Below are 239,319 nucleotides of genomic sequence, written 5' to 3' on the forward strand. Positions count from 1 at the left end.
CACCCCCCCCCACCCCCCCCACCCCCCAAAAAAATGGCTCCGCCAATGAAACGATGCAGCCGTCTTACGTTCAGTTTGCATAATGGATAGTACGACCTTTATACTGCAAAAATGAAGACAAATGTTTACTTACATATACGCCAGTAGTCACTTTTGTAATAATTATAATGCATTTTATGATATAGTTTCTTTTAAAGCGGAGACGGAAACGATTCATTTTAAAATATATTGCACTTTAACAACATGTCAATTTAAAAACATGCACACAATTATTGCTTACATTGCATTACCAACTTTTAAAAATTATAAGTAGCCAAGTTGATTAACAAAAAATAAGGTATACATCGAAAATGTGTTAATTATAATACACGGAAGCATCACAAAAAACTAACCAACTTCAAAATATTTGACCATCTTGACCATGAAATCTTTACTCTTCAACAAAGGGTTGTCAACAATATCAACTAGCAATGAGTGTATCGCACGGTCATTTATTAGAGCCCATATGTTGGCCTCTTGTATTGTATTCCCCCGCATCGAATTATGGGGTACGTACTTATATAATAAAAAGTGATGCATACGTCTGTACGTCCATCCGTCGCATTTTACTCTACAGATGATAAATAGAGAACTATATCATGGAATTGATTAACATGTTTATGGATTCTTTTGGACCAATAAACAAAGTAAAGCTCGAATTGAGTTACATCCGCTTTTATCGTTACGGAGTTGTGGTCCTTGATTGTTGGGGGAAATTTCCCAAATAGAGAGCCATTAAACGAAATGGACTGAAATTTTAATGGAGTTTATATGGGGCCACTTATCACATGTTTCGTTCGATTTCCGCCAATTTAGCATATACAAAAATGTAGTTTCAGGTGCAGAAATATAATTTAATATAATGTGATTGTTTTATTGGCAACAAATTTGTTACCTTTTGATAACATGCTTATCAAATGACAATCGGTATTCCTGTGAGGAAAATTATAGCTTTTTAGGAAGAATGACAAGAAACTACTATTATTCCCGGTATCCTTAACTACACGTTTTTCTATACAGATGATAAACTCTCACTAAATTTCTCAAATTTGTTGACTATGTTGAGACTGAAGAAAAGTGTGCCTCATAAATCTTGACTTGCATTTAGAAATTGCCTATCATTATTTTCATACAAGGAAACTATCTATAATACTAAAATTACGAGGTCCAATTTGTCAGCCGTCATCGGGTAAAAACGACAAATCAAAGAATTCAACTCTATATATAACTAATATAGGACAATGGTGTAGATTAAAAATTACACCACTCCAGACCCTTTTGTTTTCCACATAATTAATATTGCCAATAATTAACAAGTTCCGGGTCTAATCCGATACCGATACCAATAGTATATTCACCTGTTAGCTATTACCTTATCTGTACGTTCCGCATTTGACAGGCGCACCACCAAACGGTGTATTTAGGATTTTGCTATATACACGGGTCATAATCAAAGGGCTGACACTACTAAATTCAATCATTGTCAAATTGTTCCCTATTGTAGCTTTATTCAGCAATCAGCAAGACTTTCTAAGATAACTAATATAGGACAATGCTGTTGATTAAAAAATACTCCATTCCTGGATAGCCTGGACCTTTTGTTTTCCAAATAATTAATATTTCCAATAATAGAAAAGTTCCAGGTCGACGGGTTCAAACAGAAAGATTTGAAAGCAGAGAAAACTGTGTATCTTATAATCGACATGACTTTATCAGATGACAATACCAATTACTAAAATAAGGCTTAGGCATTGTTATATACTTTAATTCAGTCACGGACCCGCGATATCACGGGTGTGTACTTGTTAAACCAAAAATTCCTAACGGTGAAAACGAAGTCATAATTCGGAAGTTTTATAGGCCCAATCATGAGTTGGTTGATCTTGATGATATCTCTATGTCACAGTCGACCAAAGCTATGTTCCAATGATCGAAGCTTCGATTGCGGGCGGCATCACTGAATGAAACTAATGCACAAACAACAAAACAGGTGCCACATGAGAAACATGATATGAAAACCCTACCGGAGCACCTGCTTTGGCGATCGCTTTTATTGTGGTTCGAGTTGTCCACTCTTTTATGTATTGTTTTGTAGCTAACTATTGATTGTACTTTTGTCGATTTTCGTTTTTAATTTTGCCGTGATTTTGTGGATCTCATTTCGACTTGGAGTATTTTGTTCACTTTGTTATCTTCTGTTTGACGTAACTCTTGTGTATTATATTAATGCAATGAGCATTTACTTTGTTTAAAACTATCTCAGAATAAATTTCAAAAATTTATCCCAGAAAAAAAGTAAACAACAGTTTAAGTTGAAATAGATAGTTAATTAAAATTAAGCATGCTCCTTTCTATATTTAATGTTAATTCTTAAACACTGTGGGATATTATGTTTATATATATATATTTTTGTTTCTTAAAAAAAATACAACTTAAGCTTATGATTGCCAATGAGACAACTATCCTCCAAAGTTCAAATGAAGTGAATGTAAGCAATTATAGTCAACCGTACGGCCTTCGACAATAAGAAAAACCCATACAATATAGAAGGCTATAAAAGGCACCGACATGAAAAATATAAAACAATTCAATTGAGAAAACTTACGACCTTATGCATAACAAAACCATTTACGGAAAACAAATATAACAGGCTTAAACCAACTAAAATCACTGCACTAAAGCCTCATAATTTAGAAAAGGCACAGAGAGAATGTGGCGGGGTAATCATGTTTGTGAGCGCTAAAACCCTCCTTTAACCTGGAACTGTGACATAACAGCACAACATAAGAATAAACTATAAAAATCAGTTGAAAAAGGCTTAACTCATCAGATCGATTCAAAGAAAAACATCATCAAAAAAACAGTCAGGACGTTGCAGGGTATATATTCATCCCATAACCCTAACATTAAAAAAGACACTAAGTGCAGATCGGAGAGTACTCGCAGTTACTAACCATGCTAACAGTAAGTACAAAAACCAATAACAACTTATATAAGAAATAATCTATCTAAGACTGAAATGTCAATCAGTACACATCCAACATCCAATGGATTTAGTATAGAGACGTGGTGTAGTGCGGAGCCGTGGGTTAGTGAAGAGCCGTGGTGTAGTGGTCAGCGAATCGGACTACTAACACAAAGGTTTCTGATTCGATACCCGTTTTGGGGTGAAAAATTCAGGGACTGAATTTTCGGCTCTCCCTTGACACCATTTGCGGGTAAAGTCTTGAGAAACGATGATAGTCCGTCGGAAGGGAACGATAAATGACTGACCCGTGTGAAGAGAGAGCCGCATCTCTTGTACGTAAAAGATACCTTCGAAAAAGAGTAGGCTAATGTCGCTACAAGGCGGCACTCGCACCCATAAAGTGGAAATGGATTAATATTAGTTGCAATAACTTGTTTCCCAATCCACTATAAATATATATGTTTAAACTAAATTTGCAAAGTCTTTGTATCTTAGTAAAAAAATAGTTAAAATTTTAAGTAATTTGAAGTGGCTTAATCCCTTACTTGAAAATATGCTAGCAACACATAGTTTACGCTATTTGAAATTCAAAACGTCTCCACAGACACGAGCATTATAGCGAACGAGTTTCACCGTCCAAAAAAAGAAAATAACAATAGGAAAGAAAAATCATCCCTTTCATCTCAAGCTTTTTGTGTAGAATTTCTGGTGATAAAATCTAGAGAAGGACGGATTTGGTTTATTTTTAAAGTAAGTTCCTTTGGGTAAAGTTCAGTACATATGAGAACTCTTGATTATCTAACGAAAAAATATCATCAAGATAACTCTAGTGTTGTTGCTTTTAAACTGCTATCGTTTTCATGCTATCAGCATAGAAACGATTTTTCTTCTTGAAAAGATAGGTCGTAGACCATTTGAAGGCATGTATTTTAAATAATTGTTTGGTATATAAGATATAAAATTTAAAAACACATACCAAAAATCGCCTTTCTTTCCTTTAATGTTTATATGTATGATTTTATAAGGCAATTATAAAACAAGACACGTGATTATATATTGGATGAATGAATGAATCGTATGGGTCGATAATAGAGTCATGTGAATATTTCTTACGCACTGTCAGTAGTCAAGCGTTTGTAAATCATTCATATTTATAGACATATTTTTCAATGCTTTTAGAACTACGGTACTTACAACGTCCAAATTGATTTGGTCAGAGTATATGTGTAAACAAATTTTGTTAATGTCATAGTGGTGATACTTTTTCGTGTAGTAATACAAAATAAACTGTTTCAAAATTTTATTTGATGCACCATTTAGTCCAATCTGGTAAACTATAGTGCTGTTATAAAACATGTACCATGTAAGGAGAAGGAATTAGCGTCAGAAAACATGTTTAACCCAGCCACATTTTGTATGTGCCTCTCTCACGTCAGAAGCCTGTAATTAATTCATTGGTTGTCGTTTGGTAAATCAATTTATTGTTTTGCACATTAATAATTAGGCCGCTAGTTTTCTCATTTGAATTGTTTTTCGTTTGTCATCTCGGGACCTTTATAGCTCACTATGTGGTATGTTTTACTCATTGATGAAGGCCGTATGGTGACCTCTTATAGATGTTTATTTCTGCGTCATTTGGTTTCTGGTGGAGAATTGTCTCATTGGCATACACATCGTTTTCTTACTTTTATATGGCTGACAGTTGAAACTTTAATTTCCCCAAATAGGACTAAATAGTACAAGTCTTCTAATTAGAATAAATTATCCCTCCCCCTAAAAAAAGCCCATGAATAAACAAAAAAAAAAACCAACAGCAAACATAACACATTGAAAAGACCCCTCCCCCGGGCCATGCGAAATACAAACAAAAGAACCCCAAAACAGAAAAACTTCACCAAACAAAAAAGTATTGCACAAATTGCAAGACATTTCTATAAGTCCTGGGATAAACATGAACGAATGAATAATGTTGGGGTTATAAGTGAGGCTATTGATCATGATAGTATAGTAGTCTTCCTTCTCGTCGAAGGATATGTGGTGAAATGTCTTTTAACTGGTTTCGTGGTTAGTCCGGTTCACATTGAATAGTAAATATTTTTTTTCTGAGAAAAAAATTGGGATCTGCTAAAAGAGGGGCAAAAGATACCAGACAAACTCATAATTCGAAAAAAAAAATTACAACGCCATGGCTAAAAATAAAAAAGGCAAACAGATAAATAATAGTACACAAAAACAACTTACAAAACTAAAGACTGAGCATCACGAACCCCACCAAAACTGGGGGTGATCTCAGGTGCTCCGGAAGGGTAAGCAGACCCTGATCAACATGCGGCACCTGTCGTGTTACTAATGTTATTACAAACCCGGTTAATAGTCTAATTCGGTAGATGAAAATAATGAAAAGGGAAGGGGATTGTATTTACGACGTAAGAAACATATCCGATATCATCTGTGAAACGGTTATTCCATAACAGACAACCGACTCGTGATGGCGTCCGTAAAATTTACGAAGGGATGATTTGAACTTCACCATTTGAAAACTCTTGGTTTAATAGCTTCCTTGTGAGCAGCAATACTCTATCAAGGAAATCATGATATGAATACAAGCGCGGGAATATCGTATCAATTGGGAGATAAATATTCCGTATGCAGGCGCTGCTGCAATGTTGAAACATAGAAAAGGAAAGTTCATAATTGGGAAGCTGAATTTACCCTAATTGTCGTAAAGTTTTGTTTTCAACCGACCCTCATTGTCAATTTATAGATGTAAGTCAAGATATGAGACAGACTTAACTGTATCTGTTGTACCCTTTATCTCTAGTTCGATGGGATAGATGCATTGAACATAGTCACCAAATTTAGATTATTTAGTGAGAGAACATCATCTATATAGCGGAAAGTAAAGTTAAAGGATATTTGCTAACTTCTTATTTTTCATCCTAAGAAGATCCTGTATGAAAGCAGCCTCGTATTAATAAAGAAACAAGTCGACAAGATAAGGGGCACAATTGGTTCCAATTGAAATGCCGACAGTCTGTTGAAAAACACGTCCTCCGAACGTAACAAATATGTTTTCAATCAAGAAAACAAGCATCTTGATAATGTCAGTTTCAGAGTTTTTTTGCTTGAATCAGTGTGATCCTTTACAAAGTAGGATTTATCCCTCCCTAAGACAAGATACTTGTATCTACGTTGGCCATTCTTTTATATATATATATATATATATATATATATATGAAACAAAGCAATACCAACTCTTTCAATTTGTCTTTTAGTTTGGAATGGGGAATACTTGTGTAAAGTGTAGAAAAGTCAAATGTTTACTGCTATTGCAAGATGAAAGAGTCTTAGTATGTACTCTAAAAGATCATTGGATTTTATTAGTATTCACATCTGATTCACGCCACCTGTAGAATAGAATGAAATTCAAAACAGTGTGGCTGTGGCCATTGATTGACACATTAAATTCATCCATTGACTGGGACAATTTAGGTGAACGTTTGTATGTAACGACCACTGCTCACTATGTACTTTTTAAAGACACTTAAACTATGGGTCACCAAAGGTTCTCAACACCTTAATAAAGTAATTCGAAAAATTAATGAGAAATAACACGATGTTTTGATTTATATCAATTATATAAATCAAAACATAAAGGTTATTCCTGATTAATTTTTCGAATTATTTTATAATTAAAGGCGTTAAGAAACTTTTGGTGACCCCACAGTTTAAATGTCTATCGTAGGTACGTCGTGAACAGTGGTCGTTACAGACAAACGTTCACGTAAATTGTCCCAGTCAATGGATGAATTTAAAATGTGTGAATCAATGGCCACAGCCACACTGTTTTGAGTTTCATTCTAAGCAGTTTCACAATAAATTTGAAGCCCGGCTTTGATCGCTGATAAAATAGATGTAATATTTCTGATATGAACTATGTTTATGCAATTGGGTTTATTTAGAATAAAAAATCCTATTCACTTTCTGCATTTAGGTTCAAATTAACGTGAACATTTGATAGTATAGAATGGTATGTTATACTTTCTCAGTAATTCGTTTGAAAATCTATGACTTAATTACATGCATTTAATTCATATTTACTGTCTATCTTAAAACGAAGACACAGAGTCCGTCTGGTATTAACAAGAAAGCACGAATTTTCGTGCTATTCATACCGCAACTCAAAATATCATAAAACAGACAGAAGGTGTCTGGGAGATACGAAAAGCACTTACAGCTTATCTCATTTGAGCTGCAAACCAAATTCGTAGTCATTCTGTTGAGAAGTTTCTGAGAAATATATGACGATTTTTTTTTTTACATTTATTCAATTTATTAAAAAATTCAAAATATCGTAAAACAGATAGTCGGCATCTGCCCACGGGTTACAAAACATCACTGTCAAGCTACTGACCAAAAATGAAGGCATTCTAGTTAGTTGTTTATAAAAAAGACAAAATTATTGGTTGCCAAACGGACGAACGTACAGGGCCAAGGCTTTCAGGGTGGTGTATAAAAGTGATACAGTGCACTTTCTGAATTTTAAAGATTTCCATCTCTCATGCTGGAACGTCACATGGTGGTGTCAGTAATGTTTGACACGGGGTGGCAGCTTTAAAACGAAGAAAAACTATCAAGGTATTATAAAACTTTTTTTTTTAGGGGGGGGGGGGGGGTAACTGCTAGCACCGAATTGTGTATAGCCCAAAAAGGATGATTATTTATGTGTCTGCAACTTCCGTGTTAATCATTATTTGATGGTAACTACTTGAAATAATACTTTTACTTATTTTGTTCGTTTTTCTTCGCCTCAAAGCCGCCACCCCGAGTGTGGCTTTGTACACGGTGGTATAGTATATCACTGAATTATGATATGTTCAACCTGTAAAAATTTACCTACTAAACATATATTTGATAGGTTAACTTTGAGAATTTATCCTGAACCAGGACTGACTGTAAAGTAAACCCTTTTCGTGGAGTAGAAATGCACTGCAAATGAACAGTGCATGCTAATACTTAATAGTTAGTCGATATATTTATTTAAAAATATAGTGTAAATGTATAGAAATTATGTTTTGGACCAGTATAATATCGCTAAAATACCATGCAATGGGAGATAACCGAAGTTTTCTTGATAATTTTACAGTTTACAGCTTTTCCCCCGCCAAATTCATTTAATACCTCATGAATGTCCTTCGATGCTTTTTGTTACAGAAAGTAATATAATTGTAAATAGTATACCGAAACTGTTTCCAAAAGCAACGTGTAGGCCCGGTTAACATTTCATAGATATAAGAAGATGAGGTATGAGTGCCAACGAGACATCCATCCAAGTAACAATTTGTAAATGTAAACCACTATTGTAAGTTCTTCAACACGGAACCTTGGCTCACATCGAACAGCAAGCTATAAAGGGCCCCACAATGATAAGTGTAAAACCATTCAGACAGGAAAACCAACGGTCTAATCTATATAAAAAAAACGAGAACAGAGAAACACTTATGAAACACATCAACAACCGTACTATATCTAGCTAGACTGTAAATGATATTTTGATTCTACTTAATGTTCCATTTCGTAAACTAATTACGAATTTTAGAATATTTCATCATAATCTAGAACTTTTATTGGTAAGCTATGTAATGTAAGTACCTGAATATCTTAGACAAAGTAGTTTTTGCTCTAAGAATCACAGGGACTCGGTTAGCAGATTCACATTTTTTAATCGATATTATTCGATATTTTTCGTATTTCCTGTCTATCTGCATACCATTATTTTAGTAAAAGATATGTATAGTAAACTTCGTTTTGCTATAGAACAAAGAAATATTGATATCAACTTTAAATAAATTCAGTTGATAATGAAATACAAACATACTTGAAATAGGGAAAAAAAGAAAAAAACATTGATTAAAAAAATCTGCTAACCGAGTCTATGTGTTAGGAATTATTTAGATGACGTATTTAGATTCTTCTTCCATTACGAAAGAAATAATACAAGAAACAATTACTTATCTGAACTGCTCTCATAAAATACTTGAATTTACTTACAAAGAAATCAACACTATAATACTAAATCCCATCAATTTTGAACATGTACAAAGTATGGGTTCCTTTTTTAAAACGTCATAGGAAATAAGAAAGGGGACTCCTGTGAAATCATTGTTGTAAAAATTGTTTTATATATAAAAGTAAATATGCGTAATAAGGGATTATCATTAAGCACTGGTTCTTTCAGGGATTACGTGTAATTCCTTGTCATTTATCCCATATTCATCTTAAAAAGGTGTTTTTAAATGCTCAAATAATTTATCATAATTTATTAACTTAAAGTTTCAAATCGTCACGATTTCCATTTTCCATGTTATATAGGAAAGATTTATCTAATGTTACATAATTATAATCATTTATGTAAAAATAAGAAGATGTGGTGTGATTTCAGGTCTTTTTAACTGTGTTACCCCCCTTGGTTTTTTCTTTTTATAGAAGCAGTCTTTCATTTTTTTTTCAACATGCCAATTATACAATTCTTCGTAATTTAAAGTTCTTTGTCATCTATTGTGAATGCCATAACGCTGTCACATCCCAAATAAATCTGATATACCTATATCTATAAATTTGATCAACTGTTTAACCATAGATGTAATACCACATCTATGGTTTAACTCATCAAATATTATAATATCAGAAAAACTATGTAATTTTTTCAAAGTTATAAATGTGAAATTCAGTCCTCAATGTTAATTTTATTGTTCACAAATGCATGTGATAATTGTACTTTATAGTAATATTTATGTATTTTCTCCATAACTATGTAATTGTAGTTTTATGAGAAATAAAGTATTCGTATTCGTATTTAGAAAATAACAATGTAGTTTTAAGTTCATAATTAGGTTCCTCGAAAACTACTTGCATTTTTAATAGTTTATTTCAAACCAGAAGCTATCCAGCTTAAAGGTATCTATAATACTAAAATTACGAGGTCCAATTTGTCAGCCGTCATCACGTAAAAACGATGAATCAAAGAATTCAACTTTATATATAGCTAATATAGTACAAAGGTGTAGATTAAAAATTCCACCACTCCAGGCCCTTTTGTTTTCCACGTAATTAATATTGCCAATAATTAAGAAGTTCCGGGTCGAGTCCGATACCGATACCAATAGTATATTCACCTGTTACCTATTACCTTATCTGTACTTTCCGCATCTGACAGGCGCACCAACAAACGGTGTATTCAGGATTAATATGCCATATATACACGGGTCATAATCACAGGGTTGACACTACTAAATTGTCAAATTGTTACCTATTGTAGTATTTTAATCAGTTAGACTTTCTAAGATAACAATACGAATACTAAAAATCTGGACTTAAATAAGGCGTATAGGTACAGTTTTCAATTTGTTAGCGGGCATGACGTAAAACAGCGAATCAAAGAATTCAATATTTATAACTAATATAGGACAATGCTGTTGATTAAAAAATACTCCATTCCAGGACCTTTTGTTTTCCAAATAATTAATATTATCAATAATTGATAAGTTCCAGTTCGACGGGTTCAAACAGAAAGATTTGAAAGCAGAGAAAACTGTGTATCTTATAATCAGCATGACTTTATCAGATGACAATACTAATACTAAAATAAGGCTTGCGCATAGTTATATACTTTAATTCAGTCACGGACCCGCGATATACAGGTGTGTTCTAGTATCATAAATATATACATGTTTATCATAACAAAACAATTTAAATACAATCGGAGGCAATGCTACATATTATAAACCATTCAGAGGATTGTCATGAAATTTTATAACTGTGGCGTATTTCAAATATGTTCATAAATTAGACAATTGCGATACATTCTTTGTTGACAATAATTGAACTAATTTAAAAACAGATTCATTTGTATAATAATACCTTAAGCTTTCAATATACAATTTTTTTCTGATATTGTCATATTTTAGACATTTTAAAATAAAATGAAACTCATCCTCGATATCACCCTGATGTATGTACATCTTAATCAGTACTAATCACCAGTCAAGTGTTTATCCAAAACTAATAAAATTGTGCACGAGAAACAAATTAATACCATTTTTTAAGAACATTTCTCAATCAAATAAAATTTTAAAAAATCATGAAAATGGTAAAGAAGAATGAGTTATTTTAGCTTAAATTCTAGGAATAAGTAATTTTAATCCCTTTCGTTAGTTTCTTGTTCGCTTTTTAAATTACCTGTTTACAAAATTTTGAATTTTTGAAATACTAAGGCTTTTCTACCTCAGACATAGATTACCTTAGCTGTATTTGACAAAACTTTGAGGAACTTTAGTTCTTAATGCTCTTCAAATTATTACTTTATTTGACCTTTTTAACTTTTTTGGATTCGAGCGTCACTGATGAGTCTTTTGTAGACGAAACGCGCGTCTGGCGTATATACAAAATTTAGTCCTGGTATCTATGATGAGTTTATTTACTGATCCGAACATTTCAAAAATTTTCTGATTACTTCAAAATAAAACAACTGAAGACTTATATATGGATTGAGAGACGCACCAAAGAAGTATTGATAAATATTTTTAGATAACATATATAATGTTTCAAAATTACTCAGTCCAAAACTTCAGCACAATCATTGAATCACGAATAGTATAAATTAAAAAAAGAATAAATACAAAGGCATTATTAGTACAATCTGAATATAACTACTTAATTCGCTTTGATGTTTGTCGATAATTAGCAAAAGGCACCAAAAGTATAATGTAAAGGTCGAAACCGAACTACTTCTATTTCTGCAAGGACAAGTGAAAATATAAATATTAATATATAGGGATTACTAGTAATGTCTACACTGCTCGAGACTTACATGTAACCCCTATGTGTTTAGGAATTGAAATCCCTGTTTACACTTCATCAATGTAACTTGTAAAAGTTTATGTAATTTATATTTTGTTAAATGAATTTGGCGGGATAAAAACTCTTAACTGCAAATTATCAGGAAAACTTCGGTTATCTCCCGTTGCACGGTATTAGCGATATTATACTGATCCAAAACATAATTTCTAGTAGACATTTACACTATTTTTTAAAATAAATATATCGGCTAATATTAGAATGCACTGTTCATTTAATAACAAGTTGTAGCAGTGCATTTTCAATCCACGAAAAGACTACTTTACAGTCCTGGTATGATATAGAATTCTCAAAGTTAATCTGTTACAAAATACTTTCTGAGAAGGTAAATTTTTACAGGTTAAACATATCATAAGTCAGTGATATACTATACCACCGCGAAAAACGCCACACACGGGGTGGCAGCTTTGAAGCGAAGAAAAACGACAAAGGTAAGTAAAAGTATCATTTTTTAAAGTTGTTACTATCAAATAATGAGTTGCACGAAAATTGCCGACACATAGATAATCCCCCTGTTTGTGCTATACATAATTCGGTGCTAGCAATTACTCCCCAAAATAATTTGATAACATCTTGATACTTTTTTCTTCGTTTTAAAGCTGCCACCCCGTGTCAAACATTACCGACATCACCATTTGACATTCAAGCACGGGAAAAGGAAATCCGGATCTTTAAATTCAGAAGTTGCACTGTATCACTTTTATACACCACCCTAAAAGCATTGGCCCTGTACGTTCGTTCGTTTGGCAACCAATAATTTGATCATTTATTTTTAGAAACAATTTAATAGAATGCCTTCATATTTGGTCGCAGATACCGAATATCTGTTTTACGATATTTTATTTTTTTTAAATATATTGAATAAATGTTAAACTTTTCGTCACATATTTATAATCCTGGTACCTTTGATTCTATTCTCAGAAACTTCTCAACAGAATGACTACACATTTGGTTAGCAGCTCAAGAGAGATAATTTGCAAGTGCTTTTCGTATCTCCCAGACACCTTCTGTCTGTTTTATGATATTTTGAGTTGCGGTATGAATAGCATGAAAATGCGTGCTTTCTTGTTGATACCAGACGGACTATTGTCTTCGTTTTAAGACAGGACAGTAAATATGAATTAAACGCATGTAATAAAGTTATAGATGTTAAAACGAATTACTGAAAGTATAACATACCATTCTATACTATCAAATTGTCCCATTAATTTGAAACTAAATGCAGAAAGTCAAAAAAGGATTTTTTTATTCTAAACATAAACATAGTTCCTATCTGAAATATTACATCTATTTTATCAGCAATTAAAGCCGGGCTTAAAAGTTATTGTGAATCTGCCTATTCTAGAGGTGGCGTGAATCAGATGTGGATAGTTCCAATGATCTTTTAGAGTACATACAATCTAAGACTCTTTCATCTTGCAATATATATATATAGTATTGACTTTTCTACACTTTACACAAGTATTCCCCATTCCAAACTAAAAGACAAATTGAAAGAGTTGGTATTGCTTTGTATCATAAAAAAGAATGTCCAACGTAGATACAAGTATCTTTTCTTAGGGAGGGATAAATCTACTTTGTTACGGATCACAATGATTGAAACAAAACATTCTCTGAAACTGACATTATCAAGATGCTTGATTTTATGATTGACAACATATTTGTTCCGTTTGGAGGACGTGTTTTTCAACAGACTGTTGGTATTTTAATGGGAACCAATTGTGCCCCTAATCTTGTCGACTTGCTTCTTTATTATTACGAGGCTGCCTTCATATAGGAACTTCTTTGGATGAAAAATAGCAATATTCTTTAACTTTAATTTCCGCTACAATTATAGATGATGTTCTCTTACTATATAATCCAAAATTTGGTGACTTTGTTGAACGCATCTATCCCATCGAACTAGAGATAAAGGATACAACAGATACAATTAAGTCTGCCTCTTCTTACATCTAGAAATTGACAATGAGGGTCGGTTGAAAACAAAACTTTACGACAAACGATATGATTTCAGCTTTCCAATTATAAACTTTCCATTTCTAAGTATCAACATTCCGGGGGGGGGGGGGGGGGGGGGTCCAGCAGCGCCTGCATACGGAGTATATATCTCTCAATTGATACGATATTCCCGCGCTTGTATTCCCTATCACGATTTCCTTAATAGAGGGTTGCTGCTCACAAGGAAGCTATTAAATCAAGAGTTTCAAATGGTGAAGTTGAAATCACCCCTTCGTAAATTTTACAGACGCCATCACGAGTTGGTTGTCCGTTATGGAATAACAGTTTCACAGATGATATCGGATATGCTTCTTACGTCGTAACTACAATCCCTTCCCTTTTCATTAATGTCATCTACCGAATTAGACTTTTAACCGGGTTTGTAATAATATTAGCAACACGATGGGTGCCACATGTGGAGCAGGATTTGCTTACCCTTCCGGAGAACCCCCAGTTTTGGTGGGGTTCGTGTTGCTTAGTCTTCAGTTTTGTAAGTTGTTTTTTTGTGTACTATTATTTATCTCTTTGTCTTTTTTATTTTTAGCTTTGGCGTTGTCATTTTTTTTTTCGATTTATGAGTTTGACTGTTCCTCTGGTATCTTTCGCCCCACTTTTAGCACATCACCATTTTTTTCAGAAAAAAATATTTGCTATTCAATGTGAACCGGACTAAACACGAAACCATTTAAAAGATATTTCACAATTCCTTCGACAAGCAGGGAGACTACTACTATCATGATCAATAGCCGAACTTATAACCCCAACATTATTCACTCGTTCATGTTTATTCCAGGACTAATAGAAATGTCTTGCAATTTGTGTAATTTTGTTTTTTGTTTAGTAAAGTTTTTCTATTTTGGGGTTCTTTTGTTTGTATTTCGTATGGCCCGGGGAGGGGTCTTTTAAATGTGTTATGTTTGCTGTTTTTTTTTTTTTTTTTTTTTTTATTCTGGGGCCTTTGTTAAGGGGCAGGGGTTAATAATTTATTCTAGTTATAAGACTTATACTATTTAGTCCTATTTTGGGAAAATGAAAGTTTCAACTGTCAGTCATATAAAAGTAAGAAAACGTGGTGTATGCCAATGAGACAATTCTCTACCAGAGACCAATATGATACAGAAATAAATATCTATAAGAAGTCACCATACGACCTTCATCAATGAGTAAAATACATACCACATAGTGAGCTATAATAGGTCACGAGATGACAAACGAAAAACAATTCAATTGAGAAAGCGGCCTATTAAATGTGCAAAACAATAAACTGATTTACCAAAACGGCAACCACTGAATTAATTACAGTCTTGTGACGTGAGAGAGGCACATACAGAATGTGGCTGGGTTAAACATGTTTTCAGACGCCAATTCCTTATTCCTTCTCCTTACATGGTACATGTTTTATAATAGCACTATAGTTTACCAGACTGGTGCATCAAATAAACTTTTGAAACAGTTTATTTTGTATTACTACACGAAAAAGTATCAACACTTTGACATGCACAAAATTTGTTTACACTTATACCAAATCAATTTCGACGTAGTAAGTACCGTAGTTCTAAAAGCATTGGAAAATATGTCTATAAATATGAATGATTTACAAACATTTGACTACTGACAGTGCGTAAGAAATATTCACATGACTCTATTATCGACCCATACGATTCATTCATTCATCCAATATAATCACGTGTCTTGTTTTATAATTACCTTATAAAATCATACATATATATACATATGTAAACATTAAAGGAAAGAAAGACGATTTTTGGTATGTGTTTTTAAATTTTATATCTTATACCAAACAATTATTTAAAATACATGCCTTCAAATGATCTACGACCTATCTTTTCAAGAAGAAAAAATCGTGTCTATGCTGATAGCATGAAAACGATAGCAGTTTAAACGATAAAACAATAACACTTAGAGTTAGATAATCAAGAATTCTCATATATACTGAACTTTACCCAAAGGAACTTAATTTAAATAAACCAAATCCGTCTTTCTCTAGATTTTATCACCAGAAATTCTATACAAAAAGTTTAAGATGAAAGGGATGATTTTTCTTTTGCTATTGTTAATTTCTTTTTTGGACGGTGAAACTCGTTCGCTATATTAATATAATGCTCGTGTCTGTGGTGACGTTTTGAATTTCAAATAGCGTAAACTATGTGTTGCTAGCATATTATTAAGTAAGGGATTTCGCCACTTCAAATTACTTAAAATTTTAACTATATTTTTCCTAAGTTACAAAGATTTTGCAAGTTTAGTTTAAACATATATATTTATAGTGGATTGGAAAAGAAGTTATTGCAACTTATATTAATCCATTTCCACTTTGCGAGTGCTGCCTAGAAGCGACATTAGCCTACTCTTTTTCGAAGGTGTCTTTTACGTACAAGAGATGCGGCTCACTTATAAAGTCATTTATCGTCCCCTTCCGACGGACAATCATCGTTTCTCAAGACCATTCCCGCAAATGGTGTCAAGGGAGAGCCGAAAATTCAGTCCCTGAAATGTTCACCCCAAAACGGGGATCGAATCAGGAACCTTTGTGTTAGAAGTCCGATGTGCTAACCACTTCACCACGGCTCTCCACTAACCCACGGCTCCGTACTACACCACGTCTCTAAACTAAATCCATTGGATGTTGGATGTGTACTGATTGACATTTCAGTCTCAGATAGATTATTTGTTTTTATAAGTTGTTATTGGTTTTTGTACTTACTGTTAGTAACTGCGAGTACTCTCCGATCTGCATTTAGTGTCTTTTTTAATGTTAGGGTTGAGGGATGAATATATACCCTGTGCACGTCCTGACTGTCTTTTTGATGATGTTTTTCTTTGTATGGATCTGATGAGTTAAGCCTTTTTCAACTGATTTTTATAGTTTATTCTAATGTTGTGCTGTTATGTCACAATTCCAGGTTAAGGGAGGGTTTTAGCGCTCACACACATGATTACCCCGCCACATTCTTTCTGTGCCTTTTCTAAGTTATGAGGCTTTAGTGCAGCGATTTTAGTTGGTTTAAGCCTGTTATATTTGTTTTCCGTAAATGGTTTTGTTATGCATAAGGTCGTTAGTTTTCTCAATTGAATTGTTTTATAATTTTCATGTGGGTGCCTTTTATAGCCTACTATATTGTATGGGTTTTTTCTTATTGTCGAAGGCCGTACGGTTGATTATAATTGCTTACATTCACTTCATTTGAACTTTGGAGGATAGTTGTCTCATTGTCAATCCTAAGCTTAGTAAAAAAAAAATTAAGAAACAAAGATATATATATATATAAACATAATATCCCACAGTGGTTAAGAATTAACATTAAATATAGAAAGGAGCATGCTTAATTTTAGTTAACTATCTATTTCAACTTAAACTGTTGTTTTCTTTTTTTTTCTGGTATAATTTTTTGAAATTTATTCTGAGATAGTTTTAAACAAAGTAAATGCTCATTGCATTAATATAATACACAAGAGTTACGCAAAATTAAAAACGAAAATCGACAAAAGTACAATCAATAATTATCTACAAAACAATACATAAAAGAGTGGACAACTCGAACCACAATAAAAGCGATCGCCAAAGCAGGTGTTCCGGTAGGGTTATCATGTCCCGTTTCTCATGTGGCACCTGTTGTGTTGTTTGTGCACTAGTTTCATTCAGTGACGCCGCAATCGAAGCTTCGATCATTGGAACATAGCTTTGGTCGACTGTGACATAGAGATATCATCACGATCAACCAACTCATGATTAGGCCCATAACCTTTCGAATGATAACTTTGTTTTCACCGCTAGGAATTCTTGGTTCAATAGTTTCCTTGATAGGAAAAGCAAGCACTTTTATAAATACAGAGATGCAGGTTCGACTTGAATGTTGCTACATAGAACTTTTAAGTTCACAATTGAAAAGCTGCAATAATCTCGTTTATAGAAAGGTTAGTTCTCAATCGACCCACAGTGTCAATTTTTAAATGTAAGTCAAAACATGAGGCACATTTTTCTTCTTTTCTATTTCAAGTTCGAAGGGATAGATGAGTCTCAACATTACTGATGACAATGTGTCTAATGTCTACAACTTTCGTGATGCAGGATCCGAAAATATGTGTTGACAATACAATAAATATTTGCGCAAGAAACATACACATAAACTTCAATTAGTTGATTAGGAACATTAAACTTCGCATTATATATCGTCCTCATGTTTTGGAATAAAAACGTTTTTGCACAATCAGCACAAGGCAATCGTTTTGGTTTTTTTTCCATTTTCTACGTTTACACGTGATCATCAGGAAGGCGTTTTTTGATTGGATACAGCCAGCTTCAACTGCAGTCAATGACAATCATTACCTCGTGAATCCAAAATTCTATCTAAATCTGCCAAGGGTGGAGAGGATGATCGGAGTCGGGATCGTAACCAATGGCCTGCGATCGTGAGTTTTAGCGCATGTTATTCAGCATCGTAACGTCGTTGGACAAAGTGATATGTTAAATTAGAAGTTGCTATATTAATGATTACTTGTTTTTTACTTTTTTACTTGTGAAAAGGAGTTGAAATATCTTTAATGGATTAGACGGCTGCACATGTTTTTTTAGAATCTTTGTCGTTCAAGACTTGGTTTGTATTATACGCCATAACGTCCTTCATTCGGTTAATCGGGTAGAATTATCGTACGTGACAAAATACATTTACGTTGATCACGTAGATGAGGATGGTTTTTAACGTACGATCTTGACTCCCTATGAGGGTCTTACCGCATTGTCGAATTCCAATAGGATCGTGGAGGCGATACGATACAATTTTTAACATCAAAAGCTGTGAAAGTTCCGACGTATATGCGAAACATTTTAGAGAAAATAAAAATTAAAAATGATCAATTCTTTTCAGTAAGATGGCTCAAAAATGTAATAATTGTTTAAAGATCTTTAAAAAGAAAACAGCAAAACTTTAAAGGCGATTTATTTGCGATCTATAAAAAGTCACAAAAGACACAATATCAATTTTTTTTCTTCTTGGAAAATGGTTCAGATTGTTTAAGAACAAGAAAGACCTAATCTAATTTTTTACCATATTGTTTATGTAAGACAACGCATTCTACTGATGACGGTGGATATAATATAGATGAGTTATATATTTGTATCTTTTTAAACAATATGTTACAAATTTTTCATGAATTGTACAAATTAATATGCTTTTTCTTAAATAATTATATAAAACTATAGATTGTGTTTATATCATTATAATATTGTATGTATTGATACATGTAAATGAAGTTTAGAAAACTTACCTGGACTGTCTAAAAATCTATAGATTGTGTTCTATTTCTAATTGTGTGAATTTTTTATTCCTTATTGTGTCAGTGTTCTATTCTCAGTTTTTATCAGTGTTCAAGTCCTAATTGTGTAAGTGTTCTATTCCTTATTGTAACAATGTTCAATGAGTCTGGATTCGAATCCCAGTTGAATCAGATGCTCGCATAGAGGAAGCACGTAATGTCGTAACACTGTTTATATCTCCGTTTTGGGTTACGTGTAACAAGATTCCTTCAGCTCTTTTCTTTTATCTTGATTTGTATATTCAAAATGGATTTACTCGAAAACTGATAGAAACTGATAATATTTTTTTTTGACGATAAGCACACAGGACTCAGGAATTAGTACAAACATGAATGGCTCTGACTGTGATATGTTCAGATATAGTTATATGTTGTTGTCATATTTCCCCCTAGAAGTAACGAAAAATAAGTCTTGTCAATTTAAAGTCTCCAAATATACCTATTGCAATGATATGCAAGGTTGTGTGCAGCATATTAGATAAATGGTACTTGATCTCTTATGATCATATTTGATATCAAAAGAGGGACGAAAGATACCAAAGGGACAGTCAAACTCATAAATCTAAAACAAACTGACAACGCCATGGCTTAAAATGAAAAAGACAAACAGAAAAACAATAGTACACATGACTCAACATAGAAAACTAAAGAATAAACAACACGAACCCCACCAAAAACTAGGGGTGATCTCACAAAAGGCGTTATCAGATCATTTAGAATCAGAAATACAAAATCATAAAAATATTTTCAAAAATATAAAATAAGCTATTCATCTATTGTTTTCATAGTATTTGAAAAAAGTTACTTAAAATTGCATTGTTCTGAGAATATCAGTTCTTTCATTCATAAAAACATTTGCTTATGTTTTGTTAACATATCGCTTAACTAATAATTGCTTTAATCTAATTATAAAAAGGAATAGTTGTGAATTTAAATTGTACTTGGGAGTAATAAATAGAAACAGAAATTCATAAGACAAGTAAGAGTAATGAATGAATAAATAAATGAACTTATTAAAAAATAATAATAAAAAAACAAATAAAAATTAATTGAATTAAATTCCATAAATAAATAAATAAATAAATTAATTAATTAATTATTTAATCAGTCAGACAATTATACCCGGACTTCTTAAGTTCGGTATATTGAAGAATTATTCTACCTTTTCACACATGATGACACAAATAATATTCTGCATATCTTGAACATTTCCTGGTTTCAGTCCTTTTCTGTCTTTTTCTGATCGAAACGTACCTATAGCAAAAGCTGTTCCATTGATGATATGTGCAAAGGTAAAGGTATAAAACACACTGGGTCAATCATTTCAATGTGCTATTTATATTTAAAATACGCTTGTAGAAATATAGAAAACTTCAGTGCAAAAAAGTACACCGTTCGATTGTCATGTTTTCAGTACATCAATAAAGATACTGATCTGATATTTCAATTCGGGATTCCATGTATACATGACAAAGGGCTCCGTCTTAACCAAACCTATCATTACGGAAGCTAGTAATAACTGCCACGGTACGTATGAATATTGTCCTGTATTCGGAGCACAATACTTTTGATACGTATCATGGGTCCTAGGTACATGGACACATATTACATCGGGGCGAAGGTCTATATGTAGGATGAATAATAATATAAAGATTAAAACTTATTCTAAGGTACAGCACAATTTATTTTATTTAGCTTTATAATAAATAATCCGAATGAAACAGGTGGACACAGCGTTTCTTCTATGTACAAATAAATTCCTAGTGGTAAAAACTGGTGAAGCGAAAACAATAAAAACTTAAATAGTTTTAAAAAAATATGTCGGTATTAAACCATACTGATGAAAAGTTTTTTCAAATAAACTCGTCATATAGATACTAGGCCTCACATTTTGCTCGTCAGCCACGCTTTTTGTCCACAAGGGACTCACCAGTGACGCTTGGATACAAAAGTTTAAAACTCATCAAGTACGAAATTGAACAGCATAAGGGAACCAAACTTCCGAAAGGTTTTGCCAAACAAAGCCAATGTTAAACCATAATGGTTTTGAAATTATCTGTTAAACTATGCTATTTGAAATGAACTTGTATTTGTCTATTCATGTATTGTCTTATTTCACTCTGTATCGGGATAATTGTATTAGATAGATATAAGAAGATGCGGTATGAGTGCCAATGAGACAACTCTCCATCCAAGTCACAATTTGTAAAAGTAATCTATTATAATTAAAGCACGGTTTTCAACACGGAGTCTGGGTTCACACCGAACAGAAAGTGACTAGTGTAAAACCATTCAAACGGGAAAACCAATAGAACGAGAAACATTCAAACCATATAAACAAACGCCAACCAATTAACATCAGGTTCCTGACTTAGGACAGGTGCAAAAAAGCAGATGCTTTAACGTTTTGATAAAGATACCAACCTTCACCCTTACCTCGAACAATAGTGTAACATCACAACATAGAAAGACACACTATAAAATATCAATATGAAATAGCTGAACTCAATCAAAAGACATATGAAAACAAACAAGTGAATATACACTGAACGAATAAATTTGAGAAGCTGGATATTCTAATATTTATTTAAAAATGTTAGTCGTTGATGCATGTTAATTTTTTTTTTATACAATTCAAATTCACAATCGTAAATAAAGGCTACAGTAGTATACCGCTGTTCAAAACTCATAAATCCATGGACAAAACCCAAAATCGGGGTAACAAACTAAAACTGAGAGAAACGAATTAAATATAAGAGGAGAACAACGACACAACATTAAAATGTAACACACACACACACACACACACACACACACAGAAACGGACTAAGCATTAGACAAAATCCTATGAGAATAACAAATATAACATCAAAACCAAATACATGAATTTGGGATAGATAAGTACCGTTACACGTCTTACAGTAATGTGAATTCACACTCAAAAATAAGAGAAAACAAACTCTTTCCATTCCCAATTTAGAGTGTCATAGTCCTTAGCATAATCCAATTACCCTAATACTACCTTATTTTTTACAATTAAGTTTGAGACCACGCCAGTCTGCTCATCGTCCTGGGAACTTTCAGTATAAAGTTATTTTCTTTGTGTTGATATAAAGTTTTAAAAGTCATGTTTGTTCAGCTTAAAACTTTCAAAGAAAATCTTTGAAAAAAGAAAAAAAAACATATTTTACTCATTATCAATGAAGTCGTCTCAAATTTGGTAAATGATATGTTTGTTTATTAACTTTGCATTTGGTCAACCGTCAATGTTAAAAAGACATTTTGTCGTATGTGATCGTAAAGGTATCGGTATATGAATCGATTTATTCCAATAATTTTCTTGTTGGTCAGCAATACGAAGAAATGTTCCTAATATTTTTTTCCCTCAAGAACCATTCAGTTGCATAACCGTATATAGTGATACTTCGTTTTGTATATTAGTTTATATGCAGTCACACTTTAGCTGGTATATTCGTGAACATAAAGTGTTATAAGAGATGTTATATAGAGACATATTCATATGTGATATATCTTTGGAAATAGTGACATCAGTTTTGACATCAGACGGGAAGTGTGGTGTTTCTCTCATAATTTATGCATACAGTTTATTTAATCGTCCTCACGATTAAGTTTCTGGAAATAAATCTACAAGATCTCATCTTACAAAATTTATTGTGACCGTTTCAAATATTACCTGTCTCAATAAGTGACCACGTCACGCACTTAACATGAGGATCTCCTCAAAGACAGCAGTCTTATAATTTTGTATGCCATACACTTATTTTATCTTCATCAGACTCATCATTGACGCTCTCGAATAAAAAGATTAAAAGACAAAATAGAGTGAAAAGTTAAAGAGCATCGATGACCAACAATTAAGAAAGACTTTGCCGAATACAGCTTTTTTCATACACCAGTTAGATTGCCTATAGAATTATTAAAATATGTAAGACAGCTGTATATACTAATTAAATTCTGATTTTCAGAAAATGGATGCATTTAAATTGAAAACGATACTGCAACGATATGATATAACCATTTTATATAATATGATATGAATAATTACGTGTTTATTGACTGATAATATGAAAGTGCACGAAATTAAATGTCATGTGGTAGTTCCAGGTAGAGGTGGTCTTTTTAAATGATGACTGGTTATACAGTTGAGTGTTTTCTCTGGTTACACTTAATGTTTTATGAGTTATCTAACAGGTGATTGTCCAAAATTTGAAGAAATGTTCAATTCACAAAAGCTTTTGGTTTTATGGATGTCTCAAGTTTTTGTTTATGACATATACAGTGCATGTCCAAAAGTATACGTCATCTGCAATTTTTTGCTGTATATTTCTTATAAAAACATATTTTTCAAAAAAAATATTTTACAGGCATTTAATTTTTAAAAACGAGGCCTTAAAAGACGAAGAATTGTATAAGGAATATTTGTTTATTTTCGTCCTTTTTTTTCTTAAGTTGTTTTTGTTTTCTCTTGATGTGAACATCGATACTAAAATTCAATTTGGTAGTCTTGAAATATATAGCAAATGTCTGAACAGAAAATAATATTTGTGTTTATCTTGTGAGAAAATGAAAATAAATGATCAACAACAAAATACAACCAAATAAACAAATACGTGGATGATAATTCTGCTTCTATTGCTACCAAATTGTTTAATTAAACCAGAAATAACCCAAAAATAATTATTTGAAAAAGTGGAGTTTTATATGAATATATAGTGCAAAAATCTCAAAGAGGGATGAAAGATACCAGAGGGACAGTTAAACTCATAAATCAAAAATAAACTGACAACGCCAGGGCTAAAAATGAAAAAGACAAACAACAGTACACATGCCACAACATAGAAAACTAAAAAATAAGCAACATGAACCCCACCAAAAACTAGGGGTGATCTCAGGTGCACCGGAACGGTAAGCAGATCCTGCTCCACATGTGGCACCCGTCGTGACGAATATTTATGGCAACATTTTATAGCAGCAACTTAATAGGGGTGGGGTTCGTGTTGCTTATTCTTTAGTTTTCTATGTTGCATCATGTGTACTATTGTTTGTCTGTTTGTCTTTTTCATTTTTAACCATGGCGTTGTCAGTTTATTTTCGATTTATGAGTTTGACTGTCCCTCTGATATCTTTCGTCCCTCTATTAGTACACATGTTCTCCAACTCTCCAGTGTTTGAAATTCTAAATCGCCTGCAATATTTATCAAACAACCTTCAGTCTTGCTTGATGAAACGGATTTATCCATGTATTTGTTTTAGGTTTATCATAACACTCTTTTTTTATAAGCTAATTTTCAGCTGACTACTTCACTTCCTTTCAGATAAAGGAAATAAATGATAATAAAATAAGAATAATTATTATGTGAAACATGGATAATTATACACATACTAATTATTTTTATTTAGTTGAAAAGACTACGAGTATGACCGAAGGGTGTCACATTTGGAGCAGGATCTGTTTACCCTTCCGGAGCTACTGAGATAACCCCCAGTATGGTATGGTATGGTTCGTGTTGCTTTGTCTTTGGTTTCCTATGTTGTGTCTTGTGTACTATTATTTGTCTGTTTGTCTTTTTTTGTTTTTTAGCCATGTCGTTGTCAGTGTATTTTCAATCTTTGAATTTGACTGTCCCTCTGGTTTCTTTCGCCCCTCTTTTACATAGAAGTGTTTCATTCATAACCGCGAAATCCAAAACCTATAGAGATCTTTAGATCCATTGTGATATATCAAGACTATCGAATTATAATGCTAGTTCATGATTTTCAATTTCAATGCCCACAAAGAGGTGACTGTGTACCAATCATTGATTGCATTTGTTATTTTGAAATACAATTCATCATCAAATACTGAGTCTACTGATTTCAACTCCATTTAATGATGTTCAATGAAAGAACAAATATGGCCTCTTTTTTGTTTATTAAGGTGCATACTTTATGATGCAATTCGTTTTTTACTATAAAAAAAAGAAAAATTCACACGTCAGAAATAAAGTTATTATTAATCAAAGCTGACTAAAATTTAGGTTCTGCAAACGTGTAATATGTACAATGATAGTTGCGCAATTGCTGAGAAAAATTTAATCGCCACATGGAACATTTGCGGGAGACCTTTTCATCTTAAGAAAAAAAATTGTAACCTCTATTATGCAAATTAATGTTTGAAAATAAAACAATCTTTAATCTTTTTATGATTTTTTTTATGGATTCTATGCTTAAATACATATTATAGAGCACCAAATGGAGTTCCATTTGCCATAATGTACTTTCGTTTGAAATTTTGTTTTTTATTCAAAGGTTTAACGAATATATCCAATATCTAAACACTAACTTAAGGATAAACACGTTTATAAGATGCACACACTTCTTAATTATTCCACTACATAAAACTTTTAGAGGCCATATAAACAGATGCACACAATTCAAATATACCAACTTGGAAATGTTTTCCTTCTCTAATTAGTTATCAAAGGTACCAGGATTATAATTTAGTACGCCAGACGCGCGTATCGTCTACAAAAGACTCATCAGTGACGCTCATATCAAAATATTTATAAAGCCAAACAAGTACAAAGTTCAAGTGCATTGAGGATCCAAAATTCCAAAACGTTGTGCAAATACGGCTAAGGTAATCTGTGCCTGGGATAAGAAAATCCTTATATTTTTTTTTGAAAAATTTAAAGTTTGGTAAACAGGAAATTTATAAACATGACCACATTATTGATATTCATGTCAACACCGAAGTGTTGACTACTAGGCTGGTGATACCCTCGGGGACGAAACGTCCACCAGCAGTGGCATCGACCCAGTGGTGTAAATAGTTATCAAAAGTTATCAAAGGTTTTCTTTTCTTTAATCTTTCTAAAATTGTTCTGATTGAAACTGTTTTTGTACTCTTTAGTTGGATTCTTGTCTCTTTGAAGACATTCCTCATTTCCATTCCTCATTTTATTTTTATTTATATAATTTATATAATTCCTTGATTCAACGATTTTTTTAATTGATAATGTCTTTGAGATTCATTGTGCTATAGATAAGTTGAAACTGATTTCGTAAAATTTTATACATGAATTGTGTCCCATTTATTTTTATTAACATTTAAAAAGTAAATGATCTGCGCCAACTGGATTTAGCTGTCAAGTCTAATTATAGCATTTTGACGTTTTAAAGTAGGAAATCCAAGTGCTCCAAGTTATCTAACTTTTAACTTTTAACTGGGACATAGAAGGTGTTATATTTTCCCAACAATTAAACAGTATACATTGTCAACTAAAACGATCAAGTTACTGCAATGCAAATTTATCATTTAAAGTTTCTTTTGATATAAAATAGTTAAATATCAGCATAATTTGAGATTTTATGAAGGACGAATAGATTCAGGTCAAGGAGGATAAAAATCGGAAGTACTAAAGTACTCAATTTTAATGGCATATATACATGCGCCAGACGTCTGATTCACCGGCTATCGTAGATCATAATTTTTATTTAAATTTCTAAGCATTGTAAAGGGTCGTTCCAAAGAGTGAAAATGAAAAAATTGTCTTTCAAAGAAAAAAAAAAATATGTAAAAAGGTTCAGTAACCTTTGCTTAAGTAATTCATGACTGAAAATTACATCACCAAAATATCCAACTTATTAAAATGACATTATTAAACACCAATATAAAAAAAATAGAGTTGATGAAAATTTGAAACAAAATCCCCCTAGTGCAATTACATAAGAAAATGCCTATACTAAGTCAGGAATATGAGAGTTGTTATCTATCCGTTTGATGTGTCTGAGCTTTTGATTTTGCCATTTGATTAAGGACTTTCCTTTTTTAATTTGTGATTTTACTTTTTACTCGCAATCAACTTTATGCTTAGATAAAGATTCATACATTAGACATTAAACATTCACTACACTCTAGCAGCTAAGCAACCAGCAATCAATTAATCTACAACTTCCACGACATTGGCTACCCTTGAGGGTATCGCATGGTCTGATAATAAACATTTCAAGTTAATACAGAACCTACTTGATAGATTTTTCTATAAGGTGGAAGTAGCTGCAAAAGGAGAAAGTGGTCAGAACTTAAATTATTCTATAACATTCATTTGGAAACGTCCGTTTTTTTTTTTTTGCCTTTTGTTTATTTCGAAGAACACCTATCAAAACAGTGTTTGGTATGTTTAATTTAGAAATAAGAATATAGTGAAAAAATTTCGGGGCGTAGGCGCCATATTTTCTTGTGATTTTTTTGTGTTTAATCGTACCACTATTCTTTTTTTTACCAATGGATTTTGATTGTGTCTTGTATATCCTGGAACACCTTTGTATGGGATCACCTCGCCCGACAGTGTGCAGTAAAGCTTTAATTTTATTAAAGACAAATGCAATGTAATAAATGTTCATCAGTGTTAGGGACGACATCAAAAGTTCAATGAAGGATAAAAAAACTTATTTCACATAGTTCTTTCACTGACCCCCACACCCCCCCCCCCCTCTTAACTTAATTTGGGAAAATTTGATTGACCAATAGGGATATATGTAAAATCGATTTTAGATTAACACTTTAAACCTTTAATCCACCAAAATCGAACTTCGAATGACAATATCTTTAATTTACAAAACCGCCAAAAGTATAGCACGAAATATTTGAAATGACCTTATTCAAATATTATGGTCAGTAAACTCGACCAATGAAAAATATTTAACCTATTATATACTTTCAAACACGTGTAATTTTATACACGTGGTAATATTTACATACCGGTGTACATAATTTAATAAATATATTTATGTTCTAATTCATAACTTCAAGCGAACATAAATTATTTACAAAATAAACTCAACAATTTTGTATGGGATCAGCTCGCCTGACAGTGTGCAGCAAAGCCTCGAAAAATAAAGAAGGGTAAAGAAAAAATACATATTTAAATTCCAATATTATTTGTAACAGAAAGTCTATCCTTCAAAGTCTCTTTAACATAACCGTCTTTTGCTGTGTCACTTTTCCACCGACCATGCTTTTTGAACAATCTGCTCTCTACACCAGCCGCTGCAGCAGCCGATGCCCCTCCTGAGCGTAGACTATGCACTCCAATTTTTTTACTATCTAAGCCTAAACTCTGTAAACTTAAAAGTAGTATTTACAGAGCTCTCGTGTATGACAACGGACCTGTACTTCTAAGTTAATAAGACTCATCAGACTTACAAAAATTAACGGATCTAAAAATTAATTCATCAGAATTTGATGTAATACTAGCTAATTCGAGATATCGTTCTAGCATAGAGACAGGACAAGTTACAAGATTAGTTCTAAAAATAACCACATCCCTCCCTTCGCTGTAAATATCAGTTTTACTCTTCGCAAAATATAAATTTGCGTGTGTAGAATAAATCGCTATATCGATATCTCTCAAATTAACTAGTGCTGAAAACCTTAAAAACCTGGATATGGTGACGTTCCCTTGTCACCATCTTACGGTGTTTATATATCTCAACTTGTACGATTCGCTCGTGTATGTAACAATGTTTTAGATTTTAACGAGAGAAATTTATGTATTACTGAAAAATTATTACACCAGGGTTTTCGATATCACAAACTTGTCAAAACATTTACTAAATTTTATCATCGGTATAAAGACATCATTCGTAAATATAGCTCAACATGCAGACTTCTAATACGTTCAGGTATTTCACATCCAATTTTTATGGTAATATTCTTTATAAAGCACAAAGGTGTCAGTATTCACCTCAGAAACTTACAAAACCTTTGAATAGACTTATTAAGAAGGGATATAATTACGATACTGTTGTCAAGTCATTAAAGATTGCATATTTTGGCGTTAATATTGAGTCACTGATAAGGTCTTTGCATCGGAACTAAACACATTTATTCTAAAAACAGTTGTTGGCATGACACGGGTTATGTTCTTCTCATATATGTTATGATGGTATGATACTAAACCCCTAACGGGAAGGATTGTGCCTGATGTTCATATGATGAAATCATAATCTTTCAGTCAGTTTAGTTGAAGTCTGGAGCTGGCATGTCAGTTAACTGCTAGTAGTCTGTTGTTATTTATGTATTATTGTCATTTTGTTTATTTTCTTTGGTTACATCTTCTGACATCAGACTCGGATTTCTCTTGAACTGAATTTTAATGTGCGTATTGTTATGCGTTTACTTTACTACATTGGTTAGAGGTATAGGGGGAGGGTTGAGATCTCACAAACATGTTTAACCCCGCCGCATTTTTGCGCCTGTCCCAAGTCAGGAGCCTCTGGCCTTTGTTAGTCTTGTATTATTTTAATTTTAGTTTCTTGTGTACAATTTGGAAATTAGTATGGCGTTCATTATCACTGGACTAGTATATATTTGTTTAGGGGCCAGCTGAAGGACGCCTCCGGGTGCGGGAATTTCTCGCTACATTGAAGACCTGTTGGTGACCCTCTGCTGTTGTTTTTTATTTGGGCGGGTTGTTGTCTCTTTGACACATTCCCCATTTCCATTCTCAATTTTATAGCTTAATAAACACATACAAACAGTTCTTAAGTCTTTAAGATTACTATCAAGATGACCATAAGTATGAACAATATTTCGCAAAATGTCTGGTGTAATAGAATCTTTCTTAGTGATAAAATGTCCCAATTTTCTCTGTGCTCCTTCGTTAACAAACGTTACTAATTCCGATGTACAAGAAAATTAAATCCAACCAGTTTATGTGCCCAGCTAATGGCGTATATTACTTCATTTATCTTGCCAGCCGATTTTGCATTCTGTGAAATGTGAATCAAATATAGAGAAACTGTATAATCAGATGAAGGTAATGGAGTAATATTATGTATTTTAGTCAACTTACAGAAAGCATTAAAGGCATACTGGTACTTTTTACGAGTGTTCAGAGAACGTGAGCTCAAGAAATACTCTTGTAATCTAGCTTTCAATGTAGAAAGTTCAACCGAAATATCTGAATTCTGTTTCCATCTACCAACTCGAAAAATATCGGAAAAATGTGCAATCGTGAAACAAACATTATAAAATGTCAAAGTATTAAAACTTATATATAAGTGAACCATGCCACTGTAAACATAACAGGACCTTGTCCAATATTTGTTTGACCATGCTAGCTACAATGCTATATACATTAGTGCCGTGTTGAATAAAACCCTGCTTTCTACAATGTATTTACACACTAAGGCCTTATCAACAACAACCGTGCCGCCAGATTTGTTATCATATAAGCAACACGACGAGTGCCACATGTGGAGCAGGATCTGCTTACCCTTCCGGAGCACCTGAGATCACCCCTAGTTTTTTGGTGGGGTTCGTGTTGTTTATTCTTTAGTTTTCTATGTTGTGTCATGTGTGATGTTGTTTGTTTGTCTTTTTCGTTTTTAGCCATGGCGTTGTCAGTTTGTTTTAGATTTATGAGTTTGACTGTCCCTTTGGTATCTTTCGTCCCTCTTCTACAATACACATTCTAGGGCCTCGTTACTTTAACCTCGCCAGCTACAATACACATTCGTGTACTAGGGCCTCGTCACTTTAACCTCGCCAGCTACAATACACATTCGTGTACTAGGGCCTCGCCACTTTAACCTCGCCATCTACAATACACATTAGTGCACTAGGGCCTTGTTACCCTTGTCGCATCTCATTTCACTGCCAATACTGGACCAATAAAAGGCTCAGTGCCAAAAATGGATTTTCTATTAAAACCACTGACAAAAATACCACTTGTATTTTTAAATTCAATAACATCAGATATGTTATCTCTGTGAACTCATATTTTTATCAAAAATGAAAGGCTAATAGGTCGCAGATATCCATTTTGGTACAATTAAAGTACCTCTATCTTTACAAGCAATTACATGTTTTATAGCTCTCAACACTTAGTAAATAGGTGGTACAATCCAATTGTTTTCCCCAGACCAATTCTGAGTAAAACAGTCTACAGCTTCTGTATTTACGTTCCAGAATAAAGAGTTAAATCTTTCTAATTTTGTGTTACGAGAACTAGCAAAACGATCGACTGTATAAGGACCCAAAGGTCGTTAATAAAAGTAAAGAAAAATTCTGAAACACCCCAGTCTTCATAGTTAATGATTTAACTGATATAATCAGCTTTCGAATTTTCACCTCTCGGAATCCATTGTATGTTAATGGAGATTCCCTTTTGTAAACAAATAGAAAAAATGGAAATTGCTATATCTTGCAGTTTTTCTATCATGCTTCCTGCTTGAACAATTCTGACACAATTTTGATTATCAGTTAGCCATTTTAAGGATTTTCCAGCAAATGCATGTTATAAGACATCAACGCCAATTCTATGGCCTTTAGTTCCCTCCACGTGGAACTCTCTAACATTTCAGTGGATTTCCACATAGTGTGAAACATTTTCTTTCCAACTCTACTGTACATGCTCCGGCAGCTAAGCTGCTACCATCAGAATATACCATTACATGTGACTGACTATATTGATTTAATGTTTTAAAATTTACATTTGCAATGTTATCAAGATAGAACTTTAATTCTGATATCACAAAACTTTTTCTATCTAAAACTAAATAACTATCCCATGACATTCTACTTTCAATAGACATATAGCAATATCTAGTCATTATTCTAGTAATATTTCCGATCACAGGAGACATACTTATAATTCTACCCGTTACCTAGGCTAAATTTCTGGAAGAAATATATAGCGAATTTCTCTGAAAACATTATAAATAGATTGTAATAATTCGTCAATTCTCCTTTGAGGAATGCATAAAGTGAAATTACATGAATCCCAAAATGATTCCCAACCACTCCAACTTCTGTACAGGAGTAAAACCTGATTTTTCTTCGTTCAGAAGGAAACCCTCACTCAAAAGTGATTGTTTCACAAATTCAGCATCTTTGATGCATTCATTATTTTCGTTATTCATACCAAATCCATCATCAAGATATAAAACTATTTTTATACCATTTTTTCTCCAATACTTGACCAATGGTCTGAGACACTTTGTAAATATGTAAGGACCCGTTGAAAGACCAAATGCTAAAACAGTGAAGCAATTAAAATTTATCTTCCCACGAAAAACCTAGATACTCCCAGATAATCATTTTTCTAAAGTATTGCACAGCTATTTTCCAATCTTCAAATTTAATCTTTTCCTTTTTCACCGATAAATTCAAAGTGCTCAAATCTAAAATAAGACGCCTTTTCCCAGACTTTTGAGTAGCTACACTGAGCGGATGACAATGTAAGGTTGAAATAGGACATCAATGATGCTACCTGAAAGAACAAGTTCATTTACAGATTTGCTAACAAAATCATATATTCTTAAGAGCAGATTTGTTATTTTTCATGTACATGCTCGAAGGAGTATCAATCAATGGAATAAGATGACCCTTTTTCAGTGTGTCTAAAATAAAAGAATTAGCATCAATATGCTTCCAGTACTGAATACTTTTAGCTAACCTTTCCTTTACACCAGAGAAAATACCCGTGTTAAATTTGAAATTTTAAAAAAATCTTACTTGTCTAAGCAAAATCTCAAAATCATGATTTAAACAATAATCACTATCAAATTCATAAAATGAATATAATTACTTATCATTAACTAACTGTTCGTTGCTAATTGTTCTGTTGTGCAGTTGAACTGGTTGCGTTTGAAAAGTGGACAGTTCTTCCTCGAGTGGCCAAATTGTTTACAGGCATGGCACATATCGTGTTGGGACGGCTAACGCCGCCCGCTGCCAGCTAGAAAGGCTGGCGGGTTCTGACGCTGATACTGATTGGAATAATAAGGATTAGGAGCAGTTTTCAACAGGTGCCGGTCTAGAAGTTGTCTTTTAGGGATTTGGGCGTCGGAATTTGTCTTTAGTCAAACGCATGGCTCTGGATTCCGCCTGGCGAATTTTCTTTTCATCTTCAGAGTCTGAAGTGATAACATTTGCTTCATACTCTCTGACAGTAGCCCAACCACCGGTGAAGTATCTGCTATGCGTATTAGTTTGTTTCTGTCCTTAACCTTATCTTTGAGATCTATGATGATACGTGAAACCTTGATTTCGTAACGGGGAAATGGGCTATAAACCTTGTTTAAGTTGGTAATAGTTTCCTCGTTAAATTTGTATTGTATTTTGTTGCCCTCGTGCTTGAATTTAAGGGAAACCTCTTTTTCTACCTTTTGGAAATTACGTCCAGTTCACGGACCAAATCTGATTTAAGATCTACTAGCTTATTGTCAAAATACTCTTTAAAAAGTTCAAAAGTATTAGCTAAATCACGGCGCCCTTCTACTATGTGGTTGCTACTTTGTGATTTACCGGTTGAAATGTGTGAATGCTCAGTCTCACCTTCGGGCATTGGACTTCCTTCTCTATTCTCAGACATACTCAGGTTAATCACAAGCTTACAACTTTACTGCACCAAAAGCGAACCTCGAATGACAATATCTTTAATTTACAAAACCGCCAAAAGTATAGCACGAAATATTTGAAATGACCGTATTCAAATATTATGGTCTGTTCTAACTCGACCAATGAAAAACATTTAACATATTATATACTTTCAAACACGTGTAATTTTATAAACAAATACACGTGGTAATGTTTACATACCGGTGTACATAACTTTAATAAATATATTTATAATATTACCTGATGCATCTCTTGGAGCATGGCAATGTTTGCCATTTTTTATCAGCAGTTCTTAGTTGCTTTTATTGTTTGAAAGTGTTATAGGCAGTAAAAACAATGCTGCAATAAAATTTATAAAAATAACAAATAATTTTTTTTATTATAATATTTAATCAATTTAATACAGAATTTAACAGTTCTGTGGAATAAATCATAAATTACAGAAGAAGTTCGTTCCTTAAATTAGCATCATCTATCATTTACAAAAACAATTAATTAATATTTATCAAAGGTACCAGGATTACAATTTAGTACGCCAGACGCGCGTTTCGTCTACATAAGACTCATCAGTGACGCTCATATCAAAATATTTATAAAGCCAAGTACAAATTTAACATTGTACACCATTGACTGTTTATGAGGGTAATAGAAGGTTTGTTGCCTCAAGCAATAGTTATGTGCAAAGTGAAAACAAACTTGCTATTACACCATAACTAGTCTTTTTTAAGTAAGTGTTTTATTATACCGAACAAAACAATTTTCTTAAAAGGCTACCTTTATAGCTTGTTGTTCGGTGTGAGCCAAGGCTCCGTGTTGAAGGCCGTACATTGACCTATAATGGCTTACTTTTTTTTTAAATTGTTATTTGGATGGAGAGTTGTCTCATTGGCACTCACACCACATCTTTCTATATTTATATACATACACTACTAGGAGAAAACTAAATAATCACATAAAAAACGTGCACAATATGAACTATCAGGGTTTAATTTGCCCGAGTAGTATTTATCAATGTTTTATTTACTGTAATCAAGACCAGGAATCTTTGTGCAAAATACACGTGCATATAATAAAAGCTAGCTAATATATTCTACCATACACCATACCAATCCTTTATTATGAAGACGACAACAAACTCATACCTTACATTTAGGTAAATATAAAAAAAAAGAAGACATGGTATGACTGCCAATGAGACAACTCTTCACAAGAGACCAAATGACATACACATTAACAACTTATAGGCAAGTACAGTTCAACTATAAGCTTATAAAAAAAACATGGCACTATCTATTTGAATAAATGCATCAACACTTTTTTTTTTAATTATTTTTTTTTAATATTTTTTTTCTTCTTTTTTTTCTTGTTGTTTTTAAGATAAAACATGTGCAATTACATAAAAAATATTTTTTTTTTTCTTTTTCAACTAAAGAATTTAATTAAATCTAAATACTAAATAAACCAACAAAAACATATCAGTAAACATCAAAGAAACATATGTTGATAGTAATACCAAAGTAGCAAAATGAAGAGATTTCATTATAATAAAATATATAAAAAAAAATAAATGGATTTCCTGAAATGTTTAACTACACTAGCTAATTAAACTTTTAAAAAATCCGTAAACTACTCAACTACTAGTTTGAATAATAGACAATCTTAAAAAGATAATATCCTGATATTAAAAAAAGTTGATATGCACAATGTGACCAAACGGAATATGTACATCATAAGGTTATAGTCATTTCAATATACATTTTTCTTTTAAAGAAAGACTTGCATTAACTTGTTTTCAAGGAAGGCAAATATGAATATGGAATATAAAATACTAAACTATTTGTTAATCATATATACACTGCATATATTTTTATCACATTGATTTTAATATTTTTTTAAAGAGCTTTTAACTTAAACTCATTGACATAAAAACTTCAAAAGCCACAGGACATATTGTGTTTTAAGTTACTCTCTCATTCTAGTTACAATATTTCACATTTAGATAAAACATTATGAACACATGTGTATAAAGAATTCATTTTAGTTTTATGAGAAAGAAAGCTTTCATTTTTCTAAGAGATTCTTTTATCAAAAATCACATTTCTCTTTATATTTCTACATGGAATGTAACATTTCAAAGTTAGGTATTTCTTTTGTATTCTAACAACGTCACATTTCAAAGTTTTGTGTTTCCTAGAGCTGTTGTTCTTTGTTTCACGTCGCATTCCTCATCAACATAAAAGCTTGGTTTAATTCCATTTTCTTTGTCCTCTACTATAGCGCTGACGGAATCAATGCTGCTAAAGGTTTTATATGGAACATCAATTTTCTCGTTGTCCTTTAAAAAGTAAAAGACATAATACAGTATTTATTTGTTAACGGCAGATTTATAAAGGGTATGATTTGTATATTAGTAAATCAATACACCATTCAGCTACCTTTCAGTAGCTGCAGCCATTCTGTAATAGTCATCAACGATCAAAGGTTTATTAAATTCAAACCTGCTTAAGAGACCACCTGTATTAAGTAAAAACCTGTGTTAAAAGATCACCAATTTTAGATTCCTCTGAAGAACATTTCATATAAATTGAACATTTATTAAAAGACCACCTGTTTTATGAAACCCCAACTTTTGGTCTCTTAAAACAGAGGGACGAAAGATACCAGAGGGACAGTCTAACTCATAAATCGAAAATAAACTGACAACGCCATGGCTAAAAATGAAAAGGACAAACAGACAAACAATAGTACACATGACACAACATAGAAAACTAAAAAATAAACAACACGAACCCCACCAAAAGTGATTTCAAGTGCTTCGGAAGGGTAAGCAGATCCTGCTCCACATGTGGCACCGTCGTGTTGTTTATGAGATAACAAATCCGGTAAATAGTCTAATTCGGTAGGTCACATTCATGAAAGGGAAGGGGATTGTAGTTACGACGTAAGAAACATATCCGATATCATTTAGGAAACGGTTATTCCATAACGGTCAACCAACAGATTTGACTGTACTTGGTATATCAGATGCTCCTCTTACACTAAGCTCTTCATTGTTAAGGACCAAACTGCCCATTTTACATTGGTCAGTTTTAAATGGTGTTTCAGGTACGTTTTTAAGTCTTATTGTTAAATGATGTTTCATGTCATCTTCCTTATGTCGTAAATAGAATACCGTTTTCTTTTCATGAATATGACTTACCGAATTAAACTTATTACCGGGTTTGTACTAACATGAGAAACACGACGAGTGCCTCATGTTGAGCAGGATCTGCTCACTCTTCCGGAGCACATGAGATCATCCCCATATTTTGGTGGTTTTCGTGTTGTTAAGTCTTTAATTTTCTATGTTTTGGTGTGTGTACTATTTTTTGTCTGTTTGTCTTTTCCTTTTTTTAATGACACTGGAAATTATTTTACCAAACGTGTATAATTGAACATTGGACAATATTTTGTTTCTATGTATGTACCTCGTTATGAGACTTCTTTTCACTTCCTGGAAGTAAATCATCGATATACTTCAGCTCATGATTTGTGTAAATACACTCCAGTACTTTTCGTACTATTCCAGTAGCTAACACCTACAAAAAGTATAAAATGAATAATAATCGAAATTCATTATAGTACTAATATCATTCATGTCTGTGTATGTTTAGCAGATTGCAGAAGCAAAATTGTAATTATACATATACATATACACAGGATTGCACTTTAAAATAATAAACAGATTAGCGACAGTATTCTATAAACCATTCTTTTTCATACAACAACATGACACAACGTATTTGTATGTTAACACTATTTTAAATAGATGTCTGCTTTTTTTATATACGTAAACGAGATAGATTTGAAGAGCAGTCAGAAAGTCATAATACAGACCTTAATTGGTATCTGTTTGCTTAATAACACACATCTTGTTACGTTATGAAAAGTTCGAATTTCGACCGAGCTTCTTTAATCAAACTCACCAAAAGTGGAAAGGCAATGGAGATAGATTTAATGCTCTTGACGACCCACAATAGTACCAAACAGATTATCTGTATAATGGTAAAGATATGAATTCTCCACAACTGTACGTGACGAATGTAAGGCACATCGGGTTGGTATTTACGTGGTTGTAGGAACAAGATCAGACGATCCACAAACTAAAAAGAAACAGAAAAAAAACCGATTGTAATTGAATATCAAAGTTTTACATTGCGTCATTCTTTTTTTTATTTTTAACTGTACGCTTCGTTATTGGATATTAATGTGAAATTTATGAAAACAGATCTAATTACATTCTGATGACAAGTTTAATTCTATTATGAATTGTGATGATACCCAAGTTTTTTTTTAGCCAAGACATTGCATTTAATGTTTAAACGTAGATTAAATTTTCAATCTTTGATAAATGTATAAATGAATTTAACGAGTAGTTCTCTGTATCGCATGAAAAGTTTTTTTTTAAAAGGATGAAATTGTCTCATATGTCTTTAAAGGCATGGATCTAATAAATAATATGATGCTCGATATGATGATGTGTTTATCATTTTGTGACACTATAATAAACTATTCACTTACCTACCTACTTACTTAATATATTAAGTAATTATTAGTTAAAATTATTGAACCGATAACTGAAGGAGAATAATTGATCATTAAGTATCAACCTCCTAGTCTTTGATGGTGTGATGTAGTTTGAATATTTCATCTGCAGTTGTCTGCATTTTATATTGTATCTGTTTAAATTTTGTATTTTTTTATGTCCCAACAATAATTATTTATTTTATGTACTCTGGGGCTTTTATCGTCAGTATCATAGTCCAAGATACAAGATTGATGCAGACAGGATTGTATCAGGAAATGTTGTATGGATGATACAGCTATTGAAACAACTATTCATCAAAAAGTATAACCACACAAATACCAAATTCCGATAAAAATTTAAAAGAGATAGCCCCTATTCAAATGGCAAAATCAAAGGCTCAAACACATCAAACGAATGGATAACAACTGTCAAAGGGATAAAAGACAAAAAATGTGAATATTCATCCATCTACCGTTGGAACTTATACAAAATGCACAGATAGTAACTGCGATAAGGAATGTTATTAAGCACTCGATGACATCCGAGTGATTATACGAAATGCGTTCGGTTATCAGTCAAAAACGAAAGTCACGTGGGTAGAAATGTCTTCGGCAACATAACACCGGAATGTCTTCATGATCATCCGCTGTAATAATATATAACAACAATATATATAACTATAACAAATGATTATATAACTACAATATGATAACAATTACGATGAGGTTAAAATTGTGCCATTTATTCAACAACCGTACACGAACTTGTTACAGAAAATAATATATTTATGTACCTTAACCTTACTTTCAGGTATTGAAATACGATTTTTTTCTGAAACAAGTGCGTGTGAACATCCACCAGACTTGCGATCATGTTCAATTCTTCAGTCCTTCGATTATTTTATATGCAGTATAATAAATACTCACCTGTTGTCCCCGCAATGCCGAAAATCCCATGAAGAAAAAGACCCCATATAACACTGGCATTGGTATAATCTATTAATAAAAAACCATCATAATGAAACACATTCTTCAAAGATGTTTCTTGGATTCTTTTAGAACGGAATGTTCAATTTTATTTAGTAAAATTCTTAAAAGTGTGTAAATCCCATAACAAGAAAAATATCTATCTACATACAAACCTATATTCCCACATTCCATAATTTGGCCAATAATCATTTTCATAATTTGATGTAAAACAGTACTTTTAAAAATCATTCATTTAATGTTTCCTTTATTCGACTATTAAACCTAAGGAATCAAACAAGTTGATTTCAATTTATGTAATACAAACAAGTGAGAGGTTTGGCTAGCTATAAAACCAGGTTTAGTCATCATTTTCTACATAAGAAAATGCCTGTACCAAGTCTGGAATATGACAGTTGTTATCCATTCGTTTGACGTGTTCGAGCTTTTGATTTTATCATTTGATTAGGGTCTTTTCGTTTTAGTTTTTCCTCGGAGTTAAGTATTATTTTAATTTAGAACAAGGTTGTATTGTTTTATGTTGATTGCAGTTGATATCAAATAGTTCCTTTCTATGTGTGTTAGAGTTTGTTTTTGTTGCACTTCAATGTTCCTGTTGTTCCTTTGTTTTTTCTCTGATAGTTGTTGTGTTTCGCTCGGTTTCAGTTTGTAACCCGGATTTATTTTCAATCAGTCGATTTATGACTTTTGAACACGGGTATACTACTGTTGACTTTATTTCCATACATATTTCTTTTTATGTACCTAACAAACAGATTACATATGAAGAAAATAAATACTTGTAGAAAATCGTAAAGTATAAAATAAGGGTTTCAAAAACCTACCCTAAGAACACTGGTTATGAGTACGGCCAAACCACTTAGTATACCAATAAATAAAGCTGTCACTCTCTGTTCTCTGTATAAAAATGTAAACAAACATAAGGACAACGGTTTATTAGAAACACGTATAGAAATTTAAAATATGAAATAGAAATTACACTATTGATATCTATGAACGTTTCTGCATTAAAATTTGTCGATAGATTGTAGGTATTCCTATGGGTACTAATTGTGCCCCTTAAGGTAGCACAATACAAAGATTTTTTCACTCCCAATCAGACAACTTTAAACTGATGTAATTCATTTCATCCTTCTTTATATTTTATAAATGAGGTACCAAAAGAAAGAAGAAAGATTAATCTTTCAAATTGTGATAATTTCATTATGACATAATTATTACATAATTAATTATTATGTAATTAGTTGCTATATTGTGATGTCCACACTTGAATGAATTTAGCGTCTTTGTTCTTCATAGCATCCCAAAATATTTTATAGATTCTTGTACAACACAGCTTGACCTCCAAAACTGTGTCTCAGATTTCCAAAAACTTCAATAGAACAAATTTTATACCCAATTGAATTTAGTGGTCTCTTATGAATTGATGTTGCAAACTTCATTGAAGATTTATGAGAGAATGAAATGCAATAGGAAAAATCTGAGACACAGTTTTGGAGGTCAAACTGTGTTGTGCAAGAATCTATAAAATATTTTTGAATGCTATGAATAACAAAGAAGCTAAATTCATTCAAGTATGGACATCACAATATGGCAACTTATTACATAACAGTTAATTATGTAATAATTATGTCATAATGAAATTATCACCATTTGAAAGATTAATCCTTCTTCTTTCTTTTGGTACCTCATTTATAAAATTTAAAGGAAGATGAGTGGAGTTACATCAATTCAAAGGTGTCTGATTGGGGATGAAAAATCTTTGTATTGTGCTACCTTAAATAAAAGACTTGTTTCTGTGCTGCTACGAATCACAGTTTATGGCCAAACTCAGTAAAGATCCGTCCAAGTTCCATTAAATTGATAAATTCAACAACACTTATGATTATCTTGATGAATTTTTTTGTTAAATGATAAAGAATTATCTAAATATACTGCCGTAATTACCCATTTGAACTTTGGTGGATTTTGTCTCATTGGGAATCATATCACATCTCTTTATTTTTATAACAATGTGTAATGATTTTTTTCTTCATTTTTTAAAATGAACATGCAATGAAAAATTTTACATGAGAAGAGAGAAAACAGGTAGAACTGACTGATAGTTCATTGTATCACGTAACAATGGGCTTACATCGGAGACACACGCCATTACTCGATCACATGGGCAAAAACTTAGGCAATTCATTCCATACAAAATAAGCAGTATACCATTGCGGTAGCATAAGCATTAAAATGTAAAACTAACGGTACATTTATCAATTAGAGCACTGAACTTGTGGAATTAGCTAAAATATAAAAATCTGATTAAGATTTCTAACCTGACTCCCAAAAACACTGGTTTTTCGCCAGGAGCTGTACATTCAGATTCTTTCTGTAAACTTTGGACATGAGCAAGTGCAGACACAGTGGCAGCTACGTACCATGGAAGACCAAGCAATGAATGAATACCCACAGTAATGGCAACTATAAACATATCTAAATGGTAACCAACCCCTTTCTGAAAATAATACAAAATACCTAAATTTACCACAACTAGTATGTTATCATGAACAAATATGAGTTAAATTTCCTTGGAACAGATCAGCTTCAATTGGATTTTATGTATTACTTCTATCATTTTTGCGCAACTTTGAGGATAAATTCAGAAAATCAATAAAAATGCGATGTGAAATTAATTTGTTAACTAATGTGTATATGAGTATTGAAAATAATCCTGTCCATCTTGAACACAGAAGCTCACCTGTAATTTATGTTCTTTCCTATTGACAATCACAGCAGTAATTTGTTGATCTAAAAAGACTAAGATTGTTGAAAGTGCAGCAGGAACGCTAGCAGCTAAATACAACCACCACGGGTTCTTGTCACTAAAGGGACTAATGATCCATCCACGACCTGGTCTTGTTGGCTATACAAAAAAAAAATGTAAAAAGTCGTTTATTTATGTATTAGTGAGTATTTTTTATTCATTATTACACATTTTTGTACTTTTGTCGTTTCCATTTCATAATTTTAGTTTGTTGAACGAAGACCATATCAATATTTCTATATGTTTCCTATTAACTATTATTTAGCTCTCAGACTTGTCCATCAATGCAATATTTAACATTCCTGTAGGATTTAAAGTGTTCCCCATACGAGTCTAGGGCCTACAAAGTTATGGTTGTTGTATTTATTGTGTTTTGTATTGTATGTACCTATATAACTTCCATTCAATTTAGCTCATACAAATTCATCCGCCATGAGGAAAATCGTATGATTATTTGGTCTTAGCCATAAAACGGAGAATAATAATGATAATGTAGATTGTGAAAAACTTCTGGGTTAATATATCGACAAAAAACTTAAATTGGAATGAGCAAATAAATAAAATGTCATGTACAAAATCAAATAGAATCAACTTATAACAAAAGATAAGAAAATATTTTCCTCTTATATTCTGCCATTGTTTGACTATTGTTGCAATAAGAGGTCGGTAATTTAAAGACTTATCAACCGTATCATATACGTTGACGTATCCGCATCTGCAGATATATACAGTATATGATCCCGAACTTTAATTCTATGTACTTTCAATAATGCAAATGGGCGACCGATTAATTTGTAATGCAGAAATTTACAAAAGAAATTAGGAAATATTGACTTTTTGTGCAATATGTAACCCGAATTTAAAAGATATTCCGGATAGCTTGAACAGTTTACAGTTACATGCATGATAGGGGGTGAGTACGGTAAAATTGGTTGCCAGTTTGTGTATGAACTTGTTCTCACGTAGAACCAAATTGTTAATTGACAAATAGAGTGATACTCAGTACTTGTCTATTACCTTCATGATAAAATTGCAAATGAACAATATTCAAAGTTCCTTACATGTTTATAAGTAGAACATTTGATTTTTTTTATGTTTATTCACATAAGATCTTGAAATATTTTTTTAACTAGATTATTAAAGGATTGTGTACGATATTCGTGTACCTGCCCTACATTGGCTCCTTTTTGAGGACATGTAAAAGAAGTTGATAGAACCCCTTATTTTTTACAAAACACCACTATGACTAGTATTGAAAGTGTATGTTTGATTGTTTTGAAAAGATTCCAATTATTTTTTTTAAGTAAACATAACGACGTACCTTGAACTCACTGGGTACAGTTAATTTTGGTGTCGGGAGACCAAGAAAATAATCAAGCAACACCATGGAAACAATGGCTATCAACACACTGAAGTCACTTACTCTTTGGCGAATCTACAATAGAAATGTCACCTATGTAAAACTTCTTCTAAATCTAAACTAATTTTAAAATTGAGAATGGAAATGGGGAATGTGCCAAAGAGACAACAACCCGACCATAGAGCAGACAACAGCAGAAGGTCGCCAACAGGTCTTAGTATGGATTATTATTCATCTTCTTAGAACAATGTCAATTGAAGTTAATACGGATTCACTTCGTTTGTATTCAACTAATGATCATAACATTATTATTCTTTATAGTTTACGTATTTATTGACAAACATATTCTTAGTGTACGATAAAAAAATTAAAGGAAATAACAAATATAACAAATGCACTAAACATCTGAAGCTAGGTCCGAAACCACTACAAAACAAAATCTAAAGGCATATATCAAGTTATTCACCTGTATAGATCTCAATGAGAGTTATCTTTAGTTTCAGTGTATTTTAATTCTTCATTAATATGAGTTCAAGTAAGCAGAGGTGAATTGAATTTCAGGAAATCACTAGAGTTGAAAAGATTTTCGGAGAGAGAGAGAGAAATTTTACATTTATATTTTCAGTTTAGATGGAGAGAATTGCGTATAATAGGAGTTTCCTTTAAAAATTAAAACACAACAGTTAGGTATACTAACCACATTTGGAAACAGTGAGCTAGTTTTGAATGAAATCAACAAGACTGTTATTCCAAAAGTTCCAGCAAATAGAATAACAGACAGGAAAAATACATCTCCATAATATTGTTTAGGATCGCAACCCCAGCTTCCACCGAATTCACTACACTCGGCTGTTGTCAGACCATTCCAGTTGATACTTATATTGCTAGTAGTAAAATTTTCTGTTCCTGTGCACGTAAAGTTAGTAAAAGCACCATAGGCGAGGGCCCCGAGCGCTGTTGTGACGTTTTCATTACATGTACTGCTACATGAACAGTTGAAAGGAATGCGGTCATCGGGATGAAAGTTAACGGGATAATCCTTTTCTATCTCAAATAATTTCTTGAAGGCCTCCACAATAAATATCACTGCAATCAGTGTTGCAAAACTGTCTTCTGTGAATCGAGTGATATACTTGACGCATGAGCTCAGGTTAAATATGACTATAATTAGAATGAAAAGTACAGTCCACATTCCTACCCAGAATCTCGCCGGCATAAAATCCCAATCATTATCTCTGCAATTAAAGATATGTGAAAAAAAACATAAAATTCATGACCATTATCTCTGCGAATAAAGACATGTTAAATCATGCTATATAAAAAAAAACCAATAAAAGCGCCGTTCCTTAGATTTTTGTGTGTATGTATGTTTTACTTCTGTTGTGGATATACTGATTTTGTGTCATGTATTTATACCCAATATCTTTTGTTTTTCTATAAACATACATATTTTTCTATTACATAAAAAAATCACACATTTTATTAGATAATGATATATACTTACTTGCATAAATTATAGATGATTGTTTCCAACACTAACATGGGACCTGTGCTTCCTAAAATATTCATTGGTTGTCCTCCAAATAAGGCGAACAAGACACCAGAAACTGCTGCTGCAAAAATACACTCCATCACTCCCTAACAAAAATATATTTTTGTTTAGAACTGGTCTAACCTGCATAATGATTCTTGTATTGGCATTGGTTTATTTCAGTCGATACAAAGTAATAGAATGGCATACTGTGGATTCATTTATTTTCGTGGGTACCAATTTTCGTTAATGAAGGAAAACTTGCATGTTCGTGGATATCAAGTTTCGTGGTTTTGTCGAAGTCTGCATTCAACCATATGTAATTTGTTATTCGTTGAAAATTTAGTTTCACGGTTCAACTGTACCAATGAAAATTGGTATCTAACGAATAATAATTAATCCACTGTATTCAGTTATGTAAATAAAGTTGACTGATTTACAATATGATTTCTCCTTTGAATGTGTAATACCACTTCAACATAATGAGCAATCTAATATCAAAACGTTGACAGATACATCGTTTCTGTTCAACACAGCGGAGACGTTCATCAAGAAAGTTCATTATGAAAGAAATACTGCTGAATTTGAAAACTTCATTTGAGACATACCTAAAACGGTAATCGAGTATAAAACTTTTTGAAATTTGGTGTCCTCAATGCTCTTCAACTTCGTACTTTATTAAGACTTTTTTACTTTTTTGCTTCGAGCGTCACTGATGAGTCTTATGTAGACATCTGTCTTACATAGTTTTAATCATGGTATCTATGATGAGTTTTCTCTCAATGTAGTGTTGGCTTTTGAACACCGATATACTACTGTTGTCTTTATTTATTTATAACTGACCATATTTTATTGTAGAGTTGTAGGAAAATAGTGTCAGTATTAGAAGCAATATTAGAATACAAACTATTTCTGTTAGATAAAACTCACCATGTACTGATCAGTAGCTTGACCAAGCAATCCACCAAATGTTACGTTTGGTGTCAAAGTTCCAAGGAACACATAGATAAATGAAGCAAAACATTGTATATGTAAGGAATCCTTGAAGTCAGAGGGATAATGTGGAATCTTTCGTTTAACATCGTCTATTAAACCCTTGAATGGTCTGCAAATATAAAACAAAACCTGTCATTTGCATGCTCCATTCCTTACACAGCAATATTTTGCTGTCAATGCGTCATTAGCAGATATACCAGCTTTTATTTACTCTGATTTACATTCATTAAGGTAGAAATGTTAGACAGTTTCTTTGAAATAATCTGTACCAAGTCAGGAATATGGCAGTTGTTATCTAATAGTTCGTTTCTATGCATGTTTCATTGTCGTTTGTTCTCGTTGCACTTCAGTGCTCTGTTGTTTCGTTGTTTTCCTCTTATAATTGATGCATGTCCATCACTTTTAGTTTGTAATCAGAATTTGTTTACTCTCAATCAATGAATGAGTTTTGAACAGTGGTATATTAATGTTGACTTTATGTATAAGATATATTTATTGAATGATGTATTAAAGTGTTCAACGTCAATTTAAACAATCTTTTAAATTGTTCTAAAAATAAGTACATGCTTACATTTTTGACCACGAGAGCGCCGGGTCATCAATACTGTGTCCTCCTCCCTCTTCTTCTGCTGGTAAAAGTTTCCCAAGTAATGGATTAATTGAATTCTTTCTAAAATTCTATAAAAGAAAAACAGTATAATGTAATTCATGATTCATCCGAAATCATGTTTCATTTGAGGCTTTACATAATAATATGAATCGATCTTAAAACTAGAGGCTCTCAAGAGCCTGTGTCGCTCACCTTGGTCTATGTGCATATAGAACAATGGACACAGATAAATTCATGACATAATTGTGTTTTGTTGATGGTGATGCTAAATATTAACTATAAAGGACAATAACTCCTTAAGGGGTCAATTGACTATTTTGGTCATGAAAACTTATTTGTAGATCTTGTTTTGCTGAACATTATTGCTGTTTTTAGTTTATCTCTATCTATAATAATATTCAAGATAATAACAAAAAACGGCAAAAGTTCCTAAAAATTACCAATTCAGGGCAGTAACCTAACAACGGGTTGTCTGATCCATGTGAAAATATCAGGGCAGATAGATCTTCCCCTGATAGACAATTTAACCCTGTCAGATTTTCTCTAAATGCTTCGGTTTTTAAGTTATAAGCCAAAAACTGCATTTTACCCCTATGTTCTATTTTTAGCCGTGGCAGCCATTTTGGTTGGATGGCCGGGTCACCGGACACATTTTTTTAAATTAGATACCCCAAAGATGATTGTGGCCAAGTTTGGATTAATTTGGCCCAGTAGTTTCAGGGGAGAAGATTTTTGTAAAAGATTTCTAAGATTTACGAAAAATGGTTAAAAATTGACTATAAAGGTCAATAACTCCTAAAGGGGTCAACTGACCATTTTGGTCATGTTGATTTATTTGTAAATCTAACTTTGCTGAACATTATTGCTGTTTACAGTTTATCTCTATCTATAATAATATTCAAGATAATAACCAAAAACAGCAAAAATTCCCTAAAATTACCAATTCAGGGGCAGCAACCCAACAACGGGTTGTTGGATTCATCTGAAAATTTGAGGGCAGAAAGATCTTAACCTGATAAACAATGTGACCCCTGTCAGATTTGCTCTAAATGCTTTAGTTTTTGAGTTATAAGCCAAAAACTGCATTTTACCCCCATGTTCTATTTTTAGCCATGGCAGCCATCTTGGTTGGTTGGCGGGGTCACGCCACACATTTTTTAAACTAGATACCCCAATGATGATTGTGGCCAAGTTTTGTTTAATTTGGCCCAGTAGTTTCAGAGGAGAAGATTTTTGTAAAAGTTAACGACGACGGACGACGGACGACGGACGACGGACGACGGACGACGGACGACGAACGCCAAGTGATAGGAAAAGCTCACTTGGCCCTTTGGGCCAGGTGAGCTAAAAGGGAACAGTCGGAAAATATAATTCAAAGCATGTTATCCTAATACTAGCAATAAACTCATCATAGATACCAGGATTGAATGTTGTATTTGCGCTAGACGCGCGTTTTGCGTACAGCTAAGGTAATGTATTCTTAAAGTAGAAAAGCCTCAGTATTTCAAAAATGTAAAGTTGTAAACAGTAAATTTATTATTATGACCCTATCAATGATAATTCATGTCAACACAGAAGTGCTGACTACTGGGCAGGTTGAAGGTTTAATTGACTTGCTTGCTTTGTTTGTATAAATGTTTGCTAACAAAATGTAATTAAGATTAACATATTTAATCAATAGATATGTGGGACTTCAAATTATATACATTGCTTGGATTACAAAAGCATTTGTAAGTAATTGTATACAATCTGAAAACCTGCCCATCTATTGATAGCAGATACCAATCTTAATTACAATGCTTGAGCAATTATTTGTACAAACAAAGCAAGCAAGTCAACTAAACATCTAACTTGCTAGCATTAAAATAACAGTTTTAACTATTGACTGTATTACTAGCAAGTCAACAATGAGGTTGAGAGAGTACCAATCCCACAGTGGCAGGTGAACTAAAACCTTACCGACACAAAATAGTACAATAGTGTTGAAATTGGTGTTCAACACCAATCAATCAATTATATGATCACTGATATCATATACCAATAGGCGTGTTGACAAAACTTTTAGAAAAAAATGAAATACAATACCTGAGATGGAACTTTTGAAGGTGGTTCCAGACGAATTTTTGGATCCCATTCCCCAGGTGGTAAAACTGTTACTTGTTCCATGAACTCGTCAACACCAGCCAAGAACTCTTCTTTATCTAGACACTTGTAAGCTAATTCACGGAATATCTACAATACAATATACAAAGATGGAAATTTTACGGAATATGTAGAATTAAAGACAGACAGATGAAGTATCTAGAAAACAAGATTGCATTTCACGGAATGTCTAAATACAATATACACATATGGAATTTGTCAGAATGTATAAACTTTAATACATACAGATAGAGTATCTGGAATAAAATATACACACATGGAATTTGTACAGAATGTCTGAAATACATTTTAACAAATAGATTTTCCATAGAATATTTAAAATAAGATTAACATAATTGGATTTTCAAAATGAGAAGCAACCACCGTTTTCAATTTCTTTAACCTTTTACTGGTTTCTAATTCATCCAAACCATTTAAACGATGCGTGATAATGAAATGATTATGAAAAATAAATCATGAACTCAATATTGAAATCAGTCATAATAAAAGAAATGAAAAAAACATAATCCTACCTCATCAACCATCATAGTTGATATGCATCTTCCAAGTTCCATTAGCTGGGTCATGCTTCCTTTCGGTCCGAACATGAAACAAACGAAGCGTGACGGCAATGCCACTTCTGTTACATCACCAAGAAGACGTGGTTCTTTTAGCCTCACAAAACCAATCAATCTCTTCTCAAGCTCTTCAACTTCTCCGACCATTACATTGGCAGCCTCGGCATCTTTTGGTATCTTCCTCATAAAATTCAGATTGGGCTGAAAATATTTTGCAGAATAAACTTTATTCAAGCATGTCAGCATATTATAAAGTCTTTAAAACAATGTAGATGCATTCTTTGAGTTACGAGAAAATATATGTGCAATCCTAAGGATTGCAAGAAAAAATAAAATAAAAAGGTTTGTTTACAGGATCCAGATATTTCTGTTAAAATTGTTTTCATTTATTGTATTTAACTTATGAATATCTTACCTTATAACTGGGACTAGTTGGGTCACTCATAAGATCTTGTGAACTTGGAACACTCTGCAGTCCAGAGCTATCCATACTTGCAAGACTGGCACTTGATGCAAGTTGGAAACCATATCCTCCCTTTTCTGCCTCCGCTGCAAATGTTATTAATAGATTTAGGTAATAAAAAAAAATACCAAAACACTATGGAAAAAATGTAAGCATCCAGTTCTCAATTATTCCTATTCCGTTTTACACGCTAATTTTCAGTTCGGATGATCAATTGGTTGTGGTGGTATATATATCTACATAAATATATCATGTAACGGAACAAGTCATGGATCGAACATTAGTAACCCTGAATATAGACAGCATATATATACAAAAGCATAGTGGAAAATGAATTTCATTAAAGTTAAGAAAAACATGTAATAAATAGCAGGTTTTAACATATATAATTAACTAGTTTTTTTCAAAACAATTATTAATCTTAAATATATATGATATGTTCTCGTACATCTCTCATCAGCAATATCAGACAAAGTTCTGCTTCCTTTAGACGCCTTTGAACGTTTTATATGGCTGTGTTTATGTCCTGCCAACATTATATCCCTAAGATGTGGGCGTAACCTTGTATCCATATCATTCTGATCCTGCCATTCTTCAAGGAGCTTGTCTAAATTTCAAATAAAAAGAAAACAAAGTTAATATATATTAAGTCCTAAGTCATGAACCTGGTGTTCAGTGTTTGTCTCCTTGTTTGAACGGAGCGTCTCTGATGAGTCTTATTTAGACGAAACGTGCGTCTGGCGTATTAAATTATAATCCTGGTACCTTCGATAAGTTTTTACACTAGTAATTTTTGGCCCTTTATAGGTTGTTATTCAATGAGATCCAATACTCCACATTGAAGGCCGTACTTAATGGTTTACTTTTACAATTTATGACTTTGATGGAGGACTGTCTCATTGGCACTCAAACCACATCTTCTTATTTCTATATTAGATAGTACTTTTGTTTTAAATACATACGAAGGAACTGAATATTTTCGTTTAGACTAAACACATCTATGTTTATATTTTTAATGTATATGACAAAGACATCAGTGACTATAACATTGCATTTGTGATTGAACTTTTAGCTAAATTCATTTGAATAAAATACATATTCTAACCATTACAGAAATCTAGTTTAACGTTCCTTCTTATCTAAAACGATGCATTACGTTTGCGCGCAGCTTTTGATTACAATTGCGCGCATTTATTTGACAGGTAAACTCAGTTAGGCTCAGATAATAATATTTATTTATTGATAAATTTATTCAATTATTTTTAAGTAAAAGTACCCTTTCTGTTAGTCACCTACTCAACCACGAGGATGTTGAAGTGGGATTCAAGCAACATAAATCGGTTGCATTATATTCTATCATATACTAATGATTTTAAGTTATAACAGAATTTATCATGAACAATTTATATGTTGCCTTAGAATTCAATATAAACAACATATAATTAAACATATTTTCAAAGTTAATGATTTTTAGTCATAGCTAATATAAAAATTATAGTTATTTATATTTTGATATCATTTATATTTCATTATATACCCTTTTTTACCTGAGTTTACCTGTAAGATAAATACGCGCAAATGTAATCAAAAGCTGCGCGCAAACGTAAAATATTTTAATCCCCAAATGCGCGCAAACGTATTGCGCCCATCTAAAATAGGATAGGCAGATGGGAATACTTTTTTAATTTGTTATTTCTTTTTACCTTCAATTTGGTTCCGATTCACTAACAAAAGTACGAATTAAACTTAAAAAAAACCATGCCTTAAATATCTGACTATGCAGTATGGGCTTTGTTCGTTGTTAATTTATGTGTCATTTGGTCTCTTGTAGAGAGTTGTCTCATTGGCAATCATACCACATCTTCTTTTTTTTATATGGTAGACCTGGTAAAGCGTTTCAAAATAGCATAGATAATGCAACCCTTAACATAAGTAAGTTTTATTTTTGTGTAAATAGTACCTTACCATTGACATTAGATAGCGAATGGGCATCATGGTCTAGTGTAACAACGCCATCCACGAAAGCACATCGCAGTTCAAACAGAGAGTGCATAGACAAAGAGGCAACATGAGGCTTTGACCACCGTTTTCCTCCTTCTTCCAAATTTTCTTCATATTTAACCCACCTATTCAAAATAAAACTGACGTCAAACTTTGTCACAAAATTGAAAAAGTTATGGAAAAAATATTCCTTTTAATGTTTTTTAAGTTTATTATGAAACGGTAAACATTTAACTGCCAAGTGATTCAATTGAATATTATATCTGATATCTCAGTGACCGTAGCTTATAAGAAATTAAGAATCAGCAATCTGTATCTATTACAAATTTAGGTAGTTCATTCACTATTCTAATCAACTGACAACCAATCAATCATCAATTGAAAATATAATAACAATGGAATTAATTGATAAAATGTTAAACAAAGTATGAAATACGTAATTAGATGACGCTTTAGATAACATGTAAAGTGAAATGCATCAATCGTCTTTGTGGTCAGTTTGATTTCAGCTCTTCTTAACGGTAAAAATTCAATTATAAAATCTAATTCTTACCTTCCTCATAATTTCATATTGTAACGGCATGAAAATGGCGACTTTGACTGATGCTGTTGTATAAAAAGAACTCACCTATTTACATATCGTTGGAAAAGAAGGAGTGTTTCCTGCATATCGTTTAAAAATCATTAGATTATATCATCAAATCTCTTGCAAAAGAGTAGTTCTCCACTCTCAGAAGTTAAATTTTAAATATTTCAAATGCTCAGCAAGCCTCGCGTCTAAAAGTTAGAATTTTCACGGTCTCGAGAAGGCATATGTCGTATAAAACTCTATGCAGTGGTAGAATCTAAATTAACCTTGTTGATTATTTCTTTTGTAATTGGTATTACTTTGTTGATTCTCTCATTTCAATTGGTCTTAACATAGTAGTTTTACTTTGTCGATTCCTTCCGTTCAAATTGGTCTAAACATAGTAGTTTTGCCTTTTCGATTCCTTACTTTCACATTGGTCCAAACATAGTAGTTTTACCTTTTCGATTCCTTTTGTGCACATTGGTCGAAACATAGTAGTTTTACCTTTTCGATTCCTTTTGTGCACATTGGTCCAAACATAGAAGTTTTACCTTTTCGATTCCTTCCGTGCACATTGGTCCAAACATAGAAGTTTTACCTTTTCGATCCCTTTCGTGCACATTGGTCCAAACATAGAAGTTTTACCTTTTCGATCCCTTTCGTGCACATTGGTCCAAACATAGAAGTTTTACCTTTTCTATTCCCGTGCACATTGGTCCAAACATAGTGGTTTTACCTTGTCGATTCTTTCCGATAAAATGAGTTAAAACCCTTGTATATTCCACTTATTTCAATTGGTCCAAGCATCAAAAGTTTACATTACCGATATCTTCCCTTCAAATCGGTATAAAAATAGTTTGACATTAACGATTCATTGTATTAGAATTTGTCTAATATATTAGATTTACCTTTGGCAAACTCTGAACCATTCAATTTTCTTAAAGTTTTATGTTTACCTTGCCGATTCTTTCCATTCATAGTTATCATAATGTTTCCGAAGGACGTCTAATTCACAGAAGACGCTATGAGCTTTATGCGAAACGTCTCTTCTATTATTGTTGATTATTCTCTGAACCCAGCCCGTAGGGTCATATTCAAAAGGTTGATCATGTAAGGTGCTTCCTTAAAAAAATCAATTGAAAATAATTGAAAACCAACAATTTGTCTCATTAACAATCATGCCACATTTTCTACTTTTAATTGGTAAAGTATGCTAGAACCGAAAAATTGTAGAAAAACATAAATACTGCATGCATTGCCAGAACATACAATCTAGAGAACAAGTTATATATATAGCATGCCTTTTACGAAATTAAAGTATATGTTAATGAGTGAGACATGGCTATATGTGATTTGTAACATTAATAGTCGACGGCACTTGTCAAAGATAAAACATTGGTCAATGAAATGCAACTTCTGATAGAATAATCTGTTGGGAAAAAAACTGAACGATCTTAACGTTGCGATTTCGCGCCTATAATTTGGAATTAGCCATGGCAGACGGATTTGACAATATTGACATTTTCAATATGAACTATAATGTTTTGATTCAGCAGCGGCCGATTTAGAAATAGAGAACATGGTTGATGTTTTACTTTGACAAGCAGGAGATGGTCCGGGTGATAATGTGGCTCTTTTTTCTGAAAGCTACGTAGTTCTTGATACTTTCACAACTGATTTTGATCAGCATTGGGTAAATACGGGCAATCAAACCATGTCGATAAAAAGCGAAGATCGAGTATGACGAACGTTTCGTTCCTCCAGTTTCTGAGAAGGATATTTAAGAACTCGTTTCTACTTAAACAATTGCTAATACAAGAAAATTACTAGGTTGCCAGTTGTAGTATTTAACGACTGGGGGTCAGCAAGGGCTAAGCACGAAGAAAAAAATCCGGATTTGCATCTCATGAAACCGGAGAGTAAAGATTTTTGGCTTTAGCGGTATATTATGGAAGCTTAAAAGAAGAAAGGTGGCGATTACCCACCCAAATCTCTATATTAAATCGTTTGTGGCCTATTCCGACATGCCATAGACATGAATGTGCACAAAAAAAGCTTTATGGATGAGAACGATAGTCACTTTGCTCGATTTAGACGTGTATCAGATGCAATTAAAGACGAAAGATTTGCTGTCCAAAGGACTAGGAACGAAAACGAGCAAAGCCGATCCAATAGCTCGAGGATGAAGAACTCTGATGGGTAAATGGTGTTTTTTTTTTTTGGAAAGAGTAGTGCTAAAACTTTACAATACACCGTTTTCTTTTATAACTTTCGCCAGTGAGTTTTTTCTTCCTAGACCAAGCAGTGATGTGGTCTCTGATTGTTATGGTCAGTCGATTGAAATCTGCCTTAATATGACCAGTGGATCTCAAATGTTGAGTCGAAGGTTGGGCTTGTTTTCATAGTCGCTACGATTGCTGTTCATTCGTTTGAAAAATTGCTATCCTGGCGCGCCAAGATACTTGCAAAATATGGTGTATTCCGTACCGGTGGTGTGACTGTTAAAAGTCTGGGTATTCAGTAATTGTTTGAAAGTCAGATATAGTTTGTTCCCGCGTCCCCTGCATGAACCCACATACGAAGAGCCTGTTTTAGGGGGTTAATCAGATCTCAACAGCAAGTCTTTAAGGCTTTTTGACTTGAGAAATGCCAATACATATGGCTAGGAAAAGATCTTGGAAAGTTTAGGATGTTTTTCGATTTCTTTAGATTATATTTTTGACAAAATAAATCCGACGTCACACATCCGTCTACTGCCACTTCCCAACCATTCAACAATTCATCTTCTGAAGAAAATGAAGCTTTGATGTTGCTTAAAAGCTGAGATGACATATAAAAAATGCAGCAGATAAAGACAGTTATTACATTCAAAAGGCAAAACGTCAATGCTCGAAATACCTAGACATTTAACAGTCACTCCACTGGTAAAGAATACACCATATTTGGCAATATTAAGACAACAAATGCTGTGTATTTTCTACAGTGTAAATGTGTTAAACAGTGTGTTGGCGCGTCAGCTAGAACAGCCATTTCACTACCGAATGAATGGCTATCGTAGCAAGACTGTCTCCCTGACCATTACAATCGCAGACAACAACACTGTTTAGTAAAGGGAGGATAGACTCACTTGGGAAAGATTTTAGATAAGAATATTTAAAACCTTGGCACCAAATGGGGTCAAAAAAAAGGTGTAATTCTTATTCGCGCCATGATTTTCATTTATTTATATATAACATTTTACTATGCAGTTTTTGTTGCTATTCTTTTACCTTTGTCAACTCTAAAATTCTTGAATAATGCCAGTTTAAATCGCAGGGTTCTATTCATTTTGGGAATTTTAAGTACGCAGCCACGTTCAATTACTTAAACTTTGTCAAAATTATTTTTTTTTTCTCATTATCAAACTGTTGTTTATTGGGGATGTTTAGATACGCAGCCTCTGCTGTAATTTTAAGTCTTCCGTTATACCTATTACAATGATAATCACAGAAGCGAAGGCTTTCAAATATATTCGCAAAAACAAATAAATGATACCTGACTTCTCATGATCATTTTGAATGCCAAGAAATTCCTGATCTTTCACGATTTATATAAGTATTTAGCTTTTTGCTAACATTTCAAATAAGCTACAGCAACTGTTTCAGCAGTATTTGGAAAGATTTTTTTAGAATTGCATTTTTCAGAGAATATCAATTCTTTCCTTCATATAAATCTTTGTTCGTTTACGTTTCGGTTATTTATCATATGTCTTTTGAAGTTTTGTAACGTTGAACCATTTTGACAAACATTTTCTTTCAAGTCATTTTCTTATAATTTGAAAAATTGTATTTCATACTGACCTCTCATGTGTCCTCTCGGTATCATTCTGAACATGCATGAAATGTTTGCCAATGGACGTTAGCAACCAACAATCAATGTATTACCGATAAAAGTTCCTCCGCGTACCAGCCGTCATGTTCTTCACCGCCGTTAATCAATTCTTTCCCGATTGTTTGTTTCGATGTGTGCATATTAATAATGACGAAAGGGAATAACATATTCCTTTTATTCAATTACACGAAGGGCTAGTTAAATGTGTATTTACATCGTACTTGAAATAAATAAATGAATTATAAAAAAATGAATATTTTTTTTTTAAATCGTTCTATTGAAGAAGCATTTTACATATTCAAACAAGATGACAAAAATCTTACTTTGCATATCTACAATATTTCTTGGTTGCAGTCCCTTCCTGTCTTTTCTGATCATGATGTGACTGTCAGGAAAGCGTTATTTTTGTGATCCACTTATAATATATGCAAAAGTATAGATGTAAAAAAAAAAACACTGGGCCAATCATTTCAAAGTGCTATATATATTTAAAATACGCTATTAGAAATATAGAAAACTACAGTGCAAAAAAAGGTAAATCGTGTTTCGATTGTCTTTTTTTTAGTACATCAATAAAGATGATAATCTGATATTTCAATTCGTTACTCAATATATACATGTCAGAGGGCTTCATTTACATAAAGCCTATGATTACCCATGCCACTTATAACTGCCTTGGTACGCATGTCCTGTATAAGGATCACCATACATTTGACACGCATTTTGTGTCCGGGTTACATAGACACCTTTACCATCAGTACGAAGGGGTAAATATGGAGTGCTAAAAAACCTTAAGGAAAGAATCATTATGATGTACAGTGCAATTTGTTTTACGAGTTTAAGGGTAAATAAACAGGACGCATCACGTCGACACAGTTCGATTCTTCCAGATAGCAATATCCTAGTGGAAAAACTGGTGAAGCGAGAAAAATAATAATTTGATAAAATTGAGGTCGGTATTAAAGGGACATTAGCTGTCAAATTCATCATCACCAATTTGACTCATGGTATCATATTTGATTTTTAACATACTAAAATGTATATCCAAATTACAATAATTCTGAAACAGTTAAAAATGCATGGATGCAATAAAATATATCAGCATTTCTTGTGTATTTTAATCTAGACAACATCTAATTAACCATCAAAATTACCTCCAAAGACTGCCGACCGTCATATAATCCGATATAAACATAAAATAACAATAAATAGATAGCGACTGCGTGCAATTTGACTTTTTTAAAATGTCTGTATGATTTCAGGTTATAGGTACAAATAATAAGTTAATCGTTGTTTTTACCTGTATAAAAATGATTTTGTTTAGATCGAATCAGAAAACGAAATGGTTCATCCCTGTTACACTTTCAAGGTTGACATTTTTTTATGGTCGAAACAGACTTTTAGGGATGGGCTAAGAACGAACTAGACGTGTTCATCTATTTAAAGAAAAAGAATGTAAATATTGAAATCAAAACAGTGGTAAACCATTTGGTTGACTGATTCGATCCACAAAAGCTAATTCTCAAATAGTTAAAAACAATAATTAATAATATATTTTAAACCTATCCTATTAATTCAAACATACCGAAAAAAATCCAATCGTTAAAGTTTGCTGTATATTCATATTTATATTTATATTTGTATCGGGTAATATGTCCGTCGTCAGTCGTCAGAGTACTTGCTTCGTAGATTTTTTTTTTTTGACTTTTTATAATTTGGATATACGTTTATATATATAAAACAAGAATGTGTCCAAAGTACACGGATGCCCCACTTGCACTATTATTTTACATGTTCAATAGACCGTGAAATTGGGTGAAAAATCTAATTTGGCATTAAATTAGAAAGATCACACCATAGGGAACATGTGTACTAAGTTTCAAGTTGATTGGACTACAACTTCATCAAAAACTACCTTGACCAAAAACTTTAACCTGAAACTCACACTTTAATTTTCTATGTTCAGTGGTCCGTGAAATTGGGGTCAAAAATTTAACTTTGCTGTAAAATTAAAAAGATCATATCATAAGGAACATGTGTACTAAGTTTCAAGTTGATTGGACTTCAGCTTCATCAAAAACTACCTTGACCAAAAACTTTAACCTGAAACTCACACTTTAATTTTCTATGTTCAGTGGACCGTGAAATTGGGGTAAAAAATTTAACTTGGCTGTAAAATTAGAAAGATCATATCATAAGGAACATGTGTATTAAGTTTCAAGTTGATTGGAATTCAGCTTCATCAAAAACTACCTTGACCAAAAACTTTAACCTGAAACTCACACTTTCATTTTCTATGTTCAGTGGACCGTGAAATTGGGGTCAAAAGTTTAATTTGGTTGTAAAATTAGAAAGATCATATCATAAGGAACATGTGTACTAAGTTTCAAGTTGATTGGACTTCAGCTTCATCAAAAACTACCTTGACCAAAAACTTTAACCTGAAGCGGGACAGACGGACGAACGAACAGACGAACAAACGGACGGACGGACGGACGGACAGACGGACGAACGGACGCACAGACCAGAAAACATAATGCCCCCCTACTGTCGTAGGTGGGGCATAAAAAAAGAAGATGTGTTATGATTGCCAATGAGACAACTCTTCACAAGAGACCAAAATGACACAGAAATTAACAACTATAGGTCACCGTACGGTCTTCAATAATGAGCAAAGCCCATATCGCATAGTCAGCTATAAAAGGCCCCGAAATTTCAATATAAAACAATTCAAACGAGAAAACTAACGGCCTTATTTATGTACAACAAAATGAACAAAGAACAAATATGTAACAAGTAAACAAAATACAACCACTGAATTATAGGTTCCTGACTTGGGACAGAAAAATACATACATAATGTGGCGGTGTTAAACATGTTAGAGGAATCCCAACCCTCCCCCTAAATTGGGACAGTGGTATAACAGTACAACATAAGAACGAACTATAAAAATCAGTTGAAAAAGGCTTAACTCATCAGATGGACAAAAATACAAGTGGACGTGGCCGGGAACTTACACATCCCAACAACAAAAAGACACTATGGACAGATCTGAGAGTACTCGCAGTTAAGTTTAGTATGTTATATTAATTAAATTTGATAATTTGAGTCAAATTAGTGATCATGAATTTGACAGCTTGTACCCCTTTTAACTTGAAAATTATAGGTATAATATTTGGTTCCAACTATAAAACCGTATGCATTGTCAACTTAAACGATCAAGTTACTGCAATACAAATTTATCATTTTAAGTTTATTTTGATATAAAAAAAAGTTTACAATCAGCATAATTTGAGGTTATAGGAAGGACGAACAGATTCAGGTCAAGGAGGATAAAAAAAATCGTACTATCACAATATCTCCAATTATTTTAATTTTTATTTAAATTTTTAGCCATTTTTAACGGTGGTTCCAAAGAGTGAAAATGCAAAAATTGTCTTTCAAGAAAGATAAAATTATATACAAAGGTTCGGTTACATTTGATTAAGTAATTCATAACTGAAAATTACATCACCAAAATATCAGAGTAATTTTTAAAACGTAGTTGATGACAATTTAAAATAAAATCCTCCAAGTGTAATTACTAGCATTCATTTCATGCTTAGATGTAGCTTTTCACATTAGACATCGAACATTTCCTACACTCTGGACGTTAGGCAACAAACAATCAATCAATCTAACTATGAGGGTCTATATCTTGCACAGATGTGAACTAAACATCACTTGGGCAAAGCATTTTTTTGCATTGTATCAGTTACTTAAGAATTGTAATCGTAAAAATAAAGAAGAAAATATTTGTGTAGTGGTTGACGTTAACTTATTTGTTAGATTCTTCTATAATCATAATTAGCTGCAAAATGCATGCCAAAGAGGTGGCCAAAACTCTCACAATTGATTTATAACATTCTTAAACAAAAAATAAAAACATGGTGTATGAGTGCCAATGCGACAAGTCTCCACAAGAGATCAAATGACACAGAAATAAACATTGTAAACCGAAATGACAAAAGTAAAACAATTCATTTGAAAACGTAACGACTTAATCTATATACAAAATAATGAACGAAAAACAAATATAATGCATAACAAACAAAAACCACTGACATACAGGCTCTTGACTTGGGACAGGTACATATAGAATGTTGTGAGGTTAAACAAGTTCGAAGGCACAAACCCTCCCATAAACGTATTTCAGAATTACTTAGTTCCATATGAAATAAAAACACAATGCATGGAAGTGTTATAAAGAATTAGTATTTCATAGATAATTTGAAATTGGACGCAATCTTTAACTATCGATATTACCTCCAAAGTCAAAGATTGTCGATAGACATAAAATTGTGGCTACTATATAAATATAAATGTATCTACATGATTTCTGAGTTAACCAGATGTACGATCAATCTGATGATTGTCCTAAAAATAGGTCTGTTTGATATTATATGAAAAGACAGACAAACAAAAGAGAAAAACAATGACACAAACTATAGTCATACCAGACTGGCCTTTTCTAATCAAATCAGTCTTTCTGCTTACTCCCGTAATTTCAATTTTTTTACCTGACATTCTTTAAAGAGATGGTTTATGCATGCCAAATACGCAATCGTTTCCAACTGATGTCACATAATGGATCGTATGCATACAAATCTATATCAGGACGAATTAGTGCCATGGATTGATACCATTTGTTTGTCTGTGTCATCTTAAAAAAATGTAAATATGTTACATATGAGTTTTGAACAGCGGTATACTACTGTTGCCTTTATTTACAGTAAATAGATGAAATTAGGAATTACACGTACAGGTATTTACTGGATTGTTTAGTTATTAAATTAAGTAATTAGTAAATACCTGTAGTTTCAACGAATTTAGTAATTACATGTATTACTGATTGTGTCAGATTACAGGTAATCACTGATTTTATTTTTGTTTTAATATTATGGACATAATTCAAGAAACCTTATGATGATAAAGGAACATAACTCAAAAACTGTAAAAGTGACGATACCCAAATGTGTAGTTGATCTGAGTTTTGTAGTTATAAGTATGTAGAAAAGTAGTATTTGCCTTGAAATCATCCCTATATTGGAATCTTTTCACATACTTGAATTTGTTTGATACATTTATTAGTAGTATGTTATGCTATACCAGTAAGATATGGGACTTTCTTACATCTCCAAATATTGATAAAGTTAATATTTTGCAATTGTGGGTCAAACAATGTACCACAAATGCAAGGTTCTTAATAATGAAGCCATGGTTATCTTGATATGTCGTTAGTGTAAACGCCACATGCCAAGCTAGTCAGTTGGAGAATCAAAGATACATAAAACTAAAGACTAAGGAACATGAAACATACCACAGCATGTGAATGACCGTAGGTGCTGCGGAAGAGTAAGCAGATCATGCTCTACCTGTAGCACCTACTACCTAGGATCATTTACTCAACCATTGTCTACATAAGGAAATGCCTGTACCAAGTCATGAGTATGACGGTGGTTTTCCATTCATAAAATGTGTTTAAAAATTTATAATTACCATTATAGAAAGGACTTTCCGTTTCTATTTTCCATGGAGTTCGGTATTTTTGTTATTTTACAGAAAATGCCAAAATAACAACATTGCACTTAATTTTTCAATCTGGAACCCTACTATAGCCAAATTTTGAAAAATATATGAAAGTTGTAATGTACTGGAATAAAAAAGGGATATTGTTTTACTCAAGGTGTTTGTTTTATAAATATACGAAGATGTGGTATGAGTGCTAATGAGACAACTCCCCATCCAAGTCACAATTTGTAAAAGTAAACCATTATAGGTCAAAGTAAGGCCTTCAACACAGAGCCTTGACTCACAGCGTTTTAATCATTTGCAAATCTTTAAGTATAGGTGTTCTCTTGGATAGCGTCGATCTCTTAACAGATTCTTGCAATTTTTAGGCTAGTCCTGAAATTTTTCAGATTTTCATCGTATTTTAGGTTGTGAGTTTAAGGATAAAAAAGACTGCTTTGCTGTTCCTTGAATCTATATATTATGTTTTCCCCAAGAATGAGACCACTTGGAAAGCAGAAAACACATAGATATAAATCATTTTTGCCTCTTAAACAACAAATCAAGCCATCTTATATTCACAAGCTCCAGTACAAATGAAACTACCTTACCTTTATATACTAAATTTAGTCCTGGTATCTATGATGACTTTATTTACAACCACTGGGTCGATGCCATTGCTGGTGGAGATTTATGTCCCCGAGGGTATCACAAGCCCAGTAGTCAGCACTTTTTGTGATGACATGAATTGTCATTGATATGGTTATATTTAAAAATTTACTGTTTACAAATTTTTGATTTTTTTAAAATACTAAGGCTTTTCTACCTCAGGCACAGATTACCATAGCTGTTTTTTGAAAAACTTTTAGGAATTTTGGTTCTCAATGCTCTTGAACTTCGTACTTTATTTGGCCTTATTTACTTTTTTGGATTCGAGCGTCACTGATGAGTCTTTTGTAGACGAAACGCGCGTCTGACGTATATACTAAATTTAGTCCTGGTATCTATGATGAGTTTATTTACGCGTCTGGCGTACTAAATTATAATCCTGGTACTTTTGATAACTATTTACACCACTGGGTCGATGCCACTGCTGGTGGACGTTTCGTCCCCGAGGGTATCACCAGCCCAGTAGTCAGCACTTCGGTGTTGACATGAATATCAATAATGTGATCATTTTTATAAATTTCCTGATACAAAACTTTAAATTTTTCGAAAAACTAAGGATTTTCTTGTCCCAGGAATAGATTACCTTAGCCGTATTTGGCACAACTTTTTAGAATTTTGGATCCTCTAAGCTCTTCAACTTTGTATTGTTTGGCTTTTTAACTATTTTGATATGAGCGTCACTGATGAGTCTTATGTAGACGAAACGCGCGTCTGGCGTACTAAATTATAATCCTGGTACTTTTGATAACTATTATTTACCATGTATTTCATGTTTTACTTCTTTTTCAAAACCATTGGATTTAACAAGTTCCATCCCATCCAATATATCAACATACTGTGCTACAACCTTCGCAACAATATATATTAAGACAATCAAATACAATGCAACAACATTAAAAATACAATATCACAGACCAAATATCAGCATGCAATTTCAGTATTCACAACTATTCCAGCCTAAAACATCTAGTCAGTGTGAACCACAGTTCTGTTGTGTTTCCGTTGTGTCGTTTGTTTTCTCCTATATTTGAGTGTACTATAAGACGTGTCACTGTACTTTTCTATCCCAAATTCATGTATTTGGTTTTGATGTTATGTTGGTTATTCTCATCGGATTTTGTCTAATGCTTAGTCCGTTGCTGTGTGTGTTACATTTTAATGTTGTGTCGTTGTTCTCCTCTAATATTTAATGCGTTTCCCTCAGTTTTAGTTTGTTACCCCGATTTTGTTTTTTGTCCATAGATTTATGAGTTTTGAACAGTGGTATACTACTGTTGCCTTTATTTAAATACAGATCCGACATCAAATATTTTATGCCAATTTACCATTCCCAATATATGACAGACAATATGAAATCTCCAAATCTTCAAGCGACTCGACAGTCTACAGAATATGGGCAAAAAACTGTTCTGTCGTTGATCAAATGAGGGAGTCACGAATATCCGTTTGTAGTATCAATGTACGTCACACATGACAAAATCAACAATCACACGATGAACAGAAACGTAGTAATAAGGACAAACCATATTACAAGGAATAGCACTACCACTATCACAAATGTTCTATCCTCAGAACATTTAGTACTATTAAAACAGCCATGGTTATCTCATTACGGAAAAGACTTGAATCGATATCACTTTTTTAAATTTTTTAAGTAAAGTTGACGATGGCGAGTAAGAGGGCATGTGAGATTCTAATTTTATACAGAAAAGCCATGTATGTTATGTTCTCCCAGATGGAGATACCATAGTATAGACTATTGAGGTCTCTACATCAAAATACAAATCTGCCTCATAAGTGTGTATCTCCAATCGAGAGGTAAAGATAAGAGACCGGATTTCCATAGAGTCATTTAAGACACTAACGTTAATTCTAAAAATTCAATAAACCTACACAATTGTGATTACAGGCGACTTTAATGCCTAATTGGTTAGAATATATAAGTACACCACCCAAGATGAACTATTGAAAATAACAGTTGTAATGAAAATCAAAACAATTGCCATTTAATAACCCAACGGATCATGCAATTGATGAAGGAGATACAAAATCACTGATTGACTACATACTGAATAAAAATCTCGAGAATGATAAAACCATAAAACAAGGCCACAACACTTGTGTCTCCTGGCTTCAAAATAAGATACGACCGAATAAAACATAATCGGAACATTATAAAAAAGATTAACTGAAGAAAAGTTAACAAGCAAAATGATGAGATGAAAAAACATTGGATAAAAATTCTATATTGTGTTTATCAATGCATTTTTATAACAAAATCCATACTATAAACTAATGTACAATTTATATGTGAATTTTAGTCATTTTGTACAAATAACAATTTGTGAAAAGTCAAAATTATAATTTTATACTAAGTCAAAATACAATTTGTACCAAGTCAAAATACAATCTATAAGGTGTACAATTGTAGTGTACACATTATAATTTGTACACTATGATAACTTGTACACAACATATATATCTTAATACACTACCGCAAATATTAAAACTTCGTTTATATAAATTGAGTTATCCTTCTTCATTTAGCTTTTTTTTTTATTTATTTGTTCGAATCAATTTGATTATTCTAACTCTCATCTTTTAAAGGGGCATTAGATATCCGATATGTGAAAAAAAAACATAACATAACATATGTTTGCTTGATCATCAATTATGTTACTGAAGGTGAAATAGTGAAATAATAATTCGTTTTTAACAGTCAGTTTGGTTCAATTTTGTCAAAATAAACCAAGAAACAATGCTGATGAAATATTCACTTCACTTGCAGGTGAATAATTTTATCTGATTGAATTCGTACTCATGTGACTCCTTAGATAAAGATGGGTATCGCATGAAGTAAGCTTAGGTATTAAAGGGAAAAGATAGTCACCATTGAAAGTGAAACCTACGTAAACCATTTGATTGACTGGTTTGATCCACACAATGGAATCTTATACAGGTAAAACCAATTATTAACATCTTTTTACCTATAATATGAAATCAAAGAGACCAGGAAAAATTCAATTGCACGAGTTTGCTTTCTATTTACATCCTTATTTGTGTTTCTATCGTGTTAAATACTGTCGTCAGTCTTCAAGTGTCACCTCGATAGTTAAAAAGATACACACAAGCCTATGCCTGATGCCACTTTAGAAAATAAAAATGTTTGCATTATACTGGACGGTTTTGTATAACACGTATTGTATAATTTGCTCTTTCGTCTGAAATTTGCCGGTATGCTTTACAATTTCATTGCTAAATGAACAGAAATTATTTGAAACGTTGTTGACTTACAACATGGACGAGGAGAAACTAATATACACATGGAAAAAAGTATTGCAACACCAAATTGAAATTGAAATAAAAAAAACACTTTTTATTTTTTTGTGATATAATTTGGTAGAATAGAACAACTTAAACATTATTTAAGTATCACCTGAGCTTAATCAATAAATATCGAATCGATAAGTTGTTATCTGCACATGCAGCTACTGTATCCGTAAACAGCAAAACAGATGTTTTCATCCTCATTGTTTTCAACACTTTAGATAACCAAGTTTTTAAAGTTATGTGATTGACACCTTGTAATGGGTCCTCGACAACTCTAAACTGCAGCAAGATGGCATATTATTAGCATGAGAGAAGCAGGGATGTCGCTGTAACAACTGTACGTATTGTTGGTCATCACCATTCCAATATAAGTCGTTTTGAGTTAAAAATAAGGCACTAAACGATGTTCAAGACCTTCAGAGATAAAGAAGACCCCCTATACCATTTGCTAGGGAAAATCAAGCATAATGAAGGTTGGTCAGAAGGAAACCCATTGCATACAATACAATCCTAAAAAAAGAGTGGTGGGCATACAGGAGCTTTTTAACAAGAACTGTTCGTGATCGACTCATCGCTACTGGTTATCGTGCGATAAGACCATTTCAGAGACCTTTGCTTACAAACAGACACACAGTTTTCCGTATCCAATGTAGTGCAGAGCTCGCTAAAGTTGAAAATTAGCATCGTGGAAGAAGATCCATTGTTCCAATGGAACTCGGTTTATCTTCCTTGGACGGATCGTAGCCCGGATTTGAACCATTTGGAGCATATATGGAACACTGTTGGGCGGAACGTGCGCGAAAGGACACCCCAGTTCAAACACATCATGAAATAAACAATGCTCTTCATCAGAAATGGTTGCTGCTACCTTAGCAACAAATTAGTCGATTTTTGGCAGGAATCAGAAGACGTTTAGATGCGGTTATCCGTTTGAATGGAGGCTGCGCACAAAGTACTAATTCTTTGGCGTATAACGATCAACCATGATGTGAACAGTCATCTGAAGATTAATTTTGAAATGTCTGACATTGTAAGGTTCGACTACAGTAAAAGTTGTAAAATGCATTTTTTTGTACAAAAAACACTTCATTTTGTTATTAAAATTGTGGTTATATAAATCATTTTTTTTCAAACATTTTTTGTTCGTTTCAATGCCAATGTTATCATAAACTATGTTTCAATAATATTATACAAATATTTTATTATATTCCATCCAAAAAAATAGGCTGATTTTTCAAATTTTAAAAAATCAAGGTGTTGCAATACTTTTTTCCATGTGTATATAATATATTGTACGTCATGTATAGTGTCATACAGGTATGTAACTGAACTCATCATAGATACAAGGCTTAACATTGTTTGTACTGGAGTAAGGCGCGATTTTTCTACAATTTAAACTCTTCAATGACGCTTACACGAAAAAGTTAAAAACCAAATAAAGCACGGAATTGAAGAACATTGAGGACTTATTCTTTAAAGTTTTACCATATACAGCTTAGGTAATTCATTTATGGGAAGGACGATCCTCCGAAATTAAAAATAAATGCAAAGTTATGTAATCAGTTATGTTATAATTATTACTACATCAATGATAAAGCATGCCAACTCAGCAGTGATGCTTACTGGGTCACTGATGAGTTTAATGTAGACGAAACGCGCGTCTGACGTATTAAACTATAAGCCTTGTACCTTTGATAACTATTTACACCATTGAGTCGATGCCACTGCTGGTGGACGCTTTTTCCCGAGGGTATCACCAGCCCAGTAGTCAGCACTTCGGTGTTGATATGAATATTAATTTTATTGTCATTGTCGATGCCACTGCTGGTGGAGATTTATTTCCCCGAGGATATCACAAGCCTAAAAGTCAGCACTTTTTGTGCTGACATGAATTGTCATTGATATGATTATATTCATAATTTTGCTGTTTACAAATTTTTAAATTTTTTGAAATACTAAGGCTTTTCTACCTCAGGCATAGATTACCTTAGCTGTATTTGGCAAAACGTTTGGGAATTTTGGTCCCCAATGCTCTTCAACTTTTTACTTTATTTAGCCTTTTTAACTTTTTTGGATTCGAGCGTCCCTAATGAGTCTTATGTAGACAAAACGCGCGTCTGACGTATTAGATGATAAGTCTGGTACCTTTAATAACTATTGGTGATATCCTGGGGGATAACCTTAATGCCCGCGTCACACTGTCCCGATTTTTATATACGATGGACACCCGAATGCGAAAATTGTATGTTCGTACGAAGTTGGTCCCGATCTCGTTAAAATACCCAAAAGTGACCGAAGCAAGTACGATGAATAACGAAGTCTATACGAGGGTGCCGAAAGTATATACGATAGCAAAAGATAGACATGCGAAGGTTAACCGAAGACGGTATTTAGGCTTCATATCTCAGCCGAAGCCTACAAGATGGATCACGAAGGCTACACGATGGATTACGATGATGGCGCGATGGCCATACGATGTCTAAAAGACGTCGTGTACAGCTTACGATGCATTTAAATTATATGCCGAAGGCATCACACGTTTTAAATTGTTTGATCAATATTGAATATATATTATATTGTACATTTAATTTTTGATTTAATCATAAGACGGAAGATCGTGGGTATTTCCATTTACTGAATAATTTGGTTGATTTCTAAAAAAATAGTTTATGTATCAAATATGCGTATTCAATTTACCATTTTCTGCATGTGTCATATACAAATATAGTGTCCATATTTGTCCCCAATATGTTACATACGAAGGGATGCCACGCTCGGCATTGCCTTGTTTGAACTGTAAAATGTGTGCACTAGTCTGAATAATCACCCATAATTATGCCCATGTTTACTGATCTATCTTAAAGGTAAGGTAATGGGTTCGTTGATCCCTTTTATTCAAAAAGAGCTCTTTCCAGGAGAATATCATAATAATATAGACAAAAGGAAGGATGTGAGAAAAGCAACAAATGCGGCAAAATATGACATATAGAAAACAAAATGTTTATGGAGTAAACATTAGTGTGACAACAACTCAGACGATACATAAAAAATCAGAATAATGAAGAAAAAGTTGGTTTCCCTATATACGTGTACCTGCAGTGTTGGTATACGAGGCGCGTTTATGATTTTTATTATGTTATTTGATATGAAAAATTGACAAAAATTAATATTTTATTTGTAAAAGTAAATCCTGAGCCTGTAATACCTGCTCTTCTTGTTCCATTTGAATAAATAGAAACAACGCTGTCGCCTTTCTTGTTCTCATAGAATCTTTAAGCGCGAAAATTAACTTACATTTAGCTGGATTTATTGCCGTCGTAGTTCCATCTTGTCACCTTCGTACTTTTATTCGATGGCATCACGACGGGATTACGAGGTCTTCACGAAGTCGTGTTGCCATCGTAAGACCTTCGGTTAGCTTCGTGATTCATTCGTGTAGACATCGTAATGTCAAAACTGCCCGATGGAAACGATGGAAACACGAATGCAATACGATGTTCAAAGATGCATTCCCGGTGACATTGCGATGGTGAGGATAGTGATACGAACTCAATACGAACCCTAAACATCGGACACACCTTCGGGGATTTTTTAACATGTTAAAAAAATTAGAACCCTTCCCGAAGTTGTCCCCGAAGGCTAGAAAAAGTGGCTGATGGTTCTACGATGGTTAAAGATGGCAATACGAATAGCCCGATCTGGATACGATCAGTCCCGATTTTGAAAATATCCATAATCGTGTTGCCATCGGCGTAAAAATCGGGACAGTGTGACGCGGGCATTAATAGCTATTGAACCGACCAAGTAAAATAAGTGATAAATAAACACACCGTAGAGACCAGGCTGAAACTTTTGGTCGCCAGTAATTTTGATTTATCTTTATATATATTTGAATTTCGCTATTTATTTTAGGTATTTTTGACATATAGCTCTTCAACGGTATTTATACATCTTCGGACTTCAAATGTTTGGCTTTAAGCGTTCCTGATGAAGGTAAATCCAGAAAAGCGCTTCGGACGCAATAAATTATTAAACGTGTTGTTTTCAATTTTTTGTAGTTGAATGGAAAGACTAAAAAATAGTAAAAAACAAACTGACAATACCATGATAAACTAGAGGCTCTTAAGAGCCTGTGTCGCTCACCTTGGTCTATGTGCATATTAAACAAAAAACACAGATGGATTCATGACAAAATTGTGTTTTGGTGATGGTGATGCGTTTGTAGATCTTACTTTACTGAGCATTCTTGCTACTTACAATTTTCTCTGTCTGTTATGAACTTGACCCTTTAGTTACAGAGGAAAATATTTTGTAAAACCAAAATTTACCAAATTAACGAAAATTGACTATAAAGGGCAATAACTACTTAAGGGGTCAACTGACCATTTTGGTGATGTTGACTCATTTGTAGATCTTACTTTGCTGAACATTATTGCTGTTTACAGTTTATCTCTGTCTATAATAATATTCAAGATAATAACCGAAAACGGCAAAATTTCCTAAAAATAAATAATTCAGGGGCAGCAACCCATCAACACGTTGTCCGATTCATCTGTAAATTTCAGGGCATATAGATTTTGACTTGCATCAACAATTTCAGATTTTCTCTAAATGCCTTGGTTTCAAAGTTATAAGCCAAAATATACATTTTACCCCTATGTTCTATTTTTAGCCATGGTGGCCATCTTGTTTGTTTTGGCGGATCACCGGACACATTTTTAAACTAGATAACCCAATAATGATTGTGGCCAAGTGTGGTTAAATTTGGCCCAGCAGTTTCAGAGAAGATTTTTGTAAAAGTTAACGACGACGGACGACGGACGCCAAGTGATGAGAAAAGCTCACTCGGCCTTTTGGGTCAGGTGAACAAAAAGACATCCAGAAAAGCAACTGTACACAAAACACATTATACAGATATTCCATAACGGTCAATTAACTCGTGATGGCATCCGTAAAATTTTCGAAGGAATGATTTTAACTTTACCACTGACTAGCCACCTTCTATCAAGGAAATCATAAGAAATGCAATCCCTTGAATATCGTTTGAACTGGGATATATACTCAATATTCAGGTGCTTCTGGAATTTGCTACACAGAAATGGTACGCTCACAATTTGGAAACTGAAATCATGTCTTTCGTTGTAAACTTATTTGTTCTCACGCGACCGTCATTTATAATTTCTAGACGTAAGTCAAGATATGAGGCAGACTTAAAAGAGGGACGAAACATACCAATGGGACAGTTAAACTCATAAATCTAAAACAAACTGACAACGCCATGGCTAAAAATGAAAAAGACAAACAACAGCACACACGAAACAACATAGAAAACTAAAGAATAAACAACACGAACCCCACCAAAAACTAGGAGTGATCTCAGGTGCTCCGGAAGGGTAAGCAGATCCTGCTCCATATGCGGCACCTGTCGTGTTGCTTATGTGATAACAAATCCGGTAAATAGTCTAATTCGGTAGGTCACATTCATGAAAAGGGGGGATTGTAGTTACGACGTAAGGAACATATCCGATATCATTTGTGAAACGGTTATTACATAACGGTCAACCAACTCGTGATGGCGTCCGTAAAATTTACGAAGTGATGATTTCAACTTCACCATTTGGAACTCTTGGTTTAATAGCTTCTTTGTGAGCAGCAACCCTCTATCAAGAAAATCATGATAGGGAATGCAAGCACGGGAAAATCTTATCAATTGGGAGATATATACCCTGTATGCAGGTGCTGCTGGAATGTTGCTACTTAGAAATGGAAAGTTCACAATTGGAAAGCTGAAATCTCTTTTGTCGTAAAGTTTTGTTTTCAACCGACCCTCATTGTCAATTTCTAGATTTAAGTCAAGATATGAGGCCGACTTAACTGTTAAGTTATCTGTTGTATCCTTGATCTCAAGATCGATGAAATAGATGCGTAAAACATAGTCACCAAATTGTGAATCATTTAGTGATTGAACATTATCTATATAGCCAAAAGTTAAGTTAAAGAATACTGCTACTAAATAACTTCTTTTCTTTCTTCCTAAGAAGTTTCTTTCTGAAGTAGGCCTAATATGAATAAAGGAATATGTCCGCAAGAAAAGGGACACAGTTAGTTCCAATGGGAATGTCGATTGGTTGTTAAAAAACACGTCCTCCAATGAAACAAAAATGTTGTCGATCAAGAAATCAATGGATTTTGAGAGGAAATTCAAAATATGAAATGTTAACAGAACAACAGATGGACGCTTAAGGTTTACGACCCTTTCTGTGGCTGTTGAACTACGAAATTTTTAAACTGCAATAGTATCAAAACAGCAAAGATAATGAATAATAGAGATGGCCCATTTTGTACATATACCGAGGGGAAACTCGGTGAAAAGCATTATTATTTAAAGTTTAATTGCATTTAGTAGAAAAAGAGAATTTGATAAAAATTAAAACATGATTTTTGCAGAAAATCCACAGACTTTAAGAAAGAAATTTTTGTTATAAAATTTTAAACATAGTTTACTTACTTGTTTGTTTATGATGTGCTAGCGTTTATTGATAAAAAAAAGTCCTAAACAACTTTTAAATTCCAAAACACCTCGTATTGAGTCAATTAAATCGAGCGTTCCTTAGAAGGTGTACTTGAATTGGGAGGTTTTAAAGGTAAATATTCCGTATCTTAATACCAACTATCTTCTTTAATTTAACCCCTGGGAGAGAAGGTGTTCATTATATAACCATATAAGAGTGAATGGATAGGAGACAATTGACTAACTCTTAATTTAAACTGTCTTTTAAATCTGTTGCAAGAAAAATTGAAGCTGACTGAAACACATTTTTCCAGGGAAGATTGATCATAGATCTGTCAATGGCCAATAACCCTTCACAACCAGATCAACAAATTAGTTGCACATGCAAAGTCTCGATTTTAGGGTTTTAGTGATGCAACTTCCAAAATCAATAACAATATGACTCTTAAATTTATGAGCAGTGTTCATGGCAAATTTTCTGTTACCTAACTTTTACAGTTATACTATGGTAAAAATGTAGCGAGTCCCAAAGTAATTCTGTTTTTTTAAAGGTCTACAAGTATGTTTAATATAACAACATAAATGGTCAGCATCATGTTCTTGTCAGAATGAAAAAAGTTGCTTATGTATGGTGATAAATTATCTCAAATCTTAGCTCCAAATTTTGATAGCATAATATTAATCATGATATAAACACTCATGGTGTTAAGTTATGATGAAAACTTTTTGTGTCGGATTTACAACTTTTGCTTTTTAATGCTTTTCAACTTTATAATTGATTGGCTTTCCAATTAGAATGAAATTCAAAACAGTGTGGCTGTGGCCATTGATTGACACATGAAATTCATCCATTGACTGGGACAATTTAGGTGAACGTTTGTATGTAACGACCACTGTTCACTATGTACTTTTTAAAAACACTTAAACTATGGGGTCACCAAAGGTTCTCAACACCTTAATTAAGTAATTCGAAAAATTAATCAGAAATAACACGATGTTTTGATTTATATCAATTATATAAATCAAAACTTAAAGGTTATTCCTGATTAATTTTTCGAATTATTTTATAATTAAAGGCGTTAAGAAACCTTTGGTGACCCCACAGTTTAAATGTCTATCGTAGGTACGTCGTGAACAGTGGTCGTTACAGACAAACGTTCACGTAAATTGTCCCAGTCAATGGATGAATTTCATGTGTCAATCAATGGCCACAGCCACACTGTTTTGAATTTCATTCTAATTACATTTTAGATTGTGGGATTTATTGAGAGGAAATGTTCTTTCTGGCATAATAATTCATATAGCCTGGTATATGTGACAAGTATTCACCAATACAATATGTCCACTAGGGTGTTGTTTGGGAAAATGAAGCATCACTACTCAATTCAAGGCTTAGATTTTCTTTACATTTTGAAAATCAGGCCATAATATACCATATTCCTAGACAATTGTAGGTTAGACATTGAATATATTTAATACATTGGTGCGACTGTCATACAAGGACAAGTTAAGCTAGCTTTAAAACCAAGTTTAACCCAATAATAATTTTTAAAAGGTTCTATACCAAGTCTGAGAAATGGTAGTTGTTATCTTAAAGTTCATGTATCTGTGTGTTGTATTGTCATTTGTTTTTTGTTGCACTTTAGTGTTTCTGTTGTTTCATTGTTTTCCACTTATAATTGATGTGTTTCCCTCAGTTTTAGTTTAAAACCGAATTTGTTTTCTCTCAATCGATTTATGACTTTTGAACAGCAGTATACTACTGTTGCCTTTATTTACCTGAATATTTTTCTTCAAATATTCATATTTCACTTTATATCTTTTAGAAGTTGATGGTAAACAAAATAGATTTGAAAATTCAAATGTATTTCTGTCTAAAATCATAGGCCTTATTAGAATATGTAACTAGTAACACCTTTTCTTTCTTATTAAACTTCATAAATGTACATCTATTTTATCTTAACTAAAAGTTATCATCAAGAATGTGTTAGTTATATGTTTTTGATATCGTCTTCCATAAATTTGGTCATTCTTTTACATAATGAAATAATAACAAAACAAAATTCTTTATAATCTTTTTAATTCTACAAATAAATGCATAATATCACTAAACTTCAGGACGGAATCTACATGATAATAATGTTCACTGGATTTTGGTTATTTTTTCATGTAAAAATAATTAATTCAATAAACAAAATGAAATATAATGACTGTATCAAAAGTATAGATTTAAAATCTTATACTGAAAAACGGTTCTGCATTTGAATGAAATTTTGAAATGTAAAAGTTACACAATAAGATTATCTCCCCTGAGCACTGAGCAGTTCTTTCTTCTAACCGAAAACGTCTTGATAGAAGAATCTTACACCTAAATAACCTAAAGTAGAAATGTATTAGATAGTTCTGAATATTTCTTAAATCTTGTAAATATATTTTTCCTAAATTTCCCAAAATTATTCACACTTATTCTTAAGCCTTCAAGATATCAGATGTGTGTCAAAGTTCTTTTTTCAGATTAAGTTCTTTAAACTGATAACGGTTTGTTCATAAAAGTTTTCATGTTTATTTTCACAAGAATTGTGTCCAGAATATATGAAAGCAACTACTGTAACATATCATCTAGCTTTTCTAAGGTATAATTATAGATGAAATGTTTGATGTTTGATGCTATTTAAAAAACAACAGCAAATAATACTACATACATGAAAATGTATACAATACAATAAAAATGCACAATCATGATCATACTCCCAATAACTGAAGAAACACACTCAACCCAATATATTAGAGCTTTGCCCACACTAAGTTAATTCAAAAATGACGAATTCATTATATAATTTGTCCCAAAAAATATAACAGCAGATAATTTTTATGAAAAAAATCAAAATCAAGTATTCATGTGCAATTTAGTACAAGTAAAATTTAAAGTTATTTTTTTTATAAATGAAAAGGCTTATAGAAAAAAAACATTTAACAGTATGACCAATATTTTTGTTACAAAAAGAAACAGCAAGCCATTATATTTTAAATGCAAACTACATATAAAGGTATATTAACTAAAGGCTTAATAAAACTATCACAGTTAATGTAAAAATAAAACTATAAAAAAAAATCACAGATTTAAAAGGCTACTTGAGGTTTATTGATATGATACAAATTATAATAGAGTTACTTCCCTTTCATTTGACTTTTTCTAGATTCTCTTTCCCATGGATGTATGCTTATTTACTTACTTTATCATAATTTTACATAATATATATATGACTGTGTAATTGACCAAAATCTTTAATGCCATATATCTTTCTTTGGGGAATTCGATCTTTATTAATAAATTAGTTAAAATCTCAGTTTAAAAGCACTTTAAACAAAACAACATAGTAAATATCTGTGTACCAAACATTTATGTCTAAACAGGGGGGAAAATATAAACACTAACTTAACAAACAACAATATAATTAATAAAGAAAACTTAAAATAAAAACTGTGTACAGTTAATACTGTGAAATATAAAGAAATAAAAGAATAACAAAAATGAGCAACCAAGTACAAGTACCAGTACATAATATCTGTACTACTTTTCAATTTGTACAGTTCAGTGCGTCAAATACTGAAACTAAATAACTAACATTTCGTTTCAGTTTATATAAGGTAATATGGAAAATTTTGAATACTGTTTTATATTTTCAAGCTAATAATTGAGCTTAACATGGATACCCTGTGATGATCAAATACTGGAATGTTATAGAAATAAAAAATCTAACTAAAACTTTTTATACATTGTATAACATGGATGAATTATTTAAAGTTCTATATTAAACTCTCAAAACATCAATATAAAAACAGAAGGGAAGTTACATCAAAACCAATACAAATGTTCACTATTTTTTTGGAAACTATTCACTTCATTTGGATTTTATCTAGCTAAATAAACATTTTTTAGGTATAGAAAAACAAGATTGACAAGTCAAAACAGCTGTAATCAGGTGGCTTAATGTTTGATTTATCCCACTTCTAGTGGACAACTTATTAAGCTTATTTTACAAAAATTTGTTACATTTTCTTAAGAAAATAAATAATGTGTGGAGATATTTAAAACACTATCCATATTGATGTATATAACTGTGTATTCCATAACAACAAATATTGGAAAAGGGTAAATAGTGAGAATATAAACAAGTGGGGAAAAAAATAATACATTGTATATGTAAATTCTCTTTAAAAAAGGCTGATAACATGTAAACATTAACAAGTTTCCAGTTGACTATCTTATTCATCTAGACAATGTGATTTCTGAAAATGCAACTAAATTTTCCTGAAGACAAAATACCACTAAGATGAACAAATGTACACTTCAAAACCCCAAAACAATCCCCATCTAGTCTAAAGGCTATAATTCAATTTGACATTATGAAGTCAGCATAATGAGTTCTTCTATAAATAATTTCCATATATATACAAATATGAAAACGCATAATGTTTAAATTTAATACAAAATTCTCAGCATGCATCCATTAATGGATTAGATTCGTGAAGAATACATCTACAACAATGATTGTGAATCTACGTAGAGCTTACACATTCATATTCAAGACATTCAGTCTTCTCATTTCAGAAATGAAGGGAAATTGATAACAACAATCTTCCATCTCAAGAACCATTGTCTATGGCATCACTATTGTTTGACACTATATCAATATTTCAGTTAATTAGTCACATCTGTAAGTTCATTGTAGACATATAATATAACAATGACAAATAATTTTGATCCGTTTTTTAGATATAACTATTCACAAGTGGCTACTGTCGTAGGTACTGGTGCTGTCCATGCCAGCTTTGGTGGATCGGCAATCACTTGTGTTGTTTCTCTTACAGGAGCAGTTTGTGTAGGCTCTTGGTGGAATGTAACCTGTCGTTCCCCCTCCGATGTGGGAGCCGGTGGATGTGGCATAAAACCATCAGTCTGTGTTGCTGACTTTACTGGGGCTCTAGGACTGCTTACCCAATTTAAACATGAGGCAACTGTTTCCCTGTACCTTATAGGTTTTGCAGACATACATCGGTTTTTCCTGTTCAATAGACTAAGTTTTACAGATTCGTTGTTGCTGGCATCAATAGTTGGTTTATTAGGACCTCCTTCACTATGAGCATAACGATAAGTGGATGTTGGAACACCATCGAATGAAGTTTTTGGACGTTTTATTATTATCTGTGGTACAGGTATAGGTATGGGTACAGGAATCTGATTTGATTTACCACCCGAAACTTTAAAGTCAACTCTGTATGTTGAACATAAAGGTCGAGATCTCTCTGTGAATTCTCTCTCTGGCATCCATGTGATGAAATCTTGTTTGAAGTTATAAGTCTCATTAGGAACTCTCTTTCTGCCAAGACCCTGAAATGAAGGCATGTAATATTGTTATATAATTTCTGCCAAGACCCTGTAATGATAGCTTATAATATTTATATCATTTCTGCCGAGACCCTGTAATGAAGGCATATTTATATTGTTATATCATTTCTGCCAAGACCCTGTAATGAAGGCATATAATATTGTTATTAATTTCTGCAAAGATCCTGTAATTAAGGCATATATTACAATATATAAATCATTAAGCAATTTGATTTTTTTTCTTCTAAACTTTGACTTTTCTTTAATATTATTATTTTCAAATAAAATGTCTTAAACCTATACAGTATTTTGTGCTTCTAATTATTTTTACATGGCAAACTATCCTTTTACGAAAAAGATTGAAATCATCCATTACATAAATGTATTGTAAATTAGGAATTCCAAATCAGTTTTGTACCAACAATTCTGTCTATAGATCCAGACAGACAACTGCTATAGGTAGCACCTTTGACCTTAGTACAATGTACATAACCTTGAGAAATTTCTTGAATACTCAAAAATGTTGAAAAATCTATATCTTATATGATCTTAATCAGTATATATAAAAAAGGAGATGTGGTATGATTGTCAATGAGACAACTTGTCACAAGAGACCAAATGACACAGAAATTAACAACTATAGGTCATCTGTTTTTTTTTGCAGATAAAGAAAAAACAGTGTGATTTGTATGCACTTAAGATAATGGATTCTTTTTTTTTCTCAACTTGCAGGTTCCAACTACTGCAATATTATATAAAGTTGTGACACAAATGTTTTATGAGATAAACATCAAATTTCTCATGCATGTGACAAACACAATAAGCATTTAAATCGCACAATACAAGAAATACCAGATGATATTCAAACCCAATCATCTGTGTAGTCAAGACATGTGTTTATCAAACATTTCTTATTTACAATCAAATGTTTGGTGTTTATCACAAATAAACGATGTTAGTTTACAAATAATTTTTTTTAACTTGAATGTGTAGATCTTGCTGCTATGGAGCGTTTGTCATTTGCTTCTTTTAAACCTTTTCATAAATCAAATTAAAGTTTTAAATTTAATCAATGTTAATCAGTAATAACCCTCAAGACCATATAAACTCCCAACACCAAATGTAAATACATGAAAAAGCAATTTAAACTATTTAAAACCTATCATATTAAGTCTACTCAACCTTTCAGTTCTAAACTATACCCACCCAACGAAAGCTATAATCATTTCTTACTTCGTGGCTTGTTTATACAACAACAATAATATCAAATTATTCTGATAACGACTTCTAAAATCAAATATAATGGTACTCAATTTGGAATTTTCTGACATAATATCAAATTATGACTTTAACAATATTCAATAGATCAGAAAGACATTATTAAGCTAAGTAATTTAATGTTCATAAAATGTTAAAATCATTTAAAACATTTAAGTATTTCTACTGCTAGGTAATAATGACCTTAGCCAGGTTTAGGCACAACTCATTTCAATTTTGGGGTTTTCAATGTTCAGGCTCAACTTCATGATTAATTTTGCCATCCAACTGATTTGAGTCCCACTTATAAGTCTGATAGTGATAAAACATGCATGGTGTACAAAATTATAAGCCTTATATTATTGATGACTAAAAAAAATATATACATATATTATATCAGCAGTCTAACTCCCTCATTAACATATACAAAGAGATGCAATGAAAAAGTTATTGATGAAATTCCGTGCTTGTATTTCATTTTTATAAAACAAATCAGTCATATTCACTCACTAGGAAAGAATTTCACTTTCCAACTGTGTTCATATCTGTGTAAAGCTGAACGTGTGAATTCCTATGTAAATGTGGTCAATCAAAATTCGGACATAACGAACTAAAAATAAACATAAATTTGAGGAAATACCATCTAATCCAACTAAAAGTCGTAGGGAAACTGGATTGACTTACTGTGAAACCATATATAGCTGCATTATATTGCTGTAAAATTATTGAATTATAATACATCTACTGTAAACAAACTTATTTCCAGAAACATTTGTTTGAAAGACTTATAAGAAAATAACTGTATAAAATCATTGTGATGTGTTAAATATTGACATTCTTCGAAAACTGTTGGAAACAAATTCATCAACAAAGTTTTAAAATCCTCAAAATACATTAATAAAAAATAGACTCAAAAAAAATATCAAAATTATAAATTGTAATAAGAACTTAATCAATTTAATCACCATAAAAATCTATAAAGACTGGTTACCATGAAATCCCTGTCAGATATAAGGTAGGTTATGTAATTGCTAGAATGTTCAACTTTCTCAAATATCTTCAAGTGAAATCCCCATATTAGTTTGAGGATCTTTTTCAACTGCTCTTAACATATATATCAACTGCAAAGTTGTGTTGATTCCAATGAAACTCTACAAAACTTATACATTAATCTAAATATTTCCATACATGTGTTTAAATCTTTTTTGATTAAATGAAAAACATGAAAACTAATACCTTGAACAAACAGTTACAAGTGATAAATGAATGTTTTATAACTGGATATATTTTATCAACATTTCAGCTGTTAATACTGAAGTACTATTGAAATATAGCATATATTAGTAGTTACCAAATGGCTGTTAAAAGTCAGTGTCACCATAATCAATTTCAACAATCAGAGATTTTGAAGTTATAAAAAACAAGAGGGTTAAACAGTCAACATTTATTTTAAAGTTTAATTCAGAAATTGTTCAAAATTTGTTGAGTCAATGATAAACTCCTACACAGAGATTGATGATTGATGATTTTTGTTACATGCTCTCTACATTAATATTTATTTTTTGCAAGACCAACAAAATCTGTAATGCATGAAAAAAGAAATCAAAATCTATAACAGAAAAAACTTTTTAAAGGTATTTTGTACCAATTCTAAAAATTCAGACCTCTTCAATGATTTTGAAGTAGTGTTGCTTATTACAGTGCAGATGGCCCACCACCTGGAGAAAAGATTTGTCAAGAATATTGTCAGCTTATAGTCTAATTCAACAAATTAAGGGCATACAATACAGTTACAGGGGAGGTAATGACGTTGCTAACGTAAAATGTTATTTTCGCGACTTCAAACTGTGACATATCGGGAAAAGATGCATTTTTCGACTGATTTTTATCATTCAAACTGATTTAATTTAAAAATGAGTGCATGGACCCCTATTTTTTAAAACGACATTTTGCTTCATTTTGCAGGAAGATTATGTAGACCAAATTTTAGAAAACTGTAAATAGTGCAATTTTTTTAATTTTGATAAATATACAGCAAAAAATTACGTTTTTTTTCTCAATTCATGACCATTTGATAAATATGAGTTATTTCTGAATAAAAAATGCATAAATTTTTATGATACTTATAAAATACAGAAATTACAAATTATTTAACAAAACACAATTTGTGTTCATCTTTTAAAACAAAAAAGTTATGTCTTTCTTTCGAAAGAAAAAATACGGCCACAAATCTGAATTTTGAGCAAAAATACAAAATTTCGACCTCATTTAACTCAAAAAGTAGCAAATGAAGGTATATTTTTAATTACATATTTGATTTAATCAGGCAAAAAATAGCCAATATGGAAATTTTCATCAAACTGTAAATACGGGATCAAAACTGTATCGTATGCCGGCACACGATACAGTTTTGATCCTGTATTTACAGTTTGATGAAAATTTCCATATTGTCTATTTCAATTTGCATACATCCTGGTTTGCCTTCATTTAGTGGTCAAATATATATTAGATCATATTTTTAGTATCTTATCATTTTTAATGTTTATATGTTAGAGAAAAAATGTATTCTGTATGGTCTTCAACCAAGAAAAACTTCTATTTCAGAATTCAGTAAAAATAGCCCAATGGAAATAATATTGTTTCAAAATTTCTACCAAGTTAACTCATATTTACCTGTTCAAAATACAATGCACTGTCTAAAAATGATTCCCTGTTATCATGATGAGAAAACACATGTTTGGCTGTTGGTTGCTGAAATTATAAAAACAACAGAGTGAGTAAATAATGTGTATAGCAATCATTGACCATAATGATGTTCTTCACACAAAAACCAGCTTTTGAGAAATGTTATCATGCATTTTTATTTCTCTTGGTACTAATTTGGTGAGCATTGAATTTGAAATTTTTGAAATGGTCTGCATCCATTGGCAACATAAAAAAAAGCCTTGATAAATATTGAAATATGTACCAGAAGATCATTGTTTGTTTAATCATTAAATAACTGTTGGTTTGATTTATTTCTGCATTTTGCAAACATTGATACTGTGGATTTGTTTCCTTTTGTGGGGGCACCAGTAAGAAATATTTTTGGACTAGTTTTTCCCCAAGAAATCCAAGAAAACAGAAATGCTGATAATAAATCCACAGTATGTAAATTTGAGAAATAGATCAGATGTGTAGAAAACAAAACATTTAAACCATAAATTAGTACAATGTAATAAATTGTATTTCATTATTAGTTTCATTGATTTATCAATGTTTCTACTCTAATTTTGCATGTAAGAAGTGGTATGCAGTATGAATTGTGATACAATTTTATTGGAACTTAAAGATCATTGATCTTTTTTAATTATTTAGTACCAGTCATGGTTAAAGTATGGTTTAATATTCTAGATATCAATAAAGTCTTGAATTTTATTTAAGGAACACCAATTAGCAGATCAACTGAAACATTTATGGTACAAATTGAAAAAGTGGATAATATGTAAATTTGAAAGACAGAGATCAATTATCTTGATAATGCAGATAACAATATACTTTAAACTATAAATGAGTATTGGATTGTATATCATTATAGATTCATTGATTAACCAAACTTTCAAGTACCATAGCCATTATATTTAAATGGCACCTTGTGCTATGCATTCTAAAATAAATAAAAGGAGATGTAGGCTATATATTCCAGTTTTTCAATGTTCAATATTTATTTTTAACTGTCCAATCATTGTTGATAACAATTCTGAAGGACAGGAAATTGAAAATTACAGCGCCACTGAATTTAAATGAAAGTGATAAACATGGATAACATGATACAATCCATTTTGGATCAACATTTACTTGAACAATCGAGAACAATATCAATGAAAATATCAGTACCTGCCATTACGAATAATCCTCTATGCATTGTTATAGGAAACTAAAAACTGTTTTCAGTAACTATATGAACTAAGACACAAACAGTATTTTCAAATTAACCAAGCAAATTCATTGCTTTACCAAGATCTGTGATTTTGAAAGCACTCATCCATTATTTGTAAAATTTAACATCTAAAAGTAATTTATCCTTATATTTGATGAAATTTTATGAATTCTTGAACTTCTCTTACCACCCTGCTTTTAGAGAGAAAGGCTGTTTTTTTTAAAAAATATGAATACCAGCTAGAAAAGTGGCTAAGTAATAGTTCAACCATAAAAAACCTGACTGAATTTTGTTGTGGGCAAAATTAAGAATGATAGCTTTGACATAAATTACAAGGTTTTCATTTTTTTCAGCTCTGCTCATGTTCTTAAAAAAACAAAACAAAACAATTGCTGTATTTTTTACCATACCTCAGAATTATCATACAAAAACTATCTGACTGCTTTGTAAAACTTAATGCAAATGTTTCAAGAATGAAAAAAATCAAAGCTAGAAAATACCATACAAAAATTATCTACAAGACATGTAAAAATGTACAATGTAATGTGTAATGTTTCAAGAAGAAAAATCAGAGATCAAGGGGTAAATCTTTCATGGAATGTTAAAGTGATCAATAGGAGAATCGATAGACGGATTATCTAAAGTGGTAAAGCTGGTTTTCTGTCTGTTTTTCAAGAGTCGACAAGATAACTTCAAACAAGGATTTATTTCTATAATCCCTCTTGAATGCTACCACATTATACCAAATTGTAAACCATTCATGATTGTAATTTAAACAAGACAACTGAATTTATCCCAAATGACTACATAATCTACTTATTAAACCCATTCAGTATTGTCTTCTTTAAAGTCGTGGTCATACAATGTAATATTATCAATTGTATTACATAAAACAGTAAAAATAAGGTCAATATAAAATAAATAGAGAATGTGTTTATGGATACAGATGATACCCCCCTATTCTATTATTTACATGTTTTATTTTATATTATGATTGAGCTGTTTGAAGGTTCTAGTGCTTAGATGAACATATTATTAGTATGATGTGGGTAACTGAAAAAAAAACCAATAAATATGTTTCCTTTAGCAATGATGTCAGTCTTTAACACAACCAAATGTAAGAAACAGGTAATCTAAAATTACAATTTCCCAGTTGTGTACAATTTGCTTGAATAATTCAACATCAGAATAGCTGAAATTAAAAATGGTGGGTTTGACCTCATATGACCTAGAATTATATGCTGACTAACACTAGGTGTCTCCATTAAACCAGTTTATGTGATCATTTTATATCATAGGATTTTGTAAAATGACTTTGATATGAATTTAAAAGTAAACCTAAACAATGAAACAATATAACTTTTAGAGTCAAATGATCTCATTGTCACAAAAAGTAAGGATTACTTAAATGCACTTTATACAAAGTTTGATGGTTTTATGCCAGGCAATTATTGAAATATGACTCCTTCATACTTTATTAATATATACACACAAAGACACTGTGTTCTACTATGTACCAAAAATGTGCAAAGGTATTGAAATATATCCACTGGTACTGAATTAAAAAAACACTGAAGTAGATTGATTAATTGATTGTTTTGTTTTAACGCTACTTTTAAGCGCCACATTTGATTTTTTTGTGGCGGCCAGTTTTTATTGATGGTGGAAGCTGAAGTGGCCGGAGATAACCACAGACCTTCAATAGGAAATTGACAACCCTAGTCAATTAAGACTGGAGTCAGGTGCATTCTTAGGGCAGCACGAGCTCACAACCTCAGTGTGGACTGGTTAAGTGATTACAGTAGTAGAACTACTAGTACAGTGTACTTAGACCATCATTTTTGGTAGATAAATTGGAATCAAAAAAATGGTGTGGTTTATCATGGAAATTTCAAGTCATTTATCAAATTGTCTGTCCAAAATATGAAATGAAAAGTACCACTTTTTTTAAAACGGGTATAGACTTAAATATATAGTGAAGTTCAATTCATAGCTTTATAAGAATAAAAAACATCTAGTTTTTTGGTCTCAATTATTTCCAGACTTTATTTTCAATAAATTAGTCCCTGTGAGGGCCAAGTTAAACAGAAAATGTCTTCTGATATCCGAAAAAATTTCTACAAAATCATATTCTGTCTATTTAAATAAAATGCCAGTATGTAAATACTCCACTTTTATCACCTACTGTAAATATAAAAGTAAATATAAAAATATACCATACTTTGTGGTACTTGTCAATACGTTATTGTATTAGTAGATATAACTGTGTGTTTAATATCTCTGAAGAGAAGGTAATATTTACTCAAATAAAATATTCAAATAATTGTGATCAGTTAATGTTATATTATTCTGTAACTATTTGATTAGTTTTACACATCCTTCTTGATAGGATAAATTGTGGTGTTTGTGTAATTTATATACAGTTTTGTACAGTAATTATTAACATGAATCGATGAAATTATTTGAATGAATTGATTTAGGATTTGTTTATGTAAAATCTTAAATGTTTGACTTACACAAGACAAGTAAATGTTACATACATTGTATATATATACATTTTGTAACTAAACTTTTTTTTTTTATCTTTATTTATAATTATTATTAATAATTCAAAATATAAAGAATGTGGTATGATTGTCAATGAGATAATTATATACACAATAGACTATGGACAAGTGACATCAATATTAGCAGTCTGTGCCAAAGTGTTTCATGATTTGTCTGATCGAAATAGAAATTTGAACTTTTCTACTATATATTCAACTAAAATTTTTTAAAAGTTCTGTCTGAAGGAATGATTTTTTGTCCGACATTTTGTTGGTCAGACAGAGTTTGGGATACATGGTATTAGCAACTATAGGTCACTGATTTTACAAAGATAAACTTACTCTTATTTTAACAAAAATATGTTTACATGTCTATTGGTCATGTGGGTGTTTAAAATTACTTTAAACACTCTTTGCTAGATCATGACCAGAATCTAATAGCTTAATGTAATGAGCTGGGTTCAAACTCACCACATCAGGGTTGACAGACTAGAGATCACCAAAGATAAACTTCTTAAACCACTCCGTCTTCATGCCCGGGAGAGACCCTCCCCCCCAAAAAAAAACAACATAAGATGTGACCAATATTTAACAGTGATGCATTTATAAATATTAATAGGAACCTCATAAATATACAAATATAAACATTTATTACATATCAGAGTTCTAAATAATTGAAACTTTTCACTTTAGATTTTGCAAGGGACCATACATTGTATATACATGTACCACACAGATCAATTAAATACTTATACGACTTTTACATTTTGATACACTTGGTCTTACCCTAGCTCGATTAAGAAATCTTTTTGGAGGCACTGGTTTTGCTATTTGTCTGTATTCACACACAAAGTCATTGCGAGATTTACTGCGATAATGGCCATAATATCCAGATGAAAACTGAAAAGAAATGCAAAATTTGAGAACCAACCATTTCATGTACATACAATTTTCTTCTTTTAAATTAAAGCATTTAAAAAGATACCCTACATGTACATGTACATTGTATGTCATAATATTCTAATCTTCCATGAAACTTGGAGAACATGTGTCAGCTTAAACAGTCTTTTTTTTCAACCAGAATACATTGTACCTGTACATTATGCAATTTACAATCAAAATCTACATTGTACATGTATGTTTTGGCAAAGAAAATCTCTGAAATATACTTTATCAAGTCAAAAAGTATATGCAAAATCTAGCGCCGAATAGAAAAAAATCGAAGTCAGGTAATATCTAGAGCTCTGTTATATATCTTTCTGCTTAAGACTTATGGAAGTAAACAAAAACTCAAAATTGTTGTTAGATAATTTTTTTCTTCTAAGTTGGCTTATCAAAATCAAAGGTTTCCTCTGGGTTTTTCACCATCAGATCATTTTTGCAGAGTATCATTAAAACTGGCCAAGTAGTTTCAGAAAAAAATATGAAAAAGGATGATGGAGAAAAACTGCATGAAGTTACATTGTCTATTGAATTTAGATTTAAAGAACGCTATTAAATATTTACCAATATGTTCCTTCAAATATTTCGCAAAAAAAATACTGACAGAAAATACCCTTTTATGCAAGAACTCATCAGTTTTAAAAATAATGAGTCCATATTTTAATAAGCCAAGGATTTGTTGTTGGAGCAAGATGGAATAGCAGGAGAGAATCATCCCTTTGCCAGGAAAACTAGTCCATTGAATTAGAGTCAAACTCATCTCCAACTCATCTTTATATTAAAATATAATATTGGGGTCAGAATTTCAATATGCTGCTTACAGTTACTCTTTGGGCAAACAAATTCAGACCCATTACCAACAAGAACAATAACAGTGATGATCATATATAATTTGGCTAAATTTATGTTATAAATAGATAGTTATCAAAGGTACAGTACACTGAGTACCAGGATTATAATTTAGTACGCCAGACACGCGTTTCGTCTACATAAGACTCATCAGTGATGCTCATATCAAAATATTTATAAAGCCAAGCAAGTACAAAGTTGAAGAGCATTGAGGATCCAAAATTCCAAAATGTTGTGCCAAATACAGCTTAGGTCATCTATGCCTGGGATAAGAAAGTCCTTAGTTTTATCAAAAAATTCAAAGTTTTGTTTACAGGAAATTTATAAAAATGACCACATTATTGATATTCATGTCAACACTTAATCGCTTTGTACTCTAAATCGGCTGATGATACCATCAGGGACGAAACATTTACCAGCAGTGGCATCAACCTATAAAGTGATTGAATCTTGGTTGCTTAATGACCAGTGGCAAATATTTCATGCATGTTCATAAATATCACATAATTGCATCCAGTGAATGATAAATGTACATAATCTTCAAACTTTATTTGACATTACGAACTTTTAGTTATTATGTCTAAAGACATGTTTCCCCGAATGATCCCAGCTCAAACGGAGTAGTTCATTCATAAAATTGAAACTTGTCTATCTATTGAAAAAAACTTTCTTGACAGAAACTATTTCTGGTCAGTATTTATGTTCCTGTGACAAGCTGTTGCTATAATTTACTATTACCTATTTTTAAATGAAATTGCAAAATATCTCGGATTTTTATGTATAAACTCTATGACAGTTCATTAGATAAACTTACCCAGCTGCCACGGACATCAGTTGCAGCAGTCATTGTTACAAATCCCCAGTGGCTTATCTAAATCCTCATTAACACATAATGGGGCTAAATGACAGAGAATGATTGACAATAGACACACAAATTAGGTAATTTGAGTTACCATGCAATGTGAATGATATGGCTGTGTAAACAAGTGCGTGTCGCTAGCTTGCCGAACATTCAAAGCTCGATAAGCCAATCAAAATGGGTGTTTCTTTTAGCTTTAGGCTTTCTGCGTTTCCGGTTATCTTTCGGAAACCTCGGATATGTTCTCATTTTATCCGACAAAGTTTTGTCGTCTGCTCACATCAGAAAATAATATTGACAGATTGAAGAAGAAAAGGGTAGAGTGGATATGACAGATGTCCAAAAACATTTCTATCTGAACGTATTTTAAAACTGAAAGTTACTGAACATAATTATCATCTTTAATGACACATACTGACATAGAATAATGTCAATGAATTTGATTTTGATAAATGAAAGTCTCATTATTACAAAAATACACATGATACAATACATAAATTAAAACTAACAGTTATAAAGAAATGATCACAAATGCCTGAAATCGAAAAAGAAAATAATGGCTTTTTTTACACCTCAAATAATACACCTTATTGCTAATCCCGGCTGACCCGGCCGCTTGAACTTTTGACGCATACAACGATCACTTTTCAATTGTAGCGTCAGATATTTTGTTTTGTGACGTCAAAATTTTACGGTAACCTGTGTGATATACAGTAATACAGTATCAGTAATGACCTGTAAATGGGGACGAAGTCTGTATGAATTATTTGTTGGTAACTTTAATATATTATTTGTTAAAAAAAAAGAAATGGAAATACCATAATGTTTCCGATTTTGGTTCTGTTGTTAGAGATTTTAGTTGTGACGTTATTTATGTTATGACGTCATATACAATGTAAACAAAAAAACCCTATCATCAGGTAACGTTTTTTCATATTGAGGAATTATTAAAAATGAAATTGGTATTGCGTTCCTTCCTATTTTATACAAGACTGATAAATATATATTTTACTCAGTTTCATACAAACAAGACCGGAAAAAGGAAGTACATTGTTGATTTCTGCGCAGATGCGGGAATTCAAAATATGACATCAAAAAAATTGAACGATTTTGAGTTCATTAGTACAATGAAAATTTCGTCCCCATATTACTGAGACAAAAATGTGTTATTGGATTAAAGTCAAGCATCTACTACAGTCTACAGATAAAAAGTTAAATGCAGTCTGATTAAAATCAAACCTCTCAGTACTCCCGTATCTGATATGTTGCGACATATAAAGTTTGTATTTTACTTCAAATACTTCAGCAGTGGTTGTGTAAAGCAAAATTATATCCGGGTGAAATTTGATCCGGAGGAAAAAATGTCACAGTAGTTGTTGGTTTTTTTTTATCCGGAGGAAAATATTTCCCTGGGATATTTTGTCCTTTGCCGTGAAATTCTATCTGGGTAGTTAACTTATGGAATAGTTATTAGAAAAAACTTATCCTTCAAAATACTATGAAATAATAATAGTGTACTTGAAATGAAGCGAAATTGTTCAAAAAAAATGTATTATAATGAGAAATAATTTCACAAATTATCCTTGAAAAAAATTTCCTTAAATATTCAAGTCAATATCATCCTTTTAAAAAAGAAAATTATCATAAAACACAGGGAAGAAAACCAGAAGTAATTTCAAAGATCGTAATTGTGACAATAGTATCATGATTAAATAAGGTTAGTGAAATACCGATGATGTAAAAGTGAGTTGTTTTCAGATCTCAGTACGAATATACATTTAAAAGTAAGGTAGAAATATAGTTGCATTACTACAGTTAACAGTAATAGAAGAATTTGATTATGATGATATTTTTAACTATATAAATTGTTTTGTCTGGGGACAGAGATGTAGTTGTTGATTATATGGAAATCAGATAAATCATAGCATAATAATATATTGGAACAGAGACATGTATATATGTCTCTGATTGGAACAAAAGCATGTTTAACAGCTGGATAGTTTTTACCTGTGAAATGCTATCTGTCTTATAAAATCAAGTTGTAAGTCATCTTTTTATATAAATGAATATATAAAAAATAAGATTAAAGGAAAAATTTCACTATAAAATAGATTCAGAAATATATTATATTAATATCTTTAAAATATAAATTGCTCATAATTACCTCCCTTTGATAAATTATGCAAATTTGGTCTACCTTTGTGAAGTATTTTATAATTATAGTCAGGTATATATTGATTGTGAGTAACTTACAGAGTAGTAAATGGGACTCTATTTCACACGGTTCTGTGAAATATAGTACGGCAAATATAGACCGGTACATACTATCTGCATAACACAGATAGATTTTCTCTCCTCTGGAAAAAATCAACCTGAGAAATACCATGCCTGGAAAAAAATTACCGGGACAAATTATCCTGAGGATAAAATATCACAGAAGAAGAAATAAACCGTTACAGTTGCAGACAAAATGTCAAAATGTCATGTGTAAAAGAAAGATTTCTGAATTGTTTTGTTTTTGTGTAAGTTCCTCTTTTTAAGGAGCACTTAATTCAAGTTTATCCATTTCGGTTGTGAACTTATCATTCGTCTGATTTTTTTTATATAGGTCAACATTTCTTTCGGAGTTCTCTGGACTTTTCAATAAAGTTAACATATTATTTTTTTACCATTAATAGGGTCACAAGAGTCTAAAAAACATCAATTGTGGGGTTATTTGGGCAAGATAAAAGGAATCACGCATATGAATGGAATCAGGAGATCGTCCCCTGTCCTCGTCCACTGTAAACTAATTCAAACATCTTTCCTTTGAAACTACTGAACCAATTGCAATCAAACGTAAGCCGAATGATTCTTAGGGTATCAGCAATCTTAGAATAAAGTTTAAGTTTTATTTTCTGTTTTTTCTCAAAAAATATGACCTCAATGGCTAAAAATAGAACGTAGGGATAAAATGCAGTTTTTGGGCTTATATCTCAAAAAAAACAAACTGACATTGGATAAATGTGTTCATAGGTGAAGTTCTATCAGCCCTGAAATTTTCAGATGAATCAGTGTAAACAGCAAAAATAGCCATCGTCTCAAAGTAGCTTCTGTCAGGGCAGCTATCATTGAAAGGGTTAAGGAGTTATTGACCTTTTTGGACAATTTTACACAATTTGTTTATCATATTTTTCTAAATTTAAAAAAAAATCTACTCTAAAACTGCTGAACCAATTAAAACCAATTTAATGATTCTTAAGGTATGTAGTTAGTTTTTGTGTTTTATATTCTGTTTCGTCAAATAACATGGCCTCAATAGCTTAAAATAGAACATAGGGATAAAATGCAGTTTTGGGCTTACATGTATTTTTCTAATTTTTTTGCTTTTATCACATTTCCTGACCGGTGTGAGAAAATATTTCTCCTCACTAGTGAAAAATCTGTTCTCGGCAAATGATTGGTTGAAAATTAATTGTGACGGTAAATTTTCGTGTTTTCTTTTGAATTTTCTTATTGTGACATCATAAAAAAAGGCGACAATACCTGATGATGTCACATCAAGACAAAAGTTCACAACTTTCCTCAAATCTTTTGAAAAGGAAGGATGAAAATCATAAGAGAAACAGATTCCACCACTGTAACTCGTGTATTATGATATTTCTCCACTCTCAACAGTTAGATTTTAATTATTTAAAAAGCTTGGCAAGCCTCACGCTTTAAATTTTAAAATTTAACTGTTTTGAGTGCAGAAATATAGTAATACACTTGTTGCAGATGTGGAATCTATATATCTCAAACACTAAAGAATTTAGAGCAAATCTGATTTGAGGTAAACAAAATCATTAGGTCAAGTTCTATCAGCCATGAAATTTTCAGATGAATATAACAACCAATTGTTGGGTTGCTGCCACTAAATTGGTAATTTCAAGGAAATTTTGCAGTTTTTGGTTATTATCTTGAATACTATTAATGATACATGTATAGATAAACTCAGTGTAAACAGCAAAAATGTTCAACAAAGTAAGATCTACAAATAAGTTTATATGACCAAAATTGTCAACTGACCCCTTTTAATAAGGAGTTATTGAATATTGTACTTGTTTTTACAATTTATTCATCTAGTTTGCCTACTTTAAAAAATCTTCTCCTTTGAAACTGCTGAATCAATTTCAGCCAAACTTGGGCTGAAGGGTTTCTGAGTATCTGGTATAAATTTTGTATTTTATTTCCTTGTACATCATGATGATACATGATCATGAAATATTGTCTAGGATGGGGAAACAATTTTGCTTTAAATTACACAACTGCCAAGCCTCATGTTTTTGTCTTATGTTTAGTGGTGAAGTAATTTTGCTCCAAGAAAGCTTCTATAAAGGATAACTAAATTTCTTCAATTGAAAAAAGAAAAATTTGGGTCCAAGTTCAATAAAAACACATTTACATAAAGTCTAATATAACTTTGCTTACAGTAAAATTAACAATCTTCTTTTATAATTCCAGATGTGAAAATGTCTCGAATGTACTTCAATCAAGTGTCATCACGAGAGCTTTTTAATGGTAGAAGGTTTGTATTGACAATCTGTGAATTATGTCAGTCTTGTATGACTATATCTGATAAAAATATTGGTGAATTATGAGTAATTGAATAACGCTTAAGCGACAAGCAAATTTCAAAATTAAGATTTTACTGTACCTGTACATTTCTAACTTTATACACTGATCAAAGTGACTAACATTGATCCTAGTGGTAAAAAAAAAATTCATTTAAAGTTTGAAATGAAAAGTAATTTTGTCTTTCAGGGATTATATATAATCTATTTTGTTGGAAAAAAATATGCAGCTTTAATTTAAGGATGAAAGATTTAATACCAGACAACATAATAAAAAACCTAAAATATATTTAATGAAGATATATTTTTAGTGTGTTTTAAATATATACATCCTGAAATTGGTTTCAGTTTGCCTTATCCAAATGGTACGAAACACTATGATTATTGCCACTTTAATAAATTGAAGAAATTGCTGAATTTGCTGTTGCCAATATATAAATTTCAATAAAAGAAAAATGTCAATAGATTTGAATTTATTTAGTGCCTTTACTCCTGCATGTTTTCAAGCAGTGGCATCTGCGTCCCAGGGTCACATTCTTCTTTTATTTTTAAACGTTTCTTTCTAATCAGTTTCACTTGTGTTTAGATGTCTTTTGGCAGCAGTTGATATTTTTGAATGCTAGACAAGAAAACACTTGTATATTTTAGACAGCTGCATTGTGATTCACTTACACTTTCTCTATGTCCAACTTTTGACAAAGACAGAAAAATTAAACCAAAATAAAGTAAATAGCTTATTTACCAATAAAATAATTGGTTTTGAACATATAAAAGCGATTTGCTTTCAAGTAACTAAAAATTATTAATTCCTGTTATTTTCATTACATTTTCAGAGATAAAAGGAACAGTCAAATAAGTGATAATGGTTCACAACATTTATATCAAAACTCACAGATAGAATTTTCAGAGAATTCCCAAGATGCAACATATTCCCAGCCTCTGTCAGGAGACAGCGAATCACAGGTAAAATAATGTAAAAGAAGGATGTGTTGAATTCATACAAGACACAAAATCAATCACCCACTTAAAGAAACCGAAAGAACAGTGTTGTTCTTCATCTCAAAATCTTAGTTAGCCTTCAACCATGTGCAAAATCCATACTTTTTATTAACCAATAAAGGGCATTGTTATGACAAAATGTTTTATAATTCATACAAGAAAACCAAGGATCTTGTCTACTTAAAAAAAAACCCAATAAACAACAAATAATATTGCAGACAACAACCAATGACAACCACTGTATGATAGCTCCTGACCTTGGAAATGTTTGGTTTGATCTAGCCAGGAATCATACCAACAACCCCACACTTGAAGCGACCACTCTAATACTAAGACCACCAAGTAAAAATGCCTTCAATGGGTGCTTGTTCAAAATAAAGAAGGGTCATGTACAATTCACCATCTTTAAACAATTTTTAACCTGAGTGTTTATTTGTCAATAAAATTACAATAGTTTTCATGTTTATTATTTTATCTCAAGTCACAAGGAACACAAGGAAGAAGAGTATTTGACAGATTTATGACGAAAAGAACAAATTCAGAGACATCTTTCAGATCTACTTCTGCAACAAAGCCATCTAATGGATACAATCCTGCAGTGTCACTACCAGTGAAGCAACAGATAAGATCAAATTTCCAACAGCAAGTGCTGATGAATAAAACAAAGGCTAAAGAAAGAGATGATAGGTTAACTAATTTTCAAATCAATTAATTCAAATCATTATTTAAAATGAGATCTTTAATGAGTTATAAATATTCACAATGATTTTAAAAATGTGAAAAAGGCAAATAATGCATTCAATACTCATTATGAATGAAACCATACTCTTTTATAAAGATTTTTTTAAGACAGGGCTTTTCCTTTTAAACAAAACATACTAGTAGTTTTAGGTTATAACCAATGAGTATTTCTTGTTTTTTTTGTATAAAAAAGACTGCATGAACCCAAAAAACTGATGTTTTCAATCATAGAGATATAATAAAAACTTAAACTATTATTGTATATATCATGCCATGATTTTGTGAAATGCAGCAAGAATGTGTTCCCTTATAGACTTAAATAAAATCAAATTATTTTTCTCAGTAAAACTTCAAACTTTTCTCTTTCAATTCATGTTGTTAAGATTCTATCATTCTTAATTGTTTGCTTAAAAATTCATTTTTTTGCCGGGGTCCTCTTTAGTATGCTAATTATAGTGTGTTATTTGACTCCAAATGCAGCCAAGATATTCCAAGCTAACTGTATAAATTATTCTGTGCAACTTATTAATTTTAGGGAAATGTATGAATCAGTAGTTAACACTGTCAAAGAATGTTCAGATGAAATGAGAGGAAGCATTAAAATGTTTCAACAAAACATGGAACAGATGTCTGATGTTTCTCGTGAGAAGTTCAGTGCTATGACTAACTCAGGTCAGTTTTGAATCTGCACAACTCAGTGGATTTTTCAAATTCCATACCTGCTAACCTTTTTAAGCTACAAAGTGAGAGAGAACCTTATTTCCAGCTCCACTAGGAGGGAAGATATGACACCATTTTTTTTCTATTTAAATACATATTCTTTTGTGCAATACAGGAAAACTAAATCACAAAAAGTTCTATATCCATAACTCAACTACACAAGTAACTTGCTTCAATCCTTGTTATTTTGTTAAAGGGGAGATAATTCAATTTAATTTCTTCAATCTTGCAATCTTTGCTTCTATAGTTGTGCATCAATAGCACAACTCATCCTAAAAGGTCAAACTGATCTGACAAAACTTAACACCTGCAGAACACTGAGGATGTGCATGAAAATATAATTCTGGTCCAACATGTTAAAGGGGAGATAATCAAATTTAACTTATTCAATATCGTGATTTGTGGTAACAGTTTCTGTAATAGCAGTGTCCATCAAGCTTACAGATGATTTGAATTATGTATTTAGAAAGAAGAATACAATGCTAAAATGTCGTGAAAGTCATATGCTATATTTTATAGGAAGAGCCACAAAATAAAATGTTTTCAACAATCTTATCATACTCACTACTTTGAGTGGTACATGTTAAGAATTTGAAGTGATTCCTAAATCTAAATATTCACCAGTTAAACACAAAAGACTTTCATATTTCAAAATAAACCTTTTCAATATAATATTTTTTTTTTCTATCTTAGTGTTTGATGTTTTGAATGACAACTTCAAGAAAATGATTGAAACTATGCAAGACAGAGATCAAGAGATTAACAAGATGCAAGATTTAGAAAGAGAAATCTTTGTGGTAATTATGATATAAATATATGTAGATAAGAATCAATAATTAATGTCACAAGTGCTTCATGTTGTCCTTTAATAGTGGATAAACTACTGTAAACCAACTTATTTTCACTGATACTTTATTTCACGTTTTCCTCTTTCTAGTCTCAACTTCACGGCTATTTAATTTTGCCATTTATTTATAGTGATTTATTTTCACGTTATTTTTCTACTCGCGAAAGTCGCGAAAATAAATCGCTCTCGAAAATAAGTTGGTTCACACTATTACACGTAAAACTGAATATGGCATTGATTTCCATATCATTTGCAACTGAGAATCTTGCGTTAGAAGTTATTTTTGAAAATCCTAAATAAAAATAATTCTGTTTTATTTTGATCTAGAGAGATGCAAAAATAGCAGAACTTAATAACATGATGGAAAAACAGCAGATAGAGAAAGAGAACCAGCTTGTTGACAGTTTGAGAAGTGTAATGACTTCACTTCATCAAGAAACTATTGGCGACCTCAAGAAGATTGGTGATACTGTGATGCTTAACACTAACAACCAATGCCAGCTTACAGACAGTCACAAACAACAAAAGGATCTCATGGAAAAACACTACCATGAATATAAAAATATTCAGAGTGTAAGACATGAGGATATTAAAAGAGGGTAATTTATTTAATTTAAATAGCTGATATATTAAAATGGATTGCTAAAATATTTGTGTAGGAAATTTAAAACAATTGATGAATTTAAATGGAACTGAACTGTGTAAAACATTTGGTGAACATAAAAAAGCAGATTTAAAATACAATTTTTCAAATGTGTACTTTCATGTGTGGATAGGACATATGGCCTATGATCAGAAGGTTATCTTCCATGCTTGGTTATGTAAAACTATAAATAGAAAGATGAAAAATGAAATAACATTCATAGGGAGATTCTTAACTTTTTTTCCATCTTTTTATTCATTGTTTATTCTAGGGGTTGGAGGGTGTTCTAGTATTTCATATCCTCTTGATTTCTATTTAACATACACCCTTATAAATAATATAAAAGCAGTTGAAATCTGAAAGCAAATTATACCAAAAAACAAACTAGACAGTTCCAAGATGTAAAACTTTTCCCGTTCTACAAATGTCGCGATGATGGGGAATATAGAAAAGTTCTGGAGAAGCGATTTATTAAGACATTCAAAGTAAAGCTAAATGCGTAAAGGAAATACACAATTTATGCACAACAATAAAGTACCGTCACACTACCCCTTGATAACATTGCTTAGTTACATAACTTGATAAGTCCTGTGAAGGGTGAAAACGTTAGAACAATGTTATTAATATTTTATTATCTACTTACCTGATTTCTGTGGGTTTTTTTTAATATACGAATCTGCACATGACTTATTTTAAACATTTATTTATGTATATTTATATATATTATATCTACCCTGGTTATTTGGACACTGGTGGATATTTGTCTCATTGGCAATCATACCACATCTCCTTATTGTTACATTCATGTCAAAAAATTTAATAGAGATTTAATAATTTTTGACTTCAGAGTAATGAATGAACTACAACAATTAAGACAGGATTTAGAAAGTCACACAAGGCAGCTTGAAGACTTTTACTGCAAGGAATTATCTACAACCCACTATAAAGGTATGAAAGAAATGCAGTACCACATAAGCACAGGATTAGAAAAACATACACATCAAAGTAGAGATGATTCCAGAGAAATGTGTAACTATCAAATCAATGAGATAAAAGGTATGTGTAAATACCAACAGGAAGCTCACAAAACTCTTATGAAAACTCAAATGCAAGAACAAGCTATGATCAGGAAGCATGAAAATGAACAATTAGCAAAACAGATTGAAATGATAACACTGAAGACTATGAGTGAGATCAACAACAAACAAACTTCAGACAGATATACACAAAATAGTATCCCAAATACAGTTACAAAAGATGTACAAGAGCAATTGGATAAAATATTTGAAAGATACAATGAAGAATTTTCTAAAATGAGGACCCAAATGGAAACAGTGGCAGCCAAGAAGAATTCTTATTTTGCAGAATCAGCTATTGAGCCAGTCTCTGATGAAAATTCAGTACAAAAAAGTCAGGATATAAGTTCCAAAGTTTCTACTATTGAAACAAACAGAATTAGTAATATATTATCAGATAGTAATAGAAATTTTCAGTACAATGATAGTAACAAGAAAAACTTTACTTTAGTTTCACCGAGTTACAGGGGGGACATGTGGAACACCACCAAATCTTTGTTCTCTAAAACTAACCCTTCGCCTGTGGCAGCAGTAATTCCTCAGCCTCAGATAAATGAAAACTTTGGAAACAAAAAACAACCAGTCAGAGAGAATAACAAGAAGAGTCGTAGAAAGAAAAGAACACATGGAGAGCCATCAAGAAAATCTCAAAGATTAAATAGAACATGCAGTGATGCAGACTATGATACCAGTGATGCTTCTCAAACTTATAGGCTTTCTCAAGATCTACAAGCAGTTAGAAATGATTCTGAGAGAGAAAAAAATCAGCGGTCATATTTAACTTCATTGCCATTGGATGAATCTCAAATTAGAAACAATGGAATGTGCATGGAAAAGCAGCAAGGAAAACAAGTAGATGTCAGAAATACAAACAGCTCTGTATTTAAACAACCCTACTCCTCTCAAATATCTCATAAGGATGCAGACCATGGCTTTTGTAACTTTGTATCAAACAGAAGTGAAAATATAGGAGCAAAAGTTACACCATTCTCTACGAACTCAATGAGCAGAGAAAAACAGTTAACACAGTTTGAAAAGGTACTTCCTGTAAGACCAAACACATACTCCAGCGGCAACCTTAGAAGATCAACTCCAAGTGTGATAAATTCTTTGCAGCCTGTTAGAAGATTTTCACAGCATAGGGATAGCCAAAGCATTAACATCCATAATAAACTGAACCACAATTCTGCTTTACAACAGAAAAATGGGAGTGTCTATGACTTCAATGACTCCCCTGCTGGCAGTACAAGAACTGTAAATGAGATAAAACAAAGGTAAAGTATTTTTGCTATCGGGTTTGTCAAAAAAATGTAAGTCTTTGAACTGTTATCATACATTGTGAAAAGACTTATTACCATTGATTGGAAAACAATGAATTAATATTAATATTTTTTAACCAGAATGTTTGCTTTATTAAATGTTTCACAATGTACAAACTTCTACATTTAGTTCAATTACAGTGCTGTTTGTTGTACATCCAGAAATCTGATTTTAGTTTGAAATTGATGATGAGTTTATAAACATTAAGACTCATGGTTGATCTTGGTGATTTGTAGACATTTCTTGATTGACATGAACCTGAATGGAAAGACTTAGAAGAATACTTACAAGCATTTTTGTGTCTAAATTTTTCAAAACTTAAAGAGAGGCAAAAGATGCCAGAGGGATATTCAAACTCATAAGTTGAAAATAAACTGACTATGCCATGGCTAAAAATGACCAAAAGATAAATAATAGTACATAAAACAGAACATAGCAAACAAAAGACTGAGCAAGAGGACCCTCAACCAAAACTGGAGGTGATCTCAGGTGCTCTGGAAGGATAAGCAGATCTTGCTCAACATGTGGCACCTGTCCTGTTACTCATGTTTGTACAAACCTGGTAGTAAGTCTAATTCGCAGATCACATACAGGAAAAGTTACAGAATTGTAATTAGGACATTAGAAACATATCTGCAGTCATCTTTGAAGCAGATATTCCATTTCCATATGATAACGGTCAACCAACTCATGATTGCGTACTATTTCCTTGTTTATCCAAACTAAATCAAGAAAATGAAGATAAAAAATAGTGTTTTGCATTTTTACACTTTTTATTAAATTATAAATTTCCTTTAAAATTATCCTTAAGTATGCACAATAATTTTTTTAATTGATTTTAACACATTTTTTTTAGGGACAGATATACGGTTAACAGACAAGAATCAGCTGTGAGTCTTATATTTTGTTTGTTCTGTAAAATGAGAAAATGTCTATATATCATCAGTTTTAACAATTGTCATGTTACAGGAACAATTTTATAAACACATTAACTCATTGCCTTAGGGTCTTTTTTCAACAGTCTGTGACTTACGTCTTTATTCCATATTCAGTGACTTAGATTACAAATTGGCTTTGAAGATTTTTACAAAAAAAAGTTCTTATGTCCTAAATCTTCAACATGCAGAAAACTCTTTCATCTCACTGCAAAAGCTTGATTGAGCACAATTCTTTTACAAGATCTTCACCAAGAATGTAATCTTAAATTGAATATGTATTTGTCTTCCCCTGGTTTCTTGGATGACATATAGCTTCAGATTGATAAATATTGCATTATCTCCCTTTCAGATTTTTTTTATTTTTCACAACAGGCATAAATGGAAAATATTTATATAATAGTTCTTGAAAAACTGGTCATTATCGTGATATATGGACTGCCCACAGGACAGTGGTATTGACTAAGATAGTGATAATGACTGAGCCAAAGGCGAGGTCATTATCGCTGTCGCAGTCAATACCACTGTCCTACGGGCAGTCCATGTATCACGATAATGACCAGTTTTTCAAGAACTATTATGTTTATTTCATTGAGAAACCATGTTTTGGAAAATTCTCGTAAATTCAAAATGCCTAAAGCGAAACTCGGGTAGTTGTACGATTTCTATGACAAAGAGTGAAGACCAGTCATAGTAATACTGCCATTCATTTTAGTGCAATTTTTCAGTATATAAATACTTAATCAAGTTATCTTTAATTTTATATTTAACGAAAACATATGATAAACAATTCAACAACTTAAATACAATATTAAAATCAGGAACATGTTTCATAAAAGGTAAATCTCTCTAAACAGAGATAGCCACGCCCCAGCGGTCATTAACAGAGAAATCACGCCCCAGCGGTCATTATCAGACGGAAACCACGCCCCAACGGTCATTATCAGACGGAAACCACGCCCCACCGGTCATTATCATGTAAAAGTTCGTTAACGACCGGTTTTCTGGTCCGTTTTTTTCTGTTAATGACCGATGGAATTTATTACTGAAGAATAATGAATGCCATGTGACCCCTTTTTATCCAATAAGAGAATCTTATTCTCAACCGATATGAAATAAATTTAAATAATGTTGTTTTGGTAGGAATGTAATGAATTGCAGGTTTTCATAGATGTACTGTTACTTTATATCAACTGAAATGGTTCTGTTAATAAAAACAATTTGAAAAAGCGCAGGCTTTAAATTGTGACATTTCATACAAAAATCTTTTTGACGTTTAAATGTCAAAATATTTTTGATCAATTCATTATCTGAATGTATTTGATTCATACATAAATCTATTGTCTTCTATTTTAGACTGAAAGTAGCAGAGAATCATCACCATCTTTGTCAATTACAAAAATAATGATTCAAAGAAAAGTTAAAAATAGAAAAAGACAACAAACTAGCACTCCTCTTCAAAAAGATGGAAATCAAATGTGTAAGCTACTATATTAAGCTTCACCATCTAAGTCTGATCTTTTGACCACTTATGAATCATTTTTGGTTTTGGTCTAAATTAGTAATAATCAAATGTTGTGAATTCTATGGATGAACCTGTTGATGATGTGTTAATTTTCCTAATTTCCTGGTCCTTGTTTTTATTTGCCTTATTAAATTTATGCAATAGGATATTTCTGAAATTTTATATTCATTTTTGAATTTAGAAAAATTATACCCCTTATAAAAAATTATTTATTTTACTGTTAATGTTACAAGAGTTAACCCCCTTGATTATATGATAAAGAATGTCTGTCTAGTATTAGGGTCCTTATTTATACCTCAAACCTGTTTTCATCCTGATATAAATGTAATATTTGTCACCAGATTTTGAACACCAATTCATCATCATCATCATAGCATATTATAATTGGTGATTGCTAAAATGCTTCTGTGTGGATCTTTGATAAATATATATATATTGAAATAAAGTTTGTGTAGTTTATGTCTGAAACAATTGAAAAACATAAATACCAACAACAAAAAATGCATGATTGATAAGTTTTTATAACTTATCGATATAGTTTATTAGGCCAATTATGTATGTACATCTAATATGATGAAATACTGATAAATTTTAAGGAAATTAGATTCATCAATATTTCTCTCATATTTTATCTTTCCTCGTTGATGGTTTGAGTGAGATATGAATATTTAACTACAAACATTTACCATAACTTCTGTTCTATTTTAATGTAATAACTCTTGATTTGAATTTGGATAAGAGAGCTTTCAGTTGTATAAATTTCTAATATTCAGTTTCTAAGTCTTTTTCACTCTTTACTTCACAGTATCTCAAAGAAAAGAAGATATATCAGATGATTTCTTGAGTACACCAAATGTGGAGGACACACAGAATACGTCAGATAATTGGGAAAGACAATCTGTGGTATGATTACATATCCCAAATTCATTTGAGATCTATTTTCTTTGTAATGTCTTGAATCGTTGCTAATATAGTATTTAACAAGAATGCGTTAATAGGACACATTGTCCCACTCATACTTTCACATTTGCATGTTTAGTGTACCAAGAAATATAGGTCCAAACCCTTATTCGACATATATGTTTAAACGTTCACATCATAATGAAAATGTGAACAAAGTTTCAATTTAATGTGATATCAACTTGATGGTAAATTACCTTAAACCAAAACTTCAACCTGATTAGTGAAATCAGGGTCACAAGTCTTAAATTTGACATATATAAAAGTCTATATAATAAACGTGTACTAAGTTTCAAGTTGATTACAACTATATAGTTACTTGTCTACAACTATATAGTAACTACAACTTTATGGTAAACTGCCATAAACCAAAAATTTCACCAGATCAATGAACCACAAATCCTAGTTAAAAATACTGAATGACTTTTGGTATTGTTTATTTATTAGTCAAACTCAGTGCTGATGGTTGTACTTTAGTATGCCACAGAATACTTCAGTATTGTATAGTAACATGAATAGTTTTTTATCCCAACCTTTACTTTTTTGTAGATGTCTGGTTACAGTAGAAGAGGTGAGAAAAGGAGACTTTACAATTTCGACATTGGACAAGAATTAATCGCAATCAAGAAAGCTTTTCATGTTTAGAATGACAACTAACTTTTGAAAACTTAGTTTCGATTGATTAAATACAACATTTTCATATGGACAGGGAAGATTGATATTGAGGCTCTATTTACAGAGAAAAACTTATGAGCAACTCAGGATATTGATCACATAACAAGTTTAAGAAAACTTGTGACACTTTTATTTTATATTTACTTTTTATACAAAGTAATTTGTTTTATTATGGTAGTCAGGGATATTATACAAAGTAATTTGTTTTATCATGGTAGTCAGGGATAAGATTTTGCATAAAAAAATACACACTGTCATTTCAACACTGTAAGGGATAGTAAAAGAATCAATAACTTAAAAAAAGAATGTATATAAATAGATATGCTTTATTAGGCTAGCTGTCATTGCATTATATATAATAAATGTTCATGGTATAACTTAACTTTTAATATGTGTTGTTATATTTTTTTTTATTTTTACAAATGTGATGGCTTATGTTTTGATCAAATGTTACATTATTAAGTGAAACTGTTCATAACTTTTGAGTGATTAAATTAGATTTTTTTAAATGGCCATGCAACATTGATATTTAGGCTTTTTTGATAAGAAGGGAAAACAATTGTTTTTTCATTTATGACATTTTAAAGTATTCAATACTTTTTTTTCAGTTATCTTTTCTTTTTTCTTTTTTTTTTTGTCTTGCAGAGTGACAAAAAGAATAGTTGCTGTATTATTTTAATAAATTACAAAAGCTAATAAATCTGTAAGCTCACTATGCACTCACCCTTAAGGTCTTCAGATAGCCAAATAGCTTAGCTTATAATAGTATACATTGTAAAATATGTAAATTGAAAAAAATATTGTTTGATAAATAGCGTTACAGATCTCTAGTTGACAAAGTCTGTGATATTTTAATATGTTTAGTTCTGTGATATTTTAATATGTACTGTTCTGTGATATTTTAATATGTACTGTTCTGTGATATTTTAATATGTACTGTTCTGTGATATTTTGTTACTTATTGTTACTGTTTGATTAAAATTGTTACAAATTTATTTGTTTCTTTAATTTTCAAAATGGACTGGCTCAGTTTTGTTCATTCCTGCGGAAAACAAATGATGTATAAAATAGTTTTAAAAAAAAGAACTGGAGGAGCCTGAAAAACTCACTTGGTCACATGTTACCATATTGATATTTGTTTCACCTATTTTGCCATATTGGTATTCATTTCACCTATCTTGTTAATTGTTTTACCTCAAAAAAGTTATTTATGTTCAAATACAATATTATACAATTCTTTGAGTGTGCAATGTGAGTTAAGGGGCATTATTTGTTCGAAGCCAGGACATAAAAAAGTAAAAAGGAAAAAATATTAACAAATATAAAATAGAAGATAAGTTTTGATTGCCAATGAGACAACTCTCCACAAGAGACCAAATGACACAAAAATTAACAACTTTAGGTCACTGTACAGCCTTCAACAATGAGCAAAGCACATACCGCATAGTCTGCTATTAAAGGCCAGGAGAAGACAAATGTAAAACATTCAAATGACAACCACTGAATAATAGGCTCCTGACTTGGAACAGGCACATTCATATGGAATGAGGCAGGGTTAAACATGGAAGAGGGATCCCTTCTGTCCCCTAACCTGGGACAGTGGTGTAACAGTACAACATAAGAACGAACTAAAAAAATAAGTTGAAAATGGCTCAACTCAATTGACATATACAAACAGAAATACATCTAACAAAAGCATAGAGTGGACGTGGCAGGGTACTAGTATATCCCAACAACAGAAAGACACTAAGTACTGATCTGAGATTACTCACAGTTACAGACAGCTAGTTCAAAGCCACTAACAACTAATAAAAAAAAATCATGCATCTAAGACTAAAACTAAAGACCATATCTTTATAGCAAATTTTTGGTTTATCAATTTTGCTTTAAATGGTTTCACTCTATTTTTATAGAAACAAAGGGTCAGTGCGAGCTATTGCTATCACTAGACATCTATCATCTGTTAACTTTTTCAAAAATCCTCTTCTAGATGCAATAGAAACCAAATTTAGCCACAATAATCGATTGAATATCTAGTTTAAATTAGTCTTCCCACATCGAATTGTTTGTTTTGTCTACTTTACTTATCATTATTGAACTTACGTTACAAGTCTTGTATATGAAGATTTTAGTATCACATAAACTAAACATATTAAAACATCTTGTAAAGGAGGTCAAGGTCAGATGAACCCTGCCAGACAGATGTGTACACCTTACAATCATACCATACACCAAAATAATCGCTATCCTATTGTGAATAGTATCCAAGAAATAAGACCTAATTAAAAATAGTTGAACATTAACCAATTAACCAGAAAACTGAGGTCAAGGTTAAAAAGGCCCTGTTGGACATGTACACCACGCAAACATTTCATACACCAAATATTGTGGACATATCGGGGCCTTTTATAGCTGACTATTCGGTATGGGCTTTGCTCATTGTTGAAGGCTGTACGGTGACCTATAGTTGTTAATGTCTGTGTCATTTTGGTCTCTTGTTGACAGTTGTCTCATTGGCAATCATACCACATCTTGTACATGGCATCTGATAAATAGACAACTGTTAAAACTTGACAAAGAATAATGAACCATATAAATGAGGTCAAGTTCAGATGACCCTCCCCTGACGTGTACACCTTATAATAATTTCATACACCAACAATCCAAAAATATAGTTGATTTTAATGTATTTGATAAACAGACAAAATATGAAAACTTAACATTGAACCACAGAGTCAAGGTCAGATGGAACCTACCAGTCTGACATGTACACCTTACAGTAATTATATGTACCAATTATAGTTATCCTATAGCTTATAGTAGCTGAAAAACAGACAAAACCATGAAACTGAGTTAAAGGTTATATGAAACCTGCCAGACAAACAATTGCATCTTCAATAATTCCATGCACCATTTATATAGTTGACCAATTGCTTCTAGTATCAAAGAATCAACCAAACTGGAAAAACTTTACATTGTCTATATATATATAGCTATTAAAACATGAAAATGAAAGTCAAGGTCAGATGAGCATGTATGCAAGAAAACTTTTTTGACTCCAGCAGATTTTGTGCCTTTGTGATATTTGTCTTTTTCTCAGAGGAGGATAGTGTTTGTGGTTATTTAGGACTGTTATAATGTCCAATTTTTCCCCTTTTATCGTAATGTATTTGCCAATATATATACGGTTGCCATACAAGATTATTTCCAGCAAGGTTGACTGTTTGTTCACAATTCAGGTAACAGAAAAAAAGAAAGTTTGATTGAAGGTACTGGACCAATTATTTTCAGTGGGAATAATATATGTCAATGCTATTATAGATGCTTACCAATTATCTCGTCTTATCAGTAGTTCCAGAATCTGACAACTGTAAACACCGCAAAATTTCTAAATTCAATTATCCATGATTGAGGGGGCATGAAATATAAACTTAATGGAAATAAAATGAGCTAATGCTGCATACCAAATATAACCATACTTAACTTATCACAAACCTAAATGTGTTAACTTAAACTATACAGATGTCTGCTCTTTGGTCGGGTTGTTGTCGCTTTGACACATTCCCCATTTCCTTTCTGAATTTTAGAAACAGTATCAAAGTCAATAACCATGACTAATAATCAAATATAATTTAGGTCAATGCTAATACAATTGAATACCATATATCATTGACTTAACAAAGTGTTTCATCTTTAACTGACCTAATCACAACCTCTTGCTTTTAAATCAATAAATTGTTTTAAAGTCAATATACCATGTATGGCTGAAGGAGCAGGTCCAAATTATCTTGAGGAAATGATCTGTGTCAAAACTAATACAACTGCATATTAAATATCATTGATTTACTATTAGGGATTGCTGTTAAACTGACCAAATCACAAACTTTAACAAATTGTTAGGAAACAGCACATGTATTGCTTTAAAACTCTGTCAGGGCAAACACAGTTAACCTAATTCTTTACAATAGGACAATGCCAGTAAAAGGTCTCTCTATGCTTGCTGGTGTAGAAAATTTCACTGTCCATTATTTCAAAGGAAAGAGAAATTATATTTACAGTGTTTGTCAGTATGCTTTCCCAAGTTTAAATAAGTCATTGTATAGGTTTCTCTGTGTCAATTCAAACATTCATTTCCTTAATAAATGTTGCTGGAAAAATTGTAAGTTTACTTTAAGGTGTTTTAAGACTATTTAATCATGACCTCAGATATTTTTACAAATATCCATTTAAATAAAGATAAATAAAGAGCTGCTGAACCAACACCTCTTATGTTTTGTGCTGGTAGAGTTCCCTTATATATACATCCATTTAGTAAATAAAACATTTTTGTATGTTATTTTTGCCTGGTGTACTAGTATATTTTCATTCAGTATCTTATACAAAACATGTAATTATATTGTTTCTATTTGACTCAAATTATGAAAAAAAGTATGTTATAAAAATTATTTATTATGTATAACATTAAAAAAATACACCTAAAAATTATAAAATGTTAATAATCATATTCTTCGTCTATATTTCCTGAGTATTCACATATTTTGTCAAAGTCTATATTGATCACTTCATCTCTATCCCTCAATAATTGTAATGTTGCTATATATCTAGACTTGTCTTTCTTCATTATTCTGGCTAACTGTAAAAGAACAATATGAATAAAAGAACAGCGTCCAAATATCCCTCATCAATGCACATATCTGAGCTGTCATGAGGTATTCATTTTTGATTATTTTTTTAAAAAAACTTTTTCATAAATATTCTACAAGAAATAAGTGTCACATCGTACTAGTTATAGACATGCAAACTGTGGGATAGCCAAAGGTTCTAAATGCATAGATCAAATAATATGAATAATTAGCAGAGGACTAAACCTTGTGTGTTGATTTTAATGTTGAATACTTTCACATTTTTTTTTTCTTCTCATGCACATGAATGAACTTTACTCTTTTGTATATTTAAATCACCACTGGTAGGCTTCTGACAGACTGAGTGAGCGTAAAATCATTGTTATGGTTCAAGTTATCAAATTAAAGGTAAAGGATTCAGTATTATTACCAACATGAGTATTGCGGTTGTCCACACTGATACTGGATTACCTCTATTTATGAGGAGGAACAAAGCCTCTCACTCTTAATTTTTCTGCTGTCATTGATGTATACCATATTTGTTCATAATGTAAAGTAAGTTACCTGTCCTTTCTGTTTCCCACTCACAATAAGTACATGGGCATTTTCTTGCTTTGGAATTACTGTTTCCAGTTCAGATTGAGAAATTTCTACAAATAGATACATTGAAATTAAATCTGGTGAAAGCCTTACTTGTGTATCTAATTATTTAAAAAAAAAAAAAATAGTCTGAAAAGTTGTATTTCAAAGAAAAATGCATACTTTTGTGAGAAATTTTATGTGTTTTTATTTTATTTTTGAACATAGATCAGTTTTCTCCAGCTTATTAAGATTCTTTAATTTGCTTTAAGCCAAAATATGCTTTAGTACCATTAAGAACTAACATTCAATCATCTGAGATACATGTAAAGTACAAAATAGTAGTATATGAAGTCAAAAACAACATTTGATTCCATAAATAATATCCATAATACCCAGGGGAGTTACTTCCTATATTTTTAGTGGTACAAGAGTGCTGCAAAACAGGGTCGCCTTTTCATACCTTGCTGAATAGAACAGGGTCCCCTTTTCATGCCCTGCTGGTGAGAACAGGTTGTTTTTAAAAAAAAGTATTTCTAGAACAGGGTTGCTTATTTAACTCTTTGAGATACAGTCTAGAACCCCGGGTCTACATTTATACATTTTCTGAGTATGTCTAGAACAGGGTATGTTTTGCAATATTTCTGTTTAGAACAGGGTATGTTTTTGAATGTTTTCTGGTTAGAACAGGGTATGATTTGGCAAGTGCCATCGGCACAGTTATACCCGAAAGGATAGTCAGCAATCCCTCCTGGCCATTATAGCATGTTGTAATGGCATGTGTGTCTTTTTGTTATTGCCAACATTTATAATAAACAAGAAAGTGTCCCCAGCACAAGGATGCCCCATCCGCACTTTCATTTTCTATGTTCAGTGGACTGTATAAATGGAGTGAAATCTCTTATTTGGCATTAAAATTAGAAAGATCATGGCATAGGGAACATGTGTACTAAGTTTCAAGTTGATTGGACTTCAACTTCATCAAAAACTACCTTGACCAAAAACTTTAACCTGAAGTGGGACAGACGGACGAACGAAAACAAACAAACGAACTGACGAATGAACGGACGGACGAATGGAGGCACAGACCAGAAAATAATAATGCCCATAAATGGGGCATAAAAATACAAAATTACTCGCTATAATATGAAGAACACAATGATACTTTTTTAATCAATAAACTTGTAATTCTTAAATTAATCTAAAGTGCATATCAAACTTACCCTCCAATACTTTACCATCATCAGTCTGACAAACACAGTTATCTAAGGACAACACATCTATTACATTTACCTGCAAATATAAATAATCAATTTATGAGTTATTAAGAGCCAATCTGCCAGAAAACCATGCAAAACCGTCCGAATGCCACTTTTGCTAAATGAGTTTATATTTGGCACATTGGTGCACCTTAGTAATGTAATTAACCACACAAAATTTTTTTTGGAAATTTTGAACCGATCTTGATTTTTTTTGGGCGCCATTTTTTAACAGCTGAAATTGCTCGAAAACAGCAAAAATAAGCCTTTTTTGGCATAATTAGCTGTTTTAAATAAAAAAACATGGCAACATTTATAATTTTTTTATAGTTGTTCCTAGTAATACATCACTTTTTAAATGTAAGAATGTATAGAAATAACAATGCTGTCTATTAAGTGTATGTATAATCTAACTGTTTCAATATCTCTCATTTAGCCTCTCGTCCAAAATGGCTGATTTTGGTCATCTTTCAGAGTCAAAATACTCCAAGACCTGTTTATTTTTGTAAAACAACATATCTACTTGCATAGTATAACTCTATATACCCAATCAAAAAAAATATTAAGCTCGGCAAATAATGTTGGTGTCTAGTATATGCCACAACAAAATGGGGTAGCCTGCATATTCAAATTTTCTCCAGTTTGCCGTCTAATTTTTAACATCTGACATATGATAGGATCTGGACTTTTAGATAGGTATAACAACAAATGGAAAAGAATAAATAATGTTTCATTTAATACATTAAGAAAATAATCATACATAAATACAAATTATTCATTACAAATCTAGAGGCTCCCAGGAGCCGAAATAGCTTGAATTGACAAATTGTGCACCTCAAAACGATAAAAAAACACATATTTCAAAAGCAATAAATTTAAAATAAGACACAAACATGATGGTTATCTCATATATCAAAAATCAGCTCTAAATCTGGAGGCATATAGAAAAATTTGTAAGGGTTCCACGGAACCCAGTGTCTCGCCTACTTTTGCTGTTAATTGCAGACTCAACAAAAATGAGGAAAAACATCAATAAAAATTTCCCTATCGATACTGTCTTTTGATTGAAAGAAGCTTCCAAGTTTGGTAAAAAATCCAGGATAGTTTATGAATCTAATAAATGTTTTATAAACTTTAACTGCAGACTGTATGTAATGTTAACTGGAAGAAAAACTAAGTCCATTTATAAGTATAATACGGAAAAAGTCATTTTTTTTTTTACAAAATTTTCTTCTTGATACTATCTTATGATCATAAACAAGCTTCGGTCCAAGTTTGGTACAAATCAAGGATAGTTTATGAAAGTTATTAAAATTTTCAAAACTTTAACCATAGAGTGAATGTAATGTTTCCTTGCAGAAAAACTAAGTTCATTTATAAGTAAAATAAGAAAAAAATGGAATTTTATTTTTACAAAATTTACTTCTGGATACTTTCTTATGATCATAAACAAGCTTCTGTCCAAGTTTGGTAGAAATTCAGTATAGTTTAAGAAAGTTATTAAAATTTCAAAAACTTTAACCACCGAGTGAATATTTGTGGACGCTGCCGACGACGACGGAATGTAGGATCGCTTAGTCTCGCTTTTTCGACTAAAGTCGAAGGCTCGACAAAAATGTCCATATAACTGTGATTTTCAACAATTTTCAAAGTTGTAAACCCTTAATTCTGGCAAAAATTACACAGCAGAACGAAACTTAAATTTGATCTGTAACTCATCATGGTTAGCTCACATACCAAAAATCAGCCCAATATCTGAAAGCATTTAGAAAAAAGGTCCATATAACTGTGATTTTCAAAAATTTACCAAAGTCCAAAGCCCAAAACTACAGCAAATAATAGCGTAGCAGGACGAAACTTAAACTTGATCTGTAACTCATCATGAGTAACTCACATACTAAAAATCAGCCGAATATCTGAAAGCGTTTAGAAAAAAAGTGTGTATAACTGTGATTTTCAACAATTTATCAAAGTCCATAGCCCGTAATTTCAATAAAAATTAGCGGAGCGGAACAAAACTTAAACTTGATCTGTAACTCATCATGGTCAACTTACATACCAAAAAGCAGGCCAATATCTTAAGGCGTTTAAAATATCATGATAGTCTATGCTATGAAACATTTCCATGGATATGTTAGTTCTTTGAATTTTCTAATTCAACATATATAACAAATGTCTCCATGGAACTAAATTCCCTCATATGGCTAAACTATGCTCAATATTGATATTTACATAAACAAACATGGTTAAAGCTTTCCTCTCCAATTATCAAATGGCAGTCATCAAAATATTTGCAACAAATTTCACCGGTTTTACATAAACTTGAATTTCTGGACATCTTCTACATTCCTTGTGCCAGATTTTCACTTTTTACTATAGTATTGAAGATATTGGACAATTTAAAACAAGAAAGTGTCCATAGTACACGAATGCCCCACTCGCACTATCATTTTCTATGTTCAGTGGACCGTGAAAATTGGGGTCAAAACTTTAATTTGGAATTAAAATTAGAAAAATCATATCATGGGGAACATGTGTACTAAGTTTCAAGTTGATTGGACTTCAACTTCTTCAAAAACTACCTTGACCAAAAACTTTAACCTGAAGCGAACAGACGCACAGACGGACGAACGAACGAACGAACGGAGGCACAGACCAGAAAACATAATGCCCCTCTACTATCGTAGGTGGGGCATAAAAATGAAACTATATTGTATTTCATGCTTGGCCTACCTTTAACATAGGTTTTTCTGTTGCAAATTAATTTTTCATATTAACACTTAGCAGTGCTTGGTTAACATATATTGGTTCCGTAAAATCAAGTTATATGTAGGTAAAGAAACAATACAATACTAAAGCAAGGTTAAGAAATTTCTTTAAGAAATTTCTTAAAGAAAAACACTACCTTTGTATTATAATATCTGCCTTTCTTGTAATCTTTACTTATAATTCTGACTCGAATCTGAGGTTTTATCCAAAGAGGCTCAGATCGGCTGTTACCATTCTGACTGATTTTGGGTTTGTCTGCATAATCATCTAATCTGAAAAAGTAAAATACATACAGTTAGACCTTATTGTTTTCCAAATTCTTTGTTGAAGTATAGGTTTTTTAAACCACAAGAACTTCCATAAGTCATATTCCCATTATCTTTGAAAGATAATTTCAGGATGTTTTTCTGGTTGTCATATTTGTGCACCCACTTTTTTTTTTTAAATAGTATCAATGCAGATTGATTGAAAATAAACAAAATTTAAACTTGATCTGCAACTCATCATGATAAAACTATATGCCAATTTTCAAATCAATATTTCAGGCATGCAGAAAAAAAGTGTGGAAAATTGACTGATGGACAGAAAGACAGACAGACGACAGAGTGCAAACCTAAAGTCCCCTTTGACTTCGTAGGTAGGGGACTAATCAACAAATATATACCTATCATGTTTTCTTTTCCTAGAATCAGAACTGGGTTGTCTATTATCTTCTTCATAATGTTTACTATCATGGTCAGAATCTTCATCTCTATGTTTGTCTCTCTTTGATTTGTGATGTCTTTCTCTTTTTCTATCCTTCTCCTTTTTTCTTTCCTCTTCTTCCTTGTATTTGTCTGCTTTTACTTTGTCTGCAATGTGTTCATTGAGTATATTAAATTACGGATTTTACTTTGTCTTTATACATAAAATAAACTGTATAACAATTGCAAATTATGTAAAGTCCTCTAAACAGAATTTTGTGTCATATAATTACCTGAAATTTAACTACTGTAAATTCAGAAATTAGTTGCGTGCATTTATTATTGTGATTTTGTGATTTTAGACTTTAGATTTTGAGAAAAAATCTGTTTATTCATATAAAATATTTCAAAATGCGACTTTAAATTATTGAGTTTACAACTTTGCTGCATTTTTCGCAATAATGAATACCTCACATTAATTTCTGAATTTACAGTAACTTCATTTCAGTAATTTTAATTGTGTGGTGTTAATCAGAAAAAAAACATGCTTGGAGCAATAACCTTTGCTCATCTTGTTGCAAAAATGCAGAAGAAATTGATTTTGTTGTTTTAGATTGTATCTTCAATTTGGAAGATGATAATTTTATGCAAAATATCCCCAAATCAATAACCGATTTTTACTTCAAAATCTGGTTAAAAAATAAAACTGGACTTAAAATGGTTTTACACTAGTAATTTTGGGACCCTTTATAGCTTTTTGTTTGGTGTGAGCCAGGGCTCCGTGTTGAAGGCCGTACATGACCTATAATGGTTTACTTTTATAAATTGTTATTTGAATGGAGAGTTGTCTCATTGGCACTCACACCACATCTTCCTATATCTATTAAAATAGCTATTCAGTAATTGACTTAAATGTGAATTCATTTTTATTCTCATTTATTCAAATTATGAAAATTGTGTCAAAACCGTGAATTAATGGTAATGTCAATAATAAATTTTATTTGTAACTTTCCATTGTTCTGATGGTACTTACTGAGATATTTAGAGTACTTTTTATAGTCATGGCTATCTACCAGTCTGATTGCGTATTGACTTTGAGTGACCATATTCCCACCCAATGTTAGCTTGACCATCACTCTTGCATTGTCTTCATCTAAACCTTCTATCTGTTGATAAAAAGAGAAATAAATTGTTAATTTAGTTGTATACAACTTATTGTATTTGATCAAATTATATTGTTTATATCAATATCTATACGAAACAGCAAAAATAGTATAAATATTATAGTCATTTTAACTTTTTTTCCTCCAAATATTAGCTATTTATCTATTTCATACCTAATTATCTATCAACTGGAAGTGAACAACTTCAACAAATTGAGACATTTCATAGGAGATATACATAAGAAAAGACATAGAGTCTGTTGCAGACATATTCAAACCTATGATGGAGGTTAGAAAATTAACTCTTGAAAAGAAATTTCCTATCTTTTTCATTACATGGTATTTAAGTTGATTTGATTTTTGGTATTTAACGCTACTTTGAAGCACTGAATTTAGGCTATTTCGTGGCCTTCTGTTTTTATTGGTGGAGGTAGCCGGAGTGCCGGATAAAACCACTGACCTTTGTTAAGAAAACTGACAATCCTAGTCAATTAAGATTGGAGTCATGTGCACCCGCACGAGCGATATTCCAGCTCACAACCTCAGTGTTGACTTGCTAGTGATAACAGTAGTAACTACTTTACATTCAGCCCCAAGGCCCCTACATGGTATTTAACAAAGTGAAAGTTATTCAATTAAAATCTGAAAACATGCCACATTGTTATCTGTTGATTCTTTTATTTCCTTATACTATACAATTACTGTCTTTTGATGAGGTAAATATGCAGTTTTATTGACTTTTAAAAAAACTGATATTCACTGAAGCCGAAGGCCAAAGTGAATATCAGTTTTTCAAAAGTCAATTAAACCACATATTTACCGAAACAAAAGACAGTAATTGTTTTATTCCATATTCCGAGAGAAATGTATGTAATGGCAATTATTAACCAAAACCAATTGTACATCAATCGTTTTTTTACCAAAATAGTGCAGGTAAAAGCATGCGACGTTATGCGCGGTGAATATCCTTTTTCCGCAGGTGAATATGCTTATTTATTCAAAATCGCATTCATATAGAAAAACCTACTATAGTTATCAATTTTCATGGATTGAGGAAAACTTATATTTTTTCTGGTTTTAACAATATCTTCATACATTCCTATATAGAAAATAAGTAGTTTGCTGAACATATAAATCCCACAAAATCAACGTAAATTGATATTTTAATCTAAGGAATAATAATAAATCCTCGGCTTACAGATTTGAAGCCTGGTCTATGAAGTCTAAAAGTGTTGTCCTTTATACTGCTTTCACACAACTTACAATTCCATACATATCTTTATTTGCTCCCTTTAGAAGAACACAGTAAGCTCCCTTCTTCAAAACTAGTGCTTCCTCATTGTCATTTTTTCCTGATCCTTTCTTTGAATCATTCAACTGGGCTGCTTGTGACCTATCAGCTCCTAAGCCAAGGCCCTTTGGTCTCAATACAGCATTCACAGGAGCTACAGCTCTATGTAAATAAATTGAAATAACAGAAATTGTTTAAATATGCATATTAAAATGTGTAAATATCTGATTTTTACTTATAAAATTGTCTTTTACAATTTTTAAATCAAGATCGTATGAGTCAAGCAATTTGCTTCTAGTTTGTTACATGTATTTAATCTGATGAAATTCTAAAAATAAAATTATTAAATATTTATAGATAATCGTTTATCATCTGAACGAGATTGATTTACTCACTTGAGCCGGTTTGTTTCGAGATTACCAATGATAATCTGTTTATTGCTATATAACCTATGACCTATTAATTTCATTGACACTGGCAAGTTCAACCTTAATTTCTAGTGATAATTTTTCAGACCACTCTACTGTGCTGAGAAAGGAAATTATCAGTAACTAAGATTAAAGGAAATTTTGTAAAATAGGGATAATTTGCATTATCAACAGATTCAGCAAGTATTCTACTGTTTCTCATACTTATTATTTTTTCCTATACCCTGTCCTTCTTGCCATCCCATTCCTCTTAACATGGCTAACCCAAACTGGTCTATAGGTATTTCTTCATAGTCATTTTCTTCAGGCTATAAATATACCAATGAAAAATTAAATACTATTGTGACTGGCAACACTTTTATGCTTACACATGTTTCTTTATAAAGTAAGTCCACTAAACATGTATGCAGTGCACATACAATTCCAAAATATATTAAAATATATACATGAGCTATATAATTGATAAATATCTAATTGACATCACTTAAATGTTTTTGACTAAACATGCTAAAAGTATAACAATACAGCAAAATGGTAATTTAGTTCAAAAGTGTAAGGAATTTGAATAATTTGTTCATTAAAATATCATTTGCATTAATTTCATATAAATATATGCAATCTAAAATTATCTTGTAGAAAAAACAATCCTGAAATTATTTCTATTAGATACAAAAAAGCAAAAATATGAAAGTATAATGTACATGACTATAAAATATTCCTAATTTCATTTTTTTTTTATATAGTACCTCATCAGGTCTTAAGCCTACATCTAACTTATCATCTGTTTCAAAACCTTCAGGAATTTTGTTTTGCATCAAAAGAGGAATATTTAATCCCATATCAGTCTGCCCCTTTCCTTGTTCAGCTTCCTGGAACTTTCTTGCATCTGAAAAATGTCAATTAAGTATACATATACACTTTAATTTACATGCTTCGATTCATTTTGCGTAAATGAATTTATACATCTCATTAACTAACAAATCACCTTACAAAAATGTCCTATTTGTTTATGTAAGTAAGTAAGTAAATTGTTTATTATAGTGACATGTGTAAATCAGCATAAATATATAAATTTGTACGAAATATAATTATATATATAATACACCCGGTCCAATGGACCAATAAGTCACCTTTTACTTTTAGTTCAATATAAATGTCCTATTTGTTTATGTTTAATTAATACCAACAATCCATCAATTTCTATTGTCTTTTTTGTGAACGTTTATTGGTGCAGAACTCTGAGTTGTCCATGTATGTAGACTATTGCAGTTTTCTGAGTTGTTCTTTATCTGGTCAATTTTTTATTGGTGTTGATTGCTGAGGACAGTTAATTGTTGGTGTACTATTTTTTGGTTTGATTGATGTTGATTTACTTGTTGTCAGTTTTGCTCTGTTGTCTGAGAATATTTGGTTAGTTGTGCAGGTACACAAGTTGTGTTTGCTGTTTTCATTTTAACACTTTTGCTGTTGTTGAATTTTTTATGTAATATGGACACTTGTTCATGTGTGAATCCCAAATCAGGTGCTTTGCACTAATGTCAGGTCTTTTAGCAGTATAGTATCCTTATTCCCATCATTTCTATAAACAGGAGGTGATTAAGAGCTTGACAGTCCATATAGGCATATACCAACTGTTGAAGGCTCTATTACCTTCTCTCTCATGTTTAACACCAACACTTTCTTCGTGTGCCTGCAGCAATTCAGGAGACAGCTAAAATTTGGTGGATGTAGTTGGTTTCTGTCTGTAGTCTTGTTTTCTTGTAAAAATTTCTTGTAATAAATCTGTTCATTTGGTTTTTTTTCATTTGATTTCTTTCATGTTTTGGCATATCAATCAAGGGCATTTTATTGTTTATAGCTAACCAAACGGTATAAGTTTTTCTCCTTATTGAGGAATGTATAGTACAGTTGTCCTGTTGAGCAATCATGCCAAATCTATAGATTTTTTTTATAGTTGTAAATTTAGAAATGTTTGCAAACCACATTCTACAAAATTTAGTTTTACCTTCTACCAGTTCCTGAACAGCACTGTCTTCAATTTGATTTCCAGATGCATTTACCCTCCACTTGTTTTCTTTGATTAAGGGTATAACAAACTCTTTGGCTTTGGGTTTTGTGCTGCAAAAAATAAACCATAAATTAATATGGAAATGGAGAATATTTTATCACTCCACTTTCATTTGGCTTTACAAATAACAAGTGTACTGTGTTGTGATGTATGACTTTAAGACAAAATACATGAAATAGAAAAACATATTTAACAGTTTTTACTTAATATTAATCTGCCAAAAAATATCCTTTCTGTAACCAGACAAGACTGTTTAAACATATTGATAATAAAATAATAATCAACTGGTTAATGAACATTAAGTTTTCAGCAAATAAAAGAATATCAATTTTATTTTTTAATTTAATTTCACCATCCAGAAAAGAAATTGATGTCATAAAAACATGATAAATGTTGACAAAAATTCTTCAATTAGTTTATTTTTAAAAGATGATAGCCTAACTTGAGTATGGAGCAATAAAATATGACACCTACACATCTACTATCATCATAAAGCTTTAAAGAATCATCGACAAGCTGCAAGAGACTACAAATCCAGAGATGATGGTTGCATCTCAAACATCCTTACTAAACTGGATTTACAGGTCATAAAGACAAACACACAAGCCAGAAGTGAATATTTCTGTACAGGCTAGTACAGTGGCTAGTTCCTGTTATAGAACCAGATGCATATTTAAAAAGGCACATCCAATAACACCAATTACTTAATACTGCCAATAAATTTGGCAATTGTTAGACAATTGTTGAAAATCAAGTCAGGAACAACACAACATGCACAAAGTGTTTTGAAATTGAACTAACTTTACCCTAATTCATTGTTTTCTTAAAACAGTGAACAAGTCAGTGGAACCAACTTGAAGACACATTAGACTAGAGTGTAGGGAGTCTCATTCAGGGGTTCTGATCCCGGATCCCGCTTACTATTTTGTTTGATTTCCGTATCCTGCTTACACTATGTACGTAAGCAATTCTCAATTTTTTGTTATTTCCAGTACCCAGCTAGACATTAAGACTTCATTTCCCGTTTTCACAGCACAAGAATTTGACATTCACATGTCACGCTTACAAAAAATCAGCAATCCTGTGTCGCGCTTAGACCCCAATGAGACCCACAGTGTACATGTATTATGTATAGCACACATCATCATTGAGAACTTCCAAAATTGCTTTCACACCATTAACAAATTGACAGTGCTGCCACTACCATAGTTTTAAAGACAGTATTGATATTCACAACATGTTCATACATATACAGATCCACTTCAAACAACACCTTTCCAAAGGAGGGGAGAAAGAAACATAAGGAACATTCAAACTCACAGATCAAAAATAAACTGACAACGCCATGGCTACAAAAGAAAAAGACAAACAATAGTTCACAACACAAAACATAGAAAAATAAAGACTAAGCCGACAAGCAACACGAACCCCAACACAACTTCAAGGCTTTTCAAGCCTTTTGTTACCTTTTAGCAAAGTTCTCGTCAACCTCGGTTACAAATTCTGCCTCTTCATTCTTTTCGACTTCTCCTTCGCTTATTTTGGATATTCCCAAAGATTTGTTCTTTTTTATTTTTGAAAATCCAAAAGACACTGTTTTCTGTTCCATTTTTTATGATTTTGTGAACTTGCGACGATTTCTTTTCAATATTTTATAAACAGGAAGTATACGTTTTACGTACGTTCAATATAGGAGAGTCACAGTAGATTGCAATTCAGTCATTCAAAACAATACGTCTGCTGGTTGTATTTTTGCAATAAAGATTATTACTGCATAGGGAAGATTTCTGATACTCGAGCTATCCAATCAATATCTGATTTATGTATTGCATATGTCATTAGTTAGGATTATGTACCCATGTGTTCGATGATTCTATGCTAAACATATGGAAATTTTGTACTGAGAAAATCCACAGCCTTCCCCCTTGTTCTCTAACATTTGGCAATTCGGTGCTTGATAGATAGAGGATTATTGCATGCAGTGCTAGCAATGATTTCCTTATATTAACAAGTTTGTAAATTTAGATATTGATTAAACAAATATAAGTATAGACCAATTCAAGTACACCTTCTAGGGTGCGCTCGACTTTAGTGACCCAGCACGATTTTTTTTTTTGAATTAAGTAGTTGTTCAGGACTTTTTGTAAAAAAAAAATGCTAGCATATCATAGAAAAACAAGTGAGTATAAAATCTATTTTGAAAATTTTATTACAAAAATCTCTTTTATAAAGTTTGAGGATTTTCTACAAAAATCCATTTTTTCTATTAAATGCAACGAAACAATAAATAATATTGCTTTGCACGAAGTTTCCCCTTGGTATATGTACAAAATGATCCATCTCTATCATTCAATATTTTGACTGTTTCGATACTACTGCAATTTGAAAAATTCATAATTCACATGGCTACAGAACAGCAGAAGGAGTTCCAACCGGATTTATAAATACTTGGCGGTCACTGAGTTGACTCCAAAACGAAATTAAGACAATAAAGATGGTCTTGTATTATTTTTAATTCTAGTTCATTTATATGCAAAGTCACCTTGGGCTAACTTAGGAGGAACTTGTGAATAGTTGTCTCATTGGCAATCATACCACATCTTCTTTTTATATTGAGAAAGATACTAGAAGCATGTAGAAAAGCAGCCTAGCCTGGAACCCATACATGAAAGCGGATATACAAGTAAACAAATTGGAATGTATAAAAAACAGAGGCATACGATTCATTAAGAAAAACTACAGGAGTCGAGAACAGGTTCCATCTCCTACATGAGACGCCAGTTTGAAATTGAGACACTAGAGGAACGAAGACACAGTCTCCGTCTGATCCTGATATTCAAGATGGTTGAGAATCTGGTGTCGGAACTGCCAGCCGACAATTTTGTCACACCAGCAAAATCGAAAAGAATAATAAAAACCAAAATATAATAAAATTGTGAAACAGACAATATGATTGACTGTGACGGCACATAATAAAAAACACAAACTAGAGGGCTCAGAGGCGGATTTAGGGGGCCCAGGGGGCCCTGCTCCCCCCCCCCCTTTTTGAGAAGAAAATTTGGTTGCTTATATAGAGAATCACTGAGGCGTGACGAAATCGGGCCCCCTCTTAGGCAGCCAGTGGGCCCCCACTTATGAAAATTTCTGGATCCACCACTGGGGCTTAAAGTGCCAGACAACAATATGCCACAATAGTCAATAAAAACATTCTTATTTTTAGTGAAACAACCATATACTAGAACCAACTGCCAGATAAAGTTGCGCATACAGATTCTGTAGAGGCATCAGTTGAAATCGCTCACCAGGAACATCTACAATAACAACAGCGCTCTTCTCCACCGTGTATACAAGCCGAAATAAAATTCTACATGTACCAATACAGATACAGTGTATGAAAAAGTAAAAAATATCTCTTTTTGTAGTTGTTATGTTTAACGAATTTTGTATAACTTTTTTATGTTTCAATTTATGTTCCCTTACTTTAGAATGGGGTCTTGCATATATATAATCCACAAATCTTATAATAATTTAACCCATTCCCACCGCGAAAAAAAACCTCGACAATTAGATCTTTTTCTGTAAGATTAGTTTTTATATTTCAATGCTCATCTATTTATTCACCTATTGTCATCGATTGTCAAATAACAATGTTGGGAATAATTCTGCACTGAATAGGGGCACCAACATTGCTTGTCATCGGATTGCCAAATTCTTGGTGATACTACACCCTCAGTTAACTACTTATGTGTCACTCTCTAAAACTAACTTAATCTCGTAATATTGAAATTATCTTCTCTTGTAAAATGATCATCACAAAATGTAGTTTCTCCTTTGTGTTTTTATTTTTATTTGTAAAATTAATTTCCGAAAAGGATACTTTTTTTGTTATTGATTATAATAAAATTGAGAATGGAAATGGGGAATGTGTCAAAGAGACAACAACCCGACCAAATAAAAAACAAAAGCAGAGGGTCACCAACAGGTCTTCAATGAAGCGAGAAATTCCCGCACCCGGAGGCGTCCTTCAGCTGGCCCCTAAACAAATATATACTAGTTCAGAGATAATGAACGCCATACTAATTTCCGAATTGTACACAAGAAACTAAAATTAAAAAAATACAAGACTAACAAAGGCCAGAGGCTCCTGACTTGGGACAGGCGCAAAAATGCGGCGGGGTTAAACATGTTTATGAGATCTCAATCCTCCCTCTATACCTCTAGCCAATGTAGAAAAGTAAATGCATAACAATACGCACATTTAAAATTCAATTCAAGAGAAGTCCGAGTCTGATGTCAGAAGATGTAACCAAAGAAAATAAACAAAATGACAATAATACATTAATAACAACAGACTACTAGCAGTTAACTGACATGCCAGCTCCAGACTTCAATTAAACTGATTGAAAGATTATGATTTCATCATATGAATATCAGGCACAATCCTTCTCGTCAGGGGTTTATTATCATACCATCATAACATATATGAGAAGAACACAACCCGTGTCATGCCAACAACTGTTTTTTTAATAAATGTGTTTAGTTCCGATGCAAAGACCCTATAAGTGAATCAATATTAACGCCAAAATAAGCAATCATTAGTGACCTGACAACAGTATCGTAACTATATAAAGTCTATTTAAAGGTTTTGTTAGTTTCTGAGGTGAATACTGACATTTTTGTGCTTTATAAAGAATATTTCCATAAAAAATTGGATGTGAAACACCTGACATATAAGAAGTCTGCATGTTGAGCTATATTTACGAATGATGTCCTTATACCGATGAAAAAATTTAGTTAATGTTTTGACTAGTTTGTCGGAGATTATATACATAGTATATTCATTTTGTCGTATGTCAATCTCCTTCAGGAGGAAATAAAGTTATATATGACTATATATGTTTCTGGTTTCATGGTACCAACAAAATCATATTTCACATGGTGGCACTATATACCTATTGTGGTATTCTTAAGGATAAAAGATAAAATACAACATTATTATTTGTAACCTTTAATAAAATTAAAATCAATAATAAATGTATATAATATAGCTAACAAGTACAATAAAAAGATTATTTAAATCAAAGCACTGAAAGTTTTTATATCACAGATTAATCAAAGCACTATTTGTTATAAGCAGCTGCCTTACAGTCCTAAAATTTCATCACTTTTCTGGCAAATCTTCGTTTTTCTCCAAAAGTCCATGACTTTGACTTGACTCTAAAATGTCGCAAATCTTCTGAGTGGTCAGAGTGAAGCATTGGTCGATAGCTCACTGGGTCACAACGGTGAGGCTGTTCATTAAAGAATGACTTATAACCACCGTCAAGTAAATATATTTCAGGAAAGTTCAGTGATGGATAGTTTTCTTTATTGAGATCTCTATCTTTGCTTCTTAGGAATCTCAGCATTTTCGGACCTCTCTCAGAAGAAAACTCACAGTGAAAGATGATAATCTGTTTATCTTGAGTGGGTTGTCGAAGTAAAGTTAAAATGGTCTCGTGCAAATACATATTTTCTGCTCCTCTGATATGCCCGCCTTCAAATTCATACGGGTATCGACAGTCGATGATCTTGTAGTCACTGATTACGTCATCATAGTCTCCGTTTAAAACATCAGTAAGTGTCTGTGAAGTGATGATTTTCAAATCAGCATGTTTTCCAGTGACAGTTGGTAAAGTATGTAATCTACTACCATCGGCAATGAAGTCGTCGTTCTCTTCAAGTTTGGTTACCACAGCCTTTATATCTGAACAAACTTTTGGACGTTTTGAACATCTTGAGTTATCGTCGTCTACACGCTGTCTCTTGCTAAATTTCGGCAAACTCGATGTAAAATGGTCTTCCATACCGAGGCCAGAATCATCGTCATCATCAAGAAAAAGATTTCGTTTGCTGTTTGGAGTCATCACAGACAAAATGGCATTATCCTTTACTGGAGGAGAATCAAAACTAAGAGAAGATACAGATGCTGGAATTGTATAAAATTCATCATCTACTTCTATGTCGAATAATCTTCTTGAAAGCATATTTATAGTTGCTGATTTCTGACTGCTTAGTATAACGATTTGAAAGTTTAATACTGAAATTTGAAGTATTATGACTTTTTATAGTAGATATTTTGAATTGGCAATAAGTAATACCGGTCTATAATTGTAAAATCATGCTCATCTCGTTACTCAACCAATTTAAGCAGTGTTCAACTCGTGGTCAAAGTTTCAAAGATTTTGTTAATTATTGACTTGATTGCCAATCATAGGATTTGTCAACTCTAAAATATTTCTCGTTGATTAAAGGATACGCCGTTGATTGGCGTAACGACACATAGTAATTAATGTACAGTAATTTGAAAAGTATTCACCTGATGTTTAACAAGCAATATAAATTAATAGATTTTTTTTTTACATGAAATAAAAGAGAAACGTATAATTTTTTTTAAAATGAAACAGAAATAACACGAATAATAAAAAATAGAAACATTCTTAATTTTTTAATTATTATTATACAGAAACAAATTAAATTTAAAAATAAAATAAAACAGAAACAAATCATAAAAAAAACTAACTTAAATAAAATACCAGATGTTTCGATTCAAACGAAATTTAAGGACATAAATGTATTAAGAGCAAAATAACCAATTTACAGTATATTATATTTAATAGATTTATATTTTTTAAGTGTTTTTAATGAGTGTGTTTAAATAATAAACTAATTATGGGGATATAATTTATATATATGTTCAAAAAAGCAAAGTGGAATGTAATTCAAAATTAACTTAGTTTGGTTCAATGAAGAACCTTTGTGGAATATAAAAGGATGCAATATGAAAATTAGACAAGCCATTAAACATCATTGAAATCTTCTTGTGTTTTCAATGTATAGCTATACAGTTAGCCAACGTAGAATAAAGAAACACTTTGTAATACGCACGGTAAAACTCAGTTTAAAGGGAGTCTTGAGTTCGATGTCAGAATAGGTTACAAAAGAAACTAAGCAGAATGACAATAATACATAAATTAACAAAGGACTAATAAAAGAGTATGTCTTCGTCATATTTTTGCAACATCAGTGACCCGTCTTATCAGTCGTGTTAAGATTCAATGGCAAGTTCAACACTTTTTCAGAGATTTTTCATTCGATATCGGTTTGGTAAAATATTTTTCTTGCTGCACCTGAAAACAATATGAAAGGAGTAGTCCAGTAAGACCCATTTTTGGCCCCAAAATATAGCAGTTTTACTTAGTTTTTAAATGTAATCATTAATTAAGTTATTTATTTGAAAATAAAATGCTTCCGCTACATAAATATGGGCTGTTTCTTGACAATACAATGCACATATATCGGGTACTAGCATCATTAAGTCCTGCTAAATTACAGAATTCTTCACAATTTTAGCATTTTAGTTTAAATTTAAACGGTTTCCGTCTCAAATGGAGTGGCCGCATTTGTGTTCATTCTTATTATTGAAATGTAAGTTGTATTTGATGATAATACATAACATATATAAAGGTTGAGGATGAACACGGATGCGGCCACTTTCATTTTTGACAAAAGCAATCTAAAAAGTGACATTTTTTGGCATATTTGATGTAGATTTTTCATATTTAAGCTTGAATCGGAGCGTTTTTAATGAGTAAATCAGTTAAAATCTTTCACATAAACCAATTGAATCAACTGAAATATAGACACTGAAGTGTTTAAAAAGTGTCCCAAATCTTTTGTCAGATGAACCTGAATTTTGAGGCCAAAATCGGCCCTTACCGGACCTACTCCTTTACTGAAAGCATATGTACACACAGTACACCTGTTGTTCTATTTTTTCTTTAAGACGACTGAATGTTAAAGATTCGGATAGAAGCCAGTCACATATTTTACCAGAGACCTATACATATATATATATTGTATTATCTGTCTTTGTTTTCACAATGACGAAGAATACTGAGACAAGATCATGGAATCAACATCCATGGAAATAGACGAAACGCGCGTCTGGCGTATAAACAAAATTTAGTCCTGGTATCTATGATGAGTGTATTCACAACCACTGGTTCGATGCCACTGCTGGTGGAGATTTATTTCCCCGAGGGTATCACAAGCCCAGTAGTCAGCACTTTTTGTGCTGACATGAATTATCATTGATATGGTTATATTTATAAATTAACGGTTTACAAAACTTTTGAATTTTTTGAAATACTAAGGCTTTTCTACCTCAGGCATAGATTACCATAGCTGTATTTGGCAAAACTTTTAGGAATTTTTGTCCTCAATGCTCTTCAACTTCGTACTTTATTTGGCCTTTTTAACTTTTTTGGATTCGAGCGTCACTGATGAGTCTTTTGTAGACGAAACGCGCGTCTGGCGTATAAACAAAATTTAGTCCTGGTATCTATGATGAAACAATGAAGCAAAGGAAACACGATTCGAACACAACGAAGATATGAATTCGAGACACTCCGGAAGGTTGGTAGTTACCCACTTGTATTTCAACCGGTATCTAATGACGTAGACAAGCCGCATTCGGAAAAGTTAAGGAGGACAGGATAAGTAAAAAATATAAGGAAAGCAACAGAACCGTGCTCATCTCTGTCAGACTTCCTATAACGGTCACTAATTAAGTCATGAGACTTTAGATAAAAGAGAACCAACTTCACCGTAAATTATGATCGTTGTAGGTTACTCTAAGCGAATTCATTACTAAGTTAACAGCAACCCTTCTTGTATTCTGGAAATTCAAAAAGAAAACACACTGAGCTCTTGAATGTCAAGAAGTGCAAAGTGAAAGACATTATATACATATACTCAATATGCAGACGCTTCTTGAAATTTAACAATGCAAGGGGACGAGTATTTCTAAAAAGTAGTCTAGATGGTATGGATGAGGTCTTGATTTTTGTATTCTTTAATAGACATTTCTTTAGATATTTAAATGATATTTCTCTAAAAAATTTTGTTTTGTTCTTTCACGTCTATTCTTTATATTCAACCACTCATTTCCTCTATTCTTTAATTTTTGACAAATATGTTCTCTATTTTTAGGGGTTCTTTACTCTCTATTATACACATCACCAAGACCATCAATACAAAAATAAGATGATGTATAATTTGCCAATGAGACAATTGTCGACCAGAAAACCTTGAACGAACGTAGATGTTAGAAACTATAACAACAGGTTCCCGTACGGAACCGTTTTTAAAATCGGTGGAAAAAGGGATTTAGTTGTCAGATCGAAGAAACGCATTCACCTGAATTTATAACACAAAGACTTAGATACACAAAATACCCGGCGATCGTCAGAGAGTACAAAGGCAATGTACCGCATCGAATTCTATAGTAGCTGCAATTGAAACACTTTTTAACATACGATTCAGAATAAAATTCGGTCCGAAGTTTATGTAACTTATATAAGAGACCAGCAGTGGCGGATCCAGAAATTTTCATAAGTGGGGGCCCACTAACTGACCTAAGAGGGTGCCCGCTTCAGTCACGCTTCAGTGATTCCCTATAAGAGGGTGCCCGCTTCAGTCACGCTTCAGTGATTCCCTATATAAGCAACCAAATTTTTTCCCAAAAAGGGGGGGGCCCGGGCCCCCTGGGCCCCCCCTCTAAATCCGCCTCTGACCAGAGACACACATGTAACGTTATATATGCCCCCACCCCCTTTTCATGTCTTAATCTGGTTCTCGGCTTTGTTTGAGTGTAGCGTAATACGAGCGTAATAAAAGCGGATTCCAGTCTACTCATGTCTCTAGTTGCTTATATGCTCTTAGTTTTGTCATATTCTGAACACTGAAAATCCATTCAAGATATCTACAAGATAAGTAATAACGGAGTCAAGTGCATATTTTGATATTTTGTTATAACGATTGCCGCATGGATAAGCGTTTAATTATTCCCGCCATATGTCACTATTTGTTTTCCGAAAGTGCTGGGCCATCCGGAACGTAACAAATGTAAACATTAGCAGGAGTAACAACGTGTGAAGTCACCGAGCGGACAATCAACGTAATATGTCACACTTTACAAACATAAGATGTCACTTTATATCTACTATCTTATTGTTATCTGGATAACATGTGAAGCTGAGTTTAAGAATAAACCTTGTTATTCCGAGGTAAGTTGTTAGTAAATGTAAACATGCAATGGGAAAAGGGAAGGTCACGATCAACTGATCGATAACGAAAACTTTATAAACTTTTTTGCACACAAGCTCTTAAAAATCCTTTATATCAGTCCAAATGTTTAAATTATTATTTTTTAAAAGCAGTTCAATTTTAAGTATTAATCTTATCATTAAAAACGATCCATGTTTTATTGTACATGTACATGGAATTTCGTGGAAAAACCAAAATCGTAAAGTTTTCAAATAGATTAACCACTATAATCATAATCTATAAATAGGAAAAGCTTTATCTAACGTTTTATATTTGACTATAATACTGACACAACTAATGACCTGAAACAAAAAACATTACAAACACAATTTAACTCCCCCCCCCCCAACCCCAACCCCAAAAACATTACACCCCCCCCCAAAAAAAAAACAAAAAAAAACCAAACAAACAACAAACAAACAAACAAAAAAAAAACAAAAAAAATGTATATAAAAAAACAAAATCAAAGATGTTAATGTATTCATATTTTTTTATTATAAGTTTGGATTTTTATCCAGCAGTTTTCTAATTGTGGCTGCCAGATAAGAAAGAAAAGAGATAAACTGGCCAGTGTATCTATTCAAAGAATATTTGGATTGACTCATTCTCAGTGATGTGTTCTCTTGATTTCTTATGACATATACATGTCTTAGTTTGTGAATCCATTTTTTTTATTTATTGAAGAATTATGCAATACTTTACAAATATAATAATGTTTGCATTATATTGATCTTCAATGAAGAACATATGGGTTTTGCCTTGGGGCATCAACTTTCGTGAAACTTACAATTATTGATATTCATCCTTGTTCATCCAATAATCCTTTAAGATCCCTGTGATTGTTTTTATTAAACTTCACATACCTTGAATAAAATTTAAGAATTTAAAAAAAATCAGGGGAGCAACCAGGAATGTGACAACAGTATTCATGTACAAAATGTATGTATTGATGTTTCTGTAATATGAGAAACATTTTTAAAGCAACAACAAATTGAGTGTCAATGATTGTTTTAATCAAATAAAGAACACTTATACATTATAGTTATTCCCCTAGTGGAGCTATTTTGGGTTGTTATGAAGATGATAATACTATTGTCACTCTCTTGTATGGGAATTTTTTAGGATATCTAAAGACTTTTTGTCTGCTTAGAATTAAACGAATATAACATGTACAAATGTACATGTATGAAGATGATCTAGGATTTTTTGTAAGGTACATGTATGTAAAATTTTTTCATTTGAATTGTTTCACATTTGATCATGAATCCCTATCACTCACTAAGTTATAAAGTGTACAGTATGAGTTTTGCTCATTGTTAAAGGATACATATATACTGAAGCCTATATATGCTAATTGAATCAGCATTTATACTCTGGAAGATAGTTGTCTGATTTTATAAATCTTTTGTGTCTAGCTTAAAATTTGAAGGACTCCTTTGAACACTTTATGAAAATGGGATGTCATATTCATACATTTATTCATGATGGATACCGTAGGTATTAAATTATTAATGGTGATGCATCACCAGAACCTGAATAATTATCAATAAAATGAAACAGTTTAAATATCTGCTGTCCTCTAGCAACAAGTTTTTACATTGACTTCAGTACTAGTTTACCATGAGTTTAAAAAAACAAAGTTTTATTATATCCACTCGAAAATTAAATCAGGCAATAAATAATAGAAAAGAAAGAATGTTCGTTATCTGAAATTTAACCTGATTTCAATTATTGATTAGAAGTCTATGGTATTTATTTTTTTTTGGGAGGGGGAATTTTTAAGATGTTGCCTATTGGTGGGGGAGAAATGATGTGAATATATATTATCCTGTTTAAACTGAATATAAAGCTACTGAGATCTTTGTGCTGGCACATGTAATGAGAATTGATTATGGATGGATGTATGGAACATCCATCTGGTTATTTCTGATTTGCTCTGTTTTACCCTTAGGTGTAGCTCGTATTTAGAATATGATAAATGTAGATGATTCTTTCAGTCTCATTTGTCCCACAAAGTAGCTAAAAATGGAAGCTTATGGGATTAAGGCCATTTCTATTCTCAAATAATAGTCCAATACATTAAATATATTGTAATTGAAAAACCATTAAAACTTAACATAAAAAAGTAATTAGATTACACACCATTAGCCGATATATTTGATACTGAAAATAAACTCTTGCTTTGTTTATGTTTGCATATTTCATTCACCCGTTATTCAGATTTCAATGATGACAATGCTATAAATGTACCGTTTTGTTATTCACACTAGTATTGATTTGATGTTGAGTAAATACTAATGGTTACAAAAAAAAACAATTTTAAAGATCGTGGGATTCTAAAATTACTGAAGCATATCCAAATTGGAGATATCAAATAAAATATAATTACCAAGTTAGGTAAATATTTTTTGTGGTTAAAATAACTTCTTAATCAAATTATTACAAGTTCTATCCTGTTTCGTACTATTTTTAAAGTTTTAATGCAAATTTTGCATGAACATTAGAGGGATCATCACAATGATCAATGACAAAATGTACTTTATATATAATATATCAGAAAACACATGGAAATCAGTACAATAAGTAAGTGTGGTAATTTGAAGCCTAACCAACCTTCCTGAAATGACTGAAATGATAATATTATAAGAATAATTTTAATTTAAATGCAGTGACACATACATTTTGCTATAAAACTAATATTCCCAAAGGCCTCATGAAAGAAATTGAAATATAACAAAGACATTAAAGATTTGGGTTTTTTTATGAATCGTTTTGTTATATAAAATTAGGTTGATATATATATATATATATATATATATATATATATATATATATATATATATATATATATATATATAGTTTTCATGTTTGAATTGGTGAACATTTTTCATGTTTGGTCCATTTATAACTGAATTCACAGTATGGATTTTTCTCCATAGGCAGATCCAGGGGGGGGGCCAGGCCCCCCCTTTTGTGGGAAAAATTTAGTTGATTATATAGGGAATCATTGAAGCATGACTGGAGCGGGCCCCCCCATAGGTAAGTCAGCGGGCCCCCCTTTAGGAAAAGTTCTGGATCTGCCACTGTTCTCATTGTTGAAGGTAGTGGGCTATAATTGCTTACTTCTACTTTATTTTAACTTATAGTTAGTTGTCTCATTTGCAATCAAACCACATCTCCTAATCTAATTAAACACCCACATGGAAAAAGTTAAAAAAAAAAAAAATGAAATTGCAATGAATACATGTACAATCATGTATATCATTTTTAAACAGGAAAACAATATAAATTCATATATTATTGAATCATTCAAATTATGTAAACAAAGTTCAAGGGTGTGACAAATATGCATACATTTACATGGGTGTACATATTTAAAATTGTGCAGCATCTTATTGTTACATGTATCTGTTAAATCTTTTTTAAGAGAACTTCTACTTGAGGTTAAATCTTTAATAAGGGATATTGGTTAAGTATTCCATCAATAAGTTTGTGAAGATATAAAATATTTTTCATACAACTCTGTTTTAGCTTTAATTTTGGGACTTGTTATTCTTATTCCTCAAACAATGTTGGTTATTTTATTGCATTTCCTTATTTCATTGATAAAATATATAATGTAGGGGCTTTCATCAGTGAATTCACAGTAGCTGGCAAAGTATGACAGTTGATCTTTAGTTAAGCTTGTCCTGTATATAATCTGCTTAAAATGAAGACTTCTTATTTTGACCACTGTGCATAAATGGGAAATACCAGATACTGAAGATTCTTATACTCATCGGATACAAATTTTTTCGTACCAGTAATTCTTGGGTATTTGTAAACCACAAATTCAAATAATCATTGAAGTATAAATTTTCTAAAGGCTTGTTAATTCAGACTTTGCAAAACCATGAACATAGATATCCACTGAAGTACAAGTTTTCTTCAATCCATGAATATAGGTACCCTAAAACAAATGAATCCAGTCAGTAGCTAATAACATTACGGACAATAATGAGCTAGTCAATCAATTATGATATGATCTTATGGTTGCACTGTTGGTCGAGTTTACAAAACTCCTTCAGGATTTTTCTCTTATGTCAATATATTCTAAATAGATTTACAAGTTTAGAATAATTGTAAATCACTGTTCATCTTATTAATTTATGGACATGAGGTAAGATGAGTGTTCTCAATAAATCTTCACAGCTACAGTAAAAGATAAAAGAAGTCTTTATGATGTTAGATAGGCAGTCTGACAGATATTTAGATTCTAAGATGTGGGATTGAATTCTGACATACATGTACATGTTTATGCTGATAAACTTTGTTGATGAATATATATTTTTTTCTTGACAATACAACAGCTGAATTATAATGATTTTGATTAAAGGTACATTTTGTTTTGATGAGCAGAACATGTCAAAATGTTGTCAGTAACTATTGTACAGAAAAGTTGGTGTAACTTGTACATGTAAAGGGAAGATGTTGTCAAAAGTCACCTACAAATCTGTGTTTGATAATATAAAAAAGTGTTTATGGTAATGACAAATTGTCAAAAATATGCATGTTTAACAATAAATTAAACTTGATTTATAAACTTATCTCTGTTAAAGCTTTTATTTACTTTCGCTGGTTTTAGAAATAAGAATATGATATCTTTCAGAATTGAAGATTGAAAAAGAAAAAATAGACCGAAGAAAAGAATTCTCCATTAATTTAACAGAAAAAAAATAAAGTTTTTCTCTTTCTGCTGTAATTTAAGGACTGATGGAAATTAAAAAAATTGTGTTCTGACATTAGATCAAATACCAAATCCATGAATTAAGGTCTAAAATGGGGTATAAATGACCTTACCAATAGGTTATGAACTTGACCATAATCATTCCCAGAATGTCCATGTAGTTCCAGCTGGTCAAACTTATAAACTTCATTACTGAATATTGTCATATTAAGGGACATGAAAAAAGGTATTTTTTGCTAACTTGTAGTTGTTTAATAAGTATTATTTAAAAGTTGCAGGGGCACTTGAAATCAAGAAATGTTTTTTAAAGTAACATTTTTTTTCAGCCTGCCATGTAAATAGGTGTTTGGTTAACAAATTTATGATAAAAATGTAAGGAGTTTTTTATTCAATTCCATGAATTTACAATAATATGACATAGTTTGATAGCCATTGGCCTTGACACAATCCCTCCAGAATAAACTCATTTTCAGGATTTTCCTTTGTACTTTGCAGGCGCGGATCCAGCCATTTAAAAAAGGGGGGGTTCCCAACCCAGAGTAAAAGGGGGGTTCGAACCCCCCGAAACCCCCCCCCCCCCCTCTTGATCCGCCACTGCTTTGCAGATGTTATTATTTTTTTAATTGATTCTTAATGAGCTCATTGTTGTGGTTAACCTACATTTGACCTAATCATGCTAATTGCAGACATTGTTATGAAAATATAAGTAGAGAATATATAACATTGAACTTTCATATTGGTTTCCTTAAAATGTTTTCTGGATTGGACAAATGGTCCAAATGATATGTTGGTATTCAATCTTCAATTGGGAGAATGCCTCCTTTCAAAGTAGACTAGCTGTGAATGTTGGTTTCCTCACCAATTTCAGCTGGAAAAGAAGGGTCTTGATTGTTGCAGCCCTAAAAATTCAACACTCCATTGATCTATAAGTCTGATACCCCGTTGATCCATCACCATATTGAGTCCAACACCCCCATTGATCCAACACCCTCAATAGTCTTTGTCTGAAATATGTAGACAATAGTTAATATCTTGTTTAATTACACCTTATGTAAGAATCCTGGGTTTTGATTGGTTGATAGCCAGTGTATTTTTCACCAATTTACTGTTATCAAATGATCTAATAGCCACTAGATTGACAACAACACTTAAGTTATCTGCAATTTTTATTAAGTCGACATGTTTCACCGATTAGATCAGCGTCATCAGGACATAGTATACATAAAAATAAGCTCTGAAGTACTAAAATGCGGCATCAAATATTTGACGTCATAGTGTTCTATTATTGTCCATGTTGTTATTGGTTACATGTGTTGAATGTATTTAGTGAAAGAGAATGAAATATGTTAATAAAGTCATACAGTTTTTGAGAATAAAATAAAATAAAATATAATAAAATGTTTTAAAATTTGAAATGTTCTTATCTAATGTTTGTCACTGGTAAAAATGTTGTATATTCCTCGGACTTTCACTTGGTTCATCCAGTTGTTTTCTGTGGGTTCATCATTACATACAGTTTGTTGGCTTGAACTCTGATTTGGTCCCTTGTATGTTTTGTAACAATTTGTACTTTGGTAAGTTGGTATTTCTTCAACTAGATATCCGTAGCTGTTGGTGGTATATTTTAGCGGTTTTGTTGTTTTAACGTATATAACATCATCATCTGAATCTTCCGAATCACTGAGTTGTAGATCTTCTTTAAGTATGTCCATAGATGGCATCTCTGATGTCTCTTGAATTTTGAGTGGAGTTGGAGCTGTATATTTTGGTGGCGCTGCCACGATCCTAAATTTTGGTGTTATGTCATATTTGGTTTGGGCTTCTACGGGTGGAACCCATTTGGCAATTGGGTCAGCTGCGGCTTTTGGTGTTGCTGTTTTCTCATTAAAGTCTGTAGTTGGTTTCTCCTGGTGCTTGTTTCCTAGTGAATGTAGCTGGGCAATGAAGGCATTCAAAAATTGTAACAGTCGGTTCATGAAAAGTCTTGTGGTGTCTGCGGAGTGTACTGATGCTGGCGAATTTTTTATCACATTTTAAACATTGGATTCGTGTCTTATCAAATGAATATTTTTAAAGCTGCAAGGGTATATGCAAAAAGCATATGCCTTTTTTACCCTCTCTTCCGTGATATTTGCCAAAAAATACTCTATCCGACTGGACGCTTGTAACGGTACGATCATCAATGCGTTTTTGAATGTTAACGTTCGGTTTAATTAAACAGATATAGCATGTTCTTGAGGGGTATTTGCGAAATATACCAGTCTTGAGAATGAATTTCCCTCGCCTTACGGCTTGGGAAATTTAACATTCTCTTACCTGGATTTTTCGTAAATACCCCTCCTTTTAACATGATATATCTTTTCCATATCATCAGAAAGCTGATAAATAGAGTGTTTTTTACTACATTGTTCGTCCATAGTCTAAACAAGCATTGTAAGTATTCTCAGCAAGTTGGTGTAATACCCAAATGATTCAGGTCTTCCCCTTAATCACGTCTCATACTCACGAGGTAAAGCCATCTCAGAGCAACAGCATATGTAGACTGAATTATTTAGGGTATTATATATTAGTGCTAATAGTAGTATTTCATTAGCACAGAAACATAAACTGATAAAGAATAATCACAGGCACTTGTCTCAGATTTTTTCCCCCATATATACCTTCATATATGTATTAAGGTATATAGGGAAAAAAAACTCCGAGACAAGTAAAGGTATATAGGGAAAACAAAATTATGAGACAAGTATTAAGGTATATAAAGGGGGGGGGGGGGATCTGAGACAATTGCCTGTGAGAATAATAGTAAATATTTGTTACATGTACATTTGTACTTATATTGCCATATATGGACAACTAAAATCTTCTTCCCTTGTATTTAGAAAAGAATTTTGTTCGATTTAAAAAGAATATTGAACTAATTTATGTTTTTATCTGAAAGATTTAGATGCCTTAAATAATAAGGTTGTTGAAAATAAATAAAAATTTAAATGCCCAAAAGCTCTTGAAATCAAGTTTACTGATCAATTGATATGAAAACCAATAATACTTAGGTTACTAGTTTGAATATTTTCTTTAAAGATGTCAGTCTGAATGCAGGTAGTGAAGTGTAAACAATCAGGTCAATTAAGTTTTTCAATCAGGAAGTTCTGTCAAGGTGATTCATGCAAATACATGTATCCACAAAAGTCTTTTGTTGTGAATATGAATAATATACATTGTGTAACAATTTGTTCTTTATCTCTTAATAGTGCATTTAGGTGTTATGAAATAATCTTTTTTGTATAGGAAGTATGAGTTGTTATTTTGTTTCAAACAACAAGATTTTTCTTATTCTGTAAATAAAATTGAGAATGGTAATCAGGGAAACGTGTCAATGAGACAACAATCCAACCAAAAAGCAGAAACAGCCAGCCTCTAAATAAAAATGGTGCTTAAGTTAAGTGAATGGATGTCAAAATTAAATCTGAAACCTACAAATTAGTGGCCGATTTAGGGAGGGGGAGTTCTGGGGGTTGGAACTCACCCTTTTTTTTGGATGATCAATGTATTTGAATTGGAAAATATAGTTGGAACCCCCCTTTATTCTAAGTTGGGATCCCCCCCCTTTTTAAAAATGGCTGGATCCTCTTCTGTAAATGAAACAAAATTTTAAAAACATACAAGACTTACAAAGGCCAGAGGCTCCTGACTTATGACAGACGCTGAAATGCTGTGGGGTTAAACATATTTTGTGAGGTCTCAACCCTCCCCCCTTTTTGTCACCTGTAGACAATGTAGTATAAACATACAAAGTACATATCTAATGACACAAAGTAAATAATTTAAACCTTGTTTCTTGTATGAGAATATGTTGTTGTTTGAGTAAGCAAATCCTATATATTTGAAATAGTATGAAGAAATATTTACATAACAAAATTTATTCTTGAAGATAAGAAAATAAAGTACAAGTAAATAGGCTGAAAACACTTCATACATTTCTCCTTATAATTAACAATAAGCTTCTTATGAAGTATATATTGTTTTGAAAGTTATTTGAAGTGGGTGCAACCCCATCATTTATGAGCCCCCTCATGGGGTTTTCCATTATGTGATTACTTGGCCATTTTTAAAGTGATTATTTAATAAAAGGACTGTATTATTTATTATTAGATTATCTTGTCCCTTTGTTTAAAAAAACAAGTAATGATTATGTGATTATATTGGCAAAAAGTTTGTGATTACATGGACATCCCCATGAGGGTCTCATTTCTATTGTTTTAGGGGAACATTTCTTTTGAATTTATCAATCTTTTTATCTAAAATATATTGTTTTTAAAGAAATGTCCATTTAAAGAGATACAACGTAGAAAAAACAAGTTTTTCACAGAAAGTACATGGTTATAACCAAATTTTTGTTTTAAAAGTTATATGACGTAGATGTATGGTATGGTCATTGATATTGTTTTAGTGGAACATGCCTTAACTATATGTACTTATATAAATACAATGAAGAAGGAGATAAGTGGTTCAAGTACTGAATTATGTGTGTATTTACAGTGAGGGACCCAGAACTTTTCCTAAGGGGCGCGCTCCAGTCATGCTTCAATGATTCCCTATATAATCAACCAAATTTTTCCCACGGGGTCCCTCAGGGCCCCCTAGATCCGCCTATGATTTAGAAAGATAACTATAGGGACTAACCAACATTGATAAAGCAAACTAACTGTTAGCATCCTGTAATAAATGATTGTTTGTATATGGACTGTCATAATACTATAATAATAATGGATGACTACCTGTATACTTCAATAAATGGTTGTTCTTCATTGACTGTCAGTATCTTGAAATTAGTGATTGTTCTTTATTGACAGTCAGAAGTCTACAATAATTGATCTTTCTTTATTTACTGTCACTATCCTGTAAAAAGTTACTGTTCTTTGACTGTCAGTATTATGTAATGAGTGATTGTTCTTTGACTGTCAGTACTATGTAATGAGTGATTGTTCTTAAGTAACTGTCAGTAGCCTGTTATAAGTGATTGCTCTTTATTACCTGTCAGTATACTGAAATGAGTGATTGTTCTTTATTAACCGTCAGTATCATGTAATAAGTGATTGTTCTTAATTTAACTGTCAGTATCCTGAAATGAGTGATTGTTGTGTATTAACTGTCAGTATCCTGTAATAAGTGATTGTTCTTTATTAATTTTCAGTATTCTGTAATAAGTGATTATTCTTTATTGACTGTCAGTATCCTGTAATAAGTGATTGTTCTTTATTAATTGTCAGTATCCCGTAATAAATGATTATTCTATATTGATTGTCAGTATACTGTAATAAGAGATTGTTCTTTATTTATTGTCAGTATCCTGTAATGAGTGATTGTTCTTTATTGACTGTCAGTATCCTGTAATAAGTGATTATTCTTTATTGATTGTCAGTATCCTGTAATGAGTTATTGTTCTTTATTGACTGTCAGTATACTGTAATAAGTGATTATTCTTTATTGATTGTCAGTATCCTGTAATAAGTGATTATTCTTTATTGATTGTCAGTATCCTGTAATGAGTGATTGTTCTTTATTGATTGTCAGTATCCTGTAATAAGTGATTATTCTTTATTGATTGTCAGTATCCTGTAATGAGTTATTGTTCTTTATTGACTGTCAGTATACTGTAATAAGTGATTATTCTTTATTGATTGTCAGTATCCTGTAATAAGTGATTATTCTTTATTGATTGTCAGTATCCTGTAATGAGTGATTGTTCTTTATTGACTGTCAGTATCCTGTAATAAGTGATTATTCTTTATTGATTGTCAGTATCCTGTAATGAGTGATTGTGTTCTTTATTGACTGTCAGTATCCTGTAATAAGTGATTATTCTTTATTAATTGTCAGTATCCTGTAATGAGTGATTGTGTTCTTTATTGACTTTCAGTATCCTGTAATAAGTGATTATTCTTTATTGATTGTCAGTATCCTGTAATGAGTGATTGTGTTCTTTATTGACTGTCAGTATACTGTAATAAGTGATTATTCTTTATTGACTGCCAGTATACTGTAATAAGTGATTATTCTTTATTGACTGTCAGTATCCTGTAATAAGTGATTATTCTTTATTAATTGTCAGTATCCTGTAATGAGTGATTGTGTTCTTTATTGACTGTCAGTATCCTGTAATAAGTGATTATTCTTTATTAATTGTCAGTATCCTGTAATGAGTGATTGTGTTCTTTATTGACTTTCAGTATACTGTAATAAGTGATTATTCTTTATTGATTGTCAGTATCCTGTAATGAGTTATTGTGTTCTTTATTGACTTTCAGTATCATTTAATGAGTGATAGTTCTTTATAAATTGTCAGTATCTTGTTATGAATGATTGTTCTTTATGAATGTACTCAGTATACTGTATGAGTGATTGTTCCCTACTGACTCAGTATACTTTAATGAGTTGTTGTTATTTATTTACTGTCAGTATCCTGTCTCTACTGACTGTCAGTATACTTTAATGAGTTGTTGTTATTTATTTACTGTCAGTATCCTGTCTCTACTGACTGTCAGTATACTTTAATGAGTGATTGTTCTTTATTGACAGTCAGTATTCTGTTATGAGAAACTGTTCATTATTAACTGTCAGTAAAATATAATGATTGATTGTTTTTTATTGACTGGCAGAATCTTTAAGGAAATGATTTTGCTTTGTATACTGTTTGTTTGAAGTTAATATTTTGCTAACATGTTGTGTACTTCTGTGTAAGTGTATTTATCTGCTAACAATATTTCCAAATGAATTGGTTTCCTTCTTGTTTATTTTAGGAATTGTTGAACCGTTAATTTATATGCTATTATTTTCTTGTAAGAAATGGTTGTACTGTACTTTATCTTTTGCATTAAGACGGAAATGAGATATGTTGCACTTGGTCATAAACGAGCACTTAATACAATTTAACTGACAATAAAAGTCAGAAAAACCTGCTACAATTTTGCACATTAAAAATCCAAATTAAGAGAGATTAATTTCTCTCTAAGCATGAGAATAAACATAATTCTTTTCAGCAATAATGATACAATATTTTGCTCTGAGATATTTGAAATGTAAAGATTTTTTCGAAATAATGTTAGCTGTACTCTGATTTCTGTTTACTCTTGCGACAAGGAGATTTATTGACATTTGTGTTGCCACCTACGATTGGATGCTCCAGAACATAAGGAGCATTAAATGCTTAATCCAATTAACGTTGTATCTGAAGTGTGTTTTTCTTCCTTCTTTGCTGAAAAGTTAACGTTATAAGTGGCATTTTAGCTTCGCCACTTGACTCCATTTGGTGAAGGGACTTTATTTTGAATATGTAAAGGAAACAGAAATCAGAATTAGAGTCATTAGCAGTTGTTTTTTTAAACTTATCGCATAAGCTCTAGACTAATAAGGAAGTATCATGAAAATAAGATTTGAAATAAAAACAAGATCGTTAGTCTTACAGTAAATTTATGATATATGTATTAGTTCTATGTCAGTATGAAACAGGATATGCTTTTACTGTATGTCTCATAATGGCAACATACCTATTTTTTAAACAAATACATGTATGTAATTTTTCACATTTTGAGACAATAAAACAATCATAATTCAGTGATTATCGTTTGTTACTGTATATCATATTTGTTTTTCATTTGTATTTTGTCTTGTACATAAATTAGGCCTTGAATTTTCTTGCTTGAATTGTTTTACATTTGTAATTTCTTGGCCTTAAAGCTTTTATAGCTTGCTACGCAGTATGGAATTTGCTTATTTTTGAAGATCCTATGGGGACCTATAGTTGCTTAACTTCAATGTCATTTAGTCTTAGTGAAGAATTGTTTCATTAGCAATCATACAACATCTTATTTTCATAAAAATTGAGATATACAAATTGTTTGTAATATTTGACAAATTTCAATTAGTTAAGGTTGCAATGCTTTTAATCCCATTACATGTACTAAAAATCAAAATTGAATCATTGTCCATTAAAACCATTTCAAATTATCAAACTCAAATAAAGAGTACTGGAGAACTAACTAATGTCTAACTACAGTACATGTATATTTCTTTTACATTAGTTTTACATAATATTCAATATTAACTGACCTCTCTATGATAATGATGCATCAACACGTACATATACATTGATTGTAATTAAATATTTTTTTTATTTTTAAAAAGTATGACCTTTTATTAATTGTCTTTTCTCTATTAGCATTTTAGCACTTGTGTAAACGAATAATTAGGTCTTCATTATTGAAAATGACCTACTAACTCTTTTTGGTATGCCTTGCAATGCTTACCAATAAGTTTTAATCAATAGTGAATTGCTAGAGACTTGCAGGTCTCCCCCATACATTCAAGGTTAAACAATAGAGTAAAATAAAATAAAAAAATGCCCACCAACTTACAAATGATCCTTCCTACCCTGTTAATCTCAAGAAGGAAACCCAAAACATACATTACCTTTATGTTGACCCTTTACTGGGTTTACAAATATGTTTTTAAAATCTCTTTAGCATTATAAAAAAATCTCTTTTCTGAGACAAACTTGTGAAATTTGATGAGAGTAAACACAATATACATTTTTTTTAGCTTTAATAAAGAGAGAATAAGTTAATTTATAACTAATTTTAATTATGTAATTACAGGCTGGCATTGGATGTGATGTGTCTTACAGCACTAAACAAGGTAATTATAACACTGAAGAGATGTTCATACTATGTGATTTACATTTTATATACATCTATTTATACTAGGATTACCTAATCTTACATGTTAAATATGTATTTTAGTGAATACATGTAGGTCAGCATCCAGCTGAATTGGATCACTGTAAGTTACCTTTCTTACTTTATTGACCCTAGTTAAGTTTATCTTCACTTCTCATTCTCAGTCTGATATTAATAAAAAAAAAAAAAAAAAAAAGAAAAAGAAAAAAGAAGATGTGGTGTGATTGCCAATGAGACATCTCTCCACAAGAGACCAAAGGACACAGAAATTAATAACTATAGGGCACTGTATGGCATTGAAATATGAGAGTTCATTTCTCAGTAACGTAGCTACAAGTAAAAGAATCATTTAAAGTAAACATTTGAATGTTTTTGGAGTCAACAAATATGTACTGATGCAGAATGACACAAACTTGTAGGTTACTGGTGCCTATTTTCAACATTGTTAAGCTTTCGTAGAAATAGGATAGAGAATTAATTTTTCTTGGTATACTTTTTGATGAATTGGAATAGACCAGTCTTTTATTTTGTGAGATGTATTCAAATAAAATGAAAAGTTAATTGAATTTTAGTAAGAAATTTGATTGATAAATAGCGTTTCAAACTGTATGCAATGCAAACATTTGTAGAAATATAATTTGTTTGAGTAAAGCATTTATACATATGACAAAGGTGTATGGATAGAATTGAAGCTTTACAAAAACAAAGATGTGGTATGATTGCCAATGAGACAACTGTCCACAAGAGACCAAAATGACACAGACATTACCAACTATAGGTCACCGTAGGGCCTTCAACAATGAGCAAAGCCCATACCGCATAGTCAGCTATAAAAGGCCCCGATAAGACAATGTAAAACAATTCAAACAAGAAAACTAACGGCCTTATTTATATAAAAGAATGAACGAAAAACAAATATGTAACACATAAACAAATGACAACTACATGTACTGAATTACAGGTTCCTGACTTGGGACAGACACATACTTAAATAATGTGGCGGGTTAAACATGTTAGCAGGATCCCAACCCTCCCCCTAACCTGGGACAGTGGTATAACAGTACAACATAAGAACAAACTATAAAAATCAGTTGAAAAAGGCTTAACTCATCAGATGGACAAAAATACAAGTGGATGTGGCCGGGTACTTGTACATTCCGACAAAAAAAAGACACTAGGAACAGATCTGAGAATACTCACAGTTATCTGACTGCTAGTTCAAAGCCACTAACAACTAATAAGACAAATCATGCATCTAAGACTAAACTATCAATCCATACACATCCAACATCCAGTGGATTTAGTGTAAAGACATCATAAACAGCCAGAGAAAAACATGACCTTGTGCAATGTCAAGTTACAGGTATCGACAGATTGTAGATCCATGAATGTGTATATGTATATAACATACTAGTAATATTTAGTTAGCTTTTAATTTACTGATAACAAAATCAATATTTATACCAATAAAAACAATATTCAATGATTTACTTATTTCCTTTGATGATGAGTTTTAAAATCTCTTGTCAGAACTTTATTTATTTTGATCTACATATTAAAATCTTTTAAAAATGAAAAAAAACAACCAACTATTCAGTCTTATTACAACATCATTGAAATAATTTTACCATAATAACTGAAATAGGGATGAGTTATATATATATAGATAAGACAACAACCAAACAACACAAAAACTAGAGGCATTTATGAGTTATCAGTTGTTGTTGTTAGTTGATGTGGTTCATAAGTATTTTCGTTTTTTTTTTTTTTTTATAGATTAAACTTTTGGTTTTCCTGTTTGAAAGGTTTTACACTAGTCATTCTGTGGCTCTTTATAGCTTGTTGTTAGGTGTGAGCCAAGGCTCCATGTTGAAGACTGTACTTCAACTTATAATTGTTTACTTTTATAAATTGTGACTTGGATGGAGAGTTGTCTCAAAGGCTGTCATACCACATCTTCTTATATCTAACACATAGACCTTATGCAAAAGTAGAAAAATGTATAGACAAGCTCTAAATATCCCACCGTCTATTAAAGTTGTGAATACATATTTAAAATATTATCAAAGATAATACATCTATTCATGATGGAAAGAAGACCAAAGAATATGTGACCAACAAGCTTTCTTGCACAGGACCAGCAAAAACAATATTGTAAACAGAAATTGATGCCCCTACCTTCAGTAGATTTATTGATGGATTGATTGATGGTTGCTTAAAGCTCCTTTGATCAATGCACTGCTATATTAAAGCATTGCCAAGAACTTTAAGTAGGATGTTTATGGCATCAGGGGCTTTTTCAGGGCAAGTAGTGACAACAATATTGTTAAAAGTTTGTGATTAGGTTATACAGGCCAGACATAATTCTGTGTTTTAAATAATTTATTATGTAATTGTATCCAAGATCAAGGTTAATGTTACTTAGAAATAACTGAAATTAGTGCTGTAGGTTCAGGTAAATGAATAATAATTATTAACAAACCTTTCTTTAGATTGAAACCAAACTTAATATATATAGTCATGTTTAATTAACATGTATGGTAAATACATGTATTCAACACTCAAAGTTACTTGTTAAATTCAATTTTTTTACTTCTAAAAGAGTGAATTTTTTGTGGACATTGATGTGGCACTTGAGAAATTGCATATCAGTTTTCTTTACTTTGTTCTGTAATTCTTAAAGCAATTGATCTGATATATCATATAGTCATGTCATATAAATTTACGATTAAATTTAACTTTGTTCCTGTTGTTTGATGATTTTTTAAATTACAACAGAAAGATATTTTCCAATTTGATTTGAAAATTCATTAGACCAATTTAAATGTTTGTCACAATTTATAACAGTAAGCTTAATTACTGTTTTTCTGACTGGACACAATGTATGTTGAATGCAGTGCTCTGAAAATTGTTGTTTTGAATTGTTAGAATGGAAATCTGTTCTTCTAGCAACAGTAATTATGTGGATACAATACATAAAAATTTTTTGAAAACTTTTTCATCAATTTTATATATGTTCCACATTAGTGGCCATGGGTATCTCAGTTAAATTTCTACAACCTACTTTAAAGGGAATAAAAAAACGGTTACATTATTTTCCAATATTTATTAAATGTACAATTATTCAAATTTGTGACACCCTAATTTACTGTTCCATATCTTAAATTATTAAATGCAACACATCAAAGATATCTGTTTTTCACAACTCAGTGATCTTTACATGTTTTGTACATTTATTGATATTGTTTAAGAATAAATTAGTGCTGTTAATATTTTCTGGTCTGTGGGAGCATAAAATTTAGTTTATGATTTTAACTCTTTAATGAATTTTATTTATCCTATATTGCTATTAGTTTATACTTCTTTTAAATTTTATAGATTATATAATATATATACAACTCGTCTAAACATCAACCCAACAATGTTAGATCTGTAAATTTGCTTTCGCAAATTTTTGGTTCTTCCCTCGCCGGGATTCGAACCCATGCTACTGTGATATCGTGACACCAAATCGCCTGCACTGCAGCCGTCCCGCTAGACCACACGACCACCTGGGCTCTCAATTAAAAGAGCTTTCGCTGGCCGTGTGTTACCTATATTATATATATATATGTGCAGCTTGCTGTTCGGTGTGAGCCAAGGCTCTGTATTGAAGACTGTACTTTGACCTATTATAGCTTACTTTTACAACTTGTCACTTAGATAGAGAGTTGTCTCATTTGCACTCATACCACATCTTCTTATATCGAATTAATGAAAAAAAGTAGGATTAGAGGAAATTTCTTAAGCATTATGCTTAATATCTTTTCAATTTTTGCTCACAATGCAGAGTTAGTTCTGTATTGGAAGTCATGACTTAATTATTTCATGATTAGCATATTTCTGCATGATTTAGATTTAATTAAGGGACTGCATTTATTAATGCAAATGTTTACAGATTTTCACCTTAGAGGAAAGAAAATAAATACCGATATGTACTATTGCAAAATTAAAGACCAATTACTTAATTGGTTTTGAAGCATGCTATTTTTGCTGTTTGTACTTAATTACCCAGGTAGAAGCAATTATTTAATTGTTTAGTTAAAGGCATGAAAGAGTTGAAAGAAAAAATCTAAAGAAAAGGACCAATTTAAACCATAAAGATTACTTGAGGAAAATTAAGGCATAATTTATAAAAAAAAAATACCAGTTAATATATTAACAAAAGATTGAGTCGAAATCCATTGTAGAAAACAATAGTTTAATGTGTAGCATGCTAAATATCTAATAATGTGTGACTTGGAATGCTTATCCAGCTAGAGCATTAGTCTTTATATGCCTGGTTACGTGACATATTTTGGTAAATATATCTTTGAACGTCTGTCAGTCAGTCCGTCAGTCAGTCGTCAACATGTCAGACATTAACTCAAAAACGCTTCAACCAATATACATGAAACTTTAGTGAATTGTTTATATATATTGAAGTGAGCTCCCTTTCATTTTTTATAAATTTCAGATTTATGGTTTCCTAGTTCATAAAAAAGGGTGATTTTCCAGTTTTCGGACAATAACCAAAAAATGCTTTCAGCAGTTCTCATGAAACTGTGGTGTATTGTTAAAATCTTTTGATGTAATCTCCCTTTAGAATTTTATGAATTTTAGATTTTAAATTTCTGAGTTATGTGGTTTTATCCATTAAAAAAGGGGGTATTTTCAGGTTTTTGGACAAAAACTCAAAAATGCTTTCAGCAGTTCTGGTGAAACTGTGGTAAATTATTCATAGCTATTGATGTAATCTCCCTATTGATTTTCATACAATTCTAATATGACATTAAGATGAAATTGAACTTTATTTGTTTATAGTCTGACAACAGATTTACAGTATTGTCCAACAGCACAGTTTATTACACAACAGCAAGAAATCTTTAATTGAATATAAATTCAATTCATATATCCAATTTCAAGTTCTTTGACTACATACATTTATTCTGAAACCTATAATATGTCAAATATTAAATTTCAATCCAAATTCAGATCTGTATCAAGCTTAAATATTGTGTCCATTTTTGCCCCAACTGTTCAGGGTTGGACCTCTGAGGGCGAATCCAGCTGGGCTCAGCAAAGCAGTTTATTTAGCTCACTTGGACCAAAGGGTGCTTTTTCCACCATTCTGTTTGGCCTTTGGCTGAACCAATTGAAGCTAAATTTGAAAGATATGTTCAAGTTAAGTTTTATTACTTTGCTGCAGGTTAGATTTCAAAATAATTTTGAAAAAATCATTTGTCAAAGTTTTCTTTAAAACCCAATGAAAATTTTTGTTTTGTCTTTCTTTTCCTTCATTTGTGGTTTCCATTTACTAAAAGAAAGAAACAAACCATGGGTGCTGAAACTATTTCACCTTAGCTGTTAGGTTTAAAGATACTGATATGTTATGGTCTGAAATACACCACTGAAAATCTAAATTGTTGAACATGTGGTCAATGAAGATATCAAAGTTAAGTACTTCTATTTGTAACTCTGGACAACTTATGAACAACAAAATTACTGTCATGAGGAGAGAGTCTCAAATACAAAGTAATTAACATAGTAACTATAGATATTACTTTTATATTTAAAAAAAAAATGAATGTTATATGTATATTTTGTAGATTGTGCAAGTTTATCAGCGTATTTTCCAGAACTCTACCAGAGAGAAGATGGACTTTATCCAGACAAACCTAGTTTATTTGATTTGATACCAATTGAAGAAAAATGGACGGACAAAACTTCAGGCAAACATTATATGTATCCTGGAGTAAATGTTACATTCAAAGTTCCACCAAATGGTATGATATTTATTGTTTTATCAGTTACAAGCTGTGAAAACTTATTGTGTCAAGATATATATATTGAGGGGTTCTTAAGTTGGGTAATGTTTAGTTAAAAAAATCCTCAACTTTTTCTTTGAGTGATATATTTTAACTTAAGAAGATCTGGTATCTGTCAGTTATACTCATTAAAACAACAAGAAATTTCATAAATTTTTAGAACTATTTATTATTCCACTGTAACGTAACAAAGTAAATTCTACATAAATGTCACCATGCAACGTCCTCTAAAAGTCATCTTTGAAAAGTGAGCAAACAAAATATGTTACATTTGCATCTGTTTCTTAAAAAATGAATAGTTTCAGTCTCGTTCTTGAATTATTTCCAAAACATGTGATACAAGTGGAAAATATCAATGAATTTTAAAAATATTATAATTAAACATAACTCTGTGAAAAAATTTAGTATTTACAATGAATGGTTTTTGAGTAATCCAGTTTTCAAATTTTACAACCAATCAAGTCAGTATTTTCAGCCAAAATTTTGAGAAAATGGGTGAGGGACACAAAAAATTATTTTACAAGAATCATGTACATCCCATATAATTTTGGTCTTTTCAAATTTCTTAGATATATATTTTTTCAATCATTTATAACAAAAACGTTGAAATAATTTGCATTTTGTTCTTTAAACTGATAAAACTCACAAAAATACAAAATTGACAGCATGGTAAATTTTACACAAAAAAGCATCAAAATATGATACAAATTTCTTATATAACACCTACCTATAGTTTTTTATGCCCCACCTACGATAGTAGAGGGGCATTATGTTTTCTGGTCTGTGCGTCCGTTCGTCCGTTCGTTGTACCGTCCGTCTGTCCCGCTTCAGGTTAAAGTTTTTGGTCAAGGTAGTTTTTGATATAGTTGAAGTCCAATCAACTTGAAACTTAGTACACATGTTCCTTATGATATGATTTTTCTAATTTTAAAGCCAAATTAAACTTTTGACCCCAATTTCATGGTCCACTGAACATAGAAAATGAAAGTGCATGTTTCAGGTTAAAGTTTTTGGTCAAGGTAGTTTTTGATGAAGTTAAGTCCAATCAACTTGAAACTTAGTACACATGTTCCCTATGATATTATCTTTCTAATTTTAATGCCTAATTATATTTTTTATCCAATTTCACGGTCCATTGAACATGGAAAATGATAGTGTACTTTGGACACATTTTTGTTTTAAGTAAAATTTATTCAGATTGGTCCACTTCAAGTTTAATTGTGGAACTGTGATTTTTTTTCACGATAATAGCCCAAAAATAGGTAAAAATTGATGAAAAATGGGAAAATCATTAAAATTGGGCATTTTCAAAGGGCCGTAGCAAAAAAAGAAGCGCACCATCAATATGATTTTTTCTTCACCAATTAGTCTTATAAACCCAAAAATCAGGTTAAGAAAAAAGGTTTAATTCTTAAAAAATTGGCTCCTCAGAGGTTTACATCCTTAATGAGATATAAACAATAAAAAATAAATTATGGAAGGAATACTCCTTTGAAATATATGAAATATTTGTTGTATCTATCAGTAATATTTTATTATCTTATTTTGATTAAATTAACATTATTTTTTTATAATTTTAGCAAGTTTCAAGACTGTGAAAGGATTTGAGCTGATAGGAAGAACAACCAATCCAGATGAAACTAGATGTTTTGTTTTCTCTTTTAATGGTTCTCTGTTGAATGCCAGTACAAAAGATGTAAGTTAAAGACTCTTAGTTGACTAAATGTCTATATGGGCCAAGCATGATTAATTTTATCTATTTTTTTATGATATTTCAGTAAATTGTTAACCTTATTCTCAGACTAATATTCTTAAACTTAGTATGGATCATTTTCAACTGACCATTAATTATGAATATAGAGTCTTATAAAATTTCTCAGAAGTATTCATCATGTCTTCAAGAATTTCTATCCTATGACTTTGGCTTAAATTATACTTCTACATGTATAAACAAATAAAATCAAGACTTGAGTAGTTTTCAAGATTATGAGTATCCAATATATATATATTGTACATGTGGTTACGTTTCTATTTAAATTTTTTAGGGAGAAATACAGTTTAAAATCTGGGCCATAATTGTACAGATCGAAACATTCTTTGATTTTGAAGTGTTTAGCCTTCCCAAGCCACCAGAGAATGAACTTGATGGGATGTCTATAACAAAGACTGTTACAATGAATCCTAGATTTGGTAAGTAAACCATAGGATCTTACACTGTTTACAGTCAAAGGAAAGAAAACTTTTTGTTGAGTCTGCATCTACATTTAGTTTTAGTCAGTCAGGTTGGAGCTTTTGCTATCTAACTAAAATTGAATCTTCATGCTCACTCACTTTTTATGATTGGTCACTGCGGAGATCTAATTTTAATTAGATTGGAGATTTTGTTTAGCCTCAACTAAGTCTAGAACGGCATGCTGTTTCTAGAGTTTGCATCACAAATGTATTAGTATATGAAAGTTCAATTTAAGGAGAAATGAATGATATCTGGTATGCATTTGTTTAAGAATTGGCAAATCTCATAGCCATGGAGATCATTTGGTCCAGCCCTCTAATTCAGGGTCGATTGACTTTGAAACTTTTGCATATATATTTTTACATGATTAAGTTTGCGATTCGAACAGTTTAAGTATAACCCCTAAGGTTAAGTCAATATTAAGTATTCAGTGGTACATATTATCATTGGCACATGTCATTTCTAATGTAGATATTGTTAACACATGTTAGTTACACCATTATTTTAGGCATGCCTTATATTTATTGCAATGACTATAAGCATCTTAAAAACAAAAGAGTTCTTTACAAAGTCACTAGAGTTATCTTTCTTGGTACATTAAATTGATCATCAACAGATATAAGCCCTTACAAAAAAAGTGTACACAAATACCAGATCATTGATCACTTCTGTGTAGCCTCTCAGTATTTTTTGGTGTTCTGAGCTCTACAATGATGACTTGAAACAGGTGCTTTGTTGTTACTTTGATTTACAAGTTAAGGTATGCTATTTAAAGCAAGACAACTCAAGCATCTTCGTTTTTTATTTGGTTTGTTGATTGGTCGATACTGCAGACACAGTTATTGTCTTTCAATATTCGTTGTCTACCAATATAGTGGTTATAGTGTGAACAGTGTATAACTTTCAATTTTTTTTGTTGATATTTATGCATTTATTGTAAGGGGATGAAATTACTAGTAAAAATGAAGTGGGTAATGAATTTATGAGGCCATTTGTAGGAGACATGCAACTTGAGAAAGTGTTAGAGCAGTTCTTATGCATTTTTTATAGTGTAATTTTTATGGACCCGCAATAAAGTCTGTAATTCCCTAATTCTGTCGTTCCGTTATTTGGTAATTCTGTCATTCCGTAATTCTGTCATTCCGTAATTCTGTCATTCCGTAATTCCAACATTCTGTCATTCCGTCATTCTGTCATTCAGTCATTCTGCAACAAACCATTTTACAGAGTTTTTATCTAAACGCCTTCAGATATTGGGCTGATTTTTGGTATGTGAGGTAACCATGATGAGTTACAGATCAAGGTTAAGTTTCGTTCTGCCCCGCTAATTTTTGCCGAAATTACAGGCTTTGGACTTTGATAAATTGTTGAAAATCACAGTAATTTATACGGACTTTTTTCTAAAAGCTTTTAGATATTGGGATGATTTTTGGCATGTGTGTTAACCAAGATGAGTTACAGATCAAGTTTAAGTTTTGTTCTGCTCCGCTAGTTTTTGCCGAAATTACGGGCTATGGACTTTGTTAAATTGTTGAAAATCACGGTTACATGTATATGGACTTTTTTTGTCTAAATGCTTTCAGAAATTGGGCTGATTTTTAGTATGTTAGTTACTCATGATAAGTTACAGATCAAGTTTAAGTTTCATTCCGCTCGGCTAGTTTTTGCAGTAATTTCAGGCTTTGGACTTTGATAAATTTTTGAAAATTTCAGTTATACGGACCTTTTTTCTAAATGCTTTTAGATATTGGGCTGATTTTTGGTATGTGAGCTAACCATGATTAGTTACAATTCAAGTTTAAGCTTCATTCCGCTCCGCTAATTTTTGCCAAAATTAAGGGTTTACAACTTTGAAAATTGTTGAAAATCACAGTTATACGAACTCTTTTTCTATACGCCTCCAGACTTTGAGCTGTTTTTTGAAATGTGATACAACCATCATGTTTGTGTCCACATGTGTTATTTAAATTGCAGATTTTTCAACTTTTTGAGACAGGGCCATTCATGTCACTTTGACACATCTAGTTTATAATGAGCTTTCTAATCAAACATATTTTTTTTCTTTTCAGATTTAAGTAAACCCTCAGCCGATTGGATTACAACTATAAGTTTTTATCCTAGTAGTATTGACAAGTTGATATATATACGCTTTGTAGAGCCTCCTCAACAATATAATTTTACACAGTTTGTTATTAAATTGTGGGAACTCGATCAAAGTAACAATGATGTGAAGGTTGTCAAAGATGTAACAATATCACAGGTAATTATTTCAAACCTGAAAGCTTTCTCTGGAATCAGTATCTATTTATAGGTTACAAGAGCGCAATTATTTGTTTACATTTTACCGGCAAGCTTTTTACCCCAAGATGGTACTCAAGAATAGAATCCTGTAAGGGTTCTGATTGGAAGATACTGCAGGATTGGAATTACTTGAATCGAAAGCTTATCTAATAAGTTTTAAAAATTTGTGAAAATCAAATTCCCTTTAACAAAGTATAGAAAATATTTTCCATCTGAACGTTAGGGCCATTAAAAATATGCCTTTTTCATTAACCGAAAAAAATAGACGATCTTTTTAAACTGCATTTTAGGTCAATTTTTGACACATGATCATATATATTTTTTGAGTGTTATGCAACACTGGCATTTGTAGTAATGCGAACTGCTACCTGTTTATATCTAGTTTGTGTAGTCTTCGAGAAATAAAATAGGGAACACCAGTGGTACCCTATGGAAAAGGCATTACCAATAATTTGGCTCTTGTAACCTTATATGAGAGTTTGATATTTTGAATCGTCCCAGTGCAATAATCATGATAATATAATAGCAAGTTGCAAAAATTTAAATGCCAAAGAGAACAGGTTCTGATTCTGGGGAGAGGTTTTATATCCTTTGTAATAAGAGTCGATATCCTTCAGAAGAATTATCTGTTTGTTCTTTATTTGTTTGGCCTTTACAGATTTTAGGATCAGATATATTCATTTATTAATTTTTTCCTTCATGAGATTCATTGATTCAGTCAGCAGGATTTCTGGGAGAGAGAGAAAAAGTGAGATACTAAAGGGGGTCTCATTTGGGGATTAACATACTAGTATACCCCAAATCTCCTTTCATTTATAAAGTCTAAAATGAGCTGTATAGGTAGCTCACTTTTTATTAGCTCACCTGGCCCGAAGGGCCAAGTGAGCTTATGCCATCACTTGGAGTCCGTCGTCGTCCGTCGTCGTAAACTATTTCAAGAATCTTCTCCTCTGAAACTACTTTAACTGAATGTTCCTTAGGGTATCTAGTTTATAAATTGTATCCGAAGTTTTGATCTATCAACAACATGGTCGCCATTGCTAAAAATAGAACATAATGGTCAAATGCAGTTTTTGGCTTATATCTCAAAAACTAAATCAGTAAGAGCAAAAGTGACAGGGAGTTAAAGTGATGAAAAGGTCAAGATCTATCTGCTATGTAATTTTCAGGCTAATTGAACAACCTATTGTTGGGTAAATGTCAGATATAGTTATTTTTTAGCTCACCTGGCCCAAAGGGCAAAGTGAGCTTTTCCAATCACTTGGCGTCCTTTATAGTCAATTTTTAACCATTTTTCGTAAATCTTAGTAATCTTTTACAAAAATCTTCTCCTCTGAAACTACTGGGCCAAATTTAACCAAACTTAGCCATAATCATCATTGGGGTATCTAATTAAAATAAATGTGTCCGGTAACTTGGCCAACAAACCAAGATGGCCGCCATGGCTAAAAATATAACATGAGGGTAAAATGCAGTTTTTGGCTTATAACTCAAAAACCAAAGCATTAAGAGCAAATCTGACAGGAAGTAAAATTGTTGATCAGGTCACGATCTATCTGCCCTGGAATTTTCAGATGAATTGGATAATCAGTTGTTAGGTTGCTGCCCCTGAATTGGTAATTTTGAGGAAATTTTGCTGTTTTTTTGTTATTATCTTGAATATTATTATAGATAGAGATAAACTGTAAACAGCAATAATGTACAGCAAAGTAAGAACTAAAAATAAGTCAGTATGACCAAAATAGTCAATTGACCCCTAAGGAGTTATTGCCCTTCATAGTCAATTTTTAACAATTTTCTTAAAATTTGAAGATTTTCAATAACATTTTCCACAGAAAGTACTGTTATAGATAGAGATAATTGTAAGCAGCAAGAATGTTTAGTAAAGTAAGAACTACAAACACATCACCATCACCAAAACACAATTTGGTCATGAATCCGTCTGTGTCCATTTTTTAATATTCACATAGACCAAGGTGAGCGACAAAGGCTCTTTAGAGCCTCTAGTTACAACATTACTTGACAAACTGAATTATTTACACAATTTTCAAGCCATTAGTATGCTTACATAATATAAATGAATAAAAAAAACATCTGTGTTATAAAGTTATATTGTACATGGAAGTGCTAATTTAAAGAAATATTTTAATTTCAGTATGAATATTATTTTCATGATGTACCACCAGGGAGATATAAAGTGAAAGTAAGTTATAAAAATTATGTTCGTCCATCTGTCCATCTGTCCCACTTCAGGTTAAAGTTTTTTGGTCAATCTAGTTTTTGATGAAGTTAAAGTCCAACCAACTTGAAACTTGGTACACATGTTCCCTATGATATGATCTTTCTAATTTTAATGCTAAATTAGAGTTTTTCACCTCAATTTTTACAGTCCACTGAACATAAAAAAGGATAGTGCGAGTGGGGCATCCATATACTCTAGACACACTTTTTTGTTTATAAAGAAATCTCTGTCATGAAAAATAAACAGGAATATGCAAAATAAATAGTGTTGATAAAGAAGCAAAAAGCTAATTGTGAAAATTATAAGTTGCAATACCATTCCCTTTTAAAAAAACAATTTTTTTCTACAGGTTGAACCCAAGAGTACCTTTCAAAAGTGTTTTTGTTGGAATAGTAATGATGTGTGTGTATCATGTGCTAGAACAACTACTAGGCCAATCATTATAGAGAACTGTAAGTAGATTTGAAGATTTTTTTTCTTACTCATAATAATGATCAGTTTAAAAAAAAAATTTGGTGTTCAGCAGACAAAATTAAAATCTAACCACCAAAAGTGATAGTCAGGTGACTAGGATAAGAAATCATGCATTTGATGTTGTCCTTCACAAAGCTTTTTATAAAACAGAATCATTCTATCATTTAACTGAAGCTGTATTACATAGAAGTACAGTTTACCTTTTACAGCTACAAATGTAAACTTAGCTGACACTTTAAAATGACAAAGTTGTCACTATAAAAAAAACAATGACATCTAAGATTTTAATGTTATATACTTTGGGTAGTGTTTTATAGTCTTAATCTTTAATACTGATACCTCAGATACTTCTAATACAAGGGAACTCATACAAAAATAACCAATCATTGTTCTTGTTTTCTTCTACATCTTTATAAGGAGTGAATATACAAGTAACTCTTATATGTTTTTGATAATTCAAGAATACAACAATTTATATATTGGTACATTGAAGTATAAGTTTTAATTGATTGTCTGAAATGTAAAAAAAACAAACCATCATGTTCATTTGGTACTAGGGGGAAAAGGATGTGTAGCCTGTATAATTAGATCAAATATAAAAAAGAAGATGTGGTATGATTGCCAATGAGACAACTATCCACAAAAGACCAAAATGACACAGACATTAACAACTATAGGTCACCGCACGGCCTTCAACAATGAGCAAAGCCCATACCGCATAGTCATCTATAAACGGCCCCGATAAGACAATGTAAAACAATTCAAACGAGAAAACTAACGGCCTTCTTTATGTAAAAAAATGAACGAAAAACAAATATGTAACACATAAACAAACGACAACCACTGAATATACAGGCTCCTGACTTGGGACAGGCACATACATAAATAATGTGGCAGGTTAAACATGTTAGCGGGATTCCAACCCTCCCCCTAACCTGGGACAGTGGTATTACAGTACAACACAAGAACGAACTATAAAAATCAGTTGAAAAAGGGTTAACTCATCAGATGGACAAAAATATAAGTGGACGTGGCCGGGTACTTATACATCCCGACACAAAAAGACACAATGAACAGATCTGAGAGTACTCGCAGTTATCTGACAGCTAGTTCAAAGCCACTAACAACTAATAAAATAATCATGCATCTAAGACTAAACTATCAATCCGTACACATCCAACATCCAATGGATTTAGTGTAAAGACATCATAAACAGCCAGAGAAAAACATGACCTTGTGCAATGCCAAGTTACAGGTATCGACAGATTGTAGATCCATGAATATGTATATATATAACATACTAGTAAAATTTAGTTACCTTTTAATCTACTGATAACAAAATCAATATTTATTCCAATAAAAACAATATTCAATGATCTTATTACGGTGTTGAATAGGTAACCTTTTAGAATAAGTTTTTTTAAAGGAGCGACAAGTTTACATGGATCATTTCTAAATTTCCGGGCACAGTTAACAACATTTCCGTAAAAATGAGGATGTGCTATCCTGTTTGAAATAAGTTTTCTACAGGTACATCCAAACTTCAAAACCAAATCTTTATATCTATGGAAAAATTTAGTAAAGGTTTTCAGTAATTTATGGTAACGATATCCCTGGTTTAATAATTTACCAGTAAGACTAAACATGATATGTTGGGGTATTCAAGAAAGAGAATTACAGCTATGTAATCATATATTACAGATATGCAGTATGGGCTTGTTCATTGTTGAAGGCTGTACAGTGACCTATAGGTGTTAATTTCTGTGCCATGTTAGTCTCTAGTTGAGAGTTGTCTCATTGGCAATCATACCACATCTTCTTTTTTATTTGTAAAAATCAATAGATATGTTTATTATATAATTACCTTTGTATGTAGATTTGCTAAAGCAGTTTTTTTTTCTCGTTTTGCACTATATATAGTAAGCACATCTGTTACGACCACTTCTACTACAACTACTACTTCTACTACTCTAGCCACCACGAATACTGTCACTGGTTCAGATACCAGCTTTCCAACCAGTACCAATACACTGTCACCAGTTGTTGGTGGGTCAGACGGTGGAACAGACTCACCCAATGCAGAGAAGGTTGTAGCTGTTGTATTTGGTATAATTCTTGGTTTACTGCTGGTAGGAATACTGGCATTCATTGCTTACAGTAACAGGAGAAAGAAACATGGTATAATACTTATGTGTTAATTATTTGAATATAGATTTCTATGAAGCATCACATAAACTTTATAAAAATAAAAGTCAAATTTAAACTCCAAGTCACTTGTAGAACTGTAGAAAACTAACCATATACATTACAGCTCAGGTGGATTTTGTTTTGTCAACCTGTCCACAGTGGGAGTGGGCACCGGGTGGGAAGAATTTCTGGCTTGTCCACTCTGCCCACCCATAGGAGTGGGCATTCAATTTCTTTTGTTTAATCAAAAGATTTGCAAGTATAATCAATCGAAAAAAGCAGATAAGCATTTGTATTCAATATTTTTTCAAAAAAAGAGATTATAGCTAGAGTGGGCACTGGTAGGCTGTCCACAGTGTGCCGGTTGAAAAAGCAAAATCCATACTGGCTGTTGTGTATCAGAGGTGACCTTTGAATTGAAATTCAAAATTAATAGATATTATAACAATAGGACAAGAAGAGGGTGGCCTGACAAGACTGACAAAAAGGAATGAATAGATATTATAACAATAGGACAAGAAAAGGGTGGCCTGACAAGACTGGCAAAGTGGAAAGGGATTAATATAAGTTGCAAAACTTGTTTCCCAACCCACTATAAATAAATATGTTTAAACTAAGACTGGCAAAAAGGAATTTACATGTTGCATTCTGTCATTACATGATTTCTCATTGGTTGACAACTACTAAAATCTGTTAAAAAAATATCACCTGATAAAGTATTTCATTTTCTATATTGGTAAAATACATTTCACAATAACATAATCATAATAATTACCAATTCTTTATTTTAAAAGAGTAAAAACAGTTAGTTGCAAAAAGCTAATCCTCCAGGAGTCCCTCACATACAATACAATCACAAATACTTAATTTATAATCATATAGTTCAATTTATCATTAACAGAATTTAAAACAGTTAAAGAGGTACATGTAGTAAAAAAATTAACATAAAAAATTAAAATAATACAAAGTAAAAACAGTAATGTATCACTGTTGTATCAAAATTTTCCTAATATTCTGTGAAAAAGTAAAATTGTTTTGGACTTTACACATTTTGTATAGCAGTCCATTTCATAGAACTGATAGAGAATAATTATAAGATTTCTGTAAACAGCTCAGTTTTTAGCTTAGTAGTGTAAGTTAACCTTGAATAACACCTCACAATTTAAATAATTTGGATTAGTATCGGATATCAGATCAAGTTCTTGTCTCCCCTTGTTAAATAAAAAAAAATCAATTTTGTTCATAAGGGTGTGGTGCCTAAAATCTACTGCATATTTGACCATGTAATTAGACAAGCGTTATTTTATTTATTTTTTCAAAAGAAATGCAAAGATAAACTGACACAGTGAAATAAATTCAATATGCAGTGGTAATTTCTATGGTACATAAGACATGCAACCTTTTTTATTTAGCATATTTACATTGTTAACTCTACATTTCAATATGAGTGTAATGCATATTATAACAGAATTGACATATATTAAAGAATAACAAATGAATTTATTTTTTAGATTCAGAAAAAATTGAAACAGATCCTTTTGAAGATAATGCTCCTCCAAATTCATATTTCCCTACTGAAACAACTTCTTATCAAACTACTGATACAGAAAGACCTTATCATATTACTGGTAAGACACTATGGGTTTACTATTTACATATTCATACATTGCTTTTTTCTATCATTGTACAATTAATAATTAAAACATCTTTTTTAGCATATTAACACTGTTAAAATTCTTCATTTCAATATGGTTGTAATGTTTACAAGAGTAAAAGGAAATGTGGGATTTAGACCCATCAAGAAAGCATGCTGACAACACAAAAATGGGCAAATATATCTAGGTCAACATAAAAAATCCTTAAACATTATACAAAGTTACATATATGACCTCCAGGGGTGGATCCAGCCATTTTGAAAAGTGGGGGTTCCAACTATATGTCCCTATTCAAATGCATTGATCGGCCAAAAAAAATGGGGGGGGGGGGTTTCCAACCTCCGGAACGCCCCCTCTGGATCTGCCACTGGACCTCTGCCTACATTGCATACATTAAATTAAAGAAAATTGGCAAATAAATAAATCCACAGTTAGCTATGATTGAAGACTTTTTTCCAACATTGGTGGAATATAAATACCAAAAGTCTTTCTGTGGTGAAGTACTCCTTTTAGTTGTATACAGACAGATGCTTCAACAATATTTAAAAGTGTATAAATATGATTTTAACTTTCAAAAAGGGAACATCACAAATAGGCTTTAACTTTGGATAGTTTTATAGGCTTTGTTCAATCACTGGTTCACTGACTTATTTCAATTGTTTTGATGTGTAACAAAATATTGCCATGGAAATCAATACAGAAAATAGTGCTTTTTTGCTGGAGGCTTTAATCATTATGATTTCATTAATTGCAGGAGATTTGGTCAAGATACCTACAGTTTATATAGTATGTGCAGAAGATCACCAGTATCATGTGAATGCTGTCGAAGCACTTGCACGATTTCTAAACTCTCACTGTCAGTGTAATGTAGTTTATGCCCCTTGGTGTCTCCATGAATATCTTGATGGTAAATTCAGATGGGTCATTAATACAATTGAAAAGGCAGATTTTGTTGTTATTGTGAATTCTGAATTGTCATACCACCAATTCAAATCTTGGAAGAACAAGGAAGACAAATCGTGGAAATCACCAGATGGAAGTCAAACATTTGATTTATATATGTCATCGGTTAGTCAGATTACTAAGCGTATTTTAAATGTAAACAATCATTTCAAATGTATTATTGCACATTTTAATTACACAGCTAATGAATTCTCATTGGATGAATTATGCACAGGCGCTGAGTATCAGATGCCAAAACATATTCACGAGTTAATGTGCCAGATTCATCAGATGGATAATCGTCGTGCCGGTTACGACAATATCGGCTTTTTTGCAGATCTGATTGGGTCTACTTCAGATGGACAGCATTTGTCAAAGTGCATCAACTGGGCAGCAAATTTTGAAAAACAAAATCCTAATTGGTTCAATGAATATTTTGAAAATGGTGAGCAATTTGACTCTGGTATAAGTAGTCCATCTAATTCCTTAGGTGGAGAAACAGTTATTAAGCGAAATTCAGATGGATCATCAGACGGTCATGTTAGAGATTCTCATCAAACATCTCCAACCAAGTACAATCTCGGGGTGAACAGAAGTAGGCAGAATTCATTTGAAGATAACAATTTAGTCGATAACTTTTCTGAACAGGCACTAAGACCCTCAGATCCTTCTAGTGACGATTTCACTTTTAAACCTCCAAGTGACATTGAAGATGAAGACATTCTCAGCCAGCAGTTGCGACAAGAAATTTACGATCTGAATAGAAGAGCGTTAGAATCTCAATATCAAAATGATATTGCACCGCCATATCACCCGTCAATAGTATTCAGAGGCATGAGTCAGGAAGAAGAAATCCTAAGTCTTGGTGGACAGAGTGTTTAAAGCTTTAAGGATGTTCGCTACTCTGTTTCAAAATAACAAGCTTTTTAAAAGACTGTTATAAATTGATAGTATATAAATAAAGAAACTAAAAAAGCAGAAAAAAATGATGGGTCCGTGTGCTTGTTTTCAAGATATAAGCCATTGAAAATTTGGCGGGAAATAATTCTCTCTAGATTTTTCTTACATTTAACATTAACACCTTTTTTGTTTAAAAAACTATGAAAAAATAACAAGGATTTCATAAGATTTTGAAATATGGCTTTTTAAACTGTATGTAATAAAAATGTAAAAAGAAAAGTGGGGGTTAGTGGGCAAAATTTTTTGATGTTAATACATGGATAAAACCAGAGGATTCCGAAAATCTGGCAAAAATTCAAAAAATAGAGGAGCAAACATCCTTAATAATTATAATCAGAAAGAAAAGATCTAGAAATCCATGTTTTTATAACTATTTGTTATTGTTGATATTGCTGAATGTCAGGTCATACATGAAATTGTTAATGTGTTTTATGTCTATCTATTAAAGTTTAAAAAGTTCTTTCATCAAAAGACTGAATAAAATATTTAAAATCAAAAGAATCTAGAATATATTTTAAAGAATACTTTAGTTAGAGTTATACAAAATAAATAATATTTTGATTGTTATATTGTTATATATTGGTGTTAAAATTTATATTCAATTGTTAAGATTTTAATCTTAAATTTATTGTCATAATTTTTTTTTAACAACATAATGCATTATGTTTTCTTGGCATGGCATGCATTTGTTCATCTATCTGTTTGTCTGTCTGTCCAGTACTAGGTTAGGTATTTTGGTTTATGTAGTTTACCTTGAAGTTGTGTTCAAATAAACTTAAAAGTAGTACACATGCATATTGTGAGATGTATTTCACCAAACTGTGAACAACAAAATGCTATGTAAAAAGAAATTAATCTATGCATTTAGAAAAATTTTGTAAATGACGTTTAAGAAAAATTTGACAAATTTCTAACCAAACTTTTGAAATTCAATAACTAGTATCTGTTCTTCGAATCAGACATAAATAAATTTGCAGGAATAAGTAAATGATAAAGAGTATGTACTATCACTTCTGTAGACACGACAATCGTAGATTTTAACTCCTAATTCTGTCAATGCTCTGAGTACATATTAATATGTATTTTATAGTTTTACATCATTTAGAAGTGCTATTTGTGAAAGATTATTCTGTCAATGCTTAAAGTACATATTTAATTGTAATTGTATTTTTATTATTTTACACTATTTAGAAGTGCTATTTGTGAAAGATGCCATATATGATTTTCAAGATATTTTGAAAGAAGCAATGCATTAAGTTTACTGCTATTTGAGATAGCATGGTGCTGATGCAATGGCATTTGTTACCCTTCATATATCTGTATGTCCATATGTCTGTATATCTGTCTTTCTGTTTGAGATAGTATACTTTGAGTATACTTTGAAGTTGCCATATTTTTATCTTTAAACTTAGTTCAAATTTTCATTATGATGTAAACTTTTTAAATCATATGCCAAATTAAGAGTCTTACCTGATTTCACGGTTCACTGACCAAGAACACATAGTCTGTCTGTCTGTCCTTCTGTATAAGGCAGTCAGGGGTGTCATTATCTTTCATGTTGACAGATACATTCCTAGTTGTAGGTGTTACTTTTCATATTCTTCTTATGAATAACCTTGTTAGTATACTTTGAAGTTGCCATATTGTCATCTTTAAACTTAGTTGTTAACTTTAAAAATCATATGCCAAATAAGGACTCTTACCAATTTTTTGGTTCATTGACCATTGAAGTGTAGTTTGTGTCAGCTATAGTGTCTTATATATTCATGTTTGTTATGTAGTATTTTTTCTATCTATAGTTGCAGGACCAAAGTTGTTTTTAGAATTCCTCTGTAACAGTATTATAAATAATCTATCTTGTATATAGAAATATAATCAAATAATCAAAAGGAAATTTTTAGAATATTTTATAAGTATATTATATAAAAAAAGAAGTGTGTATGTGCCATATTTTTTTTAAATTATTAATGAAATGTTGATTATATATGTTCATGTAGCAATTTTTTCTTGTTCATTTTATGAAACTAATTAAATTGATCTGATGGTGCGCAATATTAAAAAGAATGTAATATTTTAGAATGTTGTTCATGGGGGTCTGTACATAATAGAATAATGGGTATATATGAATAAAATTAGAGAAAAATGGGCATAATGACTATTGAATAGAAAAAAATAGCCTCAAAAATGAAAAAATACTTAAATGAATGACCTCTCCAGACCTTCGTTTATGGGGGACTGTCTTCATATGTTGTTTTTATTTTGCTACAGGAATAACACCTTATTCATTTTTGTTTTGTTATATTAAAGGGGACCATTTTTTTTAGTTTTTAAAACATTATTATGATTTACCATTGATTTAAGTTATGATATTGCATAATTATCCACTCATATCAGTTAATAGCTTTGTATGAGAGGCCACCTCAACAGTTAAATTTTAATTATTTAAAAAGCTCGGCAAGCCTCACGCTTTAAATATTAAAATTTAACTGTCTCAAGTGAAGAAATGTTGTAATACACTTGTTGTTGTTGTGGAATCTATATCTCTTACATTGAAAGCTATGCAAATTCAATATTTTATTAAAATCTCACCACTTGTATAGTTTAAAAATATATAAAATATAGCGTAGCATCTCAGTTCCAAATGCATACTTACACAATAAATTGTTATGTGAATCAAAAGTATTTTAACACTCTTCCAAGTACAAATTTATTGTTCACACATTTAGTGTTACTCTTGTTATAAGTTATTTTGATAGTGTTATGAGCTTTTGTCAAAAGCGTGTGTTATAATAAACTTTTATTTTTGTGTATATTTATTAGTTGATAATATTTTTTTGTACACCTATTCTGAATCATAAGAAAAGTTGATTAATAAATTGTTTACTCCAAGTTATTTCCTTTCAAGATTTAAAAAAATCTTTTTAAACAATTAGAAAAGGTTAACATGCATATTTTGACAGAAGCCTTCTTGCGCCAATAAATGTTTTTCAATGGTATCATTTGCTCAAACTTTTTTTCTTTCATATGTATCAATTGGCCAATATTTGGAAATCATTTGCACCAATGATAAATAAATGGTATTATCAACATTTTTGTTGAACTATGAGATTGTTCAATATATCAAATGAGAAATTATTTATACCATGCTTTATAACTGTTCTGAAAATTTATCTATTTTATTGTTGATGATATTATGATATATAGATCTTATATTATAGTTGTATATCTTGTCTTCCATGTGGCATATACATGTAGTATATTACTTATTCACTTAAATTTGATTATTTCTTAAATTTTTATACTTTTAAATGGCAACGTTTAAATTTATTCAGTTTTTAATAAAGATTTGTTGTATTACTTAATATTTAAAGGCACTATTTTTTTATAATTTTACTAATATATACTGTGAATTAATTAATATTTGACAAATTTTGACAAGGCTTTCATGAGTCTTAATTTATCACACCTTCAGTTTTATGTTGATTTTTTCATATGGGTATCCTTCCTATTCATTTTTTATAATAAAACATATTAAATTTGGTACCTTGTTTTTTTAGAATTTCAAAATTTGGAAATAACAACTTTATGCTGGTTTGATGATTTCTTTGGTGATAAAATAGCAATATCACTTGTTTGAAAAGTAACAGATTCAATGGTGCAAAGAAAATGGCTACATGAAAATGAAAGATATAGAAAGCTAGTTTTATATCTGAATTTGAAATGCATTATGGTTGCTTAGTTTCTAATTCAAAGTATTTTCTTTTGATATAGCTTTTGGATACAGAAAGTTCAATTCTTCATTAATTGAAATTTGTTCTTTTTTAAAAAAAAAAATAATGAAGTTAAAATTCTATAGATTCTTCAACATTTGTTTTGTGGTACATTCCAATGAGCACATCCAATTAAAACATATCTTATGACCTTAAGGTCTTAGAACAGTAAATAGTCTATGTCATGGTTTTTCAAAAAAAAAAAAAATGCATATAATTTTTACTTGCTGAACTATTTACTAAAAATGGAAAAATAATTTTACATTTATCTCTTTCATTTATTATCTACAATATTATCAATTTAATTCTTTCAAAAAAAGTGAAAATTTGTATAAAAAAGAAGAAATAAACAGAAAATGTTCCTAAATTTGTCCTTAAATCATCAGATATCCAATTTGAAGTCCAAAGATTTTTCTGATAAAACTGTTGGTACAAAACTTTCAGTTCTGATGATATAAAATAATCATATAGTCAATACCATTGTTTTTGGTTTATAAATCAATCTTTTAAATACTTGTTAGGGGAAACATGAAAAGTCATCGTTTTATAGCCTACAACAAGATGACGTTATACTTGTTTCTATGTTTTGTGATACTTTTTTCACCGAAAACACCACTTGGAATGATGTATACTGTAAAAATTAATTGGTTGACCCTATTTATACATCATTTATACTTAAATATATGTACCAACAACAAATATTTTTTTTTAAGAAAAATCTGTGAATTTGAAATTGAAGATTAATGATTTGAAAAAAAAATTTAGAATACATTTTATGTGCATTCTATACAAATTTTCACCTACAATGAAAGAATTTAAAAGGTGATAATTCGGAAAATAAAAGATAGATTCATTATTTTTTTCATTTTTCTGTTATAGTTCAACAAGCCCCAGTTGTATGCAAAATTTAACCAAAATCTGTGACATACCTCATTTACTTTAACTTGACTGTAAGACTTACTGTTTTGCATTTACATACATAAAAGTTTATATTGCATGTAAAATAGAAGTCTGTTAATCCTGAGATTTTGCAATTTTACACATTTAATGACTGAATTAGATATAATTCACCTGTTTGTATGTAAATGTTTCATCAATAAAGTTGATAATCATTTTAATCACAGCTCTTTGTTTTAAAGAGCACAACTGTAGATTTTACTTAGAATAAAACAGTAAATATCTATTCTGTGTAGAGCTTTATTACTTTTTATAGTTTTGATGAATTTTGTGTTAAAACTATATGAAGTCACACAAGATAAATCTGCTCTGAAGACAAACATAGAGTAGTTTAAGTTGGAATTATTTTTTTTTAAAAAACCTAGTCTTTCTCTTTTAGGTTACAACTATCTTTTTGGGTAAAAAGCTTCTTTTTTAGTGTGATGTCTATTTTCACTTAAATAGTACATATCTTTGTTTAGGAACCAGCTGAAGCCCCATTGGGATGCTTGATTTTCTCACCTTATTGTAGGCACTTTGATGGATTAGGGCTGTTTTCTGCTCCTTGGTGTGGTATTTGTCTCTTTGACACATTCCCCATTTCCATTCTCAATGTATTCAATATGTTTTGATTTGTTCACAAGCTACAATGATTCCAAGACTGCTTCTTGTTTGAATGTCTAGATGATTTTATAACATTTGTTGTAGTTACCTCTCTTTCATGCATGTGACCAATCTCTTTATATTTTCTAATGTAACATTCAGAGACATCCTATATGATACAATCTGATCCAAAGAAATGATATTATCTTTAATATCGTAAAAACATGACCAATAGAAATTATCTGTTTGTTCCTGTAACTTTATTAAGTTTAAAGTGGTAGTACTCAAATTTTTTGTTAAAACTTCCTTAAAATGAAATTAAAGCACTACTTATTACAAAATTAAAGATATAGAAGATACTAAGTACTCATGATAAATGAAGTTAAGCTTTTGATTTTTGCTCTTTAAAACACTTCAGTTTATGAGATTTGAAAATTGTATAGTAAATTGTAATACTTGTGGCAATAACACTTAGTCAACTTGTTAATTTTGGACACTTGTGACGTTTCTTTCCATCTATGATGAGTTTATTTCCAACTCTTTTTCCTCTTTGCTTTGCTTTTCTTAATTGTATCTTAGTTACAAGTGACAAATTAATTCATTGAAAAACCTTTATTAACAGATTTAAGTAATACAAATTGTTTTCAAAATAATTGATGGTAATAGGGAATATTGTTTGATGAATTGGATCAAGTATTAGACCAATTCTATAAATCAGGACCAGAAAGGAAACCAGACAGTTGAACTTATAACAAAAGTTGAGGTTGAGTTGACAAGGTAAGAAATCTTTGAATAATAATTTGACGGGGCATGAGTGAACAAACATAGATACCCCACTTTTAATTAGGTAGACCTGACATGCAAAAGACGCTGGAATAAAAAAAAAATAAAAGGCCAAATAAAATCCAAGCATTGAGGACCTATTCCAGAAGAATTTTGCCAAATACAGCTAATAATTCAAAAAAAATCAACGCTTTTTTGACAATCAATTTATGGTTATGACCATATCAATAATTCATTCAAAATGTATTCTTCGACTGTTATATAAGTGAGAGGTTTAGCTAGCCAAAAAAACTAGGTTTTATCCACCAATTTTCAACATAAGAAATGTCTGTACAAAGTTAGGATTATCACAGTTATTGTCCATTCGTTTGATGTGTTTAAGCATTTGATTAGGGACTTTCCGTTTTGAATTTTCCTCGGAGTTTGTACTTTTTGTGATTTTACTTTTTAAGAAATGCCTGTACAAAGTTAGGATTATGACAGTTGGTGTCCATTCGTTTGAAGTGTTTAAGCTTGTGATTTTGTCATTTGATTAGGGACTTTCCGTTTTGAATTTTCCTCGGATTTCGGTATTTTTGTGATTTTATTTTGGCAGACCTGACTTGCCAATAATAATTTCACAGGAAGACAATCAAGTCAGATGTTCATGTACTTCCATTAAGTATGAAGAATTGAATTAACTATCTTGTAAAAATTGAAAAAAAAACAACGAATCACAGCTTATTCGATGTGCAATTCTCAAGATCGTACTACAATCGAAAATTAGGCTGAAAATGGAGATTTCAGCTGGGTAGGGTGCTAGGGTCCAATAACACATGTCCATCCGCCGCAACCAACCCTGCCCATTCGATCTGCACCTAAATTCAATAAAAGTTTAATAGATTATATCATTTACTGTATCAATAGTCAACTAGTTTGCATATAAGTAAATTTTATGAAATATCAAGCTTATTTTCCTGAAATCTCTTGGTGTAGATTCAGTTACCAAACGCATTGATATCAAATCAGACATTTGTACGGCTGTTGGTATTAAAAATAAATTTCAGTATGCAAAATTATTTAGAGTTGTCTCAGTTTCAACAGATCATCTTATTATGAGGGTCGGTTGAAAACAAATTTTTACGACAAAAGAGATGATTTCAGCTTTCCAATTGTGAACTTTCCATTTCTAAGTAGCAACATTCCAGCAGCACCTGCATACGGGGTATGTATCTCCCCTTTGATACGATATTCCCGTGCTTGCATTTCCTATCATGATTTTCTTGATAGAGGGTTGCTGCTCACAAGGAAGCTATTAAACCAAGAGTTCCAAATGGTGAAGTTGAAATCAGCCCTTTTTAATTTTTTTATTTTTTAAATTTTACGGACGCCATCACGAGTTGGTTGACCGTTATGGCATAACCGTTTCACAAATGATATCGGGTATGTTCTAAAGTCGTAACTACAATCCCCTTCCCTTTCATGATTGTGACCTACCGAATTAGACTATTTACCGGATTTGTTATCACATAAGCAACACGACGGGTGCCACACGTGGAGCAGGATCTGCTTACCCTTCCAGAGCACCTTAGATCACCCCTAGTTTTTGGTGGGGTTCGTGTTGCTTATTCTTTAGTTTTCTATGTTGTTTTATGTGTACTATTGTTTATCTGTTTGTCTTTTTCATTTTTAGCCATGGCGTTGTCAGTTTATTTTCGATTTATGAGTTTGACTGTCCCTTTTGGTATCTTTCGTCCCTCTTTTATTAGTCTTCAACCTCGAACTTTATTTGGCCTTTTGCATATTTTTTATTTTAACCTCACTGATGACAAAACACGTGTTTTGTGTACAAAAGTTATAATCATGGTATCTATGGTGAGTGTTTCTGCCTATATTTTAATTTCTTTCAAATTTATATTTACAATTATACATTCATCACTATATCTTTCAGTCTTATTCAAATAATTTTATATTTATAAAAAAAGAAGATTTGGTATGATTGCCAATGTGACAACTCTCCACAAGAGATCAACTGACACAGAAATTAACAATTATAGGTCACTGTACGGCCTTCAACAATGAGCAAAGCCCATACTGCATAGTTAGCTTTAAAAGGCCCCTAAATCAAAAATGTAAAACAATTCAAACGAGAAAACTAACGAATTAATTTGTGTACAAAAAACAAACGACAAACAAATATGTAACACATCGACAAACGAAAACCACTGACTTGGGACAGACACATACAAACAGAATGTGGCGGGGTAAAACATATTAGCGGGATCCCAATCCCCTAACCTGGGACAGTGGTGTAACAATACAACATAAGAACGAACTATAAAATTCAGTTGAAATTAGTCTGCAATAATTAGTGAGCAATCCATCACTTTTGCAAACCCTTGACCAACATTGTCGTGTGTTTTTTTGTGGTTTTGTCATAGTGATGTTAATAAATTCAACAGCGAGGGTGACCACAAAAATTTTAAAATATGATATCACGTCGTCGTCGTCGGAAGACAGATGTTTTCCGGATAATAAGTTTAGTATAAGTGAATAGAAATCAATAAAATTTCAACACATTGTTTATAGCCACAAAAGGAAGGTTGGGATTGATTTTGGGGGTAATGGTCTCAAAGGTTTATGTATTAGGGGCGCAAAGGGAATAGGATAAGGGGCCAAAAAGAATCATTTTTCTAGTTTACAGACAATAAATTCTGTTTAAGTGTATGAATCTCTCTGAAATTATACTCTATGGTTTCTTACTACAAAGGAAAGGCTAAAATTGAGTTTTTTGGATTGTTGCTCCAAAGGGGGGTTTCAATACGTTGGGGCCAAAAAAGGGGCCCGAATAAGCATTTTTGTAGTTTCCAGTCCATTACTTGTGTTTAAGTGTATAAATCTCTCTGAAATTATACAACAAATTTCCATACTACAAAAGGGACGGTAATGGGGGGTTATGGCACAAAAAATTAAGCAATAAGTGGCAAAAAAGGGGAAACAGGATTTTTCTGGTTAAAGGCAATTTAGACAATTTAAAAGCAGTGTAAGGGAGGTAGTCCCAATTCCATTTAAAGAATACTGTTATTTATATGTTTGATAACCTCACTTACACTGCTTGAAAATCATGTATTAAGAAATGATGATTGTCTTGAGATTATTAGCTGTAATAATTTTTTAAGAAGGTGCTATTAATCAAATATTAATTTTAAACATATATGTCATTTTATATTTTGATATTTTATGATGTATTCAAATGAGTAGTTATTGTTGCAAACTCTATTAGAAATTTGAATTGAGATTATTTTTGGAATAAGGGAAAGGGGAGGTGAAAACAGATTGGAAAGGGTGAAAATAAGAATGTGTGGGGGGTTACAATTTTTCTAATTTTAGATTTCAGAAATTAAAAAGAAAATTTCTTCAATTTTTTTTTTACGGGATTAATATTCAACAGCATTGTGAATTGCTCAAAACCAAAAAGAAAATTACGTTCATTAGACCACACTCGTTCTGTGTCAGAAACCTATGCTGTGTCAACTATTTAATCACAATCCAAATTCAGAGCTGTATCCAGCTTGGATGTTGTATCCATACTTGCCCCAACTGTTCAGTGTTCGACCTCTGTTGTCGTATAACGATGTTCACTGCGGAGCATCTGGTTTTATCTGATTTACAGCAGCCTTTTAATATGTTTCTGTCTGACATATGTCCGCTGTCCTTATCCTCGTTTCATTCTTCGTCGCCATTTGACGAATATAGTGATTGTTAGTTGTACATGTCCGTATGGCAGGTTTATCTGACATTGACCTCATTTTCATAGATATTTTATTATGGACATTTTTACCTATTATGTCTGTTTGTTTTGTTCACGCATCGTTGTCAATATAATGGAATTTGATGCGACTGTCATACAAGTAAGAGGTTTAGCTAGCTATGAAACAAGGTGCAATCCACCATTTATTTTACATAAGAAAATGCCTGTACCAAGTCAGGAATAAGAAAATTGTAATCCATTCGTTTGATGTGTTTGAACTTTTGATTTTGTCATTTGATAGGGAATTTCCGTTTGATATTTTCTTCGGAGTTCAGTATTTTGTGATTTTGCTTTCAACCAGATTTTATCGAAAACACCCTTACAAAAATAGGCATAATAACTAGATTCGTAATGTAACGTTTCAGAATATTTGGCTTTTGTATTTTTTGACTTCGTTACTGTGTTAGCCTTCTAAATAGCTTAATTTCAGCTTTACGTCCAAGTCTTATTAAGATGAAACGCGCTTATGTCGTACCAAATAATAACCCTAGAAGGTATGATGAGTTTTCAGATACCACTTATGTTGAACGTTTCATTCTATTGGTTTCACCAACCCTGAAGTCCTCGCTTTTTTTGTTTGTATGATATACTAATTAATCCTCATTTTCTCTAAATAAATCATATGTCAAATGTAAAATTTATTTGTTTTACTAAAGTTGGTTTATACCAGTGCATATATGTCATGTCTGATTTTGCACAAACGTTTTAGAATTTCAATTATGCTTTATGTGCTCTTTAATTTAGCGATTTAACTTTCTAAATAATTTCATTCTAGCGCCACTTATAAGTAACCTGGAATCCTGATGAAATATTTTCGATTTTGTTAAGCCTCTATTCAAATATAACTAGTCCTCTTACGTTATTGAGAATATTGTGCAAGGTTCCTAGACTACACTGATAAGTAAAGTCAAATTAAAGACACATAACTTGAAGATTAATTAAAATAGGGTTAGTCCATAACCCTGACAAAACCAAATGTTCACCTTTACAAACCAACGGAACGACTGGAAACAACTGAGTACATAACTGTAAGACAAAAAAACATGGATCTGTTGTATCTGATCATAAGCATTGTCTGGTCTCTTTAATGCGTATTTTCAACCACTGGGTCAATACCACTGGTGTTTGACGTTTGGTCCAAAAGGTTATCACCAGCCCTGAAGTCAGCGTTTCTGTGCTGGTATGCAATATCACTGATTCCTTATTATGTGTTAATTAATCTTTTATGTTAAATTATTTTGAAACACTAAGGATACAACTGAAAGATAGAAAAAATTTAAAATCATAATTTTGATTTCAGTGATCTTTGGTTTCATTACTAATTTACACTTTGAATCTAGCGCCATCGAGGAATATCATGCATATGAAACTCTTGTTAGATTTGCCAATTGAGTTTTTGATTGAAGTCTTAACAATACGAAACGATGTGTTGGTTACCTTTAATTTAGGGTAACTTACTAGCGACATGTTTTTGCGGAAATATAACTTATAGTTGACCGAACTGTAATTTTACTTATTCTGTCCTGTCACTGATTGTGACATTCGCATGGCAAGGGATGTATGAAAAGTAGAGAAGTTTACTCTTTTAACGCACCGGTATCGCTCCTTCTGCAGGTCATGCGATTCCTTATTAAAAAAAAATGTTAACTTGATTTGTCTAATCCTCATTAATTTACGAGAATTAGACATAGGTATACTACTGCTGCCTTAATTTTCAACCACTAGGACGATATCTCTTACGGTGGACGTCCTGGCGGTTGTCAGTGTCTCTGTGTGCTAGCATGAAAGATTATTGATACGTTACTTACAGTTGATATTGTGTTAACAAATTATTTTATTCACTGAAGGGTTTCTATTCCTAGGTATATATAAGCTTAGCTAGAATTGGCACACTCTTTTTGGAGATTTTAGCGAAGAATGCCCAAAAAATAAAAAGTCCAATTTTTTTATGAGCAAATCATCCAAAACTTTTAGGTTAGATAACACTTACCATGCAGACCATTTTTAACCTGATCGGGAGTTCTATAATTGCTTTTGTTTTATAATTATAAGACAAAAACACTTTGCCCCCTATGTTCTATTTATCGACCTGTTTTGATTGATCAACCAGGACAACAATCACCAACTTTGTAGTTGACATCCAATTAACGTAGCAGACACTCTTTGAATTTAATATATTTAACAATTTTAGATTAGAAGATATTTAAGGAATGTTTATGGACGGCAGACGGACTGAAAAAGGACGCAAATTAATGACAAAAGCTGAAATGGCGATTCGGGCCACGTGAGCTAAAATTTTAAGAACACTAATTACAAGTATTTCGCACTTTTTAGCGCTTAAAATTTATATTAAGGAAGTAAATAATCAGTTGAAGTATACCACTTTAAACTTAATTAAGTTACAGGAACCACCAAACAAGGAAGTACTATTGGATACGTTACGATGGTTTAAATAACTTTGGGTCACCTACTACATCTCGTATTAAATTTTAACATTTATTATTATTTTTCTGTACACTTAATTTCAAAATTATGAAGAGCGTGAGAACGTGCACTATACACATTTCATTTCAATTTTACATCTGAAACTTTCATCTTTAAAGTCAAAATGTGTGAAATCAATAGTTCATAAACAATCCGGATAAAAAAATACAGAATCGCTGTCATTTTGATATTTTTGTTGGTTTTTTTTCATGAAATTCTAATTATACCGCGCATCATTTTCCAAAATTTGACCTAAAACAAAAGACTAAAAGTTACTTTAAAACTAAAATGCATAGTTTACTTCCTTCACCGTATTTCAACCCTGGTGTCCATCAAAAGTTTACTAACAACCAATGGGTTGATGCTACTGCTGGTCTGAGAGATTTCCGTCTAGGGTATCACCATCCCAGTAGTCATCACTTCTGAGTCGACATGGATTAACTTTGATATGATCATTATTATGGGTTACCTTTTACTTTTTCGAAATACTAGGGATGTTCTACACCAGAAATAGATTACGTGAGCTGTATTTAGCAAACCTTTTGGAATTTAGGATCCTCAATGCTGTTCAACTGCGTTTTTTCTTTGGCTTTAATTATTGTTTTAATCGAACGTTACTGATGGGTCTTGTGTAGATAAAAATCTCCTCTGTCGTAAACAATCTAATCCTGGTATCACTGATGAATTTATTTACTGAATGGTGTGACGATTATTTTTATATGAGAATCATTGTCTACATTTTACCAGTTTCTAACGTTAAGTTGCATTTCTTACTGACTTAACTTTAAATTTGCGATATAAGAATGTTGTTTTAACTGTAATTTGTCATGTGGGTTCTGTTCCTTAAGAGTTTCATCCACTGAAAATTAATATGTGTCTTCTTAAAACTGCACGTACTTAAGTGTAGACTAGATAGCTAATATTGACATGTACTCAAGTGGTCATCAGATAATTTATATATAACACTAAAAAAATGATGAAGTGGGTTATACGAATGCATCAGATGTATATTGATGGCTACGGGATTGAAACTTTAAGGTGAGTTATCTTTATTTAGCGAATTTCTGAAAATAGACCCATCACAGGAATCATACCCTCATTTGCTGGGTTTTTTTTCTGTGCTATTCAAACAAAGTAAAATCACAAAAATACTGAACTCCGAGGAAAATTTAAAACGAAAAGTCCCTAATCAAATGGAAAAATTAAATGTTAATACACATCAAACGAATGAACAACTTCTGTCATATTCCTGACTTGGTACATGCATTCTCAAATGTAGAAAATGGTGGATTGAACCTGGTGTTATAGCGAAATGTTCTTATGAAAGTAATATATTGTAAATTTTTAATTTTGATATACATTCTATTTTAATATTTGTTTATTGTTTTTTATTGTTGCAATTCATAAACGCTAAGAATTAAATAGACATGATAAAACGAGCAAGTCTTTATATCAATATCTATTACAAGTATTTGTCAAAATACCCTTTACAGATAAAATTCATGTACATAAAGGACATACACCGCTTTTGTTAAAATGTCCTATAAATCAATAGTTTTATAAAATATTTTTGGTTCTAAGATGCAAGAATAAGTTATTTAACTATCTTATATATTTAACCTTTTTATATCAAGAACGTTTTTGTCCACCATGGTTATTTTATTTGTTATAACAAGATTTTAAATGGATAATCGTAAACTTTCAAATTGAAAACAATGTGCATGATTATATTGTAAGAAAAAAATCCTATCAATATTTGACCGGAGAGTTTGCACAAATATTCGTTCATAATCTGGTTCAAAGTGTTAAAATAAGAAATCATTTTTCACAAATTATGAAGGATTTTTACGAATTCGTCGATCGGTAAGAAAAATGTACAGTGAACATATAGTAATATAAATGAACTGTACGTAAAAAATATATATATCAATTTCAAACATATCTTTTTTATTATAATAAAAAATAAAACGAAGATAACAAATATGATTTCAGTTTTAAGATGTAAAATCGCTAAAAGCACAATATCACCTGTAAAAATTAAGATCAACTAACAAATTTAAAGCAATCAAATTTCGAAAATAACTAGATTGAATTTAAAGACTCCCGGTCGATGCTTTGCCCAATCAGCTTTTAAACGTAAACACGAGATCTGTAATTCAATTTGTAAGCGGAGCACGGAAACAGTATTATTATTTGTATTTCAATTATCAAATAATAATAATAATGATAATAATAATAATATTTATAATTATTATTATTATTATTATTATTATTATCAATATATGTATAATAATAATAACAATAATAACAATATTTGCCTTGAGAAGTGCGTCTCTAAATATGGGTTTTGTTTGACTCGTTTATTTCTGTAAGAAAATATTGTTTATATTTTTTTTTTCTAGAGAGTCATTCGTGACTGTTTTCATATGAAAGTACTGACTGAGTCACTCTGAGAGGGGAAGGCCACTGACTCGTTAAGCTTTTTAGTCGGTAAGAACACATAGAACTTGATCATACACTACCTTTATTGATAATAACAATACCATATATAGTTGCATTTTAAGTTTTTGTGGGTTTTAGGGTTGAGATCTCATAAACATGTTTAACCCCGACGCATTTTTGCGCCTGTCCCAAGTCAGGAACCTCTGGCCTTTGTTAGTCTTGTATTATTTTTAATTTTAGTTTCTTGTGTACAATTTGGAGTTTAGTATGGCGTTCATCATCACTGAACTAGTATATATATTTGTTTGGGGGGGCAGCTGAAGGACGCCTCCGGGTGTGGGAATTTCTCGCTGCATTGAAGACCTGTTGGTTACCTTCTGCTGTTGTTTGTTCTATGGTCGAGTTGTTGTCTCTTTGACACATTCCCCATTTCCATTCTCAATTTTATTTAGAAAGAAAGTTGAACGTTAATCAAATCTTTCATTTTTTAAAAAGTGATATATCCTGGTGAACTATTTTTGAATTAGTTAATGATCGTTATGGAAATTATTGCCTTTGAAAGAAGTTTATTTATAATCAAAAGACAGTATAACAGAGAGGTTAAAGATACCAGTGGGACATTCATACGCATAGATCGAAAACAATCTGACAACACAATGACTGAAAAAGAAAAAGACCTACAGACAATTGACAAACAATAGTAGTATATTTCCTCATAGAACATATAAAATACAAACTTTTTAAAATATTTTATTCATTTTCCGTTTTTTACAAATCAACAAATTTTTGGTGTTAACTTTTTCCTGTCTAACGTAAATCATAATTCGAGCATAGTGTATACCGAAAAGCAGAACACAGAATGACTGTAATTCCATCTTGTGAAATTAATTTCATCTAATACTCCTGAATTAACCACTTATTTTTTAAGTCTTCATTTGTTCTGTACTCAAAACAATAATTTATTTTTGCAGATATCAATGATATAATGTCTGTTGAATGGAATCCACAAATAAAGTATTATATTAGTAGCCAAGAAAAATTAATATACATTACATTTGATTATCCACATAAAGAGACAGGTTTCAATGAATTCATGGCACGATTAGTTGAACTTGACAAGGATGGTAATGAGTTGAGACTTGTAATAGCTGTTATTATATCACAGGTACATATAATTTGTTTGTTCGCTTCATCTCCTTTAAGGCAAACTGTGGTCTTCCAAAATTACCATATGGAAATTTCGAGTCACAGTTATATATACCGATGTAACAGACATCAAGTCGTTTAGGGAACTTGGACTCTTCTGTTATAATTGAACTCGTCATAGATACCAGGTTTAAAATGTTTGCAGCACGCAGACGGGCTTTTCGTCTTCAAAAGACTCATTGATCGAAGAAAAAAGTTAAAAAGGCAAAAAATATTACACCGAGGACCCAAAACTCCGTCATTTGTTTCAGTGTACCATTTGCTTTCAAAGCTTTTAGAGTTCACGATTAAACTACTAGTAATCAAAAAGTGCTTCGGTCGCGTTCAATTAATCAAATATTATTTTCATTTTTTATTAAACAGTGTATGATGAATATTTATATACAATACTTGAAGCAAGAAATCGTAGTCCTTTTTAGTACCAACTAATATTTCGAAATTATAAACATAAGCATAAGGAACTTCGTATGTGGCAGATCAATTAAATTGAATATTTATATGATTTTTTTCTAGAACGAATACCTGTTTCAACCTTTGCAACCAGGTCGATACAAAATAACAGTAAGTACAAGATATAGAACTGAATTTGATATTCATCGTTTGTTATACGAATTATCGAAAAGAAAATATCAAACTAACTGTATAAATAACGGGATCAAATTCAAAATCCAAGAAAAAAATATATTAGAAGGAATCAAGTCAAAAACCCGAAACAGATTAAGATCACATCGTTGTAATTTTAGAATAAAGTTTCTGGGACAATATGAACTCTGGAATCGTAAGAATATTTCTTGCATATGTAAAAGGCAACAGTAGACCACACTCAGTCAAAATGTTACAATACGGATGAGAAAACAATACACAAATGCAAAGACCAGACGACCAATCTAGTAGCCAAGGATATGCACTTTACAATCTAATTAAAAGCCGAATTTATAATGATATGCAAATGAGTTGACGACCTATTAATAAGCCAATCAAAAAAGTTTATAAATTATTTGGACTGACGATTTCTTCGTAAATAAAATGAGTTACATCCCTTTACCTCACGATAAACTTTCAAGATCGTCGAAGACTCATTTTCATTGGTCGAAAAAGACACACCTACGAGGTCACTCATATTTGACCTCAAAGCGGGTTTCGTTAGATCTCACATGCGACATTCAGAAAACGGGAGCGATGAGAGATCGGTTTTAATTAGATTGTGCACTTTAGTGTTTCTATTGTTTCGTTGTTTTCTTCTAAATGTTGATGTGTTTCCCTCGGTTTTAGTTTGTAACCCGGATTTGTTTTCTCTCAATCGATTTATGACTTTCGAACAGCGGTATACTACTGTTTCCCTTATTTTTATGATACTGTGAAGACAACAACTTTTAATTTGCTTTCTTTTGTAAAGGTTGGACCAAAAAATTGCAACTCCTGTGGTTGGTCTGTAACAGGACCTCTTATAATAGAAAGCAGTAAGTACTATCTTTAGGCAGCAGGCATTTGAATAATGTATGTGTTAAATGCATTATGTAATATGAACATAAATTATCGACAAAATATTTTCTGTGTTTCAAGAATCTTTTTGATAAAATAAAAACATTTAAAGGTTTTGTCTAAAATGATGTCACTCAAAAAGTATCTCTGAGCTATCGCCTTTACATGGTTTACCATGGACCGTCGAGTGGCCATTGAAGTTCCGTTATAATTTAAGTTAATTTGGAATAGACAGAATCATGTTTATTGAATATTTATTATACCCTAACATTATATATAACAAAGAGAAACTTCTGTATCAAATTGAAAATAGACGTTACATTTATCTAACATGATCATTTCAGGGTTCTAAATTCAATGGTGTGTCCGATGGACCTATCCAATTATGAGGTGATTTACAACTGCAAATTCACTTTCCGTCAAAAATGTCTGCCACTACTTTCTGCTAAAAAAAACTAAATTTTACAAAAATGCAATTGAATAATAACCAAAAAAATCGCACAAACCAAGGAATATATGCTCACGGTACTATTTGTTTCGGTAATATTTACTTTATAATTTTGAGAATTAAAAAAAAAAGGATGAATACAAAACTTTGAGAAAATGTTTTATTTGAAACCCATCGTGAGAACTGCGCGCAAAAAAAAGGAGTTAAAAAGAATAAAAAATCCCAAATCAAATAATAATGCATATTCAATCCCAAGGTCATAGATAAGTTTTACACGGTCATTATTAATATCACTGTTACAAGAAAACAATTTAGCCTCATTCCCCTTTTCAATTGAGTATTTGAACGTTAGTTTTGTACAAAACTCATTACTACTATGTTTTGGAGAATGTGATAAACAATAGCGATTGAATTTTGAAGATATATGTATATGTTAGCGGCAATAAGTGAAATTAGGCATTAAACTAAAATCCTAGGCAATAAGCTAATGCCTAGTCATAAAGTTATTGCCTGACATTTTCAGGCATTTAGCTTTTTTCCTTAAATCTGATGATGATTATTCGTCCAATTGCCGAACATAATTTTAGGCAATAAGTAAACTGTAGAATATATGCATATTTGGTTATTCATTCTTGAAATAAAGTCGTTTCTTGATTATATTTCTAATATTACATGTATACATATACATTCATTTGACAGATCTTCAAATTTAGTAAGTTTATTTAGTAAATTTAGCAGTTAAAAACAGAATTAACTCATACTTTTTCCTGTTTTTGTGGTTTTACAAAATATTAAAAAGATTTTTTAAAAAAGTGATTTTATCCAATTAAAAAAGGAGTGAGATTCTATAGAATAATTATGATATTTATTTGAAAATTTGCACACTTCACTAGTTGAGCTGGTTTGAACTAGTCAAAAGTAGACAAAATTAAGATATAATTTTTTGCTCATACCATTTTCAATTTTTTTTATTGGATAAGTAAATTTTCTTTAACAGTTCCACAACTTGTGACGACAAAACGATTTTAACACAGATTTCTATCAAGTTTTCACATTTTAGAATTATTATTTGATGTGTTCTTATATAAATAACATAATTTATTAGGGACTTTATTTACGGTCTCTTATGGACAGTTGTCTCATTGGCAATCATACCACATCTTCTTTTTTTTTATTTAGGATGAAACTGTCCCCTGTAGTTTTGCATTTGTGAAATTATATTTATTTTTTTTTTTGCTCATATTCAAACGTACATGTATGTTAATTGCAGTAATAATATAAAATAGTTGAAGTACTCAATATTTATATGAAAGATGTACGATATTTGCCTTTGAACTTTTAAGTATGAAACCGTGACACTTCGAATTCAGCTCCCTCAAAGCATGTAATGATTTTACTGATTATGTATTTAATTTTAACTATTTACAGTTAGTTTGTTCAACATTAAAATAAAACATAGTTATAATTTTTTACTCATGTTTTGTTTCAGAGATTAAATTTATAATTATAATATCAAAATTATTTATTACCCATTAATTTAACACTACTGATTTTTTTCTAATAATTAATCGTTTTTTAAATGAAAGTTATTGGTTTAATTTGATACAATATTTCATTTTTTTCATTTGCTATTTTCTTTTACGCCAATACTTAGACAGCGCTTAGGACATCCTAGCTAAGATAATCCCCAGATAGCTTCGATGTGCATGCTGAGAAATGTTGTAAGTGGGTCCTAACTGTATCATAATTTCTGTCCTAAGAATAATTTTTATGACCGATCTTAGGGCAGTTTCGATAAACAGGCTCCAGTTCTCAAAATGTTATTCTGTTACAAATATATTTTATTTTAATGAATAAATTCCTTTTATTTACTCACATTTATATTTTAGACATGAAGCTTAATGCCTGCACACATTTTTCAGGATTTAGGACTAATGCCCAACATCATTTAGACGTACTGTCTAGGCGTTAACTAATTGCCTAGGATTTAAGCTTAATGCCTAATTTCACTTATTGCCGCTAACATATATAACTTTATACTTTATAAAAAAAATCCTATTCCAACGGCTACTTATAATGGTGTGTTATAACTATTACTATTACAAAAGCACCTTCGAAGAACATAGCATCAAATGGGAAGTCATATACCACTACTGACAGCACCCAGACGACAACTTCGTTACCAGTAACACCCATAGGGGAAATAATATCACAGGAAAATCCATATACCGAAAGAGACACAACATTTGCTGAAACTTCTTTATCTTCATCATCAGTACATACACAGAACATAGCATCTGATGGAAAGACAGACACCACTTCTGACAATACCCAAACTATAACTTCTCTGATAGCTACAAAGACAGGGGAAATAACTTCACAGAAAATTCTATATACCGAAAAAGACGCAACCCCTGCTAAAACTTCTTTATTAACAACACATACACAGAACATTACATCTGTTGGAAACTCCTATACCACTATTGACAACACCCGTAATGCAGCTTCGTTACGATTTGCTTATACTCGGGAGATAACGTCCTTGAGTTCAGTTTCATGGACCAATCACAAAACAGGAATGATTGTTGGAGCTGTACTTGGAACTTTACTGGGTGTATTGCTGGTATTTGTTTTGGTCTACCATGTGTACATAAGTAGAAAAAGAAAGCACGGTAAGTACGATACAATAGAGATGAAATTTTAGATACCCTATATAAATATTAGTATAGTAAAATCGTGGTATAGCCTATAATAATAGCTAGTGTACATTTCAATGATTTTAAACTGAAATGTTTCTTTGATTTGACACAGTTTTTACTCCGAAAAGATTCTTTTTAACAAGCATATTTCAGGTCTTTTATAAAAAATATTTGCTCGTGCAATTTTACACAAGAGTAGGTATCGGATATCAATACAGTTTGAACTCTACTGCAACCCCTAATGTTATACCCATGTTAAAATTGCTTTGTATCAGAGTTTATCTATTCGCTCAACATTATCAGGTTACATTCATGAAGTAGGGATATAAATGAGTTTATGTAAGAAGCGATTAAAAAAACATAAAAACCTTAATGCTAAGCCAAACAATACCAATTATTACGATATCAATAGTCCTAATCCAATCAGCATCTTCGCTAACCAAGGGTAACAATCCATTTCCCTCCTTTTCAAGTGGGTCGTAACCCTTGGCTAGCGAAGATGCCCAATCAGCAGAACATATAAAAAAAAATCAGGATCTAAATTTTATATTTTTGACAGAATACATTACTGGTGAAAAAAAATCACAAAAATACTATATACTCCGAGAAAATTCAAAACGGAAAGTCCCTAATCGCATGGCCTCATCAAAAGCTCAAACACATCAAACGAATGAGTAAGAACTGTTATATTCCTGACTTGATACAGGCACTTTCCTACTATGTAGAACAAGAGTGCACACACTGGAATTTCTCGCCTTCTTTACTAATCATTGATATTATGTTGATAGTCCTATAATAAAGTTTTATTACAACTGTCACATAAACTTAACATAAACCAAGAAAACTAAACATTGACCTTTGAACCATGAAAATGAGGTCAAGGTCAGATGAACCATGCCAGGTAGACATGTACAGCTAACAATTCTTCCATTCAACAAATAAAATTGACTTGTTGCTTATAGTTTAAGAAAAACAGACCAAAACACAAAAGCTTAACACTGAGCAATGAACCGTAAAAAATGAGGTCAAGGTCAAATAAAACCTGCGCGACTGACAGGGGTCACAAAATATTTCCATACACCAAATAGTTGACGTATTGCATATAATAGTATTAGAAAAAAATGCCAAAACTCAAAAACTTAACTTTGACCACTGAACAATGAAAATGAGGTCAAGGTCAGATGACACCTGCCAGTTGGACATGTACACCTTACAGTGCTTCCATACACCAAATATACTAGACCTATTGCTTATAGTATCTCAGATATGGACTTGACCACCAAAACTTAACCTTGTTCTCTGATCCATGAAATGAGGTCGAGGTCAAGTGAAAACTGTCTGACGGACAAGAGGACCTTGCAAGGTACGCGCATACCAAATATAGTTATCCTATTACTTATATTAAGAGAGAATTTAACATTACAAAACATCTTAACTTTTTTTTTTCAAGTAGTCACTGAACCATGAAAATGAGGTCAAGGACATTGGACATGTGACTGACGGAAACTTTGTAACATGAGGCATCCATATACAAAGTATGAAGCATCCAGGTCTCCCACCTTCTAAAATATAAAGCTTTTAAGAAGTGAGCTAACACCGCCGCCGCCGCCGTAGCCGCCGCCGCCGGATCACTATCCCTATGTCGAGCTTTCTGCGACAAAAGTCGCAGGCTCGACAAAAAAGTGGATTAAACTGGTTTTGTAGCGCTAAACCTCTCACTTGTAAGTAAGTGAATAACGTAAATTATGAATAAGGTCTCTCAATTCAGCTGATACCGCAAATACTACATGACCTCGCCAGGTTACAACCTACTATCATTTCAGGAGACAAGTAAGAGTGTACACTTATATCTAAGATGAGTTTTTTTACTTGTTTATTTGAACTAAATGCTTCCTTCGTATTCTTCTAATTTGAAATGTGACTTTGATATAAAATTTCAAAAACTTTTAAATTGATATAATGCTTAACAATATTTTATCTAGCAAATGTAATAATCATACATTTTCAAACCAACTTTTTCAGAGCTTAAAAAGATCGATCTAGAAACTCCAGCCAAACACGAAGAACCATCGGATACTACCATTAGGACTCGTGTCATTGAAGAAATTAAAGGTAAGCTAATTTAATGCAATAGCAAAAAAACAAGAGAGCTAGTTGATGAAACAGACAATACCAAGATAACAAGAAAAATGATGAAAAGAAAACTAACAATTGAAAATTCTAAATTTACTTCAGCTTGCAAAAGAAATAAATAGATAGGGTTTTTTTTTTACTTTTTTCGCCAAAAGTACAGATCATCTAGTTATCAGCTAGTATACCATTTTTAGTTAAATTATAGCAAAAATTCAACAAACATGTCCCCCAAATTCAAATATATTCCAAGCAGACTGAAACCACGTCGTGGGAGGAACTCGTTTTTTTCATACATCTTTCAAATTTGCGATTCCAATACTTGTATTGGAATCCAGTTTCAATAACAATATTTGGAATCAAGTTCCAATAACCTAAGGTACTAAGAGAGCAATAAAAAAAATCCCTGCTTAATAAGTGAAATCCATCTTTCTACTCATGGCTACTTCAATTCGGTAACGTTTGTTGCATTCGAATATGTCATGAACGAAGAAACAAGGACGGGGTTGTCATCATGACATGTAGATTATATTCGAGGTATTAGTTCGGTCATTTCAAAATAATCAACAATTCGGAATTGGAACTTTGAAAAATCGAAATCGATTTGAATTTCTTTTTGAAATTAATAATTGATTTGTTGACATTTTTTTCAAAACATGCAATCTAATCGAAAACGGTAAAGAACTTCTAAATGATTTTAAATCTCGGTCTGTTTCTGAAATTAATTCTAAAATAACTTTTGATTTTTTAATCCTGCATACCACCATTCCCAATGTGAAATTATAATTGTTTTGAATATACATTGAACGACAATTTTTTTTCTCCTATTTGACGTTCAAATTTTCTGACGCCAAACACGCGAATAATGAATGTGTTTTTTTAATTTGATAGATACTTTTTGTGGTGTTTTTTTTTTTGTAAATGTTTGTTTGTTTTCAGATTGTTACACAGTGATGACTGTTGTAACCATATTTTGACTATTTTACCGATTATGTCACGGATTGTAGTAAAAATAACGGAATTTGCATGCAACTGTCATACAAGTGAGAGGTTGAGTGCTACAAAACCAGGTTCAATCCACCATTTTCTACATTTGAAAATGCCTGTACCAAGTCAGGAATATGACAGTTGTTGTCCATTCGTTTGATGTGTTCTATCATTTGATTTTACCATTTGATTGGGGACTTTCCGTTTTGAATTTTCCTCTGAGTTCAGTATTTTTGCGATTTTACTTTTTGCTTAACATCTTTAACAATTCTTTGCATGTACATAAAATATAAATCAGATGAGTCTACATATTCTACATATCCTGGATATGAAGTGGACTCATAGTTTACAACGACAAACTTGTGAAGAAAATTTTTAGCTATAGGAATGTTCTATATTAGGTTCTCAGTTGTCATTTATTTCACCACGCTCAATTGTTTCAAATAAGGGCGCAAGGTGGTTTGGAACCCAGTAGGCGTTGTTCATACCAATGCAAGTAAATGGCCATGTACACAAAGCCAACAGCAGTATACTTCTGTTTAAAAGTCATACATCGATTGAGCGAAAACAAATCCGGGTAACAAACAAAACAGAGGGGAACACATCAACTATAAGAGGAAAACATCGAAATAACAGAACACTGAAGCCACGGTGAATGCAAAACAAACGACAATGCGACAATGCAGCATACATATAAACTGACATATTCCTTACTTTGTACAGGACATTTAAAGAAAATGGTTGATGGAACCTTGTTTTTGGCTAGCCTAACCTCGCGTTTGATGGCAATGTTAAATATACCTCCCAAATGACAACATTACATGACGGGAAAACAATACAAATACATGCAAAAACATTCAAGACAGAAATACATAAATGAAATATCATAGTACATTTCGACATGTTTACAACGGATTATCGTAATCTTTTTATATATTGACTCGATTCCCCGATGAAGATCTTTCTGTACATTTGAATTCCCTTTTTTGGGATACACCGACACTTTTGATCTTCTAATAACACTTGCCGGAGCAAAAATCTGCCATAAGCCCATGTATGATTTTGAATTTCCTTTCTGCATTATTTCTCGTATACATCTTCAACTGACGTTTCTTTCAATACAACTTCATGTGTGTATTCATCCGAATACACTACAAAACTTTCAAAAGGTTTATGAGTCTTAACAATTCGTCAAGATTTTTATTACCGTTTCAATAGAAGCGCTTCCTTTTTCTTTACTGTGATGCTCAATTCTTTTTCCTCCCTTCCTCTGATGGTCTTTGTAACCTTTTTAGTTTGCCATTGAGCCCAGGTTACTGTATATCACTCTTGTCATGTATTATTAGCTTTTATAGTAACCGTTACGTCTTGATTAAAAACAATCTAGACAGTTAAACTACATACAATCAATATTATCTATAGAATTTTAAGATACAATAAGATATGAAGACTAACGTAAATATAAATTATTGGGAGAAAAATTAGTGTTTTTTTCTTTTCGGAATAGTCTATATTTCCAGAATGCTATATACACCATCTTCTTTAAAGTCAGCTTAAGGATACTATCAATTATTTATGATACTATATATAGAGCAACGTTTGATTGGTGTGGGCGAACAGATAAGCTCACACCAATTACCAACTGTTTTGACAAATTCAAAAAGCTACTTTATCAAAGCACAAGAACAACATTAAATCCTCTTATATTTTGCCCTACCAAAATCATCAACTTTTCTGTTGGCCTTTTTTAAGCAAGTGTCCTTAGTAAATACGAAATATGTGAATAATATCAGCAAACTGCATTTCCATTATAATTTCACTTAACGCTGAAAAAAGTTATAAAAGATAACTTATAAAGGCAACAGTAGTATACCCTGTTCAATAGTCGTAAATCAAATGAGCGAAAACAAATACGGGTCACAAAACAACACCAAAGAAAACACATAAACTATAAGAGGAAAATATCGGACAACTAAAACATTGAATTGCAACAATTACGCCAACAAACATAACACAAAGTTTAAGGTAAGCTTATGTTGTTTTACATTTGAAATTTTATTTTATTCAGACGATGTCCTCAAATTTCCTAAGGTATACGTTGTAAATGCAGAAGACCATCTACCACATATGAAAGCTGTCGAAGCCTTTGCTAAATTTCTAGATGTTCAATGTCACTGCGACGTAATGTATGCCCCATGGTGTCCTCGTGAATATCTGGATAATAAATCTAAATGGGTAATAAACTCCATTGACAAGGCCGATTTCGTCATTATTGTGAACTCCGAGCTAACTTACCATCAATTTAAATCATTGAAGAACCAGGAAAACAGATGTGGCAAATCAACAGACCCAAATCAAACATTTGATTTGTTCATGCCACCCATAAGTCAAATTACTGAACGTATTATTAATTTTAACAATCCATTCAAATGCATAGTTGTACATTTTAGTTACACTGCGGATAACTTAACTCTGGACGAGCTATGCACAGGAGCATACTATTTAATTCCAAAACATATTCACGAGTTGATATGCCAAATACATCAAATGGATACCCGTCGTGTCGGTTACTGCAGTATTGGGTATTTTGCAGATCTTTTGTCCGACACTACAGAAGGGGAAGATTTGACAGAATGTATCGCATCAGCAGCACATTATGATGAACAACGGACCAATTCGTCGAATACAAATTTTGGGACTTATGGGCAGTGTGAATATGCTATTGATATTCACTTTAATTCTTTTGAAAGTGTGGATTGTAATAAACCAGTAAATGAATCCTTCCTTGATTACAATATAAGTGCACACATTCCGCAAACTTCTCAAAATCAAAACAATGTCACTCGAGACAACACACTTAGGCAAGATTCATTCGAAGACAATAATGCTGTTGCTATAACAGATATCTTGTATCATCAAACTTTACAGAATTGTTATTCGTTGAATGATAACTTCAGTTTTAAGGCCCCAAGTGATACTGACAATGACGATGTGTTGAGTCAGAACTTACATCAACAAATATATGATCTGAACAAAAGAATGATGGACCCACGCTTCGAAAATGATACGTTGTCTTACATCACACATGCAGTGTTAAGTCACGAAGATGAGGCCATAAGTTTGGGTGGTCAGAGCGTTTGAATCTGAAATTAACATTTACGGTCTAGAATGGTTTGAAATGTTGATTTTAAGTTCTACTTAATAATCTTTTTTTGCCAAAGTCATAACAGTTATAGGCATATACCATATAATATTCTATCAAAATATCTAAACGTATATCATTATGTCTTATTTTGCCAGTTAAACCATGTGAAATACGTTCAAACGTTGCGGGAAAGCTAATACAACAGACATAAATGAGGAATCTAATAATTAAAACCACCGCTATGCAAACAAACAAAGACAAAAACAGATTAAAAACCAATTGTTCAGAGAACCATTGATGGTCTTTCCACCAGTAAGGATCTTTTTAATATGAAAATATTAAAATTCGGTTTTAAATCTCAGTTTTAAATGTCAATTTTAGCGTCAAATGACAGCTTATTGAACGCTGATTCCCAAAATGTATGGTTTCTATACAAAAAGATATAAATAAGGAGATCATTTTTCACTTCCGGTTTAAAAGATGTTACTTTCGGTATGTTTTGATAGTTTACTTGACACTGACTCCAAAAATAGATGGTTCTATATACTTTTACATTAAATTAGTAGAAAAAAATTGCTAATTCCGGTTTACAAAAGGTCACTTCCGGTTGGATTTTTCAAGGTCACATTGCTTGCAACCTTTTGCCAAAAGTCCCATGGCTTTATCATGTATATATAAGAGGAAAAAGCAAAGGTCAAAATCTAGAACTTTAAATTTACCTATGACCTTGAGCTCAATTTCAAGGTCATCAACCAAGGACCTCAAATCAAAAGACTCTACGCCTCTACTTTATATTGTTAATGAGTTATATAACAATACAACTAATATTAGATATAAAAGGGGGCAAAACTCGCATTAATTGTTACGTACCCTTTTAAGTAAAATTTACATGTTACGACATGTCGCAACTAACAATTGTCTGGAAATAATATGTCGATATCTTGTATGATTTCTGAAAATAAAAGATAACAAGCCAAAATCAAAAATTTGAACATGACCTTGACCTTTGACCTTGACCTCATTTTCATACTTTTTGACCAAGGGCCTCAAATCAAAAGACCCTAGGCCTCTATCACTTATGGTTTTCCAGTTACAAATTTATTTCACTTATTTCAATACAAAAGGGGAAATTACTCTCATATGGGGTCTTCGTAAAGCTTCGGTCAAAATAAAACGTAACATCCTGAGGATATAACATGCAATTTGGAAAAATAAATTTGTTGCTTTCTTTTACGGTTGCGGAGGAGATCTGATAACAAGAAAAATAGTGTTTGGGGAGATAACTCTTACAAAGAAAAGTGTTCGGTTAAACAGGGTGAGTTTCAAAAGCGTATAGACTGTATGATATCATATACAAAAAAACTAAGCAACATCTTTTGAAACATTTTTACATTGCAAGAAAAAAATTAGGCGGAAGAAAAAAAAAAAAAAAAAATAATCAGAACAAAATCAATAGGTCTTTCCACACGGAAAGGTGGAAAGACCTAAAAACACATCGACGAAAACAAATTGGTTTGCAATTGTAAAAATATATAAATCTAGTGTACAATTAAGAGTATTTAAATTTGTCTTCTTAAATGAAATCAACACAAAAAAAGGATATAATGAAAATAGCTGAATACATCTAAGTTTTGCCTGAGAAACTTGCAACCTTAATTGCTAAGTAACATTTAGATTTGAATGGAGAATTTAAGAGAAATTGTTATAAATATTGCCAAAACCGAAGCACGTATTCCTAAGGTGAAAATCCCCTCCGCAACTTTCGGTCACCCATCAACGGTATCGCGAATATCAGTCCAGTAGGTAAATGTAAGATTTATAGAGGGTAGTATACCTTACATAATAATGACTTCACGGTTCAGCTAGCAAGCAATTAAGCTAACCAAAGATATTACCTTTACCTACAAACTCAATGAAATCGGCTGTAACAAGATTCAGTATATCTGAGGATACGCCATTTATTTATTTTCGTTACTTTATAAGAAAATTCTGACATAAAGATTGCAAATTTATGCAAAAAAATGGAAAAACAAAACTACCAAACGCAAAGCTAAATTCAAAATGGGAAGGTCCATTAATATTGACAAAATAAAAAAAAAAAAAAAACGATGGAACGACTGGAACATTTAAATGTCATATTTCCGACTTATATGGACAACCAATGTTTGTTATTCCCTGTCTCTTCTATGACTTATCACTGTGTGACCTTTACATGCGTTGTTAACACAAACAGGCATAATTGGTTATCGTTATTGTGTGATCCAGCCGCCAAAATTGTGTAAACATACATAATACATGTAACATAAGATACAAATAATTTTAACAAATAAAAAACCCCGAATGAATTGCATGAACTACAAAAGCGAGGCCCTACTCGACGACAGGGAATGCCTCAACTAAAACAATGTACTATAAAATTGAGAATGGAAATGGGGAATGTGTCAAAGAGACAACAACCCGACCATAGAACAAACAACAGCAGAAGGTCACCAACAGGTCTTCAATGCATGCATCACCTGTCATGCGCATCCACACTCAATACAAATGTCACAAGTTGAAATCAAACACACTCTGGAAAATTACAGATCAGACTACTATTCTGATATCGAAAGATGTAGGTAAAGTTACAGTTTATATCCGATGTTAAAATCTCATAAATTAATTCATAAATCATATATCAGTAACCAACTAAAACTGAGAGAATTACTTGAACTCCAACAGTAAGGAGACCGCTTAAACATGCCGTCCGAGAAGTGAGTTTATACACAGACACATTTAATCGGTTAATTAATGTGTGATGGCACCTAATTTCATTTGATGCAATAAATGAGCTTTTTCAACCTTGGTTCTCTAAACCATAGATAACATGCTCGTCATTTGTTCTCTGGTGGATATTTGTTTCACTGTCAATCATACCACAATTATTATCCCTATTTTTTGTATTTGGTGATTTGTGCGCACATGAGTTTTTCATTATCTTTTATCAGTAGATCAAATTTTTTAAACATCTAAGTATTTCTTAACAAGCATTACAAAGGCCACTTCATATTTGTTTGAAGTTCTAGTTGTAGAATGAAACTCAAAGGAAAGCAAAAATTACCAAAGTGATTTTCAAACTCTAAATATCAAAAAACGACGAAAAGACAATCAACAGTTCACAAACACAACTTAAAAAAAAAAAAATTTGAACCCCATGAAACCAGAGGTGATCTCAGGCGCTCCGGAAATTTACGTGATCCTACACCACGTGTGGCACCCGTAGTGATGCTCATGCAAGTACCAACCCGTTGATAGTCCTATTTGGTCTAACCCACCATTTTCCTTATAATGTCTTGCACCAAGTCAGAAATATGGCAGTTGTAAACTTAAAGTTCGTTTCTATGTATGTTGCATTGTTGTTTATTTCTTGTTGCATTTCAGTGTTATGTTGTTTCGTTGTTTTCCTCTTATAGTTGATGTGTTTCCCACGGTTTTAGTTTATAATCGGGATTAGTTTTCTCTCAATCGATTTATGACTTTTGAACAGCGGTATACTACTGTTGCCTTTATTTGAAGACTACGTGTTATCCTCAAGATATCTGTTGTTCCGGTTTTTTTTCTATTTTAAGCTAGGTGAAATGTCCCTAATTAGCATATATAGCTCTGTCCATGGTATCCGTTATTTCAAATTCATTTTGAGATTAAATTTATAAAAGACTACTGCATACAAGTAAGCTATTAAAAATGTATAGTTGTGTTGCTATATCTAGTAACAAGTGTTCGTATAAACAAAGAGGTCGATATAAAACAGTAAAAATTCGTAAGGGTTCCGCGGAACCCAGTGTCTCGCCTACTTTTGCTGTTAATCGCACACTCAACAAAAATGAGGACAAAAGTAAATAAAAATATTCCTCTTGATACTATATTTCAATTGTAATCTTGAAGTTTCTGTCCAAGTTTGGTAAAAATCTAGGATAGTTTATGAATCTTACAAATGTGTTAAAAACTTTAACTGCAGACTGTATGAAATGTTTACTGGAAGAAGTCCGTTTATAAGTAAAATACGTAAAAATCATGTTTTTTTTTTTTTTTTAAACTTTACTTCTGGATCCTATCTTATGATTAGAAACAAGCGTCTGTCCAAGTTTGGTACAAATCCAGAATAGTTTAAGAAAGTTATTAAAATTTCAAAAACTTCAACCACAGAGTGAATGTAATGTTTCCTGGCAGAAAAACTAAGTCTATTTATAAGTAAGAAACGAAAAAAAAATGGAATTTTACTTTTACAAAATTTCCTTCTGGATACTGTCTTATGGATATAAACAAGCTTCTGTCCAAGTTTGGTAGAAATCCAGGATAGTTTAAGAAAGTTATAAAAATTTCAAAAACTTTAACCACAGAATGAATATTTGTGGACGCCGCCGCCGACGACGACGACGGAATGTAGGATCGTTATATGTCTCGCTTTTTCGACTAAAGTCGAAGGCTCGACAAATATAGTATAACAAAAAATAATTTATAAACTCGATATGCACACTTTACAAAATGAATATATAGTTACCTTTTTTAAGAATTGATGTAAAATTATTTCGAAACCAAAAGTTTACATAAAATAAAATGTGTTAAAATTTGTTATTGTAAAAGGATGTTCTTTAATAATGTCTTATTTTCATTATCTATCGCATTAGGTCATTTCAAATTGAGTGCTCGTTCTTTAGCTTTTATCTACACAAACAGAACCGAGCGAGCGAAACCTTTTTTTCCCTTTCGAAATGAATAAAGAAAAGAACACTCACTATTCAACACTTTTCAAACTTCATAGACTATATGACACTTGTCTGTACTGTATTGTTGTTGCTGAGATTTCTGCAACTGAATCACTAAATGAGGTTCTGGAATCATTGCACAATTGGTCTTCAAACTGGGGTGTAACATTTAATGCTGCCAAGTCTAAATCTTTATATTTTTCAAGAGAAAATAATTATGATGTCACATCCCTGCATATGAATAACCTTTTCTGGACAATATGTCTAAACATAAACACGTGGGCCTTACTTCATCAACTAATGCAAAGTGGATTAATCAGAATATATTAGAGAAATTTATACAATAGCCTACAAGCGCATTATATCATGAGATATATAAAAATGTGGTTGACAGAGTCTCATTATAAACGCTCTATATTTGCTGTTTTAGACTCATTTTGGAGACCTCGAGTATTGGTACATTATTTTAGAAAACTGTAGCCAGGAAGAATCTGAGCTTATTGAGACATTTCAAAAAAATATAGTTATCAAATTATAAAAATGTATATCCAGTCAAGGTCGTTAAACACTTCCATCATCATCATATAATCTGATCTGGAAAGATTCAGAGAATACATAGCTGCAGATATCACATCTTTTGTAAAAAAAAAAAGACAAGACACCGGCACACATTGTGTGCAACAAGACCAACATAATGTAGTATACAAAATAATAAATTGGTCAATAAATATTACAAATAAAAAATAACGCAACTCTTTTATCACTACGGGTGAAAAAGAGGTTTTCAGTTTTTGTGAAATAAATTCAGGATAGTACTAGCGTAGAATAAAATTTACAAGATAGATTATTTATGTAGTTCATGCACTTCGCATTGATTTTATATTAGTCAGGTTAGTCTATGGAAGAAGCGTATCGATAAAAACTTTTCTTATATCAATGAGCGATATTGTCTAATATTAATTATAAATATGCAGACATTCCATGCGGAAAATGTTGTTTTCGGCAACGAAAAATTATGAAAATACTAACTTTAAAACTTATTGTTCAAATATAAACAACAATTGAGTCTAAATATACATTCAGAAGTTAGTTAGAAGCTAAAGTTTATGTCCGTGAAAAATTTGAAGTGCTGTGTTTTTCTTATATACATAAATAAACAATGCGGTACTTTTAAAATATCAATGCGATACTTTTAAAATATCAATGCGATACTTTTAAAATATCATAGCGGTGTTTTTGTAATATCTATAATAGTAATTATTAGTATTAATATTAGACTGCTTTCTCCAAATTTTGACAATTTTACCTCTTATGTCTGTTTTGTTCATGCATCGTTGTAAATATGACAGAATTTGATGATACTGTCATACACGTGACAGGTTTAGCGCAATATAACCAGGTTCAATCCACCATTTTCAAAATTTGAAAACGCCAGTACCGATAGGGTTTAATAAACAATGTCGTAATCAAATAGCTAAGTATCAAAATCATTGTTCATATATATATATAACATTTAGCAAATTTATAATGAACGCACCCAAATAATATATATCAGATATGCTCGTAACGCATGCATGGAAGACTTTCTTTATTGAAAACAATGAAACTAACTTTTGACAAAGATGAATCATACTGTACTCGTTCAGATTGATTCGACAAAATTTGGCCTGTGCTTTTTTGAATCTCCTTTTTGTATACATATTAGACTGTTGGTTTTCCTGTTTGAGTGGTTTAACACTAGTTATTTTTGGTTCTTATATAGCGTGGTGTTCGCTGTGAGCCAAGGCTCCGTGTTTAAGGCCCTACTTTGATCTATAATGGTTTACTTGAAACAAACTATTACTTTGATGGAAAATTCTCTCATTCGAACTCATGCACCATCTTCTTAATATATCTATAAATCTTATATCAGATAAACCCCTTATAAATAACTGCTTTCCTGTCCTTCAAAACGTCATTTGGGTGCTGAATCTTTTGTTAAGTGCACACTTCTAAAGCTTTAAAGGCAACGACAGTTATGATGGTACAAGAACAATTACGTCAATAAAAATACCAAATAAACAGCACTGAACGATCTAAATGTATAAATATAGAAAAAATATATACACATTTCTTACGTAAACAGACATTTACATCTTATTCATTTGTTTTCTAAACATTTTTTTTAGTATTCATTGAAGAAATGAATTTATAACAAGCGATACGGATTGTTATTTATACGATCGATTACTAGTCAAAAACGCAAGTCAGATCTCTGTGGTAACAAAGCAACGGAATGCCCTCACGGTCATCGCGATGTAAAAGAGCGTCCAGGCGGCGAGCTGATTATGTTCATAGTGATATCGATTTACCAACGGGGAAAGTCTTTGATATTAAAAAGGAACTGTTTTCCTTCTCAATATTTTTTCTATGTTAATAATAAACACATTCCATTCTCAATTTTATTTTCTGTTTGACAAGATTTTTGATTTTCGTTGTATCTGAAGTTGTTCAATTTATAGTCTGAGGCTACTCAGTTGGTATCTTCAAAGTTCGAAACATCAGCATTTGTACATTTTAATTTGTTTGGAATATTTATTTTACCATTTGAATATTTATTGTTATTTGGAGCTGTATTGGATTGGACTGTTTGAAAGAATGTTTTTTTAAGTAATGATATGTATGGTCCACAACGAAGTTGTCGGTGCCATATAGCTTTATCCTTGTTAGAAATTCCGTAATTTCGAAATTCCGTCATTCTGAAATTCCGTCATTCTGAAATTCCGTAATTTCGAAATTCCGTCATTCCGTAACAAACCATTATACGGAGGTTTTTTTTAAACGCCTTCATATATTGGGCTGACTTTTGTTATGTGAGTTGACCATGTTGAGTTACAGATCAAGTTTAAGTTTTGTTCTGCTTGGCTAATTTTTGCTGAAATTACGGGCTATGGACTTTGTTAAATTGTTGAAAATCTCAGTTATACAGACTTTTTTCCAAATGCTTTCAGATATTGGACTGATTTTTTTTTGTATGTGAGCTAACTATGATGATTTGCAGATGAAATTTAAAATTGTTTTGCTCCGCTAATTTTGGCCAAAATTAAGGGTTAACAACTTCGAAAAATTGTTGAAAATCACAGTTATACTGACTCTTTTTCTATACACCTCTAGATTTTGAGCTGATTTTTGACATGTGAGACTACCATCATGTTTGTGTCCACATTTGTTATTGAAATTGCAGATTTTTCAACATTTTAAGACGGGACAATTCGTGTCGCTTTGACATATCTAGTTTTTGTCTGTTTCGATATTACCCACGTGGATAGGCTATAGCAATGTGACCTCAAAGGCAGATCCAGCCGTTTTCAAAAGGGGTTCCAAACCTAGGATAAGGGGGTGGGGTCCAACCATATGTCCCAATTCAAATAGATATAGGAAGATGTGGTGTGAGTGCCAATGAGACAACTCTCCATCCAAGTAACAATTTAAAAAGTAAACCATTATAGGTTAAAGTACGGCCTTCAACACGGAGCATTGGCTCACACCGAACAACAAGCTATAAAGAGCATTGATCGGCCACTGGACCTATATTAGAATCTAATAGGTTGGTAGTCTATTTACAACCGCATTTAAATTCCACCATTGCATCATCACTTCAATCAGAATTAGTCGGTTAAACCATGTGATTGAAAACAATAGACTGAACAGGTTGTTAACACTTTCAAATATCAATAGGGTCAAGCAACATTTTTAAAATGATAAGATCGTGTAAGCGTTAATTTTGTTACAGATACGAAATTTTAGTGATATTGATCCTCAAACATTAAGCCGATCATGAACTAAGTTTGTGAATTATGTTTGCGGTTCTTTTGACATGCATTGTGATGTGTCATCGTATTAACTTTATATTAGAAAACTATAGCAGTTATATTAGAAAAGAATCGCATTCATAAATTTTTGATATTAAAAAAATATCGCTATGATATAAGACAAACATCGCATTGATATTTTAAAATATAGCAGTATCTTTGACTTATAGGCGATTTTGGCTTATCCAACAATTGAATTCATCTCAATTGCATTCTACATAATTTGCTACATGACATTCATTGAATTTGTACATCTACAAATGATAAATCGTGCATTTATGTCTCATTTATTCAACAATTCAATTTTATCGTTTAAATACACCTTGCTTGGTATAACTTAAAATAATTCATAGAAATTATACAGCAGACGTATGTCTTGTTAAATGTCAGCCTGTTTTAAGAAAAGAATCATTACTTTATACCGAGAAATCTTCGTTCCTTCATAAAAATGTAAACATTCGTCTGAGATTTCCCACAATGCAACTCGTTGATATAAGACAATATCGCTCATTGATATAAGAAAAGATTTTATCGTATCGCACCTTCCATAGACTGAGGCTTTACGAATCAGGTTTGTCAGAATTAATTCTGTTCCGCTTCAGAACTTTATGTTGTTTTGGTCACAGGCGCTGGGGTAAAAAAAAATTTTTTTGTTGTTGTTGATTAAAATATTCAATTTTCTATATTTATAATGCATATCTATCACTTCTGTGCATGTTTGTTTCTTAGTATGGATAGTAAAATTTTGTATTTTCACTAAGTCGTTTAAATCACTCGAAACTAGGTGAGACATGCACAGAAGTGATAGATATGCATTACAAATATAGAAAATTGAATATTTTAATAAACAAAAAAAAATTAAAAAATTTGTATCATATACTCAAGCGCCTGTGGGTTTGGATAATCCTAACCAATCAATAAACTTTGATTATTCACGTCTCGTAATATCTTCCAATCAGGTAGCAAGAAAAATGCACGCACTAACTGTCCATCGTTCAATTCTTAATATCGACTCCCAGGAGTCGATAATTATATAAATTTTTTTTTATCCGAATATGCTATTCCTGCTACTAGCAATATGATGCTAGGTTGTTCTAATACATCTGTACTGCCTACTGATGACTCGGTCCTGAGTGTAAATGGTCCTTCAATTATGTTTTAAAAAATTGTTAGGCCTATCTAGGCTTATCGATTTCTAAAAACTATATTTCATTGTACATGTTTGAAATTTTTATACAACCGCAGAAATTTTTGCAATCGTAAATAGGTATCCTGTTGTCGTCGTCCGAAGACAGATGGTTTCCGGACAATAACTTTAGTATAGGCAAAAAGAAATCAATAAAATTATAACACAATGTTTATAACCACAACAGGAAGCTTGGTGGTTATAGTCCCTAAGGTTTAGGAATAAGGGTTCCAAAGGTGCCCAAAACAAGCATTAATCTAGTGTCAGTACAAAAAGTTGTGTATAAGTATTTCAATTGTTCTGAAATTGTACCATAATGTTTAATACCATAAGTAGAAGGTTGGGGTATATTTTTGTGGGTTATGGGGCAAAAGTCTAGGAATTAAGAGCCAAAAACAAGCATTTTTGAAGATTCAAGACCATGAATTGGAGTTATCTTTATTTGTCCAGAATGGTTGTTGAATTATTACCTAAAACCAATGCTTTATGAAATCTTCTTTGAAAATTGGAGTTATCTTTCTCTGTCCAGAATAGTAGTTGAATCAACTTAAATTAATGCTATATACAATATACAATGCAAAATTCACTTTACTACCAACTGATAAATTAAAGCAGTCTTTAATAACCATTCAGTGATCACAAGCACTTTGATTATCATTCTAAGGTTATGCCCTTTTACAAATGGAAAAATTGAAGAATTATTTAGTTTCTTAAGTTTGTCTAAACTAAATTGAGTGAAATGTGTATATAATGCTTATTACCTCTAAACTCTTTAAGTTCAATTTTTGGCAGCTTCACTTTTACAGTTCTTGATTTATGTCCCTTTATAACGTTGTATGCTAGCGGGAGCATCATCACCTGACCATGACAGTATGACATTTTATATTTTAATATTTTATGATGTATTTAAATGTGCAGTTATATAATTATTGTTGCAAACTCCATTCGAAATTTGAAATGAGATCATTTTTATACGACCGCAAAAATTGAAAATTTTTTTGTCGTATATTGGTATCACGTTGGCGTCATCGTCGTCCTCCAAAGACATTTGGTTTTCGCACTCTAACTTAAGTTAAAGTAAATAGAAATCTATGAAATTGAAACACAAGGTTTATGACCATAAAAGGAAGGTTATGATTGATTTTGGGTGTTTTGGTCTCAACAGTTTAAGAAATTAGGGACCAAAAAGGGCCCAAATAAGCATTTTTCTTGGTTTTCGTACAATAACTTGTGTTTTAGTAAATAGAAATCTATGATATTTTAACATAGGTCTATGAGCACAAAAGGAATGTTGGGATTGATTTTGGTAGTTTTAGTTCCAAAAGTTTAGGATTTAGGGGCCAAAAACAGGTCCCAATTAAGCATTTTTCTTGGTTTTTGCACAATAACTTTAGTATAAGTTGATAGAAATCTATAAATTTTAAACACAAGGTTTATGACCACAAAAGGAAGGTTTGGATTGATTTTGGGAGTTTTGGTCCCAAGGAATTAGGGGCCAAAAGGGTTCAAAATTAAAATTTTTGTATGATTTCATCAAAAAATGAATTATTGGGGTTCTTTGATATGCCAAATCTAACCGTGTATTCAGATTCTTAATTTTTTGTCCTGTTTTCAAATTGGTCTACATTTAGGTCCAAAGGGTCCAAAATTAAACTTACCTTGGTTTTAACAAAAATTGAATTCTTGGGGTTCTTTGATATGCTGAATCTAAACATGTACTTAGATTTTTGATTATGGGCCCAGTTTTCAAGTTGGTCCAAATCGGTGTCCAAAATAATTATATTAAGTATTGTGCAATAACAAGAAATTTTCAATTGCACAGTATCGCACATTAGCAAGAAAACTTCAATTGCACAGTATCGCACATTAGCAAGAAATCTTCAATTGCACAGTATTGTGCAATCAGAAGCGGATTTAGGGGGGAGGGGCCCGCCCCCCCCTTTTTCGGAACAAATTTGGTTGCTCATATAGGGAATCACTGAACCTATGTTGTGTCAGCTATTTAATCACAATCCAAATTCAGAGCTGTATCAAGCTTAAATGTTGTGTCCATACTTGCCCCAACTCAGTGATATTGTTGGCTTTTCCAAAACTACCTCTACCCTTTTTTATTGGGAAAATATGCTTAATTTTCATCAAATTGGGAAATTTAGAATAAACCATGAATTTGTATGAAACTCCAATTTACAGACCCCCTTTCAAGAGTCAAACCCTGCTTTGAAATAAGACCCCGTTTTGTAAGTGATGATACATAAATAGACCCTCAAATCTGCATATATATTCATTTTAGGCATGAAAAATGTATAAATGAGTGTTTTTCAGTTTGAATTCATGCACAATTACTACTGAGACTGCAGTTTGGGAAAAAAGTTGTCTTTTTGGGAATAATTTTAAGCCATTTTTTTTTTCAAATTGGGATTCTTCTCCAGGGGAAAAAGCCTTTATTCTCCACTAATTTAAGGCAAACAATATCACTGCAACTGTTCAGGGTTCCACCTCTGTGGCTGCGCCCTGTGGAGCATCTGGTTGGAATAAGGGAAAGGTGGAGGTGAAAAAAATTGAGGGGAGGGGGGAGATTTTTCTCATTTCAGATTTCATAAATTATAAAGAAAATTAGTATTTTTTTTTTGAAAAGATTAATATTCAACAGCTTGGTGAATTGCTCAAAAGAAAGAAAAAAAAATTAAGTTCATAAGACCACATTCATTCTGTGTAACCTAAGCTGTGTCAACTATTTAATCACAATCCAAATTCAGAGCTGTATCTAGCTTGAATGTTGTGTCCATACTAGCCCCAACCGTTTAGGGTTCGACCTCTGCGGTCGTATAAAGCTGCGCCCTGCGGAGCATCTGTTCCATTCATTTGTTTGTTTCTTAATTTGTGTGAATTAACATTGTTACAGTAAATGTTAGTTACTACACTTTCATACCACAACAAATATTGTAATGGTACATGTATCACTTATATTTCACCGTGTAGAACGCCACATGCGGGGTGTCGGCTATGTTTGACATGGGGTGGCAATTTTGAAGCGACGAAAAAGTAACAAGGTAAGTTCAAGCATCAAAATTTCCTATTTTTAGATCTCTCAGTACCATATAATGTATTGCACGGAAGGAACCGCAACATAATCTATTTCCTGAAAGCAGAAGCAGTCGTCTTCAGTGCTCAGTTTTCTCAAACACCTCGCCCTAGTTTTCCGTGTTGCAGATTTGGAGCCTTTATATGCAAATTTCGGTATAAAAAAACCACTTTACACTGCTACCTCCGTATCATTTATATAGAATTGTATTCCTCTCATTGACTTATACCAAATACCAGTTTCTTAGTTAAAATCAATTGGTTTTAAAACTGTTATTCATCAAAATATAAAGTGTCGCTCGGGGTGTCAGATTTTGCGTCGCAAGGGGTAGAGGCTTGTCATAAAAAAGAATATATTTTCTTATAAATCGATCTCTATCTGATACTTTTTAATTCAAGCACACCTACACTGTTATGATGACAAATTACAAACTTAAGGTATGTCATTTGGTCCATATTTTAGTCTTTTAAGTAATGTACATTTTTATTGATAAACGTATTGTTATGCGTTTACTTTTCTACATTGGCTAGAGGTATAGGGGGAGGGTTGAGATCTCACAAACATGTTTAACCCCGCCGCATTTTTGCGCCTGTCCCAAGTCAGGAGCCTCTGGCCTTTTGTTAGTCTTGTATTATTTTAATTTCAGTTTATTGTGTACAATTTGAAAATTAGTATGGCGTTCATTATCACTGCACTAGTATATATTTGTTTAGGGGCCAGCTAAAGGACGCCTTCGGGTGCGGGAATTTCTCGCTACATTGAAGACCTGTTGGTGACCTTCTGCTGTTGTTTTTTACTATGGTCGGGTTGTTGTCTCTTTGGCACATTCCCCATTTCCATTCTCAATTTTATAGCAAATAAAGCCTCAAAGTAGAAAAATAATTGGATATGAAAAGAAGTGTAATGTTGTTTGTTTTATATTATACCTTTGAAATACAAAAATATTGACAAATGGACGCAAGAATATGAAAATTACATGTATGAATGAAGAAGGGTCACGCGATTAATTATCAAATCATTAATGATTTAAATTGAGTAGAATAGGAATACACTTAATTAAATGCTATGAACATATAAATCTTTAATCTTTCCATGATATTGTTTTCAATTTCGTAAATGCAAATGTATATTCGAGATCGTAAATGATTTTATATAATTTTTATTTAGTAACTGTATCAATTTATTTTCACAAACTGATCGACGCCCAAATAGATTAATTGTTGTTTAGACATTATGTAAATGCATAAACGTATTTTGTGATTTTCCACCATGTTTTGGTTTATTGAGCCATAGCCTTGACTTTTTTTTTACCATGATATATATAGTGACTGAAAAGGAAAAGAAATCGTTTACCAGCTTGAAAACTAACTATTTTGAGCCAGTTTTTACTATGAATGAAATCAAAAGCACATGTTTTATAAGACCAAAAACAGGCAAAATGAAAAAAACCTTATTTTGTCATGGTAAACAAGATGTGTTTGCAATAAAATGTATCATATGAAGACTAATTTACATGCAAATATGTATTTTTTTATGACAAGCCTCTACCCCTTGCGACGCAAAATCTGACACCCCGAGCGACACTTTATATTTTGATGAATAACAGTTTTAAAACCAATTGATTTTAACTAAGAAACTGGTATTTGGTATAGGTCAATGAGAGGAATACAATTCTATATAAACGATACGGAGGGTAGCTGTGTAAAGTAGTTTTTTATACCGAAATTTGGATATAAAGGCTCCAAATCTGCAACACGGAAAACTAGGGCGAGGTGTTTGAGAAAACTGAGCACTGAAGACGACTGCTTCTGCTTTCAGGAAATAGATTATGTTGCGGTTCCTTCCGTGCAATACAATATATGGTACTGAGAGATCTAAAAATAGGAAATTTTGATGCTTGAACTTACCTTGTTACTTTTTCGTCGCTTCAAAATTGCCACCCCATGTCAAACATAGCCGACACCCCGCATGTGGCGTTCTACACGGTGAGTTATGAGTCTTTAATGCATGCTCACAAAGGTTCTTTTGGTGAAATCATTTTCATATTGGTCAACATTTGTCTTTACTTCGACCAGCTTTTGAGGAGATATAATCAAACAATTGATATAAATCAGCACAGAGGTTTACTTCCTAGCTTATTTAGCCCAAGCATCATGTCAGGCATTGCCATTACTAAAAACCAATAAATGTATTCTAGTCTGAGGAACAATTCGACATTTTAACAAAATAAATTACTAATGATACTGACGATCGACCACAAAGTAATATAAATAGAACCATACCAATAGTAAGCAAATACATATAAAAAAGATGTGGTATGATTGCCAATGAGACAATTCTCCACAAGAGACCAAATCGACACAGAAATTAACAACTACAGGTCACTGTACGGCCATAAACAATGAGCAAAGCCAATACCGCATAATCAGCTATAAAAGGCCCCAAAATGACAATATAAAACAATTCAAACGAGAAAACTAATGGCCATATTTATGTTAAAAAAATAAACAAAAAACTAATATGTAACACTTAAATAAACGACAACCACTGAAATGCAATGAAACAGTAAAAAATAATGCTTTGCATCAAGTTTCCCCTTGGAACATGTACTAAATGGCCTATCTCTATTATTTATTATATCTTTAGTTTTGATACAATTGAGGTTTGAAAAATTCGTACAAAAATGGCTACAGAAGGGTACATAAACCTTAATCTGAATCTATTACAAGCTTAAAACATAAAGGGGACAAAACTCGTTAGTCCTTCGATTTGGTTCCAAATTATTAACATGGAATTCACGAATACACGGTTTCCGCTGATTTTGTCAGTTGGTTAGTCCAAATAATTATGACGTCTTGGAATGCTAGTTAGTTCTTCCGGTCGAAGTAAGGCGTCAAATTCACTGGCTTCAGTATTGAATAATTTATTTATTTATTTATTTATTCATGAAATGCACATTTATAGACTACAGTACAGTAGAGACTATAGGGACTAAATGTGTACAAACCTGACATCTAACTATGTTGTAGAAAATGTGATCATCAATTTATCAAAAATATATACACAGAGAACAATATATTTCACAATACATATATGCATTAATTAAGGTAACAGGTACGTAAATGGCTTGTCCTGCGATTTTTAAAAAAAATTGTATGCACGTAGAACTAACTAAAAGATGAAAAATCGAAAAATTTAAGTTGGTCACCGATCTAATTTCCGAGTTCCAAGCATTTGAAAATGGTCATGAAACAACATAAAGTACATAGACATAACGTCAAATTTGAACTAAAAATAAGAAATTTCAAGCTTTATTTATTCTGCAGTTTAAACCAATCCTACGATTTTTCTATAAAAATCAAATGTTTTTAAGGTATTATTTTCCTTTCTTTTGGTATGTAATTTTCACGGGGTTACCGAACTCCTCTTTCATATATCAGCCGTTGAAAGGGTGTTGTTGACGGGAAAAGAGAGAAAAATCATGACGTCGCCGAAAGGATTACGCAACGTCAAGTTATTCAAATGCGCTATAGAGAATATTATCCTGCCTGGAAAAAGGATTGATTACCTATTATTGTTTTTTTCAGTGATTATACGAGGTCCTAAGTATTTATAACGTATTTCTGGAATGATTAAAAACACAATGTTTAAGGACATATGTTTATAAACTTATCGAACAGAAACAATAAAAGATCTATCATTAAAATAGATTCTCCGAATGACGAGATACATTCAATGTTCACATATTCGCGCTGCTTCACAATATTGGAGGCGAAATATACCGCGCAACGGGAAATAGAAACTTATAATCCTAAAACATACCGACAATGTCATGTGAAAAAACGAAAAACGGCCAAAAGACAAACAATGGTAAATAAATGGTGAAATGTGTCCATGGGACACAGATGATGCGCCCGCTTGCATATGATGTTATAAAGTGATATTACTAAAAAGCTTTAAAAGATACGCCACTTAAATTGAAACTAGATCTGTGATTTGTTTTGGTAATCAGCATTGTGTATTAGTCTTCTAACATTTGTTTGAGGCAAACTAAAGTTAGAGAACGAAAACCAATGTTGGACGGTACGATGGACGGACAGACGGACAAGTGTTAAAAGTAATGCCCCCACTCCCCCCTCCCCCGCTACGGCGTGTGCATAAAAAAATCACATTTAACTTTTAATCCTCCGATAGTTGCAGGAGGTCATGCATATAAAATATGTAAAATTATGGTTCAATGACACGAGAACATCATACACATGAACACATACTTCGATCCAGTACTGGTCATTTGCAAACTTAAGTAGTGTGTTTAATATGACACGAAAGGAGATGTGAGATAAATGTAGATTATAGGCAAAAGACAAACAAAGAGAATATTTCAAATTTTGTTGCATATTATCTCTACTTTTTTCTCCATCGTTGGTTTTGTTCCGTTATTATAGTGCGGACAGTGCATAGATGTGAATATCTAAAAAAAAATGTATATAAATTCCAACTTATTTATCTTTCTTTCTTTTTTTAGTTATTCGGCTTCGCCGCGGTTGACAATGTTTTCTCGGGATACCAATCTGCTCTATCCCCGACTCAGCTATGTGTTGTTATAAATTGTTCAACATAGACTTTGAACACACTTTATATGATGTTCAGATAAATGTATCCAGTCTAGATTGTGTGAGCTACAGTGATCAAGCTAACAATATACTTAATAGAAAAGCTGCGTGTGATTTTGAAGAACTGTCTTTGAGGGATTTTAACGTATGTATTAGATGTTGCAGATATTGTAAATCGCCAACAGCATTATGGACCTCGTAATTTATGCCAACAATATTCCTGTTCGTACTTTAGAATTTTTGCAAGTTTTGCGAAAATTGAGAAGAAATACGTAAAGCAAAAATAAAAACTCTAATTCTAAATTTTTATAGCAGCATTTGCACATGTATATAAACAGTATCAACTGAAATCGAAATAACTGTAATTCCGAAATTTTGCGCAATTTAAAATGAATTTCTATATCTTCAGTGTAATATATATACTTTGCTAATTATTTTATTTTTGAAGTGGCGGTAAAGCCGAAATTTTCAATCAGCGGATCTATATTTTTCCCTTGCCGCTTTTTCATACTGAAAGCTTGTAATTAACAATGTTCCATTCAATTCAAATTGACTGAAAAGCAACGTGTATTCATTTCTTTTAAATTTTCGTTCATTTTGAAAGACAGTTTTACTTCGGAGTTCCCGTTTGTTCATGCGGAAGGTCCCATCACCATTATTCATTACGATTCTCGTTCAAGTTTATTGTCACTTTCTCTTGCTTACCCGTCTGAAGTAATTTCCGACATTACATTTTACATGTCACACAGAAAGCAATTAAACGCTTTTGCTTTTCAATATTTATTTTTACTAAATATAAATTATTTGTTACTAGTACTTTCATTTTCAAATTCTATTTATAGACCATATCGCGGACGTGAAAGAAAGCACTGTAAAGGAAGATTTATGTTTATATTTATATATGAGAAAATGGTTAATAAAAGATCATATAACAGTTATCAAATTAAAAAATATAAGTATTAACCTCTTTTTTTGTGTGTCGAGGATTGAATACATCCTAGCCGTTTTCACTCACGTTGACAGTTGTTTTGGGAAAATTTATTTCTTTGAATGCAAATGACTGAATGCATGCCCGTGACAAAGTTTGCTTTGGAATTTCAATGAATAAAATGACAATATATAGTGTAAGCTTTAATTTGTTATTGTGGGAGTTTACGTGTGTAATGCATGTACGTGTTTATGATATTCTTATCAATATACTACATTTCGTTTACTTTTTACGTCACATATCAACATTCCCGATTTTTTACGTGAGTCTACGATTACCGGCGTAATATAGTAAGTTCATGAATGGGCAGTTACCCCAAGGTATAAACAAATAGTTCCGAGACCCATTCTTTGTACTTTAAACAGTTTTGTAGAAACATAATTTATATGTCATGTGATATAAACATGGAATTGTCCACACCGATACAGGTGAAATACGTAGAATAACAATTCTAATGCAATTTGGATGTTACAATTTTTTTCATTGGATAAAAGTTGCCGTCAAATCTACAGCTGACCAGGCGTAACTAAGGAGGGACCCGCCATTTTGAATTGGTTGAATGTTCGATTACTACTATATAATCGAAAATAAAACAAATTCGCCGTTTTAATGTAATTTTATCTGAATTTGAAGCGTACAAGTATGAAAGGCCGATCATGTCAAAAACCCGATAAAGTAATGTTAACGCGATAAAATCACGTTTAACGCGATAAATACAGTTTTAACGCGTTAAAACAAGATTTTAACGCGTAAAGAAATCAATATATCTAACGCGTTAAACGTTGTAATTATCAAGTTTGGGATTTAACCCGTAGGTGAAAAAGACGTTTATCGCGATAAAATACCCGTCGCACTGGCCACTACGGAAGCGTATATTACCCTCGTTTTAATACTTATAATCCAAGATGGCGATATAACTTTTAGCGAGAAAATGCTTTATTTCTCATTACTGCGATTTATTTTTTTCGACAAAATGCCTAACAAGGCATTTAGGCGCTTTGTTTTTTATCGCCTTAAAAATAAATCGTTTTAAATAACGCGACATATTATCAAAACGAGAAAAAAAATTACGATTAATTTATAAGTCAATAAAAATATCATGCAATAATAATAAATTGCCTTTTTTTTCTTATTACTGCGATTTATTTTTTTCGACAAAATGCCTAACAAGGCATTTAGCCGATTTGTTTTTTATCGCCATAAAAATAAATCGTTTTAAATAACGCGACAAATTATCAAAACGAGAAAACATTTTAAGATTAATTCATAAGTCAATAAAAATATCATGCAATAATAATAAATTGCCTTTTTTTCTTCGATATATTGTTTTATAAAGCAACAAATTGGTTTAAATTAAGGCGAGCAACGGGAAAGTTTTCAGCTAAATCGAGATAAATATTGCACGATTTTAACCTGTTCATTTTCATTTTGATTTTGGAAGGACCAGGTCGCCATCACATTTGGGCATTTTATTTCAAGCAAATGGAGGTAAGATAAGAAACAATTTATTAAATGAAATCTCGCCGCGATATAGCCTTGTTGTGCTCATGTGGCGTTAAACAAACAACAATCAATCAATCAATCAATCTTTAAGTTATTGTTGTAAAAAAACTTCTATAAAAAGGCTTTTACACGTGTCTGCCGTAGTATACACACGTTAGGGGAATTAAGTTTTTGGTGCATAAAAAACCCAACCCTTTTCCCCCAGCTGTGAAAGTATAATGGTCGCTTTAAAAAATAATCAGGTTTGACTATAAATTAACATAGGGTGTCACGAAATTTACGTTGAAGAGAGCCAGTCGAGTTCTAATTTTTTTAATTCACAGTTGCGGCAAAATAAGATCCTTTGATGTTTTAACTCTGAGACACCACAAATTCATTTGAACTATATAGACCCCCTCCCCCCTATATAAAGTTCCAATGACTGTTCTTGTGACTATTGTTACTTTGAAGTTTTCAGTGAGAAAAAAAATCTCGTGCAGTACTAAAAAAATGACGGGGCAGATTAATTATTGTTCGGTTAATATAAAAAAGAAGATGTGGTGTAATTGCCAATGAGACAACTCTTCACAAGAGACCAAATGACACAGAAATTAACAACTATAATAGGTCACCGTACGACCTTTAACAATGATCAAAGCCCATACCGCAATGTTTTTGTATGTGCAATACACAGTACAAAGACGACAAATTTTATCAGTGTTTCGGCTGTTTTCTGTTCTTTAGTCAAGTTGTTGTCTCTTTGACACATTCCCAATTTCCATTCTCAGATTAAGTAAACAAAAATTTCCCTCTATGATATATATAAAAAAGAAGATTTGGTGTAATTGCCAATGAGACAACTCTAAACAAGAGACCAAATGACACAGAAATTAACAACTATAGGTAACCGTACGGCCTTCAACAATGAGCAAAGCCCATACCGCATAGTCAGCTATAAAAGGCCCCGAAATAACAAATGTAAAACAATTCAAAGGAGAAAACTAACGGCCAAATTAATGTACAAATAAATGAACGAAAAACAAATACATGTAACACAGCAACAAACGACAACCACTGAATTACAGGCTCCTGACTTGGGACAGGCACATACATACATAATGTGGCGGGGTTAAACATGTTAGCGGGATCCCAACCCTCCCCCTAACCTGGGACAGTGGTGAAACAGTACAACATAAGAACGAAAGAACATGACACAGAAATTACCAATTATAGGTCACCGTACGCGTACGGTACAAAACCAATACCGCATAGTCAGCTATAAAAGGCCCTAAATGACAAATGTAACACAATGAACAAAACATAAATATGTAACACAACAACAAACGACAACCACTGAATTACAGGCTCCTGACTTAGGACAGGCACATACATACATTATGTGGCGGGGTTAAACATGTTAGCGGGATCCCAACCCTCCCCCTAACCTTGGACAGTGGTGTAACAGTACAACATATAGGAACGAACTATAAAAATCAGTTGAAAAAGGCTTAACACATCAGATGGATAGAAATACATCTAACAAAAACAGAGTGGCTCAGCACTTATACATCCCAACAACAAAAAGACTATTGGGGAATATTGTCCCTTGTACACTCACAAGCTCGTGCAATAATATTAAATTCTACTCCGGACAATTCCCCAATATTCATACAATAACCCTACATAATATAGGATTCGTTTTCTGAGACAAGTGCCTGTGCCGCCATATATACATGTCTGGATCACAGGGGCCGGTAACATACTGTTTGAAAAAAAAATGTTTACACTGATATGTAATAATACGTATTATTATACTTTACTATAGTAACCACTATAATAAAATAACCTTCACAAATAACCCCTCTTTCCCGCGGGTAACTGCGCATAGGCAGAATAACTGTTAGGGAATATGCACGTTGTCAAAATAACCCCATATTTCCCGCGGGCAACTGCGCGTATGCAAAATAACTGTGTGGGAATGAGCGCGTAGGCAAAATAACTCATTTGGTGGCAATTTGCACGACGTCTTTCAAATAACAACTTAACGTTCAGTTCAGTATAATAATACAGTTATGGCCTTTATAAAAGTTAATATCCAAAATTATTAAATCTCGAAAAAGATTATTTTCCCTCGGTCCTACGGACCTCGAGGAAAATAACTCTTTTCTCGATTTAATAATTTTGGATATTAAAACTTTTGATGAAGGCCATAATTGTATATTATTACATATCAGTGTAATTTTTTTTTCAAACAGTATGTTACCGGCCCCTATGATATGGATCATGTGGATGATCGTACCTGGGGACAGTCAATACAGATCGTTTCATTCCCCTTTCACCGAATATTCCTCTGTGAGTTCCATCAAATGCGCTACAGTAGATATGTATAATCAGGTATATTTTAGTTACTATAAAAATAACAAAATAAATAACATATGTATATAAATTGAATATCCGAATATTTTGTTTTGTGAAGGAGGGCGCACAAGAGAATATATATATATATATATATATAGTAGTATGATTTCTGTCTTTGGGGGCCACGGGGGGTAACTTCCATTTTATTTGGTAGGAGTGTGCCATTTTTGCCATTAAAAACTGTACCCATTCTTATATAGCATACACTGAAATTGGGAAAAAACGAATGTAAGGAAAAAAATCACAGGAAAAAAGTCACATACAAAAAAATCAGGGATAAAAAGTCAGAGGAAAAAAAGTCACAACTTTATTTTGAGATATTTTGTCTGCTTTTTCTTACAAAACTTATTTTATTTAAATTTCTTTTTGATTTTATTAATAAATAAGATGTTGTTCAACTTTGTATTCTTTTGTAAAGGGAAAAATTATCTTAAACTGAATAATTATAGCTCTTTATCATTTAAGCATTGTGATAAAGATTGAACTGAATTTTCTGCAATATAAACACTTGAAACTGCTTGAGAGAGGGAATTTATTTGCATCCCAAAAAATACAGAATAAGAAAAAAAGAATCACATGTAAAGAGAATAAATAATAATACATTGTGGCCTTTACATGTAGATGATTTCCAACCTTTTGAAATGAAGAAATACAAAAATTCTATTTCAATCATTAAACAAAACTTATACACATGTAGACAACTTCAATGGGAAAAAAAACAATTCACCTGTACAGGTAAAGTACTGATGCAGGATAACATTTACACACCTTTTAAATAAATAGATAAAAAATAATGAAACTGATTAGCTTGACCACCAGTCCATGGTTTATGACCCCAATAAATGGCCAACATCCCAGGTTTTATGACCCCTCAAATAAATGGTCACCATTTGATGCGACTATAGCAGATGTTGACCATATACTAAGAGTTTGTTCCAGGTTGTACTCTGGGTTGTACTGTAAGAGGGAGGTAGGGGGTCTCAAGAATTTTTTGGGATGAGTTTTTTATTTTCACTTTTTGCGTGGTGGTTTATTTTTTGTGCACACGACCATTTATTTTCAACCTCATTTAAAACTAATTCCCCTCTTGTCATGCCAGATTATTTTTTTCCTGACAATTGGGCTCAAGTTATTAGGGCCCCGCCAAAGGCGGGTCGCCCTATAGTGATCAGTCCGTCTGTCCGTCGTACCGTCCGTCCGTCCGTCCATAACAAAATCTTGTCCGCTCCATATCTTGAAAACCGTTATTTTTTCAAAGTTTATACTTCACATTTATATTGACCAACACCAGAGGGTGTGTCATAATGTATGTTCAACTTTGTAGGTCAAAGGTCAAGGACAAAAACTTAGGTTTTAGTATAGAACCCCATGTCCTATGGGAAAGATCCTGTCCGCTCCATATCTCAAGAACTGTTATGATTTCAAAATTATACTTCACATGTATATTGACCAATACCAGAGAGTGTGTCATAATGTATGTTCAACTGTGTAGGTCAAAGGTCAAGGTCAAATACTTAGGTTTTGGTATAGAACCCCATGTCCTATGGGAAAGATCCTGTCCGCTCCATATCTTGAGAACCATTATGATTTCAAAGTTTATACTTAACATGTATATTAACCAACACAAGAGTTGTGTCATAATGTTTGTTCAAATTTGTAGGTCAACGGTCAAGGTCAAAAATTTAGATTTTATTATGGAACCCCATGACCTATGGGAAAGATCCTGTCCGCTCCATACCTTGAGAACCATTAGGATAAGTTTGTACTTGACATGTTTATTAAGCAACAATTTTGTAGGTCAAAGGTCAAGGTAAAACACTTACAGTTGGGAATCCCATGTCCTATGGTAAAGATTGTGTCTGTTATTGACAGCGGGCCCACAGTGATGGCTCCCAATGGCCATCTCACTGATATCTAGTTATTTTCAGCTTTTTTCAGGACAAGTTATTTATTATTCAAAATCCTCCTGGCCCTCAACATGGTCGTCCCCTTAAATAGTGTTTGAAGGTAGAATTTGCTAGATATTTTAATTTTTCTAATTTTGCCTTTTATAAAGAACTTCTAATATGAAGCCTACATACTTTTAAGCATTTTATCAAATTACTTTGAACTCATTTTCAACTTAGTAAAAAAGCTTGAAAAGTTGTATCCCTGTGTTTAAAAGTAATAAAAACTTTTTAAATGCATTTTTAGCTCACCTAGCCTAAAAGGCCATGTGAGCTTATGCCATCACTTGGCGTCGTCTGTCATCCGTTGTCCGTCGTCGTAAACTATTTCAAAGATCTTGGATCTTCTCTGAATCGCATTTATCCATACTCATAGTTGACTAAAGACTATATTATCATACAAAAATCACGTTTCTATACATAGAAGTCCATACATAAAGTATACCTGAGTTTGATTGCATTTTTTTAAGGACACAGAGAAGACAAAAATACCGTTAAAGATTTTTACGCATGACAGGAGGATAAGAAAAGGTGTATTTGCCTCTTCATTTGCAGATATGGTCAATAAATGTAAGTTTATACTGCTATGGTTTGAATTTGAATAGTAATAATAAACAAAACAAGAAGCTGGACATCCAGGGTGATGTATTGCCATCAACTTTGTCCTCTGTCCAACTGTCTCATCTGTTGCAAATTTTCCTTTAAAGAATTCTTCTTTTGTGAAACCTCTGAGTCCATTAAAAATACCTAAATGTAAAAATGCCCTACCCTACTAGTGAGGCTACCTAGCTAGAAAATAGCTGCCTACTCAAAATCTTTTATTGTCCTGATGTGAAAAAGTACACAATGCTTATTACCATTAAACACAGATCAGGTTCGAAATTGGAGAGTGTCACTTTAACTGTTACTGAGTTATGCCCCTTTTTAACATAAAAATTGCTAAATCTGTGGTTTCCAATCTCTAACGTTCTGTAGTTTGCCTCAACCAAATATTATGAAACTTACATACAATGCTTATTACCATAATACACAGATCAAGTAGTGCCACTTCTATCGTTCTTGGGTTATACCCACTTATAAACATAAAAATAGCTATAACTTTTAAGTTTCCGATCTCTAACTTAAGTTTGCTTCAATCAAATATTATGAAACTTATACACAATACTCATTATCATAACACACAGATAAACACACAGATAAAGTTCCAAATATGTGAGTGTCAAATTTACTGGTTGGTTAGTTATGCCCCTTTATAAACATAAAAAAAACAAAAACAAATATATTTACATGTGGGGGCATCTGTGGCCAATGGACACATTCTTCCATTTTTTACAACTCTGTTAGAAAGAAAAAGGACACAATATATATAAAGATTGTCTTAAATTCTAATGAAACAATTATCAAAATCCATCTAGGATAAAGATTGTTCATGAAGTAAGTAAATTGGTAGGAGCAACACAGGTCCTGTAGCAGTCTGTCAAAATTAAATTACTAAATATTAAATGAGCATGTCATTTGTTTAATTTTTGGAATTGGGATCATTTGCTGTAATTTACATAATATAATCACATTTATATGAATAAAGTCATTTCTTTTTAGGTAAGGAAAAGTTTACTATTGCAGAGGGCAACCATATAACATTTGTTCTAAATGAAGATGGTGTGGAAATAGATGACGAATTTTTTTCAACTCTCACACCAAACACAATCCTCATGATTTTGAACGAGGGTGAAACATGGAACAAGCAGTTTGGTATGATTTTTAAGTTTTGTTGTAAATTTGCATCAAGATGGTTAAAAGGTTCAAAATGGATGTTATAATTGCTTCCAATGTGCTTAATTATAGCATGGAGTTGTTGTAAAGATGAACAAACACTAAAAGCATCCAATTCTTTATTTTGTACGACCATAAACAAATGTCCTTAGCATTGTTTATAGACTTAGGGGATAACATTATTGTATTGTATTTTAACATCAATTCTCTATAAGAATCAACCAACAGGTGGCCACCAAAAAAAATTGAGAAAACTTGAAAATGTATTTTTCCATGCAATATAGTTGTGTTATCACTAGAAATAAAGAAGAAAATTTGATTCTATCATGATTTCTTTGTTGTTGCTAGGGACAAATTTTACCTTAGCAACCAGCTAAAAAATTTTACTCAAAACTGATATTCTAAATATGGTCAAACTATTTTTTAATTGCAATTAAGGTTAAAAACAGATAATCAGTGATGAACAACATGGTATTATTCGTAATAAAACATACAGATACTTTGATATTTGTGAAATCTTAACTAAGTATACATGACACAAAGTCAGGTCTAAACCGATAAGTTTAATTTGGCCGAAAATGGGCATGTTTTGACCCTTAAATATTTTTTTGCAGAAATGTAGACCATAAAGGACTTTAACTTCATTTGGAATCACCTTTTATTTACACATTTATTTAGAAAAATATTGCTAAAAAAGGTATCACAACCCCCCTTTTTCACACAAACATGATGTTATTATTAACACACTGTTTCACAGAGATCTGTAATTCACCAAATATTACTTCATGCTACTAACATTAATGAATTAATGGTTTAATTGTTGCATTAGTATGGGACTCTGGCCTAAGACAATGATATATTGCTAAATTTTAAAGGGCAGGCGGGCCAATGGTCGCCCTTAAAAGACCAGTATGTCCATCCTTGCCTATGTCCATAACACATCATGTCCACACGTATAATTACAAATTTTATACATTGCATATATATTTATTTCCACTAGAAAATGTTTTTTAATGTATGTACAACTCTGTGGATCAAAGGTGAAGGTCTAAAACTTCGATCAGATAAGAAGAATGAAACTAAATTACTGCATTTATGTTGCGATTAAACGTCGAGGGTTTTCATTAATGTCCATTTTCAGATTTTTAGTTTATTACCGTTATTTGTAAACATAAAATTTGTAATCAATTCTAATAGGTATTGATTGCGTTTTTAAGAATGTGATAGGGGGTAACCTGGTATATCCAGCTTAAAAATGAGCCCCAAATACCCTATGTTACAATTAAACTTTGGGGTATTTAAAAAATTTCAAGTTTTAAGCAATTTTGGTTAAAAAATATACTTTTACCTCCAAAATAACAAAAAATGACTACCAAGATTAGTGTAGCAATTTTAGTATATATATGATAGTGGGCAATTTCAGCTGTAAAATGAGCCAAAAAAACATTATGTTGCAATTAAACTTAGAGGAATTTCATAAATTTCCGGTTTTCAGCGATTTTGGGTGAAAAACCAGACTTTTACCCCAAAAATAACCAAAATAAAAGACAACTTGGCTAAATGGGGATTTTTACTATGTGATAGTAGGCACTGCCATCTTAAAAAAAAGCCCAAAATACATTATGTTGCCATTTTTTCTTTGTTCGGTCAGCTTTGGCATAAATTGACAGGACAGAAAGGATTGTTTTTGCCTGTAGGGCGTTATTAATAAGCACCATGTAGTTGGTTTCAGGGGTATTTACCCAAAAAAATGTTTTGGTGAATTTGATAAGAAAACAACCTTTTCTTCATTTTTCATAATGATATTTGAGGGGAATTCTGCATTTGCAGTTAATCCCATATTCAAAATTATCAAAATTATCAAAATTCAACTATTTCTTCAGTTAGAAAAATATAGAGAACGGGCCTTAAATCTTATAATTAGACAGAAAATTTTATCAAATATGGTTTTAAGGATATATTACACCAATATTATCCACAACCCAACTTCTGTCGAGGAATTTCTTGTTTGTTTTAATTGTCTGATTTTATTCCTCAAATAGGTCAATTACTAGAATATATGCAAAAATACCTTTGAAACCAAGGAAAGTCTTGTTACCATGGCAACGAGACCACAGGGATGAAAATTTTGGTCAGATTCATGACCTTATTTATGGTTGAATACTTTAATTTGAACCCAAAAAGTATAATAATGAAAAAAAAAATGTGGCCAACATTTTTCATATTTGGGTGATTCTTACAGAGAATTATAAGATGTTTAAAAGCTCTGACAGCATCAATTGGGATTGGGAGTTTACTGGCAACATGTTAGCAGAGACATCCCCAATTGATGCCGTCGAGCATTAAAATACAATATTGTTATCTCCATTCTAATGAAACTGACAGAAATTAGCAATGTTAAATCAAACACTAAAAACTGTCAAATGCCGTCTGCACTTGCGTGACGTTTTCATAGCATCAATTTGACACTTTCTCATAATCTTTATTTTTTGGGGGGGGGGGGGGGGGGGGGGGGGCAGCATGACATTAATGTTGGACGATATAATACGTTAAAGACCCCTGCATATACAGGTATATGTTTAAAAAACTGTTTTATCCTTATGCTACAATTAAAGCTTGTCCATATTTCATAACTTCAACAGATGTGTTGCACCAATAATCTGTCAGACTTAATTGAGCTGTGAGAATGTTGTGATTGTCAACTGTGTCACCACACAGATATATATATATATAGATAATAAGATAGAGTGGATAAGTTTATTCTCTAAAACCAAATAACAATTAAAGGAACAGAGAGGTACATACTGACTTTGTGGGAGTCTAAGCAGACAAAATTTTAATTAATATTTATTTTAAGCATTAAAAATGCAACTTTGTACTGATTGATTGAGAAACTCAGTTCATAACTGAAAATGTGTTAAATGTCATTACTGAAGTTGCCAGCTCCTGGGTACAGTTCTTGAAACTAAAAAGATAAAAAAACAAAACACGAACATCTTTGTCCTAAAACACAGTTGATGGGAAACTTTCAATTTATTGTAGAATCCAGTGGTAGAGAGCAAGACACATCAGCACCAGGCATGGAAGGTTAGTGAAATATTTTTATACCCCCGCTTAAGGAGTTATTGCCCTTTAAAGAGAATTTTACACAATTTTGTCATCATGTTTGCTAACATTTAAAAATCTTCTGCTCTGAAACAACTTGGCTAAATACTTTGAAACTTTAACTGAATTTTCCTTAGGTTATTGAGTTTATGAACTATATCTGAAGTTTTGCTCATCGACAAACATGGCTGCCATGTCTAAAAAAAGAATATAAGGGTCAAATGCAGTTTTTGTGGCTTGTTAATGATTTAACATGTTTAAGGGAAATTATGCAGTTTTTGGTTATTGTCTAGAATATTGTTATAGATAAAGATATAAACATCAAATATAATCATGATAAAATATTTAAGCAAAAAATTACAGGTGAGCGACTCAGGCTCTTGAGAGCCTCTTGTTTCTTAAAATCCTAAAATATTTCAACAAAGAACCAATTGTAGTGCATTTGAATTAAAAATGTCAAAATATTGACCATTTTGAGCTGCTTTTTGGTTTACAAAATATGTCATTTTTTGCAAATATGGTCATTTTAATAGCCACTATATATTTTGAGAATACTTTTTAGCTCACATCTCCAAAAGAACATGTGATTCTGATGCATGTGGTTGAAATTATTAGTGTGCACCATGATCCGCAGAATTTTATTTATTCATTAAAAGAAGAGATGCTCCAACTAAAGTAACTGTTATACTTAGTTATTGTGATTTGTAATTAAATCACATTTTTAACTCCATTTCGTTTCTATTTCAGTGTCTACCTCAAAAATAATGGGTTTCATTGAACAAGCCAGAGCTTCAAAAAGAAAATGTGTAAGTTCTACTATATACTTCCGTCTGTCAGTCCTGTTCTTGTAATAAGGACATACTATGTAGATGTGCATATTGACAGCAAATTATGATCAAATTTTATTTCTATGAGTTATGCCCCCTTGAACCTTTTACCTCAATATACTACAGTCTGTCAGTCCTGTAATTGTCATCGTAACTCTTCTGAAACTACAATACAGAATTTCATGAACCTTTGTAGATAATAATAAGGACTTACTATGTAGATGTGCATATCGACAGGAAATTATGATTCATTTTTTTTATGATTATGCCCCTTTGAACTTATTGGCTTCAATATACTAGCTACTGCAACAGTTTGTCATGGCAACTTTTCATGAAACCACACAACCGAATTTTATGAAATTTTGTATATAATAAGGACATACTATGTAGGTGTACATATCGACAGAAAAAACAAAGTTTTGTGGAGTATATAGAAATAATTCTGTACAACCGTCCTCCCTTCTGCCTGTCCGTCTGTCTATCTGCCTGTCTATCTGTCTGTCTGTCTGTCTGTCTGTCTGTCTGTCTGTCTGTCTGTCTGTCTGTCTATATTTCGTAAACGGATGGACCAATATTGATGAAACTTTACACAGTTGTAGTACACAATGTAACAATGTGCTTAAAGTAAAAAATTTCTGGTCGAAATTGTTTTAAGGGAGATAATTAAATTAACTTTGTTTTTATATAGCCATAAATGGCAACAGGTCTTTTAAGCGCAACTACTCCTTAACAGATCTATCAATATTGAAATAACTTTACACTGTTGTTGTATACAACCTGAAGATGTGCATGAAAGAAGATATTTCTTGTCAGATGTTTACAAGGGAGATAATTGCGATTTCTTAGTTTAAATTTCACAGTATTTGGCAATAGGTCTTGTAAGCACAACTCCTCCTAAATAGCTGTAGCAATATTAATGACACTTTACACAGTTGAATACATGACCAGAGAATATGCATAAAGGAAGATTTTCTTTGTCTGAAGTATTTAAAGGGAGATAATTGAACTTACTTTATATAGATGTAGTTATATTTATTTCCACACACTACTTAAAATATGCAAAGATAGATTACTCTAATCATTATTAATTTTAAATGTTCTGTCAGTTTAATATAGCTATATGTAAATGTATGCATATTCCCTTTATTTAAAGTCATTAATAGTAGTGACACATTCATTGTGTGTCAGAAATCAATGATGTATTAATTATTTAATCTCAATCCAAATTCAGAGCTGTATCAAGCTTGAATATAGTGTAGTAAATATGCAATAATGGCATGGGGAGTATCCTTAGTGAGTTGACTAACAGTTTTATGCAATACCCGGGTACTCTCATAATGCATAATACTTTCCACACTCATCTGTGTCCACTCTTGTTTTTCTATGAGTTATGACCCTTTGAACTTAGAGTTTTGGCCTAAATATACAACTGCAACAATTTGTAAGTGCAACTCCTCTGAAACCACATAACAGAATTTCATGAAACTTTGAAGTTAATGCGGACATGATATGTTAATGTGCATATCCAGAAAATTTTTATCAGTTGACTTTTGTAGAGTTGTGAGGCTTAGTACTTAGGATTCTTGTGAGATTTTGTTTTTCCAGTTACAATGTAGGCTTGCTTTAAATTATAAATAATATAATGCCTTTGTAAAAAATCTTTCTTCTTTTTACATGATTGTTGATTGAATGTTTCATAAATGTTAATACACATTTTTATCCGGATTGTTGAGGAAAATAACGTTATTGATTTTGGGATGTAAGGCATGTGGTAAGGCTGGTTGCAGTGAAATGTTGTCCGTGCATTTACTCATAAACTGTTCAACCAAGTCTTTTGAATTTTAATATGTTGTTACTGACATAATGGAGGTAAAGTTCAATTATGACGATTTTGCTTTTACCGTTAAGGATCGAGTTACAGTTCTTGAAATATTGAAAAAATGGCGTTTCCTGTTGTGTGTGTGTGTGCATTAACTCTTGAACTGTTCAACCAATGTTTATCTAATTTTAATATGTTGTTACTGATGACTAAATTGAGGTCAAGTTTGATATTGGTGATTGTAACTTTTACCATTTAGGAGTTTTGGTCCTTGTGATATTGATAATTGCCAGGACACAAATACATGTAAAAAATCTGGTTTAGCTGTCATTCTGATAGCTCTTGTTAAGTATAAATTTGCCAGATAAACATTTACCATTACTTTACACAAAACAAAGCTTAAGTACTAAAATTCTGTTAGACTGATATATTTTCCATTTATACTGAGTAAGGTAAGAATGGACAGTATATTGTTAACTCTTCTGCTTTTTAGCTCACTTGACTAAAAGCCAGTGTGAGCTTTTGCCATCATTTAGATTAGAAAAAAAATAGTATTCTCTATAACCACTGAGCCAAATGTTTTGAAACTTTAAAGTGATGATCTTTTTCATATCCTTTGCAAAATTTCCTAATTTCAATTCTGTAAAAAAAAAGCAATTGGTCACAAGGGCTAAAAGTAGAACATTGAGGTAAAATTAAGTTTTTTGCTTATAGCTCAATAAAACTGAATCGGATATAGTAAATCTGGCCTAGGTAAAAATGATTGGAAATTGAAGATCGGTCTACTTTGAAATTTTCAGAAAAATCGTATACTAAATGTTTGAGTTATTGTCCCTTTTAAAAATTTAAATTTTGACAAATGTTTGAAGTGTTTTTCTATTATCTGGAAAACCATAGAAGATAGATGAAAGCTATGAAATGCAAAAATGACCAGAAGGATACAATCTATCAACCCACTATCTTTCCTACAAATCAGACAACCCATTTAAGAGTTATTGCTCTTGAAATCACATTATTTGAGGCTTTTGGCTTTTATGTCCAAATCTATGGAAGATACATGAAATGTATGATCAACACAAAATTATCTGAAGGAAAAATTTATTTCCCTGCTTCATAATAGAACAATCTGTCAACCCCTTCAGGAGTTGTGCCTCTTGAAATGACATTTTCGTTTAGGTTTTTGGCTTTTATCGCCAAATCCATAGCAGATGAAAGATTGGATATTAAAACAAAAATGATAAGTTGGACAAAATTTTTCTACCTGCCAAATTGGAATTTAACAGTGACTGGCCCTGAACAGCCCTGAAAATAATGTTCAGTTTATCTTAAAAGGTGACATAAGAGCAAATTTACTTCGGATTACCCCCCAGTAGATGTAAAACCTATATCCCATATGTAGTAATGTCACATCATAAGCAGGTAAAAAATCTCTTAATAGTGTCAGTTAGTATTTATCTGAACTAAGTATCTGCACCTTTTGTCAGTATGAATAAGATGGACTAGTTTTACTCTGTTTGTTTTGGTATGAGATTAAAATTTGATAAAGCTAAATTCATGGTATGCCAGATTGCTTGTACTAAATCTACAATTTCTTTCCTGATGGTGTAATGTCCTGTAGCGTAATTATTGGCGGCATCTTCTTTTCCTGTAACCAGTTGCTCTGGGTGGAAAAGTTGACGGTAGGTACCAGTACGAACTGTGCAATGTTCATAATTTAACTTTTCAAACTGTTGTATTATCTATATTGTTTCAGACCAATTTACCAGGAACATCTGCACAGAAACTGCCAAAACCAGATATAGTTAAACTAGGTATCGGTTGGCAGCATTATTCCTATAACACTTCATCTTATCACCAAGTAAGAAGCTCCCGAAATAAGCAGATTCCATCACATGATATCAACCTGGCATATAATAAAGACTACGAAGAAACTCTTCAATGTTTACAAGACATTTTTTTCAAAAATGGCAGAAACTTTAAAGGCAGAATTAGTGAAATGGAGTTGAGGATTGGTAATAGTGCAGGGAGAGAAATCAGTAGGGATGGGTTCACTGCAAAACAATATTTTGAAAGTTGTCAGACACAAAAGAAACGAATCTACTTATTGACAAAAATCAAGGTAAAAAATATATAATTGTCCATCTTTTTAACAGGAATATAACATTGAATTATCACTTAACCATAATCAACGAGTGTTCAGTTTTATAGCAGTATTTGTAATTTTAATTTGCTGCAGAATATTGTCATAGACACATTTCAGAAAATTTATGACAATGTGATTACTACACTAGTTATTGTAAATACAAAATTTAATTATTATGAGCTCACTTCTTGATTCCAAAAACATCTATTTGTAGCTCACCTGAATAAAGATCAGGGTGAGCTGTTGCATGATCATTTGCTTTCAGATTCTGTCCGTGGTAAACTTTACTTTAAAGGTCTTCTTTTCTGAAACCACTTAAGAGATTGCTTTCAAACTCAATACACATCATCTTTAGGTTGGTGTATACTAATTTTGGTAAATTGATTACCACCAACTGTCATCTGACCTTGACCTGATTTCATGGTTCAGTGGTTAAAGTTAATTTTTTGTGTTTTGGTTATTTTTTTCAAATACTGTATGCAATATGTCAACTATTTGTAGTGTAATAATATTTTACAATGTACATGTCAGTCTGGCATATTTTATGTGACCTTGACCTCATTTTATTGTTCATTGCTCAATGTTAAGTTGGTTTTTTTTGTGTCTGTTTTTTTAATACTATAGGCAATAGGTCAACTATATTTGGTGTATGGAATGATTGTAAGGTTTATATGTGTGTCTGGCAATTATCATCTCACCATGACTTCATTTCATGGTTCCTTGGTCAATCTTAAATTTTTCTGGTTATGTTAGTTTCTAAGATACTAAATGCAAAAGGTTAATTATATTTATAGCATGTAAAGTGTTGTAAGGTGCACATGTCTGCCTTGCAGGGTTCATCTGACCTTGGCCTCATTTTCATGGTTTATTGATCAAAGATAAGTTTTCCTGGTAAAGTTAAAATTGTTTCTTGGATGTGAAAAAGTTCAACTATATTTCAAGCATATTTGGTGTATGGACTATGATTGTAGGGTGTATATGTATTTCAAATTTGGTTTATCTGACCTTGACCTCAATTTCTTGGATCATATTTAGTTAATGTGATAGTATATATTTAGGACTATCAACATAATATCAATTAGTAGTAAAGAAGGCAAGACATTTCAGCGTGTGCACTCTTATAACAATTTCCCAAATTTTCGAAATGATTTTGGGAATATCATGACATCTGGTAGAGTAAGAGCCATAATTTTCATTGCAAATTGTTAAGCTAATCATGATTTACAAAGTGATTTAAATGTCAGATTTCTTTTTATTTAAGAAATCTTATTAGGGACTGACTTGATATCTAAATATTTCAAGGTTTGTCACTACTTTTGAGATACACAAAATATATTGCATTGATCATAACATTCTAAACATCCTATCCATGAACATATCCATAAATTTATCAATGAAATGTATGCTCAGATATTCCAGTTACAAAATGATGTTAAACTTGTCAAGAAAATTACATAACTTGTGCAGTTATGCTTAAATATTGATGAATCAGCTGCATTTTTCTCAATCTAAATAATTGAACTAGTGGTATTGAAAAAAAAATCATTTAATCAATAGGCATTTGTATACTTTATGCAAGCAATGTTTGCTGTAAATAAGATGAATATAACTTTCTATTTGTCAAAAAATAACTAGTGTGGCCAAAAGTATTCATCATTTTCAATTTTCACTATCTTTTTCATATATAAAACCATGTTTTTTAAAAAATCTGTTTCAAAGTAATTTCTGCACAGCAATAAACACATTCAATTCATTTCAAGAAATTTATAACAAACATATAGAAGAAAGTTAATGCATATTGTTATCTACTTTTTATCAAGTATCTTCCCTGAAACCATGGAAAACAATATGAAACCAAATTAATCCACAATCACTCCTGCTATACTGGATTTTCCTATCTGAGAGAAGATGTGCTGCATGATTATCCTAAATATGTGTAAAACTCTCAATTTTTATGACTGTAAACTAAGCTATAAGTATACAGATATAACAAATGAATCATGATCATGACAATAAGAGTGAAAAGGCTATGTTTCTTTCATAAAACAAGTAACCACTGAATTACATTTTTTTTTATAAGTTACAGGAAATTAAATTTTTTGGTAAACAAATAATTTGTTGAGAGAAAAATCAAGAATATTTGTTTTCAAACATTTTTTTTTTTTTTAAATGTTTATAAAGGAGCGACTTATTTGTGTATCTTTCACTTTTCCCATAGGCTCAGCACATAACAAGTCTAGATTTTTCTATTACTTCTGATTCTGAGGAATCATTGCCAGATCTTGGTTCCCAGTTTACAGAAAACCTACTTTCATCTACCCTGCCTACAGTAACATGTTCCACTCCTTCGAATTCTGCACCACAGTTCACAGCACATGTAACCTCACCTGCAACATCCACACCTATTTCTCAGACAAGCTCTAATATTCTTGTTCATGCAGGTACACCAACAGTAAGTATTTGTTACAATCACAAGAATAAATTCAATGTTTGTATGTTCTGCATCATTGCATGTTGCTTGGTGTTTTTATAGGCCTGTCTTAGACGGAACATATTATGGTATACCGTTGTTCATCATTTAATTTCATATTATGTGTTTTGGATTAATGGGACTTTATCGGACTATAGCTCAAATTCCTTTTAACCTTATATTTCCTCACATTATAATAACACAACATTAGGAATTACAGAAGAAAGCTCCCTTTTGATTTAGAAAAAGCAATTGCCGTGTTGTTTCAGAGTAATTAGAATTTTTAACAATTTGAATTCAGGCAATTTTCCCCATTTTTCACACTTTCTGTAGTGTTTCTAAATTTCCTGATTTCCTTGAAACTTTACATTACTGTTGGGATTGATATAATGAAGCTCCCTTTTGATTTTTTATTATTTATTTGTTGTTCTGGAGTTACAGGACTTAAACAATGTGAATTAAAGGAAATTATTAATGCTGTCTTTTCCAATTTCTATATGCGCAATACAGGTGTATCATGCACTGTAGGCACAGCTGTTTATTTTATTTACCTTATCATATGTAGTTATACACAAAAATAACATGTGTTTCTGTATTCTGTTTTGGTAATAGAAGATACATTTTGGTTGAATGCATTAGAAATGAACAGATAAGGGGAAATAACTCTGTAATTTCAACTTATTTGCTGTCCTTCTAACCAATTTTATAACTTATTTAATTATTATTACCAGACACTTCCAAACAAAAGACTTAACATTTCTAACTCAGGAGGTTATTTACTATAAAATAGTATACTTTTTTTTCATCATGTTTCAATTTTTGAATTATTTGCCTGATTCTTCATAGACTGGCACTTAACATCATTTTTAATCTTATCTTAACAGGTAACCATGCAACTACCTAATACGGCGAGAAAATGTATCATATGTGCTGATCGGGAAATTGATGCCGTCATACAGCCATGTTTCCACAGCCTGTGTCTGGTATGTGGACTACAGATACAAGAACATGGCAGGAAATGCCCAATATGCAGAGGCAACATTGAAAATGTCCGCTCAATATTTTATTGTTAAATTCTAGATATTGGACACAAAACAATGTTTTTGAGAAATAATAATATGTAGTTTAAAGAGACCGGTCAAATTTCTCAAGGCATGGGACCGGTGCAAATTAGCATGGGACATGGACTTTTTAAAAGCAAAATTTCAATGGGACCAAGATTTTTTTCATCTAAGATCTGCATGGGACATTGACTTTTCTTTTATTAAATCAAATTAAAAAAAGTTCTGACTGTAAACTATGTATAATCGACTGCACAGCCACAAGGTTAAGGATAGTTCCACATATTTCTTTGCAAGGAAATGATAATCATGAAAACTCTCCCAATAAAATTCCTGTCTGGTTGAATTTTCAGTTTGCACAAAATTCAGATAGTAATTTTTTTTTAATTTTATAACTTTTTCAAATCAGTTTGGAATTCCATTTAACTTGACAGCTATAATCCCAATTATATACTGTCAAAGTAATTTGGTATTTGGTTTATTGCTGTCAAATCTATTATCATGTTTTAAGAAATAGTAAAAAAAACTTCAATTTTCAGTTCGGATTAAATACAGATGGTCACCTTTAAAAATATCCACAACTTTGTCAAATCAACTTTAATTGTCATAAAACTTGCCTTTTTTGTATATTATATACTGTTCTTACAAATTACAAAGTTATTTGGAATTTGGTTTATTGCTGTCAAACCTATAATGTTTTAAGAAATAGGTAAAAAAAAGCTATAATTTTCAGTTCGGATTAAATACAGATGGTCACCTTTAAAAATTTCCATAACTATTTCAAATCAACACTGATCGTCTTAAAACTTGATACTGTTCTTACAAATTACAAAGTTATTTGCTTACATACTGTCAAATCTACAATATTGTAATAAATAGTTAAAAAAGCAAAAATATTAACTTCAAGTACCAACTAAATATAGATGTCACCTTTAAATATTTTTATAACTTTTTTAAATCAACTTTGATTTTCAACAAGCTTTACAGTTATTTTTTTTTTTATATGCTGTTCTTACAATTTACAAAGTTATTTAATATTTGGTTAACTTAATTACTGTCAAACCTATAATGCTTTAATAAATAGTTAAAAAAGCTAAAAAAAAGTACTGACTAAACACAAATGGTCACCTTTAAAAAATTCCATAACTTTGTCAAATTAAATTTGACTTTCATAAAATTTGATTGTTATCTTAATTATATACTGTTCTTACAAATTATAAAGTTATTTAGTATTTGGTTAATTACTGTCAAAACTATAAGGCTTTAATAAATAGCTAAAAAAGCTTAAATTTTCATTACAGACTAAATACAGATGGTCACCTTTAAAAAATCAATAACTTTGTCAAATCAACTTTGATTTTCATTAAACTTGAAAGTTATCTTTATCATATACTGTTCTTACAAGTAACAAAGTTATTTAATATTTGTTTAATTACTGTCAAACCTATAATGTTTTAATAAATAGTTAAAAATCTAAAACAAAATTAGTATGGACTAAATACAGATGGTCACCTGTAAAAAAATCCATAACTTTGTCAAATCAACTTTGATTTTCATAAACTTGATTATTATCTTAATTATATACTGTTCTTACAAATAACAAAGTTATTTAGTATTTTGTCAAATACTGTCAAACCTATAAGGTTTTAATAAATGGTTAAGAAAAGCAACAATTTTCAATACAGACTAAATACAGATGGTCACCTTAAAGAATTTCTATAACTTTTTCAAATAAAACTTGACATCAATGTTTTAATTGATAGATTAAAAAAAAGGTACAGTTTTCAGTTCAGACTTTATAATTCAGATTGTTACCTTTAAAAATTTCTATAACTTTTTAAAATTAACTTGGAGTTTCATTAATCCTTACAAAATATGAAGTTACTTAACCTGTTAAACATGGCTGTCTTAAACAATTTTGCAACACATTTTAACAGCACTGTCATCACATCACATGTCAGTTTTATTTGAATGATGTATGCTGTCTGGAGCAAAAGACATCTTTGATATACTTTATGAATTAACATGGGACACCAAGTTTTTTTGTTGCAAAAAAGAATGGGACATCAACATTTTTTCATCTGTATAACCATGGGACTTCAACTTTTATTATAGCTCATTTTAATTTTGCACCAGTCCCATGCCTTGAGAAATTTTTACCAGTCCATAACTTCAAATTTGATTGTCATATTTTTCCTCATACCAAATACAAAGGCCTTTGTATTCATTTTAAACAAAACACCTTTAAACTTATTTTGTTGATTTTAAAAGGCTTCTTATTTGTATATGATTAATTTCTAGGTAATTTATCTAGTATAACATATCAGGAGATATTCTTTATTAATATCTTAGTCTCCCAAACAAAGTTTGATGACTTATTGTTTTTGCCCATAAAATGTTAGACTAATATGTCTAGGGGAGCTTCGTTTGTGTATTGGGGTCTATTTAGGGGTATTTCGAGGGGCCAAAAGATGGGTCCTTGTCTGTCAGGTATTTTAGCTCTCCTGGCCCAAAGGGCCATGTGAGCTTATGCCATCACTTGGCGTCAGTCGTCGTCCGTCGTGGTCCATCGTTGTCTGTGGTCGTCAGTTGTAAACTATTTCAAAGATCTTCTCCTGTGAAACTACTGGGCCAAATACTTCCAACTTTAATTGAATGTTCCTTGGAGTATCTAGTTAATTAATTGTATCCGAAGTTTTGATCCATGAACAAACATGGCCGCCATGGCTAAAAATAGAACATAGGGGTCAAATGCAGTTTTTGGCTTATATCTCAAAAACTTAAGCATTTAGAGCAAATTTGTCATAGGGTATAAATGTTCAATAGGTCCAGATCTATCAGCCCTGAAATTTTCAGAATAATCAAACAACCCATTGTTGGGTTGCTGCCACTTTTAATAATTGGTCATTTTAATGAAATTTTGCAGTTTTTGGTCATTATCTTGAATATTATTGAAGATAAAGATAAACTGTAACAGCAAAAATGTTCAGCAAAGTAAAATCTACCAAAAAGTAATTTGACCAAAATTGTCAATTGACCCCTGAAGGAGTTGTTGCCCTTTAAAGACAATTTTACACAATTTGTTCATCTTATTTGTGAACATTTTAAAATCATCTTCTCTGAAACTACTGGGCCAAATGCTTCCAAACTTAAAATGAATGTTCCTTAGAGTATCTAGTTTATAAATTATATCCGAAATTTTGATCTTTCTACAAACATGGCCGCTATGGCTAAAAATAAAACATAGGGGTCAAATGCAGTTTTTTGCTTAAAATTGAAGAAAATATGAAAGATACAAACTGTTATGTGTCAATTTTAAGCACTCATTGATATATATTGAAATTCAAAAATAATCATTGATGAAAGATTTAAGCCAAAATTTACAGGTGAGCGATACAGGCTCTTGAGAGCCTCTTGTTATTAGTTGTTTTAAGAATATTAATGATATTTAACTAATTCATTTGCACAACATATTCACTGACCGTTTATTTTGACATGTCACTTTCATCTAAATTTCATTTTTCATCAGATTCATTATATATGTACCTCTTCGATTTTGGACTTTTTTCACATAACTTTTTAAACTAATACATTATATTTTGCATAATTATTAGATAGCATAATGCTATTTACCAATATTAAACCATCCTTATCTATATTTCACACATGGTTATGTTTCAAATATTAGTTTGAACTTGTAAGACCCAATAAAATGTCTGAACAGTTATCAAAAATTTATTTAAAGCTGTGTATCATAACAACCACACATTTTGGTTTAATGAATGTTTTGTTCCTGATGAGCATAAGACAATTAGATTGACAGTTGGTATATATAAAATTAAAATCTAAAACAATTGTACACTAGGTTTTGATATCTACCAATATTCATGTCAAGTTTCTATTTGTAAGTTAATGTTATTGCTCCTCAAGCAGTCTCTGAATGAAAAAATGTTTTAAAATGTTTAGGGGATCATTTCTGGTTTCTTTTTTAAATTAGAAGTTTATTCATGTATTGAAAGACATTTTTGCAATATTTTATATTGTTCTCTGTTAATGCTTTGACTTTTTTGAGTTTTTAAAAGAAAAACTCCCCTTAGTGCAAGGAGAAATTGTCATTTATTTTATTGTTTTGAGACCACGATAATAAAGATATTATTTGTGTAATTTTATTATGCAGTTAAGCTGCATTATGCGAGCGCCCTAGATTTGTGTTCTACCCAATAAATGCTGAAATACTTGCCATTGTTATTATCTAGCTCGCTACTATGTTATATATAACTAATTGAACACTTTTTTAATACTTTTTATTCTGGATTACAAAAAATATGACCAGAAAAACCTTAAATGATCGTCGATTTATCCAAAAGTTTTGAAGTTACACATAGGAAGTAGTGCTTATTAAGAATCCTTGTGTAGTTCATTATGACTTGTGCTTTTAGCTAAGATGTCAAAGAACAATTGTATGAAATATTTAATCGCCGAAAATCTCTTAAGACAAGTAGTTTAGATTTCCCAAATGGCAAAAGTCGTAGTGATATTGTTTGTCATCAATACGTAGTACAATTACGTCAGTAGTCTATTATATAATAAGTTCAACTGTTCACGCTGTTGGCGGCAATTTCAAATTAGAAAAAGAAATTTTCGTAGCTTTTCAATTTGGAGGCAGGTGTGCAAATTAGCGGTGGTCCGAGGTCCGCGACCTTACTCTTTTGCAAGCGGAATTTCGACTAGGATGGTTGGTTTCTAGCTACGTTCGACGTAGACACCTTCCACTTGAAAGAAAATAAGAAATTACTTTGCAAACCTTCCATGCAAGTCACCAAAGTCTCCAATTAAACGAGCTAAAAACTTATTTTTATCATTATTATTCATGACAGCGATGTTCATTTTGTTCAACCGCTAGCTTTATACAGAAAATCGCCGACAAATATTGTATAAATTCGAGTAAATTCGTATCTGATTGACAAAAACAACATTGTAAACACATAACAATGGCGGCCGTGAAGACAAAATTTTACAGTATCGGATCCGATTCCGGAAGCGGATAAGGATAATTCCGGGTTTGGCGATCATTTACAAAATAAATCAAAGCAGGTGAAAAAATAAATCTATGCATGGTAAATGAATATAAACACTAGAATTGTAAACCAAAAGATATATGTAAAAGAAAGAAAAAGCAGAAAAATATTTTATACAGAAACTCAAAATTACTTTTTGACAAATTTTAATTTAAAAATCCAATACAACGTGACAGCTGGGAACAGTATATCTAACAATATACATGTTCATGGTCACAGTCTAAATTTTCTTTATCAGTGATAAATGATGATAATGCATGCGAGATGCTTTTAAAGTGTAAACATATTACTGCAATTTCGAAGGAATATTTGTTTTTCTCAATTTTGAAGGGTCAATTAAAGTAGCTGAAAGTTTCTTTCTTTATTTTAACAAATAATGCAACTATATTATATATACCTGAATGTAAGTAAATCATAAGATATATAGGTGGCATTCTTTGGGCCACTCTACCCCCTCCTGTTTGATAACTTGGAAACAGTCGAGCTCCCCACCCCTAAACCATATGAGGGGCAGATCCAGGATTTTAGGCTAGGAGGGGCACAAACTTAAATTTTCGCCGAGCAGAGCGAGGCTAAAAAAATTTGAGGTAAAATTATCGGAATATTCTTTATTAAGCTGAGAACAACCAATGCTTTGCAAATTTAAGGGGGTGCAAGCCTGCAACACCCCTCCCCCTGAATCTGCTCTTGCATATATTCAAGTATAGGACAATATAATAAATAAAATGAAATATAGGGGGAGTCCCTGGAGTTACCCCACCCCCTCCTGTTTGAGAACTTGGAAACGGTCGAGATCCACACCCCTTAACCATATATATTCATGTTTGTGACAATATGAAAAATCAAATGAAATATAGGAAGAGTCGCTGGGGGTCACCCCACCCTTCCTGTTTTAGAATTTAAAAATGGTCCAGATCCCCACCCCTAAACCATATATATTCATGTATGGGACAATATAACAAATCAGATGAAATATAGGGGAAGTGCCTTGGGTCACCCCACCCCCTCCTGTTTGAGAATTTGAAACCCGTTGAGATCGCCACCCTTTAACCATATATTCATGTTCGGGACAATATAACAATTCAAATGAAAGATAGGGGGAGTCCCTGAGGTCACTGTATACCCTTCTGTTTGAGAACTTGGAAATGGTCAAGATCCTTACCCCTAAACCATATATACTCATGTATGGGACAATATAACAAGTCAAATAAAATATAGGGGAAGTCCCTGTGGTCACCCCAACCCTCCTGTTTGAGAACTTGGAAACGGTTGAGATCCCCACACCAAAACAATATATATTCATGTATGGGCCAATATAACTAATTAAATGAAATATAGATGGAGTCCCTGGGGTCACCCTACCCCTCCTGTTTGAGAACTTGGAAACCAATGAGATCCCCACCCCTAAACCATATATATTCATGTATGGGACAATATAACAAATAAAATGAAATGTAGGGGAAGACCCTAGGGTCACCCTACCCCCAGTGGCGGATCCAGAAATTTTCATAAGTGGGGGCCCGCTCCAGTCACGCTTCAGTGATTTCCTATAAAAGCAACCAATTTTTTTTCCCAAAAAGGGGGGGGGGCCCTGCCCCCTAAATCCTCTGCCTACCCCTACCTGTTTGAGAACTTGAAAACCGTTGAGATCCCCACCCCTAAATTATATATATTCATACGTATGGGACAAAATAACAAATCATTTACATTTACTATGGGCAGGTCAGTCAGACCTCACCTTTGATCCCTGTTGTAGTGAACATTTATCTAATTCGTGTCTCATAACTTTTGTACTATAGAACACAAGCTCAGTTTTCTTTCCAGGGAAACCAGTCCATTCATACTATTACATGTTCATACTAAGTCAACTTGAACTTCTAGCAGTCAAATAAAACCAAGGTTAACTACCAAGTAGAACAACTGCAATCATTGGGAACTTGTACCACTGCAGACTCACCATAAAAATATATACATTGATATATGCATTGCTTTTGAAACCTTGATAACATAAATTATTTGCCTTAATAAATAAATCATTAGATAAACATAAATGTACTATATATGAATGTTTAGTGTTGAGGCAACATTGCCACAGTTTTCATAATTACGGTTGCCTTGGTTTTTGGTTAACTGCCTTCAGCGCTTACAGCGCTTTGATTTAATATGTATGTATTTCTTTCACTTGACAGGGTATTAATACTGAATTAAACTTAAGTCCCCATTCAGTTGATAGTACAATGGTTTATGTCTCGCCTACAATACATAGGACTGTTTTACTGACGATGGTGGTATAACTGTTGCATCTAATTTTATTGCTAAGGTCCATATCTCGTGAAGTATGAGGCATGGTCTTTAATATTTGGTATACAGATGCTCCACTAGTTCACATTAGTCTGACATGTGTCATTAATCCTTGACCTTTTTTCATAAAAAGAAGATGTGGTATGAGTGCCATTGAGACAATTCACCATCCAAGTAACAATGTATTAAAAGACCGACCATCTTACTTTAAGGGGGGGACAGGGGTATGGTATTTTCTTTATAAAAGATTCTGAGAAAATATTGAAAATATTGTGGTTAAGCAAGTGACAAACAGTAAATTCTGAGATCCTTATTTTCCCCAAAATAGGTGGGAAACTCGAGTTATTTGCAAAAATCTCAAACAATTGCATATAAAGGAAAATTGAGGAGACCTTTCTTTTTAAGCTTTACAATCTTTATTTGGGCCCGGTTCTATGATAACCCTTGTAGGAGTTATTAATCCGTAAACGTCAACTTTCAGGAAGTGATAAATATTTACTACAACTAGAGAACACTTATTTAGATGACTAAAACATAACGTCTCTATATATTACTTTATTAAGAGGTTATTATTTGACCATGATGTAGAAGGTTAAGGTTACACAAAGGTCATTTAAAGATGTCACACATCGCCTTATAGTCATGCAGCCGCACATTAAGAAGAAAGAAAAGAAGTTAGCTGTATCCTTCAACTTTACTTTCCGCTATATAGATGATGTTCTCTCACTAAATAATTCAAAATTTGGTGACTATGTTGGACGCATCTATCCCATTGAACTTGAGATAAAGGATACAACAGATACAGTAAAGTCTGCCTCATATCTTGACTTACATCTAGAAATTAACAATGAGGGTCGGTTGAAAACAAAACTTTACGATAAAAGAGATGATTTCAGCTTTCCAATTGTGAACTTTCCATTTCTATGTAGCAACATTCCAGCAGCACCTGCGTACGGAGTATATATCTCCCAGTTGATACGCTAGTCCAGGGCTGGTGTTTCCTATCATGATTTTCTTGATAGAGGGTTGCTGCTAACAAGGAAACTATTAAATCAAGGGTTCCAAGTGGTGAAGTTGAGGTCATCTCTTCGTAAGTTTTACGGACGCCATCACGAGATGGTTGACCGTTATGGAATAGGCACTGGCTACGGTTACCTCCAGGGAGTATACTTTGAACATACATGTATATACTACGAATAAAGTGTATTTTCTATCTGATATCATTTCCACGGCGGTCACAGAGTTAATTAAATAGACAGGGTCTGTGAAATGTATCAATGACCGCCGTAGATCGATTAGTAAACTGAGAATTGAAAGTAAAAAGCAAATACACTTTATATTTATAGTAATATGAATGTTCATAATACACAGATATGCGCTAAAATTATTCATGTGATAGAATGCCCGCGAAGTCGCGGGTGTGTTCTAGTATTTCATTATAATACGTTAATTTGATCAGCAAACAGCAATCTCGTGTTTTTATAGCTGACAGGCTATGCGGTATGGGCTTGCTCATGGTTGAAGGCCGTACGGTGACCTATAGTTGTTAATTTCTGTGTCATTTGGTCTCTTGTGAAGAGTTGTCTCATTGGAAATTACACCAAAATCTTCCTTTTTTATAATTATTCTGAAATTAACCTTCATTTCAAAATGAAATGTAACATTCATGATGTCATGACCTTCCACATGAATGTATATGTAGGCTATTGGCTTCCACAATAAAGTGCACAGATAAATAAAAGAAAGAACCTGATAGAAATTGTACTTTCATGATCCGAGCCAAAAAAATGTAATAAGAAGTATTGAATGCTTTTTTTAGTAGTTCTATAGAGTTGTAAAAGCGTTGACCGTGCGCACATTTTTATAGAAGGAAGCGTGCTTCATACAAAATATACGCATTTTACAATCCAATGCATTTACAAATATAAGCATTCAATCGTTAAGTATATTTATGGAAAGAGCATCATCCATAGATTTCCAATAGTTATACACGTGTATAATAGTTACGCTGAAAGGTGCCCACAGGTCACCTCTGAAAAAGTGCTATTTGCGTAGTAATATTAAGGTTCTAAAAATAGAATTCTGCCGTAAGGTGACCAGAGGTAACCGATGTCAATATCGGTGTATTAGCAAGGGCAATGTAAAAAATAATCGGTGTTTGGAGATAACAGATAACCAGTCAATGTCTGTATATCCCTTTAAACGATAACCATTTTATCATACGAGAAAGGTATAACCAAATGATGTTTCAAAGTATTATTACAAAGCGTCAACTAACACATACAGACTATGGTTACCTCTGGCCACCTTACACAGCTATATATTTATTTTCTTTAATTTCATCATATAAACAGCAAATTATTTTAAAACAACCATTTAACTTAACAATAAAGGGGGGGACTGGCAACATCTGGGCATCTGACACAGAAACAGACGATATATTGTTATGTCTGGTCTTATATCAAAACATCTTATCAAAATCTGGTTAAGTGATACATATATAAAATAAGATAAACCCTGGTTACTCAATACAGATATATACTTAGGTTACCTGTGGTCACCTTACACAGATATATACAAGGGTTACCTCTGATCACCTTTAACATATATATACTTAGTTAGCCCTGGTCACCTTACATGTATATCGACTATGGTTACATCAGGTAACCTTACACAAGTATAGACTTGGGTTACCTCTGGTCACCTAACACAAGTATAGACTTTGGTCACCTCTGGTCACCTTACACAGATCTAGTTAAAGAATCAGATATATACTAGGTTAACCTCTGGTCACGGTTCATAGAAATAGACTGTGGTAACCTCTGGTCACCTTACACATATATAGACTTGGTTACCTCTGGTCAACATACACATATAAAGACCTGGTTACCTCTTGTCACCTAACACGTATCTAGATAAAGACACAAGTATAGACTTGGATTCAATCTGGTCACATTACACCGATATAGACCTTGATTACTTGTGGTCTCCTTATTTGTATATAGATTTGGGTGACCAATGGTCATCTAACATATATATAGAAGGATTGCTTCTGGTCACCTTACACTTATTTAGACTTGGGTGACCTCTGGTCACCTTACACAGGGTGTGTTTGGATATAAACCTGAGGCGGCCTATGGTTACCCATATATACCTATGGTTTGATATTTTGTGTATAAAATATCAAACCATAGGTACCAATGGGTAACCATAGGCCGCCTCAGGCGTATATCCAAACACACCCACAGATTTAAATATCGTTCATAGATATAGACTGTGGTTACCTCTGGTCACCTTACATATATATAGACTTGGGGTGTGTTTGGATATACGCCTGAGGCGGCCTATGGTTACCCATAGGTACCTATGGTTGGATATTTTATACACAGGGTGTGTTTGGATATACACCTGAGGCGGCCTATGGTTACCCATAGGTACCTATGGTTTGATATTTTGTGTATAAAATATCAAACTAAAGGTACTTACTGGTAACCATAGGCCGCCTCAGGTGTATATCCAAACACACCCATAAAGGCCATAGGCCGCCTCAGGTGTATATCCAAACACACCCTTGGTTACCTCTGGCCACCTTACACATTTCTAGATATAGACTTGAGGTGTATCCGGTCACATTACAGAGATATTGACATAAGTTACCTATCGCAACCTTACATGTATATAGACTGGTTACATCTGGTCACCTTACACTGATATAGAATGGGGTTGCCTATGGTCACCTTACATAGATCTCGATACAGACACAGATAAATACTAGGTAACGTCTAGTCACCGTTCATATGTACCTTACACATATATAAACTGAGTGACCTCTGGTCATCTTGGTACGCTGACCAGAGGTAACCCAAGACTATATTTGTGTTAGGTGACCACAGGTCACCAAAGGTCACCAAAGACTGATATATGTGTACGGTGAGCAAAGGTCACTCAAGACTTATATCTGTAACCAGAGGTAACCCAAGTCTATATATGTGTAAGATGACCACAGGTCATCTAAGACTGATATATGTGTATGGTGACAAGAGATAACCCAAGTCTATATATGTGTACGGTGACAAGAGGTAACCCAAGACTATATATATTTGTAAGGTGACCAGAGGTAAAGCAAGACTATATATGTGTTTTGTGACCAGAGATAACCCAGGACTATCTATGTGTAAGGTTACAGAGATAACCCAAGTCTATATTACTGTAAGGTGACCAGATGTTACCCATGTCTATATCTGTGTGCAGTAAACAGAGGTAACCCAAGACTATATCTCTGTGAGGTGTTATCATGTGTTTATCTGTGTAAGGTGACCAAACGTAACCCATGTCTTTTATCAGTGTAAGGTGACCAGATGTTACCATGAGTATATCTGTGTACGGTGATTAGAGATAACCCAGGTATATATCTGTATAATTTGACGAGAGGTATCCCCAAACTATAGCTGTGTTAGATGACCAGATTTAACTAAAGTCTATATATGTGTAAGGTGACCACAGATTACCAAAGTATATATATATATATAAATAGGTTTGAACGTTGTTTTCAATTTAGACTTGTTTATATTTTTTCGTTTGGGCTTGTATTATATTTGCCTTCGGGTTTATATGATCCGTTCATCCTATTTTGACTCTTTCAGAATTCAAGAGTCTATCCTAAATTGAGGTAAGTTTTATGGCCTTCCAAATACCGTTTCGATTCCTAACATCACTGAAGAGACATCAATTGTCTAAATCCGGATATGGTGTACAAATTTTTGCACCTTATGTTTGCGGTATACCATCTTTTCCGCAAGTTTGTTGTTTTCTGTTTGATAATAAATTAATAATAAGATCCATTTTGTAACACCTGGTGATCCGTTTATTTGGAAATCGCCAATGGCAGTCAGCAGAGTTTAAGAACATCAGTTGTTCGACCTGCTAGTCAAATGCGTTTTGTTAAAATATTCTTTCTCACTTTTTTGGTCTTTTGGAAAATGTTGTTTGTGCTGTATTTAGACCCCTCTACCAAGAAATTGTTTTACATGCACACGTATAAAAATTGCGGTTTTTATCCAACGCAATCATAGGTTTGAACGTTGTTTTCAATTTAGACTTGTTTATATATATATATATATGTGTATAAGGTGACCAGATGTAACCTAATGCAATTGTAAGCGGATAGCAGATTTCAAAGTTTTCTAATTTTTACATTTTTTTCTTTGCAGTTTGAAACAATGATAACAATGTTTTTTAAAATGTTTTATGCACGAATATTGCAAAAATATCACTTTTATTCTGTTTACCCTGTATCAACTATATGTAACGTTCGTGAAATAATGTACTTTTTTCGCTTAGATATACATTTTCAACCGTTTCTGTTGGATGACCTAGCGTAACTATTATTCTTATGCATAGTTATAATGGTGAAATGTAATCTCTTTTTGGTGATACTATGGCAACAATCTACATCTATTTAATACAAAATATTGCAAAAAGGGGATGAACAAGTCTCCAAAGTGTGGTTCAAAGTTGAATTTCAATCCATTATTTAGTGATACCTTTCCTGAAACTATAGACATTTATTTATAGACGTGTAAAAAAAAACTATACCTTTTTCCCCGTTTTTACATAAAATTGAATTGAAAAGATCGAGGGTCAAATTTTTGTTGAAAAATACTACAGTAATTTCCGGACCTATGGGCGGTACGGATGTGAAAATCAAAATAGCATATAAAACATGCTAAAACATTCTAGACATATAAACCTACTGCCAGTTACTGTGAGTACTCTCAGATCTTTACTAATGGCCTTTTTGTTTTTGGGATGTATAAGTGCCCAGCCACTATCACTCTTTTTTTGTTTTTTCTATGTGTATCCATCTGACGAGTTGAGCCTTTGTCAACTGATTTTTATTTGTACTGTTACACCACTGTCCCAGGTTCGGGAGAGGGTTTGGATCCCGCTAACATATTTAACGCCGCCACATTATGTATGTATGTTCCTGTCTTAAGTCAGGAGCCTGTAATTCAGTGGTTGTCGTTGGTTGCTGTGTTACATATATGTTTCTTGTACATTTATTTGTAGGTCGTTAGTTTTCTCGTTTGAATTTTTTACATTTGTCATTCCAGGACCGTTTATAGCTGACTATGATGTATGGGATTTGCTCATTGTTGAAGGCCGTACGGTGAGAAATAGTTGTTAATTTCTGTGTCATTTGGTCTCTTGTGAAGAGTTGTCTCATTGGCAATTACACCATATATTCTTTTTTATATTGGAAGGCTATATTATTCTTCAACTATCTAAATTCAATTTTATTGTACAAAATCTTTTATGCTTACACATGACCAAAATGCGAAACTAATCTTCTAACTGTGTATTGTTACCTTCACTGTTTAGTTAATTTTTGATAATGGCCATTTGACGTGGCTCGGTACTTATACATCCCGTCATATAGTGTTGTTGTGCTTTGGTGAAATTTGTATGCTTGTCTTTTTTGCTGGTGTGCTGTGTCTGTATGTCTTTTCCCGCTTCTTTGATGACATAGTTGTTTGTTTTTATAGTGATTAAGATTATAACACAATAATGACTGCTGTACCCCTATTTTGGACATTTTTTTCTTTTATCTCTGTTTGTTTTGATCACACATCGTTATCAATATAATGTAATTTCATGCGACTGTCATACAAGTGGGAGGTTAAGCAAGCTATAAAACCAGGTTTAGTTCACACCATTTTCTACATAAGAAAATGCCTGTACCAATTCAGGAATATGACAGGTGGTATCCATTCATTTAATGTGTTTTAGCTTATTATTTTGCTATTTGATTAGGGACTTTCCGATTTGAATTTTACTCTTAATTACACCTTATGTAAGAATCCCTGGGTATTGATTGTTTTTTGGACAATTGAAAAGTCTATGGTTTTGCAGGGGAAAACCCAAAAATTATTTTGAGCAAAAACAAAATAGGAGGTGCTCAATAGCATTACATCATGAAGAATCTGAGAAAGTTTTATCAAATAATATTAAGTGGTTCAGGAGAAGTTGCGGATACAACATTGGTACCCTCATTTTTAGGCAATGGCAAAGTCCATGTTTTTTAAATAGAAATCCCAAAAATTATATTGAACTAAAACGAAATAAGAAAAAGAGTGGCAAAAGATACCAAAGGGACGTTGAATCTCATAATTAATTAAAAAAAAAAAAAACTGACAAAGCCATGGTTAAAAAAG

The 239,319-nt window shown here is 32.0% G+C and overlaps 8 protein-coding genes across 18 annotated transcripts; 4 read left to right on the top strand and 4 right to left on the bottom strand.

The window, feature by feature from the left end:
• Window positions 1-35,369: 35,369 nt before the first annotated feature.
• LOC143067101 (electroneutral sodium bicarbonate exchanger 1-like) lies at window positions 35,370-51,832 on the bottom strand. Its single transcript, XM_076240143.1, has 17 exons — window positions 51,673-51,832; window positions 50,156-50,314; window positions 49,660-49,793; window positions 49,200-49,445; window positions 48,610-48,756; window positions 46,486-46,592; window positions 45,849-46,023; window positions 44,892-45,025; window positions 44,085-44,622; window positions 43,349-43,462; window positions 41,962-42,126; window positions 41,540-41,718; window positions 40,043-40,115; window positions 39,159-39,227; window positions 37,631-37,807; window positions 37,133-37,243; window positions 35,370-36,000 (listed from the first exon to the last, which is right to left on the bottom strand). Exons 1-17 carry the CDS (start codon window positions 51,758-51,760, stop codon window positions 35,839-35,841), a joined length of 2,778 nt encoding a protein of 925 aa, XP_076096258.1. The 5' UTR covers window positions 51,761-51,832; the 3' UTR covers window positions 35,370-35,838.
• Window positions 51,833-74,272: 22,440 nt separating this feature from the next.
• Window positions 74,273-88,098, bottom strand: LOC143067119 (uncharacterized). 2 transcript variants are annotated; one of them, XM_076240174.1, is made up of 5 exons: window positions 87,926-88,098; window positions 86,107-86,220; window positions 81,529-81,606; window positions 79,540-79,569; window positions 74,273-77,601 (listed from the first exon to the last, which is right to left on the bottom strand). In XM_076240174.1, exons 1-5 carry the CDS (start codon window positions 87,956-87,958, stop codon window positions 76,993-76,995), a joined length of 864 nt encoding a protein of 287 aa, XP_076096289.1. In that variant the 5' UTR covers window positions 87,959-88,098; the 3' UTR covers window positions 74,273-76,992. The 2 variants fall into 2 exon arrangements, with proteins under 2 accessions (XP_076096289.1, XP_076096296.1); XM_076240181.1 differs by lacking the exon at window positions 79,540-79,569.
• Window positions 88,099-88,111: 13 nt separating this feature from the next.
• On the top strand, window positions 88,112-103,998 carry LOC143067108 (uncharacterized). 2 transcript variants are annotated; one of them, XM_076240163.1, is made up of 12 exons: window positions 88,112-88,331; window positions 92,453-92,516; window positions 93,396-93,525; window positions 94,043-94,248; window positions 94,838-94,974; window positions 95,716-95,819; window positions 96,197-96,468; window positions 97,360-98,862; window positions 99,765-99,798; window positions 101,200-101,323; window positions 102,174-102,271; window positions 102,878-103,998. In XM_076240163.1, the coding sequence occupies exons 2-12, from the start codon at window positions 92,461-92,463 to the stop codon at window positions 102,971-102,973; spliced, it is 2,760 nt and encodes a 919-aa protein (XP_076096278.1). In that variant the 5' UTR covers window positions 88,112-88,331; window positions 92,453-92,460; the 3' UTR covers window positions 102,974-103,998. The 2 variants fall into 2 exon arrangements, with proteins under 2 accessions (XP_076096278.1, XP_076096271.1); XM_076240156.1 differs by having other exon boundaries at window positions 88,112-88,287.
• A 3,438-nt stretch (window positions 103,999-107,436) lies between these two features.
• On the bottom strand, window positions 107,437-119,540 carry LOC143067133 (G-patch domain and KOW motifs-containing protein-like). Its single transcript, XM_076240192.1, has 11 exons — window positions 119,332-119,540; window positions 117,803-117,915; window positions 116,544-116,683; window positions 116,002-116,105; window positions 115,342-115,531; window positions 113,949-114,081; window positions 112,897-113,083; window positions 112,369-112,504; window positions 109,428-109,497; window positions 108,190-108,275; window positions 107,437-107,636 (listed from the first exon to the last, which is right to left on the bottom strand). The coding sequence occupies exons 1-11, from the start codon at window positions 119,472-119,474 to the stop codon at window positions 107,496-107,498; spliced, it is 1,443 nt and encodes a 480-aa protein (XP_076096307.1). The 5' UTR covers window positions 119,475-119,540; the 3' UTR covers window positions 107,437-107,495.
• A 3,375-nt stretch (window positions 119,541-122,915) lies between these two features.
• LOC143071350 (M-phase inducer phosphatase-like) lies at window positions 122,916-123,953 on the bottom strand. Its single transcript, XM_076245632.1, has one exon. It carries the CDS (start codon window positions 123,889-123,891, stop codon window positions 123,016-123,018), a length of 876 nt encoding a protein of 291 aa, XP_076101747.1. The 5' UTR covers window positions 123,892-123,953; the 3' UTR covers window positions 122,916-123,015.
• Window positions 123,954-127,816: 3,863 nt separating this feature from the next.
• On the top strand, window positions 127,817-165,265 carry LOC143067147 (uncharacterized). 2 transcript variants are annotated; one of them, XM_076240209.1, is made up of 11 exons: window positions 127,817-127,974; window positions 141,392-141,431; window positions 147,100-147,276; window positions 148,899-149,014; window positions 149,364-149,508; window positions 151,621-151,811; window positions 154,008-154,055; window positions 154,444-154,546; window positions 156,543-156,746; window positions 158,267-158,383; window positions 159,165-165,265. In XM_076240209.1, exons 1-11 carry the CDS (start codon window positions 127,894-127,896, stop codon window positions 160,232-160,234), a joined length of 2,292 nt encoding a protein of 763 aa, XP_076096324.1. In that variant the 5' UTR covers window positions 127,817-127,893; the 3' UTR covers window positions 160,235-165,265. The 2 variants fall into 2 exon arrangements, with proteins under 2 accessions (XP_076096324.1, XP_076096314.1); XM_076240199.1 differs by having other exon boundaries at window positions 127,818-127,974; window positions 156,489-156,746.
• A 911-nt stretch (window positions 165,266-166,176) lies between these two features.
• On the top strand, window positions 166,177-187,348 carry LOC143067157 (uncharacterized). Of its 6 annotated transcripts, none has more exons than XM_076240231.1 (8): window positions 166,177-166,398; window positions 175,081-175,168; window positions 176,092-176,285; window positions 176,840-176,887; window positions 177,723-177,786; window positions 180,365-180,928; window positions 182,978-183,067; window positions 186,141-187,348. In XM_076240231.1, exons 3-8 carry the CDS (start codon window positions 176,106-176,108, stop codon window positions 187,211-187,213), a joined length of 2,019 nt encoding a protein of 672 aa, XP_076096346.1. In that variant the 5' UTR covers window positions 166,177-166,398; window positions 175,081-175,168; window positions 176,092-176,105; the 3' UTR covers window positions 187,214-187,348. The 6 variants fall into 6 exon arrangements, with proteins under 6 accessions (XP_076096346.1, XP_076096376.1, XP_076096382.1 ...); XM_076240221.1 differs by lacking the exon at window positions 166,177-166,398 and adding an exon at window positions 173,526-173,716; XM_076240252.1 differs by lacking the exon at window positions 166,177-166,398 and adding an exon at window positions 174,392-174,410.
• A 20,602-nt stretch (window positions 187,349-207,950) lies between these two features.
• LOC143067181 (uncharacterized) lies at window positions 207,951-225,721 on the top strand. 3 transcript variants are annotated; one of them, XM_076240276.1, is made up of 8 exons: window positions 207,954-209,558; window positions 211,999-212,098; window positions 213,128-213,280; window positions 216,344-216,388; window positions 217,154-217,212; window positions 220,806-221,171; window positions 223,414-223,647; window positions 224,550-225,721. In XM_076240276.1, exons 1-8 carry the CDS (start codon window positions 209,421-209,423, stop codon window positions 224,736-224,738), a joined length of 1,284 nt encoding a protein of 427 aa, XP_076096391.1. In that variant the 5' UTR covers window positions 207,954-209,420; the 3' UTR covers window positions 224,739-225,721. The 3 variants fall into 3 exon arrangements, with proteins under 3 accessions (XP_076096405.1, XP_076096391.1, XP_076096398.1); XM_076240290.1 differs by lacking the exon at window positions 223,414-223,647 and having other exon boundaries at window positions 207,951-209,558; XM_076240283.1 differs by lacking the exon at window positions 207,954-209,558 and having other exon boundaries at window positions 210,267-212,098.
• Window positions 225,722-239,319: the final 13,598 nt, after the last annotated feature.

Source organism: Mytilus galloprovincialis, chromosome 1 (assembly GCF_965363235.1).
Source record: "Mytilus galloprovincialis chromosome 1, xbMytGall1.hap1.1, whole genome shotgun sequence".
Lineage (NCBI taxonomy): Eukaryota > Metazoa > Mollusca > Bivalvia > Mytilida > Mytilidae > Mytilus > Mytilus galloprovincialis.

What these genes read in the sequence shown, in the direction of transcription:
- LOC143067101 (XM_076240143.1), bottom strand. Translation starts at nt 51,760, where the DNA reads ATGCACTCTCTGTTTGAACTGCGATGTGCTTTCGTGGATGGCGTTGTT. An exon ending in TGATATTGCTGATGAGAGAT is followed by an intron (nt 49,794 to 50,155) that starts GTACGAGAACAT and finishes TAACATTTGCAG; the next exon opens with CGGAGGCAGAAAAGGGAGGA. An exon ending in GCTCACTGTTTCCAAATGTG is followed by an intron (nt 43,463 to 44,084) that starts GTTAGTATACCT and finishes TTTCTATTGTAG; the next exon opens with ATTCGCCAAAGAGTAAGTGA.
- LOC143067119 (XM_076240174.1), bottom strand. Translation starts at nt 87,958, where the DNA reads ATGACTGCTGCAACTGATGTCCGTGGCAGCTGG. An exon ending in CTGATGTCCGTGGCAGCTGG is followed by an intron (nt 86,221 to 87,925) that starts GTAAGTTTATCT and finishes ATTTCTTTTCAG; the next exon opens with TTTTCATCTGGATATTATGG. An exon ending in GTGCATTGTATTTTGAACAG is followed by an intron (nt 79,570 to 81,528) that starts GTAAATATGAGT and finishes ATAATTTTACAG; the next exon opens with CAATATAATGCAGCTATATA.
- LOC143067108 (XM_076240163.1), top strand. Translation starts at nt 92,461, where the DNA reads ATGTCTCGAATGTACTTCAATCAAGTGTCATCACGAGAGCTTTTTAAT. An exon ending in CAGTGCTATGACTAACTCAG is followed by an intron (nt 94,975 to 95,715) that starts GTCAGTTTTGAA and finishes TTTCTATCTTAG; the next exon opens with TGTTTGATGTTTTGAATGAC. An exon ending in AAAAGATGGAAATCAAATGT is followed by an intron (nt 101,324 to 102,173) that starts GTAAGCTACTAT and finishes TTTACTTCACAG; the next exon opens with TATCTCAAAGAAAAGAAGAT.
- LOC143067133 (XM_076240192.1), bottom strand. Translation starts at nt 119,474, where the DNA reads ATGGAACAGAAAACAGTGTCTTTTGGATTTTCAAAAATAAAAAAGAAC. An exon ending in GGTATAGGAAAAAATAATAA is followed by an intron (nt 115,532 to 116,001) that starts GTATGAGAAACA and finishes TTATTTACATAG; the next exon opens with AGCTGTAGCTCCTGTGAATG. An exon ending in AGGAAAAGAAAACATGATAG is followed by an intron (nt 112,505 to 112,896) that starts GTATATATTTGT and finishes TTACTTTTTCAG; the next exon opens with ATTAGATGATTATGCAGACA.
- LOC143071350 (XM_076245632.1), bottom strand. Translation starts at nt 123,891, where the DNA reads ATGCTTTCAAGAAGATTATTCGACATAGAAGTAGATGATGAATTTTAT.
- LOC143067147 (XM_076240199.1), top strand. Translation starts at nt 127,894, where the DNA reads ATGTCACTTTATATCTACTATCTTATTGTTATCTGGATAACATGTGAA. An exon ending in GTCTTACAGCACTAAACAAG is followed by an intron (nt 141,432 to 147,099) that starts GTAATTATAACA and finishes TATATTTTGTAG; the next exon opens with ATTGTGCAAGTTTATCAGCG. An exon ending in AAGATGTAACAATATCACAG is followed by an intron (nt 151,812 to 154,007) that starts GTAATTATTTCA and finishes TTTTAATTTCAG; the next exon opens with TATGAATATTATTTTCATGA.
- LOC143067157 (XM_076240231.1), top strand. Translation starts at nt 176,106, where the DNA reads ATGTCTGTTGAATGGAATCCACAAATAAAGTATTATATTAGTAGCCAA. An exon ending in TAGCTGTTATTATATCACAG is followed by an intron (nt 176,286 to 176,839) that starts GTACATATAATT and finishes ATTTTTTTCTAG; the next exon opens with AACGAATACCTGTTTCAACC. An exon ending in ACCTCTTATAATAGAAAGCA is followed by an intron (nt 177,787 to 180,364) that starts GTAAGTACTATC and finishes CTATTACAAAAG; the next exon opens with CACCTTCGAAGAACATAGCA.
- LOC143067181 (XM_076240276.1), top strand. Translation starts at nt 209,421, where the DNA reads ATGTTACCGGCCCCTATGATATGGATCATGTGGATGATCGTACCTGGG. An exon ending in GAGCTTCAAAAAGAAAATGT is followed by an intron (nt 217,213 to 220,805) that starts GTAAGTTCTACT and finishes ATATTGTTTCAG; the next exon opens with ACCAATTTACCAGGAACATC. An exon ending in ACTTATTGACAAAAATCAAG is followed by an intron (nt 221,172 to 223,413) that starts GTAAAAAATATA and finishes CTTTTCCCATAG; the next exon opens with GCTCAGCACATAACAAGTCT.